The sequence below is a fragment of the Phycodurus eques genome, chromosome 21, assembly GCF_024500275.1.
Source record: "Phycodurus eques isolate BA_2022a chromosome 21, UOR_Pequ_1.1, whole genome shotgun sequence".
In the NCBI taxonomy this organism is placed as follows: Eukaryota; Metazoa; Chordata; class Actinopteri; order Syngnathiformes; family Syngnathidae; genus Phycodurus; species Phycodurus eques.
The window spans coordinates 3,557,822-3,780,680 of NC_084545.1; the positions used below are offsets into that span (position 1 = coordinate 3,557,822).

Genomic DNA, 222,859 nt, shown 5'->3' on the forward strand with positions numbered 1-222,859 from the left:
AAAAGCTTTTTTACATTTATTTTTTTCTCCCCCGCACAAAAAACTCCCAGAATTTTTTTTTTTTTTGAGGAAAACAAATGGGGAATGAGGAAATAAAAAGTTTTTCTCCCCTAAAAATAAAAAAAATAATTATTTTGGAGAATTTGGGGATAATTTTATCAGAACAAGTAGGGGTTTTTTTTCGACAGAAAAGTTGTATTTTTCCAGATTGTTTTGCTAATACCGAGGGGGAAAAATGCTTTTTGCAAGAAAAATGCTTTAAAAAAGGTTGTACTCTTTAGATAATTCTTTTGTTCATGCAATTTTTTTTGCCTTTTGTTGTGAAAGTGAAATTGCGGGGGGGAAAAACTTCATTGTTATTATGAAAAAAAGTCATTATTTTTGAGAATTTTGGAGGATTGAACAAAAGACAAGAACAAGAAAAAAGGTCATAAATCTTCAAGGGGGAAAAATGAATACAGTGAAAGTAGAAAATGTTTCTTTTGGAGAAAAATGTCTTCTTTTCTCGAGGTGAAACAAGCGGCGTCCGCTGTGTGTCGTCCAGTGTGTCAGCATGTCGGTGCAGTCAATGATTAGCCGGCAAGCTCACACATTTGGAAGTTTCGTCTTGTCCCTTTCCCTCCGTTGAAGTCACGGCGACCTGCGTGCGCGGACGCCACATTGAACCGTCCCGGCGATACGCTGCCGTTATCTCGGGCCGACGTTTTGAAGCCACGCACCCCTTTCGTCGTGCCCCACCGAGTTGGCGCACCCTCGTGTCATCACGCAAACATGATCAAAACTAAATCGAGATAACATTGCCAGAAAGTTGAGCCTTGTCTGCCAACCTCTCTGGACATTTGCTATTGATCTTGCGTGGTCCCAAAGGTGAACGCAACACAGTTTTGGAATCCCTGCAAACTTTTCCTTTTTGTGTTTATCTATCTATCATCTATTTTCAAGAGAATTTATTTATTTATTTTAAAGTCATCTTTTATTTAGGATTACTGTATTTACTATTGGGGGGGGGAATATTGTATTTAAGAGGGTAAAAACATTTTTTCGACAAATCGTATATTTTTTAGAACAAAGTGCAATTTTTGGAAATCGTTTTTTTTCATATTGTCAGTAAATACTTGTTGTATTATGAGAAAAAATAGCATTATTCAGTATATATACAATATTTTTTAAAATAGTTTTTGGAAAAAAACATTTTTTTTTCCATGGAATGAAATTGCATAATCTGAGGGGAACAAATCTCGTATTTTCTCCCAAAAAGTCTCTTAGGGGGGCAAAGTAGACTTTGCCAATAAATTCTATTTTGAAGATCTTTTTTTTCCAAGAAGTGAAATGAGTTTCCTTTTCAAGAATTTATCTTTTGTTTTGTTTTTTTTCCCAGAAAAAGGCTTTTTTTGTGCACCCTGAGGACGTTGCTCGTACATACTCAAAAAGCGTTTTCATTTTAATCTCACGCAGCCGGGTTCCCCAGTTTGAGAATCCTTGCTCTCGAAAGAGCAGAACTTTTTTACACCGGTACAATTTTTCTGCATGTCTACTAATAATCTTGTGCATCCCTCTGATGGTACTTTTGGGAATCCTTGATTTAGAAAGAGCTGAACTCTTATGCAACTTTTCTGGATGTTTACTAATGACCGTGCGCCCCCTTTTGAAATTCATAAGAACAGAGTTGTTCTCTGACCTTTCTCGACGTTGACATGAAATGTCTCTCATCCCCCGCGGCGCTCACCTATCACAGTTTTTGGAATCCTTGGTCTGTCGAGAGCAGAATTGTCACGCAGCCTTTCTGGATGTTTGCCGGCCGACGTTCCGAGCATTGACGCGCAAAGCGTTTTAATGTGGGCGGAGTGATGCGCGAGCGTGTTTACTAATTTGATTAAAACGTGGGCCGCGCGCCAGCCAGACGCCGAGCAGATGTCGGCGCGGAGACCACCGATTTATTGTCGGCGCCGATGAATAAAACCGAGTAGTGAAAAGCGCTGATTGATTGTGGTTCTATTGTGGGCCCGCCGGCTTTACGGGGCTTTAATGTGAGGGTGATTAACTAATGGACTAATCCCAGGTAAGAGTCATACGTTCGGGAGCTCGGCGCAATAAACACTTGGCTTCGTTTAGCTTTGATAGCGCAGACTGCTTTCACCTGGCAGACGTCGAGTCTCGAGGGCCGGCGGGGTGGAAGCTCTGCGGGGGGTCGGGGGTCATCGGGTCTGCGTGCGGATAATAAGCCACAAGGTCAGCCTATTGATGCGTTTCTAGCGGGACTGTTTCCAGGAGTCTGACTTAAGGTAACATCAGACCCATTTTGTTTGTTGCCTAGTCCAAAAGTCGTATCTCTGAGTGACCACAGTCGTCTACCAAAACAAAACAAAAAGTCCAAAGTGTATTTTTAAGGGAGTCGAAAGGTAAAAATAAGTATTGAAAATAAATTATTTTCAGGGGGAAAAAAGACATTGTTTATGCAAAAAGTCATGATTGAGAAAAGCTGTTTTTTTGTGTATTTTATACCAAAAAAAAGGCACGGCAGAATTGTATATTTTGAGAGAAAAAATGTTTATACCACGGAAAAAATGGCACATGTATGACGAAAAAGTCAAATATATAAATAAAAATTATATATATAATAAAATAAATAATATATAAACTAGATGTTTTTTCTTCATATAACGAAATTGCGTAATTTTCAGGGTCAGTCTTTTTTTTTTTTTTCAAAAGAAAAAATTCTTCTTTTTTTGAAAAGTAAAGAAAACAAGCAGCCCTCGCCCCAAATATTTTGGAGAATTGTTTAATTATTGATGTTATTTTTTTTTCAACAGTAAAAAAGTAAGTAAACGCTGTCATTTCTAGCGTCATTTCTCCTGCAAGGGTAAATGACAGCCGGACATCTTCTGACGTCACCTTTGACCTCCCCGTTCGGGCCTTGTGGTTTTTTCCCGCCACTTGTTGCGCCATTCGGTGGCCAGGGAAGCGGCGGCCGCAAGCAGTCGAGCGTTCCCGACGTGAGGGTGACGGGGGCACAGGCGGAAAGCGTCGAGAGGCTCAACGCTGGCGCTGCGGTGACAGCGGGGGATTGTCAATGTAATCCTTTTACTGTATGCTGTCACGGGCCCGCTAAACTTTGACCGCAGTGCTGTGAGCCACACTTTGGCTTCACGGCTCCCTTTTCTTTTTTCTTTTTTTTTTTTTTTTTGCTCTTGTTGTTACGGGGCGGGACTGTAGCCATTTTGGTGATCCCTACGCAGGTGGAGCATGATGTAAGCCGATGCAGTTTAAAGGCCCGGCAGACAATTTGCTTGGATGTCCATGAATGCACAGTACAGGGAATGTTGTCAAACTGTAACAACGCTGTCTGTTAAAATAAAAAATAAAAAAATGTTTTTCAACAAAAGTTTTTTTTCATGACTTAAAAAATATTGTAATTTCTTCGAGACAAAACATATATATATATATTTTTTTAATCTAAATGCTCACTGAGCTGAAATCTTCCACAAATTTCTCAAGCCATGCACGCCTGAAGTTTATTTAGTGGCACTTTTCCCACCAAAATACTTTCTCAAATTCCCGTCAGCGGGCGGCCATTCTCGAACTCATCGAGCAGGGAACGCCGACGCGAGAACCGAGCGTTTCCCCGTCGAGTTGAGCTCCTTTGCGGATTTACGGCCGTGTTTAAAGTGTGGGAACGCCGGGAATAGTTTTCGAAAATGTGCAAAATAAATAAATAAATAAATAAATAAAATCCCAAATGTTGCATTGCGCATTCTTGCCAGTGGGGCGGGGGGACGTGAGCGAAGGCTCGGAGGGGGGTTGCGGCTCTTACCTTTTTTTTTGTAAACTGCAGCTGCCTGCATTCTCACAGTAGCAATTTCAAGGACGCCAACATGAATTACACATAAGTGTCTGCTTTTTTTATTTTTTTTTTTTTTTTTCCGGCTTGAAATCCCTCCGCCTAATCCCCGCGCCGGCCATCTTCCCAAACTGCGTTCCTGCAGCCTCTCAAAACACACACACACTTTTCCGTGTATCCCCTTTTTGTGGGCTGGTGTGTGCGATTTATTTATTTATTTGTTTCTTTTCTTCTCACGAGCGATAATTAGGAGGCTCGCTGATTACAAGGGAATGATACGCTCGAATGGTGGAGGTGCTACTCCTTGCGTTCAGAAAGTCTCAATCAGACCTCCAAATAGCAACCTGACAAGATTTGAATCTGTACAAAAAACAAATGTGGAACTAGATAGTGCCTTATTTCTAATCACGACAAAGGGATTTTTTTAGTGGACATTTGAGGGCACTATCTCGGATCCGCGAGGTCTGAGAGTACGAAAATAAGATGGCGGTGGATGACAATGGCGATAAGCTTCGCTAGCTTGGTAAAGCAGCGCGTTATATTCCGCCGACGGCGGCAAACGGGCGAGCGGAAGACGAGATGCCAAAAACGCACGATTGGGGATGAATCGACTTCAAGCGTTAAACGTAGAGGCAAGTAGTTAAGTTGACCTGTCGACTAATCGGTTGAACCGCTAGAAGGTAATGCGGTGGACTCGTCGGGGACAGGGACTGACTGCAAATAGCTAAAATCTGGAAATGATTGATGCCCATAATAATTGACATGAAAAAAAAATGTGAAAGTTGTATATTTTCAAGAATTTTGATATTTTTTTTCCACTTTTTGAAAGCAAAATATTTTAAAGAAAATAAGCATTCATTCATTTTTCTAAAGAAACAATTTGGATACTTACGATTTCATTTTATTTTTTACATAAAGAGAGACATATTTAGTTTTGACAGAAAATTAAGTAAAAATTAAATAGAATAAAAATATTATTTTCAATGATTTTTTTGCTTTTATTCCCTAGGAAAAAAGTTATCCAATTGTTTGAGAATTTATTTTTGTTTAAGAAAACAAAATCCAAATAGGAAAACACATAGTTTCAAGAAAGAAATGTCTTATTTTGTTTCATGGCAAAGGACATTGCCAACTAGTGGCCTGGCATGCACATTACAACATTTTCATTTGGATTCAGAATGGATGGAGCAATACTTTAAAGTACAATTAAAGTGAAATTACTCAGTTCGATTAACACGAAGTAATGTTTAGATTAACACGAAGTAATGTCGTTACTTTGCATTTCGAGGTCAACATAAAGCCAAAGTAAGGAGACTGGGTGGTCCCGTGTATGTGTGCGAACCACAACCCTTACGCCGCTCTTATCCCACAAGGCCTCCCCCCCCCGCTCCCTCTCATCTGTTCTTGGGCCGACATGTTATCAGGCCCGACTAGTCAGGGACGACACACGTGCCGCACTCCTGACACTGACCGCGGGTCATTGAAATGCAAACACAGGACACACTAAACCAAATGGGGTCGAAGAGCGGCAAATATTTGGCCAAGAGCCTTTTTTTTTTTTTTTTTTCCCTTTTTTTCCCCCCTTGTTTCTCTTCCCTGATGGAGGCGAGGCGGTGTGTTTACATGGGCCGGAAGCAAGGGAGGAAGGAAGGACGTCGCCCGGCAGATGGCCGTCCCCGTGCGTGTCCGAGCCTTCATTTGGACGGACAAATAAAGCGGGCCAATCTCCTCGCATTAAAGAGTGAAGGCGAGAGGTCAGTGTGACACCTGGCCGCCGAGCCCACCTGAACGCCACACTGGGTGTGAAATGAACACTTTTACTCGGCGGGTGACCCTCTGAACTCGGACCGCAGGAGAGCAGCTCCCTCTATCTGCCAGCAACTACACAAGACAGGTTAGGCAAACGCTCGAAAGAAAAAAAGGACATTATACTACCAGAATCAGGTCTTGCAGGGACAAAGTCATAGAGAAAAAAAAGTTTTGTAGGAATTCTTAGGAACACATTTTGTAGTTTTTAGGATTGTTGTTAAGAAAAAGTTAGAAATGTTCTTTTTTTTCCCCCTAAAAAAGTCAGATATTTTCTAGATTTTATCGCAAATTGTTGATGATAAAAGTGCTTGATTATTATTAATTAGCGGGAAAACAACAGCTGGTGTACTACTTAAGGCAGTTTAATTGACGGAAATGACACCGTTGCAGTTCCTACCAATCCATTTGCAACAAACGACCTGCATTAATTGTGACATCATTTCCTTCCTTTCCTGAGCGACCCAGGCAGCTAGCTGTTAGCCACTAGCCGCTAACGCCGGAAGGAAGGACTGATACATGTCACGTTGTCGCAACATAAAAATGGCGCCCCCAGTAAGCGAGTAGATGGAGGGGTTTAAAAGGAGGTTTTTTTTGTTGTTGTTTTTAGAATAAATCTTGATTTAAGCAAATAGCGTCAGATTAAAAAAAAAAGCACATTTACAATATAACAGGAGGTTTTGAAATCGAGGGTTTAGTTCCCCTTTTAAAGAAAAAAAAGTTGCATTGTTCAGTGGGGAGAAAAACGTTTTGTTCAAAGGAGGAAAAAAGTAATATGTTTTAAGTTGTGGGTTTTTGGGGGCCGGGGGATAAAAATATCAAATTTTGTATTAATCATGACAAAAATGCATTTTTTGCAAAAAGTCATGTTTTCAAGAAAAGATCAGTTGTTGTTTTTAAAGAATTTTTATATTTTTGGAAAAAGACTACTAATTCTTTTCAAGAAAAAAGTCTTCTAATTTTGATAGGTTTCTTATTCTTTATATTTTTTAAATTGATTTAATTGGCCCTAACACGAATTATACAGGTCAGACAATTGTGTGTGTGTGTGTGTGTACACATTAAAAAAAAAAATTTCAAGTTAAATACGGCTTACTCTTTCAAGAAATATTTTCCCCAGCAAAAGCCATATATAGTATTTTCAAGCAAAAAAGTTTTGATTTTTTTTTGGAGAGAGAGAGAATTAATTGGTATACCTTTGCAAAATATTTTTGAGGAAAAAAGCAGGGTCTTTTTTTCAAGAAATTCATTTTTTTAAAAAGTAATATTTTTAGCGGGAAAAAACTTTTTTGATGGAAAGTTTTTAAAAACACATTTCCTTTTTGAATGTTATTGAGAAACTAACAAAAATAACTTGTATATCTTCAACAAAATGTAATTTTGCTTTTCAACAAAAGTTCTGTGTATCCCCTCCCGCACCCCCTTTCTCGACTCTTTCTGACTTTTTTTTTTTTTTTTTTTTTTTTAACACTTGCGCTGTGTCATAGTGAAAAGTGGAGGTTGGTCATGCAGGAGGGAAACGAATGTGAATGAAAGAAATTACAATACTCATCATCATCATCAGGTATGCTGGGAAAATGAACCATTTGACACAAGACACCGCTTTGTTGTGTCAAAATGATTCTTCTGACATTTGTTCATCCTTGACGCACCGCTTGTTTGCTCTCTGTTTTATTGAGCGTGATGACTCAGTTTTTCCCCGTTACGGTCTTAGCGTCGTTGTCTCTGTTACCACGGAAACCTATTATCTCCCCCCCCCCCACACACACACTCCCACAGGACCATGGATGGATGGAACAGCAGACGCAAAAGGACGCCAGCACGTTTGTTGTCTGACCTGTACGGTCTACGTTCGGGTCGATTAAATCAATTAAAGTTAAGTTACAAGTCATAATTGGTTTGAAGTGTACATTTGAAGGAAGCAATGTTTCACACAGACATTTATTGCAGACGGACACAGTGCTAAGCCACTGATCAACTTTGCCAAAAACCACAGAGGAGCGCCTGTAAGTGATTTTTAAGACACTATTAGATGTGTAATGTACATATAACATGATGTATGAGTGAGCTGAATGTTAGTTAGCATTTCTTTTTTTTTTTTAGTTAGCATTTCTTTTTTACCTAATATGTAAAGTGTATTTTTTTTTAACCTACAATGGTCATTGCTAGCTCGCTAATGCTAATCGCGAATGCTAACCATTTAGCCAACGGCTGCTTTAGTTTTCTGAAATTCTGTCCTGCGTTTATACCATACACTCAGTCTCAACATGTGCAGTTTAAGGATAGGAGTCCAACCCTCAGAAATGAGAATGAAATGCATGTTAGTAGCAATGTAAGCACATACAGCAAATAGCATCGACGCAGGAGGAGGAAGAGGAGATTTTGTGTTTGGGGTTGTGTTGCCTGCAGCACATATCAATGCGACACGTTGAGCCGCTACACAGACGTTAGCGGCCCTTCAGCTAACACTCCCTCATATTTCAAATCGAGACAAGGCTGACATGCCAAAGTGTCTCGCTAACAACACGCAATTTAAGCCCGGACGCACGGTCGATGGGGGCTGCCGCTCACGAGCCGCCGGAGGAAGGAAGTCCTCAAAATCGGAAAGGCAGGAGGCCACAACACCTCCTCTTTGCCGGAAAACCTACCTCCACCAAGAAAGTTAGGACGTTGTACTTTTGTTAGTTCCTTAGTATATATGTATTTTTTACTCTGTTCGTTTATTCTTTAGTTTGCTCGTTTGTTTTTTAGTTGGTTAGTTTAAAGAGTTCTTTTGCTAGCATTATAGTTAGTTACTTAGGTTGTTCTCTAGTTTCCTAGTTAGTCTTTTAAGTTTAAAATGAGTTTCTTCATTTATTTTGTTCATTAGTTTGTCCACAAAGGGGTTTGTTTCTTTGTCAGTTCACTGGTTTGTTCGCTAGTTAGTGTGTTACTTAATCAGTTAGTAGTTCTTCAGCTTACTAGTTCATTAAGTTAAGTTTGTTAGTTTGTTCTTTTGTTTAGTTTGTTCACTAGGTGATTAGTTTGTTTGTTTGTTAGTCCGCTCATGTGAGTATTTGCTTGTTAATTAATCCGTTAATTGGTCTGCTTGTTAGTAAGTTTTTTCTTGGTTTAAGTTAGTTAGTTCGTTCTTTTGTTTAGTTTGTTCACTAGGTGGTTAGCTGGTTAGTTAGCTTGTTCGTCCACTCATTTGTTTGTTTATTCTCTTGTTACTTAATCGGTTAGTAGTTCGTTAGTTTCCCAGCTCGCTTGTTACGTAATCAGTTCATTGGTTGGTTGGTTAGTTAGTTTTTCTTAACTTGTTCATTAGGTAGTTGTTAGTTCATTTGATCACTTGTTTGTCGGTTTACTAGTTAGCCTGTTTGTTTGTTTACATGTTAGTTAGTTAATTTCTCCACTCACGGGATTTTACTTTGCAAGGGTTCTTTATTGGAACTCAACACAAGTCTTGTGAGAGTCGGCCGGGTAGTTTTGATGTCGCCCTGCAATAATGCATCACCATCATCATCGTCTTTGTCACTGATTTACAGCGGCGAGAAGGTCACGCGCTCGTACAATGCCGAAATAGCGCCGATAGACTTCCCCGCTCCGGGCCCAAAAAAAGCGGAAGGAGCATCGACTTTTTATGAGATGAAAACCGCAGCTCAATCCGTCTTTAGCCGGTGAGCGTGAAATCGTGCCAGAAAGACCAAAGGCCGGGGCGCCGGATTAAGCCGTCATTAGTCGTCCCCGCTAATGGTTTAACTGGTTTGCCAGGAGCCGCGACAGGTGGGACAGTCGTTCCCGGGTTCCTCTTGTAAAGCGGCGGCGGGGCTTAGCGACACCCTCCAGATTGACTGTCGGGGAGCAGGTGGGCGTCAGCTGCCCGCCATACATCATCACGCTAACGGTAGACAGTTGGCGGCGGTGAATGCTATGGGCCAGAAGAAACAGAGAGAGAGCTCCGGGCAAGAGCAGGAAACAGAAAACGACAATAAACCACGAAAGAGATCTAGAAAAGAAAAAAACGAAGAAAATAAGCCGGCATCGCAAAGGAGTCAGCTGCTGGAATCAAACAGCTGCTGCCAAAAACAAAGACTGGGACAAAGTGGGTTCTATTTGGACTGGACTCAGGCCAAAAGCCAGGGAGGGGGTCCGGCGGGGGTGGTTATATAACGCCCCCAGAGGTGCTCTTCACTCCCTAATGATATGGCTCTGGTGTTAGAGGCCGCGGCGTGAAGCGCTACGCTATAAAAAGAGAGTGCGGGCAGAATGCGCACTATTGTTCCTCCACGAACCGCCGAGCAGGCGCTGTTTCCAAACGCCCCACAAACCAAGAATCAAGAAAGAGGAATAACCATCAGAGGCATCTGGGATCGGCCACAGCCAGGGATAGTCTAGCGTTACACGCCGCTGACATCGGTTCCCGCTCAATGGCCACGCTAACCTGGGATTACCTGCCAACAATCCCAACGCTTGCTGCAACGCTGCAAAACGGGAAGATCGTTAGCCGGGCCCAGGCGGGATTGGGAATATTGCGTCCTGAATCAGAAGAATCACAACTGGAGTGTCAAATCAAGTCACATGCTAACAAAAATAAATACACGAGGCTCATGGAATTGACTGCGACGCTATGAAGTCGGCACAAGTGACGAGCTTAAACTAAGTGTAAACTAACGCTAGCGGCGTTAGCTTACATTTAGCTCGGAGGAATTCATTAGCAATCAGAACAGGACTCAAATCGGTCTTGTTTTACCCAGAGGGCGTAAAACATCCTAATGGACGCAACCTCTTGTAGAGTGGACGCACTTTGAATTGCAATCGAGTGAGGACACAGTGACAAATGTGTTTGGATGTTTTGCTACAAAACATAAACTGCTTTATATTCAGAACTGATGCACTTTGCAGACTCAAATACTGCAAGTCATGTGTGTAAAAGTATTGAAAAGGCTGCAGGATGAAGTCACCACACAAGTTTTGTTTTTAATGTTGAGTACCTTTAAAATACGGTGGAACGGTGGACGACTGGTTAGAGCGTCTGTCTCACAGTTCCGAGGTCCGGGGTTCAATCCCCAGCCCCGACTGTGTGGAGTTTGTATGTTCTCCCCTTCCCTGCGTGGGTTTTCTCCGGGCACTCCGGTTTCCTCCCACATCCCAAAAACGTGCACGGTAGGTTCATTGACAACTAAAAATTGCCCGTAGGTGTGAATGTGAGTGCGACTGGTTGTTTGTGAGGAGAAGCGGCTCAGAAAATGGATGGATGGGCGGCTCAGAAAAAGGCGGCTCAGAAAATGGATGGATGGATGTTTGAGCGATCCTAACGTATGTTTCATTTCCCTTTTTCATTTTTTAATCAGGAGTTGAAAAACAATCACTTTAGTAATATGCAGTCTGAAATAATTTAAAATATATCTTGACACATTTGCTTAAATTCTTCCTGTAGTATGTTTTGAAAAGTGCTGTCGACAGTTTGTCATTCATTAAAAAATATATAATTATGTATTTAAAATTTTTTTGTTATGTAATCGACTATTTATATCATAAATATTATTTGTATAAAAATAAAAATATACCCAAAAAGTAATAACATTTATAATATTAAAGTTGTGGTATTATTACTTAAGTATTTTTGATATAATTAAAATAAAGCATGAAATTATTGTTTGTATTGTATTGTTTGTAGGTTGTATCATCATTTTAAAAATTAAATAGTATTGTTATTTTATTTAACGAGTTGATTAATTTTACAATGTTTATTTTTTCATAGATGTATTTGATCATAATATAATTATTTTATATAAACAGTATGTATGTCATGTATTATTTCATTTTTAAATATTTATTTAGTTTTTTGATATTTTAGTCATAAAATAATCATGAGACCTATGCGATATTGATCTTTACCGTGTTCGTATTGTGACGAACGTCCCACAGCAAAACCGAGGCCCCGTGACCGTTCAACCCGGAAAAAGATTTCTCATGTCCACCGTTTGCACCACAATGGCGTCTTGTTTCCCGCCTCCAGTCGCTCACGCCCTCCTCGCCACCGCCGTAAATCTGTTGGGAGGCTAATCTGCCTCGACCCACCAGCTGCTGTCTTGGCACTGGCAGGTGCCAATATTCCCGTTGCCGTGGCGACCAGCGGCCGCAGAAGGGCCTGGCGCCTGGCCGGCCTGGCCTGGCCATCGTGTGTGTGTGCGCCCGTGCCTGCGTGGCGTGTGCCAGCCTGGACGCGTGTATTATTAGAAAGCAGGCGCTTGTGGCCAGCTCTTGGTGAGCTGCCATTGCCAGCTGTGTGTCGCCGGGAGCCCGTTAAGTGGATTTTTTTTCCTTCTTTTTTGTTGAAGTTACACAATGTGAACAAGCAGCTCGGCCAAAGTCACTTCAACCTTTTGTCTCGTGGGCCGCAGAGACACACAAAGGCCACTTTGGCACCCTGCTTTTGCAGCACCCGTCTGACTGGAATGGGAACTAAACGGCGGAGCTTGACACATGCTCAGTACAAACACAAAGGAAATTGGCCCCAAATGTGTCTCAAAATTTATTTTTTTCATCAAATGTACGATAGCTGAAGCAGCAAATCAAGAGCGTGGCTCGGATTCCCTGTGATGTCACACCTTAGCCGCTTGTTTCTGGCAGAATTCGTGAAGCATAATTGCTTGTGCCTCAAACTAATTAGGGAGAAACGATTCATGTAAAAATGCATATAATCTAAAAATTCTGTGGCATGTTTTTCCAGATATGTAAATATGACATACAGTATTTGTTGCTAGGTAGAATTTGTGCAGCATAATTGCTTGTGCCATAAGCACATTTTTAAAAATGTTTTTCTTAAATGTGTCAGTTTAATAATAATGTTGTTACTTATTACTTATTTTTATTTTATTTTACTTCATGAATATTTCATTATTTTCATGTTATTAGTAAAAATACATATTAACACTGTACCTCCAAAATCTCAGAAAATATATATATTATAAAACATTTTACATTCTGAGAAATGTCACATTTTGACAACCACTTGTTACTACGCAAGATTTGTGGGCCATAATTGCTTACACCCCAGGCGACAAATGTTTTTTTTTTTTTTTTTTTTTTTTTTTTTTTTTGCATACCAATGTATATCCAAAATTCAGAAACACAAAACATTTTTTATTTTATTTTTTTTACCCACAGTGTCACCTGTTGGATCTGATGGGGCACTGCCTCACTTGGCCCTAATGCAAAATCACCACTAAATGCTCTTTTCAAGAGACACAAAAGCCCCGCTGGCCGTCGCATCCCGGGTGCCGCACACACTCCACGGGGGCCTCTCTCGAAACCTGTTGTGCGAGGAAGGAAACTGATGTGGTCTGGTTGCCGCGGAAACCAGGTGAGAACATGCGCCGTGTGCCTGCTGCCCGGGTGGATGACGTACTTCGTTCCGTGACGTGCAGCAGGAGGCGAGAGGCCACCTCACGGGGAGGAATGCTGACATCATCAAAGACATGGAAAGTGGTCAAACAACATGGGAGATTGTCCTCAGAATAGTCATACTTTTGTGTGGAGTACAAAGACCGTGCTATGCTAACATTTGGCATCATATTGGCTACATAGATAGCATTACATATACAGATGTAAGTAAATCAGCTTTTTCCACAATGATTTAGCATTGTAAGACAGTGAGCCTTCTTCGCTGTAGTGGCTTTTACATGAGTGAGAGAAATTGTTTGTTTTTATGATTGTTCAACATCACACCATTGTTGCTCGGCAGAATTCATAGGGCACAAGACCCTCAAGTACAAAATCCCAATTCCAAAAAATATTACATCATTGTTTTATTTCTTTTATATCTGTTTGGGTGACTTTGATCTCAAGGTGACTGAATAAAAAATTCACTCGTACCAAGGTCAAAAATCTAATTGCAATAAACTACATGGAGTCACATGTCAAACTATTTCGTCAAAATGATATGAAATGGTGATGTAATTTTTCTATGCTTGAAAATGCCACCAAATTGAATATGACTGAAATGAGGATTCCCATCTTGCTGCTCACATTGGTGGAAGTAAATAAGTCTATTAGAGGTCGCTATTCAGGCTGACCTCCGCCTCTCAGCAGGTATCGCCCGGTCGCTGGTTCAATTCTGGCTTGAAGGATATTTTCAGTCTTGACCAAAATAGGAACTAAAAATAATCGTGGTTTATCCAAATCATTCTAGAAAATGACACAATTGCTCCATTCTGCACATGCAATGAGACCGGTAATCCAATTGCTCTTTACCAAAATTGGAACTAAAAATAATCCTCCTACAAAATTCCACAATTCACATCCCATCAGACTCATAACCCTTCGATAGCTCAGTTGGTAGAGCGGAGGACTGTAGAGGTTAACAGCTGAAATCCTTATGTTGCTGGTTTAATTCCGGCTCGAAGAATATTTTAGAGTTTTCATCCTTTACGAAAATGGGGACGAAAAATGATCTTCGAGAAAATGACACAATTGCTCCATTCTACACATCGCACCAGACCAATATCTTTTCGAAAGCTCAGTTGGTAGAGCGGAGGTTTAGAGCTGAAATCCTTAGGTCGCTGGTTCAATTCCGGCTCGAAGCATATTTTCGAGTTTTCAACTTTTACGAAAATAGGAACGAAAATAATCGCGTTCTAGAAAATGCCACAATTGCTCCATTCTACACATCCCATCAGATCAGTAATCCTTCGAAAGCTCAGTTGGGAGAGCGGAGAACAGTAGAGGTTAACACCTGAAATCATTTGGTCGCTGGTTTGATTCCAGCTCGAACGATATTTTCACTTCACCTTGTAACTAAAAATAGTCGTTAATGCCATAGAACCAGTAACACCTTCGATAGCTCAGTTGTTAGAGCGGAGGACTGTAGAGATTGACAGCAGAAATCATTAGGTCGCTGGTTCAATTCCGGCTCGAAGGATATTTTCGAGTTTTCAACTTTTACGAAAATGTGACTAAAAATTGCGATCTAGAAAATGCCACAATTGCTCCATTCTACACATCCCATCAGACCAGTAACCCTTCGATAGCTCAGTTGGTAGAGCGGAGGACTGTAGAGGTTTACAGCTGAAATCCTTAGGTCGCTGGTTCAATTCCGGCTCGAAGGACATTTTATAGTGTTCATCCTCTAAGAAAATGGCTACGACTGTTCTAGAAAATGACACAATTGCTCCATTCTACACATCCCATCAGACCAGTAACCCTTCGATAGCTCAGTTGGTAGAGCGGAGGACTGTAGAGGTTTACAGCTGAAATCCTTAGGTCGCTGGTACAATTCCGGCTCGAAGGACATTTTATAGTGTTCATCCTCTAAGAAAATGGCTACGACTGTTCTAGAAAATGACACAATTGCTCCATTCTACACATCCCATCAGACCAGTAACCCTTCGATAGCTCAGTTGGTAGAGCGGAGGACTGTAGAGGTTTACAGCTGAAATCCTTAGGTCGCTGGTTCAATTCCGGCTCGAAGGATATTTTAGAGTTTTCAACCAACACGAAAACACGATCTTAAAATAGCGTTCTAGGAAATGACACAATTACTCCATTCTACACATCCCATCAGACCAGTAACTCTTCGATAGCTCAGTTGGTAGAGCGGAGGACTGTAGAGGTTAACAGCTGAAATCCTTGGGTCGCTGGTTCTATTCCAGCTCGAACGATATTTTCAGTCTTTACCAAAATTGTAACTAAAAATAGTCGTTAATCCTCCAGCTACACATGCCAACAAACCAGTAACACCTTCGATAGCTCAGTTGGTAGAGCGGAGGACTGTAGAGGTTTACAGCTGAAATCCTTAGGTCGCTGGTTCAATTCCGGCTCGAAGGATATTTTAGAGTTTTCAACCAACACGAAAACACGAGCTTAAAATAGCGTTCTAGGAAATGACACAATTACTCCATTCTACACATCCCATCAGACCAGTAACCCTTCGATAGCTCAGTTGGTAGAGCGGAGGACTGTAGAGGTTTACAGTTGAAATCCTTAGGTCGCTGGTTCAATTCCGGCTCGAAGGACATTTTATAGTGTTCATCCTCTAAGAAAATGGCTACGACTGTTCTAGAAAATGACACAATTGCTCCATTCTACACATCCCATCAGACCAGTAACCCTTCGATAGCTCAGTTGGTAGAGCGGAGGACTGTAGAGGTTTACAGCTGAAATCCTTAGGTTGCTGGTTCAATTCCAGCTCAAAGGGTATTTTCGAGTTTTCAACCTTTACGAAAATGTGACTAAAAATTGCGATCTAGAAAATGCCACAATTGCATATCGACAGGAAGCGGAGCGGCTGGAGCTGTGGTGCGGGCGACACAACCTGGAGCTGAACACGCTCAAGACGGTAGAGATGATCGTGGACTTCAGGAGGCATCCTTCGCCACAGCTGCCCCTCACGTTGTCCAGCTGCCTTGTGTCAACCGTCGAGACCTTCAAGTTCCTGGGAATTACAATCTCTCAGGACCTGAAGTGGGCGAACAACATCAACTCCATCCTCAAAAAGGCCCAGCAGAGGATGTACTTCCTGCGGCTTCTGAGAAAGCACGGCCTGCCACCGGAGCTGCTGAGACAGTTCTACACAGCGGTCATCGAATCGGTCCTGTGTTCTTCCATCACAGTCTGGTTTGGTGCTGCTACAAAAAAGGACAAACTCCGACTGCAACGGACAATCAAAACTGCTGAAAGGATTGTCGGTACCCCCCTACCCACCATTGAGGACTTGCACGCTGCCAGAACTAAGACAAGGGCGTGCAAAATCCTCTCGGACCGTCTGCACCCCGGTCACCAGCTCTTCCAGCTCCTTCCCTCAGGTAGGCGCTACCGATCAACGCAAACTAGAACTAGTAGACATTCCAACAGCTTCTTCCCTCTTGCGATCAACTTCTTAAACACCTAACCTATAATTCCATTACAACAAGCTGGCAATTTTTTGACTTGAGTTCGTTGTCACATTTCTGTGGGGCCAATTATGTATTACTCGTGCACTCACTGTAGTTGTCTCGCCATGCTGCACTATTTGCATATACTGGCCACTCATGCCAGAGTAGCATCTGCTCCATTTGCACACTGATTGAGGAGTATCTGTAACATTTGCACAACCGACATTGTCCCAGATGATCGCACTACTCGTCACTTTAAACCGCATACACTCCTTGAAGTCTCGGCGCCCTTTGCACAATGGTCATTGCACCGGACTATTGCAATATTAGTCGTTCGAACTGCTCTAAGTGCTAGAGGACTCTGCATCTTTTTGCACAATTGTTTTTTGTCAATGTCTTTATGTCCCCAAAGTGTTCTGTAAATTGACTGTTTGTTGTACTAGAGCGGCTCCAACTACCGGAGACAAATTCCTTGTGTGTTTTGGACATACTTGGCAAATAAAGATGATTCTGATTCTGATTCTGATTCTACACATCCCATCAGACCAGTAACCCTTTGATAGCTCAGTTGGTAGAGCGGAGGACTGTAGAGGTTTACAGCTGAAATCCTTAGGTCGCTGGTTCAATTCCGGCTCGATGGATATTTTAGAGTTTTCATCCTTTCCGAAAATGGTACAAAAAATTGCGATCTAGAAAATGACACAATTGCTCCATTCTCCACATCCAATCAGACCAGTAACCCTTCGATAGCTCAGTTGGTTGAGCGGAGGACTGTAGAGGTTTAGTGCTGAAATCCTTAGGTAGCTGGTTCAATTCTGGCTCGAAGGACATTTTAGAGTTTTCATCCTCACAGAAAATGGTTATGACTGTTCTAGAAAATGACACAATTGCTCCATTCGACACATCGCATCAGACCAGCAACGCTTTGATAGCTCAGTTGGTAGAGCAGAGGACTGTAGAGCATTACAGCTGAATTCCTTAGGTCGCTGGTTCAATTCCAGCTCGGAGGATATTTTAGAGTTTTCATCCTTAACGAAAATTGGTACTAAAAATTGCGATCTAGAAAATTACACAATTGTTCCATTCTACACATCCCACCAGACCAGTAACCCTTCGATAGCTCAGTTGGTAGAGCGGAGGACTGTAGAGGTTTACAGCTGAAATCCTTAGGTTGCTGGTTCAATTCCGGCTCGAAGGATATTTTAGAGTTTTCAACCTATTTGAAAACACGAACATAAAATAGCGTTCTAGGAAATGACACAATTACTCCATTCTACACATCCCATCAAACCAGTAACCCTTCGATAGCTCAGTTGGTAGAGCGGAGTACTGTTGAGGTTTACAGCTGAAATCCTTAGGTTGCTGGTTGAATTCCGGCTCAAAGGATATTTTCGAGTTTTCAACCTTTACGAAAATGTGACTAAAAATTGCGATCTAGAAAATGACACAATTGCTCCATTCTACACATCACATCAGACCAGTAACCCTTGGATAGCTCAGTTGGTAGAGCGGAGGACTGTAGTGGTTTACTGCTGAAATCCTTAGGTCGCTAGTTCAATTCCGGCTCGAAGAATGTTTTCAACCTTGACGAAAAGAGGAACTCAAAATTGCGATTGAGAAAATGCCACAATTGTTCCTTTCTTCAAATCCCGTCAGACCAGAACCCGTCGAGAGCTCAGTTGGTGGAGCGGAGGACTGTAGAGGTTAACACCTGAAATCATTGGGTTGATGGTTCAATTGCGGCTCGAAGGATATTTTAGAGTTTTCAACCTTTATGAATATCGAACTTAAAATAGCGTTCTAGAAAATGACACAATTACTCCATTCTAGACATCCAATCAGACCAGTAACCCTTCGATAGCTCATTTGGTAGAGCGGAGTACTGTAGAGGTTTACAGCTGAAATCCTTAGGTCGCTGGTTCAATTCCGGCTCGAAGGATATTTTAGAGTTTTCATCCTTTACGAAAATGGTACAAGAAATTGCGGTATAGAAAATGCCACAATTGCTCCATTCTACACATCCCGTCAGATCAGTAACCCTTCGATAGCTCAGTTGGTAGAGCGGAGGACTGTAGAGGTTTACAGCTGAAATCCTTAGGTCGCTGGTTCAATTCCGGCTCGCTGGTTCAATTCCAGCTCGAATGATATATTAGAGTTTTCATCCTTTACGAAAATGTGTACTCAAAATAGCGATCTAGAAAATGACACAATTACTCCATTCTCCACATCCCATCAGACCAGTAACCCTTCGATAGCTCAGTTGGTAGAGCGGAGGACTGTAGAGGTTTACAGCTGACATCCTTAGGTCGCTGGTTCAATTCCGGCTCGAAGGGTATTTTCAATCTTGACGAAAAGAGGAACTCAAAATTGCGATTGAGAAAATGCTACAATTGTTCCTTTCTACAAATCCCGTCAGACCAGAACCCGTCGATAGCTCAGTTGGTAGAGCGGAGGTCTGTAGAGGTTAACACCTGTAATCATTGGGTCGATGGTTCAATTCGGGCTCAAAGGATATTTTGGAGTTTTCAACCTTTATGAAAATCGAACTTAAAATAGCGTTCTAGAAAATGACACAATTACTCCATTCTACACATCCAATCAGCCCAGTAACCCTTCGATAGCTCAGTTGGTAGAGCGGAAGACTGTAGAGGGTTACAGATGAAGTCTTTAAGTTGCTGGTTCAATTCCGGCTCAAATGATATTTCAGAGTTTTCAACCTTTACGAAAAGAGGAACTAAAAATTGCCATCGAGAAAATGACACAATTGTTCCTTTCTACACATCCCATCAGACCATTAACCCTTCGATAGCTCAGTTGGTAGAGCGGAGGACTGTAGCGGTTAACAACTGAAATCAATTGATCGCTGGTTTTATTCCAGCTCGAACGATATTTTCACTCTTTACCCAGTTACTAAAAATAGTCGTTAATCCTCCAGCTACACATGCCAACAAACCAGTAACACCTTCGATAGGTCAGTTGGTAGAGCGGAGGACTGTAGAGATTTAAAGCTGAAATCCTTAGGTCGCTGGTTCAATTCCGGCTCGAAGGATGTTTTCAACCTTTACGAAAATAGAAACAGAAAATTGCGTTCCAGAAAATGCCACAATTGCTCCGTTCTCCACATCTCATCAGACAAGTAACCCTTCGATAGCTCAGTTGGTAGAGCGGAGGACTGTAGAGATTTACAGCTGAAATCCTTAGGTCGCTGGTTCAATTCCGGCTCGAAGGATATTTTAGAGTTTTCAACCTATACGAAAATATGAACTTAAAATAGCGTTCTAGAAAATTCAACAATTACTCCATTCTACACATCCCTTGAAACCCGGAACCCTTCGATAGCTCAGTTGGTAGAGTGGAGGACTGTAGAGGTTTATAGCTGAAATCCTTAGGTCGCTGGTTCAATTCCGGCTCGTAGGATATTTTAGAGTTTTCATCCTTTGCGAAAATGTGACTAAAAATTGCCATCTAGAAAATTCCACAATTGCTCCATTCTACACATCACACCAAACCGATATCCCATCGGTAGAGCGGTGGACTGTAGAGGTTTACAGCTGAAATCCTTAGGTCGCTGGTTCAATTACGGCTCGAAGGATATTTCAGAGTTTTCAACCTTTACGAAAATCGGAACTTAAAATAGCATTCTAGAAAATGACACAATTACTCCATTATACACATCCCATCAAACCAGAAACCCTTCGATAGCTCAGTTGGTAGAGCGGAGGACTGTAGAGGTTTACAGCTGAAATCCTTAGGTCGCTGGTTCAATTCTGGCTCGAAGGATATTTTAGAGTTTTCAACCTATACGAAAATACGAACTTAAAATAGCGTTCTAGAAAATGACACAATTACTCCATTTTACACATCCCATTAAGCGAGAACCCCTTCGATAGCTCAGTTGGTAGAGCGGAGGACTGTAGAGGTTTACAGCTGAAATCCTTAGGTCGCTGGTTCAATTCTGGCTCGAAGGATATTTTAGAGTTTTCAACCTATACGAAAATACGAACTTAAAATAGCGTTCTAGAAAATGACACAATTACTCCATTTTACACATCCCATCAAGCCAGAACCCCTTCGATAGCTCAGTTGGTAGAGCGGAGCACTGTAGAGGTTAACACCTGAAATCATTCGGTCGCTGGTTTTATTCCAGCTCGAACGATATTTTCACTCTTTACCCAGTTACTAAAAATAGTCGTTAATCCTCCAGCTACACATGCCAACAAGCCAGTCACCTCTTCGATAGCTCAGTTGGTAGGGCGGAGGACTGTAGAGATTTAGAGCTGAAATCCTTTGGTCGCTGGTTCAATTCCGTATCAAAGGATATTTTAGAGTTTTCAACCTTTACGAAAATCGGAACTTAAAATAGCGTTCTAGAAAATGCCACAATTACTCCATTCTACACATCCCATCGGACCAGTAACCCTTCGATATCTCAGTTGTTAGAGCGGAGGACTGTAGAGATTAACAGCAGAAATCATTAGGTCGCTGGTTCAATTCCGGCTCAAAGGATATTTTAGAGTTTTCATCCTTTCCGAAAACAGGAGCTAAAAATTGCGATCTAGAAAATGCCACAATTGCACCATTCTACACATCCCATCAGACCAGTGACCCTTCGATAGCTCAGTTGGTAGAGCGGAGGACTGTAGAGGTTTACAGCTGAAATCCTTAGGTCGCTGGTTCAATTCCGGCTCGAAGGATGTTTTCAACCTTTCCGAAAAGAGGAACAAAAAATTGAGATCTCAAAAATGCCACAATTGCTCCATTCTCCACATCACATTAGACCAGTAACCCTTCGATAGCTCAGTTGATAGAGTGGAGGACTGTTGAGGTTTACAGCTGAAATCCTTCTGTCGCTGGTTCCATTCCGGCTCGACGGATGTTTTCGAGTTTTCAACCTTTACAAAAATCGGAACTAAAAATAGTCGCATCTTAGGTTTCTTGAAAATGCCACAATTCCTCCATTCTACACATCCCAGCAGACCAGTAACCACTTCGATAGCTCAGTTGGTAGAGCGAAGGACTGTCGAGGTTAACAGCTGAAATCCTTAGGTTGCTGGATATTTTCAGTATTTACCAAATTGGAATATGACTGAAATGAGGATTCCCATCTTGCTGCTTACAATGGTGGAAGTAAATAAGTCTATTAGAGGTCGCTATTCAGGCTGACCTCCGCCTCTCAGTCGGTTTCGCCCGGGATGAATGCCGCTTTTAGCGCGGCGGCCACCACAAAACGAAGAAAAATACGTCTGCAGCCGAGCTGGTCAAGAGCGGCAGAGGCTTTTCTCCACCTGTTAGGTCAAAATGAAGGATGGAATGAAGTGTAAAACAGTCGTTCACGTCACACTAGAACATATGTTAGTGTTATCAACCCTAGAAACAGTCAAGATCTTCAAAAAGGCTACTGCTAGCTTAGCTTTTTAGCTAAGCATAGAGACTTGAGCAGCTTGGTAATGTCTTTTGTTTGATGCGCACAAAAACAAAGGTATAGTGATAGCCTGTCACTTAAATATAAGGCTAATGTTAGCTTAACATAAGACTTTTGGTAGTACTTAGCTAGCTTGCAAATGCCTTACGTTTAACGTGCAGAGAAACGAGGGGCAAGGGCTACCCTGTCCCTTAAACATAAGGGTACGGATGCTTTCACTAGCTTATCATAAAACCGTGAGCCTTAGTGATAGCCGGTCATTTAAAGCTAAAGCTGCTGATAGCCTAGCTTAGCATAAATACATCTATCAATGTCTTCTGTTTCACACGCACCCAAAAAACGAGTAAGTAGGCCCTTTAAACTCCCAATTAGTTAGCTTAGTGTAGCATTCCGATGGGAATGTGTGCTGGAATGGTAGCCACTACTCCCCCTCAGCCCAACTCTGACCCATTGGGTCTGCTTGTGCGGTCCTGGTTCACCACCGCCCCCTACAGCTGTCTCGTCGGGGGGTCAATTTGCTGCGAAAATGGGACCCTTTGCCACTTTTTTCCCTCCTGTACATTACGACGAATCATTTTGACTGTAATCTCCCTCGCCATCAACTATTCTTTGAACCTTTTCCGCCATTCACGCACATTCCAGGCCCGACGGGAGCTGTCACTTTGTGCAGCCGCGTCCCGACACCGTCCCGTCCGATGTCCGCTCTGCGACAAAACAATGACACCCCCCGGCAGCTTTGATTCTCCTTGGCAAAGCGGGGGCCCCGAGACAAAGCTGTGGTAGGAGTCTCGGGCTCATAGGTCAGACCCTACTAACAGGCGCTACGACGGTACGCGGAGGCCGTGGAACAATGGGATGAAAGCGGCCTCCGCAAGCTGTGAGGAAGTGATGAGCGTGCATGATGACAGACACTCAATGGAGAGTCCTGCGCCATTCATGGATGGGGATGCACTGCTACAACGGGAGGCCTCTCTTCTCTAAAAAAAGCACCACGCGGGAATCCGAGGTCGGACGAGTCAAATGACTTGTCTGCGCAATGTCCAGGCTTTCGTAAGTGCCCCTCTGTTGATGGATGGACTCTGGCATTGAGGCAGCGTGAAAGCGGAGGCGCATAATTGGCATGCTTGTTCTTCTTTTTCGTCGTCGTCTTGTGCCGGCTATCACTATAAGTCCTTTAAAGCAGGAGTTGATGCTCATTAGAGTCAAATTAAAGGATGCGCTCTGCAATGGGTTACACAAGTCTGACGGTTTGTGTAGAATGGAGCAATTGTGGCATTTTCTAGAGTTAATTGATAGATTTGGATGAATAAGACAGATCAGTTTTTGTTCCTGTTTTCATCAAGATTTAAATTTATCTAAAATATGAGCCAGAAACCTAAGGATTGAAGCTTTATTCTACACAAACCAGTCCTTTCGATAACTCAGTTGATAGTGCGGCGGACTGTAGAGGTTTACAGCAGAAATCCTTAGTTCGTTGGTTCAATTCCGGCTCAAAGGATATTTTCAGTCTTTACCAAAATAAGAACTAAAAATAGTGTCTTATCCAAATCCTAGAAAATACCACAATTGGTCCATTCTACACAAACCAGTCAGACTGGTAAACCCCTTCGATAGCTCAGTTGGCAGAGCAGAGAGCTCTAGAGGTTTAAAGCTGAAATCCTTAGGTCGCTGGTTCAATTCCAGCTCAAAGGATGCTTTCGAGTTTCCAACCTTTACGAAAATAGGAAATAAAAATAATCGCTTATTCATCGACAAAATTCCACAATTGTTCCATTCAACACATCCCATCAGACCTGTAACCCTTCGATAGCTCAGTTGGCAGAGCGGCGGACTGTAGAGGTTTCGAGCTGAAATCATTTGGTCGCTGGTTTTATTCCAGCTCAAACGATATTTTCAGTCTTTACCAAAATTGAAACTAAAAATAGTCGTTAATCCTCCTTCTACACATGCCATCAAACCCGTAACCCTTTCGATAGCTCAGTTGGTAGAGCGGAGGACTGTAGAGGTTTACAGCGGAAATCATTTGGTCGCTGGTTTTATTCCAGCTCGAACGATATTTTCAGTCTTTACCAAAATTGGAACTAAAAATAGTCGTTAATCCTCCTTCTACACATCCCATCAGACCAGTAACCCTTCGATAGCTCAGTTGGTAGAGTTCTGTTACATTTATGGGAACTTCTGCAACCAAGTCAGGAAGAACTTTCTGAAGAAAAATTGATTTCCATTGTAGAAAGAATGCCACTAATGTGTTCATTTCCCGCTAAACTACATCACAGCCACGGACACCGAGATGGATGGAGGAGGACGTCTGGTAATTATGTTGAATTATTTTGTTGTCTACAAAGATATATTTGCTCTAGCGTGCTAAAGTGCAAGCTGAGCTGCTTGCAGGCTTATTTTGTGATGTCGGGGTTCAACTATACAGGAAACTACACGTTATCCTCCCAGCTTCCTGTTATAAATCCCAAACGGGTAAGAGACCATGTGCAGCTGGTCCAGAGTGACAGCTGTCTGTGCTAGCGCTCAGCTGGCGTCTGTTTTCAGGTTTTTGTTTTTTTCTTTGCTTCCAAAAAGGAAAAAAAAAAGTCTGACACAATCCAAAAATTAGCCATTGTACGCTGTGAGGAAGTGCTTGCTGGGTGATATACTATAGGTGATATATGTACGCCCACTGCTATCTTGGCTTAGTTTACATGAAGATTTTGAGGGAGTAACTAGCTAGGTGGCTAATGTCTTCTGTTCCACACACCACACAAAAACAAAAGGTGGGTCAAATCCTGTCCCTTTTAAACATGAGGATACTACTATCCTATCTTAGCTTAGCTTAGCTATTGGCTATTAGAAGCTAGCTGGCTTAAGGCTTATTTTCAACACACACAAAAATAAACGGTGAGTCGTAGCCTGTCCGTTAAATGCAAGGCCACTGCTATCTTAGGTTAGCATTAAGCTAGTTGGCTAATGTCTTCTGTTGAACATGTTTCATCTTTCAGCTCCTTTGTTGCCTTCATTAAGTTTCTTTTGGTAGGCTGCAATGCAGCATCGCTAATTTAATTTTCCGTCTGTAATCACCGCTGCCGTCGCTCGTGGTGGCGCCGTAATTCAAGTGGACTGACTGGACAATGAGTCGGCTCTAATTTGCGGGGACGACACTGCTCTTATCCTCACCTCCGAACCCGCCGGGCCACCGTGACACCGCAATGACCCGCTTGCCTCAGTCGATAGTTCTTGGATTTGTAGAATACAATTAGAATGGTATACATAGATACTATATATACAGAAGTAATTATGAACAAAAGACAGCAAGACTAGTCAGCAGTGTTTGTATGTTGCAAAAGAAATATACATGTATAGCAAATACCATACATGCAGATATAAATCCAAACTCTACATTGATAAATAATATGGAATATATTGGTACAGAGGTGAATGTGAACAGCAGCAATAGTCAGCTGCACTCTATATAGCAAAATAACAATACAAAAAAAAGTCTTAATATAAGCATTTAGCAAAAAACATGAATAATAACATACAAACAGAATAGTATAGAATGCATACTCTAAATAGAAGTGAATGTGACCAGCAGCAACAATAATCCAAAGTATTCTAGACACCAAATGCTTTAACCCTAACCCAGACCGCTGGGAGGATTTTTGTAGCCTTTTGAGGAAGCAGGAAATACCGGTACCTTTTTTTGACCTCAACGTGGATGTTAAAGTCCCCGTGAGAAACTACTTCTACCCACCCTCAAATAAACTTTTGTAAGGTTATGGAAGCGTCGTCATTTACTCGGAACCGAGGACTTGTCGACATGTGACACGTGACTTATTTATCGCTCTGAGAAAACAGTTAGATCACATCTGGACTACAACAACGGCAGCAACAGTCGTTCATCTGTCGGTGGAGATAAAGCGAGAGTGAGGCACTTTTTCTTTGAAAACAAAGAGGATGAAGGCTTCTGATTTAGGTGTCGGGGGGCCCCACCCCCGCCACGTCCTGCCGGCCAACACGAACACAGACGCGAGCTGTTAATGTCTACATTTATTTTTTTGTTAATACTAATTCTGACACGCAGACCGTTTCCCTAAGAAAACACGTCAAAATATGCCCCAGAAATATAAAACGACAAGAGAAACTTTGCACTTCAACTAAAGAATGACAGTACAGTCGGAGTGTGACCGTACCCAAAAAAAATCATGTTTGGGTACATACCTTGGTTTTAAGGACACGGTTCGGTAAAGTGATTCTCAAAGTGTGGTACAAGTACCACTAGTGGTACACGGGCTCCCTCTTATGGTACGTGGAAGAATCCCTGCCTAATTACAGTTCAGGTGTATTTAACTTTTTAGTATTTGCATTTAATCTTTAATAACTGCTTGTTTTGTTTATTTAGGCCCAAGTTTCATTTGTTGTGCTGCTCCTTCTGGTGTGCCTGCCTTGCCCACCGGGGACAGTATAATCCAGTCATACAGACAAACGAGTAAGAATCACTGCTCCTCTCAGGGATTCAGTAGGCTGCAATAATATTAGTCGTTTTCTGTCGTAGAGGATAAAGAATATATGCTTGTAAGTGTTGTGATATTTTCTGTCTACGTGTTGCTCCACCATTTGTGTTCAAATATCCGTTGCGTTGAAAGCCCGTTGGGCTACAATGCAGTCGTCTACAACCATGCAGTCATGCAGCTTAATTTGACGCCAGCCAAGACAAATATGATATTGCTTCATAGTTTGACTCTTTCATTTGTGGCGAAGGCCTCATTTTGGAAGATGAACAATTACAGCGGGTTGGGTCGTGGGACATTTTTAATTCATGGCTGCGTATAACCTGCCATTAGTGACGCTAATCTTAATGTGTGCGGTCATCCTGGCGTAAAAAAGACAAAAAGTGGAACCGTGTACTGTTCTGTCAGTTTCTCAGGCGGAAGATTGTCAAACAAAGTCTTTGATGGGCGCATTGTCGCCGGGTAGAATATGTTCCCCGATGGCCCCCGCTGCGGTTTGAGTTTGCCCAGCGGGGCACGCGTGATCCTCGGTGATCCCGTGCGACGAGCGGGATGACAGCCGATCGCGGCGCAGTGCTAATCTCGTTAGGGATTTTCAAAAACTGCTGCGTCCGCGCCGATGTGCAGATAGCCAACGCCGCTCAAGGGCCTTTGTGTGCTATGTTCCAAGGGGGCGCGGGGGGCGACAAAAGGGCTCCCCGCGGTGATGTCATTCCACTGTCAGCAAGTGGGGGGGAGGGGGGCAGGACGCACTGTGACTGCTACCGAGGCTCACGCTTTAACCCGGTGACCCCTCCAAGCTAACCCTCGTGTGGCATTCCACAGCCAAATCCAAGGAGGGAAAAACGGATATTTGCAACCATAAATCAATATATTCCCAGTGTTGTCTAATACAGGAGAAGCGGCTCAGAAAATGGATGGATGGATGGATGTTGTCTAATACATATCTGTTAAATAAATACAAAATAAAAAAATTCAAAAGTATCCGAGTGTGTAAAATGGATATATATAACTATAAATGGCTTCAATTGGCACCCAATTAAATATAGATTTTTTTTGTTATTTTCTATAAATTGCGACAACATTTAAGACAAACTAAATAGTTTTAAGCATTCCCATTGTCGTGGCCCGGTGAACGATTGGTTAGCGTGTCTGCCTCGCAGTTTTGAGGACCGGGGTTCAAATCCCGGCCCCGCCTGTGTGGAGTTTGCATGTTCTCCCCGTGCCTGCGTGGGTTTTCTCCGGGCACTCCGGTTTCCTCCCACATCCCAAAAGATATGCATGGTAGGTTAATTGACGACTCTAAATTGTGTGAATGTGTGTGCGAATGATTGTTTGTTTATGTGTGCCCTGCGATTGGCTGGCAACCAGTTCAGGGTGTACCCCGCCTCCTGCCCGAAGGCTCCAGCACTCCCGCGCCCCTCGTGAGGATAAGCGGCTCAGAAAATGGATGAATAAGCGGCTCAGGAAATGGATGGATGGATGGATATTCCCATTAGTGTCTTATGCAGTCATTTAGTTTCACAATATTTAATAGACCTTTAAATAATTCCCAAAAATAATCTAAAAAAATTTACATTTTAAGAAGTATCTGAGTAGGGAAAATTGGATAGTTAAAACACCAAAGAGCTTATATCTGCACACAAATATTTTATTTTATATTTAAAAACACATTTTATATATTTATAATCTTATATGTAGTTAAATATATTTACATTTCATTTTAAAAGTCTTACAAGTATTCCCATGCAGTCATTTACAATTTCTAAATATTTTAATAAGCCCATGGACTTAGGAAAAAATACATCAAAAAGTAAAATAAATTGTAATAAAACGTGTGGCATTCAGGACCGAAATCTGAGTGGGGGAATGTTTTTGATAACCATAAATAGGTTCAATTTGCGCACATTTTATTTGATATATATTTTAGCATTTTATATAATTTAATGCATTATATGACATTTATTTACATTTTTGAAAATTTCAAAGAGTTAATGGACTTTTGTCTTCTAAAATATGTATTTTAAAATGTTTTTTTAATGAACACATTTTCAACAACAAAAATAATATCATGTAGTGAAATATAATTACCTTCCATTATTCTCGCTGGGGTACAGGACCAACGCTTTTAACCCATTGACCCCTTCCGAGCGGACCCCGTGTGGCGTTCAGGAGTGAAATCCGAGCGGGGCAAATCTGATATTTATAACCATAAATAGTAAAGCTCAATAACAGTCGAAATATCGATGTTTTGTCTCGTGAATCGATTCTATTATCGACCTGTATCGGATTACCGCTATTTCAGTGTAGACCCACTGAAAATATTACTTGGCAACATTTGCGCTCAATAATTTTTCAACATTTTGCCTCCAGTATCTCGATGAGTGGTATCAAAGTATCAATATTTCATGATCACCCGAGCAAACACAGTTTGCTGCGTTAGAGGTTAATAGCAGCTAAAATTGGGATCTTTTTTTATAGCTGAGTGAGTGAGTAGATGTAAGGCACTCATTCGGCTTCTGTTTGCAATAAGCGGCGTTTGAGTGAGGATAAGCCGTAGGAAAAACGAATACATGATTTTTATGAGTAGCAAAGAGCATTTCAAGTGGCACGAACAAAAGTTGTGCATTTGTGCGCTTCGTGAGGCCAAAGCCCGCGGTCTGGCTTATTAGAGACGAGCGCCACACGGAGATCAAACGAACGCTTTCGGTGACCTTCTGCGCTCCGTAAAAGACGGAAAAAGAAAAGCTGACATGAGGTTTGGGAAGTTTTCACCTCACGAGTGTGAAAACGCTCTCCTTTTGTTGCTGACATGTAACGGCGCATTGCTAACATGACGAACACGTAGCCTGTGGGACAGATCAGCTGCTCGCCACACTTTTACAGTGCAAAGGATTAGCAATCAATCAGGTTGGCAATCTGTCCCCATTTCTCATTTGGGGATCTTGCTGAAGTTTGACACGTGCGACTACTCAACTTTAGAAGTACCTCCATGCTGCCATGTTGGTTGGAAAAAATGTTGCTTTTTTTACCGTAACAAAATATACTTCATACTGTTTATCGCAGCAAGGTGCTATTTATATCTATATATACATACACACACACTCCTCCTTGAGCCGTCACCTTATCGTGGTGGAGGGGTTTGTGTGTCCCAATGATCCTAGGAGCTACGTTGTCTGGGGCTTTATGCCCCTGGCAGGGTCACCCCTGACAAACAGGTCCTAGGTGAGGGACCAGACAAAGCACGGCTCAAAGCCCCTTATGATGACGACAAACAATGGACTCGGTTTTCCCTTGCCCGGACGCGGGTCACGGGGCCCCCCTCTGGAGTCAGGCCTGGCGGTGGGGCTAGAAGGCGAGAGCGAGCACCCATGGGGCCACGTGGGTCCCCCTTCCCATGGGCTCACCACCTGTGGGAGGGGCCGTTGGGGTCGGGTGCAGTGTGAGCTGGGCGGTGGCCGAAGGCGGGAACCTTGGCGATCCGATCCCCGGCTACAGAAGCTGGCTCTAGGGACGTGGAATGTCACCTTTCTGGCAGGGCAGGAGCCCGAGCTGGTGTGTGAGGTCGAGAAGTTCCGACTTGATATAGTCGGACTTGCCTTCACGCACACAGCTCGGGCTCTGGTACCAGCCCTCTCGAGAGGGGTTGGACTCTCTTCCACTCTGGAGTTGCCCACGGTGAGAGGCGTCGAGCAGGTGTGTTGTGTGTATACTTATTGCCCCCCGGCTTAGCGCCTGTACGTTGGGGTTGACCCCGGTGGACGAGAAGGTAGCCTCCCTCCGCCTTCGGGTGGGGGGACGGGTCCTGACTGTTGTTTGTGCCTCTGCACCAAACAGCAGTTCAGAGTACCCTGGGGACTCCATCGTTCTGCTGGGGGACTTCAATGCTCACGTGAGACCTGTAAGGGCGTGATTGGGAGGAACGCCCCACCCCCCCGATCAGAACCCGAGCGCTGTTCTGTTATTGGACTTCTGTGCTCATCACAGATTGTCCATAACGAACACCAATGTTCAAGCATAAGGGTGTCCACACGTGCACTTGGCACCAGGACACCCGAGGTCGCAGTTCGATGATCGACTTTGTGGTCGTGTCGTCGGACTTGCGGCCGCATGTCTTGGAGACTCGGGTGAGGAGAGGGGCGGAGCTGTCAACTGATCACCACCTGGTGGCCAGTTGGCTCCGATGGTCGGGGAAGATGCCGGTCCGACGTGGCAGGCCCAAACGTGTCGTGAGGGTCTGGCGGAATCCCCTGTCCTTCTGGCAGGGGATTCCGCCAGACGTTCATGACTTTCAAAGTCAAAGTCTTTCAAAGTCATGAATATTTACTGATTTAAAAAAGTATGTTTGTAATTTGTTCGTTTGTAATTAATAATAAGTAAATAATAATATGAATATATATAATATAATAACAATTAAATAATAATAATAATCAACATTCTTTTTTTTATCCGCATGGTACACAACGAATTCAAATATTTTATTGAGAGAAAGAGAGAGAGAAAAATGAATCAAAATTGCATTTGTATCCATGTACAAATGATCACAAAAACACTGAAGAAGAGAAAACAAAATCACATCTGTAATAAAATAAAATTCATGCCACAATATTTTTTTTTTTTTCCTGGAAAAATCAACCCCAAATGCTTTTCACTTGAAAGCAATTCATACGTCCGCTAAAAATAAAAAAGTTTGATCTTGACGAAAGACAGAAAAAGTCCAAGTAAGTCACAAAGTTTATTTGTGTAAACAGGTCACTGGGTCACTTGCATTCATTGCATATTCATGAAAGAGAGTTTGTGAGTGCTGTTAATTTTAGCTTGGAGCATTTGATGCCGCACGACTGGCGAGGACAATATTACCCAGGGTGCAAAGCACGAGGTCGACGCCGCAGACGGGTCGAGCCGGAGCCCCGTGACCTCGCAAAAGGCAATTAAAAAACGACATTCAACTTCTGTTAAGGAGTCTTTCATCTATTGTGACAGACCTCCAGTTAAAGAACTTTTTGGCCCCGCCAAAAAATTGCCATTTTCTGTTCCGCTTGTCCTCACACGGGCGTGCTGGAGCTTATCGCAGCTATTTTGGGGCGAGAGGCGTGGTACACCCTGAACCGGTCGCAGGGCACACAGAAACAAACAACCATTTGCACTCACATTCGCACTTAGGGGCAATTTAGAGTCTTCAATCAACCTACCGTGCATGTTTTGGGGATGTGGGAGAAAACCCACGCAGGCACGGGGAGAACATGCAAACTCCACACAGGCGGGGCCGGGATTTGAACTCGGGTCCCCAGAACTCTGAGGCAGATGTGCTAACCGTGTCGTCACCTTATTCAGTGTTACAGAATTTGTAAAAAATATTGTATTATATATCAAATGTATACAGTGTATAAATAATATTGTGATTTCATCTTATTGCAGATTTCTTTTGCCCCCAAAAACTATTTAGTATTATATTTTTTTACTGTAAATGATTAGATTACATTAAAAATATATAAGCATATATATTTTTATTACATTATTATTTTTTAATTAATTTTTACCATAAAAAAGGACAATTTTGTGTGCACGTTTATATGTGCATATTATAAATACATAAAACTTTTTAAAAAGTGATTTCATAAAATTAATTTCGAGAAGGATTTGGGAAAAAAAGGGCTACATATATTATACATATATTTTTCTGATATTTTTATTGAAATTGTATTATTTTTATTATTTTGTATTGAAAAAATAATTTGCTGTTGTTCATAAAAGCTATAAAAAAAAGATAATTTACATTAATTTATACATTTAATAAAATATATAAAATAAATATCATAAAATATACATTTTAATAGCATTAATTTCATGTACTTATGTTACTTATATACATCTGTAACATACAAATATATTTATACAGTTTGTTTTATTATTTTGCCAAAAACTAACAAAAATACTGAAATATTTTTTTAAAATAAATCACATTTTTGGGTAAAAACAATATATAGAGTACATTCCGTACGTGTATACTACAGGATATGTTTGGATTTTATACATTTCGGCAGGTATCTTTTTTCGCTAAAGAAAAAAAATGCGTTTAATTTATAATGCACTTCACAATGTATTTATATAACATTACAGACTTTCTCAGAACTCAAGGTTTTTACAAAGTCATTCATATGAACATGCATTATTCATAACACAACTACTGACCCCCCCCCCCCCCCCCCCATCTTAGCATCTTTATTGACGTAATGCTGGAATAGCGTGACTGCGCCACGCTCACAATCTGCTGCATTTAACCCCCCGTCCTTGTTGTCCTTATTGATTCTTTTACGCTGTGCTAACAAGACAGACGCACGCACGCAAACTCACACCCATGCATGGAAAGATTTGTTGTTTTTTTTTGTTATTATTATTAAAATTTTATCACTGGAGTCCTTGAAGAGTTGTCGCAACTCACGCGACCCAAATCACTTTTGTACTTCCGTTTGTGAAGTCAGGTGCGCCTTGTCAAATGCACACTTTTAAAGCAACCGTCTCCTAGCAACAGCACTAGAAGTGGAGGAGGAGGATGAAGAGTTGGAGAGCCGCAGCAGACGTTTTCAGGCATCTGCCGTCAACCCAAAATCTTTGTTTTGGGCAGTAGGGCAACATTAGTGATGCATTACAAGTGGCCCGGTGTATATTTTTTTTTTTTTTTTGAAGCGGGTGAACACCCAAATAAGAGGTCAGATATCCACTTTTACAGTGGATATATAAAGTCTACACACCCCTGTTCTATAAAAAAAAAAAAGTGGAGGAAATTATGAACAGCTCCAAATAGTAGCTTCTGCTAGACGGCAAAAACATGTCAGGAAAAGCCGACTAGAACAGCTCTTTATTTTGTTGGGGTTTTTTCTAAATTCTTCTTTAATTTGCATTTTTACTTCATTTTTGTTTTTACAAAACTGTGTGTGTTCCTTAAAATACATTTGAACATTCTACTTGCATTTTGTGTTTTCATTTTTTGCATATTGTTATAGACAAAATGCTTGTTTCGTTGCGTTTTTACAATAGTTTGTGTGTATTTTTGGCTAATTTCTAAAGATTTTTCCTTAATTTTATTTTGTGTATTTACAAAAAAAAATATATGCATTTCATTTTGAATGAAATTTTTGTCCTTGAGATTGTTTACAATTTCTCATTTTAATTTTTATATAATACGTTTTTTAAAAAAATACACTCAAACATACAAACACAAAATGACAATACTCGCCAAAAGCAGCTATAGACCACTGCTCACACCCAGACTAACTCAACTAAACTCCTGATGTCACTCAGTAGGCCACACCCCTTAAAGGCACACTTCCAACACCCACTTACTAGACAACGTACAGTACTTACGCTTGTATAAATCCAGTTGATTTCTTTACATTCTTTATTCTGTTTGATAGTTGTTTTTTTTTTAGGTCATAAAATGCTATTTTTCTTGACTAAAATCACATTGTTGGATTGTTGGCCTTTCAATTCATTTGAATTGGGATATGTGTATATATTGATATCTATTTGTATTAAATCAAGCATCGGAATTGTTTTTCCAGCCAGATATCGGAATCGGCGTCGGCCGATGGTTTGCCGTTGCCAAAAGAACGACATCTCTTCAAGTGGGGGCTGAGGGAGCCGCTAAACAAAACAAAGAGAGTGGACGCTCTATCGGCGAGCATCTGCGGGCAAGAAAAGCCCGAGTTTAGCGCCGCATTATCACAACGACACAGCGAACGGCTCCCAGTTGAACAACAGTTAGGCGCTATCGCCTCAGATTAGCCCGCCAGCTACCTGACAGTTGAGGGCCCGAACGACCAACGGATTCTCTGCAAAACAGACTTCTCCCCCCCCCCCCCCCCCCCCCCCCCCCACCCCCGAGTCAGGAATGCTGAGCGTTCAAGGTTTTCCTCGCCACTTTTCGCTACCGGTTCACTAAACCGGAGAAGGAACATTTTGTCCGGCTCTTTGAGGAACGTGGATGTTCCTTTTCAGCAGCTCAGTCACGTGCTCAGCCGAACGTGACCTCTCGTCGGCCGGCTTCCGCCCGATGGCTGTCTGAGTGCCCGTGTCTGTTTTCAGTCTTTTTGGTTGTTGTTCTTGTTGTTTTGTTTTGTTTTGTTTTGTTTTGTTTTTTGGGTGGGGAAGTCAACTTGGAAAGGACCAGGGATCTTCGCAGGGAACATTTCGGACACCTGAGTGATGGATGGAATTAAAGCAATGAGGCCTCAACATAGAAGCAGCCAGGTGTTAACAAGACAGAACCTTCAAGATGGCCTATATTTCACTAACAAGTTCTATTTATGTATTTTTTGCTCAAGAAAAGGTTGGGTTCGGCTAAGTCTGGTGGTTTAGATTAGGTACGATAGACAAAATTAGGGGCAGCACATTAGATTCGATTACATTAGGTACGGTAGATTAGATTGAGTATGGTAGTTTAGATTAGATATGTTAGTCTAGGTAGCATATGTTGGACGGACGGACGGACAGATGTTTTGGGTGAGGGTCAGGATTTATGTTAATTTAGAGGTTCGGGTTTATAGTTACGATGAGAATTATTGAGTCGACATTAAAGACGGCAATGTATGAAGCAAGACGAGAGGCTTCCCCCTGCTGCTGTTGCGCCGCGTCGTCATCTACGGCAGGTTCGCCCGCGTCGTTCGCGCGCACGGCGGCTCGGCTATACATACGGCTAATCTGAGGCGATAGCGCCTAACTGTTGTTCAACCGGGAGCCGTTGGCTGTGTCGTCGGCGGCAACCTTGGAGTTGAAACCTTGGAGTTGAAACCCGCGACCTTCGTGCTCGCGACATCAATGAATAATAAATCGGGCGGTACAGACAGGTGAGCAACGGTGGCCATTGATGCGCGTTCAGAATGTTTCCGCGATAAGGCCGAAAAGTTGCGACGTGGCAACAACGTCCGTTGGAGCGGCAGAAGCAACAGCACGAGCGCGAGCGCGTCATACGTGACGTCACGTCAACACAGTAGCGGGATGGGCGCGCGTACGCGACATCCACAGCACGACAGCTGAATCAACTCTTAATGACCTCATGCGTCAAGGGCACTTGATGTCGATAAATGTTGGAAAACGACAAGTTGATTGGGACGCCTGCGCAATCGGTTGAGAGCCAATAGATGAGCTCCCTACTAAGATGTGCAAAGGAAGGCGCAGGAGAGAGGAGAAGCTGCAGTAAAACAGGCCAAAATCCAGATGTTGAGGGTGAAGCTAGTTGCCCACTAGATTCAGATATGAAGATATGTTATGGAATATACTTCTTTACAACCACTCATACTTTCCCCTGGGCTCTTTAAACACTGGAACGTGCCAGAAAAAGATACATTTTGTCACTTTTATCCCCGAGAGCATTTTATGATGTCCTGAGAAGACAATGGCACCTTGAAGAAGTGAAGATAAGCGCGGCATCCGAATGAGGAATGTTCAGTAGCGTCTGCGTGTGACGGGACCTCCAGGATCGAACGCAAATATTTACTCGTGTCCCGGACCACCGCCGGGAGGGAGGGATGGAGGGAGGGAGGGAGGCGGCGGGGTTAGCCGCGCGAAGGTCAAGGAGACGGCGGCTTGATGCATCGGTGGGCGGACGGGCGCGGCGGCGGCGGCCCGCGTGGCGAGTCGCCGGCGTGAATAAAACATGCGGAGAGGTTCCCGCTGCATTATTTATGGTGGGGGGAAAGAGGGGCTGCCTCTGCTTGGTGGTGCTGATGTGGAGGTGCGAAGGGTGTCACCGGGATGGAAAGACCCCGACACAAAAAGGTCCACCTGCTAAAAGGCTCCAATGAAGAACAAATCTGGACAAAATCTTGAGCGAATTTATTGCTTCTTCCCCAGTTGTGATTAGAAATAGAACATACATCAAATCTATATTTTATTTATTTTTATTTTGAATTTAAATGTTTTGTTTTAGTTTGTTTTTTTGTATTTTTCAATACTTATATTTTGTATTATCTTGTATTTAAAATTTACTTTAGCATCTTATATTTTTTATTTCTATTTCAATGCTTTGTATTTTCTATTTTTGTATTTTTTCACATTTGCATTATCTATTTTAATATGTGATTGCATTTTTTGTCAATATTCCTAGATTATTTATTTAATAGTTTAGCATTTATTATATATTGTTTGTATTTTTTTTTTGTATGTTTACTTTTTTGTCAAAATATTTTTCATTATCACATTTTCTTTACCTTTTTAAGATTATGGTATTTTTTCATTTTATGTGATATTTTGTATTTAGCATTGTAAATGTTTTTATTTTCAATTTTAACATGATTGTATTTTTCCATTTTTAATTTTGATTTGCATTCTTTATTTCATATTTTTATTCATTTTGTTGTTTTATGTTCCATAATTACTGTATTTTATATTGGTAATTGTAATATTGTATATTCTTGTATCTTCCCCTTTTTTATTTGATCTTTGGCATTTATTATATATTTTTTCTTTTATTATATTTTAATGTATTTTATTTGTATTCTTTATTTCATATTTGTATACATTTTGGTATGTTATTTTCTATTTGTATTTAAATATTTATTGTATTTTCTATTTGTATTTTCTAATTTGAAAATTGTTTTGTATTTTATAGACAATATTCTTGTAGTTTTGCATTTTTGTATTTGCATTTCTTATTTCATATTTTTTTGTTTTGTTCTCATATTATTTTATATTTAGGTTCATTGTTAATTTTATATATGTCATTGTATATGTTTGTATTTTATATTTTAATTTCATTTTCAATGGACTTTCTGCAATCGGCGCCACGCGCTCTGCCAATAACCGGGAACTCGCTGTTATTGGTCTGCTCGTTGTATACTTTCTGCTTGGAGTACGACGACGTGAAGAAATGTCGAAATGTATCGAATGCGTCTGCGCCATTTCCATTGCGAGGATGAGTTCCTTGTAACTAAAAGGACGGTGCATTTCTATCCAGACTTCTCTCCGTTTCTGCTCATTTACACGCATGACAGTCCGTGTGCTTTTTCACCGCGTCTTGGGCTAATCCGCAGAAGACGGGATTCTCCCAAAGGAGCTGAATCTGCATTTTTCTTCTTCTTCGCCTTGCAGTGAGCGAGCGAGCGAAGTGCTCCAGTCAGCATCTGAGAGTGAAAAGCGGATGCTGCTGCCGCTGCCGCTGCTGCCGCTGCCGCTCCACCTGCAGGCCTGCGGCACAGCCGGCCAGGGTCAGCGTGCGGGGCGGGGGCGGCTTGTTTGTTTGACCTTGCCGCGTGGTGACCTTGCTCAAGGACGACACCAAGAAGACGCGGAAAAGCAAGCAAGCGGATCGGGTTACCGAAGCCGCGCGGATTCCATTTTGGTGAGAGTCTGGAGAAAGGCGCAGTTGATTTTTTTGGGGTGAAGGGAGGGGTGTGGGTGGGCGGGGCACTGAGGCATCACTGATGCCAAGTGCACCCCCGTTAATACAAAGAAAATGTTGCAAAGTACTCACTCACTCACTAAAGCTCCCAGTAGATTAGAACCCGGCAAATGATTGTGTGTTATGATGATGCATATTCAATGGATAGATTTCAAAGCCAATACATGTTATACATTATCATCAGTACACGTATATACGTCCAGTATGCATTGTCATACGTTACACACGAGGAGGGTCTCCAACGTGCCTGTGACTTCCCTTTTTCCAAGAATAAACACATGAACTATTTCTCCATTTTATGCGAGCGCGGAAGCACAAGAAGCGCTTGAAAGTCGTGTGAGGCCATTACTGGTGGGTGGGTGTGTGTGTGTGTGTGTGTGTGTGTTGCATTACCGGTAAACCGCACAGCTGCCCAGTCATCAGGTTGCCACTGCAGCCCATCGACACTAAACGGTCCACGCCGCCACCGCCACCGGAGGAAAACCGCACCGGTGCCAAGTGGAAGTCAATGTGACGCTTTTCGACACACACCAAAAACGGATGCAGACGAGAAATACACTAGATTGACCAGAAAGTAGGTTAAAGTATTATTACATTAGATATTAGATTAAAAATTGGTTATAAATACATCATTCAGCTGCTCGCGCGACAGATAAAAAGAACCACATAGCGGCAGGTGAAGCGACAGTTGGAAGGGGGGGGGGGGGGATTAAGAACATTTATGACCTGTGACTTAATACATTTTCTAATTATATTTTGGGAAAGTTTCCAATGTAATTGTATTAATGAATTATTTCTAAGAAATATTGTTGTCATTTCTAACCGCATTCAAGTGTCAAAGTTCAAATATGTGCAATAAATCCACGTATAATTGAATAAAAACCTCCATTACTAAAACAGAGTAAAAAATTGCCTGATAATGTTGTACCTAATAGTTAGCTTACATGATATATTTTCTATATTGCAAGATTGTTGTAGTTTTTGCATTTAATATGCTTGTACTTATATTTTTAATATTGTAATGCTTTTATATTTTAATCTTTATGTTTCAGTTTATTTTTTATTTTGGGGTATTTTTGTAATTTGTCATTTCTTTATTTGAATATTTGTATTTTTCTTATTTTTCAGTTTTTTTCCTTTTAGTTTTGTATTTTATTTTTTCATATTGTAATATATTAGTATTTTTCAGTTTGTCTTTTTTAATATACTTCTTGTGCTTTTCTATTTTGTGATTGACATTTTTAGTTCTTTTTCTACTATTGTAATATTTGTCTATTCATTTATTTTTTTATTTTTCAGTTTGTACGTTTTGTATTTTGTAATACTTTCAATGTGAATATTTTTTTCACTTTGTATTTTTAATATTTTGTACTTCATTGTATTTTGCATATTTTGTTTGCATTAAAAAAAATACAAAATTAAATTAAAAAACCCCAACGCATATTGCGGAACTCTGGAAACAAAGGGAACATTCAGTTGTGTGTGTATTTTTAAATGTATTTATTTTTTTGTGGTGGGGGGCGGGGGCAGAGTTTAGAGGAAGTGTCGGTCAAGTGTGGCAACACTTTCACTGACTCGGACTTCCTGCCTCCAACAAACGGACCCCCGTTGAAGCCCCCACCACCACCCACCACGAGAGCCGTTACTCTTTTGACACGACTGATTAACTAAGACTCCCCGATTAAAGCAATGTGCAGGAGGAAGTGGAATTCGACAAGAGTGCGGGGGTGTCTGCATCTGTATGTGGGAATGCGGGTGGGCGGGTGGGTTGTTTTTGGGCGGGTGGGGGATTCTCGGGCTGGGGTGACAGTTGTCTTTCCGAGAAAAGCCAACTTGTCTCACCCCCAGGAGACAGATGAGCCAATGTGTTAGCGGTGCCTTGCGGTCGGCGGACGCCGGGCAAACCTTTCGCACGTTTTTTTTTTTTGCTAGGAAGTAACTGACAAAAAAAAAAGAAAAAAAGAAAAACACCCAGCTGCTCCATTTGAAACGCCAAGACGGCAGTTAGAGGCTGCATTTGAAGGAAGGAGATGTCAAAATGCAGCGAAAAGGCTCTCCCGATTTAATATCTCCTTTAAATGTGCCCCGAAGTAACGGGCCTCCCAATTGGACAAATTCTTCAAATGCAACCTTCTTAGGCTAAAAAGGGTTATGGCAGGCCATAGCTGTGTCCCAATTCACACGTTGGATCCTACGGGAACTACATATGAAGGCCGAAGGTTGGTAATGTTGGGTAAAGGATGGCCAAATTCAAATTGTCCTTCAAATGTGTCCCTTTCCCCTTTTTTTTTTTTTTTTTTTGCAGCATCCATCATTCCTAATTCACCAATAATCCCAAATGATTCACAGTGTGTCTGTGTGTGTATATAAAATAACACCATCAGAAGGCTGTCCCAATTTGAAGACTCCTTCAAATGCAGCATTCTTTTCCTGCTTTTTTTTCCCCCCCTGGATGCAGCCCTGCTTTCAAGGATGTTATACATATTCTTGGACTTTTTTTTTTTTTTTTTTTTCCCTCCAAACAAACTGAGCTTGAAATGGCAGACAAAAAGGTGGCCACCAAAAGCGCTCGCATGATGCATCGCAAGCGGAGGAAGATAAAGGATGTGATGGATGAAAGCACGCCGAGCAAAAAAAAAAAAAAAAAAAGGTTAACGCGATGAAACGTAGCCACTGCTTCCCGACGAACACTTGATGGATTAGCGCGGCTTTCTATCTGCTCAACATGCTGCAGCGTGAAGAGGGGAGTTGAAGAGCGCGGGCTCCCTAAAGTCAAGGTCATGGAGGAAGGTAGCACTAAATTATGGCGTGTTCCATGCTGGGATTCAAAGGACAAGTTTGGGCTGCAACACAAGTGTGTTCTGAAGCACCTTTAATTAAACACGGGAAGGAGATGATTTCCTCCGTCCTCTCCCAAGTGCGTGTGTCAGTGCAGGGATGCTGCAGAGGGCCACGACCATCCATATTTTCTTCAGAAGAGGAATAATGGGAAAACGTCTGCAAGCCCAGCTCAAACTTAGCAGAAATGGTGCAAAAACCTCAGACAAATTTGCCTTTGAAGGACCCACGGAAATGGCCATAATGACCAGAAAATGGCCACTTCGAAACAAAATGGAAGACTCCCCGTGTCTTTTTGGACATGTCTTCTCGAAACCTTTTCGTGGGTCTACTCAGGATAGACACATTTACCAAATGTAATGTTGCTATGTGCAACCGGTTTCGGGGGCTGAATTTTCAAAAAGCGCAACTGAGCCAATTTGTTAGCGTCAACAAACACAAACACTGCCAAATGCACATTTTTGCCAGGATAAAAATCGCAGGTTTTTCCCTCACGGAGACACAAAGACACACAAACCCCCTACTATGATTCTTGTAGAAAAACAAGCGTTCACCTTTTAATTCCTCCACTGACTTACAGTCTCACTTTTCACTCGATTTTGTTTTGCGCACATCACAGTTTTAAAAGTCGACAAAAAAAAAAAAAATACAAAAATAAAAAAAAACATGAAATTTTTTTTAAAAACAGTACTTTTCAATCTCATTGCCACAAGTACCGTTTTGACGACAGCGCGCACACACACACACACACACACACACACACACACACACGACAGCGCTGACAAACTCTACCAAAACAGCTTTACTCTTTTTAAATAGATGAAAAAAATAATCATTTTCATCATGCAGTTATTAAATAACAAATCAAACAAAAATAATATATACTTCTCTATATATTTCTCTCTTAAATGTTCAAGTCAGAACACTCTCTCTCGTGTCCCTTGAAAAGAGGGGGGAGGGGGAAAAGACACCAAAAAAAAGGACCTACAATGCTTCCATTAGTTGCCATTGTTGCATGGCTCACATTGTAGTTCAGCGACATCTTTTTTTTTTTTTTGGGGGGGGGGGCACGGAAAAAAACGTTCATGGCGACAGTAGGATTTTGCATTACAAAAAAAGAGGGCGGAGCTGCGGCTCTTTTTCAATGAGAAAAAGAAGAAAAACAAAAAGGAAAAACGACATTCCGTGGAGCGGCATCCGTCGGGCGAGCGGCGCGTCTCCCCCACGCACACGCAGCAGGACGCGAGGTGTCAGCAGCACAAACGGCAGCTCGGTGCTACTGCAGCATGAGCTTGATGCTCTTGTTGGTGGACTCGTCGTTTAGGTGCCTTGTCGTATACCTGAGAGGATTCAAAATGATAAGAATTAAAGCTGCCGGCAGCGACGAACGGATCCTCGCGTCGCAGGAAGTTGGGAGGAGCCGAGTGGATGGAGCCTTGGAAATGGCCAAAACGAGCCTACAATGGCACCATCTCATCTCATCTCAGACTTTTCTGTACACCATATCATGACATCCAGCCATCCGTTTTCTATACCGCTTCTCCTCACGCGGGTCGCGGGCGTGCTGGAGCCTATCCCAGCTATTTTCGGGCGAGAGGCGGGCTACACCCTGAACCGGTCGCCAGCCAATCGCAAGGGCACATACAAACAAACCACCAGTCGCGCTCACATTCACACCTACGGGCAATTGAGATTCTTCAATCAACCTACCACGCATGTTTTGGGGATGTGGGAGGAAACCGGAGTGCCCGGAGAAAACCCACGCAGGCACGAGGAGAACATGCAAACTCCACACAGGCGGGGCCGCGGGATTTGAACCCCGGTCCCCAGAACTGTGAGGCAAATGTGCTAACCAGTCGTTCACCGTGCCATCCATGATAGACATGCCTACCGAATTCCACGCTGTTGAAGTGAAACCGACTCCCAGGGCTGAATTTTTATAAATTGGTCATTGAATAACCCTTGGAGATGGCAAAAATCACTAAAATGGCCGCATGGAGCTAAATTTCACACTTCCTGTGTCTTTTGGATCATGTGTTCTTGCGACGTTTTTGCGGGTCTACTCTTGCCTACCAGATGTCCCGTGTTTATGAAAAATTGGCTTCAGTGGCGGCTGGGCCCTTGGAAATTGCAAAAATAAGCCAAGAATCTCGACTTCAAAGCAAAACGGCCGACTTCGTGTGCCTTTTCGGCCATGGGTTCTTGAGACTTTTTTGTACGTCCGATCACGCTGGACACGCTTATCAAATTTCATGTTCCTAAATGCAACTGGGTCCGAGGGCCTAATTAAAAATAGAAAAAAGAAACTATACCGGAGCAGTTTTGGGGACATTTTCTCCAGAATGAACTTTTTGCCTTTCAAGCCCACAAAATGGCATTTTATTCAGCCTAAGAATAATAACTATGAAGAACCGAATGCCTGCTAACAGCCATCATCACGGAGAAGCGGTGCCATCGCCTGCCAGATGAGATGCGATCATTTTTCCGCACCCTCGACGCCTCGGGCCGGCTGCAGAGTGTTGACACGCAAATGACGTTGTCAGCGCGAGACGCTCCAAATTTGGAGGAATGTCATAAAAAAAAAAAATGTAAAAAGGGGGGGTGTCAGATGAAATATCCGGCGCCTGATCCCGTTTACTTGAACGGATGTTTGGACGTAGCGTTGCAGTGCGGTTTATTTGCCGGATGGTGTTTACCTGAGAGCGTTGAGGAGGCCGTCCACACTGTTGGGTGGCTGATCTTTAAGCACTTTGATGCAACCCTTCATCTGTAGGACAACGAGGTTTTAGCATTAGCTCTGAAGCTAGCCACGTAGGGACGCGGCTTCCCGTTGTACTCACGTCGATCTTTGACGACTTGGCGAAGGCGCCGACGGGATGGACGTAGTCGTAGAGGATGATGACGCCGACCATCACCCGCAGGCAGAACGACACCGTGTCCTCGCTGGCGAAGCGGCTGCGGTATTCCCTATCGACGCACAGCCAACGCGTTCATACGGCGGCATTTTTTCCCCTCCCAATCTTGTTGCAATCTCCATTTTTTCGGACCTTATATCTGTAGTACAACGGCTCGTTGGACGAATATTATTTACATGACAGCATTTATCCTACCCGCTAGTATGAGCCCTGGAATTCTCCCCAAATTGCTGCTTCAACCCAAAATGGTGGCCGTCCTGTTCAATTTCCTGCATGGGTCCTCAGCCTTTTTCGTGCGTCTTGTTATGACAGAGATGTCCGCCTAATTTCATGTTTCTGGGTGAAACCGGTATCGGGGAGGCTATTTTTCTCTTGTCCGAGCCCTGGAATTCAGCCCAAATGACTGCTTCGAACCAAAATGGCCAATTTCCTGTTCAATTTCCTGCATGTCAGGGGCTGATTCCCCCCCCCCCCCCCCCAAATGTCCCAGAGTGAGTTTTGTGGGGTGACTTACGGTGTTTCCAGCATGACTTTGCAGACGCTGGCCATGGTGCTCAGGCAGTCTGTGGTGTTCTCGATAGGCAGGTTCTTGTTCTATACGCGGGAACCCAAAGTCGGCGATTACGTTTATTTCTTTTGAGGAAAAGGCGTCCTCTTGTGACGACTTACCTCCGACACGAACCTCGTCGTGCCGTCGCTTAACGTCTTGAGCATGGGCGTGGCGTCGGCGTAGAAGAGCGAAATCCGGTTGGCCAGTTCGTTGTTAACTTCATTTTCACCCTCGGCCTGAGATGTCCCAAAAAAATAATTTTTTTTTGAAAAATAAATTTAAAAAAAAAAAAAAAAAAAAAAAAAAAAAAAAGGTCAGCTGCGCCAAAATGGAACAAAAATACAAGCTCAAAAAAAGGACAAGTGAATTATTTAAATGCAACTCTTATTAAATCAGCCCTCAGTCACTTTCTGACATGGGAAAGACCAACAAAGTCTCTTGGAAAGGCCTGCAATACGTTTGTCCGCATCTTTAAATGATTACGTCGCACTTTTAAGGCCCTTTCATCTCGTACGTCCCCACGAGTCAGCACACTGAGCTACATTAGGGGCCTTGTGATCATCTTTTAGCAGAGACGGGTTGGGCGAGGCAACTTATCAGCAAATTATTGAAAAGAACAACATTTCTTGGTAACTAAAGGTAACAATGGCTGCTTCCAAACAAAATGGCTGACTTCCTGTCAAATTTACGGCATGGGTCATTGAGACTTGTCGTGCTTCCTGTATTGATACACATGTCCGCTAATTTATTAGCTCAATGGGTGAAACAGGTGTCGGGGGCAATTTTTTGTTTTTTATAGTTTTGGGGAGGTTGCATTCGGGGCCTTACCGGTAGGTTGTTGATGCGCATGCGACTCAGTGTTCTCCTGTAGTAGCTGAAGTCGTTCTGAATGGCAGGAGATGTCATCTGCAATGATCATAACAGACGATTATAATAATAACAAGAAAATAAGCATGTGCACACGAGGCAGGACATCCAGCTGGAGATCCAACATTGCCACGGCGTCGTCGCCTGGGGGGTGGGGATGACATCAAAGAGACACATACTGCTTGAATTTTTATTTTAGGAAAGCTCAGACGCTCCTTTGCTTTTATTTCTACGTGTCAGTGCTTCCTGTCAAGGGGAATTTGACAGTTTTGAACGTGACAGTCAGACAAAGCACTGGCCGGTCGCTAATTAGGAAGCCATCGGGCACTCGTTATGCGACCAACTGGCCTGGAAAGCCACCGGCGAGGGGATCGCACTTCACACAGATAAAAACCTTTTCAAAAAAAATATGTCCATTTGAATTTTAAGTAGGAATATTAAGGCCCTTTTATATTCTCCGAAAGCAGTTCAGTTCCGATTTTTGTTGGGGGGGAGGGGTCAAAGGTTATGAACGGTACTAAAAAAATAACTGATCTGTACAGCACCGCTTTTTGGTACTCGCCAATACCAAGTACAGATACTTGATAGGAAACGAAATCGGATGTTGTAGTATAAGAGAATTTGTACAAGTACAGACGTACAGAATTGGCACCGACACTGGTATGGATATAGGCGCATCCCTTCCAACGTGACATCGCGCTGATGGGGAAATTAAGCTAATTCCGCGCACATTATTCTGCTCGATACGACACTGGCGTGGAAGTAATAATAGTATTCAGAATAATCAAATAGCCATGTCTAGAAAGTCTTTGGAATTACTGAAAACAAAACCCTTACCTAAAACACCTCTGATTATGATGAGCAAATCAGACACGATGCCGCCCACCCGAGTCCATCCCCCCCGCCAAGCGGCGAGGGCTTAGCTACAGCTAATTATGCTAACACGAATGAGCCCGTCGCATGCTAATCCCACTTCAATGGGAGAGACGGGCGGACGCTCAAAGTGGGTCAGAAGCTGGCGACGGGTGGACCTAGCACGCCACTTAGCACCCCCTACCTTCCCGGGGCCGCTAATTGGGACGTCGCAAGCGGATCGCCCGAGGGGTGGCGGGTGCAAAGAAGGCGAACCAGTTCAAAGGCTGTCCAAACCCATCTCACAACATTTGGGGTGCAAGGAAAGAAGGGGACGAGTTCGTACTTTGAGCTCGTCAAAGCACAGCGTGAAGTGCAGGATCTCGGCGAACTGCTTGGCGAGCGCCTGCTCCCGCTCCAGGTGCTGCGTGGGATCGTCGTACGTCTCGCTGGTCAGCGCGCCCAGCAGGCTGTGCAGCGCCGCTTCTGTGCGGCAAAAACATATATACTGTGTATATAGTGTACGTGATTTCAATTTGCTAGCAAAAGGACAAAATCTCGAGCACAAGATGGTCTTTGAAGGACCCAAAAATGTCTGCTTCAAACAAACTTCTCGTGTCTTTTCACACATGGGTTCTCGAGACTATTTGTGAGTCTACTCAAGATGCCAACTGAAATTCACGTAAGTTAAATGGGCTTCAGGGCCTTCATTTTCTTTGAAGGACCCCTAGAAATAGTCAAATATGACCTAGAAATGTCTGCTTTAAACCAAAATGGCAGACTTGCTGTGTCTTTTCACGCATGGCTGTTAGAGTCTTTGTTTGTCTCCTCATGATAGACATGCCTACCAAATTGCATGTTGATATGTGCAACTAGTGTCGGGGACAGAATTATCTTTGAAGGACAGTTGGAAATGGCCAAAACAACCCAAAAATGTCTGCTTCAATGCAAAATGGCAGACTTTCCTTCCTGTGTCTTTTCACGCATGGGTTCTTGAGACATTTTTTTGTGGGTCAACTCGTGACAGACGGGCCTACCAAATTGCATGTTTATATGCGCAACTAGTGTCGGGGACAGAATTAGGAAAGTGAAAATTGCAAAAATCAGCTGCAAAATGGCCGTTTCAGGCCCAAATGTGCAGGTTTGCCGTCTTTTTGGGCTTGGGTTCTTGAGACTTTGGGGATTTTGTGGGGCTACTCATTATAGACATTCCTAGCAAATTTCACTTAGCTAAATGAAATTGGCTTCATTTTGTTTGGACCCTTACCAAACAACCACGCCTCAAAATATGTTTTGCATTTTGAGTGTACGGGAAAGCCCTCAAAAATAGACATTTATGCACTCTCAGAATAATAAAAGAAATCAATTGAAGCGCCCAGCCCGCGACGGAGTGTTAATAGAGCAGAGGTGATGCCCAAAGTGCCCAAGGCAGGGAGGGGGCAGCGTGGGGATGAGGGTTCTCCCCCTGCTCAGATGCAGATGAGACATGGGACTAATTATCTCGGTGGCGCGATGATGGAGGAAACATTCAAGCGGGATTACGCTCATTGTTTAGACAGGAAGTAAATATGTAGCCTGCGTCTCTGAATCGAACCAGCGGTGAAGACACTCCACTGCGCTAACTTTATAGTATTACAAAACAAACATTCTGCAAATACCTTTCAAGCCCGGAAGGCCGTTTTATTTATAGACTCAGACGCTACTTGAAATTCAGTCTGGGGAGATAATGACATAACCCAGGCGAGACTGCGCGGGACCGCACGAGCGCCGGGGAGTCTTGCCGGCGTACTGTACAATTGTTATCCGGCGCGTACGTCGGTGGAAAGAGGCAGACGCAGACAGCAGTCTGCACCGCATAATGTAAAAAGACGGCGAGCTCCGGGGAGGCAGCCGGCGAGCTGCGACGACGTTTGTCGCTGGGTAATGACTCCCATCTGCTCCAGACTGCGTTTGGAGCGAGGCGGCTGATCGAAAACGGCCTGAGTTACTTACAGTCAAAAGTGAATATGAAGATGGGGAGCGAGCCAGTCAGGAAGGCCGAGGATAAACTCCTCAGGTCACACACGGAATGCCGACAAAGCATGACCCCCGGATCCTAAAGTGCCAACCCTGACTTGTTATTTTACGACCAACCACACATATGCAATCATTCTGTCAGCCATGTGACATTTTGTCTGATAAGCTGCAAGTGAGTAACTTTGCCACTACAGTATGCAGTATCGATAAAAAGTAGAATCATATGAAAAGCCAGTCATCGACCATAAACGTTTGAAGCTTCAGAAGATGACCTGGAAAATGGAAATGAAAGGCAGCTGCCAATGGAACCCGAGCAGGAGATAAGTCAAGTATTTGATATGCAAAGTCAGTGACATAAGCTGCTCTCCATGATATCATCTGCACCGCGCGGTGAGCCAATTAGCGCCGCGACGGCGCACGGCCGCACCAGCCCGCGCTAACGCTCCCTCTCTCTCGGCTTCACGCGGATACGCCCGTCGGGCTCGGGTGCTTCAGAGGCCGCCACGTGCCCTGGAGACCTGAAGTCAAGGCGGCGGCGAGGTGATCTACTTCGTTTACATAACAACCACCGCTGGGCTGTCACCGTGGCAGCCTGAAACACGCCCCCCCCCCATCATAACAAGCCCTAAAAACCCCGCAACCCCTTTTTGAAGCCACGCTAATTAAACAGTGCATCAAGTGCGTTTGGATACGGCCGCATGTTACGTGGACATGTCTGTGATTGATCGAGGTTCAGTGCACGTGCAAAATATTAAGGCCATGTACTGTATGGAAAAGCTTACTGTGCATAGGACCGCAAGAAGACATCACTAGATTGACTCACGACAAACAGGCGTCATGTGATGTCATTTTCGATGATGTCAGTGGACGGGTACGCACCTAATCTCTGGGAGAACTCGTAGAACTTTTTGAGCTTCCCCACCAGGGGGACCACTGCCGCCCACGCCTGCTCCTGGAGCGCCTCGTCGTTGGGGTTCTGGATGGCCTTTCAAAAATGAAACAAGCATGTTGCGGTGCTAGGCAACATGGCGGAAGGCAGTCCAACTGACAGCGATATTGTTTGCATGTCTTATATTGTAATATTTTTGATTATGTATAATGTATAATATAATTTTCTAATGTAATTTTCATTAAATATTTGTGAATTGTTCACGTAAAACAATATTAACATGTTTTTTTGCAATATGCGCTAATACTTTTGTCGCAATAATTTTAGTATTTTTAAAATGGTTCTAATATTGTATTTTTTTCATCTGTTTATGTAATATTTTCCCAATATTCTATTTTTTCCTGTAATGGTATTTGTCTGTTTCTCATCTACATTGTTTTATTTTTCATCTAACATTTAAATTTGTTTTCCTGATATTGTATTTTTTTTCCCATGTTTTCCACCCTATCCTAATATTGTGTATTTCTCATCCAATATTTTGTTTTTGTATTATTATTATATTATTATAATATTTCTACATTCTATATTTTTTTTATTCCTCTAATATTTTTTGAATATTTGTGTATTTTCCAAATATTTTTGGGGCCTAATATTTTGTCATTTCAATAATGAATATAATCTGTAGAGTATAATGGTGCAAACACGGAACGTGAGCGGCTACTACTATTTTTTTTTTTTTTTTTTTTTTTTAATATACAGTAAACAAGCTGCACCTCTCTGATCTTCTGTCCGGCCCCTTTGTAGGCCTGCAGCTCGTCCAGGATTGCCTTGGCGTCCTTCAGCACCACGTCCACCTGCTCCCACACCTCACGCTCGCCGTCTGTGGGCTGAGCGTCTGCGGGAACGAGAAAACGTATTTTGGCAAAAGCACCAAAATGTTATAAAGACACCTGGCAAATGTTTATATTTTTGCCGTATTATCAGATTTACTCCTCAAATATATGTATATTTGTTCCCAATGTTTAGTTTCGTCCCATTATATATTTGTATATTTTTTTAATATTTGTCCTTTCTTATTTCCCCAATATTTGCATATTTTCCATCTCATATTTGAGATTTTTTTTATTTTTTTATTTTTTTTAACTCATCTCTTGTATTTATTGTATTATTTATTAGATGCTGCAGTTGTACTTAATATTTTGACTGCTGTAGAAAATAAAATTAAAGTGCAGGAACAGTTTCAGATTCTTGTAGAAATTCAAAACATCGCGAGCAGTGTGCGTTTCTGGGAAGGTATGACTGAATCTGTGGGCTTGCCAAGTGTGAAAATTCCACAGTGGCGGGATCAAGCCACATGGGGAGGTGGGGGGTATTTGGGCTGGCCTGAGGCTACCGTAACTGCAGCTGAACTCCGCCGTGTTATCTATTTGAGGACGACCGTTGATATTCCGCACGCACAACAGCGTGAAACTGGCAGGTGGATGAAAAGCGCCTCTAGGTAGAACGCAGCGGAAGAGATGAGTACGGGCCAGTTCGGCGAGTTGATAATGCTATGCTAACGTATGCGCGTGATCGATATCAGGTGGAGGGCGGGGCGTCGACTCGCCAGCACTCACTTTCGAAATCCAGGAAGAAATTGGGCTCCTGTTCCAGGTCGGTGCAGGTCAACACCTTCAGTAGGTTCCCCATGTTGATTCCTGCTGGAGAAGAAAATGGATCAATAACTGACTCCAGAGCGGCAGAGCAGCGAGGCGGGGCACCAAAACGGCGCCCACACTACCGTGTTCGGGGAACCCTGAATGCTGCCCCCCCAAAAAAATACACTTGCTGCAAATGCTCTCCTGCCTACTAGATGTCAAGCCCAAAAAAAAAAAAAAAAAAAAAAAAGTCCAAAAATAAACAGAGCTAGAAGTCGTTTACCGCTTTGCTCAATTTCTACCCAGCAACCGTAAACAAGGTGAATGCATTTGATCATAAACTTCACAATAACCACAGTTTGAATCTGGTGCTAATTACTTCCATTCCCGTTAAATTTTGACTTTTTTTCCTCAAAAATAAAATATTACAATATTCCTGTTAAATTTTGACCATTCTCTCTGAAAAATACAACATTAGTCTTGTTAAATTGTGACTTTTTTTCAGGAAAAAAGACATTGTTCTCTTTAAACTCGGACATTTTTCATGTTAAAATTTGTTTGTTTTCCCCACCCCTACAAAAAATAAATAAAAAATAAATAAACACTCTTAAAACTTTCTATTTTTATTCTTGTATTCCTTCCTGTGGGGAAAATGGTGGAAAATGACACAGAATGACTTGAACATGGTGCCTAAGTGCAGTCAAGTGACATTTAAGTGCAGGATGCTGCTGATGAAGAGAGTGAGGGATTTGGCTGTGTCGCTAAGCAATAAAATACACACACACACACACACCTCAGCTGCACTCGGTGCAATGAGAAGTGACAGTCGTACGAGACTCCTCGAAAGCAGACGCTCTCACACACAAATGACGACAGTTTGTGGAAAGAAACTGCGGTCGACTCCATCTCCATCTCCACCATCATAATCAACCCGAGACACATTTTTCACCTCAGTGGACATTTTGGGATCAGAGTGATGAGTGACAGGTGAAAAGCGGTGACACGGGTGAAGCTGAAAGACGACAAAGTGCAAACTCAGCAGCGTTAAAATGCATGAGATGCATATAAGTGTGTGTGTGTGTGTGTGTGTGTGTGAGAGAGACCCAAATGGAGAATCATGTCTTTATTTTTAAAAGGTCATAATAAACCATCTATCCATCAGTTTTCTACAACATAAATAATCATGATAACTATGCCATGATGTATTGTATACACTACTGCCAATATCGGAGTCAGTTCATTTTTTTAGGGGTGGGGGGGGGGGGGGGGGCATTTTGATTCCACGATAGCATTTTTCCGCATAGCTTCTGGAAGTCAATTAAAAAGGGCCAAGTGGGGGCAGTGCCCCACCAGGTTCAGCAGATGGCGCTGTTTTACCTTTTACTCCTACATAGAGAATGTTGAACACCTTTAAAAGTGGCAAAATCTGTAATACAAACGTGAGATGGAAAAAGGAGCAAAATGTAAGCAAGCCATTCACATTCAAATCAGTGACACTCCACAAACAACACAAGTTAGTGTTTGGTTTTGTTTGTTTGGTTTTTTTTTTTTTTTTTTTTTTTTACAATGGCTTCTTTCTTTTTGCTTTACAGTCGAGAGGTTCTTGGCTTTCGCCCTCACGTGTAGTTTGCATGTTCTCCTGTGAATTTGTTACGGGTACACCGGCTTCCTCCAACATTTCCAAAAACATGCGTGTTTGGCTAATTAAAGACGATAAACTGTCCACAGGTGTGAATGTGAATGGTTGTTTGTCTATATGTGCCCTACTATTGGCTGGCGACCAGTCCAAGGTGTACCCCGCCTCTCACTCCAAAGTCACCTGGGATGGACTCCAGCTCACCTAATGAGGGCAAGCGCTATAGAAAATGAACAGGGTAGTTCTAATTGAGCCATATGAACTCTGCCTAGCAACAAGTGACGCTGTTAAATTCCAACAAATCCTTCCCATTTAACTTCCGTGCAAGGCTTTTTTTTCCTCCTTCCTCAAGACCACCTGCAAAGCCCCACCTGCCCCGCGCAGCCTCGTCTCCTCAGCCGGGCACTAATGCGACCTGAATGCCCGCCCGCGCCAACATTGGCTCTCGGCGACGCTGGCACCTGACGCACTCTCGAGAAGCCCGTCGGTGACCTCGCCCCCGATGGGCTCTGCCAATCACGGCCAAGGGGACAGGGGATTGGGGGGGAGGAGGGGGGGCTTCCTACGGTCCTCTAGCGCCACCTATTGTGGGCTCGTTGCCGCTCCGCAGAAAGGAGGTCATATAACGGGCAGGGATTTGCGTGGCCCACTTTTCAAGTCCAACAGAGAATCTCAGAAGACATTAAATTGTGTATTTCAGACCTCTTTCAGGTCAAATTTCCCTTTGAGAGTCTTTTACAAAGATGCTGATTATGTAAAACATGCAGGCGTGTTTTCACTAAGAGGAACGCTGAGGGGAAAAACGCTCCCCGAGTGGCCGTCGTAGTAAGCGTGCATGACCTGGGCACCTCCATGTTGTTGTTTTGAACCCCCCACTGAGCAATCGCGTGCTCGCTGAGGGAGGAAGGAAGGGAGGAGGAAGAAGAGGAGGGGGGCTGACTGCTTCCAAGGCCGGGGGGCAGATTCTGACAAGCAGGAGCCCGCGCAGCGCTCTCATTGGCTGACACCGATCTACCCAACAGCTCACTGTATCCATGGAGCCGCACTAAAAATTTGGGTGCCATTGAAAACATTGCGGCGGCCAATGAGAAGGCGGCGGCGGCGGCGTAGTACAGTAGTAGTAGTGTGGACTTGAAAGCAACATGAATATGTTCATACGGATGAGGTAATGCGCCAAAAACTGAGGATTAGTCAGGGCAGGGGCAGCATTTCACTCACATTATATTAAGAGCATCTTAGCAAACGATATACAGTATAATATATATGCACTGGATTGTGATTACAGATGAATATCTTTAGCCACTTAATCCCTAGGTTGCGGTTTATATTGATATGGATGTTTATTGGAAAATGCAGTCGGGCAGAACAAGGGTTCAGAGGGGAAAATAAAACAACATTATATAGGAGTCAATTTTATCTTTATGTTGACTGAGAAGGGAGTACTAGAAGAAGGAATGGGAAACAGGACGGGACAGTATACGGTAGGACGTGACGTGCATAAAATAGGACAGGATGGAAAGGAAACTGGATCAGTGTTGTAGCAATGCCAAACATCTGACTTTGATAAGCCAAGTAGTTTAACATTCGGGGCTGCACCATTTGTGTAGTTTGAAGGTTTATAACTACCGTAACATCTATGGTCATTTATCTTAGCCGTCTATGGCATTTCGTTTCTGGGAGTGAAAACCGCTTGAAGCAAGCACGTTTTGCCTCTTATTTGAAAAACTGTTTACTACCTATCGAACTGCACACAGCTGCTCTTAGAAATGACGATACTAAAAAGACAGGATAATAGTTTTTGACAGTACTTTATTGCAGTACCGCTATAGTGCAATCCTAGACTGAAATTAAATTAGGACAACACAGGACGGATCAGAACAGGACGCACCAATAGCAAATAGGAGAGGACGGGAAGGAACTGGACTTGACGCAACAATTAGCAAATAGGACAAGATGGGACAATGCAGCAAATGGGATAGGACAGGACTGCACAGGACAGGGCGTGACTAGTAGCAATTTGGACACAAAAGGACAGGACGGGGAGGATGGTACTGGACAGGGCAGGACACAGCAAGTAGAAAACAAAACAGGACAGGACAGGACAGGAGTGTAGTGTGTGGCGAGAGTGCCTATGCACTAATATCACATTTTTGTCCTCGGTTTACAACGACGACAAAAAAGCTAGTTTGTAAATACTGCAAAGGTTCTAGTGCTTTTTGAAGGCCACGCCCAATGCAGCATCCTGACCTCAGCGTGGCATCGCCTTGCACTCTGCGTGGCCGCCATAAACACACCCAGAGGCAGAGCAACGCTGAAATGGAGCACTGCGACAAAGCGCGGGCAGAGCAGCCGCAGATGACGGGCCGGCTCTGTGAAAAAAAAAAAAAAAGATGGATGGAGGGAGGGCAGAGTGCTGACATTCCACTACTCAGCTACAGCGTGAGGATCCACATGCCCCCCGCTAGGAAAAACAACAGCCCCTCCCCGACCCACCTCAACCCCGCTGCTGCAGCACCCTGAGCGTCACGTGGCTCCCGGCGTGGAGAGGCTGGACGGGAATGAATGCACAGACAAGAAAATGCATGTTATCTTTTTTGGGGAGGGGTGAAAAATCTACATTTGTGCATGGCGCGCGTGCGGTGGGCGGGATTGCGGCGCATCACACTGCGGCACAGGCAGCTTTAAACTTGACCCAGATTCTCCGGGTGACACGCCACATCGCATTAGCCCGCTCAGCCACAACCGGACCTCGCTGACAGCGGCCCGAGCAGACAGACACAAAATGGGGGAGCGCTTCCCCGTCGGGGGTTGGCGTGACCGCCCCCCCTCTCCCCCAATCTCCTGCCAATCCCGCTCAGCTGACTCAAACGGCTCAGGGGGAGGGGGTTTGTTTTGAACTCGATTACCTCGTGGCCACGCCCGCCCAAACTGTGCCAAAACAAAACACGAGCCGGACTCAATGACAAAGACGACATCATCAGCTGTCCTCGCCCCTCCTCGCCATGGCAACCGCACGGGCCCACACGCCTCATTCTCCGCCAAGTCCCCCCTTCTCTTTTCAGTGGGACACCTGCCTAAAGTTGGAAACCATGGCAACAGGCACACGCAGCTAGAAAGAGCGAGAGAAGGCAGGCTCCGGCTTCGCTCCGCTTGACAGTTGAACGGATAAAAAGCTTTATTGACACAACAAATGTAACGCAGCCAACGTTTACTACGATGTTGTCATTCCGCTGTGCCGCTCGCCTCCTTCTGGTCCTCATCCTCCTTTTCTTGCCCTTGACGGTCCTCCAACTCCCCCTTAAGGATGTTCGAGAATCATTAAGGAGGCTATATTGACTCACTGTCTGGCTGGGATCATCTGAGCATGCAGCATCTCCCTCAGGGATGCACTTGCACGCACACACGCACCATCCATCATTACTTTACTAATCTCCTCACGCACAACCTTAAATTTAGCTGTACATTGTGAACAGTCTTCATACAATTAAAAACATAAAACAAATACATAAATAAAGCTTGCTTCCAATGTACAAACTGCGTTGCTTTTCCTCTCCAACTGAATTTTGGGTGGGGCGCAGTGGCGGGTTTGTGGAAGGGGACTGATATGAAGCGTGCCAGGAGCTGGCGGTTGTAGTCGTACAAGTTCGTCGAGTGCCGAGTGCCACCTGCAGGACGAAAGCGGCCGTCAGCGCCAGCCACTCCCCAGTCAGGACAAACTGTCGATATTGTATTATGTAGGGTATCGATATGCCATCAATATGCCGGGGGTAACTATCCGTATGGTCTCTGATGAATATCAAGTAAGTGCTGTTTATGCACTTTGTGGAAATAGAGTGATAGATATATATATATTGTGACTATGTATCAGAAAGGAAAGTGGGGAAAAGCCCGGTAAAAATTAAATCTCCCAAATGGAACCTGTGACAAATATTGTCCTAAATCGCTATTTAACAAAAAAACAGCAATGAAATCCCTCCTTAGAGTTGGATTCACACATTATTTACAAAAAAAAATGGAATGAATTTATTGAAAAATTTCTGAGATCCTGTATCTGAACCTATACAGAAAAATGACAATGAAATCCCCCATGAGCAAAAGTAAGGAATATCTAAGATAAGGATTCATACATTACTTACTGAAAAATTAAGAAAATGTAGTTGAATTCAAGGAATACGAGTGGTAGTATTTTGGGTGGTATTAAACTTGAAAATGAGTGAATTATCCATATTGCCGCATCATCTATGAGAGGAGTTAATAATGGGATTGTCTTTTCCATTTCTGACACTTTTGGGTAGTTTCACGTGCCCCGGGTCAAATTGACCCAGGAATCCTGGAACAGGAATTTTAATGTAAGAATGCTGTTCCTGCAAAATATGATGACATTATCAAGTGACTCTATGTTAGCCATCTCTCTTATTTACCACTCACTGGACTAATTGCTGTACTCCTGCTTTCTGTTGACTTGCAGCAATCAATACATGACACCAGAGCGCCATCTAGTGACGACTTTCAGCCTCCCTGCCAAGGAAGTCATAAATAATTTAAAAAACAGAGCTAATTTCCTCCTGGTCCGCTCTTATTTGCCCAAGATGGAAAGCAACAAATAAGCGGCCCGAACATGCACGCGCGCAGGACGATGCGAAGCTTCCAAAGCGCGTTAATAATTCATGAGCACGAGCTCTTATCTGACATAACAAGCGGCATATTATACCCACTCAGACATCTCCGCAGATTACTTATTCAGAGGAACGCAGCGCTGCTCGATGTGCTGAGTCAGGAGCCAACCGCTGTACAGGATCACATATCTACAACACGCGCGTTCAATTCATAAGCAACGTAGCTGCTGATAATCTGGATGAAATAATATCAAAATATAACTCAGAATGGCACCAAATTGTACATCTTCAGAGTTATGCTCCTACTTACTGCATATGCCTGATTTTGGACATTAAAAGTCATACTTCATAAAGGTGGGGTGGGGGTGCAATTTAAATGATGGAAAATATGGAAAAATGTCCACTCTCAAATATATTTTATGATAAACTTCAGCTGGGAACGGCAATATACCACTCGAAGCAACTACTTTTTGAAGAATTGTTCACCATCTGCTGCTTGTTGTGAAGTTCGCTGCCACCATCTAGCACCTGTGACTCAAATGTTTGCTCATAACTAAAAAAAAAAAACAAGTCGGGTCACTCTTAAGTGGAGGTACCACTGTAGGGTAGTTCCTTGGCACCAATAAGCTCCAAGACGGACCCAAAGTCCTCATTTTATTGCTAAAGCCTGGGCACAGAGAAAAAAAAAAAAACTGAATGCATAAATTCAGCAAAAAGGACAACCTAAAAAATAAATTAAAATATGTCTGAAAATGAGTGAATTTACTCATGTCGAATCGCAAATATGTACTAGTGTGCTAGTGAGGACAGAGAGTACTAGTACATGTACCTTAAACTGGATATCAATTAATGCTTAAACGGCTTTCAATACAAGAACGTCTTGATGAGCAACACGGGCATGTCAGCTACGCTTTTCTCCAGATGGGGGCAGTATTGAGCCATGCCTGCTTCTTCCCAGTTTGCAGCAGCTAAGGAAAGCCTCGCCTTGGGCGACTGTGACACACCTCGGCTGATCTTGGCACGGCTAAAGAACTCTCGTTTGTTTGCGACATCGACCCAATCTGGGGTCGTCGTGCGAGGCGACCACTTGGCCGCCCCCGCACCGCCGCAGGCCAATAGAGCCGCTGCCGCACGCCGTTCCGCCCAGTGAACGAGTCTCGACGCACACACGGTGACTTGGTGCGCCCATAGACGAACCACCTGAGGCTTCAGCTGTCACAACGCCACAGCGTCGGGCACAGCAGCCGAGCCAGTGGAGCGATGGCGGCGAGTCATGTTAACGGTCGCCAAGGAGACACCGAGGATGCAGGGGATGTAGGGGATGCAGGGGAGCGATGATGATGAGTGGTTGGAAAAACGAGATGGGTTAGGCTTGTAAGAACAACAACACACCAAAATAAAACAATAAAATACTTTTTGTGAAATTATTCACACCCTGATGTTCATTGTCATTTGTGTGCTAGTTTGAGATTGAGGATGATTGATGGTACAGGATTTCATTTTACGTTAAACCTTAATTTCAGCTAATTAACGGTGACTAAAGCATGAATCTTATTTAAAGATGTTCATTACTCTTATTGTTGTTTGTACGTGATTTGGGATAATTTTTCGTACATGTTCTGATGCAAGATTAAGTAAAAATATTTTTTTGTAGTTTAAAATTTTCTAATTTTAACAGATTTTTTCTCAATTTTTCAAGGAAAATTTGATGAGTTAATTACTTTTTGGGTGCAGGAAAGCAGGAAATGTCTTTTTTCTGAATTTCAACTCATTTTTCAGTAACCACACAAAACGGAATACTACCTCTGCAAACTGGTACTGCTTGGTGGAGAGAGAAAAAACTGGCATGTGCAGAAGGAAGCGGGATCAGAATCTGATCCCAGCATATTTGGGAGGCTGAAACAAATCCGATTGGAAAGCCTTCAATTACCGCGCCGGGGCTGAGTTTGGACCCGGCCATCCGGGCGCGGCGCTGCCAGGGAACGAAAAAGGCGTAAGCGGTGCACCTACTGGCGACGTGGCGGCAGAAGAGCGGGTGAGGGGCGGGTCAGGGGTGGCGAGGCCCGGCCTGGCGGGTGGCCTCTGGTCTCAGTCCTCAAGCAAGATTACCGTCCTGTCAAAAACATCACGTGAAAATATCAACACAACAGTTCAATGAATACACGCTGCCCTGTGATTGAAGCACTGGTGACGTGCGCCAGAACAAACGCACACACAATCCACTTCCTATTATGCAAGACTTCCTCTGATTGACTTCCGATTTCGACAAAGCTGCAGGCCGCTGCCAGCGAGAGGCTGCGGCGACAGTTTGGCCTCGCTTAGTTCGACGATCAATACAAAAACAATGAAGAAAAGGATTTTAGTGTCGTTTCTGTGTCACTTTTTAGGATTTAGGACAATTCTGTCCTCTATTCAATACATGTTTTCCTTTTTTATGGAATTTTTCTGTCATTTTGCTTAATTTAAGCCTTAAAAAATAGATTTTTTTTTTAATCAGCGAATAATGCATGCAATTTTAGGTATTCATTACTTTCACCAAAGAGAGATTTCATTGTCATTTGTGTCTTGGTTAACAATTTAGGAATTTTTTTCTGTACAGATTCTTGTTCAGAGTAAATGTCCCCATAATTATTTTCCTCAATTCTAGCTGATTTTCTGACTTTTTCCAGTGAATAATACATGAATTTTAAATCTAGATGTCTTTTACTTTTGCCATTGAAGGATTTCGCTATTTGTGTGCAAGTTTAGGACATTTTACTGTACAGATTCTCGTGCAGGATCAAGGAAATGTCACTTTCTGTGGAATTTTTACCAAATGTTTCTCAATTTTTCAGGAAACAACACATGAATCTTCATCTTAGATGTTAATAACTTTCGATAAGGTGTGACTTCATTGTCATTTTGGACAATTTTGGTACAGAGTGGTGGCACAATCAAGGGAATGGCATCTTCTAAGATTTGTTTTTTTTGGGGGGTCATTTTCCACTAGGATTTTCCTTAACTTGAAGAAGCAGCATTCTCTTCACTTTCAATCAGAAACGACCATAATTTGCTGCTAGCCCGAAGCAGCTGCCATGACCCAGATTGCATTGCGGGAATCCGAGTCTAAGGCCGAGGCCGTCACGCGGGTAAGAAAGCATCAAATCCATGAGATGAAGGTCGTGGCAAGGAGTCCATTGTAAGTTTTCACATTACATTATTGACGACTCGACTGACAATGTCGTAAGTTGTTATATTGTGATTAATTTATATCCAAATTTCTGATTTAACCGGCTTTCTATTGAGTGCATTTTGGAACAATGCGGCCCAACAAGCTGCCTGAGTTACGCTCTCTTCTGCCATCACGAGCCGTCCCATTGGGAGGGCAACACGGGGAGCGGGGGCTCATTCAAGCTTTTCTTCTTGTCTCAAGCGCGTTGCGTCATCAACCTAAGCCGCGCGTGTGGCTGTGGCGCTCGTTCAACGGACAAGCGCCGACACGCTGGAACGACGAGCGAGAAGAGCAGGGAGCGAGAATTCCAACGTGGGTGCAAACACAAACGCCTCGCGGATGCTAAAATGGAGACGGAATGCTGAGGAGGGAAAAGGTGGACGCAAATAAATGCACACAGAGCATCTCGCCCACACAGGAGGATCGATAAAGCGCTGTTCCGCACAACTGGAATGGTAATGCAAGCGAGGCTTTGGTGAGCTCATGAAAGATATAGTGCTGCTCTACAACACTGCAAACTACAAGAAACATCATATTATTGTTTAGCTAAATTCATGTCTTTTGTTTTGGAAGAAGGAGCAAAAAAACAAAAAAAAACACTGTATAATAGACATTAAATAAAGTAAAACTAGTCATCCTTTGAAGAGACGTACTGTACAGAAAAACAAAAACTGTTGGCAATTGAGCTTATGCGGTTCAAATTTGGGAGCAACCGGACAAAGTCTCTCGGGCAAGTTGGTCTTTGAAGGACCTGGCTTCAAACCAAAATGGCAACCTTCGCCGCACGCAATGACAAAAAGACAACTTTTTCCTCAATTCAGCATCACGCACTTGTCTAGTATGCACGGTTCAACTTTGGTAGAAAATGCACGAAGCGTCTATGACGTGTACATCTTTGAAGAACGTTGAGAGATGATAAACATGCCCCCAAAATTGCTGTTTAAAACCAAAACAGCAGACTTCCTGTGTCCTTTCAGGCACGGGTTCTTAAGACTATTTTGTGGGTCCACTCATAATATACATGCCCACCAAATTCCATGCTCCAAAGTGGAACTGCTTTCAGGGGCTGAATTCCCCCCCCCCCCCCAAAAAAAAATAAAAAAAACATCAAGGATATAGGGCACGTGGTTTCCCCGCAGTGAGCTGTTGTGGAGTATCACGGCAGCTAATAACATGAATTATTAATCATTTTTCCACGCGCTCATCTAAAGTAGTTCCCGGGCTGCTCGGGTGTCTTAGCTAGCTGGAGACACACACACACAGACACTCACACACACACCACTTTCCCACATCTTTTTAGCCAGCAACGCTTGAAACGTTTCGACAGTTGCCTCTGAATGGAAAGAGAAGATGCAAAGATGCAGAATGCGACCGAACGAACGAACACGCCCAAGTGAGCCCCGCAATCCGGATTACGAGCAAAATATTCCCTGAATGAAAGTTCAGGTGGCGCGCACAACGTGGTCACTGCACGCTGCTTGCCTGCCACAAAGACTTTTAGATACAAGGATAAAAAGTCAAAAAGTCACAGTTCACCATCTAGTTTTAATGGAACAGATCAAGGGAACAAAAACATTTTGGTTTTGCTATTTTTTCTTTGGTGTAATCAGGAACAGATTAAGTGAAATTTAAAATGAAACATTCAAGATTCTCCAATGTGCACATTTTTATGGCCAAATAATAATAAAAAATATATTTAATAGCTGCAATCTTTTCTTTTTAGCAATGTACAGCATCAATATTTCATCAACTTGTTTAGGAAACAAACAGACAAGTCCAACAGGAAAAGATCATGCATTTAGTGCAATACCATTTCAAACTGACTACCAAATTTAAAAAATCCCGTCGCTAGCCGTGACACACGCTAGTCAGAGGCCGAGCTGCACTGCATTTGTTGACGGAGTTGAGCTAGTCACATTTCCCGTCCTCCACCGAATATGTTCTGCGCGGCAACTCGATAGACTTCCACACGGGGAAAAAAAAAAAAAAAAAAAAAAAATAGAATCTGTACACGTACCGTTCCACTTTGGCGGTTGCACTGCATGTACGATAAGACGGTCGGCTATTTGATGCCAACTGCAGGGGAAAAAATATCCGTACGACGGTGAAATGTGACGCAAGCTGCCTGCAATCACGTCTCACAACTTCCTGAGGAATATTGCAAGGCAGGCTAATTATTGATAGCGTAGCGAGGGCACTGAAGGCGTCCTCGTTTGCACAAGCTTGAATTTGGCCTTTAAAAAAATAAAAATGCAAAATAAAAAAACGGTGTTGCATCACAACTTGCCTCAGAGCAGCGCCGGCGTGGTCCGCGAACGTTTTCACTTCCACTTTCGGGGAGCGGAAACGCCGTCCACATGCAGAAGCCTTCTTACGGGGACTCGAATGCATCCTGCACATTTCTTTTCTCATTTCAGCTACATTTTTACAACTTGAGATACTTATTTTCATTCCGGGACCACAAAACACTTGTATCTGAAATCATCTTTCCCAATTAATATGAATGGAAATGCAATTAATCTGTTCCAGCCTCACAAAAACCAATGAAAAATTTGTTGTGTGTATTTTAAGAAAAACGGCATCTATAATATTGCGCTTTATAAAAAACACACAATAATGATGTTAAATAGAATGTAAAGAACTAAACAGTTGTTGCCACTTTTTTTTGCTCCAGATCAATTCACATTGTGATGCTCCTTCTGGTGTGCGCGCCTGATAATACAGACAAATGGATATACCGATCACAACTCTTCAGTAGGCGGCAATACTATGAGTTGCTCTTTGCAGAGGATGAAGAATATATGCCTGTGAGTATTGTTCTCTATCTGTTGCTCCATGGTTTGTGTTCAAATATCCGTTATTTAGAGGGCTACAAGACCACAACATTGATGCTGGTTTCGTTAGACAGTCTATGGTGTTTTGCATTGTGTGTTAGCATTAAGATAGCAGACTTTCGTATAAGGCTAAGTGGACGCAGCACTTTTGAAAAGGATTACTGAACGATGGGAGAACAGTAAAACACACTTAAGCATAAACTGCTTTTGGCCACAGCTCTCAGCCAGACACTCACATGCAAATTGACCAGCATTATTTACACTTTTGAACCGCATTTTTGTCACAAACTTTGGTCGGAACATGCCCCAAATACATCAAAACTAAGACCAAGACAAGCAAATCATCCATATTACTGATATGATCATAATGCTTCGTGATATGAGTCAGCCGTCAGCAGTGGCGCATGCATGAGTGCAAAAGTGCGAAAGGAGCAGCCAAGGGCTAATCCAAAACCATACGGTTGAGTTTCAAAATGTAATCTCCAGATGATTAGCGTGGGTTCTTTTGCCAGATTGGACATAAAACGGGGTCAATGTTGTCACATGCGTGCGGTGAGGAGGTAACAAGGGGAAATGAAACCTCACCGTGTGAACTACGTAAAAGACTGAATACAACAACAAAAAAGAAAAAAAAGAGCACTTTTAATGCTCCCTTCAGGGGAGTTCACGATGATGTAGCCCAACATAGGCGCTCGTGATTCATCATTTATATCACCCGCGGCCATCCATTTTTTGGGGGGGTTAAAGCGAATGAATGGCAACTGGTGGGGAGGTGAAGGCGAGGCAGGGCCGGCCGAGAAGCGGAAGAAAACGCCAAGAGAGAGGGTTATTTTTAAAGCCGTTTTTTTGGGGGGGGGGTCTTACCTTGTCGCCGGCGGAGGCAGCTTGGACGGCACGCTTACGAGGAGAAGACGAAGAAGAAGAAGGAGGAGGAGTGGAAGGCAAGCGCCCCGCGAGCTCCAACAAGAAGAAAAGCGATTTGCCGTTTCCGGGTTAGTCACGCGACGTCATCGGAGGAGGCTGCACGTTTTGCTCAACTCGGCGTCGCGAAGGGGCGCCGGTGCGGAGGCGTCGACTTTGAATCATCGTAGCCCCGCCCACCCCGCGTGTGCTCATCGTGAATTCCGTATATTAGCCTACAGACGAGCTAGTTGATTAATTCGACCCCATGCAGCTTTAATCATAAATCTTAAACCTAATCTGTTGGGGTTTCAATGAGACCAATCAGCTTTATTCTAGGGCGCCGAAGTGTCCTTGAGCAAAAGATCGATCTAGAACATAGGTAACCCCAGGGGGCGCTGTCGTGACGATGAGTTTACTTGGTGGTTTTTGGTGAAATGTGCCAACTTTTGAATGGGCATCACCTTTGATATGAGGAAAAACAATAACCCGATTAGGCTTTAATGGGAATCAGTATTATAACTGTCAAAAAAAAAACTTTAACTTTATTAAAAGTCCAGTGCATTGCTATTGGACATTTTTCTAATTATTATTTAAAAAAAACTGTCATTTTCTGTTCATGAGAAGGGATTTTTTTTTTACAGTTACCTCTATTTGATATTAAACAAATGATATGTTGTCCCCAAAGTAATTCTTCTGACTCATATGGACTACTATTATTTGCTTTAAAAAAAAAAAAAAAAAAAAACATGTTTCCCAAACTATTTTACTGTAGAATTGAGACAGCAGAGGCCAATTAGTTATAATGAGGCCTCTCACACCTGACCTCAATCATGGCCCAGCTTATAAAAGCCTCTCTCAAGACCATCTGCGTCCAAATCCACAGAAGCAAGTTGGAAGTTTGAAGGAGAATCACAACCGACCAGCGTGTAATTTCAAACTGCTGCATCGTCTTGATTATTTGTTTGTTGGGTCAACCATGGCAAAGGAGAAGCCTCACGTCAACCTGGTGGTCATCGGCCACGTGGACAGCGGCAAGTCCACCACCACGGGCCACCTGGTCTACAAATGCGGCGGCGTCGACCAGCGAAAGCTGGAGAAGTTCGAGAAGGCCGCAGCGCAGGTAGGGAGGGCACGTTCGAGCGACTCGTTGCATTTGAATGCACTTTGATTCGTCGTGGTTTTCGCTGTGGAGTTGGGCAAGAGCTCGTTCAAGTTCGCCTGGGTGCTGGACAAGCTGAAGGCTGAGCGGGAGCGCGGCATCACCATCGACATCTCTCTGCTCAAGTTCAACACGCAGAAGTACTGCATGACCATCATCGACGCGCCGGGTCACCGAGACTTCATCAAGAACATGATCACAGGGACGTCCCAGGTGTGAAGAAGTCACTTTGACCAAGGCAGACGTTTACATTTTCTTTTTTAAAAAAAATCTGATTTTTAAAAGTAGATGGAGTTCTGTGTTCAAAGTGAGGGGTGGGAGTTTGGAAGGCCAAGGTCAAATTGTTGCAATGCACATCTGCCCCCTCATGGCTGTGAACAGTATTGAGGATGACATCGGCAAACTCTGATTGGCTGATTAGTAAAGTATGAGTCGGGGTTTCAATAAAAAAAAAAAAAACGTTGGACTCAAATAGTGAAAAGTTGCATTAAATTTCATTTTTTTTATATGCGTTTAAAATCTGAAACTAAGTATTAAATATTTTGGGGAGAAAACTTCTAAAAAAAAGAGAGAATCCATGACAATGTTGAATAGTGCATTTAAAATAATAATAATAATAAACTGAATAGCAATTTGTCAATTACAAATTAACTAAAATTTTAAAATGTGGAACTTTTTTTGAAACTCAAAAGTAGTTATGGACAATGAGATGAAATTTTCTAAAACATTAATGCATGCTTTTAATTTTTTAGTCAAAATTGTAAAACATTTAGGATATAAACTGAAAAGAAAAATTTTACTTTTGAAGTTTTTTTAAATTAAATGACTTTTACAAAAAGCTTGCAACGGGAAAATGTAATGTTTAAAAAAAACTTGATCAATGAACAATTTAAATTTGAGGATGTTTTCCTACAGGTGCGAATAAATCTGTGGTTGTTAAACTTGAACCAAATACCTGCTTAAAAAAAAAAAGATGTCACCATGACAAGCATTACAGTAGCATTGTAGGCTGAAGCGTTAATAAAGTGACAGGTTTTATTCCTAAAGTGTATATTAAATATTGTAAGCCACTGTACATTATGCACATAATACTGAAAATAAACTCTGTGTCATGGTTCTATGAAAATGTATTGCACAAACGTTGAGTAAAATTGTACTCTATGGAGTTAAAAAGCAGTTCTGAAAGGTTAAATGGAAATGTAACGGTCCTAAAGTTAAATACAACCGAACTGCACCGGGCAGTCATTGTGGGTGCGTACTTTGAGAATCACTGCCCGATGGACTCTTTGCGTTCCAGGCCGACGTCTCTCTGCTGGTGGTGTCGGCGGCCAAGGGAGAGTTCGAGGCGGGCGTGTCCCGCAGCGGTCAGACGCGCGAGCACGCCCTGCTGGCCTACACATTGGGCGTCAAGCAGATGATCGTGTGCGTCAACAAGATGGACGTGACCGAGCCGCCGTACAGCCAGAAGCGCTTCGACGAGGTGGCGCGCGGCGTCGCGGGCTTCCTCAAAAAGATCGGCTACGACCCCAACGCCGTGCCCTTCGTCCCAGTCTCCGGGTGGACCGGCGAGAACATGATCACCGCCACACAGAATGTAACAAATACCTTTTGTGCCAAAAAGTGATGTAGAAGGGGATTTACTGTACAGTAGGGCTGCAACTATTTTAATAATCGATTAATCTGTAATTTCTTTTTTTTTTTTTTTTTTTTTTTTTTTTTAAACAATGAATCGGCTGGGGGAAAAAAAAAAATCATCCTTATTTGTGCAGATGCCGTGGTTCCAAGGTTGGAAAGTGCGTCGGCGAGAAGGCAACATGAATGGCAAAACTCTGCTGGAGGTGCTCGACTCCATTCAAGCGCCCGTACGCACAATTAATAAACCGTTGCGATTACCTCTGCAAGATGTCTACAAGATAGGAGGTAAGGCCTTTAAGAATTAAAAAAAAAAAAAAAGTACGTATTTTGGGGATTTGCATATTCAATTTATGGAAATTTGGGAATATTGGAATTTTTTTTTGTGAAACTCAATCTTTTTTTTAATGTGGGGGGGGGGAAAGGAAAATGTAATTTTTGTAAATTATCAAAATGCACATTTTATTACAGAAATTTTAATTTGTATTAAAAAGATGACTAGAAAATTGGAGGCAGGGTGTTTAATTTGAAGATGCAAGATTATAAATTCTGGAACACAACAAAACCGATTAAATAAAATGTTGAACATTTTTTTGGGTAACTTTTTAAAATGAGAATTTCTTTCAAACATAAAATGCAACCAAAATCTATAAGTGGGGGTAAACTGATAATAGAAATTTGAAGGTAATAGAGATGCATGGTTTTAATTAACTAATTGATTGATGTTCAATTGCAAAAACTTCGTTTTGTATGAAGTAATGACATAGAATTAGTGACTTAACCCTTGCAATTGATAAGAGGTATGGCGTTAAAAAAATCTGGAAGTCCCCGAGACAAAAATGACGAGTCCCTCGCTTTCCAGGAGTGGGGACGGTTCCCGTGGGGAAGATCGAGACGGGTGTCCTGAAACCGGGTATGACGCTGATGTTCTCGCCCGCCAAGGTGACCGCGGAGGTCAAGTCTATCGAGATGCACCACCAGGGTTTGGACACGGCATTGCCGGGCCACAACGTGGGCTTCAACATCAAGAACGTGTCCGTCAAGAACCTGAGGCGCGGCGACGTCGCCGGCAACGCCCAGCATGACCCGCCCTCCGACGTCAGCAGCTTCGAGGCCCAGGTTGGCGCCAGAGAACACAAAGTACTGCTTCAAAAGAATACTTTGTCGTGATAAGCATTAAAATAGTGTAACGACAATTGAACTGTACTGGATTCAAAAATGTTGAAGACCCTGTAACAGTATGCAGTGTGAACATTTAATTCAGTAATGCTCTCTCATTCCACTAGATGGAGTCCACGGTCCACAAGCGGTACTAGTACGACGCTAATAATTTGGGGGTGGCAGAATTAACTGTAAATCGTACATTAGCAATAGGACTGCGTCAAATGTTTATTCATATTGTTATGATACATTTATCGCTACAACTGGCACAAAGCTGTTGACATGCCACGTAGTCTCCAAAGTACATGTAAACAATGTAAAATTCCTTGATTGGACAAACCGGTTTGTAATCTGACCCGATATTGTATTCCGCTATGATCGGCACCGTTGGTTGCGCTGCTGTTGCTTTCATTACATTTTTGTGTCCCTAAAGCAAATCCCCCCCACCACACACGCATTTAAAGATGAAATTTGTTGCAAAGGTGATCATCCTGAACCACCCGGGCCGGATCAAGGAAGGCTATTCGCCGGTGTTGGACTGCCACACGGCGCACGTGACTTGCCGCTTCGCCGAGCTCAAGGAGAAGCTGGACCGCCGCACGGGCAACAAGCTGGAGGAGCGCCCACAGCTGCTGATGTCAGGCGACGCGGCCACCGTCAAACTGGTGCCTGTCAAGCCCATGTGTGTGGAGAGCTTCTTCACCTATCCTCCACTTGGTATGCCAACTCCAAAACAGTTTCTATGCCAAATGCTTCTGTACCTTTCAGTGATTCCTCCGGTGTCTCTCACCCCACCCCCAAACAGGTCGCTTTGCTGCCCGAGACTTGAAGCAAACGGTGGCAGTCGGTGTCATCAAATCAGTGGAGAAGGAGAAAGGCTCCAAAACCAAAGTGTCTAAATAAGTTGCGTTACATTTTTGTTACAAAAAAAGAGGCTTTAAGTTAAGTTTTAAGATGTTTTGACTCCTGTGTTGCAGAAAGCTGCTGAATTTTGGTTGAAATGCAGAGTTGGAAATAAAACATTTGACCAAGAAGTTTGTTTTTCTCGCCTAATTTCACACTTAAAACACAATGCAACTGATGCTGGTTCCAGTTGAATGGGGGAAGCGAATTCCTTGCACATAAACTTCTACTCTATGCAGTTTAAAACTGAGAATGACCTAACCTGTAAATGTTCACTTCAGTTATTTGAATTTTTCAAGTCCATCCATTTTTCTACCGCTTAGCAGAGGTCAGATCACAGTAGCTTTAGCAGGGACGCCCAGACTTCCCGAGTCGTTCCCAGGCCAGCCGAAGGATGTAGTCTCTCCTGAGTCGTCCCAATCAGATGCCCCGGCCACCTCATCTGGATCCTCTTGATGTGAAGGAGCAGTGGCTCTACTCTGAGATCCTCCCTCTCTCTAAGGGAGAGCCCGGACACCCTGTGGAGGAAACTCATTTCGGCCGCTTGTGTACGGGATCTTGTTCTTTCGGTCTCGAGAGCTTCGCCTTAGCTCCTCCTTTACCGCAACATGAATCTAACTGTATTTGGCAGCCCACTGCACAGTGGTTATTGCTCTAAATATGACAAACTTTGAAACACTTGGCGATGCTATATAACAAACTAGTTTTGTTCAATAAAACCAATTTTGGATTAGGCAACAATTGGAAGTCTAAAAATTTGGAACACAAGATGCTATCACTAACTGGGATAGTTTATCATACTGGTAACCCCAAATTTTAGGAAGAATAATATTTTTATAAAGAACAAAAACTGCAGAAATCCAGTAAAGGGTCAAATTTGGATGAAGTACAGCACTTTAATGATACAATGGGTTGGTTTCTCTTTTTTGTTTTGTTCCTAAACAATGGGGACAAAGTCATTGAGGAGCAGGTGACATCACAATCTTTCTGGTTATCGTTTTGTACGAGCTTCCCATAAAAGCTTGTCGCTTATGAGACAAGTTGGAAAATGTCAAGCCCACTGCGTTGGCTTGAGATTATTGCTGTCTTTTTTTTTTTGTGTTAAATACTGCTTCTTAATAATAGTGGCTTGGGGGGGGGGGGTTGCATTCTCTCTAGTGGCTCTTCATACCCTGAGGTGAGCGTTCCAGTCGTGCATAAGGTTTAGGGAGATAAAGTAAACATTGGATATTCCACCACAGGCTATTCGGGCAGCAGCAGGTTTGTTGGTCTACTGTAAAACAACACGTGTACACACAAAGCAAGCTGGGGCGGGGCTACGTTGATTTCTTTGAGGGGCGGGGGGATATGCCGGAAAAATTCCCTTGTGGATGGAGGAATACGGATAAAATGTGCCATAGCATGTTTTTTTGTTTGTACAGTAAAACATGTACAGCGGACACACAAATATATATATTTACATACGTATATACACACACAGCGTGGACAGATAGCTAAGTGATGGGAGCTTGTATAGAATATGATGGGGGAGATAATACTGGGGGGGGGGGGGTTACGCACATTCTTTGTACAGCACGGACGAGCCTTTCCCATTTTTTGACTTTTATGTGAGTGGATGTTTCTCATTTATGTACACGGAGGCGTAGTGCAAAGGTTTGATTTGGCGAGCCGTCAGTCGCTGAGGATGTGCACGAAGGACATGGGGAAGACGCCCTTCCGCTCTGGCTCGCCCTCGATGTGACCGATCTGCAAGGACAAAATACGCAAAACATGTATTGCGATTACCGGTTGAAGTTGAACATAGAGAGAATTACATGTTGTGTGCTTAACCAAACCACACAATTTGCAAAAAGTCTGATAGCTCAATGCAAAATGCCATAGGTGGGCTAAAGAAAACTAGCATTGATGTTGCAGTAACACTATGCAACAGAAATTTCAACAAACGGTGCAGCAACACAAGTAGCAATACTGGCAGGCATACATAATTTTAATAAAAGTGACTTGGCTTAATAAACCAATTTCAAACATTAACCCAGGTTTGAAACCCTAATTTGAAACTAATTTAAAAACCCTAACTAGAAAATCCAACATTAACTGTAACTTGATACCTGATACCTACCCTTTCAAATAAATCCTCATTTGAAACCCTAACTTGAAAACCTACCCTCTGGCTTAAAACCCTATTTTGAAAATTTAACTTGAACCCTTAACTTAGAAATTCTAACTTGATACCTTGACCCAGGCTGCCGAGTCGTCCGACTTACCCACCACTCCTGGTCCTCCTCGCCCGTGACGACAATCACCTCACCCTCCACGAACGTCAGCTCGTCGTCGTTGTCGGCCTGGCAGTCGTAGATGGTCTTCACGCGCCGCGCCTTACTCTTACCCTAAAGGGAAAAAAAAATAAAATAAGAAAATCACATGAAATGCATTTAGACTAATCAATACATGTAATCTGACAAAATCACTTGGAATATTTTCCCGATACACCGTACATGTGATTACTCATTTTGTTTGACTTTTTTTAACAAATTAGCAAAAATCTCATTTTCTTCAGGTTGTCATGTCAAATTTTGAGGGGAAAAAAAATAAAATCATTATATGAAACATAAACTGTGAAAACAGCACTTGGAATGCGTTCCAGATGCATTGTACATTTATTAGTTATTTTATTTTTAATACATTTACGAAAAATCTCAATTTTGTTTTTTTATTTGCATTTTTTTTGTTATCAGTAGAATTTTATGGGGGGAAAAAAATCATTGAATCCATTTTGGAAAAAGGTGAAATGCGGAAAAAGTGTGAATCGTTTTCCGGATACACTGTATATGAGTGAGGGTACCGCGTTGATCTTCCTCGGGAGGGGCACGGGGGTCTCCGAGGTCCCAGGCGGCGTCCCGTTGGCATCCTCGGCGGTCTGCTGCTGCGGCGGTGGCGGCTGATTGGGGGACGGCGAGTCCGGAGGCTGCGGCTGCGGCGGCGGCGGGGGCGGCTGCGTCTGAGGCCTGGCGAGGGCCTCTCCCGGCGGCCGCGGGGCCGACTCGCCCGTCCCCGGTTTGGGCGGCATGTCGGCCAGGTGGGGCTTGGGCGGCAGGTCTTTGAGTTGCGGTTTGGGCGGCAGGTCGCCCAGCTGCGGTTTGGGCGGCAGGTCCGAGAGCTGCGGCTTCGGCGGGAGTTCCCCGGGCTTGGGCGGCAGCTCGGACGGCTGCGGCTTGGGCGGCAGCTCGCCGGGCTGGGGCCTCTCCGGGGCCGGCGCCTTCTGCGGGGCGTCCGTCCCCGGCGGGGATTTCTGGAAGACCTCTGGCGGGAGGCTGGGTTTATCCATGGAAGGGTGGTGGATGGTGTCGATCTTGCGCAGCGCCACTGCACACAGAAGCGCATCAATAACATACACAGTCAATAATACATCTGTTTTGATCATAATAATGATAAAGCGCACCTTTCTGAGGTAGTTTGGGAAGAACCCTTGGACCAAGTGTGGACTTTGTGTTGCTTGAAGTCGTACTGCAAGGTTATTCAAGAAAACAAGTTACAATTAGAGCATCAGTAACACTCACTGGACACTTCCTTAGGTGCACGTAAACATAGAAAACCGTAGCCCAGTCGTCAAACCCTGATTTGAAACCCAAAACTCCCGGCTTGAAGCCTTAACCTTAACTTGAACCCCAATTTTAAACTCTTACGCTGGCTGGAAAATCCTAATTTGAAACCCTTCCTCTAACTTTCAACCCTAACTTGGGCTTCGTTACCTTTGCTGCTGAGGAATGCCTTCAAACTTGTTGGAGACGGGCGACATCTTGTTGACGGGAGGAGGCGTGGAGTCGCTTCCTACAGCATCCGCAACCGCGGCCACAAACACATCACACACATTACAAACACTGACAACGGTTTCCGTCTTCGTCTCACACAAATATGAGACAAATCAACATGCCGTGATGACTTCGAGAAGAACAAAAAACAATGGGAAAGGAGGAGGAGGGGCTCGGTCATCTGGCTGAGCTTTCCGTGAGCCCCGAGACGCTTGGGGTAGCGTTAGCATTTTAGCTTTCCGTATGAAATTATAATTCAGTTTTTTTTTTTTTTTTGCACTTGAAACATTACTTCAACAGGAAAATGAACTTCAAGTGCATCAGGAAAGTATTCACAGCTCTTCACTTTTTCCACATTTTGATATGTTACAGCCTTATTCCATAATTGTTTTAACTCAAAATTAAAATTACACACAACACCCCACAATGACATCATGATTAAGTTTCTTATTTTGAAAAAAAAAAAAAAAAAAAAAAAATATATATATATATATATATATATATATATATATATATATATATATATATAAACACACACACACACACATATAAACTTCTGTCAATATCAGTCAAAGAAATTGTCTGTAGAACTTTGAGATCTGGCAGAAAAGTGGCGAGGAATGGGCCAAAATGCCCAATAGGGGTTCCAAACTTGTGGTGTCATATTTCAAAAGAATGAAGGCTGTAATTGCTGCCAAATGTGCACCAACAATGTACTTCGCAAAGGCTGTGAATACTTATGTAAAAAAAAAAGAAAAAAAAATCATGTTGTAACTAGTATGGGGTGTTGCGTGTAGAATTTTGAGGGGAAAAATTAACAGAATCCACATTGTGATAAGGGCTGAACATAAGAAAAGGTGGAAAAGTGAAGAGCTGTCAATACTTTCCAGACACGCTTTAATTAGCTTATAGGTGGTACCTCAACTTATGAGTGACTCAACTTATGAGTTTTTCCAGATACGAACCGTCGCGAGGTCGATTTTTTTGTCTTGGGTTGTGAGCGAAAATTTGAGATAAGAGCTTTAGATGGTAGCGGCGAACTTCACAACAAGCAGCACTTTGGCAGATCGGGAAAAATTCTTCAAAAAAGAAGCTTCAAGCTGTTTATCACCACTCCCAGTTGAAATTTGCCTTAAAAACGGAACATAAAAGAAAGAAAATCATACTTTGTGTGTCTAACCAACATAACTCTGCCGAATGAAATCCGCTATCTTAATGCTAACACCTAATGGGAAATGCCATAGGATTAACGAAACTAGCATCGACATTGCGGTACTTATAAATCTTTAAGTAACTTGTATTTAAACGCAAACAGCAGCAACAACCGTAGATAGAGCAGACAGCAAAACTCAGAGGCAAATATTAGTTTTCATGGCAAAAAAAAATTACAATTACTGAAGTTCACTGAGTCACTTAGTTGTAATTGTCTTCTTCGTGTATTATAATGCCCCCTGGTGTCCATGGTGTGTACACCACACCAGTAGGAGCACAAGTCAATGGGCATTGAAGGATGAAATCACGATGGACCGTTGAATTCTTTACATTCTATCTAATTGTGTTATCATTCCATGTTTTTCTAAAGTACAATACGGTCGAGTGCAATTTTTCTAATTAAGAAAACACATACACGTTTTTTGTTGGTGTTTTTTTTTTGGGGGGGGGGGGGGGGGGGCTGTAACGAATGAGTGGCATTTTCATTCATTTTAATGGGGAATGTTGATTTATGTTCTGAGCGTGGTCACCGAACGAACTAAACCCGCAAGTCAAGGCGCCACTGTATCTGTTATGGTGCGGTGTAAAGGTAAAGCGTTCAGCCGTGGTCCTCATTCGGTACCGTGTGCTTGCGTCTCACCCCCGCCGGACACGCCCCCTCTGCCGTGACAGAGCGGGCTGGGCGGGTCGGACAGGGTGCGTTTGTGGCCGGGCGGCGGGGGCGGCGGCCTCTTCTTGGACAGGGTGGCGCTGCCTCCCGCCGTGAGTGGAGAGGTGGGGCTGCACGGGGGCGGAGGAGCTGGAGGAGCGATAATACACACAACACATGAGGACGGGACGGCGAGAAAACGACGCTAAATAGCCCGCCCCCACTTGAGAAGGTAAAGGGAGAGATGAAGATCATGAGGAAGAGGAGGAGCAGAGAAATGTGGAAGAGGTTGTTGTCGTTGTTTCTTCATCAGAGTAGATACAGTGGAACTACTACATCACTTCTTAAATCCAGCCCATTTTGCACTTTTTATTGTACATAAGATTGAACATAAAACATAAATAAAACTGTACTTAGGCAGCGATTCTTTTGCATACTACTAGAGAGAGCCCACGCACCACACTGAAAATAACTGGTATATACTATAGACAGTGGTTACGGTAACTTGTTTTTACACTTGTTATGTCAGTTAAGAACATTAGAAACGAGATCGCTTTCGGCCATCGTCATTTGTAATTAAAGCTAAGACTGTTCTATGCTTTTACTCTTTAGGATTGACAGCTGTTCACTTGTTTTTACACTTGCGTAACAGTGGAGAATACAAAAAAAATTATCAAACTATGCTAAGATTAAAAATTGAGATTGAGTTTCCATTACTGTTTTAATATCGAAAGTGGTTAACTTAATTTTTTTTTTTTTTTTTTTTTTTAGGATTTAAAAATGCTGGAAAATTAGATTGTGTTCAATCTTTCTCATTGAAAATTCAATCCAGGACTTTTTTTTTTTTTTTAAACTATTGACAGTGAATACACTACAGTGAATAAATGTGTCACTTTCCTGAGGGTAAAAATTATGTTTTCGCTTGTAGGAGTTCCACTGTACACATTTTTTTATTGTTTTCGTGTCTACTTGTATGCAAAGATTACTTTTTTTTTTGTAGTTAAGTGGGAAGAAAGCATCTATCAGAGAGCTCAGCCAGAGAGAGCAATCAGCTGTGGCTCGCGTTTACAGCTCAAGGATGGCAGCACATCCAGGGGGGGAAAAAAAAAAAAATCAAATTTGATCTTAGTTGTAAATAAAGCGCCTCCGCCCTTCGCACATGAGCTGCAAACGGCGGGGAATAGCCGCGTAAGGGTAATACTCGGGGAGGCGGGATGGCAAGGGACACTGGGTTGAAGTAAAATCGGGATATTCACTGATGTATGGTCGGGTGCCAGCCAGTGTGGCGTAGTGCGAATGAGAGCCGAGGAATGCCAAGTGTGGAGCTGAAAGAATAAAAAAAAGGGGAAACAAAGGAAGAGAGAAAAAAGAAAAAAGAAAAAGAGCGAGATGAGGAGGAGGCGTGTGGGAGAGCAACTCTGCATGTCAACCAACTCTTTTTTTTCCCTTCTTGAAAAAAATAACAACAAAAAAAACATCGGAAAAGGAGCTGCTCCTCCACAAACGCGCACCACAAAACAAAGCAAAGAGACGGCGCTTGTTAGCGTGCTGCTTCTACCCTTATTTTCCCACACAAAACCAACCGCAAACGTCCAATTGCGTCACATAAAGTCATCGAGCTAATGGGTTAATTCAACATTAATTTTGGCCAAGTAGGAGTTGCTTGTTAAATGGTTCATTTCGCTTTCGATTTCATATTTGAAAATTCTACATTTAAGTTGTATAATATTATAGTCATATATGAAAAAATTGCCACTTATTTCCCTAGCATGAATGTCCTTTAAAGGATTAATTTGTCAGAGAAATACTGTATTGTAACTGCAGAAAATTATATTACGACAATTAGCTTTTCAGAAATTGTACTTCAAATATTATTTTGATTATATTTTTTCTGGGGTTAACTAATATATTTTTCAATTGTATTTTTTTTTATTTCTGGGAATTTTATGAAGTATTATCACCCTTTAAAGGGTTAAATTACCCAGGAAATCAAAATTGGTAGCTGCAGAAAATTGTTATAGGACAGTAGATTTTTTTTTTTTAGGTTAAACCTACATTTTTATTCCGTTAAAAAAAAAAAGATTTTTCTGGGGTTAATTTTCATTTAATTTGAATTATATTTAAAATGATTATTCATGATTATTTAAGCGAAGTATGAGTGCCTTCGAAAAGGGTTCATTTCCTCAGAAAATTCTAAATTTGAAGAGCAGAAAATTGTTGTCGGACAAAGGTTTTTCTGGAGTTCAACTTAAATTTCTATTTTATGTTTTACATTTTTCTGGGTTCCATTTGTAAAAATAAATAAATAAATACTTCCATGTTTTTGTAAATATTTTTTTGAACATGTATTCTTTCGGTGGATTTTTAAAAAGTATTAGCGCCCTTTTAAAGGGTTCATTTCCTCAGAAAGTTCAAAATTTTAAATGCAGAAAATATAGGACAACAATTTTGTTCTCCGGTTAAAACTACATTTTATTTTTTGTTTGAATATTAATGTCATTATTATTTTGATTCCAATGAGAAACAAGTGAAAGTTCACAGTTCATTTGGAGGAAAAATAAGACTTCAAAAATGAATTCAATGACAAGTATGGCTGGTCAAGTGTTCAACATGATCGGGGCGCCCCCTCTGGTAGGGAGGACTTATTTATAATTGTACAAGCCCAATTATTTGAACAATTATGTGTTCAGAGTAATAGCAATGCTCTTAAAAAGGGAGTTATACACTCCCCTCCCCAGATTGATCGTCTCTGAGCTTCACAATTGCTCATTTTCCCCCTACAGATGTTAACGAACCTTACGGATCTAACTTTGATATTTACACCTCCCCGGTTGATGGTTTCTTCGTCACAATTGTTTGTTTTTCAGCTCTCTGGTTTTCCTGCTTCACCTTAAACTAGTACAAAGGCTGTCTTGGCAGGAAAAACCCAAACCTTACAGTGAACATAAACGTTTCGCGCTCAGGACACCAGAGGGATAACATTCTCCACAATTGGTAGTTTTTCCCTCCAACACAGCCCTCTGGTTTTCATGTTGGTTACGCCTCCAACTGGGAAAAACACTACTATTATTCTGAACACAACTATGTGTACATTAAAGCTGGCTGTTCTGTTAGAAATGAGAAACTTTGGGGTCGTATTTCCGTGCGCAAATGACAAGTGAGCGGTGGTTATCCGAACCTTTTCCCTGGTTCCTAGGCGGCAGCGGCGGGCCGTCGGCCACGGGCGAGGACGTGAGGTCGGTGGAGGCGCTGTACATCTGGTTGGTGAAGGCGCTGTAGGACAGACGCTGCTGCTTGTCGCGCTGGCTGATGAAGCCCGGCAGCGAGAGCTTGTCGTGCGGCGACAGGCTGGACGAGTGGCAGAAGCTCTGCGGACGCGGCGAACGGTCTTTCTTGATGGGACTCGGCTGCGGGACGACACGCAATCGGGCGCGTCAACGCTCGCTCTCGAACGTGAATAAATGCGGCGTTCGCACCTTATCGTCCAGGTCGTCGTCGCTCTCGTCCATCTCCTCCAGTCTGAGGCTCCACTCGTACTCCACGTGGATGTGAGGGTTGAATTTACCCTCTGCGGCCTGCACCAGCTGCCGAGCAAACACACTCAATCGATCTCAATCCATCCAAATTGAAATCAGCACCTTCATTGAGAACTACCTGCTGCATGCGCCTCAATTTGGACAGTAAGTGTCAAGCTCTTATTTTAATGAATAGGTTTATGATGAAAGAATTAATCGATTATGATTATTTTTCTCACAACTGGAGACAAAAAAACAATCTGCCGCGCGACGGCTTATAGCTAGAAAAACCCGTAGTAAGTCGGTCCACATGTAAATCGAGGTATCACTGTACTTTAATCGTGCCTCAGTATGACGCGTTTTTGCAATGCATTCGATCCAAACGTTCCAACTTTCCAGCAGGGTGCGAAACACTCACCGCCTCCTCGCACGGAGCGTTCCTCAGTCGCCTAGCAACTTCCAGCGCCGTCTCCCCGTTCTGATTGGCTAAGGGGCACATGCCAACGGTTAGTTCCGCGCAGGCACGCAAATAGTGAGGGGATGGGTGGGGAGCAGGCACACTCACTGATGTCGGTTGCCGGTTTGCCCCGGAGGAGCAACTTGAGGCACTCGGGCTTCTCGTACATGCAGCAGTAATGGAGCGCCGTGTTGCCCCACTCCGTCTGCTTGTCCAGATTACCGCTAGCGTCACAACACAAACATAAAAAACACACAATCAGTCTGTTAGGATGATTTACTCCACTGGTGTCAGATTTAATTTTCATCTTATTTGACTTATTTTCGCATTTCAATACATTTTACCTTTGAAATATCTAGATTTAAAATATATCTTTATCATTTAATAACAAAATTACAAAATGCAGTTTAATTACCCACAATTACATTGATAGTGTGTATATAGTTATCATAAGAACATACATTTATTTAATTTAAACTTGTCTGCAATTTCACTTTATATCATTTTAATAATTATTTCTTACTGTAATACGTTTTAAATTAAATACTACTATTGAATTTTCATTATATTACTGTGACATATTTAGATTTTAAGTATACATTTTTAGCATTTTATAATATTAATAAATACAATATTACTTCTGAAAGAATTAAAAATATATAAATATTAATATTGTTTAATTGTACATCATTAAATTGTATTTAATTATATGTTTTACTATGGTATATATATTATTATATTTAAAAAATATAGATTCCATTTTGGACCAAGCCTAGAGGTGTGATACCAAAAGGACGGAGCTAGACTCACTGCAGCGTTTTGATTGGCTGACAGAAATTGGTCACTTCCAGAATGGGAGGAGGAACGAACAAATGTAATAAAAAATCTGAGTTGTCCTCCATCAACTTGGGTGAAACATGTCGTATTTAAAAAAAATAAAATAATAAAAGCCAAAAAAGCAAACATTGTGTTAGCAGCACAGAAGCCATATTAGCATGTGTTCAGGTTGTGAAGCGAGAGAGGAATACATTAGCACTTGACCCACTTCTTTTTGCCTTGTGGGAACGGGAGTCGAGCTCGGAGCCGCCGCATTTCCGCCGCTTTAGCGCACACCGAGGGACCTCGCCTATCGCTTTTCACATTTGCTGCCTACATTTTGGACGTTTTTTATTTATTTATTTTTTTTAATCTCCAAGTCCACGTGAGGCGTACCTGTTTTGCACCAGGAAGTCCACCAGGTGCAGCGAGGTCTGGTCGGCGGTCCGGACCGAGTAGTGCAGTGCCGTCTCTCCCGCTTCCTGCAGGGGGCCGACAAACACAGCAGCAGTGAGTCTAAATGTGGCCTGCCTGCATCCATTCATGCGCTCTCTCACTCGCTCAGTCAGCATCCCCTTCAGCATTTCAACAACAAGCCGCCATTAACAAAATGGCTCCTAAAAATAAAATACACCTGCCGGGCTGCAACTGACTTCACGAGGACCATACATTTCCCTTCAAATGTGATGACTTTAAGACCAACAGTGGCTTGAGTGAGGATGAAGGACAAATCAATAGCTTACAATTGTAGTCTATGTTGGAATAAAAAGTGTAAACAGAAGAGTGAAACAGTTTTGAATTAAATCAAATTATTTAAAACTGTAATTTCTAATTTTTTTTAAAAAATATTTTAGAATTCTGTGCAATATTTTGTCTTTAAATACTTATTTATTTTTGGATAAACATGTTACAAATATTGTTAAGTATTTTACTACTTTCTAATGCAACAACTGGACTTGCACATCCAGGATATTTTAAATATGGTTTGAGATCATTTTAAATATTAAAAAAAAAGATTTTAAAAAAATTAAACTAAATCCAAATATTTAATAAAATTTATAATTTAAGTTTTTTTGCATTTCTTTACCTTGTCCCGGTGATATATTTATTTTCTAAAATATATTTTAGAATTTTATAAACAAAATGTACATATTGTTTGATAATAATAATATTATATTGTTCCAATATTTGTTATAATTTAAATTCAACTGAATTATTCAATTTCACTTACATATTTAAAAATATTTTCACAATTTCTGCCTCGTACCTGTAAAATATTTGTATTTAAATTAATTTGTAGAATTTTATTCAAAAACATTCAATCTTATTGCAATGTTTCAATATTTTTAATATTTATTTCTAATTTAATAATTTGTTTATTTTCTCATTTTAAAAAATCCACCCTAATTAAAAATATATATACTCAACAATAGGCTATTTGAGATTTTCATAAGAATTTCATGCATTTTTAAAAGTAGCACGTCTTGTCTTGTAAAACCTCGACCCACTTATGTCACGTTGAATCCAATCAAGCAGCCAGCAAGCTTTTGTTTTGAAAAACGAGCAAAAGAAGCGAGGCCGAAACATAACGGCGTCGGTCGACGGGACTCACCGGCCCCGCCTCGGGCAGCGGCTCCATGAGCTCCACTCCCTCGGCGTAGACCTGGATGAGGGCCAGCAGGTCCCGGGACTGCACCGCCTCGTATAGCTCGATCATCTTGGCCGACGCCGACGAGCACGTCTTCCTGGCGTACTTGTGGTCCACGTACTTGGTGTTGATGAACTCCTTCCTCACCGTCCTGACGGGGACGACAAGAAATATTTTTAGAACATTGTCCTCTTCCTCCTCCTCGAGCCGCTTGGCCTGCGAGGGCACTCACATGTCGCTGGAAGGGGTGGGCTTGGGTGAAGGGAAAGGCAGGTTACCCTCCATGATCTCATTGAAACTACTGTTCCCAACATTCTTGGCCAGCTGCAGGACAAAAAGAACAATGCGTTCAGGGGGACAAGAAGAGCTTGAATACGAGTCATTACGGTGTTAGAGAATAAAAGCAGCAGCATAATGCAAACACTACAAAACCTTCTTCTTATTATTATTAGGAATCTATTGCATTTCGGTATGGAGCCAACGTTTATTTGTATTTTAGCCAGTTTTGATTATTGGTATTTTTTAATAAAAGAATAATACTTAATCACATAGAGGATATTATAACTATATTTGCAAATATATTTCTATATTTCAAATATTTATTTCCAATTCTATTTATTTTTAATTCAATTTAGTTATATAATTTGTACATACTTTTAGTATTTAGCATTATATTTCTATATTTAAACTATTTATTTCCAATTGTATATATATTAATATTGTTTTTAATGGTGTTATATATTATTTATCCCGTATTTGTTCAATAAGAGAACTAAAATTAAAACACACCCAGGAAAAGTAAATATATTTCTAGTCAAAAATATGTCTTATTGAATTTATTTCTTATTTAATTATTTATTATATTATTTTGGCAATTTCCCCATTGTAAATAATATATGACCAGTGTTTATTAATTTATTAATCTATTTTTAAATATGAGAATAGCACACAAAATAGCTCTATATTTTAAATATGTATTTGTGATTGTTTCAAAAGCACGAAATTAAATTAAGTTTTTGTGTATATAATTCTTTTATTTTTCATGTTCATTTCTTTTTTACATTTTGTTGTACTTTTGCAATGACAGGAGATTTTTAAATTTCTATATTTTAAATATTTATTGATAAGGGTCGTATTAAAATGTTTTATATTTTATATATTTTTCAATACGGGTGGAACGGTGTCCGACTGGTTAGCACGTCTGCCTCACAGTTCTGAGGACCGGGGTTCAATCCTCGGCCCCGCCTGCGTGGGTTTTCTCCGGGCACTCCGGTTTCCTCCCACATCCCAAAAACATGCATTAATTGGAGACTCTAAATTGTCCGTAGGTGTGAATGTGTGTGCGAATGGTTGTTTGTTTGTATGTGCCCTGCGATTGGGTGGCGGCCAGTTCAGGGTGCACGCCGCCTCTCTCCCTGAGAGAGCTGGGCTAGGCTCCAGCACGGCCGCGACCCTAGTGAGGATAAGCGGAACGGAAGATGAATGAATGAATATTTTTCAATACGACACATTTTCTTCATTTTGTTTGACCTGTGTAATCACAAAATGTATCCATTTTAAATGGGCATTTATAATTATACTTAATTGTTTGAATTACGTAATCATTGTACTTATCCATTTTCATATCTATTTATATTAGTAAAATAAAAGAAACTAAAATATTATTTTTCCTTGGTAAGATACAACCACTGTATTAAATAAACAATAAAAAGGAAAAGATAAATATAATGTAAGACTTGCACTTAAGCTTTTTAAAATGTGTGAATATTTTCACTTTATATCAATGGAGTAACTGTTGTTGCTTGTACTTTTTAACGTGTCCACATGCCTTTTAATTGCCTCCACGGGGACTCATCGATCCAGTGATTGATTGACCTACCAAGAGTTCTGATGTTCCCAGTTTGTCGAGCTCCATGGACTGGATGCGGGAGATATGCACCCCCATCTCTCGGTGGATGCCGGAGCATTCGATGCAAGTCAGGATGCCCAAGTTGGTGGACAGCCATTTTGGATCTGCAGGCCAACGCACAACAGAGCAACGACTGAATAGAAATATGCGCTCGTGTGTCGTCTGCCGTCATCTGATCCGACGCGGCACGGCGGGTTCAACTACAGTTCACGGTTGCCATGGCGATGCTGAAGGACTGCGGGGAGGATTCACCTCTTCAAAATCCGGCTAATCACACACACACAGACCGTATCTACTGAGAGACATCACATTAAATTGCTGCTTGTTTGTAGTGTTTCAAAAAGGTCGTAAAATTCAAGTTTCCGATCATTATGGAGAAGAAATTGGTTTACAGTAGGACCTCGACTTGGGGGCGGCAGTGAACAGTTTGGCAGATAGTGAACCAAACCGTCTTTCTTTGTCTTCTGAACGTCTGCTAGCTTAATGATAACACACAAGCCAAAACGCCTTAGAGGGGCTAACAAAACTAGCATCAACGTTGAGTCAGTTTTAAACCTCTAAACAACTTATATTTGAACACAAGTGGAAGTAACACATGCAGACAGCATAAAACAACACTCACACACAGACATATATTCTTTATCCTCTGTGAAAAACAACAACTATTATTGCAGCTTTGGTCTTCCTCTGTGTTTAATCATCAAATTTATGTAGAATGTCAATATATTATATTGCTCCCTTGTGCACACACCAGAAGAAGCAGCACAATGCCCATTGAATTATAACGATGCACAATACTGTAGAGTGCTAGTTTTCCTGATTAAAGGAGTATAATACCGCTCGTTATTTATTCTGATTTTTTTTCTTTTATACATGATTGTTTTTTTTTTTTTTGAGTGTCAACACTACTTTTTTTAAAAAATTAAATTATAACATTTTATGTATTAATATTTGACCTAGTTAAATAAGGATGTTTTAAATCTTGAATTAAATTGATGCTATAAATATGTTTAACTGTGCATATGTACATGTAATTTTTCAATATTTTCTAAATTGCGCATCGGACAATCATAAAGAATCCTTATCTGTTTAGGTGTCTGTGGCTCAGTTGGTAGAGCGAGTCGCCCGGTGACCGATGGGTCAGTGAGTCAAATCCCGGCTCCGACTATCCAAGTGTCCTTGGGCAAGACACTGAACCTTAACTTTGCTCCCAGTGGGCCTGGGAGTGCCTAGAGCGGTGGCTGCCACCCATTGGTGTATGCATGGGTGAGTGCTCACCTCAGTTAGGCGTTTACATTTTAAAGATTTAATTTAATCATAAAATTTTATGTATCCATCGATCATGTATTTTTTTTTTTTCAGATTTAGGTTTTTTTGTCCCCTTTTCCACTGCAGAGATTTTGATGCAATGTGGGATATTTGAAAAAGACAGCTCAGCGCTTTTGAGCTCATCCTGCGGTGTGTGCACAGAAAGAGAGAGCGAGAGAGAGAGAGGAGGGTGGGAACGTCAGAGACAGCCCAAAAAAAAAAGAAAAAAAGAATAAAGAAAGCAGTGAATCACACATGCAGACAGGGCAGCGCCCATGCACAGATGTGAGCTGGACACATGTTGCGCATGATGAATGACAACGGTGTGACAAACATTGCAGATTGAAGCCGCATAGGGAAGGGAGAATATTTTTTGATGAGATGGCCACCTCTCATTTTAGCTGCACTTAATACCAGCGGGGACATTAGATTAAAAAAAATGTGACTTGACATGCGAGCAGGCCTCCGTGTTGCATGTGTGACTTACGTAACAATGTGATGTAATGATGAGGGGAAAAAGAAGCCGAGAAATGCTCAAGTCTTTTTTCCTCTCTCTTTTTTCTTTTTACACGCACCTGCCGCGCCGCAGTCGCAGCACAGCTCGTTGCCCGGCATGCGCAGCACGTCCTCGATGATGGCTTTGGTCAGGTCGTCCAGGCCGTCCTCGCCGGCGCTGGTCTGCTCGCCGCGGAACGCCATGTTCAGGGCCTCCTCCTTGCTGTTGGTCAGCACAGAGATCCAACTGCGCATGGGGAGAGCGTGGTTGGTTAGTTAGTTGGTGACAAAAAAAAAGGAGACAAAAAGACAAAATCGCTACCCCCACGATAGGATTTATTTCACTAAATAAGTCCCATGGTGCCTTGAGAATGATTAGAGTTTAATTTGTTTTTGTTCAACAAAAATGTTTGTAATGTGTGCTCACGCTATAATATTGTACTTTATAAAAACACACAGTAATGACATAATAAATATATTTTTTTTTTGCTTCAATAAAATAGAAATTGTGCAGACCTGCCTCTGATTAACCCCAAATAAAGTTCAGATGTTCTAGTAGTCCTTTTCTGACATTAGTAAAGTAGCAGACATTTTTAGTCACATTTTTAATGTAATGAAATAAATAAATCTGTTACATATTAATATAATAATAAATTAACAAAATAATTACAAATTAAAAAAAACAAAACAACATAATATAAATACAAATAATAAAATGAATACAAAATAACTAGCAAATACATTTTAAAAATCAATACATTCCAAATTGAAAATATAATAATGAACAAAAACAGAAGTCCATGACAAAGATGGATAGAAACAGTTACGCAGAAAAGCTGATTGAATTTTATTTAATTTATTATATTCATAATGATCCCTTGATGAACAGAGTTACCATTTGTGGCCTGTGCAATTAATACATTATTCACTTAACAGCAAAAGTGAACATTATTATGTTTGTAAATGCAGAATGTTGGCATTATTGTGCATGGGTACCTATTAAGGCAAACTCTACATTCAGTCTGGATAACTGCGCTCTTTTATTTTTTGGAATTATAAATGAGGTAAGACATACAAAAGACACATTGGCACACACTGTGGCTATTCTACAGCACGCAGATGGGAAACACCGTGCCTGCCTTTCAAACATGGCGTCCTGCAGTCCCCGACATGGCACAATCTGCTCGCACACAACAGAAGAGGTGTGTGCGTGCAAAAAAAAACAAAAAACGTGCCTATCCTGACAACACGCTGCTAATTGAGCGGGGGTTGGGTGGTGCGTGGGGGTGGGTTGGGTCTGGCTGGCTGCTGCTAGGGAACACTGAATATTTCATAAAAATATACTGCCGCAGACAACGTGCGTGACGGCGAGGTAGCGGCGTGAATCCCAGAGGAACGCTGAGAAACCCGACAACCACCAAAGACGTCAGGAAGGGAAAACACCAACGGGAAGGCCTCAGTGGCATCGCTTGAATAAATTCAACAAAGAAGCTTCTCATCTCGACAAATGCATTTAGGGACTGAAATTACACTGCAGGTCCAATTCCCAGTTCATGGTTCTATTTTTTAAAGATCCATTTCCATGTACTGTGTCCCCCAGCTATATTGCGGTTCATCATTGGTGCCCCCTGCTACATTGCTGATTTTTAAGCGATCTTTTTTTTTTTAAATTTAATTTTATTTTATTTTATTTATTTATTTATTTTTTTAAATGGGTTTTACAGTATACAAGCAAGTCCGAATTTAGAGGTGAACATCCTCAGTGCAGTACCACAACATGCTGGGTAGCAGTGAGCACTACTGGAAGACATGCAGTGTAATTAAGACAAAGAATATCGAAGGTTTATAATTACCGTAACACCTATGCTAATTTCTGTTAACCAGTCTATGGCTTGTTGCATTATATGTTAGCATTGAGGTAGTGGACTTTTGTTAGATGAAATTATATGGATTTGTTGAACATTTTCTCTTTTGTTTAATGTGTCAGTTTTATCATAAACTTCAACTGTCTGAGAGTGACAAATAATTAGTTTGGAGCAAGCACGCTTTGGCTCTTATTTGGAGAACTGTGCAAGCAAGAGTTAGTTCTTTCCTCCAAGTGATGTTTTACGATGGTCTCCAATTTCTTGACAGTGAGAACAGGCGTTTAGGAGTACTTTCAAATGTGTGTTTTAATAAGTTTAATTGTCTTAATAAGATTGAATGTGTTAAAAAAAACACGTGGGAGGGGTAAATATGGTTTCTATATTGCAGGATGCGTGGGGTCTGGAAAGTATTTCCGCAATAAATGTGGGTTCACTGTACATGTACCATCATACCCCTACTTGATCAAATGAAGAATTACAACTTTGACTGATTCATTAATTGATTGAAGTAAGTAGAGGTACTCACATGACAAACTCTTGCTCATCCTCAGCTTGGAAATGATATGTCCGGTTATCTGTAGTGGGATTCGGAAACCATAATAAGCAACTGTTCTGCCAAGACTGACAGATTTTAACATTTACAAATCCAACGAGCCAACTAGGATGTTTTCAAATTGCGACGTGTGGACACTTACGAGAAATGAGATCAAAACACTTCCTGTCCTCCCCACTGGGTTTGACCTGGCAGGTGAGGAGGTTGAGCTTCACCGGCTGCCTGTTGGACTGCAAGAAACGCACGCTCCATATTATTATTTCAAAACCGATCGGTCACCATTATTCATTCATGATTTTAAGACATACTCAGTGCGCCACATGTGCACAATTTGGTAGTGTACAAAGTGCTGCCTTCACCAGTTAAAATGTTTTATTGCCTTCATGGCCACTGTTTTTATTTATTTATTTTTTTTATTTTTTTAAATCACTCTGGCATCATATTTCTTATTTTGACGCAAGCGTGTGACAGACATGTTTCTACGACAAAAGGGAACTGGTTTAAAATTGTGAATAAATTAATCATAGGGGGCGGCACGGTGTACGGCTGGTTAGCACATCTGCCTCACAGTTCTGAGGACCGGGGTTCAAATCCCGGCCCCGCCTGAGTGGAGTTTGCATGTTCTCCCCGTGCTTGCTAGCACGCCCGCGACCCTTGTGAGGATAGAGCGGTACGGAAAATGGATGGATGGATGGATGAATCATAGGCCTCCTTAAATGAAGAGTTAAGCGACTTTTATATTTCAGTCCAAACAAGCTCTTGTATAAGTGAACTGGAGCGTGCAATGAGATAAAAAAAAAACAAAAAAAACTGTCAGTTCACATCTCCGCCGACGAACACGTCCACCGAGCTACTTTTAGTACAGAGATGCTGTCATCACGTTCGAGGCGACCTCGGCTGTGATATCCGTCCAGATCGTCATCATGTGACCATTGCACTGGATTTAGAACCAGATTTTCATATCACTGTTATTATGCACATTCATTCTTCAAGAAAATCAAGTAATTCACTCAAATGCGTCCGCGGGGAGGCAAACACGGCCGCTGCGGCACAAGTGCGCGGTGACGCCGCCGCGATAGTGCGCACGCACATCAATAGATGAGTCACCCAGGAACAGCAGGCGGAGGAGAAGGGGGGGACAGGGTTGCCGTAGCAACCAATCTATGTCAATTCCACCAGATTGAGAGAGAAGAGAGCACACACCACTGTCGCATGTGAGGAAGGGACGGGGGTCAGGGAGTTCCTGTGTGTGTGTGTACGTGTGTGCGCTCGCGTGTGTGTTGTGCACTCACTGTGGCATGGGAGATGGTGAGGATGCCCCCCTTCACCGAACACTGCCTTCGCTGCCACACCTTTCTCAGCCTGCGAGTGGTGCAAAAGAGACGGTGGGAAGCTTTTAGTTAAAGCAATATTTCCCCAACCTTTATAGAGCCAAGGCATGCATATTTTTGACATTTAAAAAAAAGTAGAAAATAAAAAAAAATCACGGCACACCACCAAACAAAAATGCCACAAAAAATTATATATACTGACATAATGATGATCAAAATGTTCCCGACTTGTAGAGAAATCTGGGCCTGCTCCGTTAAACACAAAGCTATTATTCTACTGTATGAATGGCTACAGGTGGATACGCTGGTTAGTTGTAACTTCTGCCATCTCGTGGAAGATAATTTAATTGTTCTGCCTGTCACTATACGTCGCTGGCATAGGAAGATGAAGAAAGATACATTACTGATGGTCAATTAAAATAAAAAATTTAGACCAATTAGGTGCAACTGGATAATTCACCAGCACACTTGATGATCTCTCACAGCACATTAATGTGCGCCTTACCCAGGGGAGGGCAAACATTTGTTCTCAACAAGGGCCAAATTAGATTTTTAACATGGAGAGATGGGCAAGGTCATTCTCGATGCAGTTAAAAAAAAGAGACAACTTAAATTGTGTATAAAAAATGTTTAAATCTCTCAAATGTTCTGTATGTTTGTATTTGTGCATTTTAACTGAGTGAGTGTTCCCTGTGTAACATAAAAAAAATGTACGTACTACATGTTGGGTGGGCTGTATGTGGCCCGCGGGCCATACTTTGCCCGCCGGTGGCCTTACCCGTCACTCTTCTTCAGCAGGTAGCCTTTCTTCTCGCTGCCAAACTCCTTGTTGCCCTGCAGCTGGTGCATGCTGTAGCCGCCTTGCTTACTCTGCGAGTCCTAAAAAGCACACACACAAACGGCAAAATTAAACCTGCGCGACTACAGAGCGGCGCCGTTTGCTTGCTCAACATGCGACCCGCAAACATGCAGCAAAACATCCCCTGACTCTACATTTTCATTGCCTCGTAAATTGCGCGAAGAATGCCACGAGATACTACTACGACTACAACTAGTACTACTACTAAACATCAAAGTATCAATACATTGCTGGTCGATATGTAACAGCTTCCATCAATCAAGCACGCAAAACTGCGATGCAAAGGCAAATGGTGACGGAGAGACAGTTTACTTTAGCATCTTCTGAAAAAAGTTCCAATATTTGGCTCGACAAAATGAATAGCACGCCTTTTACGAATGAGACACGTTTTGTTCTTTCATTCAGTTCAAATCCGATGAGAAATGGCGATGCCACGACTCGTCTATGTGGAAAATGTTCATTTAAAACAGATGTATCTCCCATTGGAATGAATTCAAATGCCAATAATTTTTCTGTTACTGGCTCTCCTTGCCCACATGCGAGGGCATTACAGAACCTCAATTACGCTGTGCTATTTCCCCCCCCCTACTTCTCTCGAATAAATAAATTGACCAAGTGACAGCTCATTCCTCGAAAAAGATACAAGTTATAATAGCACGCCTGTTCCGAACGAGATGGTATTACTCGCTGTTAGCATTGAATCAGTTCAGGAAACAGTTCAATATTTCGGAAATGACGAGTATTTGACCAAACAAAAATTACAGCACACCTATCCCGAATCAGATGCACATTTTGTCAATCATCGTTGATAGCCGATGAGAAACAGCGACGTAATACCTCGCCGTTTCCGTTCACCATTCAGCTGTTTTTTGCTTGCATGACCATACCCGACTGTCAGCATTCCCGCAAACAATCAAAGTCTCCCCTAGCATGCTGCGTGCGGTGTGGTGCACTCTTCAAAGTCACGCGGCACAGACAAAATGGCAGCATGCGCCACATGCCGCAGTAGCAGCACCACTTACTCTTCTAGACTTGATTCCAGACAAGCAGAAGAAGGCAGTGAGGAGGGAGGGAGGAGATAGAGGGGAGAGGTGTGTAAGATCCAGCTCAGGTGCAGGCGTGTGTATGTGTTGTGTGTCAATACTCGCATGTTTTAAAAAAAATAGCGCATAGCGTAGGGGGTTAACTGCCAAGGGAAGTTACACCGAGTGGCTGTGATAATGTGGTGTGACATGCACAAGAATGTAAATACAGTGAACCCCTGATTATTGCCCCGCAATGGGTGAAAATCTGCAATAACCGTTCCACACGTTTGGAATTTGAACACATTGTATAGTATAGTATTCCTTTGTGCCTGTTCTCTCTCTCTCTCTCTCTCGCTCTCTTGCTGTCAAGAAATGCGAGACGACCGTATAACATCACTTTGAGGAAACGAAAAGACTTGCTCATAAAGTTCTCCAAAACAAGAGGGACAACAAAACTGACGCATGAAGAGGATTAAACATCGCATATTTAAACACCAAAATGCTAAGCCAAACCATATCATTTCGCCTATCAAAGGTCCGCTACCTTAATGCTAATATATAATGCGAAACACTATAGACTGGCTATCAAAAAGGAGCATAAATGTTATGGTGGCTAGAAACCTTCAAAACACTGCTACTTTAACACACAGAGCAGCAGCACATACAGTGCCAACAGAACATACAACAAAAGATTTCAAATGTGTATTTAAATCACCAAAACCTTCGACCAAACAATATAATTCCGTCTAACAAAAGTCCGCTGGCTAGCGCCATGCTAACATATCATGTGAAACTCACAGACATTAGCATAGAGGTTACAGTAGTTGTAAAACTACAAACAACACACTCGGAGCAGCAACACATACAAACAGAGTATACAACAAAAACAGAATCAAAATGTATATCTTAACACCCAACTGTTCAACCAAAATGTCATCTAAAGAAAGTCCGCTATCTTAATACTAACATAATGTGAAACTCCATAGACGGCTAATGGCAATCAGCATAGATGCTCCAGTAATTATTAACCTTCCAACAACTGCTACTTTAACGCACACGGAGCAGCAACACATACAAAGAGAGTATACAGCAATACTCACGGGCATTTTTTCTCTCTGCTCTGTGGAAACAACGACTATTACCGGAGCTTACAGTAGTTGGGGACCCTTTCTGCCTCTCCTTCTTGCTCTTAATTACGCTGCATCTGTTCCAGTGGACCTCAGCGGTGCCCAGCCTGTTGCGGCACAACGTGGAACTACACTGAAGGCGCACGACTCTAAATTCGGACTTGCCTGTATACTATAAAAACCCATAGAAAAAAACAATTGCTTTAAAATCTGCAATGTAGTGGGGGTTCACTGTAGAACTTTGGTGAATCGCTGTACTAATGCAGACAAATTCAGTTCTTTGTTTAGCTTGTGTTGGGCTTGTGGAAATGTGGGTAAAAAGTGTGTGCGTGTGTGTTACCTCCTTCTGATCCAGCTGGAGGGAGGACTTGATGAGGTCGCGCAAGGCGGTCAGCTGCTTCTTCTCCTCATCCTGGGTTTGTTTGATCTGGACGCAGAAAATGCAACGGTGACAAAAAAAAAAAATGTACCGAGTGAGTGTGGAAATGCATTAGCGCAAGCGATAACGCCATCACGTGCTGTTTACATTGTAGAGGTCGGCCGCCAGCTTCTCGATGTACTGCTTCAGCTTGTCTGCCGTCTTCAAGCCATCCTGGAAGAAACTGGACAGCACAGATTCCATTTCATGTTTAATGTATAGCGTGATTGTTTTATTTTGTTTCATAATGTGAATATTCAATAAGGCTAAGGCAGACTGCTTATAGTTTTTGGGGAAATGGACCACACAAGAGCTGTTTCCATGAGCAAAAGTATGTATTTTTTATGTTTTAAATTATACAAATAAAACATACACAATATATATTTTTTTAAATTAATACATAATTTGAGCACCCTGTAAAACAATTGTAGTATAATAATACAAATGCATAATTAAATATGCAAATAAATCATCTAAGCATCCTGCAATATATCAAATAAAATCATCAAATAATATTTATTACAAAATGAAAAAAATAATGTTAACTTAAAGTGTAAAACATACAAACACAATATCAATAGTAAAATATAACAATAAATTAAAGTAAACATTCTAATAAAATACATTATATTTGGTTCATTTATTATTACTATTTTGGTTTAAACTATCAATAAATCATCAAACCAAAACAGTAATAATAAATTCACCAAATATAAACTATAAATAAATCATCTGAGCATTTTGCAAAAATAAATAACATGAATATAAAATAAATATAATATTAATAACATAAGAATATACATACATTAAAAAAAACGAAAAAAAATACATGAATACCAATTAAAAAATAAAATTGAACTAAAACAAAATAAAACTCCGAATGAAATTAATCAAAATCGAACACTAATAATAAATAATAAAATGAAATTAAAGTAAAAATTTTTTTTTACCTGAGCACCCTGCACAATTCAAGGGAACTTGAACAAGAACAAAAGTATTGGAACATGTCCCGACTGGAAGTGAGTAATAAAGAAGAACATTTGGAGTTGTTCCCTCTCTTTGCAGCCATTAACATCTTACATTCACCTCTCCAAAGGTGTTTGGTGGGCTTCTGGACCTAAATAATCCTAACATGCTTTTATGAAGGGCACTTGTGCACTGGCAACAGAAAAAGGCCTTCCTCCAAAATGTCTTGCTAAAATAAACAATTAATATCCACTGGTTAATTAATTGATTAGGAGTTGTGTCTCATTGCGTATGTCGACATAGCGTATTGCACGGTTTAAATGCAGTGTTGTTACGAGAAGACCCAGAAACGCAGAGTGAGACAATTTGTCATTCTGTCACTGGTTGAGAGAAAGAGCGCTCGCTGATTTCTCCAGCAAACCTCACAGCTGTCACAACACATCTGCAAGACGCCCTATTCATTATTTACAAGCTCAAGATTTACATGAAACGCTCCATGTCGAAGGGCGGGGTTACTTACTTGCACTGCGCATGGTAGTACTTAATCAGGTTCTGGAGGAGGTCCACCCCTTTTTTGGTCTTGATCTCGTTCACTTTGATGAGGTACTGCAACGCAAAGACACAAATAGCAAGGCTCATTTTGTGTTTTAAATGGTTGTTTTGTCATATTAGCATTAGAAATAAAAAGCCTCAAGGTCTGGACGTATTCGCAACAAAATCAACCCAGATGGCGGCGTAATTCAACAAATGTATGCAACATAATCGAAGCTATTCACGCAATGGGAAAGATTCGCGAGCGAGTGAATGGCTACGGATCGTGGGATGAACAAGGGGGTGAGAGTGTGAGCGTAATCTTCTGATTGACTAACATGCATGGTGGAGGGGGGGAGGGGCTTGTGACCAACGGGGGAACGCAAGCGACGGCCAGAAATGAGGTTAACTGGGATGAACATGCCACGGACAACAGTCAGCGTCCGACGCAAAACAGATACTCGCCGCTGTAATTCGAGACCAGTTTCTATATTTTGCCTTTATATAGAACGGTGTGAATATAGCAAAATGTTTTCTGTTGCGATGGTTGTATCCCGATACAACTTGATGCCATGATCTATACCTACGATACTGTATGTCGCAATATTTACCCAAAAATTTAAAAATAGATAAATAGAATAATCTAATATAATAATGAATGCTAATGCTAACACATAATGGAAAACACCATTGCCGGGCTAACGAGTAGCATGTAGCATCTATGTGGCGGTGTTATAGACCTTTAAGCAATGGATATTTGACCACAAACGGTGAAGCAACACATGTAGACAGATAAAACAATACTCACAGGCATATATTCTTTATCCTATGCGAAGAACAACTAATATTACTGCACCTTACTGAGAAGCTGTGATCGGCTCCATATAAGTATCAAAGGCCTATGCACAAACCTGAACTGAAAGTTGACCATTTTGATATAAAGCAGCAATTTCAGGCAAATGACATGAAAAAGAGGCCTGGAAAGTTAGAAAAAAAGATACCCCCATTACGAGTTTCATGACATGAAATTGGTTGGACATGTCTATCATAACAGGACACAAGAAAAAGTCTCAAAGACCCAGCCCAAAGTTGAAGAAGAAGTTGGCCATTTTTGTTTGAAGCTGACATTTTGGGTGAATTGCAGGACTCTTACTAGGGAATTCACCTAAATGAGACGCAATTGCAAACAGGGATCCTAGATGGATGGGTGAAGCGACAATGCGAAACAGTCACCATCTAATATGGGTGGAATGAGAATGTTAGCAAGCCTGATCAACATCATCTCACAGCTGGTCCTTTATCCTTGATCATTTTGTATAACTTACACTTCCATAACGTTGTTTCTAGCTTCCCTGCACAGTTGGCACAGTGCGGAAGGAAACTATGCAAAGACTGTGTGGAACATGTGGGCAGGGAGAAGTGGGAGTACAGCGCCGTTTTTTTCCTGCAGTGAATAATTCACACGGCCAACAGCAGCGCCGCCGCAGAAGCTACTTGTGCGTTATGTAATTGGGAGTCGAAAAATCTCAAGCGAGGCGTGGGCGTCAACGCCCTCCAGTGAGAAAGGCTTTTTTTTTTTTTTTTTCCCTTTGGGCTTCCATAGTTTGTTCCCGAATTCTCTTGAGCGCACGCCAAGCACGGATTTGTTTTACACTCAATTTGCCAGATTTCTGTTAAGTGAGCGACAAGAGATCAATGATCTTAAAGCGCGACTGGAACGTCGCAAAGCTCATGGCGGCAAACAAACATGAGTCCTCATCTGGAAATATCAGTGAGGATAACAGCTAGGGTGAGAAGGAATAAAAGAGTATTAAAGATGTTCCCCATTCCTCCAAATCAGCCCATACGTATCCATAGGCTGTCGAGTTAACCACAAATCCATATTAGTCAATCAGAAGCTGGAAGAACGTTATTCTCAGAAAAGGCACACAAGAGCTAACAAACTATAAACAAGAAGAAAGTTGTCTCATAAACAGTGTAATGCATAAATATAAATAATGAACAGGCCCACGCACCACCTCTTTCGATCAAAATGGCTGCTTCAAACCCAAATAGCCGATTTCAGATAGGGAGACTTTTTGGTGTCGGGGCTAATTTTTTTCCAAACTTTCCAGGCTGCATCGTTTTTACAGCAAATTCTCAAAATGATGATGAAACTTTCCCACCACGCTCTGCCTGCGTAAGCTGATGTGGGCACACAAAAAATTACCATTTAACATCACCTATCGGTCCAGGATAAATCTTTCAAATTGGAGCTCATTTGGACAAACTACCCAGTAGTAGTTCGGCAAATTACGAGCAGCGGGATTCACCTGAAATTGCTGATTACAACCAAAATGTACTCAAAATCAGGCATGGCTCTTTGAGACTTTTTTATGCGTTCTGTTATGATAGACAATTTCGTGTTGATCGGTGATCTCGCTTTCTAGGTCTATAGGGACACTATTGAGTGACATTTTGTTTTGGGAGGAGTCATGTTTGGGACCTCTTAAATATACAAAAGTAGGCTACACATACTGTTTAACATTAAAATGTCAAATAACCTCTCAAGTTGTCTTGAAATCTAAGTTTGTAATAGAAATTCTGCTACCTCAGATCACCAGTCTTTAGATTTGGTGAAGCAGCATTTGCCATAAGACATGCTAGTATATTTACATTTAACAAAAAATGTGACCGCAACCAGATTCATTTTTTTAAACTACTCTGTCAGCAAGGAGGTGACAGTAAGCCGAACGACGCCATACCATATTTCGTCCGTGGAAAAATTAAAGGAAAGGAAAAAGCTTTTTCCCTTTTTTACGACCCACCTCGCACATCTGGAGCTGGAAGAGACGACGCTCCTTTTCCATCTCCTCAGCGATCTCGGCCCCGGTGATCTCAGTGCGGATCATCCCGTGCTGCTTGGCGTGCTCCCGTTTCTCCTTCTCAATTTTGGTGCTGCGCGAGAAAAACATGTCTAACTTTGACCAACACGGGCTCTAAACAACATGGCCGCACATGGATAACACGCTGGGAGCCACATGTTTACACCACACCGATTTAGTGAAAAATCTGGATTTATGGGGGAAAAGGTTTTACATAAGCTTAAAACTTATTTACTGCCAGCCTTCCCAGTTAATATGGATAATTGACTTCTAAAGCCGTCAATGGCAGTGAATGTGTTAACCTCCAAAACCATTGTACAGTATCCCCCTGCTACATCACAAGTGTCTATTGAGAATGTTTTTAAACACACCTAGCACTTGAGATAAACACAACAAATAACCTTTGCAGTGCGAGCATTTATTGCTAAAGACTTGCAGTCCTTTTCCGGGGCCGAAGATGCGCGGTTTGATCACATGATGAAAATGCTCAAGTCACGTTATGTGGTGCCCTGCCGTGCACAGTTCAGTGAATATACAAGCGTAACAGTTGGATTACGTGAGTGTTGATTGGTCATGCCTGCAGAGTGGGGCGCAGAAGTTGTTGTATTTAAGGAATAACAGGTACTTTACCATTTGAAAGCGTCGCATTTAAATAATGCTTAACTTGAAATCAGTTATATTATTCAATACAGTACAAAATGAAGTTTGTCCTGACAAGCAACATAAAGGGATAATTTTGAGAGAAAGAGAGAGAGAAAAAAGTTGACCTCGTTATGCTCAAAACACATACCGAAAATGTCCTGAACTGTGGCCCAAAAACCGCGATGTGGACCGTACTGTGTGTTACCTGTACCACACGCCCCCTAATCCCTTTACACACAGCGAATGGCCTATCTGGCATTTTAAAAAACTTGCACTTTGATACAGGTTGAAATTTTTTTCCCTCTCCGTTTTTCGTCAAAATCGTTGCCGTGTAAACGTTCTCGCATCTGAAATCAAGCAGACTCATCCACTTACAACTTGGCCTCGTAGTCCTTCCACGCCTTGTCAAAGGGCTTCTTTATGTCCTGCACAGAGTACAGAACAAGTGTCAGCGTGCTGCAATGAGGTCACGGCGAGGACGGGGAGTTATTTGGAGAGTTTTGGACCGCCACCAGAGGCCCGGTCGGCGCTTCGCTCGGAGCGGCCACGCCCCGCCGCCATCATCGTCGGCGGAGTTCATGACCCAGTTACTCCATCACAACACAGAGGCGGTGTTTACTCGCGCCAGATTTACAGCGCAGTCGTTTAAACACTTGACTTTTATTCCCCCTCCGTCCCCCTGTGGTCTGTTCACACTCCCCCCGCCCAGCGTGCACATGCAGAGGTTGAGGGACGAACGACGAGATGTGCTGACGCGGCATCCGCTCGCTTCCGCCGAGCTGTTGCTGAGTGGTGCCAAAGAGAAGAGAGAGAGTGAGTGTGAGATATCTTACCCCTTTCACGCCCTTCAAATCTCCCTTGAGCAGCGAGTCCAGGGTGAAGATCACATTGTGACTCAGGCTCTGGAGCTGAGGAGGAAACGCACAGCAGGGTCACAATATGGTGGCTGTAGGAACGCCTTTTAAGTGCGAGGATGAGAGGTTGACAGGATTCCTGTTCTACCACATTTAATTCTCCTTAGTTTTACTGTAAATTTCAACTGGGAGTTACAAGTAACAGCTTGGAGCAAGCGCACGTTGAGTCTTTTTGAAAAAGTGTTCACTATCTGCCAAACTGCACAATGCACTCTAAGAGACGACACAATAGTATAGTATATGACAGGCTGCTCAAGTAGTATCGTGTGTCGTAGTATTGGAGTATTTTCACGAGTATGAGTACAGACGTATAGTATCGGCATCGATACTGGTATTGTTGCATCACTACTTACTACTTCAGTCCTTAAAGTGTATTTCTTACTGATTGCTATCCAAATCACAATGTACTTAGTGCCACCACGATTCATAGGGAGTAAAGCCAATCTGATGAGTTTAAAACAGCTAAATAAATAAAAAAACACGATAAATAGATGCCTTGCTAGGGTGAGTCAGCAAAAGCAAAGACGAGCGTTCCTCAGTGGCTCTCTAACCATTAGGCTCAGCAAGGTCGTTTACAGCACGACTAAGCATTTATATCCCACACACACACACACACACACACACACACACACACACACACACACACACACAGAGCAGAAATCAAGGACGTAAACAACACTTAATGGACACTAATGTGCTTCTTAAGAGCCTTGCCTTTTTAAAAAAAATCTTTAACCGGCTGTCTTCCGGCTGTCCCGGAAGACCAAAAAGGAATAAACACTGAAAATATTGGCAGAATATAGAGCTCGGCTCTGAATTCCTTACGTCGAAGCCTGCAGAACAACTCGGACGGGGCATCGTTCATTCGTCAATAAGTAATTTGCAGCTCTTGCGTGCACTGGTTGGGAGTCTTTGGGGTACAGTTATCGAGTAACTTGCAATGCACGGGATGAAATGCCCGACGTAGTAAAGACAAAAGGGAAGACACGGGGGAGGAAGCACAGGAAGAGATCATTCTTCCCGGCGACACACGGGCCGTGCCGCCACGGATGTATTTATGGGCGCTTAATCTGGCGGTCTGCTGCACAGGAAGAGAGGTAGTGAGCGACGGCCCGCAACTCGCAGAGGATCTAAACAGAACACATTACTCAACCCGAACGTTCGGAGGGGGGGGAAATCCACAGCTTGCAGATAAGACCCTCGTGTCTGGAAGAAAGACACGTCTCAGAGGCTGTGCTATCTGTCCATGCACTGAGTTATTAAAGTTTCGGGTTTTATGGCGAGTCATTAAATGTTGCCGCTCAGGTGCAATGACATAAACTCAAATTGCTCACAATTCAGCATTCCCCATTTGTCTGATATACGTGATTCAAATTAGGTAGCGATCGAAGAAAATGTCAAGGAGGAGTTCGTCTTTGAAGGACACCTGGAAATGACAAAAACTCAAATTTATCGCATTGTAGTGTCACCAAATTGTTTAGTAGCAACTGGACAAAATCTTTAGTTGGTCTTCGACCCTGGAAAAGGCCAATATGACAAAGAATATTGTTTTTCTTCAAAATGGCCAATATGACCCTAAAATGGCCACTTAAAACCAACATTGCAGACTTCCTGTGTCTTTTTCTTTTTATTATTTTTTTTGTGGGTCTACTTATGATTGACACACCTACCAAATGTTATGTTGCCAAGTTAAACTGGTTTTGGGGCCTGAATTTGCCATTTGTCTTTAAAGGACCCCTGAAAAATCGCTAAAATGGCCGCTTAAAAAATGTCAGACCTGATGTCTTTTTGTAGGTCCACTCACAATAGGCATCCCTAAAACCTTTACTTTTTAAACACCCCGTTAACCTTTTGACCTTCCCCCACAGAAAGGAACCCCAAAAGCCTCACATAATCCTAATCCACACACGTAAACCAATTACAGTAGTGACAACCAAAATAATCCCTCCCCTTGTTTTAACCCCAAGTGGACCAAATGTGGACACATTCCTGCGACATTGAGCCTGACACACTTCATCTTTTGTACTCACCAGGTTCTTCAGGAGGGCCGACAGCTCCTTGGTGAGCGAGGAGAACTTGACAAAAGCCGTGCCAAGGTCTGGATTGTCCCGGCTGATGAAGTTGCTGCCGAATTTGTCCAGAGCCTGGGCGTAGTTTTCTTCATTTTGGACATGGTCTATATGACACAGAGGGAAATCAATGGTCAGCCTTCCTGTCCTGTCATCTGTGGCTAGGGATTAGCATTAGCATGACTAGCCGAGATGGTTATTTTTTTTCCCCCTGTTTTTGTCTTGGCCTTTCGAGACACTCGAAAACACAAACTGGGTGTTTGTTTTTCTTTGATCCCACTAGCTAAGGAGCTGTTTTCTGACTTAATGATATTTTTAACCTTTTCAGTTTAGCGACAAGACAAAGTACTACGCTAGCTATAATAATAATAATAATAATAATACATTACATTATATAGCGGTTTTCTAGCCACTTAAAGACGCTTCACAATTTCATGCATTAATCATTCACTCCTTCAAATTTGGTGGGGGTAAGCTACTTGTGTAGCCACAGCTGCCCTGGGGCGGTCTGACGGAAGCGTGGCTGCCATTCTGCGCCTTCGACCACCACCAAACATTCAACTGCATTCAATCGTAGGCAATGGGGGTTAAGTGTCTTGCTTAGGAACACAACAATGACATCCGCTCAGGCGACCCTCAGGTTGCAGGGCGTACTCTTACCTTCTGTACCACACCGCCCACATCATGTACACATTGGCAACAAATGTCGGACTCTCTGAACAGTCAATAAATAAATGCTTGCGTTTGTTTCTGTCTGGTCTGTGTCATGTCCAGCCTCCGTAAGTGTTAGCATAGCTTTGTGGCCTAATCTCCGGCCAAAGGGATGCTAGCCAACAGAAATGGATAGTGACACAGCTGAGAGTGTGTTTCAAGTTAAATTATGGCTTCTCTAGATCTTCTATAGAAGATGTTTTCACTTCTAAAGTGTTACCAAAAAGGATAAAGCTAATTCAGGCACACATCGGGTAACCATATTAGCTTGTTTCTTTTATGGTAGAAACAAACTAAGTGGTCTTAGTGGTCAGCCGTAAACAAGCACGGATGTTTGTTCCTGTCTGGTCCTTAGCTATGCGGAGTCATTTTCTGACTGCGAGCAGCGACCTTTGTTAGCGTAAACATAGGCTAAAGGCAGAAATGCATATTGAAAGTAACTTATGTTTTGTTATTAGATTCAGTTTATATGAGGGCTAAAAATAAAATGCACAACTTTACAATAAGTGGCTTGATGTGAAACCGAAAAGAGGATGTGGAAAAATGTCATGACCTCGCGACGAGAACGACTCGAAATAAGATGAATGTAGTGCAGCTGTCTTCCAAATGTTACACATTTCATAGTTTTTCTTTCGATTGTGAGTCTTAAGATAAACTTTCTGAATCTTTTTTGTTTGGAGGCCAGACATCTGAAACTGTCACTTTACCGAGGATGGAGGGAGAGGTGGTAAGTACTGAGTGGAAAATTACTGGGGATCCATGTCGCGGCGACGGACAAAACAAAGCGCCTGGATAAATACACCAAACGCCATCTGTCCCACAGAAGGCCATTTTGCACACGACAAAAATAAAGTCTTATTAGCGTGATTTGAGGCTGCATTTTCACTACAAGTTCCCAAGGGGTGAAATGGTACGCAAAACAAACAAAATAAAAAAAACCAAGATGTAAAAAAGCACATCTTGGTTTTAAGGTGACGTTCGCTTCCTATTCCTTATAGTAAGGGAACCAAATGCAAAAGTGATTTTCTTTTACGTGAACATTTACAATGAAACAAACGTAAAAGTTGTAACAACACTGAATTATTGCTGCACTGATATTCATATTGGCGTGAAGTCATTTCAAATGAATAAACAAGTCTGACCTACTGCCAAAAGCATATCACAAGCTGTGATGTCCATGAGCCAGAGGCTGAGCTGCACTGTGTTTGTGATGCAGTTATGCTTCCTGTCCCTTACCTAATATGTCCCAGTACCAAATAGATCGGAATACAAATACATATACAGGTACAATCCAACTAAATAAGGCAAATACTAAACGTTACATCGTGTTTGGTTGGCCTAGACAGATCAGCCTTGGTCTCACCTTGTCCTGAATTGTAGATGGCCTTGACGGATTTCTTTACCTTCTGCAGGGAAGTTCGGTCCTGGTCCAACGCCTGAGGAAAAGGAGGATAAATTGTTATTGTAATACGACAAATAACTGTCATAGCTGCTGCATTCCAGCCATTATTATTCCCAATCAATTAATTAGAACAACAAAGGCCACCACAATTAGGGGACTCGTTATTCTCCGGGTGGCATTTCGAAAGGATGTCATATGCGTTTGGCTCCGTTTCCCGCTCATGATTCATGCTGACACACCTGACAGTACAAACGCCTCACTGCCACGTCCTCTCGTAAACAATGATAAATGCCGGCAAAGCGCAGTGACACCAAGGTTAGTCAGTTAAGAGCAGCGCGTGCACACACAAATACACTCACACACACACACACAGACACACACACACATACAAACATATACACACCAGCGGACTAATTAGACTTCACAACATAATTAAGCTGTCCTTGGCCTTCCGTGGACGCTTTTACAAGGCTCGTCCCCAATTATCTCTGCGCAAGTTTGTCGCCACGGGGGGCAAACACTTTGATCCCCCCGCCGACCCACAATGCCTCACTGCTTAGCCCTCGTCTGTCGCGCAAGACAGTGGTCCAAAGAGCCCCTAGTAATGATATTGTACTACCGGATTAGGCCATACAGTGGTACCTTCACTTACGAGTTTAATTCCAGCCGTGACCAAAACCATATTTACTGAATTCACTCATGTTAAATCCATTTTCCCCATTCAAATGAATTGAAATACCATTAATCCATTCCAGCCCCCCTCCCCCCCAAAAAAACTAATTTTTTGTTACATTTTTAATAAAGAAAAATTGCACTGCATTTTATTAAAAAAAAAAAAAATTAACTGGTTTTAAGTGTAATTACTGTATGCACAGTCTGTCGGATTCATGTGTTGAATGTGTGCCTTTAAGGGGCGTGGCCTAGTGAGTGATCTCAGGGCTGGAGTTGGGTTGGCCGGTTATAGTTCAGTGTGAGTGTTCTCATTTTGTATTTGAGCTCGCCTATTTGTCCCGTTCAATTAACGGCTGAAAGTAAAGCTGAAACGCAATCAAAATAGTTTTATTTAAAAAATGAACCCCTGAGGAAGGCTACACAACACCCCAAAAATAAATACAGACAAAATAAAAAAATTTGGGCCATTTTTTTAAATCTGAAATCACGTCACAACTGCTTGTTGCAAAATCAGGTTAACGTAATTGTTTTGCTTTTTTCATTTCATAGTGCTAAATCCAGTTTTACCATCTACGTGAGTCACTCCAAAGCTTTGCAAATAAATGATTTCTTAGCATAGCGCAGTAAAATTACTCGTTTCCTAGTCGTCATGGACACGTCGCTAGGCAGAATATGTGGTGCAAAAATAAATAAATAAATGTATGATGCATAAAACACATGGAAATTGCTTCTTTCCTAGCCACGTCACAACCACTTATCGCAAGGCAGAATTGGTGGTCAAAAGTCATTTGGTCAATTAAAAAATAAAAATAGGCATAAACAAACACAAATACTAAAGGAAAGATTATTTGGCGAATTATGAGGTATGGCTATCAACATGCGTTTTCTTCTCCACTTCTCTATTGAATATAAAACAGACTAGCCACATACTACTCGATCATTGGTTTCATAATGCAATCTCTCAACTTTGTTGTGTGGAAAAAATGGACCTTGATGGCTCAGCATCATATGATCTACGAAAGATTTATGTTCTAACGCGAGCAGACGTGGCGTCACACAGCGGATGTCACACAAGTGATCCCCCGGGGCGGCTGACAATTTCATTAACACACCACCCAAGCGAGGCTGAGATTATTCATCGTAAAACTGTAAGCAGCAAAGCTTCCCAGATTCAAACAATTGACCCACATGTTTATTATTGTTGTTTGCAGTGGTGTTGCATCATACTGAGCGCCGTTTCAAATATTTTAGAAGCCTGGAATGGCTACATCAGTGCACTTTTACACCACTGCACAATAATAAAGTATTGTTCAATGAAGTCCACACTGACACTGACAATTAAAACCACGCGTCTTTGTACTCTTTGCAGTTGTAATGCGAGGGCTTGTGCTTGAATGTAACCGCAAAGAGATGCAGCCTTTCAAGCGAGAGGAAGCTAAAAATCAATGAAGCAGCACTGTCTTGGCACACTGTCTTTGTAGCCCTTGGCAACAAGCGGGGACCGGTCCAAAACTCGGCCTCCTCTTTCTCTGAACACCCTCACAAGGATTCTTTGCAACCAACGGCAAGCTTCGGCATTAGCGAAAATGGTGACAACGACGAAACATCTGCGGCAAGTTACTAGGGAGGAAAGACTATAAACTAGCTGGTGTGGTTGTCCCTTGAGGGAAGTCCATTTGTGGATGTCAATCGAGTGTGATCAATACATAGCTAGTCCTAGATAGACCTTCCTTAAAGAGATGAGAAAACCGCATTTCCTTGTCCAGTTTCCGTCGCCACAAACAGGATTTGGAGGCGGGACGTAAACAGAGTTACGAAATTATTGTGGAATTCCGCTGCCACAAATAGAAGATATAGGACAGGGAGGCATTAATGCAGTCAGAAGGACTCATACTAAGAAAATGACTCCAAAAACAGATATGACACGATAGGATCATGTCAACTTCATCAATCCATATTATTTCCACTTCTCTGTATTAAATATAAAACAACATATGTGAGGCACAGGTCTTTGCTGCCTCTCATAGCAGATAAAGAACAGAAAGATAAAGGAATATACGCAATCAAACAGAAACAGGCTAAGATAATTACTCCCAAAACCCGGAAGATACGGACGATGAAAAGTTTATCGATGTATCTGTATGAAACACAAAACAACATAAAAGCATTTACAAGCATGTTTTTCTTTGGAAAATGCGAGGCATTTGCTGCCACTCATAACAGATAAAGGAGAGGGAGAGCAGGCATGAACGCAGTCAGAAAGACTCCTGTCTAATGCCTCCAAAGACAACCAAACATTACTCCTGAACTTTTATTTTTTAAGTATGGTGGCACAAATATCAGTACAGTTGTCATAACCCCATACATGTTAAATTTGTGACCTTAAGAGTTGACCCTAATAATGCTAATATGTAGCCACCTAGCATTGTGACGCAGGCTAAAGGGTGGGAACATATGACAACTGTGTACTCTCACAATGGCGAAACAGCCCCGTTACGAGGACAGCCGGCATTTGGTGATTTTCCACTTGGCATGTGGCTTCTTTATTACAAAAAGACAAGTTTTGACCCTTGTCTATCCACATATTCATGTACTGCATTGTGTCTAGGCTTGCCCTGACACTGCAGCTGTTGGGTGGTAAAATGTCTACGGCAACCCAATGGTGGGTGCCAAATTAGTTGGTCCCCTTGACAACATTGTGTATGTTAATTAACTCAGCAGCACTGCTGAAATGTGGACTATTGTAGTCCGCAAATTGCTCTGCTAACCATGCCCAGGAGGTCTGAGCCACAGGAAACCCTGACTCTGCACAAAAGACAGCGAGGTCGTCTCCACTTCACGCTTCCTGCCTCGGGGCCTTATCCCCACTCAGCAGGCTGACCGTTTCCCATGCAGCCATCTTTTGACAGGAAGCAGGAAACGGTCGAGCTTGTCGGTGTCCCGCGGGGGTCGGCCACGCTCCGTCACAATGACACCGAACGGTCAACACCGAAGTGTTCTGATTTACTAATCCCCAATTGCTTCATCTGGCCATTACCAAGGAGCCGAGACATGGTCGCCTCACGCTCAGGCTGATAATTCTTTGCTGCCAAGTTTGCGGGAAGATGCACTGGCCCAACAAAGCCAGCTCTGTTTTTTGTTTTGTTTTTTTGGCGGGGCCTCGACTGTTTTAGTCTTCGAGCATCCTGACCCAAGTTCTGAGAAGCGTTAATGTTCTAATTATAGTCACGCGGCAGTGGAAAACAGGAAAGGGCACAGAGAAAAAAGGACTTCCCCCAAAAGCCAGGACAAAAACATCTCGGCCGATACATTTACTGCCAACGACATCTGCTTCTCCTAAAAACAAGACGAGACATCATGAGGCCATTTCGTGAGAATTCGGGGCTCTTACAGAGTTTAACAGACAAATCAGGAAATTATTTGTGGACTTAAACCCATTTTAACCGCAGCAACTAGGAACTTTAGCCCAGAATTAGGAACTTGGCCTAGAACTAAGAACTTTTCCTTGGAACTTTACCCCTAAAACTAGGAACTTTAACCCCATAACTACGAATTTTAACCCATGAACTCGGGACTTTACCTTAGAGCTAAGAATTTTTGCCCACAACTATGAAATTAACTTTATCCTGAAGCAGGAACTTTACCCAAGAGCTTGGAACTTTACTGCCATTTGTTTCTTTCATGGCAGGGTACCAACAATTTTGTCAAGATATCTACCAAGAACTAAAACTTACTGGAACTTTTGGTGTAACGTAGCATTGTTAGTTAAAATTGCTTAAACAATATCAAGGAGACCTGGATGATCTTAAAGATGATTTAATATTCTTGCAAGAAGGAACAATGAAATACCAAACAGCAAAAGCCACTTACACAGTGGTTGTTCAAAGAATGCTTCTCTGAGCTTCTCCTTTAAAACATGTGTAAGTCATGCCTCACTTAACATGCACAAGGCATGCTCTATCTGATTACCATTGTTTTCTCTTATCCTAAGAAGATAGTCTTGTCAAACTTTGTCATCCTCTGATTGAATCAAATAGAAACTATCCCCCAATCACAAACATACTCAACAGTCTTATCAGTCATTAGTCAGTATTAAGGCAGTCAGCAAGTGTGAGACGTACGGTAACGTAAGAATATACAGAAATCAGTCTATGATTGTATACATTTTCTATCCATGCTATGACATTGTTCTTTGGACCAGCGTCTCGCGAGCCATTTCGTTCTTGGACTTAGTTGAAATCCTTTAAGCATTGTAAATATCTTTATCATAGCAAAATCTCGCAGCCTTCACCAACGCATTGCTATTCTACAGTAAGACAAAGTAAAGTCTGAGAACAGATTCAGTCCATCCGTCACTGAGTCGGTCAAGTCTCTGTGACAGTATGACTCAAGCAGGAAGGGTGGGGAGCCTTTTCATTGGCAGGAAGCAAAGACACATCCCTCTCTCTCTCTCTCTCTCTGACACTAAGTGTGGGGAACGGGGAAAATAAGAGGATGTAGCGCTTCCAAAAAGCCGCTGAGGTCAGACAGCACAAACACAGGGGAAAAACATCTTGGGTGACATTCCTGGATTCTAATTGCTTGCTTTTGTTGATGAACTTTTTCTTAGACACGAGCTTTTGGCAGAACATCTCCAGAAATTGAAAGCACCTGGGAGTTGGCTTGCAGCGTTCTCGTTAGCATCTCTTCAGCGAATCATGTTTTCCTCATCACACCCACACGCAGTGAAGCATCGGAATCGGAATACATTTGCTTATTGGTTTTGCACCGGTTGGGAAGTCATTATTCATGTAAAAGCAGCTGTTAGATTGTTTCATTACGACGAGAGAAACGGTGGGAAAAACGATGGGAAGAACCAAACAAAACTCGTAGGTCACAATGCTGATTCATCCAGTTATCATCCCAGTCATTCGGTATGCAGAACACCTGGATTTACACTAAGTATTGGAGTCTTTGTTCCAGCCTCAATGTTATTTCTTTATCTTATGCCGTTCGTAACCTCGAAACATCGTGGGTTGAGTTCATCAAGCTGAGGACCAAGTTTTTGACATGACACGAACTCTGTCCTACTGGACAAAAAAATGGTCAAAAGTGCTTTCCTGTTATGTACGAAACAAAAAAGAAGTGAAAAAGGGGTTGGTTTATCGCAGTCAAACTACTCCAAGATGGATCTGATCGCAAATCTCTTTGCTTATCAGCTGATAAGACTAGCAGCTCTGTTTCCTTGCTAGCCAACGACCCGGCAAACCTTTACCACTCAAACACACAAGTCAAAGAATGTGCACCCTTGACAAACAAAAGACGTTCCTGGACACGAGTGGCCATGGGTGCGCGTCTGTGAGGCGGCTTCACAGCATTCCTCGAGGTCTGTCTGTAGTGGAGTCTCAAATTTCACACGTCTAAGACGACGTGAGGGTGTTAGGGAGCTGCTAAAACCACAGGTGCACCCTTTTTAGGCCATTTGGATGCTCATGCAGACATTCCCAAAAGACAAAAAACATAAACTGCCTAGAACTAACTTCATCTACTTATTTGCTACATTAATCTAACGCATTGATAAAATGTTAAAAACAAAGCGAATACCGGTCGACGTTATGTAGCCACAAATAAAAAAAAGCAACAAAATCCAGATTTTCCCCACACACAAAATTTTTCTTTTTAAGTCGATCGCCATTTGTCGATAGATTTCGCAAATTTTTGATCCGACGTCAATGATGTAAGCAGCTTATGATGCCGTCTTAACAAAACAAAACAAAATCTTATCTCTGTGAGAAGACTGGCACCAAAGTATGCCTATTTGCCCGTCAAGCATGTAAAAAAAAAAAAGCAACAACAAAAAAAAAACAGCTAGCCTTCTGTAGTTTGGGTCCAATATAGTAAAAAAAAGCAGCATATCATGCCATGTCTTGACTAGAAAAAAATAAAACATAAAATCAAAACTACGTGATTTGTCCTCAATGTTTTGTATCATTTGATGTTATCGTTATATTTTGTTTTCTTCTTTCTAGAGTCAGGAAACTATCGTAGAAAACAGCATATCATGCCTTGTCTTGACTCAGGAATCTTAACTCCATGACAGTGCTATTTGTGTTTAGATTGTAAAACTGTTGTACAATTTGACGTTTATGTCTTATTTTTCATTATTTCTAAAGTCAGCAACTTACTGGAGCAAGCAGCATATCATGCAGTGTCTTGACTGAAGTTCTTTCCGAGACAATGACAACAACAAAGCACATAAGCTGCATATTGAGCATGCGGGTAGCGTTCCAGGCAAGTTTGCGTTCAAATTTGGACGCAGAGACACCGTACGAGTCTTTGTTGTGCATGCACACACAAATAGTTGGCGGTGTGGGCCAAGGCCAAGCACCGTCAAGAACTCGTAGAGAAAGAGAAACGCATTGTTTACCCCCCCCGGGCCACAACAGGACAGTCAGCCGTCAGAGCCAAGCACCGTCTGCTGAACCTGCAGGGCAACACTTGAGGCTCAAGTTAGCGCACCACTTATATTGTGATGGAGGAGGAGGAAGATGAAGAGAAGATGGCGGCCGTACCAATAGGGTTGTTACATGCTTTCCCTGACATTATGGAGTAAAATTAACAGACGGTTCAGTCAAGTCATTTGTTTGAGTCGTTTCGCAAACAAATCTCACAAGTTTGCATGTCATAATCAAATATGATCTGCAAGGGAAGGTTCTACTCCATCTCAAAGTAAATAATTCCATTGTCTATATTAGTTCTTAAATTATATGAATGATGAATAATCATTAAAGTGATGAAAATTCAAATTAAAGTATAACATGAAATTGTTTTTATCAATGTTGGAATAAAATGTAATAAAGAGAAAATTACCTGTAAAATTAAATGAAAGTAAAAAAACAAAACAGCAATGCACTTCAATAAATGTTACCTATAGAATCTAGAGAATAAATGTTAAAAACCTAACAAGTAAATTATGAATAAATATTCAAATGTAAAAAACAATTACTTAAACAGAAACAATGCATGTTGATAAATGTTATAGAAATAAAAAACAAAAATATCAATTGAATGAATGTTAAAAATAAAATGTATGTAAATTATAATTGCATTAAAGACTTAGATTCAAATAAAATGAAATAAAAACGGTAAATATCAAACAATGCATGTCTAAATGTTATTAGAAATACAATTCAAATAAAAACATCTAAATATAATATGTAAATGATGATATAAATAGTGCGAATGGCTGGCAACCAGTTCAGGGTGTAGCCCGCCTCTCGCCCAGAGTCAGCTGGGATAGGCTCCAGCACGCCCGCGACCCTCGTGAGGATAAAGCGGTACAGAAGATGGATGGACGGATTAAAAACAACATAACTGGCCATGGACCTTACCAAAAATAAAATAATGATCTGACAAAGTAACGCCTGACTTAATAAATCAAGAGTTTGTGTGCAAAACCTCCTTTTGGCAGATTGCTCATCATAACGCCTCATTACAGAATAACCCAGATATTAAATAGAATAGCATCCCCCCAAAATAAGGGCTAGACGTTGTCCATTGAATGTCAACAAACCACAGAGTCATTTTGTAAGTTGTACCGCTTTGCACAGCAGGGGGGTGACATGTTGCCTTGCTTGTTTGCCGTCCGGGGCTGAAATCTGATAATCGGCCGGCGCGACACAGCTGTCGACCGGCCGCTGCCACAGCTGCACTGCGTATATCACCGGGGGCTATTAGCCGCCAGTGGATAAGTCCCCCTCTTCCGACACGTACTGCCCTGCCCTGCATCCTGTGATCCCCCCTCTGCTGTCAGCCAGATTTATGCGAGGAAGAGTGGGTCTGTGTTCGCATCGGTCTGTGAGCCTTCTTAAAAACTGATGCTCCTTAACAAGGCCTCCTGTTATGTTGGGGGTGAGATTAAACAGTTTTAAACTGGAAAACGCTAGGGGGGAAAAAAAAATAATAATTTAAATGTAAAAAATTAAATAAATAAGGGATGACCTTTTTATGTTTTTTTTTATTATTTACATAGTATCTTAAATATATTGACTGAAGTGACACAGTGGGCTAAAGGGGGACAGAAAGGTCAAATATATGTACTTTTTTAAAGATGATACACACGTTCCTACTATATGTCCCCTGATAGGTACGGTGGTAGAAGCTAAAATTAGCATTTTCCTAGCGAGTGGGGGGGACAAAAGAAAGTGAACCTGTTCGCCAGCAATTAGTGACCACCCTAGCTACCTATCTAGGTAGGTAAGTAGGTAGGAAGAAGCTAATATTAGGTTTTTTGCTAGCTAGTGGAAAAAGAATAGTAAGCATGTTAGCCATGAGCATCATCGCAATGTCAGCAATGAGCATCATAGTTAGCTACTTAGCTAGAGCTATAGGTAGGTAGGTAGGTAGGTAGGTAAGTAGCAGCTAAAATTATCATATTGGCAGACCGTGTTAGCCAAGCATTGAAGCTCGGTAGTTAGCATCATAGATATGAAGACTAGATGCACCAGTGCGCAGTAGCAGCTTAGCTAACCGACGTGCTTCAGTGGCGGCCAGGTTGGGGAGGTCGACTTTCCCATCAAAGGCAACGCATGGACATTTAAATTAATTCGGAACGTGCTCATTTCTCAACCAATTTTAATAAAGTTTATTTTTCTGTTAATTTTTTCTTTTTCTCAAAAGGGGTGTGTCATATGTACCCTTTCACATCTATGGAAATAGTTATTGGTAGCTAGCTAGGTAGGTAGGTAGGCATATGCTAATATCAGCTTTTTACTAAAACATTTTAACCAGACCTTGATAGGCATCATAGCTATCTAGGTAGGAGTTAATATAATTTTACTAACATATGGAAAAATAAAGTGAACGTGTTAGCATGAGCATCATGAACAACATTTAAAAAAAAAAAAAAAAACTGTTTATTATATATTTATTGGGGTGAGCAATTCTGCTAGCAAACATGTACAACTTGGTACTGTAGTGGAGAACTATGCCTGCATTGTTGGGATGGATGGGACACTGCCACGTGTGACAACACATGACGATCAGCAAGGGCTTTCATGAGACAACATCAACGTCACTTCAGCCACGTTTGTGATGTCACGTGTCCATAACGCAGAATTGACATGCTTGATTAGACACAATGAAGCTATTGTTAAATTAATGCCTCTCTTCCAAATGATGCAAAACTACAATTGATCATTATTGAAGCCTTTATGTTGATATTCCATCCTTACATACATAAAAGTAATAACAAATGCCATTGATGTGTTTTATTTTTTGTGTAGCATCAGACTGCTCAAACTGTTCCTGTTGCACCGGTCTATTGTTCATCATCTCCTAAGGAAGAAGAAATTATTGATGCTGTATTTTCCTCAATTAAAAAAAAAAGAAACAAAGAAACAATTGAGGTTGCACTTTCCTAAAAAGACAAACTATTGATGTTGCACTTTCCTAAAAAAGAAGACAAACCAATGATGCTGCACTTTCCTATACAGAAGACAAACTTATGAATGCTGCACCTTTATGAATAACTTTTGTTTTATGATGGCCTAGTTTGGTCAAAGATATAAAACCAGTACAAACAATGATGTTTTGTGTACCGTTTTTTTTTTTTAAACCATCCAGCAGTCATTCTTTCCGTGGAAATTAAAGACGCAGTGGCTCGGAACAAAACTCCACATTCAGTGTCACATCCTTTTCAGTCACAGCTTCTATTGAAAAGGCTGTTATGCCAAAAAAAAAAAGGTCAAGCCCAGTGAATAGGAAGACTGAAAAGTCAACATTATTCCCGGTGCGGCCCACGTCACACTGTATGAAAGGAGGGCTTCCCTTGTCGCCTGAGACTCTAAAAGTAGCACCGTTACATCAAAGCACATCCGCGTTAATGAATGGGAAAAACACATTCTTCACCATTTTGCATCAGCTCCTTTCTGTCAGAACAGCATCAACTGCGAGGGTTTTCTTTGTATGCGGGGATAAAAAGCAAAAGTAGGTCAACACTTGCCTGTGGAGCGTTCCGACGCTAGAGTCGGGGGAAAAAAAGCAAATATGAACTCATTTGTGCTCGTCTCATCTTGTCCCTCAATGTACTCGATGCTACGACGATTAGCTCGCGTTTCAACGTCAAGGCCTATAGCTGTCATCCATCTTGAAAGCCCACATGACAAATCTATGTTATTTTCTTTCATAAAGGCGACACTTTGATACCCTATGGCTAAACAATCCTATTTAACAACAGTGAAGGTTGTAGGGAGGTAGGTGGGGGCTAGTGTTAGCATTTTGCTAGGAAAAAAAAAAGAAATTTGACATTAGTCAGGTCCCAATGTAGAGCGTAGTTAGTGAATTACAGCTATAGATAGTCACATATTAGAATGTTTCTAGTGGAAAGAGAAGAAGCTGAACATGTTAATTAGCTACAACTCAATGAGGATCATAGTCAGCTATTGTTATAGGTAGGTTGGGACACAGATAGGTAGGTAGGTAGGTAGGTATGGAAAGGATGAACGAAGGTACATAGAAGATAATATTAACATTTTGGTGGAAAAATAAAAAAGTTAACATGTTGACAATTAGCAACATAGCTAGCTAGCTGGCAAAAGCTATCGGTAGGTGAGTAGATATAGACGGGTAGAAGATTATTAGCATTACTAGCAAGTGGAAAAATAAGAAAGGGAACATGTTTGAGACTGATGTTAGCATAACATTAGCACATGTTGCTGCGGCGACGGAGCAGGGACCAATCAATAATGAATAATGAATAGGAATGAAATAACAATGAGTTGGTCAGCTTTCTGCCTCAGGTTACATTGGTGAAATATTCACAGAGTACTTTTGCATCATTCACTTTGTTAATGCAGCAAGGAAAAACAACAACAACAAAAAAGAATGGGAATGTCACAGAGTTGAATGGTCTTCCCTGTCATGTATCCCCGCAACCAAGAGGGGGACAAAAATAAAATAAAAAATCCATCGTGGCTACTGGAGCACATGGAGCGCTCTCCTCAGACAGATGTTTTTCGTTTGGGGAGGTGAGTTACCACGCCAGCTTTTTCCTCGTTACAACTGGCGGAGAGGCTGACTGACACTTATTCCAAAAGAAGGAGCACAGATTAGCTACTAGCATTAGCTGGCAGGCAAAAACTCAGGAGGTCAAAGCGGCATATGCAAAGCGTAAACATTTCCTTTTTTTTTTGCGACACTTATTCCGAAGGTACCAGCCTCGACAATTTACTGCTGTGCTGGTTAATGACTAGCAGGGCTGGCTGATACAGCCTTAAAATAAAAAATGTAAATCTGATTTTTAATTTTTATCAAGTTTGTCAATTTACCTTTTAGAAAAAGCAAATGAGAATGACATTCAAAAGTTTCAAACGTGGACAAATCCCTGTTTTGCAATATATATAGACACCATGTAGAGCTGTCATTAATATTTTTAGAATGAATTAGACTAATCGATCATTCCATCGATTAATCGAATAACTGGATAAAAAAAATTGATTTTGCATGAAAGTTGAATACAATTTGACTTCACTTATTCCAACTAATTCCGAAAATATTCCGCATACGGACTGCACCAAATGCTAGGGAGCCTGCAGGCGCTCAGGTTGGCAGTGAGCTGTGTGTTTTACATTTGAAAATGAGGTCACGCTTAGGCATCGGAGCGAAGGTGTGTGTGTGTGTGTGTGTGTGTGTGTGTGTGTGAGATTCCCAAGTTTGATGCTCCATTTAATCGGGATGCCACGACGGGGGTCCTGAGGTGGGTAACACACGGGGGGCCCCGGTCTGCCTGACCCGATTACACGGCCAGGACACGATAAAAGATGACACAGCATTAACAATAACGCAAACAAGGTGTGTTGTTGTTGCTGTTCATGGTGTAGCTGGCGCATTTTGCTTTTTCATTGGCTGGTCGCTCGGAAATGTGTCTTGAATGTCACTCAAAAACCTCACAAGACTAATCTCACAAGACTTCCATTCAGCCAGCATCAAAGTTTTGCTATTTCTCAGGTTTTTTTTTTGGGTTTTTTTTGTGCGACACTCATTCCAAACGAAGGTCCAGCCTTGACCACTTAGCTGCTAGTGCTAGCTTGCGGAGAATGTACCTCAAAAGTCACCCAAAAACTTGAGAAGGTCAAACCATTTAAGTGAATAAGTTTTACTTCTTCCTACTCCTTGTAGGATGTGTATAATTTAACTTTATTTTTTGTTCAAATCTTGTTGCTTTGTAGTTTTTTCTGTTACTTTTTTTTATTTGTCCATATGGTCGAAATAAAGAATTCAATTCAAATTCAAGTTTTGCTTTTTCTTTGGCTTCTTCGCGACACGTATCCAAACCAAGGAGCAGCTTTGCCAATTTAGCTGCCAGCCTAGTTGGCAGAAAATGTCTCCAAACTCCTGCAAAAACTTGGAAGGATGAACCATCGCGATGCAAAACATATCATCCAAAACATCTGTTCTGCTAGCCAGTTGACCCCCTTCTTTTTTTTTTTTTTTTTTTTTTAAATGTCAGGCTGCTAATTGAATGGCAAATCCGCAACTCTGTTTGCCTGCCTCCTACATTGGTGAACGTGACTATCAGCGGCTCGCCAGCCATGAACCTCCAAGCACGTCACTGCTTCACGGTTACGTAACCGACACATCCTCCATCACATTTGCCCAACCCCTCTCTTTATAGTGCTCTTATGTGGCAAGAAAAGGACCAGGAGGACACACGAGTTCACCTTCAGAGAGAAAGCGAGAGCGCTTGGGGCATTCATATAGTCAAGGAGGAGAAGAAAGGGCCTATTTCTGCTTCTAATGCATTGAGGAAAAAGCATGTAAATAGCCTACAGGTGCTTTTATCACAATGCAAATGCACATGGATGCAGTGTTAAAAACATGTTCTTTCTTTTTTTTGCACGCATCCTGTGTTGGTGGTGCTGCTCCCCTCACCTCCTCCAGAACGTTGACGCTGTTCCTGCAGCTCTGCAGCCGGGTGGTGAAGCTGGACGTGGTAGGCGAATTGTAATCCTCTGTGGTCTCCGAGAGGAACTCGGATACCGATATCTGATCCGGCATCCTCGACGGCGGATAATGGCCAGCTGGGTGGGTAGATGGGGGGGGATTGAGGAGCGAGAACTTCAGGGGGAACACAGCATGTAAACGCGGGTTGTGGAGTGGGGGGAGAAGCAGGGCGAGTCCGAGTGAGTGAGGGGGGGGTGAGAAAGCGGATTTTCCTTGTCGCTACGGAGATGATTAAGTCTCGTTTTTCCCCTCACAGATGACTTCACTGCTCCCGGGGGGGTGGGGTGAAAGAATTAGCTCGATTTTTAGACGGAAAGGGGAGCGTGTAAACGTCTAAAATAGCGCGTCTAACTCGACCTCGGAAGGAGGATAGCGGATGGCCACATTATGCTCTACAGATGTTCCAAAACCGAGCCCAGTTTACTCAAATCGCCCACCAACCGTCCGCCGTTCGCGCTAAGCGTCCTCTCTATTGTAGTCCATGGTGCGCAGATGTCATCTTCCAACTGCGGCGGACTTCCGTTCTGCTTTCCTCTGCTGCTTTTTTTTGTGTCTTTTGTTTTTTGATGGTATGATAAAGGTTTTGGTGCCGCAGACTCATCCGCCGCCGCCACTCTCTCCAAGCTGCTCTGCTCTGAAGAGGAGGAGGAGGAAGAGGAGGAGGAGGAGGAGGGCGCGAGAGCGTAGCGAGCAGACGTCCGAACTGGCGACTTCTTGTTTCTGGTTTTCAAAATAAAACTAGCGTTACAAAGAAAACGTATACGCAAACGACAAGGCGGACTGGGTGGTGTCGTTTGTGTCGTTTGGTATTGTCGTTTTGAAATTTCTGCCACATACAATGACAAATAGACAAGTTTATAGAAGTTGAGCTATCTCTTAACCGCAATCGACATTTTGGGGGGTATTTTATTTTGTAAACAGATCACCCTACATATTCATGAAATTGTGCTTATTAAGGATAACTTGATCCACATTCCCTTTTTCCATCAGTTTCGCCTGGCTGTCACTGCGCATGCGTCATGTAACTGCAGCGAATGCTGCTGCTCAACGTTAGCCGGGCCTTCCAGTCTTCACGCACAAACGTGGCTTGTTTACGATTACTTTTACACACTTCGAGTAAAATAGATTTTTATTTCAGTTAATGCAGTAAAAATGGTTATGACCATAATCCATGGAGTCCAGTTACATTCTAACTTCTCGAGGACAGGGACATTAAAAGTATACTTTTAGCGAGCATATAAATAACTGTCAAAGATATAAGCAATGCATAGTGTGGCGACATATTTGTTTCCCCCCCTCACTATCTCGTTTGACTTTCAAAAGCAGTGTGTTGCACCAACAACACACCAGGCGCCCTCTTGTGGCTTGTGGAGTGGAGTCCTAACACTCATTAACTTTAAATAAGAGTTAATGATCAGAACATAGTTTTGACGTCATTATTTCATTTTTTAAAAGACTATAGAATGCACATTGAGTTTTTATGTTGATATTTTGTAAAAACACGTACATGGTAAAGCATAGTGTATACTTGACGTACTCACAAAATGCCCAAATCAGCGTTTATTTTTTACTAAATTCAGATATAGATATTGTTGTTTTCTGATTTCATTGTATTATATTAATGGCTAAGTGACACATACACAAATGTCGATATACTCATCGAAAAACACTGTATTTTTGTAATACGTTTTTTTTCGTCACTGATTGCATGTCACCTCCTGGCGATTGTGTTTGTGTGGTCTATGTTTTAGACTAAATATTAGATTAAAAAAAAAAAAAAAAACTTGTTTCTGTTCGGAAGTGACGTGCACGTTACCGCGCGTGACGTTCTCACAAAAACGTTTAGCAGCGTTTCTTTTCAACACCATTAATTAATTGTTTTGAAATGTTAATCTAAAACGTGTTTCAATTGATTAAAATCATAATTAGCCGAATACAGAGCTATTTCTACACCTTATTACTCGTTTTATTCAAATAAATAAACTACTAGATTTGTTTTATTTCTTAATCCGTCTATGTACTCTGATGCTATTCCGTAATTTAATTATTGAATAAAACGAAGAATAAAAAAGCGTTATCCTCTCCATATGTGAAGAATAAAAACATTTATTATGTTTATTGATAACAGGAAGTGACGTATCACTACGCGCCTGTCACATTCTATGGCCTGTGTCCCACGTTAGCGGCTAAGCTAACAGTTTAGTAATAGTAAACTGAGCCGAAACCAGACAGAGACCTTTGTCTCGACTTAAAACACCGTCAAACGGATTTTAAAAGAACTTACTTTTGGTCTCTTGGAGGACGTTTGTCACTTCCAGTAAACGGACATTTATGCGCAACTTTTTCGCGAGGTAGTTAGTGATAAACAGCTGGCTGAATGGCTGAAGGCTCCTCAGGTAAATTAACGCTGTCTAATTTAATCCAATTGTTCACTTAGGCAGACTCTCTCTGTATATATGTCACTAAATTGAGTTTTTGGTTGTACACAAACTCAAAATTAGCGGTCGATGTATAGACTTTTATTTTTAATGTTAGCTCCTTGAAGTTAGCCTTTAGTTTCACGTAAGGTAATGTTACGAGGCTGTTTTGATGTTTTATTGGACCGACAAAATAATATTTGTACACGTGTGATACTATTGTTACTATTATTATTAGTATCCGAGTAAGCTGCTGGGCTATGTGAGGACTTGACCCTGAACTTTGAAAGACACCAATATAACAACCCCCCCCCCCACCTCCACAATAAATAAATAAAATAAAAACAAAATCAAATATAAATATAAATAAAAATTTTACTTTCAAGGGGAGATATCATGGAAAATTCACTTTGTATATGCTTTGTATACAAATGTGTCTGGAGTGCCTTTCCACCTAGAAAGCGTGAAATTAAGCACCCAAGTAATTCTGTTTATCATTTGCTTACAATGTTACTAGAAATAGCTTCTGATAGCAATGTTCATCCAAGTTAACAAAGTCGGAGCGGAGTCTAAAAAAAATAAAAATAAAAGTGGATTACCTTTTTTTTAATAATTAAAAATGAATGACCAAGCCACTGTGGGAGGATACCAGCTCAGTTGAGCTGGTATCCTCCAGGTTTGCCTTGTAGTTATAAACATTATGCTCAGTTTGAATATAAACACTGCGGAAATAAACAAAACTTAAGTAATGATTAAATAAAAATGTATTTCACATATAATTTAGCTAATGTACCAAATCATTGTTAAAAGACAAATCAAGAATAAATGCAATTGTATTGAACTTAAATGTTACTGAACTGTACTCAGGCAGTGATTGTTTCGCCTCTAAACAGTCAAAATTCTGACTGTTTATGATTGTATTTTTTGGGGGCCTTTTTCGTGTCGACAATATTTCACACTGTCACTGTTCTGTCTGTAGACCCACCGGACCTCAATCCAGAGGGCACATCACATTATAAAAAGCCAAACGACAACAAGTCCAGACGCGGTCAATCCAGATACAGCAGCGACCTACGCGCGAGTGGTCCCTCTCAACAATATGGCCACCCTCGTCAAGGCTTCCAACCGCCCTTCGGCCACCCTCACAGCTCGCATCACGCGGCCTCTCAGCATCCAAACTATGAACAGGGCGAGGTGGGCGGCAGGAGGCGAGGACGAGGCCGGCGGGACGGATTCCGAGGCGTCAATGGGAATTTTCACACCACGCGGTGGCAAAGAGGTTTCGCTGGCGAGCAGTCAGACGACGGGCCCGACTGGACAAACTGGCGGAGGGACGACGGCGGCAGGAATTCGGAGCAGAGGAAGTTTAGGCACGAGAATCACAGGCGAGGGGATGAGCTTCATTTAAGGGAGAAGAACGCCGGCGTCGGGCGTCAAACGCCGGATGACAACGGAGGAGAAGACCGAGAGAGGACCCAGCGCTCCAGGAGGACCAGTCCCGATCACCAGCGAGATCATCAGAAGAAACAGCCCATACAGAAGCGACAACAAGGACCTATCAAACCTCCCAAAGTGCCACCGCAGGAGGAGAGGGACTCAGATAGGGGGCGCGGTTGCCACGACGACCACGGCAGACGACACCCGGGTGACCGTCACAGAGGGCACAGGAGACCACAGAACCACAGGAGGAACCTGAACATGCCAGAGAGCAACGAGACTCAGACAGGTTGGTCATGACCTGGGCAAAGTACGGCCCGCGGTCTCCGTTCCGTTCCTGAATCCGGCCCACTGACAGTCCTGTAATATTGCTTGCATAAAATTGGCTTGTTAAATTGTTTGTGTTATTTTTTATTATTTTTGTTATAATTGCTTTATTGTAAATACAAAATGAAAAAAAATAATATTTTAAAATTAATTAATTATAACTACATTCATTATAATCAACATTTTTAATAAGAATTAAAATAAACAGATTTACAGAAAATATTAGTGCAGTAAATATTTTTTTTCATGTTATTAAATTGCTTGATTAATTATAAAAAATAATTATTCAAATGAAAATTAGCATAATCTTTATTAAAATAATAATACAATGTCTTTTACATTTATTAAATCATTGGGTGATTAATAAGAATCAAATAAGTAAAAATTTAGTAAACTATTTTCAATTTATTTTAATTTACTAATTAATTGGTTAATACATTATACTAAAATTAACATTCACCAATATTAAAAACAAATTTTACATTTAGTTTTTATGAAATAATTGGTTAATTCATTCTAATTATAAATAATAAAATTTTAACATGAGAATGAATGATTATTTTATTATCAAAATCAACTATTTTATAAGAAAACAAAAATACTAGTATTGTTGTACATATATTTGTACAAACACAATTGATAACTTATAATGACATTCATTATGAATAATAGACTTTAAAAATGAGCAAGAATTATGTCGTTATTCCAAGTGATTTTATGTTTTATGTCCACATTTTAACTTTTTTTAATTTTTTATTATTGACCCACCTGTCTGTTTTGGAAATCAAATGTGTCCTTTGAGCGGGTTAGACTGTAAAACATTTCCAGCGTGTCCACCGAAAGTGTCCTTCCCGGTCACAGGGTGTCTGATCGAGCAGCTGTCAGAGGAGAAGTACGAGTGCATGGTGTGCTGCGACGTCATCCGCCTCATGGCCCCCGTGTGGAGCTGCCACAGCTGCTTCCACGTCTTCCACCTCAACTGCATCAAGAAATGGGCCCGCTCGCCCGCCTCCCAAGCAGACGGTGCGTCCTCGGGTACAAGATTACAAACATCCACTACTTCACAAACTCTTTTAGATGCCTTAGCATTAGATTTAGCCACTGGGAATTTTTTTACAGGTATTCTGGAAGAAAGATTGCATTTTTGTTGCTTAAGTTAAGATGAGAATCAAATTTTTTTTTTTTTTTTTCAATGATTTTATTTAAATTTTTGTAGTTAAGGTTCAGCTGAGAGTTAGACAAGTTTATGAAAATACATTTTTTGCACCTTCTTTTGGTTGAACTATTACAAAAATAATGTTTTTTTAAATGTCTTTTTTTATTGTATTTTCTCAGTGTGGAAAGTGCGACAGAGTTTTCTGCTTTTATGAATTAGATTGTCCAATGTTATGGTTAAGTAAAAAAAATAAATTAAAAGTAAGCTCAAGTTCTCTCTCATGACACAAAACTGAATGTCAATTCTTTTCCACTCGAGCACCATCAGCATGCTTTCGTGGCTTTTCTTAACACAATAGCAACAGAAGAGACAATGCTGTTGAAAGTTGGTGCTCTCTTTGGCTTTTGTCACCAGTGTTTTTACTGTCACATTTTTCCTTTTTAGATTCCGCTGATGGTTGGCGTTGTCCCGCCTGTCAGAATGTTTCACTCAAACACCCGGCCTCCTACACCTGCTTCTGCGGTTAATTTTAATTGTCATTCAACATTACCGTCAAACACTTCGCTACAGGATGAGGTTTGTCAATTAATATGATGGAGTTCCCGCTGCCTCTTGACAGGCAAAGTGACCAATCCAGAATGGCAGCGCAGCGAGATCCCCCACAGCTGCGGCGACATGTGTGGGAAGAAGAGAAGCGGTGTGGACTGCAACCACCCCTGTAACATGTGAGACAATACCAAACAATACATACTCCATTTGTAGGGCGGTGGGCACAGACGAACGTTAATCGGAAGTTACGGCCATAAAAGACAAATAAATTGAACACAATCAATGTGTTTTCTTAGTTCTTTACTCTCAAAAACAAATCAACGTTAATGTGTCAATATTTGGGGACCACCATCTCTGGTGCGAGTCAGATTAATTTCAAATAAATAATTTCTGAAACACATACACGTGTAGTCGCCCAAAGTCATCTGGGATCGGCTCCAGCTCACCTGTGCCCGAAATGAAGACAAGCGCAATCGAAAATTGGTCGATGGATATTGAATAAATACACACAAAAGGACTTGTTGTTTCCCACCTTCCATGTCTCCTTCAGTTTATGTCATCCAGGACCTTGTCCACAGTGTCCCGCCTTTGTGACAAAATCCTGCGTCTGTGGAAGAACAAGGTATCACAACAAGAGTGTCCCGATACGCCCTATGCTATGCTTTCCTGCCATTCCTTGCTTTTTCAAATATCTCTTTCTCGGGATTTTGTTGCCTTTTCCCAGTCAGCCCATGCGCTGCAGCCAGGCGTTGCTCCTCCACTGCGACAAGGCGTGCGGCGCTGCGCTCAACTGCGGCCAGCACACGTGCGCTCAGGTGTGCCACGCCGGAGCGTGTCGCCCTTGCCAGCTGCAAGTCCTACAAGGTGAGTCTCACTATAGTGACCAAATCATTAAGTTGGTAGCGGCGACCGTGCTCGTGTAGCTCCTCTCTCTTTGCAGCCATGTTGTTAGTGGAAGCAGTGCACATCAGCTGGGACGTGCTTTGAACTCCGGAAGCTGCAAAAAAGAAAATCGATTGAAAAAATATATAAATCGTCCTGACAATAACAAGCAATTTATTGGCCACCCCTAGCTAGAACGTCTGATTGCTTTTATTAACATCCCTAATATGAACTCATGTGACACGACTCTAGCCTGCTACTGTGGAGCCTCCACTCGCGAGGTACCTTGTGGCACAGATGAAGACGGATTCGACGGTTCGGGGAATTTCTCCTGCCAAAAGACTTGTGGAAAGTAAGTTTGATGATGTGGAAAGTAAGTCATCTTTTTTTCCTGTTTCCATTCATCCACTAACACCTCCTTCTTCTGTCAGAATGTTAAACTGTGAAGCTCACCAGTGCCAGCAACCATGCCACCGCGGCTCGTGTCCGCCGTGCCCTCGCTCACCGAGTACGGTCAAGACTTGCCCGTGCGGCCAGACGCCGATAGCCAAGCTCCTGGAGCTAGGCTACTCGGAGCGAAAAAGCTGCTCGGACCCCATCCCCTCCTGTGGACAGACGTGCAGCTTTCCGCTGCCCTGCGGTTCTAACGGTATGACAAAAGCTATTCATTCCTACTATAATGTATGTCCAGTATTGAATTTGTTTCACCACTTGGCTCCAGCAAAGCATCTAATCTCACATTAGGCAGCAGAGGGCGCTTTTACCGCTAATGCAGTAGTGCAGACCATTCCAACCTTTGAGCCGAGCCACATATTTTACATTAGAAACATTCCCTGGAGCACCACCAAACAAAAATGGCACGAAAAGTATATACACTGAAATAACAATGATGCCATCGTCTCAATTTACTCACAAATGTACTTACTTGGTGTTCTATCTGGGCCTGTTGGGTTGAACATAAAGCAGATGTACAAAGCTGCAGAACTGGCATTCTTTATCCACTTAATCAAACAGCACAAGAATACTAGCATGGAAAAAATAACAGTGATGCATTTAAAAATAGCAGGAATGTTTATAATTTTTCTTCATTTTCAAATTGTCCTGTAGGGGTTTATGAGCTTGTGTTCCTGTGTGTTTCAGACACGATCCACCAGTGTGACAAGCTGTGCCACGAGGGCCCTTGTGGGCCCTGTTCCCTAACTTCTACCATCAGATGCAGATGTGCTTCCAAGACAAAGGTGGGCAGAAACACCATCACAACACGCGGTCACCATGTCGGTTTTTAGTTTCACCAACTGACTTTGTATCGGATTTTCAGGAGGTGCCGTGTGCCACAATCCAAAGAGAGGGTGAGCTCATCGCATCCAGAGGAAATTAATCTTATTGGTTCGGTCATCACAATGTTATTTAATGCTTCTTCTTTTGCATTCCAGAGGAGCTCGTGTTCACCTGTGAGAAGCGCTGCAACAAGAAGCGCTCCTGTGGCCGACACAAGTGCGGTGAGCTGTGCTGCGTGGTAAGTTTTTGTTGGGGCTGTGGATTGTTTTGTCAAAACACCTGAGAATTGTTTTAAATTGTGAAAACATTTTTATAGTATGTGTCCTTTTAAGACCAGCTTTGTTTTTTGTGATCTTCCCGCGCTGGACTTGACCATTCTCTTTTCACCACTCGCTGTGTCGAGTGCCCTACCACACCAACAATGTACCAAAATAACTGCTTGGCACTGAACTTTTGAAGTGTACAGTTTTGGGATTGATTTGTAGGTTTTTGGTTTCACTGGCGTGTTTGTGTGTGCGCCCACTTTCATGCAGAGCGTGGATCACAAGTGCCAACTGATCTGCGGCTACAAACTCAACTGTGGCCTGCACCGCTGCCAGGAGCCTTGTCACCGTGGCAACTGTGAACCCTGCTGGCAGTCCAGTGAGTCATAAGACTATATTCAATCATGTTTACTTTTCTTTTCTTTTTTGAGGGTCATTTGGTTGTATTTGGTCTGAATGTAATGAACCACGACCATGTACTTGTAGGTTTTGATGAGCTCACGTGTCACTGCGGGGTGTCCGTGTTGTACCCGCCCATCCCATGCGGCACAAGCCCACCCGAGTGCAAGAACTTGTGTACCAGAAGACACGTGTGTGATCATCCAGGTAAAGCGTGTTACACACTTAACGTCTTAATCAATAACTTCAATTTAACATGTGACAGACCCCACACATAATGGGGGGGGAAAAGTGGCTGTAGCACCAAGACTGACCTGCGAGAGGCAGCACAGTGCTACAGGGTATTGAGGCTACCAGGAAATACAACGAAGAAAGAGTAGTCGTAATAGAAGAAGCTAGGCAAACTGTTACACACTTTTGCAGTCTCTTTTCTTTGTTTCTTTATGACGACTTGTGAGACACACGACACAATAGGGATTTGCCATCGTCAATGTTGAACAGGTTTAATAATTACAGTTGTTGGCCCGACCGTTTTCCGAGTATATCTGGGAGGGAAGAAAATCACTCTTAACCCACCCTACACCACAGCATAATCACTCATCATAATCGTTCAGAGACATCCAACAATTGGGCTTTTGCTCATTTTGATCACACGAAATGGAAAACGCTCAAATTTCACAATTAACCACATACGAAGAAACAGTTGATGAGACATGAACAACAAGTCTGCTTTTTTAGTGTTCCACAACTGCCACAGCGAGGAGAAGTGTCCCCCCTGCACGTACCTCACCGACAAGTGGTGCATGGGAAAGCACGAGGTGACAGCACATTCACGAGGATTCGCACTGTACCATGTATTTATTTGTTTAAATCAGGTGTTAACCTCTATGTTTAGCAACGCAGCAACATCCCATGTCACCTGCAAGACATTTCCTGTGGGCTCACGTGCGGCAAAATGCTGCCGTGCCAGATGCACCGCTGCAAGCGCATCTGCCACCGCGGCGACTGCTTGCTGGCAGCGGACAGATGCAGCCAGCCGTGTACGCAGCCCCGCCCCGACTGCGGCCACGCCTGCGCCGCCCCATGCCACACGGGCACCGGATGTCCGCCCACCACCTGCCCTACTAAGGTACAAAACTCTGTTACAATGAGACATAATGAGGATCTTACTATTAAAGGGTGTATTTTAATCCAGTATAATACTCTTAGGTGGCGCTGCAGTGTGATTGCGGTCGAAGGAAGGAAATGGTGGCGTGCACCGAGGCTGCCAGTTCATACCAAAGGTCAGCTGAATTGAATTAAATCGTATTAAATGTGTGTCATTTGTCCAGCTTCCTCCAACATTCCAAAAACATGCATGTTAGAACCACTGACGACCCTAAATTGGCCATAGGTGGAATGTGAGTATGAATGATTGTCTAAATGAGCTCCTCTGATTGTCTGACAACCAGTCCAGAGTTTACCACGCGTCTAGCCCCAAGTCAGCTTGAATATGCTTCAGTTACCAGCAACCCTAATGAGGACAAGTGGAGAATCCCAATAGAGTGATGTATTATCCAAGATACAAAAACAAGCTCTTTAAATTTTTTATCTCTTTACTTATTTTTTTTTTTTTTGCTGTTATGTTGAATATCCTACAACAGTAAAAAAAAAAAAAAAAAAAAAAAAAGCCAACATAAAAATACAGAAGTCTCTTAAATTAAGTAATATGAACTAATTATCATTGCTAAATACCTTCAGAAGATACTAAATTATGGATACATTTAGAAAACAAAAATTCTAAGCAACTGAAACACATTTCTAACATTTATTCTAGTTATTTGAAGGCATTTTCGGAACGTTTGCTACTTAAAACAACTTTTTGTGTTTTAAACTGACAGTGGATGTATATTATGCCATGTAAGGTAACTTTTTGTTTTTGTATCTCCCGTAACACGCAGGTGAATCCCAAGTTAGAATATCATCACATTTATTTTAAAAATCATGTGGATTGATTTTTTTTTTTAAATGTAATTTTTGTCATTTCTTGACATAGTGAATTTGTGTTATTCGTCAGCTGTAAGCTATAATCATCAACATAATGACAAATTAAATCATGAAGTATTTCACTTTGTGTGTAGTGAATATTTAAAATGAGTTTCACTTTTTGAATTGAATGACCGGAATGAGTTCAGTTTTGCCTGATATTAAAATGTTTGTAGATGTCTAACAACTTGGATTGGAAAACCCTGACTATTTCATGTCGTGTTGTCTCCTTGCTGTATTCACTTGATGGCACACCACACGTGACGGGTGTCTTAAAACACTGGTTGAAACGTTTACGTGTCACAGGTACGCTGCCATCGCTATGGCCAGCAAGCTGTCCGACATGCAGCTCGGCGACTCCATGGACATCGGCCCGCTGCTCGCCAAGAAGGAGCTCAAACAGAGCAGGTAGACAAAATGGTGGCAGGTGCCAGGTGGCCATTGCCCTGAACTTGTTGTTTTCGTCGTTCAGGGTGGAATGCGACGAGGAGTGCGCCACTCTGGAGCGGAACAAGCGCCTGGCCGAGGCCTTGCAGATAGACCCCTCCTCGGACCCCTTCAACGTACGCTCCACCTCCGTGTACAGCAATAGCCTCAAAGAGGATGCCAGGTCTGTCTTCTGTATGTGCTCTTGTTTGTACTTTGATCGTACTTGAAAGTCACCCCAAGCATGTCTTCTCTTTTAGAAAAGACTTGAAGTTCGTCTCGGGTGTAGAAGAGGCGATTAAGAATCTCGTGGAGCTGGTTTCGAAGGTGAGTGTGCAGTTTGGACCAAAAAATGTTTTCTTGCCCCTTATAGATAAATTGATACTTTATTCATCCCATGAGGAAAATTAAAGTGGTGGCTCATTTTGAAAGCCACTCCTCTACTGTGTAGCCTCTCTATTAAAGGGAACAACACATTATGGAAATGTAGGCTGCAAAGTGGACCAGTGGTTAGCAAATCTCACATCTATAAAATATGCCATATTCTTGCTCACAAGTCAAAGCAAAAAATCAGCCGAACGATGGCTCGTATCTTGAAAAACTTGTCAGTTGGGTCAGTTATATGTCAAGGCACCACTGTATACAGAACCTTAAAATGAACCATAATTTTCTGACCTGTTTTTTTGCAAATCAAGCTGTTTTCTGGCGCTGTCAATCCTCCAGCGGACCTCCGGGATGGAAGCAGCTGTAGTCTGTGTCTGGATCTCTTTATGGTCTCAACTAAATTAGTAGCTTCCTCGGCCAGTAGGAGACATGTGCCACATTTTCTTTTTTTCTTTTAAGGTTGCAGGTTGGCGCCTCATACAAGGAAAATATCGCAGTCCAAATTATAATGTCAAAGATTTCGTTTTTGTTGTTGTTGTTGTTGTTGTGCAGGGCAAGCAGCCAAAGAAGAGCCACTGCTTCCAGCCCATGAACAGGGACCGCCGCAGGATCGTGCACGAGCTGGCCGAGGTCTACGCTGTGGAGAGCGTCAGCTACGACAACGAGCCCAAGCGCAACGTGGTCGTCACGGCGCACAAGTAAGCCCCATAAAATGGCAACATCCCGCACTAGGGCTGGGTGATAAATCGATTTTAGCAATTAATCGATTAATACAACTTTGTCAGGACGATTTTTTTGTGGTTTCGTACTTCAAAGCAGTAAAAAAAAAAAAAAGAAAAAAAAATGTTGACGTGCATTGCTTCCACTAACAACATAGCTCCGAACGTATTGAAGCTAGTTTACGAAAGCACAGTTAGTGTTGCCAAATTTGCAATTTGTTCCTTATATTTAGCGATTTCCCCCCCCCCCCAGATCCCTCTAGCGTCTGTTTATTTTTTCTTAAGTCATTTTCACATTGTTTTCAGTATGACAAAGAAGGCAATCGCGGAGTCAGTGGCGATGAACATTGCCAAGGACATGGTGCCTATAAGGTGGTGTAAGATATAAACCTTACAAAAGCAGTGATTTATTGACATGTTGGAAATCTTTTGACCCGAGGTAGGTGCTTCTAAGCTGCAAATATTTTGCAGTGGTGGCTTTGCCTCACCTGTACCGAACTCTACATAAGAACAGACCGTGAGTGGTGGTGTTTACATATGTTTTGACAAAGGGGCCATTTGTTTTCCAGGAGGAAAAGGAAGGAAGGAAAAGAGAGGTATTTTCGCATTATGGAGTTCAGTTGGTCTTTTAATAAGTGAGGAGTGCGGTTTTAGACCTGCTCTTTGTTTAAAGCAACCTGTTGTGGTATGGTGCTATATAAATAAAATTGAATTGTATGTAAAGAAACAATAGTATTTCTGTTTAAGTTGATGCAAGTTATTGCTGAGAAAACAACATCGCGGGAAATCAAGCAAATCCAAGTAATGGGAAAAAAAAAAAAAAAACTAGGATGAAAACTTGTCATTGTGATTTGCATTTTTTTGATTAACTAAGAGGGCAAGTATATTAAAATTGTAAAAACTAATTTTTTGTGAACAAAAAGAGAGATTTTATTTCAAGACCATATCGCCCAGCCCCATCTTTCGTATCTCCATGTCTTCTCAGGGGGAAATCGCTGTGTCCGAAATGGACTCTGACCTCGTTGATCGAGCGTGAGACGGCCACCAGGGCCCCCGTGCCCATCGCTCACATCAAACAGCCCAGCAGCAGGTCAGTTCTCGTTCTTCTGCTTCTGTGAGCGGACGCCATTTTGTTGCACGGTTACGTATTGTGCCCCCCAACTCTGCTCGCAGGGCCTCCGGCGCCACCACCTGGTCCAAGCTGGTCAAAGAAGAGCCGGTAATCGATTATTTTGATGTCCAGGACTGAACAAATAGATCATAAATCCTGTAAATGCTGCTTTTGAACTTCCACTCGCATGAATCCTGGATCAAGTCTCGAATTTGGACACACGACCGATTGTAAAACGGCTTCTTCTTGTATGCAAACACTCCCCAAGGAGAGGCACTTTCAATAAAAATTTGAAATAAATGTACTCCACCTTGTTTCAAGGATGCTTTTTATCATCCCTGTAATGTCAGTCTCGTAACAAGGATATATTTCAACATAAGACAAAAACTCTATTCCAAAAGTACATAAGTAAGGACGTGAGTAGTTTTTAAATGTATTTCTGCTTGCATACAGCAAGTACTTGTGCTGTAAATCCCTGAAGCCTTTGTGAGTGGGTGGATAAGAGTGGGCTGCAGAGAGGTGTTTGAGCCATGAAAGTCTGTTGACTCACACAGCTGCTTATATCACTTGTCCACTCAACGACGCCTATACACGAAAACTAGATGGAAAAACTCATCTTTCTGTTTTATTTTAGCATTTATATTTACAAACGGCTTCAAATGAATATGGTCGAAATAATATGAAATGTACATGTACTTTCATGTGTACAGTAATCCCTCGTTTCTCACAGGGGTTAGATACTGGACCAACCCCACAATAGGTGAAATCTGCGAAGTAGTTTTTAAAATTATTGATACATATTTTAAAGCTGTATGAACCTAACAAGGTTTATTTATCTTCCCCACGCTTCTATTAACCTCTACCATAGTATTATAAACACTTTTTACACTCTTAAATATCTTTTATACTCTTAAATATACAGTAATGCACAGTAGTAATGGATAGTATCTTCAGTTTATTTGTTGTAAAATGTGTTTTAAGTATTTTTTTAAACAAATTGAATCTAGGCTAAGAAGCGTTTATTATATAAGTGATATAAATATGAAAACAAATCTGCAATGCACTGAATCAACAATAGGTCAATAATAAGTGACTATGCCGAGGGGAACACTATTTTATATCCGCTATTTATTTGATATCCTGCCATCCGTTTTCGATATTTCTATATCTATTTGCGGCTGAACTGGAGTTTATGCCAACTGACTTTGGATGAGAGGTGGTGCACAACCAATTGTAAAACATTATGATAGGCCTCCCAGTGTAATGAGGTGCACATCTACAGGCAGAATGATATGAATTATTGATACCTTTGAGCATTATTTGCAAAGGTGGAATTTGAATGGGATGTCACTGGATTCTGTTGGTGTACCTAATCAAGTGGCCGGTAAGTATGCTGAATTTGTAAATTTCCTTATTGCTTTTTTCTGATCTGCCTTCACGTGCTTCTAGTTTTCTGCACACCCTGCATTTTTTTAACACCCGCCCTCCCCTAAGAAGAAAAAAAACAGGCAGTCTCTTTGTGTCTGCTATTTGAGAATTTGGGGGGGAAAAGAGTAGAGAGGTGTTGCACTGTAGGAAACCCTCCAGCTAACAGAAAAAAAAAAAAAAAAAAAAGAAAGAAACAGCGAGGAGGATAATAATTTGACGACACTCCCTGCCTGTGGTCATTTTTCATCACATCGACTCTCCGGTGGCAGACCGCGCCTGCGCTCCTTCTTGCTTCCCTTTCCCCAGCGAGGCTTCACCAATTCGGGCTGTGTGGCGGCTCCATCCCCGCTGTCCCGCAAGGCCAGCACCAGCGCTAACAAGTCGCCGTCCAGTGATGGGGAAGTGACAGTCTCAAGTCTCATTGTTTTGCTTTTTTTTTTTTTTGCTTTTTTTTTTTTTTTTTGGTTGTTGCTCTTGAAAAGCCGCGAGGAAGTTGAGGAAAGACCTGACTGGACCACACCGGACCGGACCGGACGACCGTACACATCCGACACTTTGTGCTGTTGAGTCGGCCAAAAAAAAAGCACACGAGAGAGGATGGAGAGAAAGGTACGGAGCTGCCGTGTTTGGCTTTTTTACTATTATTAGCACGTCACTGCAGCAGCAATCGTGTAAACTACCCTATTTCGGCATTTAATGCGGTTCTGTTTTTTTTTTTTTTTTTTTAAATGAATTCCCCCCACCCCCACCCCCACCCCCCCAGTTTAAAATGGTGGTGTTTTTGGCCTCAGCTACAGCCGCATAGTGGAAGCGGCATTAGGGGGATATTGGGGATGTGGTTGGGGGTAGTGGGGGGACTAGACTAGTTCGGTGTGTGTCTGCATCACCAGCCACCTTTCTACAGCCGCCTCAGCAGACACCAGCTTGTTAACCTTGACTGCCTGTGGGGATACGAACGTGACACTCGAGAACCCGTGAAGGGGAGCCCGAGGCCGGCGGGGAGGCAGGGAAGGAGGGCAAGAGTGGCGGGCTGCTCGACTGGTTGGTGCACCATCACCAACACCCCAGCCTCATCCCCCATCTTGTCAAAAAAAGTTTCACTTGTGCCATTTTAATGTCACCATACACTCTGTTTACTTTATTAGGTATTTTAAACACTTTTTTTTTTTTTTTTTGGTCAGGTGGTCATTAATGTTGTGCTACAGCTGCTGTAGCTCAAGGGTGTCAAACTCATTTTATGTCACAAGCCACATCGCAGTTATGACTTCCCTCGGAGGGCAGCTACGACTGTGGACCCCTATAAATGAAAGATTACTTCATATATTGTAATTACAGTATACACAACACATTGATGAATAACCGGTTTTGAAATCAGAAGCCTGTAGAAACATGTTTTTCAACTATTCCATTTATTTTCAAAGGGGGATTGGTAACAAACTAATGCTTGCAAATATCTCAATGGTATTACACCAGAACACAATTAGCGATTTTGATTTGCTTTCGCGGGCCACGTAAAATGATGTGCCGGCCCGGATCTGGCCCCCGGGCCAACAGATTGACACCAGTGCTGTAGCCTAATGCTTCTTCCAAATAAGAAATGATTTCAGCTTTAGTAAGAGGAATATGTAATTCTATTTTCCAAACCAGAGGATACAGGTGGTTTCACTTAACTTCGCAATAGCTTAGTGTGACTTCAACACACAAATCCAGTCTCCACTTTTATTTATCATTATTTGTGAGTCAAATGTCCTTTTTTCCTAATGATGATTTTTCATAATCCTAATGCTTTGTGCAGTTTCAACGCTTCAAAGCTACTTTGTACTTTTACGAATTGTAATTTGAATTGTAATTTATAAATATGCCATTTGCTGAATTATAATACCCAACACAAGTTCCAAGGTGAATACATCATGATCATTTAAAAAGAGGAACTGAGGCTACACTGAAGCTTCGTTTAGCTTAGTAAAATGGAGCTTCAACACTTCAAAGGCCGTCTCTTGTAGTTTGGAATGTTATTTGTGAGTGCTCAATGTGGTTTTTGCTTGATTATAATACTGTCCAGAGGGAAACCAATGTCTTTTTTTAATTAGAAAAGAATTATACGTTATCTTATAGAAACAGCTACATGAGGTTGCGGTTAGCTTTCTCAAGCTTAGCTTAATGCAGTTTCAAGACTCAAAGCCAGTCTCAGCTTGTAATTATTTTAATTTGTGAGTATTATGTGGAAACCAACATTCCCTTTTTAATTGGAATAGAACATAGTGCACATAATTAGCTTTTTGAAACCGTAACTGATGCTACAGTTAGCTTGGTTTGGCCTAGCTGAGTATAGTTTCAAAAGTTCTTTCAGTTTCTGCTTTTACTTATCATTTGTGACTATTTGCTTAATTACAATACCTCAACCAAAGTCAAACAAATGTCTGTTTTTAATTAGAAAACGACATACCTAATTATGGTTTGCCAGCAATAACTCAGGCTACAGTTAGCTTAGCTTTGTGCTAACGTGTAAAATGGGCTCTAGTCCCTATTTAAAATGTCTTGATTTTTTTTTTCCCCCCCAATATACAAACTGGTAGCTAGTTAGCTCATACCCTTCAATTTAACCATGAAGGAGTGCGCTGAGTTCTAGCTGTAGCCCAAAGCATACAAAGAGAGGCTTTTCAAATTAACAGCCATTAATGTCTTGCTGGTGATTCATGTACGTGCTTGGTGACTAAAAGTGCCGCGTTGGCTTGCCTTGCATTTGTATTAGCGTCACGTTATTCACTTGTCTGAGCTTCATAGAGGCATTTTTTTTTTGTATAAATATAATAACTAACTGTGCATGGATGTGATTTTATAGGCCTTGCAGTGAAAACTTGGGCTGCTGCCTCCTCCTCCTCTTCTACCCCGCTTTCCTGTTCAGCACAGTTCATGGAGACTAGGTGACTCAGCTTTCAAAAAAAGCACCTTACTGTATAGCTAATTGTGCTATATAGCAGGAGAGAGGGTGACTGGTGGACCGTACACATGATTTCAAGCTTCACTTCACAGCCCAAAAATGAGGACAGGGTGATTAGTATGCAAGGTAGCGACACGGCTCCCGAGGTCTGATTTGGGGAATGGGTGCTGAAGTCCCGAGCTGGCTTTTTAAGGGAATATGCAGAGGTTCCCCTCTCCAGTTCCTGAGTTTCTCCACCTGGAGCGTCAAAGCGGGCCTTTGTTTGCCAAGTAGTAGGCCGTGGCCCTGGCTTTGTGTTTTTTTTTTTTTGTGTGTGCTACTTTCAGGCATAAATGGACAATAGGAGCACTTCCCTCTATAGCGGCGGAGGAATGTGAACCTGCTCAATGGCAGGTTTGTTGCCGTGGAAACAAAATGGCTTCTGGGAAAAACTTATGCGCACGATTGATTTCCACTGAAGGAGCCAGTGTAGAAATAAACATATGTCCCATTAGAGACGAAAAATCCTTGCACAGACATCCAAGAAAAAGTATGTGAACCCTTTGGAATTACTGTGGTACCAAAGTCATTCCATGACCAAGCTCAGTTTTGCCCTTTGAAATGAATTGAAATGCCATTAACACATTCCAGCCCCTCCCCCCCAAAAAAAACACTTTAAAAAAATAGCATAGTATTGCATAAAAACATGATGAAGGAGAATGAAAAGACATAAATGGAAACATTCAGCACTTTTACTACTCTCCCAAGGAGTGACCATCCTGTGAAGGTGACTGCAAGCGAGTGTGTTATCAATTAGCATGTAGTATCAGCGTGTGTAGCGTACCCTCGTGGAAGCATTTCTAAGGCCTCCTCTCAAATATATGCCTCCTATCGGTGGTATCGAACTCCCCCCAACCCCTCTCTTACCGTCACTTTGTCATTTTCGCAGCCAGATTATAGATTTTTCTGGACTTAAATTGAGCGCTTTTTAACCTAATTACACACGACTCACCGCCAAAGCCCCACCATCACATTATAGCCGCGTTGATGTCCTTTAAGTTGCTTATGGCCTCATTTGTTTTGGTCCAAAGAGTTGCAGTGCATCTGGCAGCTTGACCCATTTCGATGTTCAGCATCGATAGTGTAAGAACACGTAGTACAGTACAGCGTGGCCTATATTGTCACCAAACATTAGCCTTGGAGTGCTCGTAGCATGACTGTAACTATCCGAAATAGGATATACTGGCTTTGTGGTAGTTGTTTTTTTTGTGTGTGTGGTCTACAGTGGATATAAAAAGTCTACACACCCTTGTTTTTGTGGTGTAAAAAAAAAAAGAGACCAAGATGAAGTATTTGACTTATAGCTCGTACAACTGAATTTGGGGTGGTTGTGTTGAGAAACATTCTCATTGAAAGTCATGTTTAATGGGAGTCAGCACACACCTGCCACCATTTCAAGTATCCGCCTAGACTTTTCCTGACATTTCTTTTGCTTTCAAGCCGAAGCCTGAAGGTTTTGTGCTAACACTGATTTGTACGGCTGAACAACCCCAAGGCGTGATGCTGCCACCACTATGCTTCTCTGGAGGTATTGTGTTCCTTTGGAATTAGGCCCAAAAAAATTCAACCTTGCTTTCATCAGACCATAACACAATTTTCAACAAGCACTTTGGGGATTTCAAGCGTGTTATTGCAAAATATAGGTTCTTCTTTCTTCTTCTTTGAGGTTCTTCTTTGTAAGATAAGTCTGCCGTCTCGCCACCCTTCCCCATAGCCCAGATATATGAAGACGAAGGGAGATTGTTGTCACGTACTAAACAGCCAGTACTTGCCAGAAATTCCTGTAACCAGTTTTCTTCCTGTCTTTTTACCAATTTTAAAGTGACGTCCACTTCTCTGTAATATCACTGCTGTCATATTTTCTCCATTTGATGATGTCTTTCTGACTGACTGACTGTTGAACAATGGGATTCCTCCGTTTTTGTATTTAAATAAGTGGAAGTTGCCATGAGGGCTTCGTGATGTCTACAACCAAGCATCAATGTTTTTTTTGGAGTGTCAGATTAATTTTGCAAAGGCATGATGAAAAATGTTGGCTCATTCTCCTGGGCTGGATGTGTCAAGCGTGGAAAGAAGCAGGGCCAAAGTGTTTTCTCCTCCGGTATAGTTTTTTCGGATGATGATGATGTTGATGCTCTGGCCTGGCTCTTGTCCCATTGGTTGCTGTAGTTTCCAGCTCTGGGCAGATTAAGCCGTCGCCATGGCTACAACAAACAGGAAATGCCCCGGAGCAGGTGACGCTTTGGATGCTTTGTCCTGCACAAATCTCCCAAAACTCCTGAGCGTTCGTTCTTTTTTTATCTGACCAGTGGAGTTTCTGTATTGTGCTCACGTTCCTAGCCGTTATGGGAGCTCCTTTTCTTTTCGTGCCATTGGGTTTTCCAGGCTTTTGATGGTGGTCCAGGAGTTTCTTTTGTACGAGCTGGGTTTTGTATGTGGGAGAAAGCGACCTTGAAAGGGGGCCCAGGACCCAAATCTCCCTCTTTTCACTTCGCCCTTCTGTCTGCTTGACAATGAAGTCGGCCAAGTTGATGGAGCTTCACCACAGGGAAGATTAGCACATGACTGGCCACAACTTTAGGTACACCTGCACAATATAACCAGGTTCACTTCATTTTGACTACTTTGGTTGTACAGTTCCTTTGTGATGGTAACTTGCCAGCCAATTCAAGCGCCCAGTCGCTTTCATTACACCCCAAAAAATAACAGTTTATGTGTTAGTTTTGGGGATAGAAATCACAAATCCACAACATTTTTGGTATTCTTTTTTATTTTATATTCATATTATGATAATTTGTTAATTTGTTGTATTTTTTTAACTACTCGATGATTGAAGAATTTGTAAGGATAAAAGCCACAAACCGTCCAATTTTATTAATAGAATATTTTATTTAATTCATTTATAATCTTATTGTTTGTTAATTTTCATTTTTCATTTGTGTTGTTATTTAACATAAAAAAACACAAACACACAACCTAAGTTTTTTTCTTAGTAAACTTGTTTTCTTTTTTAAAATTATCATTTTATTTATTTAATTTTTAACTACTGCATGCTTGAAGAAATATTTTGGGGTTTTTTTTGGGGGGGGGGGGGATAAATGCTACAAACCCACAACATATTTAAAGGTATATTCATATCTATAATTATTATTTGTAATTCGATTTTAAAAGCTACTATTGGTTGTTTTGGGAGATGAAACTGCAAACCCAATTGTATTTGTTTTTGGGCGGAATATTAAAAAAAAAATCTAATTTGTTTATTTCGCCTTTATCTAGCCATGCAAGGGAATTGCAAACAGATTCCCTTTTACAATGCTGAACTGGCAGATTTGGATGTGTTTTTAACCTACCACAAACCCACAAAATGTGATGTATCTGAATAATGTAAAAGTTTACATATTTATGTTGGATTTGTGTGCGTGTGTGTGTGCGTGCGAGTGTGTGTGTGTGTGTGTGCGCGCGCGCGCGATTTGATTCTTTTTCTTTTTCTTTTTTTTTTAACTACCGGCTGCTTGAATTTCTGTCGAGCTGAGTAGATGCTCTCTAGCTCCCCCTTGTGGTTTGAATGATCAAGTGTTTAAAAAGGGTTCAAAATGGTGACGGGAGAGCGCATTTCAAATAGCAAATGGCGAACGGAGTCTACCAAAACATTCGCAGCACAATGCTGAGCCCTATGCATGTTTATTACACATAGCTTATTGTACGTTTTATGTCTGTTAATATCAATGCGCATCTATTCCTTTACTGCTTGCTCCCTCTGTTGGCCATCCAATAACACTACTGGTCTCCCCCCGTCTTCCTCAATAGCATTCGGTCAGACTGGCTTTCTTTTACTGAGGGAGTCAGTGGGGGTCCGGCAAGGAGCTACTCAACTTACGGTTGGTGGTGAGGGAGAGGGGGGGGGGGGGGTGTTCCGCTCTGCCTTCGTTATCACATGCACGCTCACGCGCCTTCTCCATAGTGTGGTAACATTTTGTGCACTTACTGGTTGATACTGTTAAGAAAGATTTCCTATTAAAAGGCTGCAGTACACGTGATTCAATGACAGGGGTCACCAGCAAGCCTGGAGACGCAAGGGAGGGTCTCCCAATTCCAACAAGGAAGTTTGAAGGGCAAACCCTGGAGAGTTATTAATGCGTCGTATGCTAATTTTCTAATAGTTCTAAAAGCGTCTTTTTGACAATTTGCTGCTGTTTTCACACCGAGGAAGAGGAGACAGATGAGTGTGTGGATCCTCACTCCCTTTGTCATTCAAATATCCTTATGAATATTTCAAGCCTCTGGTTTGACTGCTGTGGGGGGGGGGGTCGTAGGGGTCGGGGGGTGGGGGTTGTTGAGAGAGGAGCGCGCCTGGAGAGAAAGCACCGAAAGGTTTTTAATATCATAAGCAGGGTGCACATATATCGCTAATCGAAATTGGACGATTTTCCCTCCCTTGTGATTAAAGTCAGCAACGGTCTGATTGTCGGATGTCTCTGAAGATTATGCGGAGCGATTATCCTGTGCTGTGGGGCACACAAGGAGGGATTTTTCCTCCTCGATCTTTTTGGAAAACGATTGCGGCTGACAAAATCATAAATGTTGAACTTCGGCAACATTTAAAGCAGGGCATTCGCATACTGACAATCAGGCCAAATTTGAACATTACGATAAAAGTAAAAAATAAAATAAAACAAAAGCCTGATTCTCGGCGAGATTATCCTGTGGTGTGCGGAGTGCGTTAAGAATCTGGCCTTTGCTGACTTTGATCAAAATTACACTTGATTATCACTATGTCTGGACCTGCTTTAAAAATGGAACAGGTTTAACATTTACGATTGTCGGCCCCAACGGTTTTCCCAGCAGATCCGAGAGAAAAAAAATCCCTTTGAACACACCCCACACCGCAGCGTAATCACTTAGGATAAGCTTTCCGAGGCGACCGACAATCGGACCGGAGTTGACCTTATTCGCAAGGAGGAACATTTAAAAATGTGGCCCACTGGTATGTGTGGAACCCGCTTAAGAGTCATTGAGCGTGTCCCGAGTGTGACATCACATCCTGGCGCCGTCCCACAGCATCCGCATGTGCTGACCGGGCTTGTTTCGCTCGGAGGAGGTCACACGCCCCGGATTGGACGATTGAGCCAATGTGAGGCTGATGAAGGAAACGAGTCGTAACCTGTGACAAACGCAGGAAGTCGATGCTCTTGACATGGCCGCCGGTCAAGAAGGTTTTTCAGACCGTTTGGGAGAACGCCAACAGATGTGAACGCAGATGATTCGTTATTGAGGAAATCGATAGTCTGGTTCAAATGGGTTTAATAGTTGGCTCCAACTGCAGTGTAACGTCACACATTTTCGGCTGCGGTCACTTGTTGCGCGGCAGAATTTAAAGGGATGCTTTAAAAAAAAAACAACAACACACAGCCACGCCCACGAGACTGAGTGAAATGTATTTATAATATATTTTAATAATATCATTAAATTAAAAATAGGACTATAATTGACTTTACATTGAATACAAATTCAATTTATACAAACATAATAAAGTATATAATAAATACAACACAATAAAATAAAAAGTTGAATATTCATCAGGTTTTGAAAATGTAATTCAAACAATTAGGATGAATTGAAATCGACTACATTATTTGTTTTTAATTTAGACATCAATAATTACATGACCAAACATTTCATTTAAATAATAAGGTTAATTATTGTATTTATCAGAAAGAAATACATTAGAAACACGACAAGGATAATAACATAATAAATAATAGATTAAATCATCAAAATTAGTAAATTAATCAATATAATTTCAACAATAAGTATAAATTAAAATACATTGAACACATGGTTTTATTTAGATAATAACGATAATTTTAAATTTTTAAAAATAAAAAATATTAAATAATCTTTTAAAAAATAATTTATATAATGTCAACAAATTCATAGATTTAAAAAACACTACAAGGATAATAACAATAAATAACAATAAATTCAAGTAAGTTGAATTGGTAAAATATGTTTATTAAATTAATAAAAATAGTTAATATAACGTGAATAAATTAAAATACAGTAAACTAATATTTTAATGTTTTATTTAGATAAAAATAGCAACTAATTTTTATTAATAAAACTGTAATTCAATAATAACATTTCTATAATAGCAAGAAATTATTTATTTTACTCAAAAATACAAGAATTATAAGACATGGATTGATTTATATATATAATTTTATAATATTGACCCTTGTGAGGATAAAGCGGTACAGAAGATGGATGGATGGATTTATACATTTTCCACACTGCTTATCCTCACTAGGGTATAGTAACAACAAACAAACAACAACAATTTAAATAATAGCAAGAAACTAAATAATTTACTCAAAAAAAAAGATTTTGAGACCTGTATTTACATTCGTTATTTTTTTACTGGAATCCCTGCTCTGTATATCCATCCATCCATCCATTTTCTGAGCCGCTTATCCTCATCAGGGTCGCGGGAGTGCCGGAGCCTATCCCAGCTATCATTGGGCAGGAGGCGGGGTACACCCTGAACTGGTCGCCAGCCAATCGCAGGGCACACATAAACAAACAACCATTCGCACTCACATTCACACCTACGGGCAATTTAGAGTCTTCAATCAACCTACCACGTATGTTTTTTGGGATGTGGGAGGAAACCGGAGTGCCCGGAGAAAACCCACGCAGGCACGGGGAGAACATGCAAACTCCACACAGGCGGGGCCGTGGATTGAACTCTGGTCCTCAGAACTGTGAGGCAGACCCTCTCTCACCAGTCGTCCACCGTTCCGCCTGTATTAAATATAACAATCATAATAACAACAAGCAGGACTTCCCCTTTAAAAAACACAAAAACTCTTTTTTTTCTGCGCGCGACCTCCGACTCGGTCACCTCGTCGTCCGACGGCTTTGCAACCCCCCTCGCCTTTTTCCCGGCTTCCTCGCTGTGTGCCGCATGTCCTCTTATCTCACCAGCGGAATGCAACGCAACAGCTGTGCAAGAGGGGGGAGGCGAGGAGGCGGTGATGTGGGCTGGCTGAAACCCCCCTGGTAGACCCCCACAGTAGAAGCAGCAAGCAGCAACCCCCTCCCTCCATCTCCCTCCCTCCCTCTCTCTCTCTCTCTCTCTCTCTCTCTCTCTCTCTCTCTCTCTCTCTCTCTCTCTCTCTCTCTCTCTCTCTCTCTCTCTCTCACTCCTGAAACGACATTCCGGGCTCCTCAAAGGCAACTTAAAAGTGAAGCAGACAGACACTAGCGAGCGACTCGGCGGGGAAAGGAGTGGGAGAGAGAGGGTCGGAGAAGAGAGAGAGAAGGGAAGGAGGGAGGAAGAAGGAGCGTCAGGGACAGGCAGAGGAGGAGGAGGAGGAGGAGAGCACAAAGAGAAGGAAAGTGGAGCAGGGGAGGGGAACCGGAGGCTGGCTGGCGAGGGAAAGACAAAAGAAGGAGAGAGGGAGCGCGTACGAGGCGGCGGGCTCCAGGCGAAGGGGGGACCGCAGCAAATGGCCACGGAGGAGACGGCGGGGGGAGCCAGGAAAGCCACCAAGAGCAAACTGTTTGAGTTCCTGGTCCATGGAGTGGTGAGTGCAGCCGCTTGCTCGTCATTGAAAGGGGGGGAGCTGCCCAACGCGTGGCCATGTGAAGGTTATTTCCCCCTTCCCTGGATCGCATACCCGGGTTCGGCTCGGGCAGGGATGGAGGAACGGGGAGGGGGACGCGGGATCGCCGACGCTCATGGAAAAAGCAGCCAGCCTGACGGACGGGCAGCTCCCCATCTTTGGGCTAGCAGGCTTCGGACACAAGGATGGAAGAGGGGTGGCGAGCCTTGGGGGGTTGGGGGAGACCCCGGCGTAAGGTCACCGGACGTTAACGGAGGCGAGGTGGCGCGGAACAATCGCTCCATTCATGTGTGAAATGTCAGGTCGCGTATGCGCTCGGGAGGTTACCATGACTGTTAGCACTGTGTGTTTGTGTGTTTGTGTGTGTGTGTGTGTGGCCAGTGACACACTCGAGATGCAGGCGAGCAAAGTCACAGCAAAGTTCCAGTGTGCCGCTCAATGGGCTGACTGGTTGGGTTCCCATCAGGCAATTTTTTTCTCCCTTATTTTCATACTGTGTTTTTCTAGTATTGCGTCCCCAATCTAGGCCTTTCAATTCAATTCAATTTGTGATTACATTTTGAGACATTTGAAAACAATTATAAACCAAACATTTGGAGGTCAGTTTAAAAAGCACACGTCTGAAATTATTATATTTCAAAATGTAATTAAATTATTGAAAAAATATCTTTTACATTTTATTCAAAACGAGACTTTTTTCGGGGTCAAATTTACACAAGTCCGCACACCCGTATAAAACTGCGAATGTGACTACGTTGGGATTTATACAGTCACATTCAAACACATGTTAAATGGGAATCAGTGCACATTTGTCACCTTTAAAGTGACTCTGGTGATCCCCGAATAAAGTTCAGATGTTCTAGTGGGCTTTTCCTCACATTTGTTGTCGTCACATCGTCCAGCGCAAGCCATGGTCCGCAGAGAGCTTCCACAGCATCAGAGGGATCTCATTGTTCAAAGGTATCGCTCGTATTTTAATTTTCCGTGATTTTCTTGGTCTCATTTTTTAGCGCACAAAAACCAGGCATTTGAATAGGGGTGTGTACACTTTTTATAGCCACTGTATTTGCCCAGGCAACAATAATTAGACAATTTGTCACCACTGTCGAAATACACAAATCAGATATTTCAACGTATTTAAACACATTGTAAATATTTTTCAACACAAAAAATATTGCTAACATAAAACGTATTGAAAATACTGTTCATATGTAATAATGTACTCTCAAGGCCACACCCCTTAAAGGTACACATACACTACAACTGCTGTTGTGATTTCGCTTATAATAATTACATATAGTGAAATCCAGCGGCACGGTGGACGACTGGTTAGAGCGTCTGCCTCACAGTTCTGAGGACCCGGGTTCAATCCCCGGCCCCGCCTGTGTGGAGTTTGCATGTTCTCCCCGTGCCTGCGTGGGTTTTCTCCGGGCACTCCGGTTTCCTCCCACATCCCAAAAACATGCACGGTAGGTTAATTGACAACTCTAAATTGCCCGTAGGTGTGAATGTGAGTGCAAATGGTTGTTTGTTTCTATGTGCCCTGCGATTGGCTGGCAACCAGTTGAGGGTGTACCCCGCCTCCTGCCCGATGACAGCTGGGATAGGCTCCAGCACGCCCGCGACCCTAGTGAGGAGAAGCGGCTCAGAAAACGGATCTCTTTTATTATGTTTGACTTACAAGCTTAGTCACAGAATGCCCTGAACTCATAAGTCGAGGTAGCAGTGTGTACAAGTAGTCTCTTTCAAATTTATGTAATGTAGCTTCTCCATCCTCAGCGCTTATTTAAAGTAAGCAAAAATAGCAGATGTCAATCTTTGTATTTGTCATCAGTTTGTCTAAAAATACAAATTGAAAGAATAACCTTTCAAAGAATTATAAGAAAGCCTTCTATGATGGCAGCAAACTTCACAATAAGCAGTAAACGATTCTTCCAAAAAGAGAATTATACATCATCATCATCGTTTCAGTCCGCTAACCTAATGCTAACACTAAATAGCACCTATATTTAAGCAACGGCTTGAGCACAAACGCTACAGCAACACATGGAGACAGACATTATAACAATACTGAGAATCTTATATTCTTTATCCTTTGCGAAGAACGACTAATATTAGTGCCGTACTGATGAGCTGGGAGTAGTTGTAACATCTCAGACGCCTGACTGTCTTTTGCTGCCCCCAGGTGGCCAATGCGGGCACACCAGAAAGAGCAGCACAATGGCCCTTCAATTGAAACAGTGTGACAAAAACTGCTTCATTCTTTTTAATTCTATTTTATTATGTCATTACTCTATGTTCTTTATGAAGAACAATATGATGGAGTCCTATTTTTCCTCATTACAACACACATTGCAGCTTTGTTTTTGGGGCTGGCTGGAATGGATTAATGGCATTTCCATTCCTTTCAATGGGGAAAGATGATTAGAAATTTTTTGGGGGGCTTAAATCCCGGCTGTTAGGAAGGACTTTTTGCAGGTGTCGATTGCGTCGCCCCGCAAGCAGCCGCGGTGGCGAGTATGATCGTGACGGCGGATTTATGTAGTGGGCAGACGGGATGAGCTATTGTGTCTTTGACAGGAGCGGTCATTACGGCGGCGCCGCTTTGGGCAACAATGGCGAGGCTGATTGATGAGCCGCACGCGCGCGTCCTCTCCACAGACCAATTAACCTTGAGGAGGCGAGGCCCACTCCCACCCTAAATGCCCCCCTCCCCATCAACCCCACCCCAAAACTCCAAAAAGCTGTTAGGATGGAAAAAAGTCTTGTTGAAGAGTGTGAATGTTTATTTTTGCACTTGTGGTGAGGCCTGATGTTTCCACTCTCCTTGTGGAATAAAACTGCTCTCCCACGTGTTATGCAGCCTTACCTTGGCTTACGAGTTTAATTTGTTCCAGGGGCAAGCTCCTAACTCGATTTACTTGTATTCCAAATTCATTTTCTCCATGAATCTGTTCCAGACACTCAAAAAACAAATTTTTATTGAATAAAATGACTGCTGCATTGAATATATAGTAGGGCCTGACCGATATGGATTTTTTTTCAGGCTCATTTCAATTTAAAAACATATGATGACCTAAAATAATGATGACCTTATCGCTTACAACAGTAAAGATATGAATTATAGGCAGAACATTGGACTGTTTTACATTGCTTTGCCCTTTAGTATTTGTTGAACTTTACAACAGAGAGAAAAATAGGAAAAAAAATCGGCCAATTTTTGCTGTCTTGTTTTTTATGTTAGTTTGAATGTCATCCTGTCTTATGTTGGATGTTAATATGTTAAAAAAATCGCCTGATATCGGCCAATTAAATCAGACGGCCGATTAATTTTTGTGGTTCACATCGATTGTTGTTTAAAAAATTGAATCGCTTAGTGGCTTCCTCAGCGGCTTCCTTGCCAAAAATTGTTTATTAAAACCAGAAAACCTTCCTGGCATGTACCTGGAATGCTATCTACACTGTATTCAGGATTTTGTTTACATTTTCAGGGACAAGGATTAATTTTGCTTGGAAGGAAAAGAAAAAACGACAACACAAGCACAGGGAGAACATGCAAATTCCACACAGGAAACCCTGCCTTGTCTTTGGTGATTCTTAAAGTGTGGTACGAGTACCATTAGTGGTATGCGGGCTCCCTCTAGTGGTACGTGAAAAATCACTCCCCATGTACCGTTCAGTTGTATTTAACTTGAAAAGTTCTATACATTTGCATTTAATCTTTATGCTTCTGTTCAAACTGCAATATAGTGTGTTACAGTGGGTCACAATAATATTAAATGGGCCTTTTAGGAATAAAACCTCAAATGTTGGTCATGATAGTATTTTTATTTTTTATTTTTGAGGCGGTACTTGGTGTAAAAAAACAAAAAAAACAACAGAAAAACCATTTATTTGCCCTAGGTTGCATGTCGCTTAGGTTAGCCTAAGTTTGGCCTCGTCACGCGCACGCACGCACATGCCAGCACTCGTCTCACATGTCCACCGCAGAGCGGATCTGATTGCCGGCTGCTTGAAACCCCTTCAGCCAGTCATAATGGACTCCTATGAGGAAATACACCTTGTCGAATTGCCCCCGAAATACTGTGATGATGAATACTGTGGTTTGTGTAAGAAGGGATGAGACAAAAGAAGAATAAGGAGGTCTCCTAAGAGTCCTCAAGGTGACGACATTGGCTCCGCAGAGCCCCCCGACCGTATGTTGTTTTATCCTCTTCCACTTCCTCACTGACCCCCTCGAACCCCCCCCCCCCTCTCGCCAAACAAGAGTGACAGCAGCGCCTGTTCATTCTTCTTCTGATCACCAGCTCTGGAGCTTCAAAACAGCCTTATAACAAGTTTACACACACACACACACACACACACGCACAAAGTCTTTTGTCTGCGCCTTTTAATCCCTCGGCTGTTTTACTTGTCAAATACGCCATTTTTAGTCACGTTTTGTCGTATTTTCGGCACTTTCCCTTTTTAGTTTTCTGTCGAGACTCTTTGTTTTTTCCCCACGTGACTTTGTGGACAGTCTAAAGATCACATCGGCCTTTGAAATTGACAAACATGACGGGGAAAAAAAAACATCAGTGTAGACCTACTCGAGGTTACAAAATGTCAGATTATATCTGCACCATTAAGTCATTTCTTTCGAAGCATTATGGTCATTAATCCTTCATTTTCCGTTTCATTGTTACTTTTTAAGATCCTGTGGAGACTAGAACAAAACAAACAGAATAGAATTCGACACAATAGAATGGCTTTGTCGCCATTTGTACCTAGGGTGCCATTCTCCTCGAGTCAAACTTTGGCAATACAATTCTAATCCTTTAATCCTCAAAATGATCGACAAACTTTGACGCCATGCGCCGCCTACTGTCGACGTTTCGACACAAAAAGGCTCCAAAATGTAGCGTTTCCTATCTGTCCAGGATTCCTGTTTGTTGTGTGTGTTCCCTGTAATTCGCTCAAAATGGCTGACTTCCCGTTCAAATGATGATCAATGAGAAATTGTTGTTGGCCATGTTTTTTTGCGTTGTGTTTCACAAAGCGTAGAAAGGAGCATGTGTGCTCTCTGTTCGTATTCCCGTTGCTTCGCTCGCCAAATGGAGGCGGCGGGACGCAGCTGTTGCCGTGCGAGTGACAGGCGCAGGTGAATGTCGGCCAGTTGTTTCCAGCCGTCAAAACGGAACTGTTCGCATTGTTTAGGGGACCACGGCGTGTGCGTGTGTGTGTGCGTGTGTGAATGAAAATGGTGCAAGCTCTAAATGCAACTGTGCTCTGAAATTTATTGCATCTCTATTCGCTGAAAAATGATTTGCTCTCATACACACTACTGAATCACTCTCACACACATTTCCGCTCACATAATTCACTCTGCTGAAATGCTTGCATACTTTACTGAAACAGTCTCACGCACAACACTAAAACGCTGTCACACACTGAATACTTGCACTTAAAATGTGTGTTGTTTCTTGTCCCCAGCGTCCCGGCATGCCGTCTGGGGCGAGGATGCCCCACCAGGGCGCTCCCATGGGCCCCCCCGGCCCACCGTACGGAGGAAACCCGGCGGTGCGTCCCGGCCTGCCCTCCCCGGTGATGGAGGCCAGCCGCAAGAGGCCCGCCCCTTCCCAGCAGGTCCAGCAGCAGCAGCAGCAACAGCAGGCCGTCCAGAGCCGGGCCAGAAAGTGAGTCCAGACGTAAATGACCCACAGTACGGGCCAGACCTCCACCAAAGCCCAATTATTTTGTCCCCTTTCTAGCTCTCATGAAGGCCTTTTAAACTGGAGAGGCAAATTTAAGCAACATTTAACAATGGACTCACAGCAAACTCGGATGATTCGAATCACTGGTTCGCGTTAACACTCACAGGAAAGCTTGCGCACTCAGATTATGTGGGTCATTGGCTGACGTTAGCTTATTCACTGAAACACCACAGACTCCAATGATTGCATTCACTGACTCAAGTCTGTGGACTGAGCAGAAATATCACAGACTCCAATGATGTGATTCGCTGAATGGAGTCTATGGATTGAACGGAAACACTGTTGACTCAGATGTTTTGTTTCACTGAATGAACTATATTGACTCAGTGGAAGACTCCCTTGAATAGGGGGACTGAGTCGAGTCAGCACCCTCACCAGAAACCCAGCACAGTCGGATGGTTTGATTCACTTACTTGAATCAGCCAAAACTCGGATGATTTGTTTCAGAATCAAAATCATCTTTATTTGCCAAGTATGTCAAAAACGCAAGAAATTTGTCTCTGATATTTGGAGCCGCTCGAGGACGACAATAGACAGCCATTATCCCAAAAACTACTTTTGAGACATTAAAACATAAAAAACACACAACGGCGAGTCACTGAACAATGAGAGGTCATGTGGTCATGTGGCAATGCTGATACAATTCAGCCGAAACTCGGATGTTTCATTTCACTGACACTAATTATCAGACTCACTGGAAACGCTGCACACTCAGATAATTTAGTTAATTGACGTAAATCTGCTGACTCACCGGAAACACCGCAGACTCAAAAGATTTGAATCACTGACTCGAGATAGCATACTCACCGGGAACACTCCAGACTGAGATTGATTCACTGACTCAATCCTGTGGCGGTGGGAACGTCACTATTCCGAGTGTCTTGTTTGTGGTATTGCATGCGTCAGGTTTACTCATTAAAGGAAAATCAATAGCAGCAGTGTCCTCATCGCCATTGATCCCCTCACAACTCGGCCAGATGATGGACCAGACTCTCGAGCTCCTCCAGAGAGGGTCCGGTAGATGGATCCGTCCGTCCGTCCGTCCGTCCGTCCATCCATCCATCCATCCATCCACCCACCCACCCACCCATCCATCCATCCATCCATTCATCCTCACCTCCAGGCGACTTTGTGATGTGTCCTCTGACAAACAAGTGGATACCCAAATTCCCACCAGCTGAGCGGTGCCACTTGTGTTTCCATTGTGTCATTGAGAGGTTCGCGTTGAGGTTAAGAAATAGCCTCTCATTCCCAGAGTGGTCGGAATATTTCAAATGAATCAGACGACATACGTTAACATAAAGATGAAGTAGGTTTGGGTTAACTAGATTACCCAGCGGTTACCTTTCATTGACTTGACACTTCATTAGCTACACCAGCTAAGGCGATTCTAATAGAATACAATTTCTACAGCATTGTATTTGGGGTATTTTTGTTTTGTTTTCTATTTTTATTTAAAAAATATTTGATATTTGATGCATTTTTTGTAGCTTTCATTTTAATTAAATAAATAAAAAGTGAAATAAAAATAGTGACTTTTTAAAATAAATCTTTGAAAAAAAACTAATGGTGAACCAAATTCTATTTCCCCTCCAAATCGTCATAGTTGAGCTACTGAGCATGCTTGATACAGTTCTTATATGTACCTAATGAATTGTCCAGTGAGCGTCGCATGGAAGTACCACATGCAAGAAAGTCAAATACTACGCTAAAATAGTACAGGCAACTCGTATATGATGTAAAAATGAAACAATACTATGAAAGTGAACATTGTTTTTTTGTTGTTATTTGGGCTGATGTTTCTGTTGTTGCTTTTTTGCTGTTCTGTGGATTTTTGGCCTTGAAGTGGCGCCGCGGGAGGAAGCGTCAGCTTCAGGTTGCCCGGCAACGCGGCCGTGCGTCCCCGCTGTTGCCAGGTCGACCACTTCAAGCTTTTTTTTAATTCAAAATTCTAAACGTGACAAAGAATTTTAATTGGTAAAAATTCATTTTGCCGGCGTTCGTCTCGGTCTTTATCGTTGTGTCGTCTGCGCGTGTGTGCTTGTTTTGGTTTATTGAGGACTGTTTGGGGATGAGCGTGGCCCTCACACACACATACACACATACACACACGCACGCACACAAACATTTGTAGAGCATAAGTGCCATCTTGTGGCAAATTTGTTCTGAGGAACTATGCTGAAGTGAGTTGAGGAGTTTCGTTTCGACAAAACTAGTGATTTTCTGCCATCTTGTGCCCTCTTGGTCTCAAGTAATTATGCTGATGTGAGTTGAGGATTTTCAAAAATAGTGCTTTGCTGCCATCTTCGTGTCAAGGAAATGTGTTGTTCAATAAAATGTCTTGAAGTGAGTTGAGCAGTTTCATTCAGACAAATAAATGTGGTTTTCTGCCATTTTGTGGCCTCTTGGTATCAAGGAACTCTATTGGAGTCAGTTGAGGAGTTTCATTTAGGTAACAATAGAGCTTTGCAGTCATCCTGTTATCGCATGGGGTCAAGGAACTAGGATGAAGTGGGTTGAGGAGGTTTATTTCAACAAAAGTAGCCGTCTTGTGGTCTCTTGCTGTCAAGGAACTATGTTGAAGTGACCTGAGAAGTTTAATTTCCACAAAAATAGTGTTTGCGACCTGTGTGCCCTCTTGGTGTCAAGGAACTTTGTTGAAGTGAGTTGAGGAGTTTCAGTTAGACAAAACTAGGGCCTTGCTGCCATCTTCTGGCATCTATAAGCAATTATAATAATTTTTTGGGGTCCCGATTCCCTTAGAATTAAAAAAATGTGACTTTCTACAGCTGTTTTCTTCGGGGGGAAAAAATATTTTTTTTTTGTTAACATTACAACTTTTTTCTCAAAAGCAGGCAATTTGCGAATTAGTATGGCATATCGTGGTCGTCGTGGTAGTTGTGTTTGATTGGCGATCCTTGTAAGAATGTCTCCCCTTTAAGGGGGTCCCTGCTCCCCAAAAACTCTGCCCACCCCTGCTCTAACGGGTCAACCGATCCCCAGGAAGCCGCTGGGATTCCCGGGAGCCAACGAGATGCCGGCGAGACCGATGGACATGAGAGAGCCCCAATCAGATCCCACGCTCGGATCCAAGTAGGACCCTTGTTCTGCTGCATGTCTCGTTTTCTCCTTACCGGCCTGAGAACCCCTCTAAACCCCAAACCCTGACAAAAAAACACCACCACCGCCTTCCCGAATGATAGGATCCTAGCTGTAGTGGTGCATGCTTTGGACTTGGAGCATGGCATGATGGGAAAAGATTTCGAATAGGACCCAACCCTGTTTTTTTTTTTTTTTAATGTTAAAATGTCATTTTAATGCTTTTTTTTTTTTTTCCTTTGCCACGCTCCCGAGACGGCCAAACCACACCCTTAAGCAGCCATCTTGTCCCCCCATTTGGCATGCTTTATGGAACGCCGTTTGAGCATTTATACGATCTCCTACTCGTTCGCTGAATTATGAATGAAAACGAGTACGCCGTGAATAAATGCTCAAACGGCTTCACATAATGCTAATGATAATGGACCGCTAACAATATGCATAACCATTTACTAATATAATCAAAACAAGTATTTAATCCACCATCGCTCTTAACTATTAACTACTACAAGTTGGTTTTCATTTCAACATAAACTCAAAAGGTTATTAAACTAACCCGATTGATGGTCTTTCTATACAGTTAAACTTCTTTTTGCAAACCACTTGCATGAGTTAAACAGAATAATACGTAGAAATGTGGCTGAATCTGAATGTAAGGCTTTTTCTTCCTTTCCAGCGACTATAAGCGCAAGAAAAACACGGCCTGGAATCTGTGAAAACACACACGCTCGCACACACACACACACACACACACACACAGACATACACGTAAAAATGTTGAGAAAAGCCCTTAAACCTGGGCTGGGTAAAGTATTATTGCCTGCAGGCCACATGCAGTAATATTTGTTTTGTTTTTTTTAGTTTGTTACTTACAATTATTTGTTTTCTTTATTCAAGTGGCCGATTAATTTTTGTGTTGATTTATTGTTAATAATAAAATAAACAATTTTACATTCCATTCAAACTATCAATTTTATTAAATCATTGGTTCATGGATTATAATTAAATTAACTCTTCTGTGTCTTAGACCAAACTGTCACAGTCCTTATGCATAGCCTTCATTCAATTAAAAAAATGAGAATTAAATATTATTTTAATATTAAAATGGGCTACAGCAACACTAAAATACGCTAAAGACACATTTGATTTGTTTTTGTTAATGCATTAATGAATTTATTTAAAAAAAATTAATTGGTTAATTAAAATGTGTTTATTAATATTTCATATATTTCAGATTTCAATATTAGTAAAATCATTGTTAAATATTTAAATAGTTCTATATTTGGTTGATTCATTATAATTCACTCAAAGTTTCTAGTTTTATGTCACTATTATTCTTATTATGTTTCAATATTTTAAATACACAAAACTTCATCTCCAAGCGGACTGGTCTCTTCAGACCATGTTTGCAAACTCAAGCGTGGCCCACCTGAGCCTTACACACGCACACCTTGCTGCGATACGAATTGTGCCAAGTGTGTCCATGGATGTGCCCACTTTTTGGGCTCTCAAAGGCGTTTACTCTCCAGGTGGACTGCTGCATTTATTTGGGAGCGCGCGCACAAACGCACACAGCTGGGACGCTGGATGTGGCCCAGCATTTCAGCAGATGGGCCGGGCACTACGCTATCAGTCACCATAGTAACATGCTCCCCTTTTTTCCTCCTCTTTCTCTCCCGTCTTCTTTCTCTCCCTCTCTCCAGCGCAAAGAGGAGGAAAATGGCAGACAAGATTCTTCCGCAAAGGGTAAGGCTACATTCTTTTCTTTTCTGTCTTTTCTTTTCTTTTTTTGGGAGGGGTGGGGGGGCGGATGTGCAAAAGAAAAAGATCCCGCTCGGTTATGATGTCTGGCGAGGTGCGTGGCGGGCGGGAGGGGCGCGCTCGTTGGGATGTTTCTTTTTTTTAGGGGGGTTCGTGAGGGCTTTTTCGTATATTTAAATGGGAAGAGGCGGATGGAAACCAGGAGATGCACGATGGCGGTGGAGGTGCCGGCGCAGGTCAGAGACGGGGAATGTGCGCAGATAAACGAGGAATGAGGGACAACAATGAAAGCGGCCATTTAGTGGAAGGTGGGGGGGCCGGGGGCCGGGCGGTGGGGGAGCGAGGGCTGGGTGTCTAGGTGTGCGTGTATATGAGCGCAAACCCTTTTGACGCTCTCAAGAATCCTCATCGATAGCAAAACGTACGCTATCTCATTTTCACGGATACAGATTCCAATATGTTTCTTAATATGAGTAAACATATCGATATCTATACGTATACGATACTAGTACCAAAACCTATTTGATATCAGCAGCAAAACCTAGTGTCAAACTGATATACAACTATAGACATTGATACTGTTGCCGATACTGATATGCAGTAGCTCGACTTTCCAATATTGATACCTGCTGATATCGATACACAATACCACCAATATTAATACCGATATCTGTACCACTACAGATATCGATATTGATGTGGCTACTGATATTTTTCAACGATGAAGGCAGATGCTTCATCAAATTGCTGAAACTGAATGAATTTTCCTGAGCATTTCTGTGAATTTTTCTTTCCATTTGGATCCCTTCTTCAGATCCGTGAGCTGGTCCCCGAGTCTCAGGCCTACATGGACCTGCTGGCCTTCGAGCGCAAGCTGGACCAGACCATCATGCGTAAGCGGGTGGACATCCAGGAGGCGCTCAAGAGGCCCATGAAGGTAAGACCGTAACGCTGGCTCCTGTTTTCTTCGAGAACGTGTGATTAACAGCGGCCCCTGTGCGGCGTACGCGGGTGTCAGCAGCAGAAGCGTAAACTGAGGCTGTATATCTCCAACACCTTCAACCCGGCGCGGCCCGACGCCGACGACTCGGACGGCAGCATCGCGTCGTGGGAGCTGCGTGTGGAGGGAAAGCTGCTGGACGACGTGAGTAAGGCTGCAAATATGCACGCCGCGGCCCCGGAGGAGGAAGTGGTCCTCGGGAAACATCCCGCGGTCCACTAACTTGGCTATTCACGGGCCTCACGCACAATTTTCTCTCATCATTTTCCTTTACGTGAAGCATTAATAAGAGGAGGGGAAAAAAGCCTTTGTGAGACTCACAGGCAAAGCTGTTCTTGTCATTAGCATAAGACAGCGTTCCGAGCGAAGCAGGCTTTGGGACCCTGTGCAAACTGCTAAAAAACAGATGCCACCTTAGAAAATGATGTAAAATAATCATAATAATAACATGGAGAAACTGAGCTGATGCTGTTCTTGCCATTAGTGTAAGGGAGCGTCCTGGAAAGCAATATGAGGGAGGCAGAGTTATGCAACATGCGCAAATTACTACAAATCTGAGAAATGAATGTACAGCGGTGCCTGGAGATAGAACTTTTTCAAGATATGAGCCATCATTCGGACCATATTTTGCTTTGACTTTGACCTTACGTGTTCAAAACAACCAAACGAGATTGTCTTAAGAATGGTCCGCTAGTTGAATGCTAACATTTATAGGGAGAAGCCATTGACATGCTATCGGTTAGCATCCATGCGGCAGTTTTAAAAACCTTTCAGCAACAGATACTTCAATACAAACGGTGGAGCAACGCATGTAGACAGATAATATAACAATACTCAAAGACATATATTCTTTATCCTCTATGAAGAATGACTAATATTATTACAGCATCTTACTGAGTCACAGTAGTAGTAGAAGTCATTTTCTTCTTCGTTTGTTTCTGCATGACCGGATTATACTGCCTCCTGGTGGCCAAGGTTGGCACACTAGAAGGAGCAGCACAATGAATTGGATTGCAACATTAAATCGTGACGCACAAACGATTTCAATTCTTTACATTCTGTATAATTTTATGAAGTACAATATTATAGAATGATATTTTTCATGATTAAAAACCACAAACAGAAGTGGTTCCAAGGGCAGATTGATGGCATTTCCGTTCAAGGAGGAAAGATCATTTGAGATGTTTTTTTGAGTTACGAGCATGGTCACGGAACAAATTCAACTTGTATCTCAAGGCACTACTGTAGTGAACAATTTTAAAAAGAAAAGTTAAAAGACCAATGCATACGTGTGTTCTTCAGCCCGGCAAGCAGAAGAAGAAGTTCTCGTCGTTTTTCAAGAGTCTGGTGATCGAACTGGACAAAGACCTCTACGGACCCGACAACCACCTGGTGGAGGTCGGTTACCAATCGATTCCTTGAGGGGGCGCGAATTGACATGACATGCATTAAACAATTAGAAAACCAATTCCCGAAGCAATTTGTAACAATTTAGTAGCTCGTCGCTGCACTGTGCAGCCCCGCCAGAAACTGTTGCAACTGTTGTAAAGGTTTGATCTGATGGCAAAGCCTCCAACTAACCTTCAACTTGCAAAGCAATTGCAGACTTTTCATTTGCAGTTGTTCTTTCGGCGGCGTACCGAGCGCTTTATAAAAACGACCGTTCGCCGGCCTTCAAAACAGATTGAATCAAAAAACAGAAAAGAAAAGAGTGAAATGTCTCAAGGTTCACACTTTTATGAGGTCAATCTGAGAAACTGGCTCCGTCTTTTAAGCGCTTGATTATTGTGGAGCAACTGAATGGGTGCAAAACCAACCAACCAGTTTTTAAGTGTGTAAAATATGTCATTTCTTTTATAACATTGATGAAATTAAATTTGTCAATAAAGTACCTGTCACTTATTGCCATTTTCTTCTGTGGCCCCTTAAACAAGATCAAATTTTAGGATAAAATGCATTAAAGATGCCTTTCTTAAATGTGATTAGGATAAATTATTTGTATATGATTATTTTTGATAAATGTATATATTTTGTTTATTATTTTTCAAGTAATAAGTAACTATTTATGTATGTTATTGTTTTATGATTAATGTTGTTTTAATTGGCTATTTAAAAGACCGAATGCTTAGAATTCCTTTATCTATGTATAATTCTTTTGAATACATTACTATTAATTGATTCAGATAGTTTAGATGTTTTAAAATTATTATATTTATTTACATTGTTTATATTATCCCTATTATTAAAAGGTATTTATTATTATTTTCTATTTTTCTTCAGTTTTTTTAAATGTCATATTATCACACATTTTCTGGGGTATTTTGTCAGCATAAAATTATAGTCTAGTGTAATTTGTACGTCCCCATCAAACAAGCGGACTCCCTCATCAAATAAGAAAACGTATTTTTAAGCACTTACATTTTTTTACGTACATTTAAATGCAGCACGAAAAGAAGAAAACAAACAAAACAAAAAAAGTAGCCGGCTTGTAATGTCTTCAAGTGTCACAAGGGGGAGCCAAACAAAAAGCGTGCTGGTTTTGTGCTTTTCAGTGGCACCGCACGGCCACCACCCAGGAGACGGACGGCTTCCAGGTGAAGCGTCCGGGAGACGTGAGCGTGCGCTGTACGCTGCTGCTGATGCTGGACTACCAGGTGACGATCATCATGGTCCTCCAGTATTCTCTGTATTTGACCTAATGTCATAAGCTAATTTTGCTTCTTTTTTCGGAGTCGCTTCACAACGTTAATACTGTAAGAGTCGAGTCGAGCCAACACAAGCTAGCTGTCGGTCGAAAAACAAAACGGTGTGCCAAGTTATCCCGCCCACAAAAAAATAACATAAAATAAAATAACATTTTTTTTACTTTTATGTACTCTTTACTTTTTTTTTTTCAACCGTTCCCGCTGTTTTTCGCTGGTTTTGTGCTCTGGACGAACCAATCGTTTTTGTTTTTTTTGCGCCATCTCGGTGTCCAGGAGCTCTGTTGAAGTGAGTTGAGGAGTTTCATTTAATCAGAAAATAGTGCTTTGCTGCCATCTTGTGGTATCTATCGGTAGGCTTAAACCTTTTTTGGTACTTGCTCAATCCCTAGCCCGAGGGGGCATTGACAGTCTGTCCCTCTCTGCCGTCAGCCCCCCCAGTTCAAGCTGGACCCCCGTTTGGCGCGCCTGCTGGGCATCCACACGCAGACGCGCTCGTGCATCATCCAGGCGCTGTGGCAGTACGTCAAGACCAACAAGCTGCAGGACTCCCACGACAAAGAGTACATCAACTGTGACAAGTACTTCCAGCAGGTACGCAGCCAAGCCGTCACGTCGTCTACATCCGGGTTTCTCAAACTCGGGGGTCCGCACAACCATCGGATGATTTCATCTACCTGCCGTGGTCGTTATGTTTAATTGGCGTTAGGCTGATTAGAAAGTGTCTCCCGTGGACCGCCGTGACGTCATCTTGAAATGATTTCAGATCTTCGACTGCCCGCGGCTGAAGTTCTCCGAGATCCCCCAGCGCCTCACCAACCTCCTGCTGCCCCCCGACCCCATCGTCATCAACCACGTCATCAGGTACCGGCGAGACCCGTCCACCTTCCGTCGGGACCAACTTCATCGCCGTGCTGCTGTAGAAACAGGAAGTAGAAAGATGGTTTCAAATAGGAACAATTAGAGAAGTGTTTCAAAAATAGGTCTTATCTGGTCACATTTGACTTTTGAATTTGACCAATGACATGTTTCCTTGAACAACAAAAACAAAAATGTAAGAATTGGCTACAATCAACAGAATTGGGTTCCTGCCTAAACGGTTTGCTTTCGAAACGGGAAGTAAACTATTATTATTATTTAGTACAAGAAAATTTAGAACTAAAAAAAGCTGATGAATGTAAATATGACAATATCGCTACAGCCACTGACGAAGCAAGTTTCTGCCTAAAGGGGCTGCAGCTCAAACAGAAATTTACAAGTAGTTGGTTACACGAACAATTTGAGCGAAAACATTGTTTTAAAATAAAAAGTACTATAAATGGTTTGTCACATTTTGGCCAACTAGCAGAGGGCCAAATCTGGTTGCTGCCTAAACGGGTTGCTGTAGAACTCCATACAGGAAGGAAACCTTTCACACCCTTGATTAATTGTTTCATTATACAACAAAAAATGTCAAAAAAGACAAAAAAAGAGTATTTGACGCCTTCTAAAATGAAGCCTCTGCCTGTTTTTTTGGTTTTGTTTTTGTTTTTCCCCAGCGTGGACCCCAACGACCAGAAGAAGACGGCGTGCTACGACATCGACGTGGAGGTGGAGGACCCCCTGAAGAGCCAGATGAGCAGCTTCCTGCTGTCCACCGCCAACCAGCAGGAAATCGCCACGCTGGACAACAAGGTGAGGACGGCGCCGGCCCCGACGGGCAAACGGCCCCGCTGACGCCGCTTCGTTTCCTCTCTCGAGATCCACGAGACCATCGAGTCCATCAACCAGCTGAAGATCCAGAGGGACTTCATGCTGAGTTTCTCGCGGGATCCCAAAGGCTACATCCAGGACTGGCTCAAGTCCCAGAGCAGAGACCTCAAGGTTCCCCTTTTGGACTATTTATATACTCTTTAATAGTCCCGTTGAGTATGTCCTCCATTCCACACAGCTGTCGCATCACCGGGGAAAGCAATTTGCGTGGAAGTTGCGTTTAATTGTTGCAATGTACAATGTGAGACTTGGAGTTCGAATGCTTTGAATCGGGCAAGAAATGTGAAAGGAAGGAGCTGAATTGTAGAACTGGTCGGAATTTTACCGTGAACATTTAGGATTTGGGGGAACGTGAGCAGTAGTTCCCAAAATATCCCAGATGAGCTGAATTGTTTCAAGTTTGAACGGTTTAAATTGGTCGTGAAATGTGGCCGTAGGAGCTAAATATGTATTGTATCTCTGAGTTTGGGGATTTGCTTGTGAACATTTGAGGAATCAACCAATTCCCGAATGAGCAGCTGAACATTTTGAAGTCGAGGCAAATATGCAAAAATGTCTTCGTCTGGGAATTTTAGTCTCCAAATTTGTGAATTCAGGGGATGGAAAATAATCATTTGGGGAATGTGGAAAATGGTGCTCTGAATAGTTTGAATTTGGATTGGTTTTTTTTGGGTGGGAAGCAAGCAACGATGGTAAAACTGGGAACGATTAATAGCGTTGCAAGTTCAATTCCGGCATTCAGCCTTTCAACAACGGAAAGAATTCCACAACATTTCATTTGAGCATTCACGCGCACTTTCTCCGCAAATGGGATTTGAGTCATGCGAGATGTTGCCATTTTTGGGGCAGCTGATGACGGACGTGGTGGGGAACCCCGAGGAGGAGCGCCGGGCGGCCTTCTACCACGAGCCCTGGTCCCAGGAGGCCGTCAGCCGCTACTTCTACTGTAAGGTGAGCAAAAACAAAAACAAAAACAAAAATCATCATTTCTTTTTCTATTTTGATTTTATGCAGCTCTATTGAAAGGTCAGCAACCTCCTCTCCTCTCATTTCTTTCATGTTTTTATTTTTTGTAATTTTACTGTTTTATACTAAGGTGCAAAACCTTACCGCTGCATGGATGTTTTTAGTACAATTTTTTGGTATGATGTTTACGATAAGTAAGCCTCCTCCTTCCTTTGATGTTCTTTATGTATTTGTTATTTTGATCATTTTCAAAATACTTCCATTGTAAGATAAGATAATTCTTTCATTATCCCCAGAGAGCAAATTCAGGGTGAGCAAAGGCAGGCAAACCTCCCCCCTGTCTTTTATATCTTTTTGGGAAATATTGTAATTATTGTTATTTCTTTTAATATATCTTTTTTTTTTTTTTTTTGTACTTCCACCAGATCCAGCAGAGGAGACAGGAGCTGGAGCAAGCCTTGACGGTCCGCAACACCTAAACAAAGATCCCCCCCCCCCCCCTCCTGCAGTCAGTCACGTGTGTGTCTTTATGTGTGTATCTTCATGTGTGTGTCCGCATTCTTGGAGTCGAAAGCGAAGACCTCCGCCAAGGTCAGAACGTTAGGTACACCAGCACTGAATCATGCTGAGTCGCTAATATTTTGTCCCAATGTCATGTAGCTAAATAACCAAAATATTAGAAACACCTCTCAGTGTGACGCCATCTTATTGTGCGTAATCTTTGTAAAGGTACCTAATGGAGTGGAATAATTTCACACGCACACACAAAATGCGGAAATTGTCTCGCCCTCCCAAAAAAACGAAACAAAAACAAACAATTCCTGGAACTCTGTCAAGTCGTTTTCGCTAAAAGTGAAGTGTCCTTGGCGGAGGTAAAATGAAGCCGCGAGACCACAATGAGGTTTTTGTACGTTCTTCGACACAAGTTCAAACTCATCACATGAAGAATTCAGTTCATCAAAAGGGAATAGAACACAACAAGTGAGCTTTTTTTTTTGCGTATTTGAAATATAAGGGTACAATATATGCCTGTGTGTGCGTGTTACGTATTAATCACACCAGCAAAGTTACTGGTTGCAGCTATCACACACACACACACACACACTTTTTTTTAGTTCTTCCGAAATCAATCATCACACTTCCGAAGTGTCACGTTTAAGTATTGTCGTCGCAAACATGAAGTCACCCGTCAGTGTTATGCAAATCAGTTGAAGTATGGATCGTCGTCGACCAATCACGAGGTGGCGAGCGCGCCCGCCGGCTGCCGTTGCGCCACCGTGGTGTTACCAAAGTCATCGCATCGCTCACGCAGAAATGGACAAACACAAGCTGGATCCCCCCCCCAATGAGAATTGATGAAATGTGAACATGCCAACAGTCGCGATGCTAACATGTAGCAAGATGGCAACCTGAGTATTGTGTGTGTGAATTTTGGATTATCAAGAGATGTGAATGTAAATACGTTTATCGTTTGTCGTCATCACGTCTGACGGTTCTTTGAAACGTAAAATGGTGGGACGCCAGACGCTCCAGACGTCTCCACCTTTTTCCATGAACTCACCTTTCACCTTTTGTGTGTTTTTTTTTTTTTTTTTTAAAGAACGAAGACACTTGACTTGTATGTAAATGTGGTTGTGTCCCACGGAGGTTTGGTGTTTGAATGCGGCAGACGTTTTCCTTTTTTTGCACTGTGCTGTAAATTGTCCTCCTCCTCTTCATTGTCATCACGGGCGACACATACGTCACACACACTCTTCTTCACCTTGGCCTATGCATGCTCCGTGGATCAAACACTAGCTGTAAATATTTAGATACAATACACGCATACAGTATGTACGGTTTGCTTGCTTGGTCAACATGTACCAAGGAGTACTGTAGGGCCACGCCAAAAAGAAAATTATAGTATGAGAATAAAGTCGTGTTTTGTTTAGGTTTTTTTATTTTAAAAAAAAAAAAAAAAAAAGTTGTTTTTCTGGGGAAAAAAAACGCGTAATATGACAGGAATAAATTTGGAATTCTTTCGAGACTAAAATCATACCCACCCACCCCACCCAAACAAAATCTTTATTTACGAGAACAAAGTCGTATCTTAGAAAAAGGCGAAATACGAAAAAAAAGTTTAAATTATTTTGGAAATAAAATTGTCTTTTCTAGAATAAAGTGCAAAGTTTCAAAAAATGAAGTTGTGCTTTTTAAAGAAAACGTGATAATCTTCAGTTAGATTGTTTTACAAATAATATTGGATGATTAATTATTTCAACAACAAAAAAATGCATAATATTTCAGGAATGAAGTTATATTTTTCAAGAAAACAAAGTGGTTATTTATGACAATATAGTGGTACTTTTTCAAGAAAGAGTTGCAATCTTACAGGAATAAAGTTGCATTTTTCTGAGAGTAAATTCACGTTTTTCTGAAGGGGAAAAGGTAAAGAAGTAGATTTTTTTCAAATAATGTACTTTTTCAAGAACGGAGTCGTAATCTTACACAAAATAATGATCAAGGTGTGTGTTTTTTTCTAGAAAAAAAAAAAAGCAAGGCAAGATTAAAGCCCAAGAATTTCTATAAAAAAGGCCAAATCCCGCAACAATTAAACTGTACGTTTCAAGAAAAGAAATTTGAATCTTATGGTAATAAAGTTAGTTGCATTTTCTGAAAATAAAGTTGCGTTATTTTCACAAAAAAAAGGTATAATGTTATGAGACTGCAGGCAGATTTTTTTTTCTAGAAAAAAAACCGAATTTTATGAGTGACGCACTTTAAAAAAAAGTAATTTTGTGGGGGAAAAATATTGCATTTTCTGAGAATAAAGTTTTCCTTTATTCAAGAACAAAAGGCATAATATTACAAGAATAATCAGTCGTTCAATAAATAAATAAAAAGCCTATAATATTACGAGAATAAAGTTGTATTTTTTTTCAAGAATTAAGTTTTTTCTCAGGAAGTATAAACTTAGTATTATGAGAAAGCAGTTGATTTTTTCCCCCAGGAAAATCTTGTGTTAAGTCATATATATATACTGTATATCTTTTTTTTTTTTACATATCTTGAAAAATTCAACTTCATTCCTATGGGATTAAGTGTACATCTTTATGAATTACGATTGCAACTTTGTATATTCTAAAATACACTTACTTATAATTTTTTTCTTGAAAATGTACAACTTCTCACAACCTTACAACCTTTCTTCTAAAAAAAGGACTTTACACTGGTGCTATAATTTCTTTTCAGTGTGGCCCTCACTCTTTGTAAAAAAAAAATAATAATAATAATAATAATTTTAATAATTTTAAAATGCCTTCTGTAATTTTTTTGCCAAAAAACAATCCAAGCTGATAACCTGAGCTACCAGCAAAGCAGTCTAACTGTGTTTTCTTACTTAGGACAAGTTAGAGGAGAAGCATTAATAATTAACCATTCGTCGTCTTACAGCTGCTGACTCATTAGCGCCCTCTTGTGGTGTCGGGAAGACTCGCACCGTCTCTTCACGAAATGTTCTCAAACGCGTCCGCTCGCTTCCTTTGCATGTTTTTCTTTTTTCTAAGCGAGGCTGCTCCTCACTTGTGTTGAACACAAAAAAACAAAAATAGATGATTTTGAGACTAAAAAAAAAAAAAAAAAAGAAAAAAAAAAGGAGCAAAAGGGACAACAGCTGTGACCTTGTGTGACGGACTGGATGTAAATAAAGAAGCGCTTGCCAAAGTTTGTAAATGCCACAACACGTCTTTAGTGTTTTGTGTGTGTGTATTTTATTATATACAACGTATAGCCGTGTCCCAAATTGGGACAAGTCTTCAAATGGTCAAAAGCTTGATCCTGGAATTATCACTAGACAGATTGTCATTTTAAAAAACTAAAACCAAGTAATGACTGACAATGCTGAACTGAATTTATAATGGAGTCCAATCCTTGACTACAACGCCACTGTTTAAAAACAGCCTCCAAATGGTCCAAAGTTTGAAACTGGAATTGTTACTCGACGGATCGTCATTTCAAAACAAACCAGCTAATGCTGCATTGAATTTAGAACTGTGTCCAATTCATGAGTTCCATTACATGTTCACTTCCCATTAGCGTCAAAGTCGTTTTAAAGAAAAGAAAACAAAACAAAACAGGAACAGAGGTGGCGCAAAGCTTGTGGCACACGCACAAGCTTTGCATTGTTGGACGACTTTCCACACGTCGAGGTCGTGTGTCCCAAAAATGCGCCGCCCACTGGTGAGGGGAAGAAAAACGCCCCCTTGACCGCAGCTCGCAGTGAAGTGAAGCATTCATTTTTACTTTAGCAAGGCGGACGCCATCTTGCGCCGTCGCAGTCGCGGGGGAGGGAGGACCGGGCAGGAGTGGAGAGCGGCGGCGGCTAACGATACAACAATCCCGAACAAATAACGCCACTTTATTTCAACTTGACAATATCATAAAGGCAGTCAATGGTGGATTTGCAGTAGCTCTTTATGACTTTATATTTTTACGACAAGAAGACGAGCATTGTCCCTCCACCAACTGCAGTCTGCGAGCCTGTAGTAGAAAGATGGTCACTTTCCGAGCGTCCTAGGTGCTGTTGGCCTGCTCCTGCTCGAACAGCGCCATGGCGAGGTGCGATCTGGAGCCGAGTCCCTCCAGGTTGCTGAGCACGCACCTGTGGTAGATGTCCTCGCTGAAGCGCGGGTTGCACTGGCGCTGCACGTACTTCTGGACCAGCGCCGGCTCCACGGCCCGGAAGACGTGCAGGCCCGAGTAGCGCACGAAGACGTCGTACACGTCCATGCTCTCCAGCAGCTCCTCGTTGTCCAGCGCGTCGGCCGCCATCTTGGCGCGCGTGCTCATGTAGTCGGCGTTGTAGAAGCAGGCCTCGTCAAAGACGCGCCGGTCGAAGTGTCCGTCCCGCAGCGAGTCGGCGTTGGGGGAGGCGGAGGGCTGCTGGACCACGGCCGGGTTAAACTCCTGGAAGTGGACCGGGAAGAACACCTGCCAGCTGCCGATGGCGTTCATGCGGCAGCGGTTGAGGAAGTCGGCGTTGACCTCGGTCCAAACGCTGGCCAGGAAGAAGAGCGTGTCCACCGGGTGCTTCTTGGAGATGACGTCCATCAGCTTGACCTGCGAGGGCACCTCCGTCTTCACGCTAATCCACGGGATCTTCACGTCCGGGTAGCGCTTCTCCGCCTCGCCGACGGCCGCCTTGGCGCCGGCGAACACGTCCTCCCGGCTGACGCGCTGCGCCTCGAACGGGTCGTAGACGAAGAGCACGGTGAGGAGGGCGTTGTCGTGCGTGTCCAGCACGTTGGCGGCGTACGTGTCCAGGAAGGCGGCCACGTGCTCGCGCTCCTGTGCCGTGACGGGCAGGATGAGCTGCACCCGCGTGGCCTCCGTCACGTACGGCATGGGGATGATCTCCACGGCGCTGAGCGGCCGCAGCAGGTGGACCCGCTTGGCGATCACCTGGCTGTGGCCCTTCTGGGTGTACGCCTCCAGCGCCAGGTCCAGGACGTACTCCATGCCGCGCGTGGGGTCGAAGCGCCGGTAGCCGTTGAGCAGGCGACGTTTGAGGAAGCGCAGGCGCGGCTGGTAGCGCGCGTTGAGACGCTCCAGCGCCACCTCCAGCACAGCGCCAACGTCGGCCCGGTCGGCGCCGCGCAGCTCGCACTTGGGCGAGCCCTCGGCGCACGCAAACATGTGCTCCTCCGTGAAGTAATCCCAGTTGAGCACCTCGAAGCGGGTGCGCGGCTTGAAGGGCGCGTTGATGCCCACCGGCCACGTCAGGCCCGCCGCGCCCTCGGGCATCAGCTCGCTCAGGTTGCCGATCTGCATCTGCGCGCACACACAGTAGACGCAAACGCGTGATGAGGGTAAAGCGCTTTAACACTGTCTCCTTTTCCCCTTACTAACGATGACGTGACTGCGGGGTTCAGTAGCTTGCTCAAGGACACTTGGAGGATCAAACCCGCAACCTCTCTGCCGCCGTGAGGGTGACTCATGTTGCCATTATTGTCAGACATCGTTACAAGGCTGAGTCGTTTTATATTCAGCGCTAACTAACTTTTTGCACTGGTGCGTCCGACTTTTTTTTCTTGGGTGCACTAGCACAAAAGTTAGGTGCGCCAAAATTTCACAGCAGTTTTACAGCATCAGGCATGTGCAGTCATACCACACAGGTGTGTGTGTGTGTGTGTGTGTGTGTGTGTGTGTGTGTGTGTGTGTGTGTGTGTGTGTGTGTGTGTGTGTGTGTGTGTGTGTGTGTGTGTGTGTGTGTGTGTGTGTGTGTGTGTGTGTGTGTGTGTGTGTGTGTGTGTGTGTGTGTGTGTGTGTGTGTGTGTGTGTGTGTGTGTGTGTGTGTGTGTGTGTGTGTGTGTGTGTGTGTGTGTGTGTGTGTGTGTGTGTGTGTGTGTGTGTGTGTGTGTGTGTGTGTGTGTGTGTGTGTGTGTGTGTGTGTGTGTGTGTGTGTGTGTGTGTGTGTGTGTGTGTGTGTGTGTGTGTGTGTGTGTGTGTGTGTGTGTGTGTGTGTGTGTGTGTGTGTGTGTGTGTGTGTGTGTGTGTGGTTCCATGGTTCCATGGTTCCATGGTTCCATGGTTCCATGGTTCCATGGTTCCATGGTGTAATGGTTAGCACTCTGGACTTTGAATCCAGTGACCCGAGTTCAAATCTGAGTGGAACCGGGAATATTATTTAGCGTTTTATCTCCTCTCTGTCGATACACACCATGTGAAGTTAGATCAGCTGTGTGCAAAAACAAATCCCTTTATAAATATAGAAATGCTTTCATGTAATGGGGTGTCAGTTAAACAACTGCTGTGTTAAATATTGCAAATATCAAAATAGCTATCTGACAGGGTCAATCAAAAGTGAGCATGATGATGATTTTGTAAAGGCTGCTTTTTTTTCATGTGTGTTTATCGCGTATACTCAAAATTCCTAAACATCAGGTTCCACCGAGATTTGTACTCGGATTGCTGGATTCAGAGTCCAGAGCGCTAACCGTTACACCACGGAACCACGACTAGTCTCTGAGAGCGCGGCGGCGCAGTGTTCGCATTCCATTTTGACGCCCAACCTGCAGGTCCTGGATCTGCGCGTAGGTCAAGTCCAGCTCGAGCTGGCTGAAGCGCTTGTGCAGTCGGTACATGAGGTTGGGCTCCGACACGGGATGCACGGTGAAGGCCTCTCGGAAGCGAGCGCCGTCCTCGCGCTCCGGGTCGGCGTTCTTGCCCAGCTCGAAGTAGCGGAACGTCATCTCCTGCCGAGAGATAACAGACGAGTTTGGAAGTCCGCGTCGCCCTCCTGTTACGTTCACTTGGCAGCAACGGCAAAAATGCGCCTTGGTCGATTTGACCCGGGGCATGTTTAATGAGCTAAAAACATCAGACATAGGACAAAAAAAAAAAAAAAAAAATGCAACCCTAATTTACAGTCGTACACTACCTTTCAGGAAAAAAGATTTTATATTTTGAATACTTTTATAAACTGAGACAGTTCAAATTTGATTTTTTTCTTTCAAAAATGATTGGGTTACAATAATTAATTTTGAAGTTTATTTCTGCTGTCCACTTAAAATGCTCATAAGTCAATGTGCCCAAGTGCATATTTACGCATTTTAGGCAACTTTAGAAATCCTGTAATTTACATACATAATAATATAACAAAAAGAAAATCAACAAAAGCGCGACGCGTCACCTGGTGGACCTCCACGCAGCTGAGGCCGAGGTAGTCGATGATGCAACGTCCGAGCCACTCGTCGGGCCGCACGCTGAGTATGTCGTTGCGGCAGGCGTCCAGGTGCGGCTGCAGCCGCGACAGCAGGCCGCGCGACAGCAGATAGCCGTAGCCGCCGTGGCAGTAGCGCGCCTTCTCCTCGCCGCCGATGAACTCCTCGGCGCGGCCCATGTAGACGTCCCGGCCTGCGCTGAGGTGGTCCGCCAGCCGGATCAGCCGCCGCGCCTGCATGTACGTGTCGTCCTGGGCCAGCAGGAACCAGTCGTAGTCGTCGCCGTACTTCCGGTGCAGGTGGCGCACCGTCTCGTACATCAGCCACACGGGCCGGTCGTCGCCGTGCGCCACCACCGCCATGCCGTGCGGCACCTTGGGGCTGCGCAGGCCCGTGAAGAAGAAGGTGCGCGGGAAGTGGTGCGCCACCGTGCGGTTCACCGCCACCGCCAGCGTGTTGAGGGTGGCGCGGGACGTCAGCACGCCCACCAGGAGGCGCTCGCGGATGCCCAGCTCCGTGTGGATGTAGCGGGTTCTGCGAGAGCCCAGGAAAGAAATGGCTTAGGCTAAAGTGTGGCGATCATTTTTGAAATCTATATTTTAGCAGTTTCTATAAAACACATCACGGCGCGGCTTGTCGAGTAAACAGAAGCAGTCTTGTATTTCTTTGTACTCACTTTATTTTGTAATTAACACAAAGAGTGTCCCAGGTGTGCATCCACCACACTCTCTGTTCTTCTTCGTCTCTTAATTCTTCTTTGTCTCCTATCTAGTGTGTTTCCTGCATTTTTTAAAAACGCCCCCGTTGACACCACGTAACTCAAATACCTTGTTTTACAGGTTACATTTCGGTAAAATGGCAAGACTGTCAGAAAAACACGCAGTTGCTTGTTAAAATGTCAGCAGTGACAAACTGTTACTCTTAAAAAGTGTTACATTTTACAGGAACTAAAGCCATGGTCCAGAAAAAGTTTGTGTTTTTGAACAATATTTCAGTAATATAAAACACCCTTTGATCCCAATTGCATTACCAGGTATCAGCGCTCGGAACTGGCGAGTCCTCGAGTAATTTGCATTTAAGCTATAAGAAGGGTTTGCTCTTCAACTTATTTTTGGCACGACATTTTAAACCACTTTCAATCGTTTCCCCCCGATATTGAAGCGCAGTGTTAATGTTTAACTTGTGCATGTTCAAGGCAAAAGCAAACGGCACACGAAAAGGCCGGAGCCGAGATTTGAACACCGAAACTCCAACCTGTGAAGCGGACGTGCAACTCACTAGGGCGGGTGTCAGTGCTCCGTATTGTGACGTCATCGCCGTTCTTTGAGGCCACTGACCTCTGTTGATGTCATGTGATGCCTCAAAGGGCCCGCACCCACCTCAGGACTTTCTTGTGCTGCTGGTTCGGGTCCTTGTGGTAGGGCACGATGCGAGGCTGGAAGTCGTCGTCGCCGCCGCCGCCTTCTCCTCCTCCGTCATCCTTGGGATCCTTCTGAGCGTCCCCCCTGCCCAGGTAAAGCTTCCCCCCGTCGGCCAGCTCGTCCCCGCAGGCGTCGTCGGTGTCCCCCTGCGTCCAGGACACCATCAGCAGGCTCAGGCTGCAGCCCAGAGACAGCCCGAGGATCAAGGGGAGAGCCGGCCGGAACATGGCCAAAAGCGACGAAATCCGCATGTCTCGATTTTCGGTTTCGTTGAGTACAACCTCGCGAAGATTTGCAAAAATACATGGAACCACACCACGTACATCTAAACGAAGCGAGCTACAACGGAGCCACTCGGGTCCATTTTGACAAGTCCACTTATTCCCTTTTTAACTTGTTTGCCTCACAAAAACAGAACTTCAATTCACGCTTCAGGTATCCACACAGACACGTACTCGTGTCACTGTCACCGTTTAGAACACGCGCACAACGGTTCGATGGGCTACAGAACCTTATCTTCATTGAGTCTCATTTTGGCTAGCGACGTCTACCTTCCAAAAATACAAAAATTAAAATCGTCGTCGGCTACCATTTAACATCAACGCGTCATTCCATTACGTCGTCAAATCATTATAGTCGCGATAACGATGCGCATAAAGGAACCAACGTTTGTCGCATTCGCCGACCGTATTAACCGAAAAGAGGAACACAACGTCAACTAGACAGGCTAGCTCAAATGTCTCGCTCCTTTTTCTGTGGTGCTTTTCATCGTCCGAACTAAAGAAATATTTCATCCGTGGGCGTCGGTAAACGGCGTCAAGCTGCCTCGTCCATGTCTCCGTTCGCTGTCTTCGCTTCTTCTTTTTTTTCTTTTTTTTTTTTTTTTTAGCTGCCACGCTCAAGTCTTCCAGCCACTTCCTCGGTGCTCCTCCTCATCTCCGACCGAGCATCGGCGCTCAGTGGCCGCATAGGCTAGCCACGCAGCGTCGCTGTATAGAATTAGCGAATACCGAAACCACACAGTATGGTTATAATATATTAATATCACGATACTATCACATAATCACAAGTTGGTGTTATTTATTTATATGTATTAGAATTTAATGAAAAAAATGTTTTTTAAGTACGTTGTACTTGGAGAGGTGCATGGAGAGAACACAAGATTCACTCGCGTTCCGTAACAAGCCGGATAATCGACGTGCCCACGTGGCGGCCATGTTGGCAGGGGCGACGTTCCCCATGAAAGACAATGTGTGGACGTCGAAGTCGTAACTTGCTCATTTCTCAACCGATTTTGCTTAGGGTTACCTTTCGTTCAATGCCTAAACGCGTCCTATCAATACATGACATTAAATAAAGTCCCCAGAATATTTCTACCTGTGAAAACGGAATATCAGTTCCACCGTATACAGCACAATGTCTGGGCATCCTTGTTCCTTCGGTTTCCCTGCCACCCACTTACATCGAATACGCGCAAGACTTTGCCCTTACTAGTTTCGCGTCACTGTAGGCACGCACTCAAAGTTAAGCATTGCGTTTTTAACTATGTTATTATCTATTTCCCTTTCTCCGCCCTTTTGACCATATATGGTATGTCTGTCGGTCCGGCTAGCGGCTTCTTCCACCCGGCGAAGTGAACACGCGAAGTCTGTGTGCTCCTGAGCCCGCTAGATCGTAAATAAGGTGAGAAAACACACCTGGCGCCGCTTAACAACTGCCGCCCGCATTACTAACGTGAACTTGTGTCCTCCGGGGCAACTGCGGAGGTCGCTACATTCGCGTAGAGCGTCGACTTCGTAACGTTTGGAGCCGGTTCGCCGGGGCCTTGCGTTTCGCTGTTTTTATGGCCTATCTATGGTGGATAGCCTTAGCTCAGGTTCAGGGGCTAGTACCATCCCGTTAAGAGGGACTTCCTCATTTTAGTAAAACAAAATAAATAAATAAAAATAACAGTGGTGACGGGGTTTGTTGCCATGAGCTGACCCACTCGGGAAATGATAGTTTAATTGTGGCGCCGCGCAATGTGAAGCTAACCGGCTACATGGGCTAGCATTGTGAGAACAACGTGCAAGCAGGTGGGACACAATGCTTACGTTATTTGCATGAAAGCCTTTTTAAAATCACCACTCGGTTCTTTTTTTAATTTACCCAAATAGTCACGTTTTGGCAACGTTTATTGTCTATAAATGTCCAAATGACTCGGTGGTGACGTTTCCTTTATAACATATCATTTTCCTGAGACAATAGGGGTGAGATTTTAGGTGAGTGAAACCCCTGTTTGAAACTTCCATAACTTTATCCCATTTTCAAAATGTTGCTATCATTGCAAACCTTGCTGAACACAAACAGACAACATAATAATAGCTTGGTTTACATGGAACCTAATATACCAATTAGAATTGAGTTTGAAGACCGAACGGAATAAAAATGCTTATAAACACCTCAAACCCTTAAAAAAAATGAAGGGTTGATAATTAACACTGTGAGTTATTCAAATACATAGTAAGGAATACATAGAGCAAAGTGGAGGCATTTGTAGTTAAGATTGATCAAAAGTAGTGTTTGAAGTATGAGCCATCGTGGTGGGTCAAACTAACAACAATTTACATCAAATTTGGCAGAAGCATCTTTGTGATGTTTCCTTGACAACATGGTGTCAGATGGTTGACCTTTTGACCTGTCTTGTTTTGGTGGAGCAGCCCACAACAGCGCAGCCATGCCTTCCGATTTAGCCAAAAAGAAGGCGGCTAAGAAGAAGGAGGCCGCCAAGGCCCGGCAGCGCACCAAGAAGCCGGAAGAGATGAACGGCGAGGGCGACCGGGCGGAGAGTCAGCCCAACGGAGCAGTCAGTAACGGTAAATTAAAAAAATAAAAAAAAACTACAGTTGAGCATTTACAATCTGTGCGGTGTTGAAATATCGCTGCCGCGTTGTCACGCAGGCGTGGACAGTTTGACCAAGGAGCTGGACGAGTTTGAGCTGGCCAAGACGGAGGCGCGCGCAGTGACGGGCGTGCTGGCCTCGCACCCCAACAGCACCGACGTCCACATCAGCAGCCTGTCGCTCACCTTCCACGGCCAGGAGCTGCTGGTTGACACCAGCCTGGAGCTCAACTCGGGGCGGCGCTACGGCCTCATCGGCCTGAACGGCACGGGTGAGCGCGGTCGGCCGTCATTTCATTGCTGCAGTTTGACATTCTTAGTCAGTTAACTCGCGTTTTTTCGCTATTTGCAACACTGTTCAGTCGCTAAGGATTTACTTGACTGTTACTAAAATCCCCTGGTGGTTTCCTCATTTTTGTCTTCCAGGGAAGTCCATGCTGCTCTCGGCCATCGGGCACCGCGAAATCCCCATTCCGGAGCACATCGATATCTACCACTTGACCCGGGAGATGGCGACCAGCGATAAGACGGCGCTGGAGTGCGTCATGGAAGTGGACGAGCAGAGGATCATGCTGGAGAAGGAGGCGGAGCGGCTGGCGCACGAAGACTGTACGGGGGGGGGGGGGGGGGGGGGGGAACTTCATCGATCGGCGGTCAGCAAACTTAAGAGTACAAAAATGTGCATTGTAGTTTTTTTTCCTGTCTTCCTTTAGCCGAGTGCGAGAAGCTGATGGAGCTCTACGAGCGTCTGGAGGAGCTGGACGCCGACAAGGCGGAAGTTCGAGCCTCGCGGATCCTCCATGGTTTGGGCTTCAGCGCCGCCATGCAGCAGAAGAAGCTAAAGGACTTCAGTGGAGGGTGGAGAATGCGCGTCGCACTCGCCAGGTGAAATTTTTTTTGGGGGGGGGGGTCTATCCTCTGTTTTTATGCGGAAACACTCCTTTATTCCGGTTTAATTTTTGGTGGGTCAGGGCTATCCCCCGCTTTTTTTCCTGGTAATAATTAGTCACTTTGCGGATTTTCGCTACTCGTGGTTGGGCCGCGTGGGGTTCACCTTATTGTGCTAAAAAATAAGTTAAGGTTTATAACTCCTTCAAAATTGATAGATGTTAGCCCATCTATGGCGTTTTCCCATGAAGTGTTAGCGGACTTTTGTTAAACAAAAGTTACGCAGAGAATTGCGCATTATCAGAATCAGAATCATCTTTATTTGCCAAGTATGTCCAAAACACACAAGGAATTTGTCTCCGGTAGTTGGAGCCGCTCTAGTACAACAAACAGTCAATTTACAGAACACTTTGGGGACATAAAGACATTGACAAAAATCAATTGTGCAGAAAGATGCAGAGTCCTCTAGCACTTAGAGCAGTTCGAACGACTAATATTGCAATAGTCCGGTGCAATGACCATTGTGCAAAGGGCGCTGAGACTTCAAGGAGTGTATGCGGTTTAAAGTGACGAGTAGTGCGATCATCTGGGACAATGTTGGTTGTGCAATGACATCACACAAAAGGCCCAAGAAAAAGTGAAACTCAACAACTGTTGTAAAGGTGCTTTAAATGTAAAATCAAGTAAAAGTACTCAAGTACTTAATGCGCATGTTGCAGAGCCCTCTTCATCAAACCTTTCATGTTACTGCTGGACGAGCCCACCAACCACTTGGACCTGGACGCGTGCGTGTGGTTGGAGGAGGAGCTCAAATCGTAAGTCAAGCGGAAACCATTTTGTAAACGCACGCGCACACACTGACTGATTACCTCTTCGTGTTCGTCAGCTTCAAACGCATCCTGGTGCTCATCTCGCACTCTCAAGACTTCCTGAACGGCGTGTGCACCAACATCATCCACCTGCATCAGAGGAAACTCAAGTACTACACGGTGAGATGAACGCATGCGATTGTACAAGCAAAGCAGAAGAAAAGGGAGAAAAACTGATGTGTTCTTTGTGATTGTTCAGGGTAACTACGACCAGTATGTGAAAACCAGAGAGGAGCTGGAGGAGAACCAGATGAAGCGCTTCAACTGGGAGCAGGACCAGATAACACACATGAAGGTAAACAGGTTGAAGGTTTTTTTTTTACTTTTCTTCATTTAGTTTTTTTTTTTTTTTTTTTAAATGAACAGTTATTATATTACTTACTTAAATAATGTCAAAGAGAATTAATTACATAGAATTTCCACCATTTGTTAAATTAACTAAGTTGTACTTAAAAAATAGAATAATGCACAAATAATTACTGAATAGAATATTTTACATAATTACCATTTCTTTAAAATTAAACTTACATTTTAAAACAAATTTTAATTTCCATGAGTAGAATGAAATGGCATTTTTTTCATAATAGTTAAAATTAAATGTTTTACTTTGGTCATTTATATAGGAATATTTTTTATATTTTTTGTTTTTAAAATTGTATTTTTTGAATGTCAATTTTTTTTATTATTAATGAGAAAAATAAATTAAATGAATGTCTTTAATCCTATAATTTTTTGAATAATTTAATACCAGCAGTTAACTTGAAAAACATATTTCTATTTTTTTTTTTTTTTTTTTTACTGGTGTATTTGTGACCTGTTCTATTAACATGATGAATTTCCTTCCTTAGAACTACATCGCCCGGTTCGGTCACGGCTCTGCCAAGCTGGCCCGACAGGCGCAGAGCAAAGAGAAGACGCTGCAGAAGATGGTGGCCTCGGGCCTGACTGAGAAAGTTGTCAATGACAAGGTATTCTCAAGAGTGTGGTTACGCGGGCTCCCTCTACTGGTGTGTGAAAGTATCGCTGCCCAAGTACACAGTTCATTTGTATTTAACTTAAGTCGAACACATTTAAGTAGCGTGTTGTTTTGAATCGTGACGCATGCCACAATAGTAACAGCAATTTGTTTGCGCAGACGCTGTCATTTTATTTTCCTCCCTGTGGGAAGATCCCCCCTCCTGTTATCATGGTTCAGAACGTGAGCTTCAAGTATGGTGACAACATGGTGAGCATGAACCTTTTGAGCTCTTTAGTACCTTTTTTATTTGTCTAGTTTCACACGCTGTACGTTTTGCACACCGAATGCAGCCGCACATATACAAAAACCTGGAGTTTGGTATCGACTTGGACACGAGGGTGGCTCTGGTGGGGCCCAACGGTGCCGGCAAGTCCACCCTGCTCAAGCTGCTCATGGGAGAGGTAAGCAAAATACATTTATTCTGTTGGCCTTTTCCCCTTTTTTTAGTTAATAAAATATAATATATATATATAAAGCAAAATACATTTATTCTGTTGGCCTTTTTTTAGTTAATAAATATATATATATATATATATATATTTTTTTTTTAATGATTAAATGTAAACTACGGTCACATTGATCCATGAACATCATTGCCTTGCTGGCCTTATCCCCTCCCTTTTTTTTTGTTATTTTTTTTTTTTTAAAGTGGAATTTGCATGTGTTATTAGTTTTTTTTTATATTTAAATATAGAGCATTTGACACCAACAGAAGTTAATTGTCCAAAAGTGTCAACAGTTTTGCTCTTCAGGCGTGTGGGAGGAATTAAAAAACAACAACAACAAAAACGCTTGTTTTCATTGTAGCTGCTACCCACAGACGGCATGATCCGCAAACATTCTCACGTCAAGATCGGCAGATATCACCAGGTAGGAAAAAAGACCCCCCACCCCGCTCCCCCCCCAAAAAAAAACGGAAGTGTGTGTTGAATTCTCGTCAAGCAACGAGTGCAATCAAACCTTTTTGAATTGTTTTTATTTTTTTTGCGGTTGTCGTAGCACTTGACAGAGCAGCTGGAACTGGACCTGTCGCCCCTGGAATACATGATGAAGTGTTTCCCCGAGATCAAGGAGAAAGAGGAGATGAGGAAGATCATCGGCCGCTACGGACTCACGGGGAAGCAGCAGGTCAGAATCGGGATCGTCGCAATCTTCCGAGGCGCGATACAAGCCGACTGAGAAAGTTTCCGTTCGCCCTCAGGTGAGCCCCATCCGCAACCTGTCGGACGGGCAGAAGTGCCGCGTGTGCTTCGCCTGGCTGGCCTGGCAGAACCCGCACATGCTGTTCCTGGACGAGCCCACCAACCACCTGGACATCGAGACCATCGACGCGCTGGCCGAGGCCGTCAACGAGTTCGACGGCGGCATGATGCTCGTCAGCCACGACTTCAGGCTCATCCAGCAGGTAGGCCGAGCCCCAAGGCCGCATACGGGTTTCCCTCCTGTAGATGGCGCTAATGCACGTTGGGAGGACTTTTTAACTAATTTCATACATTGACTAATAGAAAACCAGACACCACAAGTCCTTGTAATCACCTTAAATGAGATTTTCCACATTTTTATAATGCCAAAAAAATCTAACTACATTTTTGGTGGGAAAAAAAAAAAAATTCTGAAGTGGCATTGATATAATTAAAATTAGAAAATAAAAAAGTGTCTTTAGCTTTTCTTTACTTGTTTAATTTCTTAATTATACATGTATAAAAACAATATTTTATTAGTTAAAATGTTATTAGATCGTAGTAGGATTGAATGTATTTTTTATCCTACAAAAATAAGTAAGTGTCGCAAGTACGTTCTATCAGTCTCAAATTAGGATTTGACTGTAAAACCAGCCGAATAAATGAACTGATTCTGCAAAATATGCATCTTTAAATTTTAATCCCTGCAAAAAAATGACACATTTCATCATTAATTGCAGACTTGGCTGCTTCAATACAGCCATTTTGTGTCACATTACTTGATTTATAGGTTCCCCGATATTTTAAATAAATAAATCCTACAACTGTGCCTTGGATTTTCCTAACCACTTGCTGTTTTTGCAGGTGGCCCAAGAAATCTGGGTGTGCGAGAAGCAGACCATCACCAAGTGGAACCGGGACATCCTGGCGTACAAGGAGCACTTGAAATCCAAGATCGAAAAGCAGCAAGCGCATGACATTTAACGTGAGTCACTCTCGTTATCTTGCGCTGTTTAGTTGGCCTGGGAAGGGAAGCTGGGTTTGCGTCCATGTGCGCTATTTCCACGCTTTAACGCCACCCTCTTGTCCCGCCCCTTCTCCTCAGGCTGCACTCAGATTGGCTGAGTCACAGTGCACCGTTGTGCAGTCTGCATTAGTTTTTACTTTCTCCACCACCAAAAGTTCTGTTAGATCATTTCTGCAGGAGCTTTTACGTCATATTTAGAAGTTGACTTTCTTTCAGTGTAAAAGAAGTTCTACCTTATTTAACAATGTAATGCAATAAAGGTCCGTCTCAATAAACAGAACATGGAAAAAAAATTGCTATGGCTTTTTTTTTTATTGAAGGAAAAGGATCAAGAAAACTGCTGTCAAGGTAAGTGACAATTATAAACAAAATGCTGAATTGTCATTTTAATACACCCCAAAACATGGAATTAGGAAAACCCAACCAAGGTCCTTGTGTTGTGCAATGAACATAAAACGACAAAGCTACTTAGGACTTAACGTATGTTTAAATGTGGTGTGAATGTTCATGCTGCGAGTGTTCTTTGCTTTCTAGAGGTAACACAGCATTAAAACCTTTTTGGAATACTGAGGGCCCTATTTCAAATGGTCCGACTTGACAAGTTGCGTACTCACCGTTTTACATTGGATTGTTTTATATCTATGGCACTGAAGGTGTAATTATGGATCTTAGTTATTGCCCACAACTACTACTTCACGCCTTTCGGCCCCACAACCGTCCAGAGAACATAACAGTTAAATCTTAGTTTCAATACCATGATTTTTTTTTTTTAAAGGATCAACTTGATACATAGCATTTTTAATACCAGTTATGGTCAAATAGGAACTAAGCTGTGTGATAAACCGAGGACCCCTTAAATTGATTTCAAGCTGGCTGCAAGGTTTGTGTTAACATTTTCAAGCATGCTTGATTGACATCAGCGCCAGCAGTGCAAAGGTGGAGACGGAGTAAGACGGGGAACATTTTTCGCTGCTACGAGAGAGCCTCCCAGTCGTCGTCGGACACGTCGTCGAGGGGCACGGCCCGCGTGTTGCTGGCGCGGATGCTGCTGATGTGCGTGGAGGCCAGCAGGCCGGCGATGCCCGACAGGCTCACGCCGGTGCCGTCCAGGTTCACCTGAGTCAGACGCATGCATGCCAGGAACTTCACGCCTGAGGGGGGAAATGCACACTCTGACGTTTATGGCGTGTTATAGAGCACGTGGGCTTACCGTTATCTGTGATTCTGGTGCGGCTGAGATTCAACTTGAGCAGCTGAGGACAGTGGATGAGACCTCGCTTCGCGACGTTGTCGCCGACCTGAGTGCTGGCCAAGCCTAACACCTGCAACAGCAGCAACAGTCAGGTAAAAAAAAAAAAAAAGAATACTAAAATCAATAATTTTTAAATTGTATAATTTAATATAATTCAGTCTATTTTATATAATTAACCAATTCTAAAACAAGTGGCTTTTAAATGAGTTCGAACACTTACAGTATATTTGAGTAAAAATTCAATTTAAATATACATGGTAAATATATTTTTTAATACATCAAATTTTTAAATGGTATTGTTTAAATAAAATGTGTTACATTGGTAAAGTTGATTACGGTTAGTCAACCAATTTAATTATATGCATGTAAATTTCATTTTAAACATAATTCACTCATCACTCCGTATTTAATTTACTAATACGTCAAATTTTTATTCATATTTAATAACTAAGTTCCGAATAAATTATGGTTAATAAACCATAAATTTAAAATACTTATTTAATTTGTATTCTCATTTTTAAATGGTATTTACTATTCATAATTTGCCAAAACAATAATAAAATATATGGATGTATTTTACTATTTTGTTACTTGCAATATCAATTAACAAACTTTGAGTTTAATACGTTATTCTTGGAGGGGAAAAATGTCTAAAGAATGCAACAAATGTTAAAAGACTCCGGATAAAGTCAATCCTCGGCAGGTACGGCGGCACGTAATCGGTGAATAGTCGCAAAAGAGGACCTGGAGGTGCGGCAGGCAGGTGATGAGCGTCGCCACTCCTCGGCTGCTGACCGCGGTGCGGTCCAAGCACAGCTCCTGCAGCTCCAGCAGGGGGCGCAAGGCGGGGAGCCCCGCGTCCGTCACCTGAGTGTTGCTCAGCGACAGCTTCTTTAACCTACACACACAAACAAACATTACCGTGGGGGTTCCTCACGGTACGCACCGTAGTCTATCACTAACCTGCGCAAACGCAGACAACGTGGAACATAATGAGATAACGAGGGACAAAATAGGACATACTGTATGCGTGTACCTGATCATAGTGCAAAGGTGCTGTACTCCCTGGTCAGTGACTTGTGTGTAATCCGTCAAGTCGAGCTCCGCCAGCAGCTGCAGCCGCGACAGGAACGCCAGGCCACCGTCCGTGACCGAGTGGCGCCCCGGGAGCGTCAGGTGAGTCAAAGGCAGTCCTGCACGACGACGAAGCCACATTCAGCAGTGACGAGACGTGGAATTCTCGGGGTTCAGAAACCAACGCCGGCGCTAACCCGATATGATCTGCAGGGTGCGGTTGCCGTCCGACACGCGCACCCCCGCCAGGCTGAGGGACGAGAGTGCCGGGTGGGCGCCCAGCTGAGCCAGCGAGGACTCAGTCACACCTGTGCCGTCCAGGTTGAGCGTCTGCAGGCCCGTCAGCTCAGACAGCGCAGACACGTCCGACACCTGCGCGCACAAGTGTTAGGTGAGCGACGCAGCTTTTATAAATACACACACAAAATAGCTTTAGGCTAAAATTTGAAGGTTTTTTTCAAAATCTAATTTGTCAAGTTGAGGTATCTCTGTACTGTTGAAGAGGTGGCATTCGAAGACACCCTGCGCCATCTTGTGGCGGTTGTGCTACCTCTGTTTGCTTGATGCTGAGCATCCGCAGCTGCGGCGCGCACCCGGGCAGCGCGGCCAGCGTGGCCTCGCCGACCGCCGTCTGGTTGAGGCTGAGCTGCGAGAGGCACGGCGGCGCCGAGCGCAGGTACAGCGTCACGCCCGCGTCCGTCACTTTGGTCTGGTCCAGTGACAGGAAGCACAGGCTTTTCAGACCTGAAGACAATAGCAGATTACGCACTTAACAACATGCGGCATTACGAAACCGATTCATCCCGTTTGAGCGCGTCTGGAAGGAGTTTGCAACCTGTGATATACTGCAGACAGGAGTCGGTCAGCTTGCTACAGGACGCCAAGTTGAGGTACTGCAGTTTAACCAGGCTGGACAGGATTGACAAACCAGAATCTGGACGAAAACAGGTTTAAATATGGAGTTCGTTAAATTTCAGGATTTTGAAATGTACATTTTTAAATGCCATCAGATTAAACTGGATTGAAGCCAGGTGGAGTCGTTTGTACCGGTGATAAGTGGCGAGTTGACCAGGCTAAGGTGCTTGAGCGCGTTGAAGGCGCGCAGCTGGCGCAGCAGCTCGTTGGTGGCGTACGGGTAGCAGTTGAGGACAAACTTCTGCAGCGGGCAGCCGAAGAACAGCTCCAGGTTGCGCGGGCGCAGCAGACGCTCCTGGGCCATGTGGCTCAGCAGAAGCTCCGCCAGCTCGGGCGTCAGGCCGGCCAGACTGCTGCTGTACTGCATGCTGGGAGCTGACGCGCGCGGACGTTTACACGCAGACACACATTAACAGTCACACAGAGGTGTTAATGAATCATTTCATTATTTCATCAGAAAAACACGCACACATACTGTATGGACGAAAATATGCATGCTCATAGACACACAAACACAAGACAGTGTCTGTGTCGCCAACAAATGATGCGTGAGAGGTAACCAACCCGTCATGAGATGGACTGTGGCGCGCGTGGCCAAGGCACAGAGCGAGGAGACGCTGGGGGTCTTGAAGGACCTCTTGGGCGGAAGCGGCTGCCCGTACGTGTCGTGGCCGGGGCCCTCGCGCCGCGCCGCCCGCTGCAGACGCTCCACGGCGGCCTGACCGGCGGCTCCGGGCGCCGCCCGACCCGCCGCGTCCTCCGGTTCGGCCGCCGGGGCCTCCCTGAGTCGGTTGCCCTGCTCGGGCCAGCGGTGTCGGGACTCGAAGCCGCTGCGGTTCCTGTTCTCCGGGAAGAAAGGCAGCCGCGGCATAGCTGTCCAAACACACACAATCCACCTGCAATCAACTTCTTGCGCTCCTAACCACCCCCGAGCAGCAATAGTGCGCTCTGGCTTTCCGTGCTTACATAACAAGCACACGAGACTCAATCTGATTGGCTGGCTGGGGGGCCAAGTGGGGGTATTAACTTGGGTATTTCCTAATCTTCCATACATACACACGTGTTGCAGGGACATTATCTGTCCGTGAAATGTGTTTAGTACCGTTAAGCAAAAGAGCTTCTCTCTCTTCTCCATCTTCTTCTCCCTCCTCCTCCTCCTCCTCCTCTTCCTCTTCCTGTTCGAGTTGTATGTCAGCAGCTTCCTCAGGATTGCCAGGAACCAACTTTTGGCCTCGCCCTGTGTAACAACCATCTGTGTGTTAATGACATAGTTACGATGCATACCTGGGCTACGACTGTACACTAATGTGCAATAAAGTTGATGTTCATGCACGACAGCCATCATGACACAAAGTGATGCATACATTTCCTCAATATGTGTCTGCATAGGGTACGACTCATTTATATTTTACAGTAGATGGTATCAGAAATAAACATTTTGGTCTTAGTAAAAAAAATAAAAGCACTTAAAAAATATATCATAAATGAATTAACATGAGATGAGAGCGTGTATCCTTTTAAAACTACAAATAATACTTATTATTCAGCCCCTCGGGATAAAAAGTCACTACTTGCCCCAAAAGTGAGAGGGTCCATGCAGAGGAGCACCTCCGGGGATCCCCGCAAGACTGGCGGCCTCGTCCCACATGTGGTTGGGCAGCAGAGGCGGTATGGCAAGGTCCGGCCCTCCTGCCCCCTCCTGGACGGGGACCTGAGGAGCAGGCCGCACCGGAGAGGGCGCCTGCCGGTCGGGCCCGACCGAGGCGGGTTCCGGGGGGCCGCCCGGGTCTTGGGGGGTCTCCGGGGGAGTGGTCTGAATGCAAAGAGCGGCGTTGGGCGTGAGGCCGAGGGAGCGCAGTGAGCAGGCCAGATCGGCCTCCCCAAAGCGTTTCCGTGGGAACCCCTGGAGGAGAGAGAAGGTGGGGAGGGAGGGGTGACGTCCGGTAATGTGCTCCACAACGCTGCGCAGCGGGGCGTCAGCCGGAAAGCGTTCGCGCATGGACTCACCGGACGGCAGCCGGATCTGCAGCAGACAAGACAACTTCAATTCGGCATTCCGCATCAACACAACTCGGCCGTCTTTACAACCTCACCATGAGGATACAGTTGTTATCCACATTAGTCTGAACCTTCCCACCCAAAGTTTGCCCTTGACTCGCACTAGACGGAGATGCCGCCCCTGCCGCAGCGCCAGACTGGCTGCCCTTCTTCTCCTGCAAGCTCCTCCGATCATCGGCAATGCGTTTCAGCACCAACTCTCGCTCCTGGAACGAAGAACGGACATTGTCAAAATTAGAACTTGCGACAGGAATGGTGCTGCCTTGATTTTATTACTTGAATTTGTTCCGCGACCACCATTACTCAAAACACTTTCAAATCATGTGCTCATTCTGAAGTATGCAACCTGGCCACCAGGGGGCAGTATAATACAGACACACGAAGAGTTTCACAACTGACTTAGTTAGCTGCCGTAATAGTCGTTCGTTTTTTTTCCAGAATCAGAATCCTCTTTATAAGTATGTCAAAAACACAAGGACTTTGTCTCTGGTAGTTGGAGGCGCTCTAGTACAACAATAGACAGCCATTAAGACAAAAGAATGCCTGTGAATATCGCTATATTGTCTCTCCGCCCCTAAATGTAGTCAAAATGTCTGCGATGACGAAGCCACGGCGTTCAGTACCTGTTTCTTTTGTCGGCGCTCCGCCCTGGCCTCCTGAGCCACGCGTTGCCTCTGCTGCTCCTCAAAGTCGCTCTTGTCCTGTTTGATGCGCGACTCGACAGGGGGCAGCTCTCGGGACGGAGGGGACGTCTTCTGCGTCGGCCTCAGCACTAATGAGCCGCTTGCTGGGACAACATGAAAGTTAATCATTAAAAAAAAATATATATGTTAAATGCACATTTATGCTGAATGGAAAAGGGAATATTTCGAATAACTTGTATACGATAGTTTGTTCTCTGGTGTGCCTGTCCCCGCCATCTAGTGTGTAATTAAATAATACTTCCGAAAATGTTTCTGACCACGCTGTTCTGAATGTTTTGCCCCACTGTGATGTCACAGTACAGCTAGGGAGGACATGGTGAAAAGGAAGCTGTCTATAATTTTTTCTTTATTCACGAAAGCATGCCATCGTTTTCTTAAGACACCTGGGAACTGTTTTAAAGGTCCCATATTTTGACTATTTAGACTTCCATAGAGTGACTCTCTGACATGGACTTAGTATAAAATTGTCAATTCCATTTAAAAAAAACCAACCTTGGTTTTGTCATACGAGTGTCCAGAAAAGGCCCCACTTACAGCTACGTCTGTTTGACCCAGTTTTGTATCCATAACTGGCTAAAACCGCCCCCTTTCCTCTGATTGGTTGCCTCCGTGTTGAACAACCACTTGTGAGCGCACGCGCTTGTTATGTTGACTGCGCTGGCCCGGGAGCGGAGAGGCAGGCGGAGATCATTACAAGTGACGCAGATAAGATCGTGAAATTCCAATGACCTGATTTCAGGCGTCTCACCATAAAAAAACATCTGTAACTCAGGAACACGTGGATGATTACAATTCATATTTCACGTGTTTACTGAGGCACCATAGCGCTAATATAACATTCCAAATACTAGAAAAAGTTGGTTGAGTAAAATATGGGACCTTTAAATTGTGAAAAAACATGCATAATACAGGTGCATCTCAATAAATTAGAATACTGTAAGAGAGGTCATTGATAACCACTGCTGTAGAAAATGGATGGCTGGAATGTCTCCTTTATAAGACAGTTTGATTAAAGTGAGAAACGCAATGCTGTGTCCAGTGGATGTCATACCTGGAAAGTCAGCAGCAGATGCACGCGATTCGGACGCGCTGGCCGGCTCTATCGGAGGGTTGAAAGCCGCAAAAGCCGTTTCCGCTGGCCCCGTCGGCCGCTTGAGCAAACTGTGTCGTGGATGCTGATGACCCTGCAGGAGCCTATTGAAAAAGCAACAGTCTCTTACTAAAAAAAGAGGTGGCCATTTTGAAACTTAACGGGACACAATTTATGAGATATGTGGACACACTCACCACTCAGCCGCATCCATCACGGAAAAATGACCGGCCTGCACTGCTGCCTGGATCTGTTCCGGTGTGAAGCCCATTTCGCCAAGTGTGTGGAATAGCTCCCCAATTGTCTGCAAGACAGTCACAAAGATGTCAAAACAAAGAGAATGCCTTATTTAACAAGAGCAGTGATTGTCAGAAGCTTCTAAAAGCTCAGACATCATGAAAATTATTTTATGACCAACGTTGCACTAAGTTGAGTGTTATTTTCACAACTTTTGCGGGATTACGCTGCACTGACCAGGTGGCACTGTATCGAAAACAGTTGGAAGGATTTTCATACCTACTGCAAATGTGTCTGACGATTTTGTGGCTTTTCATACTATAGTTTACCTTGTAACCAAGCATATCTGCTTTTTCAAGTGAAAGAAAAGCATGGTAAATGCCTAAGAGCCTTTGAGCCAGGAAAAAAAAAAACTGCCCTAGAAAAGGGCAGGAACGTCGATGGATAAAACTTTTCCACCACGACTGACTGCCTGTCCATCTCTGGTTCCATTCTTGCCTCACTCCTGCACTTGGGGCAATCCCAGACCTGAGAAGGGCACTCCATTAATTGGAGTGGTTTGCATGGTCTCAAACTGCTGCTGAGGGATCTGAAGATGGGCTTGATGACGCCAACAGAATGTGCAATGAATGTCATGGCAAATACGTCATACCTACTTTTGAGCTGCTCTAGTAGCAAAGCTGTGACTCTGTTGCTTTCAATGTCAATGACTTTTTTTTGTAGTCAACTATCGAAACAACGTATTACCCCAACAGTTTCAACTTAAAACTGACTAATTCAAAGTAAAATGTGAGCATCAGCCGAGCTAGATGAACTGACATCTTTGTTTGTTTGTAATTTAGCAAGCTGGTAGCGCCTGCCAGTCACAGCCGTTGTTAGCACAACACCTAGCTTAGCCGCCGAGGCTAACTGGCGTGCTAATAATATGCCCGCGCGCGACGCCACAACACTCGGCGAGTTGTTTCAAGCTTACCGGGGAGCCCGAAAAACTCATGTCCGCCTTTGGAAAGCCGCTGGCGTGAAATTAAGAAGCCGAATTGGAACCAAACGGCAACTTTTGTTGGACTTCTCGCATCGGCTGCTTAGCTAAAGAAATCGCAGCTGGCTAATCGGCTAAACTAGCAGACTCGAGACGAGCGTCCGCCCCTCTTTGATTGACAGCAGGACAACAACAACAAACCAACCGGAGGAGTCTCGAATGTACACTAACTCGTCTTTTAATCACAAATAACACTAAAAGTAACTTTGATCGCAAAGCGCTGCTTTATGGCGTCACGATGTGCTCGTTTTGATCGAGCTTTGCAGAAAAACAAAGTCACGTGAAAGCAAAACATTTTGCAGCAATCCACCACAGAAATCAGTCGAAATCAAACGGTGACAGCGTCAAATTAAATCTAACGTCCCGAGGGTAATCTTGCATTGATTATTCACCATTTGGAATAATCATCTGTTCACCAAATATGAAAATAACAAAGCCAATTTCACACACCCTTGGAAAAAAGGAACAAGAAAAAGATAGGCCTACATCGGTCTTAGTGGGTTTTTATTTTCTTGTTAAATAAAGCTATTGATTGATACTGAGAAGTGCAGCACGGTGGATGAGCTAGAATCCATACTCAGTCATGACTTTCCTTGGGGATATTTAAGAAGGTTTTTAAGAAGGTTTTTCTATTTCAAGTTGAAGGTCGTGGCATCAGCATCATCATCATCATCATCATCATCATAACGGAACAGGGCCCGCCCCTCTGCAGCCTCTTGTCCGAATCGTCCAGCATCATTTACGCATGCGCAGAGATTGCATCGCCGTGAGACGCCGGTGGTAAAGTGGTTGAAGCCGTCAAAGCAGAACCGAAACTTGCAATATTCATTTCAAAATAAAATTTGATGTTAGAAACCCATGCTTGTATAACACTCCACTGTTGTTTGTGTTAGTTACTCGTAATCTTTTCCCTAAATATTAATTTAAAACATATAAGTTTACCCGCTTTTAAAAGTAAACCTCCGAATGCACTCGAGAACGACCTTTATATTTTTGACAACCGACCGGAAGTAGCATACATTTTAATTTCGCTTGTCTGACACCGGTTGAGACCAAGTCATCCAGCCAGCCAGCGGGGCGAGAGTTCGAGGTGAGTACCACCTGGGAACGCCATGGGAACAAGTCTCAATTTCTCTGTCATTTCAGCTTCATCACACACTTAAATTGACTTTGAGTCGCGGTGATGTTGAACACCGTGTGTGTGTCTGTGTTGTTGAATTGTCGCCCCCCCCCCTTACACACACACACACACACACACACACACATTGCGAGTGGACCTGCGATGACTTGAGTTGACTTCCATACACTCACACATACATGTTTGAATGAGTTCGCGTTTGTTTCTCGGCCTATTATTAACAAAGTCTTTGGAAATGTGTTCCCACTTGGAATGCTGTTGCGGTCTGAGGCAGGTGGATTTTCAGTGAACAAGAATTTCGATGGGGTAGATTAGAGTCTCTTTTAAGCTAGCGGGTACTCAACTACCCCCTCCAAATGTGATGGCTAATGTTATTGCTGTGTGTTAGCATCCATTTATTGATTAATAATGAGGTTTTATGTGATGAAAGGAGGCAAGGATTGTGTGAAGAGCTACAAGTGTGTGTGTGCTCAATTATCAATGTCATTCAATGCTCACTGGTGCATAAACTAAAACCACAAATAGTAAAATATGTCACATTTATAGAAGCAATAACCACAATGAAGGAAGGGCATTAATGTTAATACAGTGAGATATTCTCAGGGGTGATGGACCAAGACCCGACGGGAAAATTCATGAATAATAGTGCCCACATTGCGCTAACAATGTGTAGAATTGCATCTGTTAATAGTTTAAACCCTAAACAAACCTCAAACTGTGATCCCGAGACACTTTAATATTTCAAACTCAACATTACATTTAAAGTCAGAATAAATGTCTAAATTTGACTTACCACAGAGAACCGTGTCATTAACAACCTTGCCAAGTTTAAATGATTCAAATAATTGCTGAGTGTATGAAATGAGGCTTCAAAATCGTGAAAACACAAGTCGTCATCTTCGCTCTCAATAGCTATGGGCGTGTCCGCTGAATGTCAATCAAATACCATGACGACCTGGAAAAATGGATTTCGTCTCGTCTAGCCTCTTTATTATCCCTATTCATAACTACATGTTTGAGCTGTAAATATGTATCTGCTTTAACCATACGGTGGCTGGAATATAGCCCACCTGGTCGCTGGCGCTTTTCCACGCTGTGACAATGAGGCGCTCTATGCGGCCATGCCGCCCCGAAACCCTGATCCATACGCTACCTGTCAAGTCGAATTTTAACAAAACAAACAAACTCAACCCCTTCCCCACGCTTTTCTGCGTGACATGGGTGCGTGCACTCACGGCCAACAACGTGGCGCTCTAAAGCAGCCACACCAGGAGACTAGCCGAAGGGAATATTTATCAGTTAAATCGATTAATCGCCCCGGACTAGCAGGAGGTCAAATTAACCTGTGTATCCATGTGTTGCTAACAGAATAACAGCTTTGTGTTCAACGAAACAGTTCCAGATTTTACACTGAGTGAATCAATTTGTAAGAAAATTAAGATGAGGTTGTTGTTATTATAGAAGCTGGATATGCAGCGACACAAGAAAATGGCCGACCTCCACTTCCCACTGCGTGTCAGTGTCGATTATAGAACAGCAACATGGGGGGGTAAAAAAAAAAAGGTGCTGGTTGTTGCAGCTACTTAAAAGGGACAACAGGACGTAGTCACATGACTATTATCAGGATGGCAGGATGTGTCTTGCTGACTCATTTGTTTGTAAGTTGACTAGCTTGTAGAAGACTAAGTCAAAGTGGAATAATACAATGTGACTTTTAAGAACGCCATCGTTCCGCAATGGAATCTCAAAGCATTTCATCCCGTTCTTGTAGCGCTCTCTCTCAAATTCCATATTTTCTATTGTCGGACAATGCCGGACGCATTTTGATACGTTTTATTTTGCCTGTCAAACACGCTCGCTGCGAGCGGATTTGTCGCAAGTGGAGCGAACGTCTCCACATTCCTGCTGGAAATGGCTTGATCATGCAGAAAACTAGACCAAGGGAGGGAATGTGGGGGGTGAAATATGTTTGATAATACAGCGTTTTCTGTTTGCTTTACCCCCCCCCCCCCCCCCCCCCCCAGCAGATAAACCCAACAGGATTTTGTGTATAAGGCCTTCAAGAAAACCAACTTGGATTTAGGCCTGTTTACATGTTGTGTGGGGACTGCGGAGTGAATCATTGTGTGATATTGACTCCAATCCTTTAAAAGTGACACGTAAAGACCCTGTAGCACTTTAGCACCGGCGGAATCTTACTTAATTTGACCGTGGGATGATTTCCTCACAAGCGCAAAAGCAGTTTTTACAGATTGTCAAAGCGCCACAATGACGGCGCTCTGGGAGAACTCAGCCTTGCGCAACCCGAGCAGCCACCCGTCAAAGTTTTGTGGCTGGAGCCGGTTGCGCACAAAAGGTCTTATTGTTGACTTCAGGTGAAAAGAAATTACCAAAGCAGGTATGAATAACGAGTTTGTAAGAAGTCATCTTAATCCAAATGATTAATGACGAAAAGGTTGAGAACTATACAAGTAGAACCGTCGTTTTAGTGCCATCAAAGATGCTCGCACCCTTTTTGGTGTGTTTTTCCTCTTGATTGGTGTGGTTCGTTTGGTCATGTTTGAACCCGTTAATTGAACTCTGGTGCGTAAATCAATGACGTTATGAAAGAACTCTGTGGCAAGAAAGGAAATTTACAAACCCATCAACAGATTGGGACCAGAAAAAGCCAAACCATACCACTTAGCAAGAGATTCTGTTTGGCTTAATTGATACCTCAAAACATATAATAATCAACTTTCAATGGATTTTGTTTTATACTTGATGTTCATGCTGTCTTTCTTCAAAGTGTACTGTTCAGGTTTCTTTGTATACGACAGCAAAGAGAGATTTTAATTTACCCGACATGTTGCCTTTGTCAGAGGGTCACGTGATGTTACTGTGACGTGTCTTGCCCAGCTGTTAACATCGCCCCTTTATTGACTTTTACTCGCTAAAGCTTTCCACCGAAAGTTCTAGGTTCGACATAATCTTGGTACTCTAAAAGTTCTTGGTCCTGGGTAAAGTTCCTGGGGTCCAAATGACCCGCTTCATGAATCAGAACTTTCCATTTCACTCATCCAAAACAATACCCTGTAGCCCTAATCGGGGGGCATACAAATAATTGAAAGTTTATTGCTTTTTCCTTCAGAGAACAATGGGTTTGCATTGATATTGGTCGTTATGTAAGCAGTCATATCTCGCTCGCCCCTTAAATCCCTCTGCACCCCTGGACAGGTGCCGTCTTAGCCCCGCTGCCAATCCTCGGATGGTACAAAAGGGGCACACAGCGATGCAGCCGTTAGCGGATCCCTTCCCGCGCCCGCCGTGCTGATGTGTCGAACCCTCAGTCACATTAGCGCAGACGACCGCACTGGCGAAAAGGCTCAACTCACGCAGGGCTATTTCGGGCAAAAACACTCAGCGCTATCATCGTACACCAGCGGCGCAAAATCCCTTCAGAGATCCGCGGGACGGGCAGCTGTCGGCCATCGCGGGCTGGCGGAAAGGACGAGGCGTTCGGGTGAGTTTCTGTCACATGTCATGGATAGGCGACAAACTAGCAAAACTACTATACTGGTCATAGCTAACCGGCATCGTTCTGAATTGCTGTGAATCTTATTCCTGGTTGTTCGTTGTCCACTCGTTGCTTGGCAGATTTCGTAGCCCATTTGACACTTTCTGGACAGCGACACTCGTTTCTCTCGCTATGTTGTGTTGAAAGCAAGTATTTTATACGTAATAGTTTCACAGAAATATTCTGCTTTTGCTGGGTTCTGTGTCAAAGGCGAAGACTGTTCTAATGGAGCAATTTTTTAATGGCATCTATCAGATTGATGGGATGCCCTTTTTTTGTTAGTTTTATCTGAGTCACGGAATACCGTGTTGCTGTGTGAAAGGCAAAGACCTCGCTGATGCAGCAATATTTTGTAGGTCATATCTACTCACCTCATTTATAGGATGCTTTGTCACTGCGTGAAAGCGCACACATTTGAGACAATATCCCGCCTTTGTTGGAGTCTGTGTGAAAGGCAAAGCGGCTAGTTTGTGTTTAAAACTGCTCGCTTGACTAAACACGAAACAACACTACGTTGTTATATGTTGCAATTGAAGTGCTCTGTATTACACAGAAACCAAAGGAAGTACAATAAAAAAGAGCCGTCTTCCGAATCTGTAGTCCACAGTGGGCAGTGTGTGCTAATCGAAATGTTTTACGGTGTGCCAGGGCTAAGACAATGTTGTGCATCCATGAGGTCACGCACCTCGTTACATTGTCGACCATGTTTGAATTGGTCCTGGAGGCTATTTTCAGCGACCTGTTGGGATGGAGGAGAGCCCCATGCGACATATTTAGCTCTGTGTATTTATTTATTTTTTCCCCTCCCTGCCTGCAAGACATTCATGTGACTCCACGGTGAGCCCTCGTCCACGCCGACAAACAATTCCGTCTCGCACACGCAGAACCTCCTTCGGGGGTTTGGATATTCCGTCAGCCCCGAGGCTCATATAAGCTGATGCGGAATGCGCGGCTTGATTATTTGGCAACGGGGGTCGCAGCGACTTGTTTAGATCACAGGACCTTCTTTGTTTCCACATCACAATTAATCCAGTGGCTTTTGTGACTTTTAGGTGGGATTCCTTGTGTAATGATTTTGTTGTTTTGGGAAGCTACTACGACAAAACAGATGCCAGTGTCAAGGTGAAACCCCCCTCTCCTCCTAAAAAACGTTTACTGTAGATGTACTTAGTGGGAAATATTTCCAACGTAAATTTCGACATACCAGTCTTGCTTCATAGTTCGCCCTCCAAACCAACAGGGGGCAGCATAAATCTTCCTCACTGTTTGGAAGTCTGCTCAAATTTCTTAAGCATAACATATAAAAATATACACATTATATTATGTACTTTTTAAAAATGTTTATTTTTTTTAAATAAAATGATTAAAAAAGTAATAAAATATCTTAGTGATGCTGTGCAGATAGTGACAAAAACATTTTCGAATGATTTCCGCTTCGCGTAATACTAACGAACAATGCAAAACGACATAAACGGGCTAGCGAATAGCATCTGTGTGGCGCATATGTGAACACAAACAGTGCAGCAACACATACACATAATATACAATAAAAATACTCACAGCCATATTCTTCTTCGAAAAACAACTCTTAGTACTGCAGCTTAAGTCACTTAGTTGCGAAACTCTTCTTTGTTTGTGTATGCATGACTGCCCCCTAGTGGGCAAGGCACACACCAGAATGAGCTGCAGTGCATGAATTGTGATGCACAGTTTAATTCTTTACATAATACTAAATGTTTTTAGAACGTGCAATATTATATATGTGTGTTATACGATACTGTTTATGTACATGGCCAATACTTAAAAAAAATATATATACACTTTTATATATTAATAATGAGCAATAAATGACTTGGCAGCCATGTGAAATACATCGACATATTTATTGTAACATATACATTGTTTTATTTAATTAAATAGTAAATGTTGGAAGTGGGTGGATGTTTGACAAACTGCACGCAGACATTTTTGAGGTTTCAAGGCACGCTAAATTTCCACACATTACTCATCGGGAGGACTGACTGAACGACCACTTTTGAGGCAGAGGTGTGTGTGCGTGTGTGTGTGTGAGAGAGAGCGTGAGTCAAGTGTTGAATAGGCCCTGCAGTCACATGGCTACTTGTCAGCAGGCTCCGGGAGGAAACTTAATCCCGCCGACCGAGGCGGCCGCTATCAGTGGGCGCACGTCGGTCCGAGAGGTTGGACGCTCGCTCCTCATCTCCTAACTCTGCTCTCTTGTCTCTTCCTCTTTCTTTCTCTCCCTCTCTCGTGTATATTTGCAGTCTCGCTGCACTCTGACCAGAAGCGTGTCTCCCTCCTCCTGCCTGCAGAGTTCAAGTTGCACTACTACCATGTTTGCGGTGGCTTCTCTGCAGTAAGCAAAGCAAGGTATGGATCGACACCTATGGCTCTTTTTATTGATTGGCATGACTTTTGAAGCCGTTTCTTGCACCAATTTAAGTGTGTTCAACTGAATTGTGTCGTCAATGTACTCCTCGTGTTGGATGATACTCCAATTAGCATCTCATAAGTGAGGATTATGTCCGTTATTTTGCACATTTTCTCATGACGATGTCAACTTTGTATAAAAAAAAAAATATATATATATATATATATTTAACATTTTTTGACTAGAATGAAAAGTGGCAAGTGAACCCCTTTTACAACAACCAATACCAAAAAAGGTATTCATATTTCCATGGTGCCCTTCGTTACAAGTATTGATAATTAGTGTGTGATGGTATACATCCTCTTTATCAATGTATGCATTTCACCACACACTTCTTACCTATTTATGCCACTACTCATTCATGTAGATATGTTGTAAACGTGTGTCAATAATTGCACTGATCTCCACTCCCAAAATTGCTCCAAGGAGATAATAGTTATCTGAGTTTGAATAACAAAAATCTCGAGTTTTTTTAAATAAGAGCCTCCAGCAAATGGTTGAGATGTCACTTAAAAGAGCACAATATTGGGAAAAACAGCAAAAAAAAGTTTCTTTTTTTTTTTTCTTTAGGAAGAAATGTACAGCTCAAAGGTTCAGGGACATTGGATTCACTTTATTTTTGGATTGATTTTATTTGATTTCATTGCTGGTTTTTTCAATGTAGCGAAGTATCTTCTCGTCTGTGCCATGTGAAACGGGACTCCTTTATTTGAGTTCTACAATAACAAAAAGTGTTAAATGTTAAATCATTCCTTTAAAAAACGTGATCTACCAAACAATTGAGCTGAAATCGATGGTAAAGGCAAAACTGATGAGTTTCCTTTTTTATGCGCTCTTCTGATTGGTCGAGCTGGTAGTTAAGAGGTTTGCATCAGGAGTAAGAAAGTGTTTTTTTCCTATCAGGAAGTGATATTTTTCACAAATGGCCATAGTAAATGTATGAAAAAAAATAGACTGTTGTTAATAATGATATATGATGAGCTTTTGTTGTGGCACGGGGTCTATCCTTGTCGCCGTTCCTCTCTCGCCCCGTTTACGTCATTTTTCGCCGGCGACAGTAGTCAATCTGATAAAACATTAAGGCCACAATGCGTCTGCGCCCCCGCAGGATGACGCGCAGTCAGGAGGAGTATGCGCCGTATCTGTAGTCAAACTGCTTGCACCCTTAAAAAAGCTGCTTGTCATTGTCCCAGATTTTCTAAGAGCAGGCACGTACGGTGGAAACTCCAAAGTCAAACGTACAGTCGGTCCAATCAACTCCAATCCAGTCAAATGATTGATTGTTTTGTTTTCTCCACGTGACCTTGATGAACAATATTTCTTCCATGTAAACGTTCCAACCCTGACTCCTCGCCCAGTACAGAGCTCTGCTACCCTACAGTGGATCTAAAAAGTCTGCACACCCCTGTTGAAATTCCAGCTTTTTGTGATTCTAAAAAATTAGACCACTACTAATGTGACCTACACCCTGTACAACTCAACCTTTTAAAAAGCGGAAGTAAATATAAAAAAGAGCGAAAATGTGTTTGCACAAGTGTGCACACCCTCTTATAACTGGGGATGGGGGAATCACATTCAAACTCATGTGAATTGGGAGTCAGCACAACTCTCCAAATAAAGTTCAGATGTACTAGTAGACTTTTCCTGACATTGTTGTAGTCGCAGAGCGCTTCAACAGCATCAGGGAGATCTTCTTGTTCAAAGGTATCCGCCTAGCGATGGACAAAAGAAAATAATTTCCAAGGCATTAAAAATATACCATGGAACACAGTGAAGACCGTCATCCTCAAGAGGAGAAAATATGGCACCACTGTGACATTACCAAGAACTGGACGTCCCAGCAAAATTGAGAAAGAGCTGAAGGAATTTCTGGCAAGTCAGGTTCCAGGTCACGTGAATGGTTGAAAAGGTTTTGAAATGATTTATCTTGGTCTATATCACAAAAAGCTGGCATTTGAACATTTTTTTTTTTTTTTTTTTTTTTTCTCTGCCAAATGTGAATGATTAAAAAAATATTAATAAAAGAAATTGCCAAGTATATAAAATTAGGTTTCAAAAGCATGAAAAATCCCGACTGGGGGGGTGACTCATGCCGGAGCCCATGCGCATCAGTGCGGTCCATTTTAGCCACGCCCAAAACATCAGGGAAACGAATGGTGAAAAACAGTTTAACGTTGTATCTCCACAATTCAATACTACATAGTTCTCAGTCTGTTTTCGAGGAATTATCTTCAAACATGTAGAATGTATTTAGTATTAAATCTCTAAATTCAGGTTTTAGGGTTTTTAAAATATTCTGCAAATAGTTGATGTTTTTTTTTCCAGTGATTGTTTCCACAATTTTGCATTGTAGCCGCGTTCCTTTGTCCCAACACGTGACACCCATCGGTCCCCCTTCCTCCGTCTGGAGTCCTGTGTCCATAGGAAGCGGCGGTGTCATGCTGTGACAAATTGAATTAGCCCAAGAGGTCAGAGGGTGGCCGTTGTCACGTTTTAGCTGAGCGGGCACACGTTTTCAAAAAAAAAAAAAAAACTTCAACTATTGCAACTCCTCCTAACGAGTGTTAACGTCCTGTTTTCCCGTGTTTACGTTTTCCCAACGCGTCACATGCACAGATTTGACACTGTGACTGAAGTGCGAGGCGCAGGACTTTGAGGGTGATTCCGTTAAGTGGACATCATGAAGCGCTACTTGGAATGGAATTATTTTTTTTTTTAATCCTCGCTTCCTCTTGCACACTCAGCATTCATCCATCTCCTTTTCGGCAACGTCAGCTGTTACACAAGGCGCCGCCAGTTCCTTGTTAGTCGTGCCTCACACAAAACACAATCGAGGTCCAGGTGTCATACACAATAAGACAATTATTGGTGCCTTCGCAGTGTTGTTATGCTTTTTTTCTCCCAGGTAGGTGGGCTGCTGGTTCCCATAGTTCGGGCTCCAGATCCCAGTGTTCTGTAACTTTATCCCTGTGCCTCTTGCACACTGGCTTGGGTGTTCGTTTCCTGGGAAAATAAAGCGTCTAGCGGGGTGAATGACTCCATTATCAAACAGGGTAGAAAGCTTGGTTTAGTAAAGGCTTTCTTTGCTTGTACATGACATTTGTGACTTTTTTAAAGAGTAAGACTTCATGCAGAACAAAAGGCATGCTCAGTTACCACATGCGTTTCATTTGATTGTTGTATATTTATTAGGGCCCAACCAATGTTTTTTTTTTTTTTTTAGGCCTATGCTGTTTCCCATATTTGGCAGAATGATATTCCGATAACTGATCAATCGGCCAATTAATTTAAAAAAATATAGAATTCATAAAATAACTTCATTTTTTTCTCCCTTAACAAAACAATAAAGATATGAATTACAGGCAGAACATTTGAGTCTTTTACAATACTTTGTCCTATTCGTATTTGGTTAAGTTCACAGCTGTGACAAATTGGCAAATATCGGCCCATTTTTTTCAGATTTTACTTGTTTGTTTGAATGTATTTGTCTTATGTTGTAATGTGCTTAAAAATGTTTAAAAAAAAATATTTTTTGGTTGTTGGGCCGATTTGATAGGGCTAATATTGTCCGATGAATCGGTCGGGGCCTAAAATTTATAGCCCAGATTATTTTTTTTCCATACAAATATTTACTGTAATCATTGTTATCATAGGTCAGTGGTAGATTACGGCACGTTCCGACTTGAGTACGTAGGAACGGTGCTCCATTGTAAAGTGATAACCCCCTGTGTTTGAATTCAGATGTTTTGGTACAATACAAAGTTGAGTTCCCATGCAGAACAATGGCTACGTGATCGGAAGTGGCACTCCCTCACGCCTCTCAGTGCTAACGCAAACCTCTGCCGCCGTAACAAACGGCGTTGGCGCTTTTGTAGCATAATATTTGAGACTGTTCAAACTCTTCCTATTGCACTTGTCTGGCTCGTTCATTTCCTAAAAAGACTATTGATGTTCAACTTTCTTAAAAAGAAAAGATTTAAGTTCTCATGTTATATACTGTATTTATTTTCTTATGTTGTGAACCGAGGCCTTCAAACCAAGGTACGTAGCGAACGGTCATTTTTGGCCTACTGTTCCAGCCCTAGTTGAAATCTCTGTCAACAAGGCCACCGATAGGACCCGCTGTGCGTGTACGTGCCAGGATTTCTTCATCGTCGTCACCTTCTCGATAGCCGTTCTCAGACAGCCCGCTCGCAATTGCCGACACACGACTCCCCAGTTAACCTATAAATAGTCCTATATGTACCACTACAATCATTCGAAATGACGTGCCCCTCATGCTGAATTTAAAAAAGACGCCAGGAGGATGGCGAGAGGAGGTTAGCTGAAAGCACGCGCCGCCGCTTATCAAAAAGGGTCTCCCTGCACAGTAGCGCACGGCGTTATCAGGCTCTTATCTGGCTAATGGTTAATGACCTTGGATGGCGGCAAAGACGTCCCTCGGGTATCCGGATATGAGAGTCATACAAATCAGAGTGTGTCTGTTTTCTGTCTAAAAAGAGTTACATTTGTGCGGTAATATGGAGATGACGTAGCAGACTACTTCCTGGTTCCCAGAGTTTGACGGGCGGTGACATTATTTATGATTCTAGGCGGCGCACCGTTCCATTGATGCTGAGTCCAGATCATCATCAAAATGTTGTAAGAACTACAGCAACTGTAAATGCTAATCTCCTTATGACGATTTTGTGCTGACAATGAGTCTATTTTTTGTAGCATGATAGAAAATGCCGTTGCTTTTATTGCACGGCTCCAGTCTGACTGTAATTATGCACAATTATAGGGTACAAAAGGTCAGCGGGCAAGTTACACATTATACACTGGAATGGAGTTTTCATTGCTGACATTTGTTGTCTCTGTTAAAGATGTCTGGGCCTTCAGTCTAGCCAGTTTATGTGGCTTTTTACCTTTTTGAAATGCCAAACAAAAACAAATATTTTGTGAAAACAGATTTAATGACTTATTTTTAAATGAAACATCAACATCTTCAGGAAAGTGAAACATCAGTAGTCTTTTTTGTGTGTAAATAAAGCATGTCGACAAGTGCAACAGTAACAGTTTGAACAGGCCAATTAGCATGCCGTAAAAACACAACTGAAGGCATTTGGTTTTGTTTTGTTTCCATCGGAAGTGCCTGCGAGAGGCTCGTTAAATGCAGCTGGAAATTGAGTTTGGACTGCGCTAAAACAAATGGCTACCATCCGCTAACCAGAAGCTGAGCTGCACTGTGTTTGATAACTGACTAGGTGTGTGGCTACAGTACAACGCTGTTACACTCCTTTACCGTCACCTTATTACATAATTGTGCCTTATTATAAATTTTTTTCCTGGCAAAGTGAGGTGTTTCCACTTCCTGAATCTCTGTCTGTGCTTGCAGGTTATGCTGCCCAAAAGTTGCCTGAGTCCCAGCGAGAAAGAGAAGGGCTAACCGCGCCGCAACCGATCCTGAGGAGTTTTTCTCGGTGCCCGCCTGCCCAGCAGAGCCATGAGTAACCCCGGCGGTCCCAAGCAGGTCGCGGATGGCGTAAGTCGGCACGGGGAAAAAAGTTACCACGCCGAAAACACACTCACTAGGATTTGTGCTGCCTCGCTCAATTGCGGTATGATGTTAGATAAAAGTGTACAGAAGCACATAAAAACGCGTCAAACTCCCGCCTTTGAATGCCAACGGCACCACAGCTGAATCCTCTCATACGTGGGTTGTCCCTCTTTCGAAAAGGCTTGAAACAATGCCGCACCAGACCGCGAGTTGCGCTACAGCAGCTTGCCCGGGATCTCTCCGCTGGACGAGACTGTCCTTGTCCGGAGCGCCGCTGGTCCTCGGCCAAAGCAAGCTGCATTCCTCTGCCGCATGGAGAGGTCCTCCACATGGGTGATTAAGATCGCTGAGTAGAACATAGCGCACAAGTTTTTAAAGGGGACGTTTCTTCCCATGCGCATTCCAAGATTGGTAATTTATGCTTGTGGCATCCCAGGAATCTTACTGTAACTGCTTTTGTCTGACCTTTTACCCACTTTTCTTTATCCCGAGCTCATCTTATTTTTCTGGCTCGAGCTTTTCAGGAAGTAGTTTATTACATTTGTGCTCCAGAGAGTAGACCGTGACAGATGCTTCTCGAAGACATCATATGTCTCCACTGTTAGAAATGTAGGAAATACCTAAATACCTTTTGCTGTGTGCTGTCAAACTGTCCAAACAGAAAAAGCAAATGGATATGAAAAATATGCAGATAGGCACGAATAGTTTTAGTTATATTCAACAGAAAAATGAGAGTAGATGCGTGCGTGAATGGGCAGTTGTTCACTTTGTAGCGAGAGAAGTCAAACTGCGTTTGTTTTGCTGCAATGCTCTATCTGCATCATAATAATTAGGCAGTGATTGCGTCAATAAAAAGGCCGCGATCGGGCTATCAAGCATAACGGCAATGAAAATGAAGCTGCTAGCGCCCGATGAACGCCCACTTTTTTATGGCGAATCCTCAAAAGGGCCATCAACATTTGACTGCATGCTCCCACCACACCTGACACGGCATAGGCAAAAAAAAGTTTCACTATTTATCGCCGCCTATCTCTCTCGGATACCGTTTCTAATTTGGGCTAATTTGAAATCCCTTGTGGGGAGTTTATCAAAGTTGAAGTCCTGGAATTTGTCCAAAATGGCTGCTTCAGCCCAGTATGGCAGACTTCCTGTTCAATCTCAGGCATGGGTCTTTGAGCTGTTGTTTTTTTTTTTTTTTTTTTTTTTTTTTTTTTTTTTTTCCTCCCCTCAATCTTCCAGTGGGTACTTCTGAGTGAGTTTTGGGGTCTCGTGTTCGGGACTGTTGAAATCTGTACACTTTCATCAGGATACACACGCTTGCCTAAAGGGGTGGGTTTGTGGCCATGTTGAGACTGCGGAAAAGGCCGAGAATGTTAATAACGATTCCAAGATGGCCTTCGCATAGTCCTACAAGTACAAAACAAGAAGGCCTAAATTTTACTTCCTTATTTTAATACAAAATAAGGCAGGCAGTCTAGTACCCACACTCTTTTACTACGAAGCCACGCTGTTGTAACACGTGTAGAATGTGGTTTGGCATTGTCTTGCTGAAATAAGCAGGGGCGTCCGTGAAAAAGACGTTGCTTGGATGGCAGCATATGTTTCTCCAAAACCTGTACCTTTCAGCATTAATGGTGCCTTCACAGATGTGTAAGTTACCCATGCCATTGGCACTAACGCAGCCCCATACCATCACAGATGCTGGCTTTTGAACTTTGCGTCCATAACAGTCCGGATGGTTCTTTTCCTCTTTGGCCCAGATGACACGACCGCCACAATTTCCAAAACAATTTGAAATGTGGACTCGTCGGACCACAGAACACTTTTCCACTTTGCATCAGTCCATCTTAGATGAGCCCGGGTCCAGAGACGCCGGCGGCCTTTCTGAGCGTCGTTGATAAATGGGTTTTGCTTTGCATAGTAGAGTTTACAAGTTGCATTTACGGATGTAGCGCCAAACTGTATTTACTGACATTGGTTTTCTGAAGTGTTCCTGAGCCCATGTTTTTGATCCAGCGCCGCCTGAGGGATCGAAGGTCACGGGCATTCAATGTTGGTTTTCGGCCTTGCCGCTTACATGCAGTGATTTCTCCAGATTTATTTATGTTTAACTCAATGTCCCAACTTCATTGGAAATGGGGTTGTACTTCCTCAAATTTTGACGATATCAGACAGTCCACTGGAGTGTAGCTTCGTTTCCGTTCTGTCCACAGTAAATATTACTGTAAACGTGCCATAAAAGCAGCTGATATTGATACGTTATCCTGATTACGAGTGTCACACTTGCCAGCAGGAAGTGTGACGGTCAAGCAGCTCACTAAAGAGATACAAAGAGAAAAAGGGTTTGTTTGCACTGTGACACTTCCCGCGTCCCCATTGGCCGCTTGCTCGGCTCCAGCCGAGTTAATTATTACATCCCTGACAACTGCTGCGCAGGGGAGAGTTCTGATGAGCCGTCTTTTGGAAATTTCGGGTTGAGGCTTGAGTCATGTTGGCCTCCTTCCCTGAGGAGCCGCTGCCGCCGTCATGTGACCAGGGCTGACTGGAGCGGGAAACGTGTTATGGTTGGATAAATAATATCTCTTGAGTGAGGTTTTTTTGTTCTTTTTAGAGGCAAATCTAGCTAGCAGTGTGCTTAAAAGTGGCGGCAGCGCTCCTGCGAAGCGTTTCCATGGACTATCTGTACTCATTCAAGGTGAGTTTGGCATTTCAGCAGCATTTCCCACAGGCCAAAAGGAAACAGAATTCCTGAGATGATCGTTGTAGCCTCACAAAGCCGCCCGCGACTGCAGCGGTGTGATAGTTTAGTCCCTCGTGTGTCTTTTTGCAAAGAGGTCAGATTTGCACAATTAGGAGCCAGGAGGGATTCATGTTGCCCGTGACATGTCCCTTTTAGGCATTGCTCTCAAGGAACACTGTGCAGTTTATTAGTTTTGACTACAGAGTTTGATTGTTTACATGAAATTGTTGGCCGAGGTTTTTTTTGGTTTTTTTTCAATGGACTGACACCCTTCAAAACATTAAAACATATAAATACTTGCCAGAGATGCTTGATGATTAAATGTCATAGTTTGTGTAGATAGCTACAGATGTGTTTTGCTCGTCGAACTTGGCTGTAACAAGTTTTGCTCTTACCAGCCAATCAGAGGACGGGAAAATGCTGACATCATCAAGGGACAGCTCGCTAGCCCCGGCTGGCTGGCCCTGTGAGGATGAACGTCAAATCTGATTAGTAAAGAAACAGTCTTAACAAAACAAACGGAAAGACTCTCTTCTTTCACTAGTAAAAATGTTTTGCATCTTTTTCCGTCAGCAGTAGAACATGGGTTGTTTTCACCAAAAACACTGGTCTCTGACCAATAAGCGGAGGCGGGAAAAAACAAGCTTTTTATGAAAACGAACGTCAAGCAGAACAGTGACTTTAATGCTAATATTGTTTGCTTTTGTGACACCTCAAACTATAAAAAGACAAACAAGACTCAGAAAGGGCATGTGATGGCAACGGAGTAATTTATTTACAGATATACAACTAAGAAACGCTCCATGAGCGACGCTGACTCACCGCATGGTTGAACATGGCTTTTTTAAAATGGCGTTCGTTCCTCTTTCACTCCATGAACTGCATCATCAATTGCAGCGCAAACCTTTTACTACCTACTGCAACACATACTCTATGTATACAATACATGTAAATACTTATTTTGAGTCTCAGGTGCCAAAACGTGTTGGCATTTCTCTACCTCATCATCGACGTGACAACTCTAATCTTTATCTTGCACTCAAAAGCTATGCTGATCTCAAATTCAAAGTGATGCAACACCGCCATCTACAGGGATCTGTTAGTCATTGCAGTGGTTTACAAACCTGAATGTCACAGACCAGCTGGGCGAGAAACGTACTTGACGAATATATACGTTGTTGGCAGTAAACGGTTGCATTCCATTGGACGTATATGAACTTCCACAGTAGTGAATGAGTTAATGATGCGTGAAGACTCACGGCCACACGTTGCGATATGACAGGATCATTGCAACACCCTCTTCCTTCTCCTCCTCTGCCGCCCTCTTTAATTGCTGACTGTGTAGAATTTGATCCAATTTCCCAGTGCAGCCATAATCTCCTCCACAGATTTTATATGATGGTGTTAATACAGTTTGGTTGTGTTAGCTGCAACGTCAGTGTCCTCTTCAGGTGCTTTTTAGTCAAACGGCAGCATCTTTGCACGTATTTATTCATCCCATCTGCTGACTTCTTCACGGGAGAGGCGATACATCGCCCTCTCCTTGTGTTTTTGTTTTCCCCTCGGCCCCACGCAGCTTGTTTTGGCACTTGGCGAGTGCTGGAAAATTGTCTCACCTCCACGAGAATCCCTCGCACGTCTCTCTCAGCTCCGGGGATTGACTGTGAAAGCGCCGTGTGAAAATAAATTGCTGGCCCGTCAATCTGGAGACCATCTTATGTTGCTTTATTACCTTTCCTGCAGAGGCTTTTAAAGCAATAAAGTAGGGCTGGGAAATACAATCTCTTTTTTTCACCCCCAAAAAAGTCAGATTTCTTGATTTCTTTTTTTATTTTAAAATTTTTTTTTTTTTTTTTTTTCTTCCCTCCTCCTTTGCTGAAAGAAAAAAAAACTAATAACAGTGACTTATTCCAAGCGAGTTTTGCTTTTGTTTTTGTTGTTGCCCATCTGGTATTTGCTTTTCCTCCTGATACCGAACAAGGTTTGAGAAAAATAAGATGTAAACATGAGCCTTTAAAATGAGCATATTAAATATTTTACAGCTTGGACCCATATATGTCAGGTCAAAAGTTTTCAATATGTCGGTTAATCGCTGCTTTTGCACCGTATGTTCTGCAGGATTGTCTCTCCCCTTCCACCGGGCTCCATTCTTGTCATACGGGGAAAAAACAAGTGAAAATGATTCTTCTCACTTTGTTTCGTAGCGAGAATGAAAGTCGCTATTGCTGCTTTTTAAAAATACTCATTAGTTGGGTTAGAAAAGTCTTAACTTGGCAACACTGGCTGTGCAACACTGACTCCTCTCTGCTCATAGCTTTTGTTGTTGTTCATGGAAAACAGTGTTTATTAACTACATTAGGGTCCAAAATATGAAATACTCTTCAATACTAAACACATTTTTCAACTGGCACTAATCAATCCAAACTGGGCAAAAGTGTCTTTTTATGGACAAAATCAATGAAATTGCATCTTGCTATACAATGCAGGTGTGACTAATGGGTAAATTCTAAATGTCAGGCTTTCTCCTGTGGCATGTATTAAACCCCCCCCCCCCCCCCCCACCCCCACCACCCCAAACCCCCCAGAGTTCAGTTGAACTCAAAAGTTCAATTTGCAGAAAAGTGCAATTTTGAAATAAAATGCAGTAATGGGTGAATCCTAAAACTGTGCATACATAAAATGTGGGTGCAAGGAGGCGTTACGATTCACAAGTAACGTGCTTTTCGGTGCTCCCCGCAGCACGGGAGTGAAGTAATACGCGGTTGGCATTACGTGACCCTCACACACCTGGGCAGTAGTGCAGGCCCTCTATATCGACATCCCAGGGCGGCAGATAAATGATTCGCTACCGCCCGCGTGATCATCGTTTACACCGCGACGTGGAAAAACAGTTAACCGACCCGAACACATGACCACTGTGGACAGTTTTAAGTCTTGGGAGGGCCGGTCGGTCATAGTCATGCGTGCCTCCAAGTCACGGAGCGCTCGCCTGCACCACACCTCGCTCTAGTGGCCATTCAATGAATTTACTGTTCACTTGTTTTCAACTCAAAACATGAAATACAGTATTGTATGGCCATTACCTAATATCAACGGGGGACACAAACTAATGGGAGTTAAATGGAAACAATATTAATTTGAACCAACATTAAATTAGTGAACATTTGCTACGATGTTGTACAAATGGTTATATGTGTCGATATATAATATAATATATATATTAAATCTTTATTTATTTTATAAAGTGCAAAAAATATTGAAAAAATTGAAAAAAATATTTAAAACACCAATGAGTAAAATGACCATACCTGGAAAAAAGTTTTTTTTTTTTTTTCATAATTTGGCATTACATTGTTTTTGTTTTACTTATATTTGTTGTCCTGTACAACATACAATTCCCCCCATATATTCTTTTCTATATATGTCACATTTGTCAAGAATTTTACTCATTAACTTAACAGTATATTACTTCCAAATGCGATACTCATTTAGCATTGAAGTAGATTTTTATTTAAATGACTGATTTCATAAATATAATAAGAAAATAAAGATAAATTTTTAATGGGTTCACAGCTTAAATTCAGTGCTTCCATTCAGTGTTTAAAAAAAAAAAAACACGAAATAAGGAGGTACGTGATCACAGTGGAGTTAGTAGTAAGCTCGTCTATCTCTGAGTCGAGCATTTCTGGGCTCAGGCCTTCGTGTGCTTGCGTGGGTTTTCTTCAGGTCCTCTGGCTTCCTCCCACATTCTAAAAACAGCCATGATAGCTTCATTTGAAGACTAAATTGTTCATAAGGGGTGAATGCGAGTGTGAATGTTGTTTATCTATCTATAAGTCAGCTGGTGTGGGCTCCAGCTCGTGACGACAAGCACGATGAAAAATGGATGGACGCCATGTGCTCATCGTTGTCGTTTCGCCTTGCAGCCCGAGCCGTCGTCTTCGCACAGGCCGGCGCATCCGGACGAGGACGACGACCTGAACAAGGCACTAGGAGTCCAGCGCTTCCAACACATCCTCAGACCGTCCACTTCCGTGCCCGACGAGCAGCACCACAACTACCATGAAGAGGACATTGAATGTGAGCACCAAGAGGAAGCACTTGTTTTCCCCCATCGTCTATCAGGATTTTTTTCCCCTGTGGAAGTTGATGCAAATTTATTTTGGGAAAATACTTCTTAAAGTTGGTATGATATCAGAAAAAAATACTGTACAGCAAATTTCAGAAGGGAAAAAAATCACAATGCAAAGCTGATTTTGAATGTCATTTTTATTTGCTTTTTCTAGATGTAAAGGGGACAAAAACTATTAAACTGCTAGACCTCACAGTTAACATTTGACGTCTATAGCCGTCAATGGCAGTGAATTAGTTAAATTGAAAATGTGTTTTTTTTTTTTTTTTTTTTGTGAAAAGAAAGTCTGCAATTTTGAACTAACAAAAAGTTAGGGATATTCGGCTTTCGGGTGAAATTTCAGGTTGAAACTAAAATGCACTACAAAAGCTTTACAGGCGAACTTAATTTGACCCGCTCTTAACATTTTATTGCACGTCCAATTGTTTGTATCAGCTCTTTTTGCACAATTTTCTGTTCTCTTAACAAGGAGCTGAACGTCAAAATTCACAACTGGTGTCAAAATGTGAACAGCAAGATGAAGAGGATTGTTTCAATGCCGATTCTATTCTAATAGCATGAAATGTCTTTGTTCATTCATGGATAAAACACCTGTTGCGACTTTTACCATTAGAGAACAGCAAGTTGTGCAAAATGTACTGAAATATTGAACAGTTAACAGAAGGTCAAATTAAGTTTACCTGTAAAAGTTATAGTGCATTATAGGTTCATCCAAAAGCCAAACATCCCTAAACGTCTTTTTAGTACTGTAGTGTATTTTAACGCAAGCCCTTCTTTCTTTGGATTCTCTCACAGACCACCGCCACTCGTCCCACCACATCCACCGCCCTCTGTCCAAGTTGCCCCAGGACGGGCGCCGCAAGAAGAGCAACAAGAAGCGGCGCAAGGACAAGGACCACAAGAGCGGCCACGCCCCTGGCGACGGCCCCGTCGAGGAGGGCGAGGATGAGGAGGACGAGGAGGAGGAAGGGCAGGAGACCGGCGCCGCCTCCTCCGAGCCGGCGAGGGTCAAGGATGTGGAGGTAATCATATCGCGTACATAAATTGAGCGCTTGCATTGTGTGTAGTTTGCATAATTTCCGTCATTAATATTTTAGTACCGTCTAAACTATTCATGAGTGGCTCTCAGGTTGAGTAGCTATGATAATGATGTATCAAACAAGATTTTACTTTTGACAAGTAGATACTAGTAGTAGTAGTATAGTAGTTGATTTTAGTTTAGATTTGTTCCAGTAGATGGATAGAAATACTTGGCTTAATCTTAGGAGGGAACTAAAGGTGCCCCAGCAGAAATATTCATACAAATATATACAATGTTATTTTCAGGTTCATCTCAATAAATTGGAATATTGTGTAAAACTAAAAATGTAGTTCAGCTCTTAAATTAAAAAAGTTAGTCGTATTACAGTGAACTCCCGCTGTTCGTGCGACATAGGGACCGAGCGAAAATCTGCGAGTAATTGACGGCCTCCCTAAAAAGCTTGTTACTGTACTGTAATTGCCTATCGATGCCACAAGATGGCGACAAAGGACTACATTTGTCCAAATAAAGCTCTTTAACTTGTTTTAACAGTTCATTAGTACCAAGATGGCGGCAAAGCAATACTGTTCTTGTCTTGGCATGAGCCTGCAAGAGCGAATAGATGAGTTTCCTGCTAACGGTCACCTCCAAAAACAAAATCACAAATGCTGAACTGTGAAGATGCAGGTGTTCACTGTGTATAGACACATAGTTAAATATTTCATGATTGTATTTATTTAATCTAATATTGATGATTATAGTTTACAGCTAATGAAAAACCAAAATTTACAACACAGGGAGTTTGAATTTCACAAAATAGTTTTGAATCAAAAAATTGGGTAGGAATTGTCCTTCTGAAAAGTAGTTTGTTTAATCTACAAGTTTTACTTTTTAAATTGAACTACTGAATTAAATGAACTTTTCTCATTTCTGATTTCCTGAGATGCACCTGTACATCGTTTACATAATACGAATGGGGGGGGGGGTATTGAGGAGTAACAAATTATTATTATTATAGGCATTTAAGTTATAAAAATGTCCACATCATCACTTTGACGTGATGTTTTGCTCGTTCTTCAGTTCTTCTTGTCCGATGACGACCGTGTGGGCGTCCCCACAAGGGACCTGGACGTGGTCCCGCACTCCGCCGTGGGAGCCGATGCTGACGACGGCACATCCACCGAGTGAGTGCGGCCTTTTCTTCGTTTTTAATTGTGTGTGTGCGTGTGTCTTGTTTTTTTTCGCGCACTGTACGTTGCCATGTCGCCGGCATCCAGTGGGCCCGCTGTGCACGTTGACGCGATGCACCCCAGTAACCCCGTATATCAGCCCCAGGCTCCACCTATGACATTTACCCCTCGCCGCATCACTGTATTGAGTCTGTGGCCGGGATTAAGCAGAAAGTACACACCGCTCGCTGGAACCTGTTTTGATGAAACACAACTGATAGAAGATAACATAGCTTTGACTTGTTGCACGGTGAGTTCATTAATCCTGCGGCCTTGTTCGATTTGACTACCTTAATTGCACGAGGCTGTCTTTTTTTTTTGTTGTTGTTTTTTTTTTGCTTCTTTTACTGCATAAAGTTTGCAAATAACATCCGTTCTTGTCATTAGTGTAAATATCCATTCATTTTTAGTTTTTAACCCTTCAAATTCTAGTTTGTTTGCAAAATGCATGGGTTGTCAAACAACCTGAAATTTTTATATACAGTGCTACCTCGACTTACAAGTGATCCGTTTTGCGGGTTTGAGATACAAGCCGTCGCGAGGCCAAAATGGTTTTTTGTTATAATTTTTTTGCTAAGCAAACTTCACAACAAGCAGCAGTTTGGCAGATAGTGAAAATTTTTTAAAAACTCTAACTAAACATAAAAAAAAGAGAATTACATGAAAAACTAATATTTTCAAGTGTTGAGTCTGGAATAGAACCCATTTTACCCAAATTGTGTGATTCAGTCCAGTAAATAACAGGGAAACAATATAAATTTAAAAAAACGTTTTACCCGGTGTCAGTCGGGTAAAAGAGCCAAAAGGTACAATTTGATGTAAACAGTGTATTGCTGATATATTTAAAAAGCTGAAGTTGGAAGTTACATAATCAGACATGAATTCCCACTCTTGCGAAGTTTCATCCTGGACATTTGCATGAACACAGCTAAAATGTTTCAAAATTAGGAAGCAGGACTGACACATGGCCAGCACAGAGCCCAACGAGGTCTTTCTTGACTTGAAGTTTTGACATAGCAGAGCAGCAATAAAAAACATGAAAGTTTGCTGCAAAAAATACTTGGAATAAGAAAAGCCAGGATTGTTGTTTTCTCTCTTTTGTTCTTGCACTGTAAAAAAAAAAACAACATTTTGTCTTCTTCCAGCAAGCCGGAGTCGTCCGACGTCCCCGGCCCGCCGCAATCGGACCACCCGCCGCTAGCTCGCCTGTCCTCCACCGGGCGCAGCTACGACCTGCAGGATCGGCGGCGCACCGGCAACATGACGGGCGCCGAGCAAGCCAAGTACCAGCGCATCCCCACCGACGAGAGCGAGGCCCAGACGCTCGTCTCTGCCGACCTGGACGGCATCAAGAGTGAGTGTGAACCAGATTGTTGAAGTATTTGCTTTTGCCTTGAAAAACAAGTGACTTGTCTTAAGATACGAGTTGTCATTCGACTGATTTTTATTTGCAAGCGCAGACTTGCGATATGAACGTTGTATGGTGGCAGTAAACTCCAACTCGCTTCACAAAATTACACGTTAAGTATTAAAAATGACTATATGGCTAATCCTTTCTCTCCGCTAGCTTAATGCTAACTCTAAATAGTGTCTATGTTGCGGTGGTATAACCCTTTAAACAACATATTGAACACAAATGTGCAGCAACTCCTGTAGAGAGACAGTATAACAGTAGTCAGTAATATATGCTTTATCGTCTGAGACAAACAACTAATATTTGTGCCGTACTGATGAGCTTGATTGAGTTGCCATGTCGCAATGATGACTCCAAAAGCTTTTTTTCCCCCCCCCAATAGTTATTTCGCCTCTTTAATCACTGCTCTGTATTGAGTATAAAATGCATATCAGATGCTGTATCAGGACGAGGCCGCCACTGTATTACCTGAAAAATGAAGGTCGCCCAAATCCGAAGTCAGGTTTGCCCTGTGTTGCCCCCACCCAGCGTGCGGTCAGTTCAAGGGGTGGGGAGCGATGAACGTCCGGGGCAGCTTATCAGAGAATGTGGCATGCCGCTCCCTCCCCGTCCCCTTGTTATGAAATCAGCCCTTCCCGCTGTCAGCTGAGGCCTCTGGATGGCAGCCCGAGCCCGCACGGTGGTTAATTGCCAAAGCCGGACTGACGCGGGGTTCACCACCCCGATTAATTAGCGGAACAAAGTCGGAAAAAGCCACTCCGGCCAGACGGTGGGGCTGTGCGGTCATTACGGGGCTTAGCGACACAAGCCTCCCAGCGGGGTCATCTCTCCCCGGCTGCGGTGCTGACTTTTAACCACAATAAATCAGATGTGGGAAGTAACTAAGTACAAATACTGTATTACTGTACTTAATTTGATTTTTCAGGTATCTGTACTTGAGTATTTGTCTTTGTCTTTCATTTTGCTATTTTGCGCCCTACATGTGAAAACGGATATCTGTACTTAAGTCTTTTCCCGGCTAACGTATGTGGTAACATACTGATTCATTTCCTGACGTGTGTATTTGCTGTGTAGCTGTCGTATTATTATTAGACTCCTTAATGCAATTGATAATTTGCTGTTCATAGTTGATTACGCAGTTCCAGCCAGACTTCTGTAAAGTTTGCTGAAACACCCAAGCACTTGCGGTTTCATGCGCCTCTAGTTTATCTTAGCTTAGCAGTTAGCGTGGCTCCTCCATCTTCTCTTTGTCTGATTAGCTATTCCACGTACTTGTAAGAAGTGTAGCATATTCGCCGCCCTGGAGGTGAGGATTAGTGACTTAGAGGAGCAGCTTCGCACGATTTTTAGCCGCACTAGTGACCGCAAGTTAGCTTAGCGCCTAGCATTTCCGGTAGTTCTCGAGGAGCTGAGAAAGCAGGCACGCATGTACGGCTGGCTTCACCGCTAACTCCATGGTCAGACGTGCTCGAAGCCATTTTTACACTGAGGCCTTATACGGCGACGTCATCGACAAGAGTTATCACGATTGGTCTGTAGCGTTCAAATTGATGCCGTAGACCGAATTTATACCGCATACAGTTGTACTTGGGGTCTTCTCTACTGTAATGACATGGAGGATCGTGAACCAGTTCTCATGAACAATTAAGAGAGAGAGGAAGAGATTCCTCATTGTTATCATTATTATCCTGCCTTATTAAAGTGAATTGTTTGATGTTGTCAGCTATAAGAATGATTCAGTCCTTCTACTTTTACCTGAGTCTTTTTTTCCCCACAAGTATCTGTACTTCCACTTGAGTACAGAGTATCAGTACTTTTGCCACATGTGCTGTAAATCATCCTGGGAAAGCGGCTCTGTGCCTGGCTGCTGGTCAACAATAGGAATTATTAGATCGCAGCTACTCCCCTTTTGTTCCACCCCAAGCAAATTAACGCTACTGTGCGCTGATCTACTTTGATAGCTTCAGGCGGGGGGGGGTCAGGCGGCGGTCAAGAAATGACCACTTTTTCCCCAATTGGTCAAAACACTTGCCGCGCACTCACCTGTGTGAGCGGGAAAGGGTCCGCCCTCTCCCTTTAAGAGCCGCCAGGCGTGGCGTGATGGATCTGCCTCGCTTTGGACCCTCTGAGTCCTCGTGAACGGGAACACAGGACAGCCTTAGATGAGTCAGTCAATGCAGAACAGAATCAGAAGCATTACAGTTTGTTACATAGGACCTACCAACCCAGAAAAAGGTTAGACCATCATGTGAAAAAGTGGCTTCAACTTTGGTTTTTTTAACTTCAGTATGGTATATAGCACAGTTGTATAAACTTTAATCGATCCTCTGCTCTCCGCCACCAGGCCATCGCTTCGAAGATGTTCCAGGCGTACGCAGACACCTGGTCCGAAAGAGCACCAAAGGTCAGGTGGTGCACACGGGCAAGGACCACAAGGAGTCCGCCACTCGCAGCCGCAAGCAGGACCGCACGCCGCACGAGGTAAGACGAAAGCCCATCAATACCGTACTGCATCATTCTAGTGACCACTTGTTGTTCTCTACTTTTCAAGATGCTTTGTGGGACACATTGAGGGCTCTCTATCGGGGATAACCTACAGTAGACTCACTACAAGTTACTTTATCTTTATTGCGGCAGAATTTCTTATGGAGCTCATATTGGATGTCATAAGATCGTGCAGGTGTGCCTATTGTGCCTCGTCGGTGTCGATTCTCTTTTGGCCATCAAAATGTTTTAATAGCCTTGTAGAAATGACTTTGGGTGACCAAAATTTCTCCTGTCACGATTTACCATTGTGTATTTATCATAAACTAAAGTGGGCAATAAAGCCTCAATTTGCCTGACAGATTCCAGAACCTACAAGTACTCCAAAAACAACAACACACAACAATAGTTAGCAGACTATTTTTCAAGCACTATTAAAGGTGTCCGTCCATCATCGGCACCCCGGTTCGCAAACAGTCATGAGTGCGCAAACGGAATTTTGGAACAGATGCAGTTCGTGAACCGAGGTGCCACTGTCCAGTCTAACGTAAATGCTTGAAGTTGCCTCACGAATAATACTTGTGACAACTCAACACTTTCCAGACTAACATGCTTTCTGTGATCACCTCCATCTCTAGGGAGAAATTTGGGGATGGGTGGCTGGTCGATTAAAGATGAATGAATGACTTGTTTCCTTCCACACCAGCGAACAAGGGCCGGGCTTAGGCAACTGGACACCGGGCGCTCCTCCCGTTATGATTTATTAACGCACATGCACACAAATTCTCATACATGGCCAGCCCGTCGGCGAGAAGTTCGTGTCGGCCTTTCAGTCCTCAGTCTCGTTCCCCCCTCAGCCAACACCGGTGGTTCTGTACCGCTCCTTTTCTCGGCCCAAAGGCGTCCTGCTGGACACGGGCGGCAGCGCGATGGCCACCACGTACAAGAAGGTGAGGCTGGGAGTGGCTCACATCCCAGCAAGGTGTGAGCGTGATTTCAAAGGCACAGACGGACGGCGCTGTTTAGCAGCCTCGTCAGCATGGAGTGATATTTAACAAATACTGGATCATTTTTACAAAAGTTGCTTTGTTTGTCTGTCAGCACGACGTTTGAAGTGCTTTGAAGAAATACCCTCAAGTGGCCGGCCACCAACCACTCATTTAGGTAGACCAGGTACCAGGAAAACTCTAATATTAACATATTCTCTTCCAATAACATCACACAGACAACAGAAATCCTGAGTGGTTCATTATATAATGCCATCGACGCAACATCTAGCATTTACATTATCAATAGACCTGTGATATTTGTTGTATTAATATGGCCATTTAACCCTAAATGTGTTAATTCTTTGTTTATTGCATTAAATAATTGGTTAATACATTTTCATGAGAAAATCCAAACGTTATGTTATATATAATTACAAAATGGTGTGTGAAAAAAAAAACATTTTTTTTTTTTACTATTTTCTATTCCATACATCTTTTCTTTTCTTTTTTAACCTCATCTACAAACAACCTGGACCATCTGTCTGATTTGTTGTACTTGTAGTGGTAAGTGAAAGAATCACTGCCTAAAATCAGTTCAGTTATATTTAACTTTTGAATTCAATACGTTTGCCTTCACTGCCTAAATTCAGTTCAGTTATATTTAACTTTTGAATTCAAAACATTTGCCTTTCATTTTTGAGATTTGTTTTTTTTTTTAAACATTGTAGGTAAGTTTTCGATGTTCTCCCTGCGCTTGCATCATTTTTCTCCGGTATTCCTTCCTCCCACATTCCTAAAGTTGGTGCATAAAGTTGGACAACCAACTCACCAAGCATGCAACCTGTTTTTGCACATACTTAATTCACAAGCACGTTAGTTTTTCCACAGGAATGACCGCGTGTCGTTGTCCGTCCGCTCCCCCCTTCAGGTGTTCGTGGAGCTGAACGAGCTGACCATGGACAAGAACCAGGAAATGCAGTGGAAGGAGACGGCCCGCTGGATCAAGTTTGAGGAGGACGTGGAGGAGGAGACGGAGCGCTGGGGCAAGCCGCACGTGGCCTCGCTGTCCTTTCGCAGCCTGCTGGAGCTACGCAGGACCATCTCGCACGGTAGGAGGTTGAAACGACGTGAAAGTAAACCTCTGTGTCCGACTATGTTTTTGTTGTAGAACAGTATAGGAGTTTTGATGGGATCAAAGGTCTTAAAACGCCACAGACAACAAACATGTATCAAAATACTGTTGCAAAAGGTCTTAAACTTGCCCACTCTGAACGGTTGCGTTTAGGGAATGAGAGGTCTTAAGTAGCCTTGAAAATATCTTAAAATGTCTCAAATGTGACTAGTAAACTGTCTCTAATATTTGTTTGATTTATATTAATGTCATTCACAGAGGCAAATCATGTTTTCTTCAAACTGTTTATTTTTCACTCCCAGTCGAAGTTTACTGTAAAACCGCCACATAAAAAGAGAGAATTAAACATTATATATTCAAACCAAAATGTTTAACCCAAATTTCATTGAACAAATCTGGTCATCTAAAAGTCTACTAGCTTAATGCTAACATTCAATGTGGAAAACCTTAGACAGGCTTTGGAAACCAGCATAGATGTTATGATAATTCTAATCCTTCAAAGAATTGCTACTTCAACACACGCAGAGCAGCAACGCATACAAACAGAGCAAAAAACAATAATCAAAGGCAAATATTCTGTCTGCTCTGTGGGAACGACGAAGATCAGGTGGGGACCTTCGCCGCCACCTCTCCTTGCTCGGCATGTTGCGACACTACGTGTTACTACACTCAAAGCGTGCAACTAAAAATGTTGTCTTGCTTGTATTCTGTAAAAACCCATAAAAAATGCTCACTTAAAAATCAGCAATATAATGAAGGCAGAAATGATATAGCAGGTGAACACTGCACATTCAGCTGTACGTTTGCTCGTGTTCGTGTGTGTGCAGGTGCGGTGCTGCTGGACCTGGACCAGAAAACGCTGCCCGGCATCGCCCACCAGGTGGTGGAGAAGATGATCATTTCGGACCAGATCAAAGCTGAGGACCGCGCCAACGTCCTGAGGGCCCTGCTGCTCAAACACAGGTGCCCGCCAGTCGCATCGGGGTCCTCCCCTACTGCCGAGTTCATTTCCTTGCATCCGAGCCCCGCAAATTCCTCAAAGATTAAACTTCGTCCAAGAGTCTGGAAGAACGAACCCCTCCCCCCCGGACACACGGAATGTTTGTGAATGTCTTCTCCCCAGCCATCCGAGCGACGACAAGGAGCACAGCAGCCCCTTTCCCAGGAACATCTCGGCCGCCAGCCTGGGCAGCCTCATGACCCACCACCACGCCGCCAACCACGCCCACCCGCCCGAGCCCTCCGTCACCGAGCCGCTGATGAGCAGCGCGCATGCGGCGGGTGACTGTGACACGCACGTCGACGTGGAGAAGAACGACGTGCCGGTACGTCGGGCAGCGACTTTTAGTGTATAGCCTTAAAGCAAAGCATATTTGAATGTAAACGGTGGAGCAACACATGTAGACAACCAAAGTCTCTGTGGGGGAAAAAAACGACTTATTGAAGCTTATTGAGTCACTGAGAATAGTCAGTCTGTATGACTGTATTCTACTGCCCTCTGGTGTCCAAGGCAGACACACCAGAATGAGGCGCACATTAAAGTGGATTGAAGCATTACATCATGATGCACAAAATTACGTTTAATACTTTTCCTTCTATTTAATAATGTTATTACTCTATTTACTCCCAAAAACTAAAACCCAAAGATTTGGGGGGTTTTGGGATGCTGGAACGGATAAATGCAATTTCCAATCATTTCAATGCGGAAAGATGATTTGAAATACAAGTGTTTTGCGTTACAAGCCACTGTACTGTACATGGAGACGGTCTCTGCTCCTCAGTATGACTGTCATATTAGCCGTTCTTCGCAGAGGATAAAGAATATATGCCTGTGAGTGTTGTTATATTGTCTGTCTAGACATAGATGCTATTCGTAAGCCCGAATAGATTCACTATTCTAAAAATGTCCCACCTCTCCAGCAAAAGGAACCCGCCATCGTGTCGGGCATGCATCGCTCCAAGTCCAAGCACGAGCTCAAGCTGCTCGAGAAGATTCCAGAAAACGCTGAGGCCACCGTTGTCCTTGTGGGTGAGTCATCGATCTCAAATGAACAAGGGCCCTTGAATCGTCCTCCGAGGTGTTGACCGCCGCCGTTTCCGCCGCGTTCCAGGCAGCGTGGACTTCCTGGAGCAGCCCACCATGGCGTTTGTGCGGCTGCAGGAGGCCGTGGAGCTGGAGTCGGTGCTGGAGGTTCCCGTGCCCGTCCGCTTCCTGTTTGTCCTGCTGGGGCCCGCCACCACCAGCATGGACTACCACCAGATTGGACGCTCCATCTCCACGCTCATGTCCGACAAGGTGCGCCCGCAGAGATGTCGTTTCCTTTCTTGTCCTTTCTCCTTTAAAATAAAGTCCACAGTTTAATTAGACCTGACCTTATCCATGATAAATTAATGCATTGTGGTCATCTACAACATATTTGATGAAAAAGACATTCACAAATTCAGTATTGTGCGCAATGAGGCTTTCCTTTAATTTTACAATAATAAACTTGATTTCCCCCCCCCCCCCCCCAAGCTAAAGTAATATATTTCCCAATAATTACAACAGTACAGTACCCGCATTGGTTTAAGACTTACGAAAGTTCCCGATTTGAATACGCATGCAGCAATTCCACGAGGCGGCCTACCTGGCGGACGACCGTCAGGACCTCCTGAACGCCATCAACAGCTTCCTGGACTGCAGCATCGTGCTGCCGCCGTCCGAGATGGGCGGAGACGAACTGCTGCGCTCCGTGGCTCGATTCCAGCGGGATATGATACGCAAGCGGGAGGAGAGGAAGCTGCTGGCCGACGAACTCAAGAGCCTGGAGGAAAAAGGTAGACCTCGAACAAAAAGAGGACGAAGGAGACCACGTTCAGTAACTTGAAATAACCTCCGCACCCGTCTTCCACCCAGAAGCCCTTATCACGCCTTTGAAAAAGTCAGACGACCCCTTGGAGCGCACCGGGCGGCCCTTTGGCGGCCTGCTTCGAGACGTGAGGCGGCGCTACCCGAAGTACGTCAGCGACTTCAAGGACGCCCTTAACAGCCAGTGCATGGCCGCCGTCATCTTCATCTACTTCGCCGCGCTCTCGCCGGCCATCACGTTCGGAGGCCTGCTGAGTGAGCGCCGCAAAAAGCCGCCGGCGCTGACATTTCTTGTGAATCTGCGGCGTTAACTGTGTGTGTTTGTGCCCCCAGGTGAGAAGACGGAGGGGCTTATTGGGGTTTCGGAGCTCATCGTGTCCACCGCCGTGCAGGGCGTCGTCTTCTGCTTGCTGGGAGCCCAGCCTCTGCTGGTTGTGGGCTTCTCTGGACCACTTTTGGTCTTCGAAGAAGCTTTTTACTCTGTAAGTCCAAACCACGACATGCATTTTGTAATTCAATTTTGTAATCTTGTTACCTGTATAATCGTACGTAACAGTGCCCCTAACTTGCTTGTGTTCATGTTGTGCTGTTGCTGTAGCTGCCATTTTGGGACTTGTTTGTTTGTGCGCGCGCGCGTCTGTAACCTCCAGTTTGTGGCCCCAGTTCTGCAAGTCCAGCGACATGGAGTACCTGACGGGCCGCGTGTGGATCGGCGTGTGGCTGGTGGTCATCGTGCTCGTCACGGTGGCCTTCGAGGGCAGCTTCCTGGTCCGCTTCGTCTCGCGCTTCACGCAGGAGATCTTCTCCTTTCTCATCTCACTCATTTTCATCTGCGAGACCTTCCTGAAGCTCGGCAGGGTAAATAACAAGCAAAAGAAGAAAAAAAGCAAAGTTTGGCCCACCGGAGTGTTTGCGTCCTTGATGCTAAAGAGAGTGGACTTAATCGCTCCTGGACAATGTTCAGAACTCGGGGTTGAAATGAGTGTGTTTTTCTAACAAGTGAAGCTCAAATCTCCATTGACAGATTGAACTTGAATGTTTATTGGATTGAGAGTTTTTTTTATCCAGGCTTAAGTTTTTTTTTTTCTTCCACGTTAGTAGCTCCATTTTTTTTTTCTTACGGAAGAGCTAATTGAGCGGAAGCTATGATAGGAACAATCGCGCTTTAAAAAAAAAAAAAAAAATGCTTACAACAGCACAAAAGATCACCAGATTTGAACTCAATCCATGACAAAACTGACAATAATTCAAATACTCATATCAGTCAAATGAATACAGTATTTTCAAAAGGACATCCGTTAGTGATCAAATTATATGACAATGAGCCATAAATCTTACGGACGTGTAGTAATATAGTGTCGTCTTGTCACCGGGCAGATCTTCACGCAGCATCCTCTGACGCGCTGTTCCCTCGACCCGCTCCTGCCCTCGAACGACACGGCGGCCCAGAACGCCTCCGCCCAAGACGTCACGACGGCGCCCGTCAACATCAGCGGCGTTCCCGAGGTGACCAAGATGGCCGGCCCGACCGGCGAACCCAATACGGCGCTGCTCTCGCTGGTCCTCATGGCTGGAACGTTCTTCATCGCCTTTTACCTGCGCAAGTTCAAGAACAGCGCCTTCTTTCCCGGAAGGGTAATATGTTATGTTTGTTTTGTTGATATATTTAAAAAAATAAATAAAACCTTCATGGGTCAATATGCCCCGCAATGCAACAGCGGTGCATGAGTTATCCTTAGTGCTCCCGTGTTGTGTCCTCAGCTACGCAGGATTATCGGCGATTTCGGGGTGCCCATCGCCATCCTCCTCATGGTGCTGGTGGACAACAGTTTGGAGGACACATACACACAAGTAAGACAAAACTAATTCCAAGCAGGTCGCTTCGGAACAAGCCAATCAGACCTTTCCATTTGGGTGTAGAAACTGAACGTTCCAAGCGGTTTCTCCGTGACAAAGCCCGACAAGCGCGGCTGGATCATCAGCCCGCTGGGAAGCGACAGAGAGTTCCCCGTCTGGATGATGTTCGCGTGCTGCCTGCCCGCTCTACTGGTCTTCATCCTCATCTTTATGGAGACTCAGATCACCACGTGAGTGGACACAAACCTTCCGCCAGTCTCAGCTGATTTATCTACTGTGGTCTGTAACGACACGGACAAAAAATAATCAGCAAAGTAGCGATGCCATGCATCTAGCATGTATACAATCATGAACCCATGTTACATAAACAACAGTATTCAGTAATTCAATTATTTAGCACAAACTCACCATTTGGCATCTACGCACAATAATAAATGTTGGCAAAGTAGACTACACAAACTATTAGCTTCATTGCAAGATAAGCAAAAACGTACTGCATAATGCTGGATTTTCCCTAAATAAAGGAGCATATTAGTCTATAGTTTAATTATATATAAGATATATAAGATGATATAGATTATTGTATTATCATTATATCATTACTGGTATGTTGTATTTTTTGGAGGGCTTTTTATTAATTTTTATAGTAACATTACAATATTAATTAAAATTATTAATACATTATATTTAGTGCGAAATATAGAAATACTGTAAATGTTTTTAAAAAATATTAATTTCATATCCAGAATTTCTCCTTTGCCGGACTAATAAAAGTATTTTTTTAATTTTTTAGTAGTACTATACAGTGTATATGAGAATATTAATTATATTATAATATTATTTTGCTGGAATGGTAAATAATTTTTAATAATTCAATTATTTGCATACTATTGTTAAACAATTATTTAAAATGTTTTACTCCTATAATAAAATTAGCTATTACAACGTATGAATATGTATCGACATTAATTGTGTACATGTTCAAATATATCTTTATTATAATAAAACCTTTATTCAATTCAATATTTTACAAATATTTCTATAACTTTTTTAAGGAATATGACAGATTCGTTTCTCCCTGCAGGCTGATCGTGAGCAAAAAGGAACGCATGCTGGTGAAGGGCTCGGGCTTCCATCTGGACCTCCTGCTCATCGTGGCGCTGGGCGGCGCCTCGGCGCTGTTCGGCCTGCCGTGGATGGCGGCCGCCACCGTGCGCTCGGTGACGCACGTCAACGCGCTCACCGTCATGAGCAAGGCCGTGGCCCCGGGAGACAAGCCCCGCATCCAGGAGGTGAAGGAGCAGCGCGTCACGGGGCTCCTGGTGTCCCTCATGGTCGGTGAGTGTCGTCCCGATGCAGGTCCCGATCTGACAAGCGAAACCCGGAGATGAACCCGCTCCGGTTGCACTCCGTCTACAAACTGTCATTAGTTGAATTCGGTCCCGCCTCTCCACAGGCATGTCCATCGTGATCGGCGACCTCCTGCGTAAGATTCCCCTGGCGGTGCTATTCGGGATCTTCCTCTACATGGGCGTGATGTCGCTCAACGGCATCCAGCTGAGCGAGCGCATGATGCTGCTGCTCATGCCGCCCAAGTACCACCCCGACCACAGCTACGTCCGCAAGGTGGGAGCCGCACGCAAGAAATACGAGAATTGTGTCCATCCTGTGAAATCATATGAATCTAACATTCGTTATTGTACAAACAGACTTGCAGAAAGGGAATGACATGAAGTTCCCATGGTTGGCAAAGTTTGCGTGTCCATTTTTCCCTCAAATATTGGTCCCTCTAGGGTTTTTTTTCCCCCCTAAACTCAGGGATGAAACCCGAGTTTTGTCACTGTTATGAAATCTTCGGGGCTGGCAAAATTAGCATGTCACTTTCCCTCTCTTTTTTTACTGTAGTATGTATTTTTTCTAAACACCCTGTCCCAAACTTAGGCTATGAATATACGTATCTATGTACATTTGAAACCGAATTTGTCGTCTGCTTTTTCCCCACCACAGGTTCGAACGCTGCGCATGCATCTGTTCACCTGCATCCAGATGGTGTGCCTGGTCGTGCTGTGGGCCGTCATGTCCACGCAGGCGTCGCTGGCCTTCCCCTTTGTGCTCATCCTCACCGTGCCCGTCAAAATGTTCCTGCTGCCGCGCATCTTCACCTCCCGCGAGATGCTCTGCGTACGTACCCCCACACCATTTTTGTTTAGTTTACATTTTATTATCATTTCTGTTTATTTTACATTTTATTTTCAATTTGTATTTTCTAATTAACTTTTTGTTGTATCAATTTTACGTTAAATGTTTAACTATTTTTTTTTCATTATTTTAATTTATTTTAAATGTTTTATTTCAACTGGTTTATTTTCACATTTTTCTTACATATGTACCTGTTTTTTTACATTTTTGTTTTTCTATTTTTTTAAAATGTTCTATTATTATTTTAAATCTCTTATTTTTAATTTTTACATTTTATTTTCTTCTTATTGTTAGTACTGTTTTAATGCAATTATGTATTATATGATGTTATTATATATCTATATATTTTCCGCCCAAAAAAGCTGAATTGTGATGTCCTTCCAGCTGGACGCGGACGATGCCGAGCCGACGTTTGACGAGCGAGAGTGTCACGACGAGTACTCCGAGATGCACATGCCCGTGTGAGCCTCCGCCTCAGCCCCCCGTAGCGCCACCCACTGGGAGGCCCCCCGCAGCACACCCAGTGACGTCCTCACCTGCTGCCTGCGTGTCGTGTCAACAAGTGTTCACAGTATACTTTTTTTTTTCTCTTCTAATAGAACTATTATTATATTGTATTTCAGGGGATTGCAAATCAAACGCTGTGACACGTTTACGTTGAATTGACACGCAACATGATCCTATTACTTTTTTTCGCCCTGAAAGGTTCGCTCTGATTCACATTGAATATGTGATGAACATATGGGAAGGTTTCCGCTATGTTCGCATGCTGACTTACCGCTGCCTTACCATCAAGTGCCTTATATGAAGGAACTACTAAAGTGTGTACTTTGAGGACATCTGGATGCCTCGCTTTTCACTTTATTCGACGCCAATAGCACTTTTGTTTTTTAAATGAAGACATCAAATCAAATGTCTGTAACTCAGTGTGATTGTTTTTAATCTACTAACATTTGTCGTAGAGACTGGCAAACTGGGAGTGATTTGTTGCGATTTTCCACATTGTTCTGTGTCAACCCCCCCCCCAAAACATATCAAAATCGTCACATATGACAAATGACATGCCCTGTACGTTTAAATTAGCGATAAGGAACACGAAATATACTGGTCTACTACTAAAATTTAGCTTGACAAGCTAACTAACTGTCTACTATTTAGTCTACTATATTTTAGCGCACTAGTTAGCTTGTCAAACTAACTGCCTAGCATATAAAACTATTGTTATCTTCGATTAGCTATCTTGAAAACCTAACTAGCGAGCTCACATTTAGCCAAGGTTATTATATTTCAGACTAGTTATCTTAAAAGTCAGAACATTTTTGACTGCCACATAGTCCAAGAAAATAGTCTTTGGTCTAAGGTGTGGACAACGCAATACATTAATATTGTAAAAAGTTAAAAACGGTGAACTAGTAAACTTCACAAGCTAATTTACAAGCTACTACTCTGCTTTCTATTATCTTGGACTAGCTACCTTGACAATCTGGCTTGCAAACTAGTACTTAGCTCAAGTGATTTTTTAAATATTATTATTCTAGCTACCTTGACAAGCTAACTAGCAAGCTACTGCTAAGTTTATCCATGCTATTACAATTATCTTAAATTAACTAGCGATAGCTACCGAGCTACAACTAAGCCTATCAAAGCTATTGTCTTAGACTAGTTAGCTTTACACACTAACAAGCGAGCTACTACTTAAGCCTGTATAAGTTATTATATTATTACAATATTTAGCTTGAAAGGCTAAATAGCGAGCTACAACATTGCCTGGGGAAGCGATTATTTATGACTAGCTAGCTTGACAAGCTACCTCACGAGCAAAGACAGACAGACAGGCTAAGTAGTTGCTTGCCAGTTAGCTTGTCTTAGATTTTTAAATTAGCTAGTCTACCTTGGTGAGTGCTAGTTAGCTTGTGAGGCAGATAGTCTTTCTATAATATCTAGCTACCTCACCATGCTACTTATCTATCCCAGCTTGCAAGTTAGCTTTTCGATCCATCCATCCATCTTTCTAGCTTGTCAATTCATCAAGCCAGCCACATTTTCCACATTAGCTATTTTGCTTGTCAGGCTAGCTAATCCATCTGATTAACTTGGCTCACTAGTTCCCTTGTGAAGCTAGCTAGTTTGTCTATTTTAGCTTGCTAGTTACCTTGTCAGGCTATCTAGTCCATCTATAATTCTACCTCATCACGTTTATCCATCTTACTGGCTAGTTAATGTATCAAGCTACCTTCTCCAAACTCTGAGCCTGGGGTTGCTAATTAGCTTGTGAAACTAGCTGATCTAGCTACATAACTTAGCTTGGTAGTTAGTCACGCTAACTGGTGCATCTATAATCACTAGCTACCTTGCCATGCTGGTTAGCCTATCTTATGGTCGTAGCTTGCGAGTTAGCTTGTCAAGCCAGCTGTTTTACTTGACGACCCAGTAAAAATGTCAAAATAACCACAAGAGGGAGACAAAAACAAGCACTCACTTGGTTGTTTATTTGAATGACTCAATGTACATAATTTTTGTATTTTTGGTCCCTAAAACGTTTTTGTTATTTGAGCACACACCGTAATTATTGGGGATATTAAATGTTGAGGGGTTGTCACTTTATTTATTTATTTTTTTGCTGCAGTAGTTAGTAGTGCCAAATGGTCCATCAATCATCTATCCAACCAGCATTCCACCGTTTGTCCTAAAATGGTCAACAAGACGAGCGTTTATTGAACAATAGGGGGAGGCTGATGAAGTTTTTGTGTTTGTTTTTGGCCCTCCCCCCCCAAAAAAACTGAAAAAGTAATGGTGTCCTGTTACTCAAGTGCCTGCGGGACCATGAAGTGGTTAAGAGAGACAAATATTTAGCTGTTGCATTACTGTTTGTTCTTATTGGGATGGAACACACACATACATATGTTGAGTTTTAATATTTGCTTGTGGTGCCTGTGAATGATGTGAAGGTGTTCTGTGTATGTCTCGATGATGATTATGGAACACAAGCGGCCACTACTGAAGCTCCCTTGTACATTTGATGCTTCAAATATTGATGACAAATAAAAGTTATTTTCTATTTATTCCCAGTGTCCTTTTTTTGGTCTATTTATCTGTCTGTTCCTTGCCGTACTGGTGTCAGAAGTGGGATGTATGTCTTGTCTTTGTCACTCATAACATTGGTCCCAGAAGTGGGAACTGTCAGTCACGCGCCAAATTGGTATCAGAAGTGGGATCTATCTGTATGTGGCCCACCATTTTGGTTTCAGAAGCGGGCGCTTTCTGTCCTGTCATTCAGCTCATTGGTACCAGAAGTGGGATATATCAATTGCTCTACACTCTGGTGTCAGAAACGGGACTAATCAATCACGTGGCACTGGTGTCAGTAATTGTCTTTCGCTCACCACGTTGGTGTCAGAAGTGGGCTCTATCTGTTTGTCGCCCGGAAGATCCCATTTCTAGATGTTGCTTGTGATATTGGTATCAGAAGTGGGATCCAGCTGCCTGTTAGACGTTCACCACATTGGCATCAGAAGTGGGGTCTGACTCGCTCTATTTGCAACAGTGACTTGATGGTTGCCTTCCCCCCCAAACTTTTGACAAGTTGGTCAGTGGTCACATACACACCTTAAATAGAAAACCGTATCCTATACGATTAATAACAAATAATGGAGAGAGAAGTCAGGGGGAAGCATTCCAGTTCCACATTTTTCCGATTTTTTTTTTTTTTTTAAGAGGGTCGGGGGAAAAAAGAGGGCAGTATGTTCCCGGGACAGAGAAGGTAGAAGAGGGGAGGGCGGACCAACCCCCTACAACACAAACAAACGAGGGACGACAGAAGATGGCCGCTTTGTTACTGCTGCTCACCGTCGGAGGAACTTTGTTGTGCTCCTCCACCGAGGCGCAAGAAGCTTACGGGAAACTCGAGGAGACGTTTAAGAAAGGCGTCAACTTGTCCCTGGAGAAGCTCAGCGCACACGAAAGCATCCAGAACCACTTTCTCTTCTTCAGGAGTGTCACGCAGTCCAACGTGGAGGTATTAATATCTTATAATGGAAAATGATAGAACGATAAATGCTGTCCCGAACGTTCGTGTAATACAACGTCCCCCCACCCACGCCAATGGGGCGCTAGCGAGCAATGGTGGGGACAAAGCAGGAAGTCGACAACTAGCAAAGAAGAATCCAAAGCGAAATTAAGCGTTTTTTAAAGAATTCAAACACAAAATTGTGTTTTATTTTCAGTTAAAAATATAAAAATAAATCAATAAAAAATATAATTTTTGTACCAAATAATGTCCGTTTTAATGGGCGAACAACACTTCAACTAACTTGTAATACCGCCTTTCTCCTCTGCCGTTGGGGCGCTAGTGAGCAATGGCGTGACAAAACAGGAAGTCAACGACTATCTCGAAGATTAGAGAGCGAAACGAATAGTTTTTCAAGCATAAAAACACAAGGTGATGTTTTGTTTACTCTTTAAAAAGGAAACGCAAATGAGAATAAACTATAAGTTTGTACCAGTTAACGTCTGTTATACCAGGCAAACTACTACACGTTAATCTTTTAAGTGAGCGACAATGGTAGTAAGCAGGAAGCAAATAAAGACAGTGCTAGAAGAATCGAACGAGAACACAAGATAATTTGTGTTTTTGTGCTTAGAAAATACACAATATACAGCATTCCTTCCTGTAGTGTTGTATATTATAAAACTGTTACTGTATCTGCACCACTTCTTCCACAAAATAACTTTTTATCCCATTCGCGCCCTCAGGCCGGCTTCGATGTCGTCTTCATCTACCACCACTTCTACCTGAAGGCCACCAGATGCCCCAAAGGAACCGTGGATCCCGCAGGTTGCAGCTTCAGGAATGACGTCGTGAGTGGAACGGCCAAAACAAAAATGTGGAAATTTGAAAATCGGACTAATTTGTTCTCACTTGTTTTCTTTCGCGGGGTTGCGCAGCCCATGATTGACTGCGCCATTTGTTACAAAACCTTCCGCGGAGACATCGAGCCGGAGCCCAAACCCTACCTCAACTGTCTCCACAAGCCCTCCGTCACCCCGGTGGGTCACTTTGTGGATTACTCATTGCCAGTTTAACTTGTTTCTTAACTTTTACGTTTTTGGGGTGTTTTTTTTTAAGGAGGTGCGAGTTAGTCGAATGGAGC

The 222,859-nt window shown here is 42.8% G+C and overlaps 9 protein-coding genes, 1 long non-coding RNA gene and 12 other non-coding genes across 41 annotated transcripts; 18 read left to right on the forward strand and 4 right to left on the reverse strand.

Moving 5' to 3' along the window:
* The first annotated feature begins 14,651 nt into the window (after nucleotides 1–14,651).
* On the forward strand, nucleotides 14,652–14,739 carry trnay-gua (transfer RNA tyrosine (anticodon GUA)). Its single transcript is given in 2 exon segments — nucleotides 14,652–14,688; nucleotides 14,704–14,739. It is a non-coding gene; the product is annotated as a tRNA-Tyr (tRNA).
* Nucleotides 14,740–15,015: 276 nt separating this feature from the next.
* Nucleotides 15,016–15,103, forward strand: trnay-gua (transfer RNA tyrosine (anticodon GUA)). The gene is given in 2 exon segments: nucleotides 15,016–15,052; nucleotides 15,068–15,103. It is a non-coding gene; the product is annotated as a tRNA-Tyr (tRNA).
* Nucleotides 15,104–15,369: 266 nt separating this feature from the next.
* On the forward strand, nucleotides 15,370–15,457 carry trnay-gua (transfer RNA tyrosine (anticodon GUA)). The gene is given in 2 exon segments: nucleotides 15,370–15,406; nucleotides 15,422–15,457. It is a non-coding gene; the product is annotated as a tRNA-Tyr (tRNA).
* A 100-nt stretch (nucleotides 15,458–15,557) lies between these two features.
* Nucleotides 15,558–15,645, forward strand: trnay-gua (transfer RNA tyrosine (anticodon GUA)). The gene is given in 2 exon segments: nucleotides 15,558–15,594; nucleotides 15,610–15,645. It is a non-coding gene; the product is annotated as a tRNA-Tyr (tRNA).
* Nucleotides 15,646–17,056: 1,411 nt separating this feature from the next.
* trnay-gua (transfer RNA tyrosine (anticodon GUA)) lies at nucleotides 17,057–17,144 on the forward strand. Its single transcript is given in 2 exon segments — nucleotides 17,057–17,093; nucleotides 17,109–17,144. It is a non-coding gene; the product is annotated as a tRNA-Tyr (tRNA).
* A 469-nt stretch (nucleotides 17,145–17,613) lies between these two features.
* On the forward strand, nucleotides 17,614–17,701 carry trnay-gua (transfer RNA tyrosine (anticodon GUA)). Its single transcript is given in 2 exon segments — nucleotides 17,614–17,650; nucleotides 17,666–17,701. It is a non-coding gene; the product is annotated as a tRNA-Tyr (tRNA).
* Nucleotides 17,702–18,748: 1,047 nt separating this feature from the next.
* On the forward strand, nucleotides 18,749–18,836 carry trnay-gua (transfer RNA tyrosine (anticodon GUA)). The gene is given in 2 exon segments: nucleotides 18,749–18,785; nucleotides 18,801–18,836. It is a non-coding gene; the product is annotated as a tRNA-Tyr (tRNA).
* An 808-nt stretch (nucleotides 18,837–19,644) lies between these two features.
* trnay-gua (transfer RNA tyrosine (anticodon GUA)) lies at nucleotides 19,645–19,732 on the forward strand. Its single transcript is given in 2 exon segments — nucleotides 19,645–19,681; nucleotides 19,697–19,732. It is a non-coding gene; the product is annotated as a tRNA-Tyr (tRNA).
* A 463-nt stretch (nucleotides 19,733–20,195) lies between these two features.
* On the forward strand, nucleotides 20,196–20,283 carry trnay-gua (transfer RNA tyrosine (anticodon GUA)). Its single transcript is given in 2 exon segments — nucleotides 20,196–20,232; nucleotides 20,248–20,283. It is a non-coding gene; the product is annotated as a tRNA-Tyr (tRNA).
* A 100-nt stretch (nucleotides 20,284–20,383) lies between these two features.
* Nucleotides 20,384–20,471, forward strand: trnay-gua (transfer RNA tyrosine (anticodon GUA)). Its single transcript is given in 2 exon segments — nucleotides 20,384–20,420; nucleotides 20,436–20,471. It is a non-coding gene; the product is annotated as a tRNA-Tyr (tRNA).
* A 638-nt stretch (nucleotides 20,472–21,109) lies between these two features.
* On the forward strand, nucleotides 21,110–21,197 carry trnay-gua (transfer RNA tyrosine (anticodon GUA)). Its single transcript is given in 2 exon segments — nucleotides 21,110–21,146; nucleotides 21,162–21,197. It is a non-coding gene; the product is annotated as a tRNA-Tyr (tRNA).
* Nucleotides 21,198–41,314: 20,117 nt separating this feature from the next.
* fam49bb (family with sequence similarity 49 member Bb) lies at nucleotides 41,315–63,657 on the reverse strand. Of its 7 annotated transcripts, XM_061665850.1 has the most exons (15): nucleotides 63,548–63,657; nucleotides 58,649–58,751; nucleotides 58,442–58,534; nucleotides 54,516–54,570; nucleotides 54,270–54,391; nucleotides 50,366–50,446; nucleotides 49,523–49,644; nucleotides 48,740–48,845; nucleotides 46,191–46,330; nucleotides 44,954–45,031; nucleotides 44,245–44,361; nucleotides 44,090–44,169; nucleotides 43,501–43,627; nucleotides 43,357–43,427; nucleotides 41,315–42,000 (listed from the first exon to the last, which is right to left on the reverse strand). In XM_061665850.1, exons 6-15 carry the CDS (start codon nucleotides 50,436–50,438, stop codon nucleotides 41,937–41,939), a joined length of 978 nt encoding a protein of 325 aa, XP_061521834.1. In that variant the 5' UTR covers nucleotides 50,439–50,446; nucleotides 54,270–54,391; nucleotides 54,516–54,570; nucleotides 58,442–58,534; nucleotides 58,649–58,751; nucleotides 63,548–63,657; the 3' UTR covers nucleotides 41,315–41,936. The 7 variants fall into 7 exon arrangements, with proteins under 7 accessions (XP_061521834.1, XP_061521833.1, XP_061521835.1 ...); XM_061665849.1 differs by lacking the exons at nucleotides 54,270–54,391; nucleotides 54,516–54,570; XM_061665851.1 differs by lacking the exons at nucleotides 54,270–54,391; nucleotides 54,516–54,570 and having other exon boundaries at nucleotides 50,366–50,449.
* A 905-nt stretch (nucleotides 63,658–64,562) lies between these two features.
* On the forward strand, nucleotides 64,563–68,561 carry eef1a1l3 (eukaryotic translation elongation factor 1 alpha 1, like 3). Its single transcript, XM_061665854.1, has 7 exons — nucleotides 64,563–64,706; nucleotides 64,779–64,958; nucleotides 66,043–66,339; nucleotides 66,515–66,665; nucleotides 67,240–67,496; nucleotides 68,021–68,255; nucleotides 68,344–68,561. Exons 1-7 carry the CDS (start codon nucleotides 64,563–64,565, stop codon nucleotides 68,439–68,441), a joined length of 1,362 nt encoding a protein of 453 aa, XP_061521838.1. The 3' UTR covers nucleotides 68,442–68,561.
* A 751-nt stretch (nucleotides 68,562–69,312) lies between these two features.
* On the reverse strand, nucleotides 69,313–115,823 carry asap1b (ArfGAP with SH3 domain, ankyrin repeat and PH domain 1b). 4 transcript variants are annotated; one of them, XM_061665842.1, is made up of 29 exons: nucleotides 115,118–115,823; nucleotides 101,498–101,570; nucleotides 99,385–99,530; nucleotides 97,274–97,348; nucleotides 96,816–96,865; nucleotides 95,742–95,871; nucleotides 92,924–93,009; nucleotides 91,546–91,621; nucleotides 91,360–91,446; nucleotides 88,787–88,887; nucleotides 87,970–88,039; nucleotides 86,820–86,907; nucleotides 86,651–86,699; nucleotides 84,340–84,506; nucleotides 82,427–82,560; nucleotides 80,780–80,871; nucleotides 80,512–80,698; nucleotides 79,296–79,381; nucleotides 78,192–78,307; nucleotides 78,045–78,112; nucleotides 77,588–77,695; nucleotides 77,290–77,518; nucleotides 75,368–75,436; nucleotides 74,085–74,261; nucleotides 72,191–72,269; nucleotides 71,881–71,945; nucleotides 71,284–71,804; nucleotides 70,706–70,828; nucleotides 69,313–70,187 (listed from the first exon to the last, which is right to left on the reverse strand). In XM_061665842.1, the coding sequence occupies exons 1-29, from the start codon at nucleotides 115,241–115,243 to the stop codon at nucleotides 70,113–70,115; spliced, it is 3,453 nt and encodes a 1,150-aa protein (XP_061521826.1). In that variant the 5' UTR covers nucleotides 115,244–115,823; the 3' UTR covers nucleotides 69,313–70,112. The 4 variants fall into 4 exon arrangements, with proteins under 4 accessions (XP_061521826.1, XP_061521827.1, XP_061521828.1 ...); XM_061665843.1 differs by lacking the exon at nucleotides 75,368–75,436; XM_061665844.1 differs by lacking the exon at nucleotides 74,085–74,261.
* Nucleotides 114,878–115,589, forward strand: LOC133396255 (uncharacterized). Its single transcript, XR_009767341.1, has 2 exons — nucleotides 114,878–115,002; nucleotides 115,127–115,589. It is a non-coding gene; the product is annotated as an uncharacterized LOC133396255 (long non-coding RNA).
* A 1,529-nt stretch (nucleotides 115,824–117,352) lies between the features above and the next one.
* nfx1 (nuclear transcription factor, X-box binding 1) lies at nucleotides 117,353–128,878 on the forward strand. The gene is made up of 23 exons (XM_061666679.1): nucleotides 117,353–117,585; nucleotides 118,586–119,332; nucleotides 120,232–120,393; nucleotides 120,971–121,048; nucleotides 121,146–121,251; nucleotides 121,626–121,697; nucleotides 121,800–121,939; nucleotides 122,210–122,309; nucleotides 122,389–122,606; nucleotides 123,098–123,195; nucleotides 123,276–123,306; nucleotides 123,391–123,473; nucleotides 123,769–123,877; nucleotides 123,985–124,104; nucleotides 124,636–124,715; nucleotides 124,793–125,026; nucleotides 125,107–125,180; nucleotides 126,229–126,330; nucleotides 126,395–126,532; nucleotides 126,609–126,675; nucleotides 127,285–127,430; nucleotides 128,437–128,541; nucleotides 128,625–128,878. The coding sequence occupies exons 1-23, from the start codon at nucleotides 117,567–117,569 to the stop codon at nucleotides 128,698–128,700; spliced, it is 3,105 nt and encodes a 1,034-aa protein (XP_061522663.1). The 5' UTR covers nucleotides 117,353–117,566; the 3' UTR covers nucleotides 128,701–128,878.
* A 1,584-nt stretch (nucleotides 128,879–130,462) lies between these two features.
* On the forward strand, nucleotides 130,463–161,709 carry smarcd3b (SWI/SNF related, matrix associated, actin dependent regulator of chromatin, subfamily d, member 3b). Of its 6 annotated transcripts, none has more exons than XM_061667121.1 (14): nucleotides 130,463–130,599; nucleotides 146,068–146,270; nucleotides 149,352–149,441; nucleotides 151,151–151,193; nucleotides 152,023–152,145; nucleotides 152,227–152,352; nucleotides 153,511–153,606; nucleotides 154,761–154,862; nucleotides 155,343–155,504; nucleotides 155,677–155,774; nucleotides 156,449–156,584; nucleotides 156,651–156,773; nucleotides 157,512–157,613; nucleotides 158,054–161,709. In XM_061667121.1, the coding sequence occupies exons 1-14, from the start codon at nucleotides 130,588–130,590 to the stop codon at nucleotides 158,105–158,107; spliced, it is 1,470 nt and encodes a 489-aa protein (XP_061523105.1). In that variant the 5' UTR covers nucleotides 130,463–130,587; the 3' UTR covers nucleotides 158,108–161,709. The 6 variants fall into 6 exon arrangements, with proteins under 6 accessions (XP_061523105.1, XP_061523103.1, XP_061523104.1 ...); XM_061667119.1 differs by lacking the exon at nucleotides 130,463–130,599 and adding an exon at nucleotides 140,383–140,556; XM_061667120.1 differs by lacking the exon at nucleotides 130,463–130,599 and adding an exon at nucleotides 140,383–140,556 and having other exon boundaries at nucleotides 152,230–152,352.
* Nucleotides 161,306–167,790, reverse strand: chpf2 (chondroitin polymerizing factor 2). Its single transcript, XM_061667115.1, has 4 exons — nucleotides 166,708–167,790; nucleotides 165,298–165,862; nucleotides 164,678–164,860; nucleotides 161,306–163,436 (listed from the first exon to the last, which is right to left on the reverse strand). Exons 1-4 carry the CDS (start codon nucleotides 166,998–167,000, stop codon nucleotides 162,180–162,182), a joined length of 2,298 nt encoding a protein of 765 aa, XP_061523099.1. The 5' UTR covers nucleotides 167,001–167,790; the 3' UTR covers nucleotides 161,306–162,179.
* trnaq-uug (transfer RNA glutamine (anticodon UUG)) lies at nucleotides 164,211–164,282 on the forward strand. The gene has a single exon. It is a non-coding gene; the product is annotated as a tRNA-Gln (tRNA).
* On the forward strand, nucleotides 166,717–174,900 carry abcf2b (ATP-binding cassette, sub-family F (GCN20), member 2b). 2 transcript variants are annotated; one of them, XM_061667116.1, is made up of 17 exons: nucleotides 166,717–166,841; nucleotides 168,362–168,432; nucleotides 169,449–169,604; nucleotides 169,690–169,902; nucleotides 170,057–170,239; nucleotides 170,344–170,515; nucleotides 171,238–171,333; nucleotides 171,405–171,507; nucleotides 171,587–171,682; nucleotides 172,236–172,355; nucleotides 172,523–172,612; nucleotides 172,696–172,806; nucleotides 173,213–173,275; nucleotides 173,405–173,533; nucleotides 173,607–173,810; nucleotides 174,451–174,571; nucleotides 174,692–174,900. In XM_061667116.1, the coding sequence occupies exons 3-16, from the start codon at nucleotides 169,466–169,468 to the stop codon at nucleotides 174,568–174,570; spliced, it is 1,839 nt and encodes a 612-aa protein (XP_061523100.1). In that variant the 5' UTR covers nucleotides 166,717–166,841; nucleotides 168,362–168,432; nucleotides 169,449–169,465; the 3' UTR covers nucleotide 174,571; nucleotides 174,692–174,900. The 2 variants fall into 2 exon arrangements, with proteins under 2 accessions (XP_061523100.1, XP_061523102.1); XM_061667118.1 differs by lacking the exon at nucleotides 168,362–168,432 and having other exon boundaries at nucleotides 174,451–174,900.
* A 6-nt stretch (nucleotides 174,901–174,906) lies between these two features.
* Nucleotides 174,907–183,699, reverse strand: si:ch73-173p19.1 (uncharacterized). Of its 3 annotated transcripts, none has more exons than XM_061667112.1 (16): nucleotides 182,917–183,699; nucleotides 181,904–182,010; nucleotides 181,668–181,810; nucleotides 180,536–180,699; nucleotides 179,948–180,118; nucleotides 179,430–179,877; nucleotides 178,957–179,091; nucleotides 178,419–178,727; nucleotides 177,987–178,229; nucleotides 177,775–177,873; nucleotides 177,490–177,683; nucleotides 177,137–177,311; nucleotides 176,902–177,058; nucleotides 176,610–176,763; nucleotides 175,824–175,935; nucleotides 174,907–175,729 (listed from the first exon to the last, which is right to left on the reverse strand). In XM_061667112.1, the coding sequence occupies exons 1-16, from the start codon at nucleotides 182,935–182,937 to the stop codon at nucleotides 175,530–175,532; spliced, it is 2,832 nt and encodes a 943-aa protein (XP_061523096.1). In that variant the 5' UTR covers nucleotides 182,938–183,699; the 3' UTR covers nucleotides 174,907–175,529. The 3 variants fall into 3 exon arrangements, with proteins under 3 accessions (XP_061523096.1, XP_061523097.1, XP_061523098.1); XM_061667113.1 differs by having other exon boundaries at nucleotides 174,907–175,764; XM_061667114.1 differs by lacking the exon at nucleotides 182,917–183,699 and adding an exon at nucleotides 182,223–182,879.
* Nucleotides 183,700–184,032: 333 nt separating this feature from the next.
* Nucleotides 184,033–220,771, forward strand: slc4a2b (solute carrier family 4 member 2b). Of its 3 annotated transcripts, XM_061665759.1 has the most exons (26): nucleotides 184,033–184,072; nucleotides 187,337–187,622; nucleotides 189,959–190,064; nucleotides 195,503–195,649; nucleotides 202,331–202,484; nucleotides 203,332–203,558; nucleotides 204,638–204,741; nucleotides 205,932–206,140; nucleotides 208,545–208,681; nucleotides 209,542–209,634; nucleotides 210,602–210,782; nucleotides 211,633–211,768; nucleotides 211,929–212,130; nucleotides 212,726–212,834; nucleotides 212,917–213,101; nucleotides 213,412–213,622; nucleotides 213,702–213,908; nucleotides 213,987–214,135; nucleotides 214,317–214,511; nucleotides 215,031–215,288; nucleotides 215,415–215,504; nucleotides 215,574–215,740; nucleotides 216,595–216,848; nucleotides 216,967–217,136; nucleotides 217,518–217,691; nucleotides 218,094–220,771. In XM_061665759.1, the coding sequence occupies exons 4-26, from the start codon at nucleotides 195,611–195,613 to the stop codon at nucleotides 218,172–218,174; spliced, it is 3,732 nt and encodes a 1,243-aa protein (XP_061521743.1). In that variant the 5' UTR covers nucleotides 184,033–184,072; nucleotides 187,337–187,622; nucleotides 189,959–190,064; nucleotides 195,503–195,610; the 3' UTR covers nucleotides 218,175–220,771. The 3 variants fall into 3 exon arrangements, with proteins under 3 accessions (XP_061521743.1, XP_061521741.1, XP_061521742.1); XM_061665757.1 differs by lacking the exon at nucleotides 209,542–209,634; XM_061665758.1 differs by lacking the exon at nucleotides 209,542–209,634 and having other exon boundaries at nucleotides 213,705–213,908.
* Nucleotides 220,772–222,859: the final 2,088 nt, after the last annotated feature.

What these genes read in the sequence shown, in the direction of transcription:
- abcf2b (XM_061667116.1), top strand. Translation starts at nt 169,466, where the DNA reads ATGCCTTCCGATTTAGCCAAAAAGAAGGCGGCTAAGAAGAAGGAGGCC. An exon ending in AGATCGGCAGATATCACCAG is followed by an intron (nt 173,276 to 173,404) that starts GTAGGAAAAAAG and finishes CGGTTGTCGTAG; the next exon opens with CACTTGACAGAGCAGCTGGA. An exon ending in ACTTCAGGCTCATCCAGCAG is followed by an intron (nt 173,811 to 174,450) that starts GTAGGCCGAGCC and finishes CTGTTTTTGCAG; the next exon opens with GTGGCCCAAGAAATCTGGGT.
- chpf2 (XM_061667115.1), bottom strand. Translation starts at nt 167,000, where the DNA reads ATGCGGATTTCGTCGCTTTTGGCCATGTTCCGGCCGGCTCTCCCCTTG. An exon ending in GCTGCGTGGAGGTCCACCAG is followed by an intron (nt 164,861 to 165,297) that starts GTGACGCGTCGC and finishes ATCTCTCGGCAG; the next exon opens with GAGATGACGTTCCGCTACTT. An exon ending in CGCAGATCCAGGACCTGCAG is followed by an intron (nt 163,437 to 164,677) that starts GTTGGGCGTCAA and finishes GTGTGCGCGCAG; the next exon opens with ATGCAGATCGGCAACCTGAG.
- asap1b (XM_061665842.1), bottom strand. Translation starts at nt 115,243, where the DNA reads ATGCCGGATCAGATATCGGTATCCGAGTTCCTCTCGGAGACCACAGAG. An exon ending in TGGGAACATCAGAACTCTTG is followed by an intron (nt 80,872 to 82,426) that starts GTAGGTCAATCA and finishes TTTGTCCTGCAG; the next exon opens with CTGGCCAAGAATGTTGGGAA. An exon ending in GGGTGAGACGCAAGCACACG is followed by an intron (nt 72,270 to 74,084) that starts GTACCGAATGAG and finishes CGGATGCTGTAG; the next exon opens with GAAGCGACTCCACGCCTCCT.
- nfx1 (XM_061666679.1), top strand. An exon ending in TGCCACAATCCAAAGAGAGG is followed by an intron (nt 123,307 to 123,390) that starts GTGAGCTCATCG and finishes TTTGCATTCCAG; the next exon opens with AGGAGCTCGTGTTCACCTGT. An exon ending in GTGGTCGTCACGGCGCACAA is followed by an intron (nt 127,431 to 128,436) that starts GTAAGCCCCATA and finishes ATGTCTTCTCAG; the next exon opens with GGGGAAATCGCTGTGTCCGA.
- smarcd3b (XM_061667119.1), top strand. Translation starts at nt 140,479, where the DNA reads ATGGCCACGGAGGAGACGGCGGGGGGAGCCAGGAAAGCCACCAAGAGC. An exon ending in CCGACAACCACCTGGTGGAG is followed by an intron (nt 153,607 to 154,760) that starts GTCGGTTACCAA and finishes TGTGCTTTTCAG; the next exon opens with TGGCACCGCACGGCCACCAC. An exon ending in GTGACAAGTACTTCCAGCAG is followed by an intron (nt 155,505 to 155,676) that starts GTACGCAGCCAA and finishes AAATGATTTCAG; the next exon opens with ATCTTCGACTGCCCGCGGCT.
- fam49bb (XM_061665846.1), bottom strand. Translation starts at nt 50,438, where the DNA reads ATGGGGAACCTACTGAAGGTGTTGACCTGCACCGACCTGGAACAGGAG. An exon ending in CGAGTTCTCCCAGAGATTAG is followed by an intron (nt 46,331 to 48,739) that starts GTGCGTACCCGT and finishes TTTGCCGCACAG; the next exon opens with AAGCGGCGCTGCACAGCCTG. An exon ending in CCAAGTCGTCAAAGATCGAC is followed by an intron (nt 43,428 to 43,500) that starts GTGAGTACAACG and finishes GTTGTCCTACAG; the next exon opens with ATGAAGGGTTGCATCAAAGT.
- eef1a1l3 (XM_061665854.1), top strand. Translation starts at nt 64,563, where the DNA reads ATGGCAAAGGAGAAGCCTCACGTCAACCTGGTGGTCATCGGCCACGTG. An exon ending in TGATCACCGCCACACAGAAT is followed by an intron (nt 66,340 to 66,514) that starts GTAACAAATACC and finishes TTATTTGTGCAG; the next exon opens with ATGCCGTGGTTCCAAGGTTG. An exon ending in TCAGCAGCTTCGAGGCCCAG is followed by an intron (nt 67,497 to 68,020) that starts GTTGGCGCCAGA and finishes TTTGTTGCAAAG; the next exon opens with GTGATCATCCTGAACCACCC.
- slc4a2b (XM_061665759.1), top strand. Translation starts at nt 195,611, where the DNA reads ATGAGTAACCCCGGCGGTCCCAAGCAGGTCGCGGATGGC. An exon ending in CCAAGCAGGTCGCGGATGGC is followed by an intron (nt 195,650 to 202,330) that starts GTAAGTCGGCAC and finishes TTCGCCTTGCAG; the next exon opens with CCCGAGCCGTCGTCTTCGCA. An exon ending in ACCACAGCTACGTCCGCAAG is followed by an intron (nt 217,137 to 217,517) that starts GTGGGAGCCGCA and finishes TCCCCACCACAG; the next exon opens with GTTCGAACGCTGCGCATGCA.
- si:ch73-173p19.1 (XM_061667112.1), bottom strand. Translation starts at nt 182,937, where the DNA reads ATGAGTTTTTCGGGCTCCCCG. An exon ending in GTGATGGATGCGGCTGAGTG is followed by an intron (nt 181,811 to 181,903) that starts GTGAGTGTGTCC and finishes CTTTTTCAATAG; the next exon opens with GCTCCTGCAGGGTCATCAGC. An exon ending in AGCGCCGACAAAAGAAACAG is followed by an intron (nt 180,119 to 180,535) that starts GTACTGAACGCC and finishes TCTTCGTTCCAG; the next exon opens with GAGCGAGAGTTGGTGCTGAA.